Source organism: Cyprinodon tularosa, unplaced genomic scaffold, assembly GCF_016077235.1.
Source record: "Cyprinodon tularosa strain WSP-4 unplaced genomic scaffold, ASM1607723v1 ctg87, whole genome shotgun sequence".
NCBI classification, from domain to species: domain Eukaryota; kingdom Metazoa; phylum Chordata; class Actinopteri; order Cyprinodontiformes; family Cyprinodontidae; genus Cyprinodon; species Cyprinodon tularosa.
The window spans coordinates 2,024,009-2,228,124 of record NW_024039640.1 but is presented as its reverse complement, the minus strand read 5'-3'; the positions used below and the strand labels follow the sequence as shown (position 1 = coordinate 2,228,124).

The window sequence follows — 204,116 nt, the reverse complement described above, 5'->3', positions numbered from 1 at the left end:
TTAAGTCAATGACCCCAAAGGTTTCATAACCAAATCATTACATCTAGAGATAGATCAATCTTTTGTAGGCTACATAGATCACGGTGCACAAGATCGTATTTAGCGTTTGCATCTCAACATGACTCATCTCATATAACCATGGTATCCATGTTTTTTAAATGGCAGCAAGCTAAAAAAAATGCTAACGTAATCAGAGAATGTGGAGGGCACACCTGAACAGCCTCTACGGCAATGAGCAAGCAGTGAGTTGGCTCTTTGATCAGTGATAGGGAACATTATCGTCGAGGTTTATGAGCTTCTGCTGCCATTTGCTGTTCTAGATCCTGTTTCTTAGATAATCGAGTTTATCAGTTATCAGTTAAAGCTGGGACTTACCAAGATGGATATGTCATAACCTCATTGAAACTTTATACTCTTTAGAGGTTAAAGTATTAAAACCTAATTGCTTTAATTGTCAGGAAAGATGCCAGAGTTTTTTTTCCCAATATGGTGTTGGACATCCCTATAGATCCCTCCTCCTTATTGACTTCAACTGCTGTTTCTCAAAGCTTTTCAACGGGTGAAACTTAAGTGAAGCCATTCCTATAGAACAAAATGGAAAAAAAAAAAATTCAGATTTCTTAAAGCCCTAAACTTTCATTATTTTTACCTCCGTTTTTTTTTTTTTTTTTTTTTTTGTGGTGTTTTCTCTACACTTCCAGTCATCAAACAGATGACTGATTCCATTTCTTAAACAATTAAAATAACCAGATCAACCAAGCCCTAAGAGAAAAATAATTTGAATCATGAATTTACTTGAATTAATGTATTTGATTCCATTTCTTAATCAAGCCGATATTACTAGAGCTGTAGAATCAAATATTTGATTAAATAAAACCTTATAGACAACATAAAGAAGGTTAAAAGATCTCAAAAAGTAGAACATCATCTCTGATTCATTTCAGTCTTTTTAAAACATCACAGCTGTGTCTGAACGTTCGCCCTAGCCCCTATATAGGGCGATTCGCTATTTTATATGAGTGTCCGAATGTCTAGTTGATTGAAAAAATTAGTGGACTCAAAATTTTTCACAATGCACCTTAAAAAGTACTGTGTATACATGTTCACCAGACTAGCAGATATACCAGAATGCTTTGCAAGTGCTCTCCCCGCAAAGCATTGTGGGATTTTTTTGCAGGCGAGACAGAACAAAGATGGTGAAGGCACCATGTGGGGAGCCAGACTTACGGTCACTTAACTGAGTTCACCATTATATCCACTATAATGACCCCTGTCCTGCAGGTGATTCTTGTTACATCACAACTTGTGTTGCGCCCCGATACCAATACCCGATACCTGGCTGTGCAGTATCGGCCGATACCATACCGATACCATCTGTTTAAAATTGATGTGTGTGTATATATGAAGACCTGCATGTTACTTGGATGTAAAATAATTGCTATCATGGCTTTGTCAAGCTGCTGCCTACCTTTGTGAAGCAGAAAAAAGACTAATACAAAGTGAATCCAGTAGAACTTCTTTATTGACCACCTGGAATGGGTGACAATAGTTGAATAAACTTTTTGCTCTCAAAATGGCCCTATTTGTTGGTACTCGAAGATACTGATACCACCATTGCATTGCAGTATTGGGGCCCTACCCGATACTGGTATCGGTATCGGCGCAACACTAATCATAACAGAAATGAATGGATGATTAACAGGCTTCTGCAGCACTTGATTGTAGAGGAAGAGCCATAATTTGAATCAGGTGTGCTGGAGCAGAGACATATCTAAAACATGCATGGGAGGGGTCCCCGAGGACCAGGGTTGTTGGGAACCATTGGGTTAGAGATTAGGGCAGACGTTCAGACAAAGCCAATGGTTGTGTTCAATTTCGCCAAGTGAAGGACCCAGCCTACCTGGACTAGATGCTTTGGAGACGGAAGAGTTTGGCTGTATATTCAAAAAGGTCTAGCCTTATCCAGCTTCCATCGCCCCTCACCAAGGGAAACTTAGGTAACCTGAAAGTGGAACTTACATTATAATACTATATATTATAAATATATAAATTTATAATTATTATTATAATTTATTATTATAAATATATATATTATTATATATTTATCATACGAAACTGTACTTACAATATTTACCTCTGTTTGGCGACATTTTCCTTTATCTATATAAAAATGTATATATATATACACATTCATCTACATACATGCATGTAAATGTCCAAATGTATACCGACACAAACACATCAAGCCAGATTCTTTATGGTGAAAATTCTGCCATTAGCTTATGATCTTTAGTTCAAGTACTGCTTGAGTTTTGCAGCACATCCAAGAAACTGTAAGGTTTTGGTGTGGCCTAGCCAAAGTACAGACTTCAAAAATGATGTAATCACTGACTAAAGACTCCTAAGAGAGATATAACTAAACCTGTTTTCCCGAAGAATCATTTAACTTGTATTTTGAATAGAACTTCATTTGTTACAAAGGGCAATCTCACACTGGTGCTGTTTGTTTTGCGTAGGTGTTGGTCATCTAAGTTCCAAGGCCTGTTTGTGATTGTAAAGCATTGCTCAAGATGAAGAGGCCATTCACCCTGATACTTAAATAAAACACAGACGATAGGAGAGTTGCTTTATGCCAATGGATGTAGGAAAGCTGTGGAAGATTTCTGGAAACCACAGAATTACTTCTTAGAGCGTTAGTCACAAAACTAGGAATTAGATTTTTGCACAAAGGTATCAATGGTGTAATAAAAGTGCTTGTTATTATATAAAACACATTTAATATAATAATTGTGCATTTGGATTTAAAACTGAGCATCACAGTCAATCATTAATAAAGGGATTTGAACAATTATTATTTTTCTCCATACATCCATTCATCTTCTGCTCCCACTTAACTGTAGTGTTGATCACATGTTGGTCGCTCAGTGATCGGGGGTCTAATTAATCTACCTTTTTAATTGATTAAAATTTAACACAATTTTCACATAAAAAATAAATCAGATCTTTACTTCACTACAATTGATTCAATATGAGGGAAATATATGACTGAATTACCTTTTTTAACTCTCATTGTCAGACTTTAGAAAGATGGTCCTCGCATTCTAAGACACTTTTATTATCAGACAATCTTCTTTCATCCTAAAACTATTAGCCAGCCACTAAATACTATATATATATGTATATATATATTTCTTTTCTTTTTTTTTTTTTTTACCCAAACACACAAAATGTGTCAATTGGCTCATGTCAGACAGACAGAACATCCTGGGTCTAATACTTTTTTGGAGGTAACTTAGGTAACTTTATGTTCTTTACAGAAATCAGTCTGAGTCTGATGATAATAGGGTGAGGAAACACCAGCACATCACTCCCATCCTTCACACTTTACACTGGCTGCCCATTCACGCCCGTATAGAGTACAAGATTCTTCTGCACACCCATCACTGTGTGCACGGTGCGGCCCCCATGTATCTCACTGAACTGCTCACACCACACACCTCTTCCCGGACCCGGTCAGGCCAACAGCACCGTCTGGCCCCACCCAGGACACGGCTAAAAACAATGGGCGACAGGGCCTTCGAAGCCGCAGCTCCCCGTCTGTGGAATGCCCTCCCAGACCACCTTAGGGCCCCACAGACGGTGGATTGTTTTAAGAAAGGACTAAAAACTTTCCTTTTTAGAAATTCCTACAATTGTTGATTTTAGATTTTTTTTAATAGGCTACGTATGCCTTTTAATGTATTGATTTAAATGACTGTCTTTTTACTCTGTTTTTAATGTTATGGTCTTTTAAACTTGTTTTGTAGCACTTTGAGATTTGAAATCAAATGTAAAGTGCATGATAAATAAAATTCATTATTATTATTATTAATAATTATTTCTTTAAGTTTTTCTTTAATGTAAAAAGAACCCCATTTCACAGACCAGAACAGTGAAATTATGTTTTCATCTGCCCTCTTCTGGACAAACCTGGTTATCCCAACACATTTTACTTATAGCTTACTTCAAGCTGCAAAACTGCTATCATTCAAAAAAACATAAATGTGCTCTAAAATTGATTTTTTTTTCTTAATAGAAAAATTTATTATAGTTTAAGGTTTGTTGTAGTATTTTCCCCTTTGCATTTTTTCCTTCTGAGTCATTTAAAGTTTATTTAAGTGGAGATGAAAGGAAGTAGTGATTAGAACCTAAAATAGGAAAATATGGAGCTTGTCCTTATCAAAATAAAAAAAAAATATATATAAGTATTAACATGTTAAAAAGGTGTGATGTGATAAAACGGCTTAAATCATTAAAAGTTTCTCATGTTAATTTACATTCTAGCCCTTTAGGATAGTCTCCTTTAATGTTTTAACACTGTCCATGTTGACTGTTTTAAAGCCTAAAAAGCTTTTGGAATGACAGTTATAATAAATAGGAAAATAAATACAATATAAAATTACTAAATAAAAAAGAAAAATAATAAATAAATAAATACAACAAAGACATCGTCGCCTGGGGAGACTGAGGCTGCTTTAAGTGCTGCATGAAAATATAGCTTCGTTCAAGTTACATTAAAAAACGGACGTTTTATAACCGTGGCATGTTTCTATGATCGATTTAGAACAAGAAAATGTGTGTTTTTGAATAATATGATTTGATCTAATGATATTTTAAATTAACATAATTGTCACCATGATATTTGGAGTTTTTCTGTCCGCTTGAAACTAGAATTTCCGAATGTACTCGAAGGCCCCATGTGGCTTAGCCAGTCAGAGCCTCGGGAAACGAGGAAAGCGTCCATGGAGATGATGTTTATGCTGTGACTGTTTCACAATTATTACGCTCCGATTATAACACGGCTTTTATTGAACGGTTTAATTATCCGCGCTCTTTTAAAAGACCCAATGAAGAGGCGGCTAATGTAGGAAAGGTAAACAAAATGCTAAGAATTAGCCTTTCTTAACTGCTAAGCCTGTTGAGCTAGCGCTGAGCTAACACCATAGCTCCCCACTTTTATCCTTCCTACGCAGCAGACCCCATGAATATAACAGCTACGCAGGTATATAATGCCTTGTGACATATTTTGAAGTTGTTGTTTAATTGGTAAAGCTACCCGTTTGGGCACAGGTGGGCTAACTTCTTCCTTTGTAGAACTGAAGTTATCTACTTCCATAATCCCCTTAATATCATGGTCTAGTCTGCCGTTAAAATGTTTTTGCACAGCGTTATGCTAGGTTAGCCTTTAATCTGCTGTCTTGGATCCAGTTCTTCTTCTTTTCTCTCTGCAGCAGCCATGACAGATTCTGCTCTTATTGGAGACCAACTGATCCTTGAAGAGCACTATGATGAGAACTACATCCCCTCTGAACAAGGTACACATTATCAACAGAAACATCCACTTAAATGATAATCTGTAGTGATGGAGCCTCTGAGGCATTTAGCCGTTTGGCCAAATTGCTTCAATGATCCCCACAGTTCATGAAGCTCCATGTGAACATGTCACCACCTACTGGTGGAGTGCAGAACTACTTGTTCACCAATCAACAAGTAGATTTTTATTTAAAAAAAAACAACTTTTCTTTAGTGATGATAGAAATATAATTACAATTTAACTTTAATGATCTCACATTTTAGAAATTTACCTCTGTATTTAACCCATTCCCTTTCGAGCAGTGGGCTGCCATTGTGCGGCACCCGAGGAGCAGTGTGGGGTTAAGGGTCTTGCTCAAGGACCAAGAGTGAAGGCTGCAGGGATCTAACCGGGACCTTGCAACCTTCTCAGAGCAAGTACAGGGGTCCATCCCCTGCACTCTGGTTCCCTGAGCAACAAGATAATCTTTCATAAGAATGATTGTTTTGACCTTGTGATAAATTGAGCGCAAGCCACTAGTCTAACACTTCCCCAAATAATGATGCTTCTTTATTTAAAAAATCAGAGCTAACTTTCTGTCATTCTGGACAAATGCATGAAAAAAATCTGTACTCTGAGAAAATAAGGATTCAGTTATTTACTTTTCAATGTAATGATAAGAAAAGTTGCAGTCCTATAAAGACACCTGTTTAACAAACATTAAACATGGGTACTCCAGTCTGCCCTGCATCTCTGACAATTACACTTTTAGAAAAAGCTTTGCGCAACATGCAGTTTGGCCCCCATTTGCACCATGATGCTGATTAGTCCCTTGAAAGACAATAATAACCAGACTTCTGTTAAGGATGCCCATGATGTTTAGAGATGCAATGATTGATGATCGGAAAGCGACCACAGTCGGCCGCTAGCGTGCTGATTGGTATTGTACTGGAGTTCTTAAAATGGATCACAGCAGGCCAATCAGAGCAGGTCAATCAGAGCACACCAATCTAGGCAGGCTGATCAGGTGACATGTATCGCATCAAACCTCTGCAAGGATATGCATGAAGTCCTAATTCTCAGACTCAGGTTTCCATGATCCATTTTTAAAATTTTTCAGTTCAATTCAGTTTATTTATATTGCACCAATTCACAACATGTGTCACCTCAAGGCACATTACAGAGAAAATTCAACCAGATCATACAGTCAGATTTTTAAAATGTTATTAATTTTTTCCACAGAGAAAACAGAGAAAACAAAGTTTATAGCCTTCAAATTGTATCAACTGGTTCATTCACACTGAACGCGAAGGAACTTGTGAACATTTTGCCCGTTTCTCCTCTCCTATTTTTTATACTTTATAATACAACATTGATGTACATGAGACAACAGTATTGAAGAATTTCTGGATTTAATTCTGTGACCAGTGATTGGAAATATTGGGATTGGCAGGTACTGCTTTTTTGTGATTGGTAATCGGCCGCCAAATACCTGATGGGTGCATCTTTAGTGATGTTTGGGTAAAAGAAAACATTTGGAAACTTTAGTTTGATCAAGTTTAGTGGACAAAAAACAGGCTTACATTTGGAAACAACCAGACTTTCACTCAGTTCTTTTCTGAAGATGTTTTGTGATCTTTCCAGGAGTCTATGTAAACTGCACCATTATCAACTGACTTTTAATGTGCTTAGGAGGATGGACCTCCATGCTGCTTAAATATTACATCTACCTCATTCCTGTTACATGTATTTATTCCATAAGACCTTCATATTTATGCATTTTAATATATAATTTGTTCCTCAATATACCTCTGGGGTTGTAATGATCTTTAAAACAATCTCATGACCCTCCACTTGGAGTCTCACGCACCCCTAAGAGTCCTGACCCTCACTTTGGTGCTGCTTGTTCTACACAACCTCTTAGCTGCTTTTGAAGCAGTTCAATTAGGAAAGAAGTTTTGTTTAGTTTCCTTAGAAAGGGCCCATTTAATGGGATGAGTCAAAGCTGGTCTAAAACCAATCCGGACCCTAATCTGAATTTGATCAACTCCCATAGATAGATAGATAAATGATAAATACCTTTATTTCTAATAATAAGAAAAAAATACAAATTGAACACATACAAACATTATATCTAATTAATCACATATATAATTGTGTCATACATATAATTGAATGCTTTAAGGGGTATGAAGAGGGGACATTTATTTTATCAACTTTTCATTTTTAACTATGTACTGATTACAAATTCAATGTCAGCCACACACAGACACACAAAAAAACTTTATTATCATAATAGCAGAATCTGTCTTGCCTAAATTTCATTAGTTTAACATGATTTATTTTGACAGAACTGAGCTTTTTAGTTCCTATAGTAATTCTGCAGTGTTTAGAGCTCAGAAGTTCCTCCTTCTTACTAAGTGAAGGTTTAGGACTTGGATTTTTATTTAGTTTTATAAAAAAAATTCCCTGAAATACCTACTGTTTGCATGGTTTGAAGTCCTGCTGTTGACGTACTGCACTGTGTGGAAAGCTGTATTGCTCATTTTTTTTTCTCCTTGTGCTCAGATATCCTGGAGTATGCGAGAGAGATCGGCATTGATCCGGAAAATGAGCCGGAGCTTCTGTGGTTGGCCAGAGAGGGCGTTTCTGCCCCCTTACCTCCGGAGTGGAAGCCGTGGTGAGTTGAGAGGAAAGCGTTAACTACTCTATCAGGACGCGAGTACAATTTTCTTTTGTATTCAGGGTTAAATGAATGTTTAAAGAATCGATAATTGCACATTTTCCACTTTTTATTTCATTACCAACAAATACTAAAAAAGAAAAAAATATAATATATAGGAATGTGCAGGAAGGATTGAAAAGCATGTTAACACGGTAATGTAGGCTTGAGTTCATTATCTGACGCATGCAGATACACACCAGGAACCTGGAAACTTACTGAATTACAAAAAAACATTTAAAAAACAAACATGTTTCATTGATATATATACAAAAATGTATATGCATGTGGACCAATAACTTCAGCTTTGGTCTCATTTAACCAGAGCTCCTGTTTTCCAACAAATGGAAAGTCTTGTGACTTTATTTTAACAATGGCTTTCTTCTTGATAATCGACCACTTTGACCAATTTTGGGATTATTAATTAGGTTTACAATAGTTTTCCCATCAACTTATTTCAGCTTATTAGGCTGGAGAGATTTCCAATCTGAATACTGGAAGGTGTGGTAAATTAACCCTCCTCTTTTATTCTTTATTATTATTTATCACTTTACTTGGATTTTGGATTTAGTTTTTACACATGCATAGATATACGTACAGATATATATACAGAAGAGCTATATGTGTATATATTTTATCTCTTTTTATTCTTATTTTTTAATCTTTATTATATTGTATAGTTGGATGTGTGTATATATTATATAAAACTGTAACTGGAACCTGTAACAAAATTAATTTCCCTCTGGGATTATTAAAGTATTTCTGATTCTGATGTTCAGATGAGGGATTGAGCAAAGCCTTGTGAGATTTGTAGTTAATTCTTGGGAGATTGTTCTAAACGTCTCAGTTACCTTTTTTCCTTCTTCTTTTGTCCCCATAATGGGCTTTTTTTCACTAATGTTTCTCTGATCATCATTTGTGACCCTGCATTTAATATTATTTCAAGGCTATTGAAGTAAAGGGGGCTGAATTTAAATGCTCACAGGGCTTTCCATATTAAAAATACCCAATGCATCTAGGTTTCTAACCCTGGGATAGCTGCTACTTTGTGGTTCTTTCACATAAAATAATGAGGCTTTTGTTAGGAACATGTTTTTGCAAACTTTATACATTTTTCAAACTTGCATAAATACAATGTTTTCTGCTCAAATTAAAGATTACATTTGATTTGAAATAGATTAAAGACTAATAAAGCAAGAGCAAGTATGATCTGGTCTAAAATCATCTATATGACTGAAGATTAGAAGAATAGATTAGGAGCTGTCAGTATTTTTAGCTCAAAGTGTTTTCCTTTGTTTTCCTCTCTGCTCATATGTCACAGCCAGGACACGACAGGGGAAATCTACTACTTCAACTTCTCTACGGGCCAGTCCACCTGGGAGCATCCGTGCGATGAGCACTACAGACAGCTGGTGATCCAGGAGCGCAAGAACGCCCGGCTCAAGGGAGGCGCTGGGGTGGGAGGGGCTAAGAAGGACAGGAAGAAGAAGAAGGAAAAAAAGGAAAAGAAAGAGAAGAAAAAGAAGGAGCCACTGAGGACTCCAGCGGTTAGCGACTGTTGCCATCCTAATCTCTTTATATTTTTTGACAGTTTGAAGGTTTTCGTTTAGATATTTTCAGAGTCTTTTAAGGGAAAAGTCCGGTCAGCAAGGAATGATCAATGGATCATTTTTATACCTAAAATTAATATGTTTAATAACATTTTTGCCCAAATATAGTAACCCCTCCCTCCTGCCATCATCCAGCAGTGACGTCACGATGCGGTAAGCCTAGCGCCATTCTCCCCGCTTTACAAGCAAAATCCATGGGAACTACTAGACACATCTGCAATCAACAACAATTATTGAAGATTTCCAGAGGACTTCACCATTGAAATTCACCAGAGCTATAGTGAAACTGACAATGCCCACGTGACTGGCAGCTGGATGTTGGAATACATCGGGTAAAAGGGGGAAAAAAAAGGAGTTATTTCACCTTTCCGATCCCTGATCCTCCACGGACGGGTTCATTGTTGGATTGCCAACTTGAAGAGGGAGGATTCGCCATCGAACTTCTGGCCAGAGAAAAAACACGTAATATGTAGCCAACATTTGGAAGAAGAATGTTTTCAAGATGACTTGGATAATAGTGCGTTGTGACAAACACCAGATTCAGCATTGAGACTTGATCAACAGCCGATACCGCACCGTGACGTCACAAACCAGTAGGTGGCAGTAGTGTTCTTTGACAAACATGGATGCCTTCAGTAAAGCACATTCAAAGGAAAATTACTATTAATGAAAAACACTTATCATTTATTGAACAGTATGTAATAATTTCATATTTAAAGTACTTTCAAAAGTTTGTATTCTGAATGTGACCAGACTTTTCCTTTAAATGAGTAAATAAAATGTCTTTTATTCAGTGAAAACTGAAATTTTTAACAAGAAGCTTTTTAAATTGACACATTTTTAGCTTTAAGATACAACAATAAACATAAAAGGTTGCTATTTTTTTTCTGTGCAATAAAACCCGATTTAAAGCATGAGTCTGTATTAAAGCATGATCAATTAAAGCGGTGGAAACTCGCTGTCTCTCGGCTGACGCTCCATCCTTTTCTGCAGGTGTTGAGTTCTTCTCTGGGGCCCCTGCCATCCCCACTGTCCACTCTGGGCCCTCTGAGAGGTCCAGATCTCTTGGGGCAAGGGCCTCTATCTGGATCTGCCCCTTCGGTCCGGGGGTCCCTCAGCAGCTCAGGGGGGCTGGAGCCTCTGAAGACGTCTTTTCCAGTAATACCTCTCTTCCACAGCTTGATTTGGCATTTATTTAGTTTAGTGTTCTTCATTTTTTATATTGTTTTTTTTTCTTTTTCCCAGGGTCCTAGAAGCGGCGGGGCAACGAGTGTTTTAGTAACAAGGAAAGAGGAGAGGATTTCATTTACTCTGCCTGGTTTGGAGTCTGATGAGGAGGATCATGATGATGATCAGAAACAAATCTCTGAAAATGAGGTTGGCTTCAATTTCTGTTGCTTTTTGAAATGCTTTGTTTGTTTTTTTACCAAACCAGACCTGGTCTTGTTTCCAGCTGAGTCCCCGTGGATCAGACAGACTCCTGAAAAACCTCCTAGACTCAGATGCTCTTGGAGGAGGCCTGCATTATGAGGTGAGCACATATTTTAAAAGGCGTGTATAGCTTTAGGAAGGACCATCTTGTTTTGCTGGCTGAATCTTTGCATGCTTTTTTGTGCACATTTCGATCAGGACAGTGAAGCCAGCGCTGCGACTCCAGACGCGGAGAGGACGGAACCGGAGCTGCAGAATTTGGCTCCGTCTGGAGACCACAGCCTCGAACCTCCATCTCATCAGGTGAACCCATAGAAACAACTATCCGTTCTCCTCCAGTTCTCCATGGAGCATTTCAGTAGCCATTTAAGGTTTCATTTATAATAAATGTTGGTAATAGGGAACATGAATACTGAGCTGTGAAAGGTTTGTCTTTCATCATTTCTCTCATTTTTTATGGGCAGTTTCCTTTTTTTATAAATTATTGCTGCTTTGATTTCAACCATGTTTCCTTTATGTGTGTCTCCTTGATGTTGAAACCTTCCAACCTTTCCCCTGGAACCTGTACGTGTTGTTGCAGCTGTTGGGATCTGTCATACGGAGGCAGCTTTTACTGCACTCTCCTCTTTTTCCTCCTACTGTCACTGTTACTGCTTCACTGTCTGAGTTTTTATAGAAACGTGTTTGCAGATACTGAGCCTGTAATTAACATTAGTATTGCAGGCACACCTAGTTAATAGGGGTGTAAATAATAATCGTTTTGTATCGATGCATCGATCCAACAGCCGACGATCTGATGCATCGACACGTCCGCAAGAGAATCGATTCTTGTTTTTTTTTTTTCCTGCGGTCTATTTTTAACCATTTGCTCCTGGACGTAATTCTCCCTCCCGTGCTGCGGTGGCGCTAAACCTATTTTGCCCTCCTACCCCGCTTCCTGGTTCTACTCTTACAGCAGTTTGTTGCAGTAAACTTGACATAGACATTTTTTATTTATGCTCAATATTGAAGCGTGGTCTGAGCTACACGCTGTGGGTCTAGATACGGCCGAGGCGGCGAGGAAGTGGGGGCGAGTTTAGTCCGACAACGGAGGGACATGAGGGCCAAAAAGAGCGGAGATCCAGGTGGAAAAAGGGTCTCAGCGTTCTCGCGCACCTCGCTCTTCTAGTGGGTCAAACTTCACGAGTTGTTTTCCGCAATTTCGGTCATAAAAACAAACCAGGGCGGCCTCCTGTCTGCGGTCAGCTACAATTTGGGAGAGGTGCAGCGGAGCGTCTGCGGAGAGGGCGGGGACGTCTGGAGCCGAGGTTTTGCATTGCACTCATTGCACTGATATTGTGCAGTATTGCATTTTTTGATGCAAGGCCTTTCAGAATCCATAACGCAGGGGTATTATTATTTTTCAGTGAATGAGGCATTAATAGGAAAGTGGAGTGCAACTTTTCTACTTCTGTTATTTTCTGTAGTTTCTCAAAGAAAAAAAGCATAACGATATTACAGCTTTGATGTATTTCGAATTTAAAACATTGTCTAGCCTGTAAGGTGTTAAAAAAAATGAACCAATTAATCGAATCGAATCGTATCGTGGCATATTCTTAAGTATCGAAAAATACTGCTGCTCTTAACACAGAACAGAGCTGGTCACATGACATAGATGGAAATATTTGATTGGTTTAGAATACAGGTTTGCAGACCGTGCATGTGAGGAAAAAGTGAAAAAGTAATTATTATTTCATTGAACTGGCTACACACATTAACTCTGCATGGCTGAGCTGAATAAATACTAAACATTAAAACAGTGCTGTCATTTGGACAAACCTGGAGCCAAAATAATGGATTTAGACTCTTTGCCACTGAGTTATTTATTGATGCAACTAGAGAGAAAATAGGATGACTGTCCTTTCACCATAACTGGACAAATCAACAGGTTCAGATGGTTGGAAATCTGGAACAACAGTTAAGACAGATTTAGTTTGAGGTTCTCCTGTTTCTTCTGGTTGAAGTAATTTCAGTGTTTTGTAGTGATCCTTAGAGAGAAATCAATGGAAATCTGAATGCAGCTAAAGATTAGGGTGATGGATGGGGGGGCTTCCTACGGCAAAGACTTGGGATATATGGAAATAAGCAAAACGCTGATTAGTAGTTATAATCAGGATATGATTGTTGGAATAAAGAGAATCTTTGATCAATGAGAAGAATAAGATTTATGAAATAATTTTTTCATAAATTGTATTAAAAGAAAACTTAATTTTTTTCTTTTCTAACTTTAATATTCTTTTTGTTATCTTGAGAAGATTTAATGTTTTATATCATATTAGAAACAAACTTTTTGCTTAATTTAAAGTAATTTCAGGCTTAACTTTGTATTTATTTTGATTTTAATTGTTCTCAAAGTCTTGGCTTTAAAACAGAGTACAGCCCAGGGACGTGGCTAGACCTATTTTAGGGTGGCTGAAGTCATCCCTTCGTTGGTATTAGCCACCCCATAATTATTTTGCGATTTTTATTGTTATTTTTTTATTTATTGATTTTTTTTCCATATAACCCCAAACAATTGCAGTAAAGCACTGAAAACGAGCCACCAAGAAGGCAAGTTAATCTGAAGATAAGTTCCTGTTAGTTTATTTACAAACACAATTATTTATACAATTATTAATATCGTTAGGATATTCATTTCCTTCATTGGCTCCGCGTCCAGCGTCACGTCACGTGGTACACGGCCATCAACTGGACCATAGCAGCTGTGCAGTGCAGCAACAGCGCGCCCTTTGAATCTCCACACAGTCATCGAGCTTGATTAGGAAAGTTATGGTTGCGTGCAGATACATACGGTGAGTTTGCCATTTGATGTCAGCGGTTTACATTTTCTTCACTTTACCTGGAGTGAGGAAAGAGACAATATAGGCCTAATAGCTTGTCTGATTCAGTAGGAATTACGTTACCATGGTGAACAAAGTCAGTGGTGTGGGAAAACACGATGTTGTTGTAGCCTACTAGCATCATTATAATAGTTTTGTCACAGGAGCAGTGATGGGCAGTAGCGCCGCTACATGTAGCGAAGCTATTAGTTTAACTAAATTTTCAAGTAGCTTGACCGTAGCGTCGCTGCTTTATTTATCAAGTAACTTTCCTGTAGCGACGTTATTGTTTTGATCAAGTAGCGACGTAGCGTCCACAAACGCTACAAAATCCAGGGCAAAACTAAGAAATGAAACCTGGTTTTCTATTTCTAAACAACAATCAGCCACAAAACTACTGTAAATAGCAGTTTCAGCTGACGCTTTATAAGTGGCGTAGTAGCACAGGCACACTCCGTAGGGTTAAACAAGCGCACCTTTTCCGAGGCTGTCGTTCTATTGGCTGGAAAGGTTGCTAGGCAACGATCCAACTGCAGTCTGAGAGAGCAAAACAAATCCGCAAGCAGAGCGTAACTGAGACCCGTGCAGAGCGGAGATGGAGGCAAGCGAGAGGAAAAAATATCTGTGATAATATAGAAAATATCTGTTTAAATCTGAGAGAAGAAACAAAGATTTTTGAGAGAAGAGAAAATATTTGAGAGAGAGCGCATGTTTTGAGTGTGAGCATTATAAGTTTTGAGTGCAAGAAGATGAAATTCTTTTCTCTAATTGAAGTTATGTGCTCTTGCATTATGGCAGGATAATTCTCCCATATCTATGTGCCACCAGTCTGATAGGGCGACACTGTGTGATATGGTAGTGCTTCCTTGGGTTGACTATAGTTCTAAGTTGTACGTTTCATATACTGTTGATTTTGTGTTTTCATTAATACATTGTACTTAAAAATACTTCCTTTATTTGCATTAAAACTTTGTCAGACTGATGTGAAAAAGTCTCAAGGATATCCTTCTTTGCAATGATGCTATTGCCTATTGCCTACTGTCCATTTATGCAACTTGTATTTTGTGGTTAAACTTTAGATTAAGCAGAAATCTATCAAAGATAATGCTGCATTTATTGTTAAGTTCCTCACATATATGTGTTTCTCTCTGTGCCAGGTGTAGAGAAAGACATGCCAAAGTCCAGGTCACACACACACACCAAGCACACACACAGAAACAGGGTTATTGCAAAGCAGACAGGGGTTCCTGACAGGTTGTGGGTGCAGGGGAGATGGGGAAAGATGAATGGCCAGGTTAAGGGTTTATGAAGATGTTGGGAGTCTGTTGGTTAGACAACTGTCTTCTGTAGAAGGTTTCCATTATGATGAGTGGCGAACCACTTGCCTTCTTCCATTTATGCAGTAATGCATGGCACCTACCATTTACTCTTTGTAATTTAGCACATTTTAACTGGTGTAGTTTAGTTGGTGAAGTAGCATTAGTGAGGGAAGTGTTTCCCAGGTATGTTGCTCTTAAAATAATGAATTTATAGACAGCGCCTTAGAAAGTGCACTGAAAAAATTTCAAAGGCAAAAAATATCTTACCTAGGGGCTAGGCCACCCATGTCTCTCAAACCTAGTGACGGCCCTGGTACAGCCCATTTTCTGTTTAAGCTTTATTCAGTTATATTTTTTTTCTCTGCCAGTTTGTTCCCCTTCTATTTTCTTATTTTGCAAAGCCCAAATTAAAAGCAGTTAGTTAACTTCTAAATTTAGGGATGTCCCCAACTGAACACAGATCTAGTATCAATGAAAAGGCGAGCATCAGAATATATTTTGCCTCTCAGACCCTCAACCTCTGTTTAAAGTTTCGCTCATTGGTTGATAATAAACGGGTCAGTTGTTCTCATATCTATTGTCATTGACTATGGTTCTCTGATTAGTATCACATAGCCAATTCTTTTCTAATTCTTCAAGTGCATATTATTCATATAATAGCAGGTCAAAATCAGTATTGATCAGAAACAAAAAAGTTACCTGGATACGCCTACTTCTAATTATACAATATTTAGTTTATGTTGATAATTATTACAATATATTTATTAATAGTGATGCTCACTTGATCCCCATGTTATTGTCCTTTGTTTTCTTCCTACAATGATCGTACAAAACTTGCTTCAAAGCGTTTTGTTTCCTTTCTCTTATGTATCTTTTAAGTCCCTCTTAGCGCCTGAGAAGGGAACCCTAGCCTAGACATAAAAGGAATCGGAACGTTGTTTTCCATGCTGTGGTGACCTCAGAGAACTAAATTACTCTGACTTGACTGATCTGATACCATGTTTGAAATCTAATTGATTTATTCTTATTTTAATTTATTCCTAATAACCTACAACAGGCTGTTTTAATAGGATTTTTTAACTGATTCGTTGTAGTAAAATTAATCAAACGTAAGCCAATAAAACATTAACTTGAAGCTGTAGGGAGTTTATCAGGTGTGCCTTTGATTTCTAGGAAACGTGATGGCAGTAGTTCTACAGGTTCTAAACCACAGTTTTACAGAATGTTATTCCGACTCCGGTAGGGAGGGATGTTTTAGTTCAGCTTTTTCAGAAGAAAAAAAGACATCAGTCTGTTCCTAAGTAGGTTGTTTTCCCTGCATCAGTTCTCTAGCCGTCATATTCCAACAATTTATTTTCTCGTTTCTATGGTATCATCCACAAATTAAAAGATCAGGTTCTCCAAATTTGTGGAGGAAGACATGCAAGTCAATCTGAAATAAGAAAATTAAAAACAATCCACTGGACTTTGTTTCCAAGTTTTGAAGTAGTTTCGCCTCCCATCCAAGAAGCTTTTTCAATTAAAAATGTCAGGAATAGCATGGAGTTTGAGGTTTTATACAGTAGCCCAACAAAGCCTTGTTTTTGTTTTGAAAACATGCAAATTGTAACGGATAAAGGGGTCCACCCCTTTGGAATGTCCTTTGTCCATGAGGTGGAAAAAGGACGTTCTTTTGAGGATCAGAATGTTCACATTTTGGAAAAAGAAGATGGGTGGTTTGAGAGGGGCGTGAAGGAAGCCATCTATGTTTAAAAAAAACAAAAAAAAATCAACCTTAAACAGAGGGGGTGGATGTAGGTTTCTGCTTTCAAAAACCTACAATTCAGCAATTGAGTTAATCCCTTCCCGCTATCATCGCAACCCCACCCCCTGAAAAGGAGAGTGGAGGACCTGATCTATTCAGCCAGGCCAGCAATCCCCTTCAACGACTTACCTTTCAGACATTTAGACGGGTATGGGGCATTGCGGGCTAACAAAAGAAGCCAAATGACCACCTTTCCAAAGGGGTGGAGCCCTTCATCGGTTTCAATTTGCATGAAAACTCAACGCTATTCCTAACATTTTGAATTGGAAAAGCTTCTTGGATGGGAATTGAAACGTCTTAAAACTTGGAAACAAAGACCAGTGGATTGTTTTTAATTTTCTTTTTTTGGAATGACTATGACCTGGATGTTGCCCAAAGTAAGTCAGTAATATGAATGCTAAGGACCGAGCACACAGCCTTGAGGAATCCCAATGTTAAGGTCTAAAAATGCTAACATTTATCTTTTTTGATGCCATTTTTCTTTGTTATCCTCTGACATGTAATTATTAGAAACGAGGTGCACTACATGTATTCATGTTGTTCTATCTAGGGCTGGGCAATTAATTGCATTGGCAATATAATTGCAATTTAACAACACGCAATTTTCAAATCGCAGAGGCAATCAATTTTTGTCACATTGCAGTTAATTAGAGTAAGACATTGCATTTCTCACTCAGCCCTTTAGGTGGCAGTAATATGCTTAAAAGGTTACGCAACAGTGGACTTCGGACAAGCAAGCTTTCAAGGTGGTGAAAAAAACTTGAAACCCTGAAAGGAAACATCTAAATGCTCACGATAAGGCAAGGCAAAGGCAAGGCAAATTTATTTGTATAGCACAATTCAGTACAAAGACAATGCAAAGGGCTTTACATGATAAAAATACAGGAAGATAAAACAGAATCAAAGCAAGTGGGAAAAGAAAATACAAAAATAAATAAATTAAAAAATGCAGAAACAAAAGAAAATCTAAATACAATAACAATAATGGTTAAAAATAATTAAAATTTAGATTTTTGGCAAAGTTGTTCAGCCCTAGTTACATCAGCCTCTAAAAGACTTTCCTTGTGTTTAAAAAACCATCAGTTTTGCATGCAGCTGTCTAATTATAATCACACCTTTACTGTTTTTCTGTGGGTTACAATGTTTTGTCTGTTTCCCCTATCTGTCCTTTGTGTCTTTGCACGCATTCCCTCATGTTTTTGGATGGATGGAACGCTCTTCTTCTGTCCCTCCAATAAGGACTCTTTAAAGGGCCGCCACGTCCATCTCTCTACCAAGGCGGGCAGCAGGAGCCAAGCCAGTGAGGCAGGAGCTGGTGCTACCACCCCTGAGCCTGAAAGCATAGCGGAGCGGTCAGAGAAGGAGGCTGGGAGGGAGTTAAGTGAGGTGGAGAAAAGGGAAGATGAAAATAAGAAGAAAGCAGAGAGAGAAAAGGTGGAGAATGAGAGGCAGGATGAGACAAAAACAGTGAAGCATGATGATTTAGGGAAAGAAGTGGAGAAGGAAGAAGTGGAGGAGTGCATAAAACTGAGTATAAGCGATGAGGTAGAGGAGGAGTTCTGTGTCGGTGAAGCTGAAGAAGTTTCAGGGAGGACGAGTCCCAGCAGCGGGCAGAAAAGGAGCGAACAAAATGAAAAGAACATTAATAAGGAGATGGAAAGACGTGTTGAGAGCCAGAAATATGAAAGCAAGGATGTAGTGGATGAGAGGGAAGGAGAGAAAGACGTAGACAAGCCAGAAATCGAGGAGGACATTTCAGAAGAAGGTCTGAACTCTAACCAGGATGGTTTTGAAAATGAGCAGATGGAGAAACCGGAGATGGAGAGAAACCTGAATGATGAATCCCAGGGTGAGAGTGGGAAGGAAGAGGAAGGAAAGAACCATGAAAGGATGCAGAAAGCTTACGAGGAGGGTGAGAGTGGCGAGGCCCTGGAAGGATGTTCAATAAGCCACCGAAAATTTACCGAGACTCCAGAGGAGGTGTCAGAAAGGTTTGTTCAGAGCGAAGGAGAAGGGATGTGGAAGGAAGGGGTGAAGATAGAAGTTGAGTCAGGAGGCCGAGCTCCAGCAGGAGCATCGGAGAGTGAAGAGGAAGCCGTTGAAGTGTTTAAAGCAGGGCCGTCTGACGCCCAGCCAGCCGGGCTAGGAGAGAAAACAGAGGTAGGGTTTGGTTTCACCTCTGTGTCCTCTAGTCTCTGCAAGCAGGTGCATGAAGCTCCCCACCTCCAACTCCAGTGTTTTATGGGCTGAGTTGAGTTGCTGTGAGTTTTCTGTCTGGGTGTCATCATGCATGGAAGTAGATTAACCTTGTCAAAGGATAATCTGCTTGTGTCCTTGAGAACTGGATTGGAAAGTTTAGGTCCCTGCTTCCATTGGTAGAACAGACTGGCTTTCTGCTGTTTGTTTAACGTTTCATCTGAGCTGTTAAAGTCAGAAAAGGGTCTTTCATGTCACCGCTGCTACCACCATGCTTTGCTTTTAAAAGGCTAAAGTCCTGCTCTGCATAGTCTTAATTGAGTATTTGTTGTCTGCGTTTCTATATACATGCATGCTTAGAACACCCAACGTTCCACTGAGTTTGTTTGTGTTTTTTCAGGAGCTCAATAAAAATGTTGCGGGAATTTCTTCCTCCATGGATCAAAAGGTAATCTGACCTACTCTGATCTACTCCTGTATAAACACGGCTGGGTCATCTTTAAGGTATCGGTTACTTTGTCATTTTCTTTTGCAGAAAGTTCTAGACATCAACGATGCATCAGACACAATCAGTCCGCTGGAGAAAGATGAGAGAGACGAACTGGGACAAGATAAAGATGGGAAGAGAAACGCAGAGACCTCAAACAGGTTTGGTGGTTGATTATTAAAGCTGGTTTAAAGCGAGGATTATTATTTTTTTTTGCTTTGTTTTTTTTTTTTTTTTATCTGATTCTTCCAGGATTTATGTGCTACAGTCTGCTGATAGCCGGCATCAATAAATAAAACCTAAACAGGTTTCCCGCGGGTCCTTAAAAACTCTTAAAAGGCATTGAATTCTTCGAAATAAAACTAAGGCCTTAATTGGTATTAAAATGTCTTAAATCAGCCTTTTGTAGGTCTTAATTTTTAAAACATAATAAATAGAATTATTATTATTACGATTTATTTTTGTAATCTAAATAAAATGTTTAAATTGACAAGTTTTTTTTTTATAAAAAAAAAATAACTGCTCGCTATTATTGGTTCCGTATGGAAGAGGATTAGGGCCACTGGAAAAAAAAAAAAAGTTAACTGATTTTTACATTTTATTTCAGTTTAGTATGGGGAAAAAAATCAGAATTCTGACTTTTTTCTCAGAATTCTGACAGCTAACAAACATGTTAGCATCAAGCCATAGCCATGTCTGTTTTAGAGACTAGCTCTCTTGTTTTAATGACCTTCTGCTCCTCCATTAATGATGGAACCCCTCTGGCATGTAAAAAGTTGCCTAATTCCGTCATTTTCCACCAATGTGTCACTGGCCACCTCAAACAACTCACATCTTTGTCAGTAAATCTGAGTGCTCCCACATCTCTTCCTTCATGGTGCCCATCTACATTAAGATCCAACATTCTGAGATTAAAGTCAGAATTCTGACTTTTGTTCCCATGTTCAACTGAAATAAAATTTAAAAATCAGTAAAAAAAAAATTTTTTCAGTGGCCCTAATCCTCTTCCGTAGTTCCGTCCCGATAGCGGAACCAATAAAAGCGTTGTTGCGGCCGGCACACTTGGGAGATGCGCCATTAAGTTTTTGTCTGGAAAATATGAGCAAGTGTACATGTGATGAAAATTGGCTCCAGCCAAGAGTTTTCTCCATGGCTAAAACCAGGGAACATACATGAGGCTCAGTGGATTTTGTGCAAGAAGCGATTCAAGCTCAGAACGATGGGAATTAAGGCAGTGGAGTCGCACATGCGAAGCACGAAACACAAAGCGTCAAAATTGAGTTACTGAGAACCAGCCGGTATTTCTCAGTTTAGTTCCACCCTTGTCTCTGCAACGCCTCCACTTATCACCAAATCAAACATACTAAGAAAACCATACAAAGAAAAATAGCTGCAAAAAAGACTAAGCACTGGTTATGTTGTGGCTTTAAAACTGATTTGTTTTGTTCCCTGCTAAAACAAAGTTTGTGAATTCAGTTAAATAATTGTTAAAATATATCTGTCATTTGTGTGTTTTTAGCTTTCTTCCTGTATGGGAAGCTTTTCAAAATCTGAAACATTAGTGCAGTGGTTTATGTTAAAATAAACCTTTGGGTTAAGTTGTCGCAGGCAGGTTTTTTCTTGTGTTTCTTGTGAATTTGGTCTTAGATTTTTATTTCAAGTGGCATTAAAAAGTCCTAAAAAGTCTTGAATTTAACTCGCCTTATGCTGTAGGAACCCTGCTAAACAGCAGCGGTTCAGCAGGTTTTGAGGCATTAATTAAAAAAAAGGAGCTGGACATTCCCAGTCGGACAGAAGTTGTTTCCTCTTTGGAGAATACCAATTTTCCAGAAGGATTGCACTGCAAAAACTGATCTAATAAATAAGTGAAAATATAGATTATATTGGATTATAATAAGGTTAATCCATGTGAATAGTTTGACGATCAGCAAGGGATACTTTCATACTGTGATCATGTTTCTGTCAATTAGCTCTTTAGGTTTTGATTAACCGAATTATGTTTGGCAGTAAATCACACAGCTCTACTTTTCATTGAATAACTGCGCCACCTTATGGTCAAACATCAACTGCAGTCAGCTGATCATTAACACCTATTTTAAAATGACAGTACTATGATTTTTATTTGAACCCGTGTCAGTATTGGTTGGTTTGCTGCATTTCAGCAGCTTGTTGGTTTGGAAATCAATAAAAAAATTTTAAAGCCTTTGATCACCTTAATACTAACTGGGCAGAAACTATTTAAACCTGGACGTTTGCCTCATTATTTTCTCCCGGGTGCTGCTTCACTGAAATATTCACCTTTAACTGCTCATGGTCACAAAGAGTTTGTTCCTTTACGAACCCTTTTTTTATTTCAGGATTCAAAGAAAAAAAAATAGTTTTCTTTTAGTGTAATGTCAACAAAATTTGAGTTTTTTTTACATATTTGGCGGATTTTCTAAGCCATTTAACTCTGTCCTCTCCTACAGTCTCTTTAGCCTGCCGCCATCCGAGGACAAAGAGGAGCCGACTGCTCATAAAGCTGATCGACTTGTCCTCCACCTGTCCAGCCCGTCGTTATCCAGCTCCTCGGACCCGGAGCAAAGATCCCCCAAACGGCCCCAAGCACAAAGCATCGGCGTGTCTCTGGAGCTGCAGAGACCTGAAACCTCCAGAGGTCGGCCTCATCCAACGTTAGAGGCCCGGGTTGGAAGCACAGAACCCACCTCAAACAAACAAGGAAGCGCACCGGAAGAGAACGAAGGCTGGAAAACTCGGATGGCGAAAGAAAAGGAGAAAGAGAAGATGATTGCAGAGAGAGAGGAGAGGAGTAAGAGACAGAGGGAGGAGCAGGCGGGAGAGGAAAACGAGCGACTGAAAAGAGAGGTTGAAGAAGCGCTGGAGGAAGAGAGGGAGCGTTTGTTGAAAGAAAAGGAGAAGATGCGTCTCCTTCAAGAGGAACTGAGGAGGGAAGAGGAGGAGGAGGAAAGGAAGCTGAGAGAGGAAAGTGAAAGAAAACTGAGGTAGGTGTGGGCTGAGTTTATTTTAGACTGGATCACCGCAAAATGTATGAGAGCTCTTAGGAATCAGATATGTCTCCACTCCAGGGAGCTACGGGAGAATCTGGTGGCCAAGAGAGGAGAGGAGGAGACCCGGCTGAAGGAGGAGGCTGAGAAAGCTCTGGAGGAGCTGAAAGGGTCTGTCAGGGAGGAAATAGAGCAGCAGCAGCAGAAACTCAGGTCAGACGGAACATAAAAATGTTAATCAGTCCAAAAAATCTAATACTGCATAAATCCTACCTGCTTAAAAAAGCCTACAAATAAAAAAAATGTCCTGTTAAGAGTTTTTAAGTGTCTTCCCTTCCCCATTGAGACTGATGTCTGTTTCATACAGGGATGAGAGCGAGGCGATATTAAAGGAGCTTCGCATCACGCTGGAGGAGGAGCGAGCAGCTGCACGGGGCAGACTGGAGGCGCAGAAGAAGCAGGACATCCATCGTCTGCAGGCGGAGTCCGAGGAGGAGCTGGAGGCCACCAAGAAGAGGCTGGAGAGGGAGAGGGAGGAGAAACTGAACACTCTTAAACAGGAGGTGACCGTGCGCCATGATAAATCCACAGATCTTAGCCGAGGCTAAATGTTAAATGTCCAACTATCAGTGGCGGCTGGTGGAGTTTTCTCCAGGGGGGCAATAAGTTCAAAATAGACGTACACCAAAAACCGATCCAACGTATACTAAGTTATCACACCAGTATATTTAGATGAATCCCAGGAACAAAAAACATTATAAAAACACTTTATTAAAACAAAACATATTTTCATGTACAGATTTACTTTTTGTACATACATTTTGCCCTTCTGACGCTTTGTGAAGATACATAAGTGTTTTGCACGGTCGAATATTGTGTCACAAACCTAAAAAAAATTATGTACCAGTTTAATAATGGATAAGCCATTAGTCAGCTTCATATTTTTTTAATATATAAGAACTATTTATTTTCTGAGAATCAATTTATTTAAGAGGAACTCTGCAAATTAACAAACATCTAGAAAAAGTACACTATATTATTTTTCAAATGGTAAATGGCATGTACTTATATAGCGCATTTATTCAAGTCAGGAGATTTGACCAAAGCGCTTTATACTACATTCAGTCATTCACCCATTCACTCACACACTGATGGTGGCTAGCTACATTGTAGCCACAGCTGCCCTGGGGCTCACTGACAGAAGCGGGGCTGCCGTACACTGGCGCCACCGGGCCCTCTGACCACCATCAGTAGACAATGCAGGTGAAGTGTCTTGCCCAAGGACACAACGACACTGAAAGTCAGAGTCGGGGCTTGAACCGTCAACCCTTCCATTTCTGGGCAAATTCCTACATCCAACGCCACTGTCGGATTTCATGTGAATCCCAGATTGTTCATTCTTCTTTGCCTTTTCTAAAAATCAGTCCTGCCTGTCTTTATCCATGCTGGCTCAGATACTGGCATTTGAAACAGGAGGCAGTCAGTCAAGATAGCAGAATAAAGCCTTAGCCTCGCTGCATGCAGTTAGACAAGCCTTTCGGTCATACAAACAAAACAAGCCGGCAAACGGATGTAGATTTGACCAATCAGAGGCGTCCTGTCTGTGGTCACCTACAATTTGGGAGAGGTGCAGCAGAGTGTGTGCGGAGGGGGCAGAGACGTCTTTGCGTTCACTGCGACACCTACACAGACGACCTCGTTTTGAAGTATAAATCAGTCTTAAAACTTTTAACGAGAGTCAATGGGCAAAGATTTTTGCGCCCTAGGGTGGAAATATGTCACCAATCCGTGAAAAACAAACCACCTTTACTCATCCCACTGGAAAAAATGGAAATCTAGATAAGTCATTTTTTTTCTTAAAATAAGTGGATTTGTCCTTGGATTCAGGTGGTAAAAGAGACAGTTTGCCAATGGAATAAGACAATTTACACTTAAAATTAGAAAACACAATTGCATTGTCTTATTTCAAGTGCATGTTATCTAGCTATCTTATTTTAAGAGTAAAAATACTCATTCTATTGGCAAACTACCTCCTTTACCTACTTAAATTAAGAGTAAATACACTGAATTTAAGAAATGTTTCCTTATTGAAACAATGTTTAAATGTTTATCTTTTTTTATTTTTATAGTACGTCTCAAAAATATATATATATATATATCAATACATTTCGAAATATATTCAATTTTAATTTAAATTTATATCATAAAAAAGAAATCAGGGTCATTGGGTTGGCCGGCCCCCACTGCCAACGATAGGGTTGGGAATTGAAAAGATTTTCACGATTCCGATTCCCTTTTCGATTCTATGAAAGGATTCGATTCTTTATCGATTCCAATTTGGGGGAAAAAGGAGAACAAACAGTTTGATTATCAGAATCAACTTTGTTTACTTAACTATTGCACAATCTTACAAACTCAACAAGATCAAGATGTCCACAGGAAATGTGAAACTGGAGTAACATCTGTGTTTAAATGAAAAATAAATATACAAGAACAAACTTAATAACCAACAATGTCTAATAACAAATGATGGGATAATAACCTATTTTAAATAACAAAAAATACTAATTATAAAACAGTAGTAGGGAAAATTAACAGTTCTTTTGCAGAAAGATGAGCATATCTGCTTTTTCTGGAAGGATACGGGATCTTTCAGGGCTTATGGTGTCTCCAGCCGTGGAGAACACCCTCTCAGATGGGGTGGAGGAAGCCTGCACACAGAGGTAGTTTTCAGCCAGTCAGATAGCAAGGGCAGCGTATCTTGCTTGTTCCACCACCACAGTGTGGCGCTATCCCTGCAGGGGATGGAGGGCAAGCTTTTATAGAGCTGGATTTCCTGATCTACCCTCTGGGCTAAGGAAAGACGGGGCTTTGATTCACAAAGTGACCGCAGCTCGTTGTCTTCCTCCTCGAATAGTTCTTCCAACTTGCGTAATTTGCGTAACTTGCGTAACGTACGTAACTTACGTAAAAAACGTGACGTAAGTCGTGCTCCCCAGAGCCGGCGCTCTAGGCTCTGGTGCTGCGGGAATCGAAAAAAGAATCGTTCAGTGAGCTGCCAAACGATGCCATGGAATCGGAAAATACGGAACCGGTTCTTAACAGGAACCGGTTTTCGATTCCCATCCCTAGCCAACGATCCCTTTAAACTTCATCCAAAAGTTTAAATTCGATCTGTTTTGATGGATCTTCTGCCAAAATATGGGAAAAAAAACAAACATCTGTGTTTACAAGCTTTTATCTGCATAAAGGTCAGCATGACAGAGAGGAGGAGGGAGCTGATAGTGAGTCCACGACCTGAACACCAGCTGGCAGAATACCACAGAGAGGTACAGGATCACACACAAACACACGCCCTGATCACGTACGCTGCAAACTGAACCCGTCTGCTGCCGGCCCAGCTCACCGATGTGCTGCAGGAGGTCCGGGACCAGGTGCAGCGGGAACACGACAGGAAGCTGGAGCAGCTGAAGGACGACCACCGGAGGGAGATGAACAACATCAGAGAGAAATATCTGGAAGAGGTGGAAATCCAGCATGTTACAGTTTAACCGCATCCTGGAGGGAAATCCAGTCCTCCCTGCTTTAAGGTTTTTATTTTGGTGCTGTCTACATGTCCGTGTTTCCAGGAGGCAGCTCAGAGGGAGCGGTTGCTGTCGACGCTACAGGAGGACAGAGAGCGCCTCCAGGCGTCACATGACCTCCAGCTGGAGAAACTCCGCCTGCAGCTGGACGGACAGATACAAAAGGCTCAGCTCGCTCATTCCCGCAAGGTGGGCAGGAAATGCAAGAAAAGACAGGTTCCGTCTACCTGCAGCATGTTTAAAGGCTTCTGCTACTAACAGATGATCTTCTTTCCCGCAGGAGTCGGAGCTGCAGGATCTGGCAGACAGGTTGGAGCTGAGAGAGAAAGAGCTGAGGAGCCAGGATGCGTTGCTGCAAACTAAGGTTTATCTTCCAACACAATCAAGGGCTTTGCAGAAGAATCTGGGCTGACCTGGAATATCTGTGTTTTCTGGGATTGGAAGTGATAAACCAGCAAATAGGAGGAAAATCTAATATAACGCATTGCTTTCAAAAACAAAGACTACAAATTTAAAGTTAATATTAAGGCCTGAGCTTTGACTAGGCCACTCCAAACCGTTGTAGTGTTGTAGCTTTGTTTCTTAACTCTGAGAAATTACCGTATAGATTTCCTCCCAAATCTGACCCTGATGAGCAGCGCAGCAAAATAAATTGGCTAGATAAATAGTATTTATAGTCCATTATTAAATACTGCAATTTGAAAATATATTTTATCATGTCTCTAAATTACAATTAAAAACTAAAAATTCATAAATCTGATTATAGATAAACATTTCTTTTAATATTTTTTTTATCACCTTTCAAATCTCTTTCAGTTTCTTTTTCAATTTACATTACCCTCTCCATTTATAATTCCCATTTCCTCTGATCGCTGAGCTTTCTCTTTATGATCTTTTCCTTTCAGCTTGAGACCTTTAGTGGGAAAAAAAAAGTATTCAACTATTTGCTCCACTTAAATAAACAGAGATGGATGGATTTCACTGAGTCAGGACTTTATTTTGAAATCTTTGCAAAGAGAGAACAATTCATCAGACGGCCCTTATTGCTTGGTAATCAGCCCTGTTCTGTCTGGGCAGCGTTCGTTCCCCATTACTTAGAATAATGGAGAGTTGTTAGATTCAAAACTAATTACAGACAATTTGGTTAAACACTAACATGTTGTGAATAAACCTTGAGAGAGAATCTGGCCTGTTACGGGAAGGTTTGTCTTGTCTAAAAACACCCTCACACAGGGGAATTGTGTGGCCTTGCAGGTGAAACAGACTGGGTGAAAACCTTTATAATGAGTAAATAGAATAAATTAATATATGAAATAAGAGAAACTAAATGTTTCAACCACAAACCCAATCAGAGAGCTGGATTTATCCAAGGAGCAACTCTGATTGGTTCAACTTGTTTTTCATGGACTAGAAATAGGACTGGAAAATACTTTTTCAGACTGCAGTATTGAATAATATGGATTAATAAATCCAATTAACTATTCCTTTTTATTTAATCAATTTAAAATGTGCAATTAGAAAAGGTTTTAAATCAGATTTCTAACTGCATGATTTAAATACTGAGTCTAAAATGGTTGAATTTATTTTCTCAGTGACTCTGCTGATCCTCCATAGCTGCCATCATATTTCACATCTGTTTGTCGCTGTAGCAACCGTTCTCTAACCTGACTCCGCCAGATGGATTTGCTCCGCATATCCATCTGGAAACCTTCCGTAGAAGTAATTTTGGGAAGGGGCAAAAATACTGGTTAGCTGATTGTTGGTGATAGACGGGCCAAATAAACCAATCAGATCAACGAAGCATATGACGTACTAACGGAGCGATGACGAAGAGGAGCCAATTGACAGATCAAACTCTTGCCGAAACCAGTCGGGAGAAGAGCAAAAACATCTTTTCCTCTGAGAAAAGCCTCCAGAGCAGTGTTTTGCTCTTCTTTCAGTGAAGAAATACTCTATAATTCCGATAAAACTTGCTCGATAGCCACGCTAACGCTAGTTTCATCAGCTGAAGCCGCCATGTTCTTTAGACTGAACTGTCGCGCTTCTCGTTGCGTCACACCTCAAACCGCCTCAAAGCCAACGCTGATTGGACGTTCGTTTGGTGAACGGCTCCAAATTTTCTTTAATGGAGAGTCTCCAGACTGATTAGCGAGTGAAATCTTGAAAGCTCGCGAGATCAGGATGGTCTCACCAGGCTACCCGTTCTTCCCATTCGAATTAGAATCTACCAGCTGAGACATGAATCTCCGCATATGTGCCCATATCCTGTGTATCTTTAAAAGACAAGAAAGCTGTCCTATTTAGATGACCTCCTTACACACAGTGACATCCACAATGTGAAGGAAGGCCTTCTATTCTCTCTAATCTGGCTAACAGTAACAATGCACATGATGTATAAAAGAATAAACCTAACAATAGTCTAATACTGATTGAAAGATACCTTTCAACAGAGCTTTCTCCCTAAACCGGCTGCTGTTTCCCTTGGTGTTTGGTGAACCTCTGAGGCCTTCAGAGATTAGCTGGATTTTTATAACTAATTATTATTCCATGTGCCGACCTTCCTCTCCCTGTCAGGCTGCAGATCTCCATAGGAGGAGGAAGAAGCTCGGAGAAGAGGAGGAAGGATTAGACAGGCAGATAAAGGTGTGAGCCTTTCTCTAACCCAAGGGTGGGATATTCCATTTCCTGAGAGCCGAGTGCTTTTGGTTCAACACACCTGAATCCAGTAATTAGATGATTGCGATGACTCTGGAAGAACGGACCGCATATTTAGGTGTGTTGGACCAAGGAAGGATCTAAAAGCTGCAGGATACCGGCCCCCAGGAAGTGGAATTGCTCACCCCTGCAAAAGATTCCCTTTACTTAGTCCTTTCCACCAACAAACGTTTTTTTTAACGTACTTTTTTCCCAGACTTTGCCTGTTATCGTCCGGGAGAGAGATCAGTTGAAGGAGGAGCTGCAGAGGCTGAGGGAGGAGGTGACACAAGCCCGGGAAGTCTCCCACAGAGCCAGGGAGGAGAGGGATGAGGCCAAGAGTCAGAGACAGAGGATGAAAGAAGAGAGAGACAGAGCCAGGGAGGACAAGGGCCGGCTGGAGAGCAAGGTGGAGCTGCTGCAGGATAGATGCGATACCCTCACCTACAAAATCAGGTACGGTTACAACAACTGCTGCTTCCATCTTGTTTGAAAAGATGAAAGGAAGATCTTAGAGGTACACGTTTTGAGATCACATCTATGTTTGGATTTCTCAGTGAGCTGGAGAAAACTAAAGATGACAGAAAGAGAGCAGAGAAAGCAACGGCATCCCCTGACGACAGGATCGATTCCTCGCTACACGTGGAAGAGCTGGACGACTCGCCCCTCTCCCCCGTACCTGACAGCCACAGCAGCATCGACGAGTAAGAAGATTAGAGACAAACTTGGAGATTGTTTCAGTTCCACAGCGGCTAAATGTGATTGTCTCCAGGTTCCGGGAGTACGTCTCCTCCCACGGCACCTCCATCCAGAGGACCAAGCAGTTCCTGGAAAGGGAGAGCCGCCGGGTGATGGAGAGGCAGGCAGCTCTGCAGGCAGCCCAGAGCACCAGCCAGGACCCGGGCCTCAGAGGAGCAACCGAGGAGGGCAGGAGAACCCTGCAGCAGGTGGAACTCTTTCAACAGTTTGATTTTTTTTTTTTTAAGATGCGTTCCCCCTAATACTGATGGCTGTTTTTGATTCTGTCAGGAGGCCAGAGATGTGGCGGAGCTGCAGCGGACGGTTCAGAGAGGAACCTCCCTGCTGCGCAGGAAAGAGGAGCAGCTTCAGCAGCTGGAGAGCTCCATGGCCCAGGAGGTCAGGAGACGCCTTCCACTCAATCCTGTCTTTTAAAGTTAAATATGAAAGATTTTAGCAATTTTCAAACAGCGGAAACACGTTTTGTTCTTTCAGGTCATGGCTGAGGATTCATCCCGCCTTAATGGAGACAGGAAGGTGACGTTCGATGTAACCGAATCGGACATCAGCAGCACCGTGGAGCCGTCGGCCGGAACAGGTGACGAACCCGCCACATGAAAAGAGGCCAAGAGCCGCTAGCAGAGTGATCACATGCTTTATAGGTCACATGTCCAAAGAAGGAGGCATTTTCTTTAGCTCAGCAGGAGGGGGACAGAATTTCACCTCTTTAATTAATAGCTTTAATAATAACATCAGAAATTCAGCAATTGAGTTTATCGCTATCATCGCAACCCCCACCCCCATAGAGGGGACCAAAACACCTCGCCTTTAAGCCAGGCCAACAATTCCCTCTTAACGACCCCCTTTCGGAAACATAACCAGGCATCGGGTATTAGAGACTAACAAAGAACCCAAATGACCCCCATCCCTAAGGGGCGGAGCCGTTCATCTGATTCAATTTGGATGTTTTTTAAGCCAAAACAAGGGTTTGTTATATCAGGGTTCCCGCGGGTCATTAAAAAGTCTTAAAAGGCATTGAATTCTTCAAAATAAAACTAAGGCCTTAATTGGTATTAAAATGTCTTAAATCAGTCTTTCGTGGGTCTTAATTTTTAATTCGTCATAAATAGGATTATTTTTATTACAAATTTTTTTTTTATCTAAATAAAACGTTAAAATTGACGATTTTTTATTTTTATTTTCATTAAAAAAAAATAAAAATAATGGCTCGCCATTATTGGTTCCGTCCCGATAGCGGAACCAATAAAAGCGTTGTTGCGGCCGGGACATTTGGGAGATGTGCCATTTATTGTTTGTGGCTAAAACCAGTACCAGGGGACATATATGAGGCACGGTGTATTTTGTGCAAGAAGTCATTCAAGCTCAGAACGATGGGAATTAAGGCAGTGGAGTCGCACATGCGAAGCACGAAACACAAAGCGTCAAAATCGAGTTACCGAGAAACAGCCGGTATTTCTCAGTTATTTCCAACCTTGTCTCTGCAAAACAAAGTTTGTGAATTCAGTTAAATAATTGTTCAAATATATCTTTCATTTGTGTGTTTCTAGCTTTCTTCCGGTATGGGAAGTTTTTCAAAATTTGAAACATTAGTGCAGTGGTTTATGTTCAAATAAACCTTTTGGGTTAAAGGAATAGTAAACCCTAAACATGATTAGCCTTCATTTTCTACTCACCCCCATGCTGAACAACACTCTGGAGTACTTCTTTGATATCTCAAATGCATCTGGAGATCTGGGAGGCTTCTTGCTGTCTGCTGACATTCAAATAATGGAGGTCTATTGTGCCCGAGACAGAAGGTCCATAAAAGTCCACAAAAACGTGTCAATATTCCTCCATACTGCTCGTCCAATGTATTCCAAGCGTCCTGAGTGGGTATTATCCAGAATTTACTCGAAACGAAGTCATTTAGAATGTTTTTAGAGCATAAACAGTAGTGTATAGGATTTCCTGAAAGCGCGCACCTGCGCGTTCAGGACGCTACGGAAGCCGGCAGACCAAACCAGATGAAAGTGCGCATTCAGCGTCTGCTCTGCCGATAATGCAAGCGTAGATGAAGAAATGTGCTGTTTACCTGTGCAAAGAAAGAAACAACGAAAGAAAAATGTCTGAGGACTTCAGTGTTGAGGAAGAGCATGAGTTCTTTGCCGAGCTGAATGCGCACTTTCATCTGGTTTGGTCTGCCGCGGTTTGCGTAGACTCGTAAACGCGCTTTTAGGAAATCCTATACACTACTGTTTATGCTCTAAAAACATTCTAAATGACTTCGTTTCGAGTAAATTCTGGATGCTACCCACTCAGGACACTTGGAATACATTGGACGAGCAGTATGGAGGAATATTGACACGTTTTTTGTGGACTTTTATGGACCTTTCTGTCTCGGTCACCATAGACCTCCATTATTTGAATGTCAGCAGACAGCAAGAAGCCTCCCAGATCTCCAGATGCATTTGAGATATTAGAAAAGTACTCCAGAGTGTTGTTCAGCATGGGGGTGAGTAGAAAATGAAGGCTAATCATGTTTTGGGTGTACTATTCCTTTAAGTTGTCGCAAGCGGGTTTTTCTTGTGTTTCTTGTGAATTTGGTCTTAAATTTTTATTTCAAGTGGCATTAAAACGTCTTAAAAAGTCTTGAATTTAACTTGCCTTATGCTGTAGGAACCCTGGTTTTTGGTCCACTCTATAAAGCCTCAAACTCAACGCTAATTCTGACATTTTGACTTGGAAAAGCTGCCTGGATGGGAGGCGAAACAGCCAGTGGATTGTTTTTTAAACTTTTTTGGAAAGACAAACATACAAATAAAGATGGAGCCTTCTGGTGCTGAATCAGCAGATGGATGGACATTTCAGAAATCCGGAAACTTTAGCATCGTCTCCGCTCCCAGCGGAATCTGGGCTCTAAATCCGTTCGCTTTATTTCAGTGTGGGGTTTTATAACAGGTCTGTAATGTTGGAGCAGAAACGGCTCAGTCGACTGTTTCTTCCCTCATCAGGTCATCCCACCGTCCCGGCCAAAGTCCAGCAGCTGGCGGAGTCGCTGCAGCACATCTCCGGCCAGCTCAACGGCGTTCTGAGCGCCCTGGGCACTTTGGCCCAGAGGGACAGCAGCTCTCTGTACTCCACGCCTCAGAGGTTTGGGTCAGAGGCGTGGGGCCCGCCTGAGAGGCTCTGGAGCTGGGGGCCTCAGAGCGGCTCTGCGGCCGCCCCTCTGTTCAGCACCCCCATCAGCAGTGGGCTGACCTCAGCAGACCCACTGAACAGCAGATGGAGCCAGATATTCCCTGGTAGGTGATGAGTTACTGAAATCAGAACTTTTGGGCCCAATTAGTCTCTACTGGTTCTGAGCGATTCCTTTTGTTCTCCAGGAGCAGCTGCTGACCCAATCTCCTCCAGAACCACCTCATCTTATCCATCATACCCTCCCATCAGGTACTGACAACCTTTAGATCCTACAGCTGATCCCCGCAGCCCGGTTCTACTTAAACTGTGTGTCTCTGTGTGTGTTAGCGAGCATCGGCGCGGCCATCAGGCGACGCAGAACGCCGTGGAGCTGGACGGCCACAGGCTGCAGGGGCTGATTGACAGCAACAAGAAGTGGCTGAACACTCGCAGGAAAGACCCCAGCATGTATCCTTCCTACACACCTGAATGAAGTGCTGGAGAATCAGTTTGTCCTGCAGAAATTAAAGCAACGCTGTGCAGCTTTTAGCCACTAGGGGGTGCTAGATCTGCAGGTTCCAGGTGCAGCTTTCCTGTGGGCCACATGTTGTTTGAACCATTTATCTCTATTTATTCACCGGATACCTGATAGCCCGTTGGTTGTATGGGGTGGAGTTAAGCCCCCGGCCGCCATATTGGTACTCCCTAGTCTATAATTAATTTTATATGACTTATTCTAAAAATCCATCACAACAAAATGAATGTGTTAATGGGACACAAAAATACAGATGTGCCAAAAGTGCTAAACTGATGATGTACATGTAATGTACATGTATTTTTACATTGTTGTGGTAATTACATATTACATATCGAGATTTCACATCAAGACTAAATTGCAAGTGCATGTCTGTTAAGGCCTGCAATATATATATAAATATGATAAATGCAACAAACACTACAAAAAACGACAGCGTCATCCACTTAATAAAGAATTAATACATTGATATTTCACAGTGAATTACTTTCTATTTTCTAACGTTAGACACAATGACAATAGCTAATTCAGTCAATGTCGTTGAGTCGGTCCGAGAAAGCCAGACTAATGTTACGCTACATAATATACTATAGGGAACATCAACGTGTGTATGGATTTTCTTAGCTAGTACATCCACTGACTGTGAAATTAGCTGTGAAACATCTTCCCACATCCGCAAACTGCTTGTTTTTGCAGTGAAATGCTAAACACAAAGGAATTTTTAAGGTGCGTCTCCGTTGGAGTGGGGAGTACCAATATGGCGACCGGTGGCCTCACTTTTTTCGGTCCAATCCAGTGAATAAATAGAGGTCAGTGGTTTGAACCACCATATAGAAAAGTCCTGAAGTTTGAGGATTTGAGGAAAGATTCATGGCTTTAGAGGAAACCTTACATCAGAGCTAAAACCGGTCGTTATTTTTTATCTCAAATTAAGCTAACACTTGGGTCAAAAATTACAATGTGTTGCTTTAATTTAATTATCGAAACCTTTTTTAAATATTTTCGCACCTTCAAAAAAGCTATAAATGAATGAATCCTTTTTAGAAAAGGTATTTTTAAGTTAATGACAGATTACCATAAATAATATTGCTGCATGATGCCTGGCAGTAATAAGGAAGCAAAATAGAATCAAATTAAAAAACTAAACTGAAATATCTCCCCCATCACATTTTTAAAACAATACTCACAGTAAAAACAGTACATAAAGTAAGAGTCAATTTGAAATTAACTTTGATTCAGATAAGTTAAGTGATAAAAAATTAATAAATAAAAAAAACACAACAGCTGAAATGTTCCTATTCCTTTTAGGCTGCTCTAAAATGTAAAATACTCCAAAATATTGTTAAAATATTTACAATAAACAGCAAAATATGACTTTTTTTTTTTTTTTTTTTTAGCAGATGCATCATGTTGACAGTTTTTAAACCCAGTTTAGTGAGTCAGTCAGTTAGAAACAACTCCTGTATCGGTCACATGACTCTCCTGAAACGACACGCGCACTGATACAGCGTTTTGCACCCATCACTACTTGGAGCATTTCCACTAACTTCATAATCAGAATGAGATTCCTGTCAATGGTCACTTGTCTTCTGAACAGAACTGTTTATACACTAATTTCTTCACCGACTTCTCTGCTCTGCTGTCTGATAAGTGAGCGCTCTGCATTAACCATCACTGTCATGGCCTTTAACTCCGCCCTCCAGACCTCTGTTCACTCGCTACCAACCTGCTTCCTCCAAGAGCAGACTGATCCAGCTGGGCCTGGACGATAACAACCAGATCAGAGTCTATCACTACTGAGCTTCTCTGTTAGGGTCAGGTGGATGTCTAGGAAATGATCAACAAAGATGTCTGAATTTGTAAATCAAAGTTAGAAAACTACAGATAAACAGACCAAAGATGAAGCTCCTACACTCCGTGCCAGTTATTGGGACTAATGCAGCTGGAGGATGTTCACTTTCATCCTTCAAAACAAGAAAACAGAACCATTGATTGAACATTATCCTTACTGAAATGTTGTAATCGGTGCATTAAAGGTATAATTTTCAAATAATTTATTTTCTTCCACTCATTTAAAGGCAGTTGCCACCTTTAAATGGGAAGGAATTGTTGATTAATACTGTATAGTAGCTGTAACTTTATAACCTGTATTCTCACAGATGAAACATCTGATGTTGAATGAGTGAAAAACAAGGAACAAACCAAATCTTATTCATGTTATTGACTTTCATTTACAAATTCAGACATGATAGGTTTTTATTGATTATCTTAGTGTGTAGAAATGACCCACGGCTGTCTTGGAGCACTGATGTTTACATGGGCAGCCTCAACGTCTTCAGGGATTTACCGCCGCCTTTGCTACGTTTACATTAAGGCAACTCTGCACGTTATCTTTGTCTTTACACCGTTTTTATACGAGCACTTATTTAAATGTTTTTAAGGGTTGAACTTTGTGTGCAAATGTTTTTCAAATTATATTTTTTATTAAATGTATAATTTTATACATAAATGTTTGTGTATTTCTTTTTGGCAAATAGATCCGCCTGCCTGAACTTCACATTTTGTCCTGTTACAACTAAAACCTTTAAATATTTTAGGGTTTTAAAAGACTAAATATAAAAATAAAACATGATGAGGCAGGAATAAAAGTCACAGTACAGGTGCTGGTCATAAAATTAGAATATCATGAAAAAGTAGATTGATTTCAGTAATTCCATTTAAAAAGTGAAACTTGTATATTATATTCATACATTACATACAAACTCATATATTTCAGATGTTTATTTTGTTTAATTTTGATGATTACAAATGACAACAAATGAAAATCTCAAACTCATCATATCAGAAAATTAGAATATTACTGAAGACCAATAAAAACAAAGGATTTATAGAAATGTTGGCCAACTGAAAAGTATGAACATGAAAAGTATGAGCATGTACAGCACTCAGTATTTAGTTGGGCCTCCTTTGGCCTGTATTACTGCAGCAATGCGGCGTGGCATGGAGTCGATCAGTCTGTGGCACTGCTCAGGTGTTATGATAGCCCAGGTTGCTCTAATAGTGGCTTTTAGCTCTTCTGAATTGTTGGGTCTGGTGTATTGCATCTTCTTCTTCACAATACCCCATAGATTTTCTATGGGGTTAAGGTCAGGAGAGTTTGCTGGCCAATTAAGAACAGGGATACCATGGTCCTTCAACCAGGTACTGGTAGCTTTGGCACTGTGTGCAGGTGCCAAGTCCTGTTGGAAAATGAAATCTGCATCTCCAAAAAGTTGGTCAGCTGCAGGAAGCATGAAGTGCTCTAAAACTTCCTGGTATGTGGCTGCGTTGACCCTGGACCTCAGAAAACACAATGGACCAACACCAGCAGATGACATGGCACCCCAAACCATCACTGACTGTGGAAACTTTACACTGGACTTCAAGCAGCGTGGATGAAGTGCCTCTCTTCTTTTCCTCCAGACTCTGGGACCTTGATTTCCAAAGGAAATGCAAAATTTACTTTCATCAGAGAACATGACTTTGGACCACTCACCAGCAGTCCAGTCCTGTTTCTCTTTAGCCCAGGCAAGACGCTTCTGACGCTGTCTGTGGTTCAAGAGTGGCTTGACACAAGGAATGCGACAGCAGAAACCCATGTCTTTCATACGTCTGTGTGTGGTGGTTCTTGAAGCACTCACTCCAGCTGCAGTCCACTCTTTGTGAATCTCCCCCACATTTTTGAAGGGGTTTTGTTTCACAATCCTCTCCAGGGTGCGGTTATCTCTCTTGCTTGTACACTTTTTTCGACCACATCTTTTCCTTCCCTTCGCCTCTCTATTAATGTGCTTGGACACTGAGCTCTGTGAACAGCCAGCCTCTTTAGCGATGACCTTTTGTGTCTTGCCCTCCTTGTGCAAGGTGTCGATGGTCGTCTTTTGGACAACTGTCAAGTCAGCAGTCTTCCCCATGATTGTGTAGCCTATAGAACTAGACTGAAAGACCATTTAAAGGCTTTTGCAGGTGGTTTGAGTTAATTAGCTGATTAGAGTGTGGCACCAGGGGCCATCAATTTTGAACCTTTTCACAATATTCTAATTTTCTGATATGATGAATTTGAGATTTTCATTTGTTGTCATTTGTAATCATCAAAATTAAACAAAATAAACATCTGAAATATATGAGTTTGTATGTAATGTATGAATATAATATACAAGTTTCACTTTTTAAATGGAATTACTGAAATCAATCTACTTTTTCATGATATTCTAATTTTATGACCAGCACCTGTATAGTGAAAAATGCAGTGGTAAACCACAGTAGTGGTGGCATCATCATGCGGTGCAAGAAAGGATTAGTTTAGGTTTAACCTTCCAGCTGGACATGAAATAATATACAGGTGCTGGTCATAAAATTAGAATATCATGAAAAAGTAGATTGATTTCAGTAATTCCATTTAAAAAGTGAAACTTGTATATTATATTCATACATTACATACAAACTCATATATTTCAGATGTTTATTTTGTTTAATTTTGATGATTACAAATGACAACAAATGAAAATCTCATATTCATCATATCAGAAAATTAGAATATTGTGAAAAGGTTCAAAATTGATGGCCCCTGGTGCCACACTAATCAGCTAATTAACTCAAACCACCTGCAAAAGCCTTTAAATGGTCTTTCAGTCTAGTTCTATAGGCTACACAATCATGGGGAAGACTGCTGACTTGACAGTTGTCCAAAAGACGACCATCGACACCTTGCACAAGGAGGGCAAGACACAAAAGGTCATCGCTAAAGAGGCTGGCTGTTCACAGAGCTCAGTGTCCAAGCACATTAATAGAGAGGCGAAAGGAAGGAAAAGATGTGGTCGAAAAAAGTGTACAAGCAAGAGAGATAACCGCACCCTGGAGAGGATTGTGAAACAAAACCCATTCAAAAATGTGGGGGAGATTCACAAAGAGTGGACTGCAGCTGGAGTGAGTGCTTCAAGAACCACCACACACAGACGTATGAAAGACATGGGTTTCTGCTGTCGCATTCCTTGTGTCAAGCCACTCTTGAACCACAGACAGCGTCAGAAGCGTCTTGCCTGGGCTAAAGAGAAACAGGACTGGACTGCTGGTGAGTGGTCCAAAGTCATGTTCTCTGATGAAAGTAAATTTTGCATTTCCTTTGGAAATCAAGGTCCCAGAGTCTGGAGGAAAAGAAGAGAGGCACTTCATCCACGTTGCTTGAAGTCCAGTGTAAAGTTTCCACAGTCAGTGATGGTTTGGGGTGCCATGTCATCTGCTGGTGTTGGTCCATTGTGTTTTCTGAGGTCCAGGGTCAACGCAGCCACATACCAGGAAGTTTTAGAGCACTTCATGCTTCCTGCAGCTGACCAACTTTTTGGAGATGCAGATTTCATTTTCCAACAGGACTTGGCACCTGCACACAGTGCCAAAGCTACCAGTACCTGGTTGAAGGACCATGGTATCCCTGTTCTTAATTGGCCAGCAAACTCTCCTGACCTTAACCCCATAGAAAATCTATGGGGTATTGTGAAGAAGAAGATGCAATACACCAGACCCAACAATTCAGAAGAGCTAAAAGCCACTATTAGAGCAACCTGGGCTATCATAACACCTGAGCAGTGCCACAGACTGATCGACTCCATGCCACGCCGCATTGCTGCAGTAATACAGGCCAAAGGAGGCCCAACTAAATACTGAGTGCTGTACATGCTCATACTTTTCATGTTCATACTTTTCAGTTGGCCAACATTTCTATAAATCCTTTGTTTTTATTGGTCTTCAGTAATATTCTAATTTTCTGATATGATGAATTTGAGATTTTCATTTGTTGTCATTTGTAATCATCAAAATTAAACAAAATAAACATCTGAAATATATGAGTTTGTATGTAATGTATGAATATAATATACAAGTTTCACTTTTTAAATGGAATTACTGAAATCAATCTACTTTTTCATGATATTCTAATTTTATGACCAGCACCTGTAGATATATGGAAGAAAAACAGTCTCATTGGAATCTGCCTTTTTTTTTAAACACCAAATTTTAAACACTGAATTTTTTCAGAGACCCCCACATTCGTGTCTTCAGTTGACACGGAGTACATGTCAGACTTGGGGATATTGCTTTAGCAATAGTTTCAAGGTGTTGCTTTATTGTATATCTTGTACCGTGTCTTTTGGTTGTTCTGTTCTTTTTTTCCATCTCGTTACAGGTGATAAAGCAGATTGAAAATGTTTTGTCATTATCTCCTTTCCATCTCTTCTTTCTTTCATCTTTTTTCCTTTTCTTCTTCTGTTTTTCTGCTCTATTTACATTGCAGTGTCCATATAAACTGTAAAACTCGCTGCATAATTATAATAAAGCAATTTATATGCATGAAACAAGTGGAGCAATATGGCAATTGCCGTACTGCTCCACTTGTGAAAGTAAAATCTGTTGGGCTCTTTTTGGCATCAAGACACTTATTCTTATTGCCACATCGCCAGACAGGACAGTGTTAAAAAAAATAATAATAAAATAAACACTGAATTTTTTTAGACATTGAATTCCTTACACTCAATTTTATGGAAGCCCGTTTCCACCACTCTGTAAAAAAATTATCTAATTTTAATGAGATAGTAACTCAATATAATGAGATAGTATCATTATATTGAGTTACTATCTCATCATATTGAGATATTATTTTATTTTTTACAGAGGGGCGGAAACGGGCTTCCATACAATTTTTATCTGGTAAAAATTCACCAGAAAAAAAATCAGTGGCAAAAGTGTTGACCTTTTAATGAATTCAAGCCAAAGCAATCTACTAGCCAATCAAATTAGCTCATTTCGTCACGTGACAACGGCTGCGCTCAGCGTTGTTCCCGGCTGAATAAGGAATTTTTTATTTGGTTAAACAGAGAATTACAAAACGTCAGTTAGCTACTAACAGACAGCCATAAGAGTTTTTCCTCTTATCAGACAGGGTGAAACAACTGAGCCGATCACAGCTAGTGCGGCACCCCTGTCTGTTTGCCGCCGCCATGTTGCCTCTGGCCGAAATGAAGAAAAAAATGTTTGCCGCCTGGGTGTTGTACTAGCTGTGAATGGCTCAGTAGATCATAGCCGTTGTGTCACGTGACCAAATGAGCTAATTTCATTGGCTAGAAGCTGCTTGATTCTATCGAGTGTAGATTGCTCTGGCTTGAGTTCACCAAAAGGTCAACACTTTTGCAGCCGAATTTTTTTGCAGCTCAATTTTTACCAGATAATAATTGAGTGCAAGGAATTCAATAAAAAAAAAAAAAAAAAAAATATCAGTGTTTAAAATTCGGTGCTCAAAAAAAGGCAGATTCCAATGAGACCTTTTCTTCCATATAGATGTAATTAAATTATTTAGATAAAAACACAATGAGGCGTTAGAACGGCCTAGTCCAGGGAAAGATTCAAAGATAAGTGGAGAAACTGAAATGTTTGTTTCATGATCAGATCTGACAGCTTGCCTGCCGCAGACTCTGTAGAACATTTTGGAAAGATTTTAAATCACTCTCCTACTTGCAGTAGCAGCCTTTCAAAATGACCCTTCCCAGTCAAACCGGCGAATGGAAGCCCACTTAACTGTAGGGGACCAGCCAAGGACCCATCAAGGAAAGTGGGGAACTTTTGAATGTCTACTACTGTATCTTTGAGGTCAAGGTGAGTCTATTTCAAGAGGAAGAATTTTTAAGAAGAAAGGAGCCATATTTCTGAAAAACAACCGTTTATTTAGTACCCACTCCTTAAAGTCGGACGGTAGGATCTAGTTTTCATACAGAACAGTGCAAAAAAACAAACCAGCTCCTCAGTCGCACACGAGGGCAGTCAGATATTAAATACAATCATCAGGGATGGATAGTTAGAGGAGCTGACCAATCAGAGAGCAGTATGACTGACATGATTAGAACACAGAAGGCCACTGGCAGATTGGATGGGTTACAAACGTTTGTAAACGCATTCGCCGGCATCACAGCATCCAAAACGCATCTTTTCCTGCAGGCTCATCCATATTCAGAACCGTAGAAAAAGAATGGAGACAAGAGTTCAGTGTTTGCATTGTTGTCTTCATCATCAGCAGCAGCAGGACTTAAACATGGAGAGCAACAGTAACATCCACGATGGCGGAAGGAGGATGAAACACTTCAGCATCGATCGACGATTCAGCTCTGAAATGGCACATGTGTGTCCTCCCAGGTGGGGGCGAGGGGGTGGCTCTGAGAGGCAGAGGCCTGCTAGCTGAACAGGCTACTGGCTGTGCTTCTACAGAGGAAACAGGTGATAAGGCAGAGAGGATGAGCCGAGCTCCTCAAAGAAAACCCAACGGGTTTAGAAGACGTAGATCTTGTCTCTCTGAATAGTGTCGAGGTCGTCGTCCATGGTCAGCAGGACCTATGAGGGCAGAGAGGAGAGAGTCCGACATGTGGCCAGTTCTGCATCAGCTTCACACGGATAGATCGCTCTGATGACACCTACCAGGAAGGACCCGAACATGGCGATGGAGGACAGGAAGTGCCAGATGTCGTGGTCGTCAAAGAAAGACAACAGGATGCAGTCTCGGTTATGCTCTCGAGACTCAGCTGGAGTTTTCTGGAAAAAAGAAGGTGCTTAGAAATTCATAACGTTTCCATCTGAAGGAATCAGAATATCACCAGAAATTTAATTAAAAAAGGAACACTTTGATAAATGACTAAAAAACCATAAGAAAGATTTCAAGCTTTTACTTTGGTTAATTAAAAAAGATTAATGGAAGATCTTCTAGATAACAGGAAAAGCAACGGATCAGAACCAATTCAAGCAACATAGCTCCCGTCTCTTCTACTTTACTGTCAGACTCTGTGACCCTGATTTAAATGTAGATTTAAACCTTATTTTCATCTGAAAAAAGGACTTCAATCTCCTGAGCTACAGTCCGGATCTGGTTCTTCTTAGTCCAGGTGAGACACGGGAGCGGCTTAAACAGCTGCAGCTAAAATAAACCGTTTCAGAACCCCAATCAGCCTTCTAGTCTTTACAGGGAATATTGTTCCATTATTGTTAAAAGCAAAGAACATGTTTTGATGTAGGAGGACGCCCTGAAATCGAAGGATTGACGGTTCAAGCCCACACTCCGACTTTCATTGTCGTTGTGTCCTTGGGCAAGAAACTTCACCTGCATTGTCTACTGATGGTGGTCAGAGGGCCCGGTGGCGCCAGTGTACGGCAGCCTCGCTTCTGTCAGTAAGCCCCAGGACAGCTGTGGCTACAATGTAGCTAGCCACCATCAGTGTGTGCGTGAATGGGTGAATGAATGTAGTGTAAAGCGCTTTGGTCAAGCCTCCTAACTTGAATATATAAGTACATGCCATTTACCTTTTACCAAATGAAAATTGGAAGAAAAAAAAAAAAACAGAAATGAAACTTTGAAAAATGTCTTAGTTAAAAAAAAAAAATTATTTTGAGAGTATCTTTGTGGTTTCCTCAGATTTTATTTTTTTCAAATTGAGTTTTAATAACTATTTTCTCTTCTTTCCTCTGGAGTGTTTGTTGTGGGCCTAAAGTGAAGAGAATGTGATCTGTAAAGCAATTGAAAACTGCAAAAACTCCAAAAATAAAAATCTGAAATAAGAAAATGTTCATATAAAAACCAGTAAAAAAAAAGTGGAAATAATTAAGAAAAGCACAGATTAAAAAATACCCTTTTTTTTATTTCCATTAACAAAACCTGTTCTTTACTTCCAACAATAATGGAACAAAATTCCCTCCCTTCTTCTATACTAGCATAACCTCTTTACCAGTAGGTACGATTCCATCAGCCATGAACTTTCACAAATTGTAAAAAAAAAAAAAAAAAAAAAATCTACTACCGTAATTTTCAGACTATAAGCCGGTGTAGGTACCAGATTGACTCGGGCTGCCAGATTGACTCGGGGTCCTGCGCCTTTTGATGATGTCATAATATGGCAACTCGTTACAAATGCAGACCGCGGACCGCAGACCGCAAGGCCCATGGCGAATTCGGTGACGTCATCGGAAGGCGCAGGGACCATGGAGAATTTCTTCGTAAAATTGTCCGTTTACAAACCGCAATCCCGCTTTTGAATAAAACCTACACTCCGCTATAATTACTTTGGTAAGCTGTCCAGACCAATCAAAATGTTTTGCGCAATTGTGCAAACGTTAAAACAATTATGTATTGTGACGTCATCAAAAGGCGCAGGCCCCCCGAGTCAATCTGGCAGCCCGAGTCAATCTGGTACCTACACCGTGACTTTTCCCCCCGTTTTCCGACCTTGCGGCTTATATAACAATGCGGCTTATCTATGGACTTTCACAGCTAACGGCCACTAGGGTAATACCTAAATCTATGGATTTTACCATCCACCATGTTGACGTCACATTTGCTTCGACACACAAGTACGGTAGCCGCGCGCGCAGGAATGCCGAGGTCCTCCGGAAGCAGACTTCTACCGCGAGGTGGTACGAGACATAACGACAGCGAGAAAGACGGACATTAAACATAAAAAACCTGCGCATTATAGTCCGGTGCTGCTTGTATATGTACAAATCATGCAATTTAGCTTCTGCGGCTTATATTCAGGTGTGGCTAATAGTCCGAAAATTACGGTAAATGGTAACATTACAATTTTGAAATTGAATTATTTGATCGAAACTCTGCGATGGAGACATTAGTGAGCGATGTTGATAACAGTGAGCACAGTCACTACCCGATCCGTACAATCAGCTCAATTACACACGTGCAACCAGATATATATCCAGGTCACCCTTTAATTTTACTCTCTAAAATTTTACTCTATAAAAAGAGCTAAATTACCTTTTCCCCTCAGAAAATTAGTAAATGTGCTAAATATAATGTGCTGAATTAAGAAGGTATTCCCTTAAAAAACAAATGTATAAAAATCCTTTCTGTTTTATAATTCGTCTGTGCCCGATCCTCACCGGAAATTGGATCCTACTTCTGGGAGCTAACGTTTTTCGGCTTTGTATTTAAACATTAATCTAGCCTTTTTGAGTTTTATTGTTTGTTTTCCTATTAACATGGTATACAATAACCTGACTCCGCCAGATAGATTTGCTCCGCATATCCATCTGGAAACCTTCCGTTGAAGTAATTTTGGGAAGGGGCGAAAATACTGGTTAGCTGATTGGCCTATGTTGGTGATAGACGGGCCAAATAAACCAATCAGATCAACGAAGCATATGACGTAACAGAGCGACGACGAAGAGGAGCCAATTGATAGATCAAACTCTTGCCGAAACCAGTCGGGAGAAGAGCAAAAACATCTTTTCCTATGAGAAAAGCCTCCAGAGCAGTGTTTTGCTCTTCTTTCAGTGAAGAAATACTCTGTAATTCCGATAAAACTTGCTTGATAGCCACGCTAACGCTAGTTTCGTCGACTGAAGCCGCCATGTTCTTTAGACTGAACTGTCGCGCTTCTCGTTGCGTCACACCTCAACCCGCCTCAAAGCCAACGCTGATTGGACGTTCGTTTGGTGAACGGCTCCAAATTTTCTTCAACAGAGTCTCCAGACTGATTAGCGAGTGAAATCTTGAAAGCTCACGAGATCAGGATGGTCTCACGAGGCTACAAGTACGGTAGCCGCGCGCGTGGGAATGCAAAAATGTAAAATTAGTAAGTGTGCTTAAATATAATGTGTTGAATTAATAATGTATTTCCTTAAAAAACGAATGTAAAAAAATAAATCCGGAAATTGGGAGCTAACATTTTTCGGCTTTGTATTTAAACATAAATCTAGCCTTTTTGGGTTTTATTGTTTGTTTTCCTTTCATGTTAACATGGTATACAGTGCATAATCTAAAGAACGAAACAACTAAAATAAAGATAAACGGTTTAATCATATTTTGCTCTGAGCAGTTTAATGGTGAAAATGTAAAAAGCATAAAATTTGTCTCCCAAATTTTGTAGATGTGTAATAGCATTCTTTAGTGATTTAAGGATATAAATAAGTACTTTTGGTACCATAATTACATTATTTATTGCAACCTGGATGGATATCTGCTTGCACATGCGCAAAGGAGATGATGGTACAGATCAGGTAGTGTTAGGCATTACAGCGTGGCTGAAACATCCATCCATTATCTTACACGCATGTCCCAATTTGGGTCGCGAGGGGTGCTGGTGCCTATCTCCAGCAGTCAATGGGCGAGAGGCGGGGTACACCCTGGACAGGTTGCCAGTCCATCGCAGGGCAACACAGAGACACACAGGACAAACAGTTATCGCATGAACACACGTATGTGCAATTTAAAATAGATTATTTTCTAATGGAAGTACAGCAATTGCTAAAATTATTATTTTTGAAATTAGCAGAATGTGGAGTCTTGCTCACATTTGTAATGAAACCCAACTACTGACCAACTGTCAGTTTCCCCATGATTGTTTCTAGAACAAAGTTTAACATTTGGTACAAAAGAAGGTAATAGATAAATGCCTGAGATCTTTCTCTTGTGTGATAAATGTTTAGGCGTTTTAAATCCGAATCGTAGGAATGAATTCCCCATTCAGTGTTGTTCTAATCCATGTGTGAGCATGCGCTCTGAGCTGCTGACCTGCCAGGTGCTGAGTCCCTGGAAGAAGAAGTAGAGCGCAAACCCCCAGACCACCGCCGTGAAGAGAATACACACCAACGGCAGACATTTGATTCTCTCGCCGCTCCGCAGCTGAAACAAAGACAACAGTGACCAAATGTGTTCAAACATGGCGTACCATGGTGCCGATATCCAAAACACTCACCTTCATGATGATGTAGAAGGCAAAGTAAAGCAGCAGGTTGCAGATGGCGATGGCCAGCAGGTAGGAGGCGAAGTCGTTGGGTCTCTCTATGAGCCCGTAGGCGGCGCTGCAGACAGGAAACGGCCGTTAGAGGTGAAGCTCCAGACTGCAGCTCTGAACAAACCTCAGACAGTGTGTTTACTCACAGAGACCAGTTGACTATATTACCCATTACAAGCAGCACCATACGGTCCTGGAAGAGAAAGCTTGCATTTAAAACTCACATCTAAAACTTTATTCTTCTAGTTAGAAGATCAATAGATGCAGTTTTTTTTTAGGGCTGATACCAATTATTTAGACATCAGTCTGACTGATCCCAGATATGTGCTGCCAACTTTTTGGTAGCCAGTTTTTGTAGCGGTATTTTTATTTTTTTTATTTACATGAGAAAAGCAACATAATAAAAAGCTCAATAGAAACAAAGATGCATGTGCATGAATGAACCGACCCCTCGGTTTCCCTGGAAGCGGAAGCAGTGCGGCTCTGCAGGGCTGATTGTAGCAAAGTCAGAGTGGTTTCACTCAAAACTTCTATAAAATACGCAGCTGTTCTATTTCTCCACTTCAAATCCACGTTGATTTGGAGCAAAGCGAATCGTTCAGGCAGGAAGTCAGTTGATGAAAAGCAAAGAAGATCCAGTCGACACTGTCTACTTTTAACGGTAGGATTAAAACTTTCCTTTTTGATAAAGCTTATAGTTAGAGAAGCTTAGATTATCCTGAGCTATCTCTACAGTTATGCTGCTATAGGCTTAGACTGCTGGACAGAGATGGCAAAAGTACTCACTTTCCGTACTTGAGTAAAAGTACAGATACTTGTGTTAAAAAATACTCTGGTAAAAGTGGAAGTACTGATTAAACTTCTTTACTCAAGTAAAAGTAACAAAGTACAGGCTTGTAAATTTACTTAAAGTATAAAGTAAAAAGCACTTTTTTCATGCCGTTGCCTACATTTTAAATGGATGTCTGCCAATAGGACTAGATCTCCGTTGTGTTCATTTTCAATCATCCCGTCGTCCATGCTACTATGCTAACGCCACCGCCACCAAGCTGCAATGATTTGCCACGAATGAATACCGCCGAATCTGTCGATTCATCTTGTAGTGGTGCGTCAAATGCAACGTAGATTCCCATCCAATTAGATTGAATTTGGTATTGATGACGTGAAAAATAATAACGGTAACTCCATTGAAATGATTCAAAACTAAAGTAACGAGCCAATTTTTTTAAATTTTTTTTTTTTTTTTTTTTTTTTTTTTTTTTTTTTTTTTTTTTTTTTTTTTTTAAATGTAAGGAGTAGAAAGTACAGATATTTGTGTAAAAATGTAAGGAGTCGAAGTAAAAAGTCGCCATAAAAATAAGTAGTAAAGTAAAGTAAAAATATCAGAAAAATCTACTTGAGTACAGTAACGAAGTATTTGTATTTCGTTACTTCCCATCTGTGCTGCTGGAGGACATAGGGACCCCTAGTTCATCATTCTGCTTCATTTTATCTCTATTCTCCCACTCTGAAGAATTTGTTAGTTCAGTCTCTAACATTATGTTCTCTCTGCTTTTTCTCATAGTAACTTCCTCTGGTCTGTTCCTGTTTGGCTGTGACTCCATCCTGGAAAGACAGGGCTGCCTGGGTTTCCAGTTGTCTTTTGTATCTATGCTTTCTGTACGTCTGCTTCTGTCTCCTTGAACCCCAGTCGGCCTCAGTTGATGGCCGCTCACACTGAGCCTGGTTCTGCTGGAGGTTTCTTCCTGTTAAAAGGGAGTTTTTCCTCTCCACTGTCGCTACAAGCATGCTTAGTGTGAGGGATTGCCTTCGAGTCAATAAGTCGATGCAATCAACTGGTTTTCCTTACATAGAAAACTTTGAATCAATTTGACTGAAACCCTAGATGGAAAAAAAAAAAAACATCCCGTGATTAAATGAAGAGCTGCTGGTAGAATCGGTAAAATGAACATTATGCTGCTTCATCTAGAGTGCTGTGATGTGATCCTGAAATGATCCAACCGCACAGACTACCGTTGAAAGAAGCCGCTGCCCAGCTGCTGCATGTCCAGTGGAACCGAGAGGTAATGAATGCATGCATGCACTTGCTGATGTCAATGACATAAAATAAGAAAAATAAAAAGCGTGTACCAGCCTATAAAATCAGCCTGCCGAAGTGTCTCTCTCTAATTATATCTCTATTTAGGAAAACCATAAAATGGTAAAAGTGTTTCATTACAAGGTTGTAAAATGGTCTTTACTCACGATGTACATGGGTCCACTGCACTGTCTGATGCAGTCAGTGTAGAGCACATAAACGATGCGGCGCAGGACACCAGAGTCTAATAAACACAAACAGGTAAGAGAACCAATCAATAAAAAGGCAACATATTTGAGGTAAAAATCCCCAACGATATTTATAGTTTGTTAAAAAAGAAATAGAGGAACTGAAACAGTGAATAAAATTAGCTTTGACAACCTGCTCCCCCTGATCAGTCCCAACTAATCAAACCTCCAGATGAACTGATTTGGTCTCTTTACCCCAAATTAACACATATTTGATCAAATACTGGGCTTTAAATATTAACTTAAATAATCTGAACCCTTTTACAGTTCAGAGAACGTATCTCCATGTTTATAATGGCATTTTTTTGTGAGATCTGCACATGCTCCTTGCTGCTCCTCTAAGCTTCACACAGCAGCAGAGAAGTAAAGTCATACATCAAGCAGTAAATGTATCATAAGGCATTTAAGGAGCCCAAAGGTATCTCTGGTGAAGGATCAGAGAACCAAAGGCGTGAGAATCGGTCACCTTCTATTAGCTGTACAAGTCTTAGTCTGGCTTTAATGAAAGAATCCAAATTAGAAAGACATAAACCTGTAGTTTGCCAAAAGCATGACACAGCGAGTAGCACCGTCAAAGCAGATCATTCTGAATATAAAATCCTCACTGTGAAGCCTGGTGGTGGCAGCATAATGCTGTGGGGGCTGTTCTTATGCTACATTAAGACCTCAAGCAGAGGCAGCAGAAACACGCTAACTGCTTCATTTTTTATGCTTGTACAGGTTTAGTTCTGACGCGCAGCTGAAGCATCTGCTGCTCCAGATGCGTGGTTGAAAAGTGGCTCTGATGCGTGTTGGGTCGAGCTTTCTGCCTGTTACATTGGCAGCTCTATTTGCTGTAAAAACTAGTTTTAATAAGTTAGAAAGCCCACCTGAAAACTTCTGTGATGTCAATTCATCAAGATCACGATCCTGCCTACATATTATTTCGCTGTTGGAGGCGCTCAGACCCGTGTACACCGGCGGTGCGCTGTCATTAGGAATCCCGTTCAACGACAGCCTCCGGCCCAGTCGCCTCTTCGCTTTAGCATTTTCCGTTACTACTTGCGGCGGCAGGAAGTGGATGACAGCGTTTTTTTTCCGTACGTAATCCAAACTGCAGGCACCAGGATAATAAAGGCGAACATATTTTACTGGCAGGTTTCGACATTTTATGTTTATTTAGGGATAAATAAACTGTTTCAGAGGAGAGATGATAGCGCTCTGCATCAGCAGCGATGTGTCTGTCTCCCTGCCAGCTCCCAGATCAGCTTCTCTGATTGGTTGATGTAGCGCGTTGAGCAGCTAAAGTTCAATTTTTCCAGCAACACCAGCTGCTGCTTCTGGAGCACATAGCTCATGATGCACTGCAGAACCTTTCGCTGCGCCGAGATGCGTGTCAACCATTGACTTTGCATGTAAACTAGCTGCTTCTGCTGCTTGCGGTGTGAACGTAGCATTAAGCAAAGAGAGGTGCAATTCAGGAACTCAACCTGTTAGACTGTTGAAGACTTCAATGAAACTGAGGTTCAGCTTCTTGCAAGAGAAAAAACATAAAATAAACAAATTCTGTGATCTCAATCTATTATAAAAGGAACCAAATCATAAATGAAAACAGAACATTTTAATATCCTTAGAGAACATCTTCAACGCCTGTAGCATTTAATCAGAGGTGTGAGACCAGGGATTAACTTTCAGAAAGACGTAAACTACTTAAACTGCTTATGGTTGACCATCTGATATAAACTGTGGTGTTTAGTGTTGTGACCGTACCGAGCCGCCATCGGCCCATGTAGTAGAGCTGTGTGCTGAGGAACAGGGTGGCCAGGATGTGGATGACAGAGAAAACGATCCAGAACACCATGTTTCCTTTCCCAAAAACCTGCAAAACCAAAACAGAGAAGCAGCATCCTGAAGCACGATTACCAACAGCTCCAACACGGCTGCTGCGAGGTGCGCCTGCGTGTGTGAGCGTACCACCCCCAGGACGGAGAAAAAGATGACCGCCGCCAAGCAGGCGTAGGCGGTGTAGGCACTGGCGTTGATGTCGGGGTGTCTCTTCTGATACAGCTTCAACATGCACAGCCCTGCGATCATGTACATGAAGGAGGTGTCTGGGAGGGGAGGAAACCACAACGCAGAGTTCATAGAAAATACTAGAAATGGGTCTACTTCCTGGTTACAAAAAACATTGGACGCAATTCCTACCAAACTGGAAGTTGGTGTAGTTTGGACAGACATGGTAGCACGCACTGAGCAAGCCCTCCATCATCAGCGCGGTTCCCATGGCGTAGTAAACCCCGAAATGCTTCGGAATGCCGCACTCCTGCAGAGGAAAGATTACAGGATGCTGCATCATGTAGCTTAGAGCATCAGCAAGCGTGGCTCCTTCTGTGGAACATGGTCTCACCAGCGCGTTGAGGTTGTTGCGATCCAGCGCCCGTTTGTGTGCGACGTCTCTCTTTAGGACGATGAAGAGGAACAGGAGCCCCAGCAACACGTAGCCAAGGTTACTGAGGATATTGTTGAACGCACTGCGCAGACAACAGCCAGGTCAGTTATGGTTAGCGCACTGAAAGCTACACCGAAGGAAACGCACCTCAGAGCACCCAGGGGGTGGGCGCACAGGAAGTTATAGTAGCAGATGTCTTGATTTCCTGTCACGTTGACGACCTGAGGACCAGAGAAGCGTGGTGAATGTTTGGAAGGATGTCGGACAGTGCGCCGCTTTAGCGGCCGCTTGTTCCTCGTCAACGTACCGTCTGATAGGTGATGACCAGCTGGATGACAGGGAGCGCGTAGAACACAGCTATGGTGGCGATGTTCCTGAGGAGAGAACCGCAGTTAGAACAAGATAATTATAATTAATCTCTACATTTGATTATACTATGACTATTTTAGCAGAAGTCACATAAACCAGGCCATAAAACATGCCACAAATGTCAGTTTATACATTTTCCTTCTTAAATCTACACCAAATTCATCATTCATAAGAGGACCTCGTTTTTTTTGTTCATAAAGACTAAAATATTCCAGGTTATTCAATGAGCTGCAACAAGAAATATATGAGGGATCTTAACCCCTAGAACCCTACGGACCCACCGGTGGGTCCAGCTGCTACGTGACCTCGTAATCTTACCAAACCCTCAATATTGATGTAAAAAACATATTTGGCAAAGTTTGGTGACATTTATGGATAAATGAGCCAAAATGGCCCCTCCGCCTAAGAAATTTCTCACTAATACCATTCTAAAATAAATATGATTCATCTGATTGAGTCCAAATTTGGTATATTTTTACACAACATTTAGATTTGAAAGTCTGTACTACTTTTTTGTGCTATAAATAAGATTTTGGTAGTGTTTTGCAATGTTTATTTCAAAGAAAATTTTGGCGAGGTTCAAAAAATGCAAAATATTTTGTATTTTGTCCCTAATATTTCAGGCAGGGTAAAAGCTACAATGGTGCTGACACCAGAAAACCATTCTATGACATCTTACCTTTACAGACGTACCAAAAGTTTCTTCTTAAATCTAATAGCTTTGAGGCTATAAGTTATTTACTTTTGTGTGTTTTTGTCAGGCAGAAATTTATTTATACCCCCTTAGGGTGCAAGAGGTTAAAATGTCCAAAGGTACATAGATGTATCTAAATGCCAAGGGTTTAACTCCTCTCTAGCCACTGAGCAGCGGACTCACCAGAAGTAGATTTGGTACTTCTTGCTGAGAACCCTCTTGTCTTTGCGAGCCAGGTCAGCCACACACAGGTACTTCTGTAAAATGAATCAACAGCAGAGCTAAGAATAATGACATCTGCAATATAATCGCAATTTTTTAAAAATCAAAGGTGATCCGTTTTGGTCAAAAAGGTGATGGCTACAAGTTTAACTCCTCCCAGTCAGCAGGTGGTGCACTCGCTCTTTTTTTGGCCCCCACCTCCTTCAAATCAGACAAAATTAGTTTCAAACATTTGTTCTACGTTAGTGCTGGTTTGTGCAGCAAAAATTTTCGTTTGTGCCGCTATCGTTTTAAAGATATAAAGAAATATTTCTAGAGGTCATCGAAAGGTCAACCCCCCCCCACCTTCTTCAAATCAGACGAAATGGGTGCCAATTAACTTAGCTCCGTTTGTGTAAACATTTTCATTAATATCTTCAAATCCAAAGCAGCAAAAATAAAAAATTTTGCTGCACAAACCAGTACAAACGGAGCTGAGTTAATTGACACCCATTTCGTCTGATCTGAAGAAGGTGGGGGGGCTGGTTGACCTTTGATGACCTCTAGAAATATTTCTTTATATCTTTAAAACGAAAAAGGCACAAACAAAAATTTTTGCTGCACAAACCAGCACAAACTTTTGACACAAATTTTCTCTGATTTGAAGAAGGTGGGGGGGCCAACTTCACTCAGCTAATAGCCGGGTCCGCCCAGGCTAATGGTTAGCATTAGCAAACATTTAACACATCTGTCCAGAAGGAAAGCACCAACCTCCACGTTTTTTTTTCTGAGCCTCTTTGCTCAAAATGTATTTTCCTTATTGGTAAAGTTAATGCTTTTATTCTTCAGGACTCTAGATTTCTCTGGGTGTCTTATCATTGATAAATTTATAGTTTTCACATGAAGCTATGACCTTTAACCTCTTACTGTAACATCCACCTCATTTTGGGAAATCCTCGCCTATTTTGAATACCCGAATGGAAAAGCAAATAACTGAGGAACCAAATTACATGTGTAATACATTGTTTGAAAGCTAACACCATCTTTATATATATATATATATATATATATATATATATATATATATATATATATATAAATACGGAAATTGCGTGAGTAAAACACAGCTTATTTTTTTATTCTCAAAAATAATAGGTAATTTTTGAACAGTAGTAATAAAGCAGAATTTATAAAGGAATGAGTAAGTCTAATATAATGCTTTTTAATGCTATTAGAAATATATTGCGATATAATATATCTGCGAAAATTGTTTTTATAAACTTAAAAAAAAAACCCTTTTAAATACCACAATAATCACATTTAATCTAATTTTAATTAATTAAAAAAAATTATAATTGAATTACTTTTAATGATGACCCACGGAAACCCTGTTAAGACATGCTTGCTTGTTGTTGTTGCTTTGTCGTGTTTACATTTTGACATGCTGCTATATCTGTGTTAATTGTGCTTTGGTGCTCACTGTGTCCATAAAATTAACTCGGTGGTTGAATTGTGGAGAATCTAAGCTTTCCAACTATGTCTAACATGTCTATATTGATAAACATTATACCAGTGTAATTTTCATGCATTCTGAGTTATTAGATGTAAACGCTTTAAAACTCGTTGGCGACCTGGTGGGTTTTGAGAGGTTAATAAGAACAAAACAAAACGACTTTCTCAGAAGCAAATAGAATTGCTGCTAACGCGTAGATCCATGCATGCCAGTAAAGTAATGGCTACAGTAACACGATAAAATTTTGACATGCAGGCTTTAAAGGTCATGAAAACACAGTCCTTTGATTAGTGCCTAGGAAAATCAAATTAAAATCTTAATCATGCTTTTTAGTTCATTTTTACCGCTCTAATTTTCCTCATTTAGATTTAATTCATAGCCTCTGTCAACATCCATTCAATTCTACATCTGGGCTGTAAATATGCTTCCATCCAAATCGTTCTATCTTCCCATCACCTCTGGCCAGCTGAGAACGGCATCCCCCACAGCATTATGCTGCCACCACCTGGCACTATTACTTCCTGTTGATCCTTCAGATTAAGCATCATCAGTGTGGAGGTTTAAATGGATCAGAGAAAAGCCGCGATTTTGAGGCGTACCTTTGTGCGGACGATGTTTTTGTCGGAGTCGATGTCGTCCAGCGTGTCGTAGTCATCCTCCTCCACAGAGCTTAACGACTCCTGCCTGCTCCGTGCAATGCTGTCCAGTGATCGCTCTGATGGGGGAAGGAGAGACTGTTACGCAGATTGGAAAGACGCCATTTTTATGCGAAAGGAAAATGGAAGCACTAATGCCCAAAAGCCTCATAAAATTTTAAAAATGATTTGCAGTGCTACTCTCAATCATTTAATAGTTCATCAGGGTTGCATCACGTCATTAAAATCTGGGCCCATCTCTGAAATTTTAACCATATTTGTGTGTGATTAGCACAGTGCTGATTGGTTGGGACTAAATCTGGGGTCTGATTAGGGAGGGGGACTGTGTGGCAGGGTGTCACCGATGCGGACGGCTACGCCGTGATGGTGACCGAGGAACGGTCGGCGTTTGAAAGGCTCCTTTCCTGATGAGCAAAGACAGAATGGTTGCAGAGAAGCGGACCACTGGCCACAAGGCGGCCTTACAGGGTGACTGATGAGCTAAAGGCGGAGCGCCGGGCTCCGTTTGAGCTCCTACCCAGGTATCCGTAGTTGTTGTCGGTTGATGTGGCGCTGTCAGTGATGGCCTCGGAGCTCAGCGTGCTGCCGTTGTCCGCTGGTAGAAGAAGAAAAAACGTCATTTAAATAACCACTGAGAGATTCAAGGAAGCACATCAGCACTCGACTCACCAAAGGAGCCATACTCGTACGGAAAGGCTGGAATCTTTCCTGTAAATGAAGATAAACATTTAAAAAGCCAGAATAAATCCTACTTTAAAGGCAAACACTAGTACAGCCAATACCGGTTAGTTTTTCCACATCCCTCACCAGTGGAGGCAGCAGGGAGGTTTAGGAGTGCTACAGATACTAATGGAAAAATCCAAGCACCTCAAGGAAAATGTTCATTAATATTTTTGATCAAAGGTAATGTTCTTTGGTTATTGTGTTATTTTCTTCACAAATTGTATGAAGAAAATATTTTGGGAAGGAAATTGTATTTTCTTCACAAACCACATCAGAAAATCGTCAAAAGAAAATTAATTTCTATAAAATGTCAAAATATCATGTGGTGAGACTGTCCAGCTCTAAACTACTGTTCTGTAAAAGTAATCAAAATCCTTTTTCAAAGTATTCATATGTATTTTCTGCCATTTTTGGCATCATCGCAAATTTGATAAATTTGTCCTGTAATAAGAAAGTATTTTTATATCCATCATAATATTCACTGTGGGCTTTCTCAACTGATTTAACAAGAAAATATCAGATAGGGCGAATAATCATGTGTTGCAACCATTGCAGTTTCCATAATAAATATGTCCTTACTTGTCATAATTGTTATCTTATATTTAAATTTTTTCATTGATGTTTTGCTTAATTTCTACACAAGTAAAAATCCTTTTAGGCACGTAATTGATAGGGGTGTGGGAAATAATCGTTTTGGCGATATATCGTGATATTCGGCTGCCCAATATAATATCGACCTTTCACTTCTTAGTATCGATTTAAAAAAAAAATGGTTACATAAAACATTGATAGGAAAATGGACTACCTCTGCACCACCACTCTGGCAGAAAGCGCTGTGGAGCCCTTTAACTGTGCATGCTGCACCAAATCTGTATTTGAGGCAGTCACAGTGGAAGAAAACCCCAAACAACATGGATAATAATACCTAATCAATATTTTCTGATGAAAATATACAACACTTGCTGTTTTATCTCATCATGTGATTTTGATAGCTGGGGAAAATATGGCAATATATAGTGATACTGCAATATCGTGATAATATCGTATCGTGACCCAAGTATCGCGACATGTATCGAATCGCAACACTCATGCCAATACTCACCTCTAGTAATTGAACAAATTATTTAGAAGTTATTCTACATTATTATTAATTTACTTGTTAGTAACCTGACATCTACTTCACCAGATGTCGCTAAGGAATTCACAAATCAAGAAAACACAAAATAAAATGAATTGATGGTAACAGTTTAAATAGTACATTATACTCTATACATTATTCTTAATTTGTTTAATTTTGATGTTGACCTAGTGGGTTTAGAGCAGTGTGCTAGTGCTCTGAGAATGTTGCAAATATCAGGTTCGACCCCCACAGCCTCCACGCTTACAGGGTTTATAGAGGAATGAGTAACTCTAATTTAATGCTTTTATTGCTCTTTTAATGCTCTTAGAAATTATTCTAATGCAACCAACAAGTACCTATGACTCTCATATATATATACACATATATACATATATATATACATATATATATATACACACACATATATATATATATACACATATATATATATACACATATACATATATACACATATACATATATACACATATACATATATACACATATACATATATATATATACATATACATATATATATATATATATATATATATACATATATATATATATATAATCCAGAATTCCTCATTTTCCAGACACTCTTGTTGAAATTTGCCTTTTACTATTCTCTACCTTTTTCTCGGCCTTGAGCTTTTTTTCCGAACATATTCCTTTACGAACAACTGGAAGCAGTTCTTATAATCGTTGTTGTTGTTGTTTTAGTCAAGGCATTTTAAAGCACATTTAATGCCAATTAAGGACTTAATTTAATTTAAAGAATAATAATTAAATTACTTTTAACGATTGTAATGTTTTTTTGTGCATTATAAAAACATCAGAGCAAATGATGCGTCATAGCTCCCTCAGTTCAATGCTCGAACCCATTTAGACCCTCAGAGAAGCTGCCACTGTCGCTCACTACCAACACACCAGTCCCACTGCTGCACTCTATATACAAAACAGGGATATCTAAAAAAAAAAAGAAAAAAAAAAAGAGAGATTGTTGCATAAAATCAGATTATTAAATATTTAAGCTTTTATTTCTGTTAATTTTAATGATTATGAGTCAAAGGTTAAGAAAGATCCTTTAAAAAAGGATGCTTTAAAGCTACAGTGTGTAATTTTCAGCGACATCTAACGTCCAGACTGCAGACCGCAGCAACATGAACATCTCCCCCCCAACAGTACGGCGAGCGTTACGGGACAAAATGTCTTCCACGACGTCCGCATCACCTACCTTCTCAAGTTATGAGGTTTGTTTACATAGATAATTTTAATACTGCCATCTATTGTTCAGTACCGTCTCAGTTCATCTCTCTCAACTTGCCGTAGTTACTTTGGAGCGTAATGGGCGATCTCGCAATCGCTAGTTTGTTGGCTCTGCGCTGCCGTAGCGCAAAGATGTCTGCCTCCATGGCTGCGAGACCCGCTCCTATGTAATTATAAATAACGAATTCTAAGGCAACGCAAATATTAAGGTTAAGAGGCTGAGCTCATAGATGATGATAAATAACATAGTTATGTATAATATATTACATTTCTGACTGTATATCCCTGTAATTATTACACGCTGCAGCTTTAAAACACTTTCAGAGTCCTCACATCTGTATTTTGATTTCTAAGGTGTCGGTTCTTGGTTGGTTGGTAGATGGCAGGAATTCTTACACAATATCCCTTTAAGTTGTTTACAGCCTCCTACAGGTTTTTCCTTCAGGTCTGCTAAAAACTTGTTAGTCCCGTCTGAGCTGCGTACCATGAAGCTTTTAACCTCTCCCCATGTCTGAAGTATGTGCTACACTGTATCAGCCAAATAACATTCATTCGAGAGTCAGAGTTGGAGCAGTAATGTGACAAAAGTAGGGGGGGAAAAAATGAATGAGGGTGAACAGCACAAATGAATATTAAAACAGGGCACTCCACATTTGACAGATGGCATTAAAATGGTAAAGGCAGCAGGAAAACTCAATGAATCTGCAGCAGCATCTTGATAATAAGCATCACATTTAGTTTAGCCATCGGTCAAACTGGTGAAGGTTTGAGCTGCATCTGTTAGGAGGGCTTTTTTTCTACAGAGCTCAGCCAATCAGGCTCTTCCTTTTAACAGAGGATGATTTAACCCCCAGGCAGCTCTGTCCAGTTAAAGTACATTGTCTAAAGCATGCAGACAAGCCAGACAAGTGTGAGAAAAAGCAACGAGTGCAGGAGAAGAGGGAAGGGGTCGCTATACCATCGCCGTTCTTCCAAAGAAGGGAGGCTGGAGCGCATAGGGAGAGAAATCCAAGACACATAATGAGAAAACGCAAACATGTACAAGTCGGTCAACGTGCTATTTAAAGTAATTTATCTTTTATTTAAAAGATTAGGTTCTTTAAAGAAAAAAAAAAGCTTGGTTACCCGTCTCAGCAGGCGACATGTCTGGTTTGTTCTCAAACTTCTCTTTCATTTTCATTCTGCAGAAGAAAAACAATTTAAAAATGATGTTTAAGGTGGATTTATTCATTGCTTGAAGGTTTAAACTCATAGAAATGAAAGTTCATGTTTGAATACAGAGACCATGTCAGATTTGATGAAATCTGACATATTTGATTTTAAATGCACACTGCAAAAAATGTAAAACAAGACATTTTTTCTTAAAATACCGGTAAGTGCATTTCTTCTTGAACTGAGAAGGTTAGTGAGACACTTTGCCTACGGAATTAAACAATCTTCATTTAAAATAAGAAAAAAAAGAACTGCAGTCTCTCATTTCAAGTGCATAATATCTGATTTTCTTAATTTAAGGGTAAAATGCTAATTCCATTGGCAGATCATCTTATTTTCCTACTCAAATTAAGGTTAAATACACTTATTTAAATAATTTTTTCCTAATTTTCAGGAAGTTTTTGCAGTGCAGCTACCTCTCCTGTCTGTCGCATCTTGGAACTAGAAGGTTTGATCTAATGAGACAATTCTTCTAAATAAAACGCATATATTGGAATAAAAACAAAACAACCTTAAAGGGTGTTAAACATACTTTCATTTAGCCGCATGGTAGCTAAAAAAATGCAAACAAGTTTTCAGCTTTTTAATAAAGGTTTGACCAATATGACATTAATGTTTATGTGTTTCCCTGATATGCTTAATATATTTGAATGCTAAAATATGACTAAAGAATAATTTAAAACCCTCGTGTATGCTAGCTACTAGCTCCAGGCTCAGACTGGTAATCTGTGATACCGGGAAGGCCGGTCTAATTTCAGCGTGTGAGGGCCGGCCCCTGCTTAAATCAAACTGGCCCCAACTCTTACTCTCCAGCTCTAGCTCTGTGACAGTAAATAACTCAAGGAGCTCCAGAAGTAATACAATGTTAACTACCTAAATGATGCCTGCAGTATATATAACCCTTCCTTTTCATGCACATCCTTGTGACGGTTGGCATATGGTGTAACTTTCTATTTCTTCAAACTGTTAAATCCTTGCAACAAACTAAATTATAATAAAACAAAAAAAAAATTAAACCAAACCACGATGTTTCTCTTATATTTTATGTTATATAACTTATGTAAGAATATTCTGCAAAAATATGTTGCAGTGCATGATGGGGTTTTGCCTCTAAAGGCTAATCATTCTAATGTGAATGAGCGATGCAAACATAATCCATTGCTTGCTAGCAGTGCTGTCTGGGTGTGTTAAACCGTGTGGATGAAAATGGAATCTGGAATAAATTGCAACTTGCAAAAAATCCCGCGATCAAGACAGCATCAAGGTAGGTCGTTTGGTTTTTAATACTGCCCACCGCGACATGTTGACTTGGGCTCACAGGTTTTGCTTAAGTAGGTTCCACTCATTTGCGCTAAAAGGTGGGGTTCATAGTTCTATGTTGACAGACCTTTAAAAATATATTCCTCTAAAAAATGGTATACTCATAACTGTGTGTCCGTGCTCATCGTGTTTTGCTTTTTTCTTTCTTTCGTGTTTTGCTTTTTTCAATGCAAGATGAAAGAGTTGCGTGATACTTGCAACCTAGTGTAAAGGCTTTGGAAGGCATTCAATTGACTGACGGCTGTGTGTCAAGGCAGGGGTTGACGATAAGGATTTTTACCACTTGCCCAAAGGGCAAGTGACTTTCACATTTCAATTGCCCATAAACAATTTTTAATTGCCCAGTATAATGTTTGATAAATATAGTTCCTATTGATTGATTTTTGTATATATATCAATGAAACATGTTGCTTTTTTTAAATGTTTTTTTGTAATTCAGTAAGTTTCCAGGTTCCTGGTGTGTATATGCATGCGTCAGATAATGAACTCAAGCCTACATTACCGTGTTAACATGCCTTTCAATCCTTCCTGCACATTCTTTTCAAACTAAACTTTGCTTTAAACTGTTGTGTGCTTGGAAAAATATAAATTGTAATGTTAAAAATCTAAAAAAAAACTTGACAGGTTAAAAACTTACACTACTACTACTCACCAATTTAACATGTTTAGCTCTATAACATTTAAATGCACCTCTCCAATGTCTAAGAGAAAACATTTTTTAACGTATGACCACTGTACAGAAGACTGTCATATGATAGAAATATTTACACTGTGCGCATACAATCATTATTATTATTATTTTTCTAATCCCTGACTGATCATTTTTAATCTAGCTTGTATTATAGTATAGATTAAATTCATCATCCAGCTGCTGCTCTGCAGATTTCTCTCCCCAAGAGCTGAATCACGCCATCTAGCGGAAAATCACGCGGCTTTTCACAAATCACGCGAGAATGTGTACAAAACAACAAAAATGGGGCCGGAAACGCTTGTGGGTCATTTTCAGCGAATGTCGGTGATTTTAAAGTAATTTTGAGTGATAAATATTTTTTTTTTTGTGATCATTGCACTCGCCCGGCGGGCAAATGCAATGAAATTTGTACTCTCCCGACAATAAAAACTACTTGCCCCGGGCGATGGTTAACATCGAGCCCTGCAAGGTGTGCAATTCACCACCTTACCACTACTACTCTTAATAGTAGTAGTATCAGTAGGACTGCTGGTTTAGTTGATTTCAGTCTGCTGAATGATGGAAACATGGTGTTAACATTACTCCATTTCATTGCCTACATGCCACCTAGACTCGCAGTAAATGCTTACATACTTTCATGTATTCATTCTTGAAGAACTGCCTGTCTGCCTCTATATTGTATAGTTTTATGTTGGTGTTTTTACAACACTTGGGCGAGATCGGTTAATCCACAATGTGTATTCATATTGTGTTTCACATTTGAGACGCACACATTTGACTGTTATTTAAAATCTCAATTCAACCCATTTCACACTATAGCATAAACTTACGTTTCCAAAGATAAAACTAATTATAAGCTGAGATACCTTTGCATAACTTTGCTGATAATGATGTCAACCATTTTTATTTGCCTTTATTTTAGTTCCACTAGGTTAGTCAAGAAATGGCAAACTAAAAAATGTTTGGTCTGAAGTTTAACAATTTTTGTTAATAAAACCTTATATTTTCAATAGAAGTTATTGTGGATTTATTCCATATTTATGCTAAATTAACAATGATTTAAGCTCTACTCGCTTTCATTTGATTTCATGACACACAGCCAGATGGGCGTATTCACAGAAAAATAGATTACACTTTGAAAATGATCTGATTAGGTAAAGTCAGAAGATTAATCAATTGCACAACACCTGAAACCAAAGATTACTGGATACATAAACACTAGTGATGAACATCCAAAAGAGCGCATTAGATAAAAACAAATAACCTTTCTTTTAAAAATGTGTAGGAACATGTTTAACATGAGATTATAGCAAAATGGGAAGAAAACCAAGATAGAACAGCTGTTTGACTTTCTGCTAGACTGTCTCTCACCGGGACAAGGACACCAATTAAGCCTTGAAATGTTTTCAGTAACGTCACTTAGTACCGCTACTATAAAATGACCTCTTCGGACTGAGGTAAATGAAACCCTTCTGTTGCAATTTTTAACCTTAATAAAAGCGAGCGCTTTTATAGCGTTTCTAACCAATAACTCAGAATGCATGAAAATTACAACGGTAATATTTATACCAACGACGCACAGAGTAGAGCGATATTACGCCTCATGAAGTCCTGCTGTTATTGGTTAACAGCAGGACTCTACTGTTTACTGTTTGCATTTGCATGGCTGGGGTGCATAAAGCAGAGCTGTGTTACCGGCCTGCGTAAGAGTGAAACACACTGCAGAGGCTGGATCAATGCACGCAGCTCCAAGCTGAATACTAACAACGGTCTAATATTTTTAAAGTTTAGATACTGATTTAGTTTTATTACACTGCCTTAGGCTGGAAAAATAACAAAAAACAACAAATAAAAAATTGGCTCAGAAAAGGCACTGGGGCTTATTTTAACTTGAGCAGCATTTCACTATTTTTCACTGTTATTTTAGGTTTATAAACTCTACATTTTGTTATATACACTGATTCTGAAAAAAGTGGAAAAATAGTTGCTTCATAAATGCTCCATGGCCATCAAAATGCTTCATTGTTATTCTATGGGTCAAATACTTGAGTAGAAGGGTTTGGCACAATTTGGCACATTTAGAGAGGTTTGGAGATGCTGGTGACACCAAAAGTTCAAAGTCCAACAGCTCTGGAACTGTTGTAGCTAGAGGCCTGAAATTTTCTGCATTTGTGCTTGACATGATGTAGAACAAATGTAATACAATAAGACATGCCTATTCTTAAGCATGTCTTTATTATTGGTGTTCAAAAAAGACCTACTTTTTTCAACAATTAAAAAAAACAGCAACTTTGAGTCATGTTTGAACTGGTACAGCCTAGGCTGCGTCTTACCCAATTTTTTTTATATTTTCAGAAACTAGAAGGCGTTGGCTTACAAATGATGTATCATACATGTAATTTGGGCTTAGAGTTCCTCAGTTATTTGCTTTTCCATTTGGGTATGGGTGGGTGAAAGGAGGTTTAAATCGAAGCTGAAATATAAAGGTAATTCTCTGTGTTTGATCTCTAAATAGTCATCAAGCAAGTTTCATCTAACTGGTGTTTTGGGAGCTGGAAATACTGAGAAGTATTACCGCTTGTTTTCCACGCAGGTGACCAGCAGCGTCAACACATAGAACGAGAGGAAGATCCCGCTACAAAACAACACCCCCATCCAGTACTTCTCAGCTGGGGAGAAAAAAAAACATACAAAAAACTCAATATTTTTTCAAACAGTAAGAAGATATGGATCAGGTGTCCAGTTTATACACAGCTTACAATCAATTGCAGGTGAGACGACCACGTCGAGGTCCTTGGTGCGGTTTCCAGCGTCAATCAGCTCATCTGGGCGCAGAGGGTAGAAGCGCAGCGGGCCGCCACAAGCCTCGTCCTCAGTTTTTACCACCACCACCACGTAGAAACTGTTGCTAGGGAAATCCTTCTTCTGGAGTTACAGAAAGAGGCGCTATGAGGTATGGGGCATTTAACCTCATTCTGCCAGGTTAAAAAGAAGGTACCTGCACAGTGATGGCGCCCTTCTTGGTCATAGTCTGGTACATCCCAATAAAGGCCACGTTGTTGTCAAGGTCATAGACGGGGCACTGTAAGCAGAGAAGAAGAAACAATGATTTGTTCATTTCAGACTAAGACACACCATGCAAAAAACAAAGTGAAACTTAAAATCTAAATAAAAGAAAATAATTTAAAGAGAAATAAAAATATTTTCCCTTTTTAATTTCAGCATTAAACTAAAGTTAACTTCATAAAGTGCCAATATGATCACCTCTAGTGGCCTATATGTGTCTAAGTAGCTAAAAAAACAACAACACAGCTTTAACTCTACCTGGATGTCCTGAACAGACATGACGGAGCAGGGGAAGTTCACGTCTGAGTTGACTTTGACGATGACGGTATCCACCCCCTCCGGAAAGACATATTTAAAAAACTGAGGGGAAAACAGGGAATAATGAGAGGGCGGCCTAGTAAAAGAACTCTGTTATCACTTAATCTTTAGCGCCATTTACACTACCCTTAAAAAACCGATCCATGCCGAGACCGGTCCGAGCTCGGATCAGTTAACCAGGCCGAGCTCGGTTCTGACGTCCGTTTACACATCACGCCATCTCGGTTCCTCGACTATTACTGCCAGTATTGAAGGAGGAAATCAAGCAGTTGGTGGCGGTAATGCACCAAAAGTTGTTTGCCAACCGCCATAAAACACAAGAAGACGAAGAAGGAGGGAATCAAGCAAATCAAAATGGCGGCGCCCCGTCACATTCAGAGAGTTATGCTTGATTATTATTGCTGTATTTTTAAAATCCCATTATTTAAAATGTTGTGTGGAGAAAATTTCGATTGTTGTTTATAGTTGAAGAAGTTGTTCTTCTTCTTTTGTTTCTGGAGGGGCATTACCGGCAACTACTGGAATGGAGTGTGAATCGCGATGTGCAGCCAGACGGAGATGACGCGTTCTGCTCATGCGCTCTTGTTATCAGAGAACCGAGCCAGGGAAAAACCGAGCCGAGTCCACCTCTGGAACTGGTCTGCAGTTAGCTCGGTTCGGTTGTGTCTAGCTCGGTTCGGTTCAGTTTGCTTTCCATTTACACACGATAAGTTATCTCAGTTACTGAGCTCGGACCGGTCTCGGCACGGTTTTCAAGGGTAGTGTAAATGTAGTATATGAGCCATAGCTTGAGTCACATTGATCAGAATTTAAAATGTTGGACAAATAAACTATCCCCACTTCAAAGAACTCATTCAGCCGAGTCAGCTGGAAAGCCTCCATTATTGGCTTCAATCTGAAAATCAACCTTCCACATCCAGGGGTTTTTATAACAAATATAGGAGACTTTCAAAGTAACATCATACTAAGATGCTTAAAAAAAATAAATAAAAAATTATTTTTACAAGGTAGCAGATTTTTTTTTAAGATTAAATAATTCTGTCTCGAAAGGTTTCAGCACCTCCATAAACCCTGATCAAAATGGCCGATTTGAATGTAACGGTAATAGCGAAATGACAACTTCCTTGGGTAAAAATGTTGCTAGCTGCTATTAGCTTGGTTTGCTAATGCTCTGCTTAGTCAGAATATAAATCAGAAATTTAGATATAGATTTTCTATATTAGAACTGGAAAATTGTGAAGGTAATTCTTAAATCTTTCCCTGAGTTCTGACTTTAAAAGTAAAATAATTACAATAACAGAATCCTCGGTTTCTGGTTGAAAATCTTTTTTTCCCCCCCACAGTTGGAAAAATCACAGCACCTGTTCCTTTAACCCATCCCATTGGGGTCTGTAGGCTGTAGATGCAGACTTTCTGGCTACGTTCACACTGCAATGTATGTGATCTCTTGTGTAAACAGCATTCATACAACCCAGGTGTCCCACCTGCACAGCAGAGAACGTAATGACGTCACAAGCCAGCGTGCTTCGTGTTTACGGAAGTAAACATGGATGTAGTGCTGGAGCGCATCTAGCGATCTTTCTAAACCCTTAACCTCAATCTTTTCAAGATGGTAAAAAAAAAAACTGCTCTCTGCATCATCGTCCGCCATGATGTTTGTTTTTCTTGCTGCACAGAAGAATAGAGAATAGTGACCTATGTCGGTTACTAAAGGCGTTAAGGTCGGATGAATGGGACCTGGCCATTCAGACACATGTCAAATTTGAAAACATCAGATTCGTATCGGATCCAGGACCACATTGCTAAGTGGCCTGGGTTGGATTGGAAAAAAATCGGATCTGTGTTGTTCAGACAGCCATGAAAAGATCAGATCCAGGTCGCATAAAAAAAAAAAAATCTGATTTGGGTCACTTCAGGTTGCGGTGTGAACGTAGCCAGAGTCCTGATCTGATCTGAAGCTGTTTCCTATTCATGTATGACATTCCTTCCAAATGGCACGTGAACATTTCAGCCCCCGCCGTTCCTCAGACCTGAGTATAGGTTAATAAATTAGTCAACAACTCATATTGCAGCTTTTGTTAAAGTTTAGAGGAAGAGCTAAAGGTTGCAGTTAGGTTCAGAGGTTTACGCTGACTGCAAATAAGACCCAACAGACCAGAACAAAACTGAGGGACAAACATCTGCAACCTCACATCTTTCTCACTATTAAGATGTATTACCTTTATATTAAAATCTCTGTTCCCGACATTGTTTAATTTATTAATCTTTATTTCATTTTTTCTTTGTGTGTCAACCAACGCTATAAATAACACCTTGCTTAAGAGTACAAGAACGCTGCGATTACTCCTCTGAGCCAAACTAAGTACTCCCAGGGGGGTTAAAGTCAACCCGCCTCCGTTTGTTCCCCCGACTCTCCAAGCGTGCCCACCGTCATCTGATCAGCTAAAGGTCAGCTTTGGGGGTCGAGAGATTGATGTAGTGGTGATGTTTAATTTATGTAACCATAGACTAAGAGAAAAAGTGTGAGATCATCTAAACTTTGAACATTTGAATCTGTCCAATATGACAGTTTTGAAAGGAAGATAAGGAGAGAATAATGAAGCAGATGTTTAAACCCCACCGCCTGTGGTTCTGCTCTGCTGGTTCCATTTCTATAACTAGAGAGTCAGAGTCTGTCCCTCAGGAATTTTCACAAGCAACTTGACTGTTTTTATGGCTTAAACACTTTGAAAAGATGCTTTTTGATAAAGTTTAATTGCTAAATGTATTATTGATCGTCACTGAGGCTGTTTTTTTAAAGATCATTTTACTGCTAATCCTGATAAAATGCATCAATTTTTTTTATTTATTTATTTTATTTTATTTTATTTTTTTTAGGTATTGGCTTTCAGCTGCTTTGAGAACTAACTATTCTAATATTAAATCATTATAAGGCACGATTCCCCCTAGGGCACCCCCTAGGGGAGATTCAGTGTATTGCAGGGGTGGCATGATTAAAACGTAATTGAAAAAATATGATTTTTAGAAGCAAATAAATAAAAGCATTGTTTAATTTGGTTAGACAGTAAAATAAAAATATAAATAGGACTATAATTGAACTTTGAAAGCAGTATTTCTTTTATTTAAAAGAGATTGTAGTTTATTTTATAGCAAGATATATTTAGCAGTTTAATTGTGTAACAGATTTGGGGCTTAAATAGCAAAAATCAAGAACTGCTTTAATAAATATATATTCTGATAAACTCCAATAATATCACTTATTTTCAAAACTCGTCTAAAAACCTTTTTTATCGTTTGGCTTTTAAAACAGCATGAAGCTTTCTGTTTTTGCATTTGTGGTTTGTTTTATTGGTTTTTATATGGTTTTAATTTATTTATTTTCTTTCTTTAAATTCTATGTTATAACTTTACCTGATATGTAGAGCACGTTGGGGCACCTGTGGTTGTTTTAAGGGGCTTTATAAATAAAGTTGAGTTAAACAATGAAAGCGGTCTGATAGTTTAGGATTAGTAGTTTATAAATGCATAGAGGATGGAGTACTTATTGTGAAACGTCATGATGCTTCACCTTTTTCGAACAAAGTAGCCATAAGGGGACAAACTTGTCACCCTTGCGAGATTTATCAGTATCTGTAAATGTGTTGTTGTTGCAGAAGTTTAAGAAAAGCAAAGAAAAACATAGATCATTGTGCCTTCTGTCACAATGAGGACTATCTGTACTCTTGTTCAGTTAAAAACAAGAGAAACAAACCAAAAAGAAAGAAAAAGAAGTAATAACCTTTAGACCTTTAAACCTTTAAACGAGAGTCCACAGCGGTTTTATCAGGTGGAGACACTACCACACTGGAAAAACGATCTAGAAATAAGTGAACATTTCTTAAATTAACTGTATTTACCGTATTTTCACGACCATAAGGCGCACCGTACTAAAAGGCGCAGTCTCAGTTATGTGTCCCATTTCTGTATTTAACACACACATAAGGCGCACCGGACTATAGGGCGCATTTTTTATATACAGGTACATGTCCTCTACTACCTTTAAATAGCTCTACTGCGTATTTTAAAAATACAGCGGGCCCAAAACTGAGTATGACTGTGCTTTATTCATGTATTTATTACAAAGTATTAATCAAACCTGCGAGCTGGCCATGAGACAGACACATCGCAGATGACACAGCGCTGTGATTACTCCTAAATTAACTTAAAATCCTGAAACCTGCCGACGGAATATGTTCGCTTTTATTGCCTGTATCCTGGTGCCTGCACTGTAAATTATTTAGATGAAAAACACCTGCCAGCCGCCGCGGTGAGGCTGCTGTTGAAGGGATTTCTACTGTCGGTGCACCGCTGGTATGTGGGAGTCTGAGCGCCTCCGACAGAAATAGATAATCTGGATGAACTGACTGCAATTAAGTTTTCAGGTGGCCTTTCTCACTTAAAAACATATTAAAACTACTTTATTCCCCCTGATCACAGCAAATATAGCTGCAAGATTTAGATTATTTAGATGAAAAACACCTGCCAGCCGCCGCGGTGAGGCTGCTGTTGGAGGGATTTCTACTGTCGGTGCACCGCTGGTATGTGGGAGTCTGAGCGCCTCCGACAGAAATAGATAATCTGGATGAACTGACTGCAATTAAGTTTTCAGGTGGCCTTTCTCACTTAAAAACATATTAAAACTACTTTATTCCCCCTGATCACAGCAAATATAGCTGCAAGATTTAGATTATTTAGATGAAAAAACACCTGCCAGCCGCCGCGGTGAAGAGGAGGAGACCCGCCCAGAGGCTGCTGTTGAATTAAGTTTTCAGGTAGAAAAATAGAGCGGGAGCAAAACTGAGTATGTTTCTGCTTTATTCATGTATTTATTACAAAGTATTAATCAAACCCATCAAAGTCATCATCCTCTGTTTCTGAATTAAACAGCTGCGCTAAATCAGACATGCCAGTTTCCCATTCTTCGCTGTCAGTCACTTTCCGTGCAGCGCGGCTCCTCAGAAATAATGCCTGCTTTTGCGAAAGCTTGAACAACAGAGCCAGCAGACACGTTAGTCCAAGCATCAACAATCCATCCGCAAACGGTGGCGTAACTCGCCCGGCGCTCCCTTCCACTTATCCTGAAACTGTGGTCTCCGTCTGTCATCCATCGCTCCCACGCCGCTCGCAGCCTTACTTTGAACGGCTGCTTCACACCGATGTCGAGCGGTTGAAGTTCCTTTGTCAGACCCCCCGTGATAACGGCGAGCACAGCGTTCATTTGATTCACCTTTTTTTCACATCGGCTGTGAGATGGGCACGCAGCGATGGTGATGCGTGGAAAAAAGCACCTGGTCTCCTCACATACACCTGCCTTTCATCATCTTCTCATCCATCCAGCCTTTTTCATTTGCGTTAATATCATGTCATCAGAGCGCTGTGTCTGTCTCGCTGTCAGCTCCCAGATCAGCTTCTCTGATTGGTTGATGCGGCGCGTCCAGCAGCAAAACTTCAATTTTTCCATCTCGAGCAGCAGCAGCGCGTTGGCGGTGCGTCAGATGCTTAAACGCTCCCGACGTGCTGCACCTGCAGCTCAAAACGCGCTGCGGGACCTTTTGCTGCGCCTATACGCGCGTCAACCATTGACTTTGCATGTAAACTCGCTGCTTTTGCTGCACCTGCTGGGTCCGGTTCACACCGATGTCGAGCGGTTGAACAGCGAGCACAGCCTTAATTTGTTTCCCCATGTTTTTCACATCAGCTGTGAGATAGGCACGCATGGAGTTACATATTAACAGCGATGGTGATGAGTGGAAAAAAAAACACCTGGTCTCCTTACATTCAGCCACTCTTTCATCATCTCCTCAATGAGGTGGTCTCAAAAGTCGCAGTTACAACACACATAAGGCGCACCGCACCATAGGACGCACCGCACATTTTGAGGGGAAAAAAAGACGTTTAAGTGCGTCTTATAGTCGTGAAAATACGGCACCTTTAATTTGAGTAGGTAAATGAGATAGTTTGCCAAAGGAATGAGCATTTTTATTCTTACAATAAGATAATTAGATAATATGACTTATAATAAGACAATGTAATTGTGTTTCCTTATTTTAAGTGTAAATTGTCTTGTTCCATTGGCAAGATGTCTCTTTAACCACCTAAGTCCAAGAAAAAATGCACTAATTTTAAGAAAAAATGACTTCTAGATTTCGATTTTTTTCCAGTGCAGGGAGTGGAGCTTAAAAACATGGAGGTTACAGGCTTTCTGCAGGACAGGAAAGGTAATTTGATTTAACAGTGAGGCTTAATTAGGTGTTCTGTTAGAAACAGGACAGTGTAGTCCAGCAACTAGTCTTTCCCCTGGCAGAGATGGCTTATTTGTTTGTTTCCTACACTGGATGAGCTCAATTACAGCAGTTATCAGCTGCTATCATTTTGCATAGGAGTCAGACAGCTGACGAGCGTTTTAGGTGTTTTAGGAGAAATGTTTCATGTTTTATCATCCATTTCAGCTGATTTGACAATGCTGAAAGAGGCTACTGTGTTTCCTCAGTGCAGGAAAAGTAGAATGTCACTCCTCAGCTTCCGTAGTGGGTGTAACACTCTGGTGCACCACTAGATGGGGGTAAACCATACACACTGTTCCTTTAAAAAAGGTTGGTAGGGTATAAAGGGCTGGTTTTACTCCCCACAGCAGTGTGTCGCAGTGAGCTTGTTGCAGATATTTTTGTTTTATGCTCAATATTGAAGCGTGGTCTGCGCTATACGCTGTGGGTCTAGATACGGCCGAGGCGGTGAGGAAGCGGGGACAAGTCTCTCTGACAACGAAGGGACATGAGAGGGAAAAAGAGCGGAGATCCAGGCAGAAAAAGGGCCCCAGCGTTCTTGTGCACCTCGCTCTTCTAGCTAGTCCAACTTCACAAGTGGTTTTCCGCAATTGCAGTCATAAAAACAAAACAAGCCAGTCTCCTGTCTGCGGTCACATACAATTTGGGAGAGGTGCAGCAGAGTGTCTGCAGAGGGGACGTCTTTTTGTTCACTGCGACACCTATGCAGACAACCTAGTTTCGAAATATAAATCAGCCTTTAGGGGGTGCAAAAACATTTTAATAAAACCAAAGGAAGCCCAGCGAGAAAAGTCTGAGAACAATTAAGGTCATAAATCTAACTTTTCATATGTTTTTTTTCTTGTTTGCAGAAAGTTGGAAAAATTCAGAAAAGAAGATAGAAAGAAAATATTCTTTGACATTTTTTTTGCATTACGTAAAATGGGAAAATCATTTCACTGCAACTTCCCTGTCTGGAATATACAGCTACCTCTTTTTTTTTTTTTTTTTATAGTCCTACAGATATTTCTAAGACTACAGTAAATATCACTTTGTAGAGTGACACCCTAACCTTAAACAAAAAGCGTAGAATCCAGCTGGGTTACCTGAGGTTGAGAAGGTGATGCTGTGAAGCTGAATTTCTTGTCTGTCCTGTAATTGAGTTAAATATAGTATGTCAGACATTCCAGAAACTTTCTGCTGACATTGACAGTCAAATAAAGGAAGATCTATAAAGGCAAATGCTACTGTTAATTGTTTATTATCATATTACTCACTGCAGGGTGAAACTCTCCACACGGCTCACTCTGAGCTGGTAGTTTGTCCCCTGGCTGGAGAGGGTGGACACGTCGACGAAAAAATACTGAGTCTCTGACGCAGCCAGTGTTGGAGGCTGACATAAAGTTCGGCCCACGTGTTTGTAGGGATACTTCCTCTGATATCTGGAGGGCAAGACACAGAGAGACATGTGCTGATAAGCTCAGAGAAAGAAAAAAATAAACATCTCTACCTGCTGCTCTAATCAGCAGGACTATGAGTTAGGAGAGGGTGATGCTTTCTAACTATGCATCTGTTTTACAGTAGAATGAAGAAAAAACTGTTGATCAAAGCAAATTCCATATGCGACATACAGAAGGCCTCGTACAAAGTGATGACAGAGAAAAGAATTGATTAAAAAGCAGCTCATTTACTGGAAGAGCAGTTCCTAGCCTCTGCTCCGGTGGACCTCAGAGGAGGAACCGAAAGTTCAAGGTTCATCCAAGAGCTGCTGATACATGCCGGGTCCATGTGGACACAACAGCAGAACTTACAGCAAGGTCATTCTGATGTTGCACAAGCAGAAGACACGGGACAAAAAGATCACATAAGGAAACTACACAGGGGAAGCAGAATAATTACTGAACCTAGAAAACACATCAAGTTCCCCTTGCTGAAGAGAAATGACAGCAGTGCCACAGCTGCAGTTTATTTCACAAGTTCTTTGCGAGGGGCCAAATTGTTGTAAGTTTGCGAAGTTATAGGAACACAGAAATATAACAAATATATTTCTTAAGTTTACCTCAACATGAAGCAATTCTGTTAAGAAAAATCTAACATTTTTGTTCCATGTAAAAAATGCAGAATATCTAAAACTTTTCTATCTTCACACCGAAACATGATGGCAGCAACAATTCAAATCAATTCAGAAATACTTGATTATTATTATTCCCCCATATCACGTTCATCATCATCCCAGCTGGAGAGAATGAGCTGCCAGTGTGGGTCGTTAGGCAAGAGCATTCACACTAACGCCTGCTTTGGGGAGTGGCGGCCAAGTGGTTAGGACGTAGGCATAAAATCCTGAGGTTCTGAGTTCGAGCCCCACTCCCACAGACTGACAGTCTGGGTCCCTGAGCAAGACCCTTAACCCCACACTGCTCCCTGGGCGCCCCACGATGGCAGCCCACTGCTCCGCAAGGGGATGGGTTAAATGCAGAGCTTTCATTTCGTTGCTCTGTTCTTGCGACAGTGTAATCACAATAAAACGCTGGGGAATATTGTTTTTTTTTGCAAGGCTGCTTTTCTCCAGCAAAAACATCAGATATGATCAGGGTTGGTAGAATGACCTTCCAGCAGGACATGAAAACTAAATAAAGCCAGATTTACCATTAATCAATTTAGATCAAAGTCATAGGTATGGGTGACCCCATCAGGAGACCTCAATCCTAGTGAAACCACTTAATACTTCTGCAAAACAAGGCTCTAAAGGAGAATTCTGCAACTTTTAAAATCCAAAGAGCCTTTTTGCTAAGTCTGGAATTAAAATAAGTTGTTGAAAGCGACACTAATTACATCACTACACAGTAAAAAAAAAACAAAATATTTCTATCTAATATATGTGCTGTAGAACATCTGTTGCCATTTAAACAACCTATAATTATCTACCTTTTTAGGTTTTTAAAAAAAGGTAAAACATAGTATGTTTCATTTAAAGGGAGAATTTTTTAAAGGATTTTTTTATGTGTTAAAAACTTTTTACAAGCTTATAAGAGAAAAAAAAAAACTATATTTAAAACCACTATTAAGAGCCATTCTAAAGGGTCAAAAGTGCCACTTGTGAATCCAGAGCCGCAGGTTGCAGACACCTGCTCTACAGGTAAACATTAGTAGCAGGTAAATTGCTTCATCACATGACCTGAGGCCATAACTGTTAACTTTATAGAGAGGACCAACCCGGAACTCTCCATCTGTACCGGATCAGATCAGCTGATAACTCCAGAGTTTCTTTATTAGATTTTGTCCAGGTGAAAAAGGAAAATCTAATGATCTCCCAGGCACTGGCGTAACTTTCTGAAGTACAGGTGTGGACATGTCCTCAACAACTTTGGCATGGAGGGGACATTCCCCACCAATAATTTCTGCTTTCTTTCCCCTTTCCATTAATTTACTTTAGCCAACAGTAGCTGGGGTTGGGTGCAGCTAACTGTGTTCAGAGCGTTTTCTGTCTGTGTTTTTTCCTCTGTCTCCCACTGCTCTCGAGTCCAACTATTATCAGATCTGTCGCTTTGGGACATAATATCATTTGGGGTCGCTATTCACTGCTACATAGTAGCTATGTGGAAGAGAAGAGACACAGCAGCACTCAGTGAATTTTAACTGGCAGCTACTTCGACATGTTTCAGTAAACGTTAGGAGACGAGATGGTTAAAAAAAATTAGAGCTGCCACTGAAAAATCAGTTAATTACACATACGGTGCTTTTTCAGTTAAAAATGGCAACAGAGTGTACATTTATATAAGTTTATAAAGCTGGGCTTCTCAGAGGACCATTACTCAGAGTTACAGATTAAAATGAACACAGATCTGTTGTTTTCTTATTGAACAGAGAATCAGACTGCAGAGCTTCTAGATATCTGGAAAACTTTTTTTAAGGCCTAGTAAACCAGCTACAGAAGACGATTAGGGCCACTGAAAAAATTAAAAAAGTTAACTGATTTTTAAAAATGTTTCTGTATAATATAAGAAAAAAGTCAGGATTCTGAAAGCTAGTAAACATGTTAGCATCAAGCTGTAGCCATGTCTGTTTTAGAGACTAAAGTAACTCTTGTTTTAATCACCTTCTGCTCTTCCATTAAAGAAATAGCATCACAAGGGACGCCTCGGGCACGTAAAAAGTTGCCTAATTCCATCATTTTCCACCAATGTGTTACTGGACCTCCCAAACAACTCACATCTTTGTCAGTGAAGCTGAGCGCTCCCACATCTATTCCTTCATGGTGCCCATCTAGATTAAGATCCAACATTCTGAGATTAAAACCAGAATTGTGAGATTAAAGCCAGAATTGTGAGATTAAAGCCAGAATTGTGAGATTAAAGCCAGAATTGTGAGTTTAAAGCCAGAATTCTGAGTTTAAAGACAGAATTCTGAGATTAAAGACAGAATTGTTAAACTGAAATTTTATTTAAAAATCAGTTAACTTACTTTTTTCTTTTTTTTTTCAGTGGCCCTAATCCTCTTCTGTAACTATTCAAAATCCTTTTTGCCTTCGAGTTTAAATTACACATTTAATCTCACATTTAGTCTGGTTTATCAGGCTAATATTTGAGCTCATTTTGGGAAAATATAAACCCTACTGAAAGGGTTGGGATTGAGTAGCTGTAGGTCCATCAGCCTCCACCCTTAGAGCTTCCCCACCAACTTTTATCACACAGTTACACCCTCAGGTAACAATGGAGGGGAGGGGGGGACTCACAGGCCTCTCAGGATGAGGGGGAGCTGGAAAGACATCACGGCTTGTTTCTGCCGAACAACAAACAGAATCGGACTCTCCAGATGCTGCTGCATCACATCCACGGTCACACGAACCCCCTCTGTCTGAAAAATAAAATAAAATCACAGAAAGTAAACATTAATCATCACTTGAGAGAAGATATTATGCTACAAATAGGCAAAAATCACCTTATTCCTGGAGATGGTGTGGTTGAAGGAATAGATAGTCTGGTTTACACTTGTAACCGTGTCATTATAAGTCATGTCAAACTCTGCCTCCTTTTGGACCACGGATTTAACTTCTCCCACCGCCCCAGCGCCGCAGACCAGCTGGATCACCCCGAACCAGAACACAGCCACCAGCCCTGGTCGCATCCAGCCAGGAGAACAGCTGCCTTTAAGCCGACATTTCCAGTAGCTCCTTAACACCATTTTTCGCCCGACGGCCGTCTTTGTGACCCGAGGACTAAGCTTATTAGATCCCGTATTAGCTAACAAAGAAAGAACTCCATTAAGAAGCGGTTAAAATTAGATGTTTAGCTAAACTGGGCCACCTCCGCGGAGACAAAGAGCAGCAACAGCAGCTATTCGACAAAAATAAACACTCTGCTCGGTGTCCTAACTCTCTACGGACGACTTCTGAGTTCGTACGGCATCAAAACAGCGTCCGGGGAGCGACTATGAAGACAGAAACACGAAATTTGAGAGGGTGACGGTACAATGACCCCCCCCCCTTCCCCTGTCAAGGGAGGCGCGTGCTAACTGCTTTACAAGTTAAGACGGCAAAGGTAGATTAATCCGCGGGTCAGAGCGGCGCATTAAACCCTTCTAGTTCTGCACACGTCCGCATCTACGCTGAAAGACGCGACTACCAGGTGAAAATCATTCCCATCTCCTCTATGTTTACACTCCGCACAATATGTGGCTCCAGCGCCCCCCCGCACACAAAAACAAAACAAACGCCACGCGACGTGATTACGTCACACGTCAACGTGGTGGAAAATGATTGATAAATACAAGCAAATGTATTTAACTAGAATGTAAAATGATAAAGTGAACCTAGGTTTACAAAAAAATAAAATAAAATTATAAAAATTGAATAAAAGTAATGGAAGAGGATTAGAGCCACTGAAAAAATAAAAAAAGGTAACTGATTTTAAAATATTTCAGTTTAACATGGGGAAAAAAATCATAATTCTGACTTTTCTTAGAATTCTGACTTTAATCTCAGGAATTCAATTAAATTCAGCGCCAATTACAACACCTGGTATCTCAAGGCATTTTGTAGAGAAAATTCAACCAGATCATGCGGTCAAATTGATTTAAAGTTTTCTATCTAAGGAAAACCAGTTGATTGCATCAATTTATTGACTCAAAAGCAAACCCTCACACCAAGCACACTTGTAGCGACAGTGGAGAGGAAAATCTCCCTATTAACAGGAAGAAACCTCCAGCAGAACCAGGCTCAGTGTGAGCGGCCATCTGCCGAGGCTGACTGGGGTTCAAGGAGACGGTAGCAGAGATACAAAAAGCAGCTGTAAAAGGCGGCTCTGTCCAGGAAACACACAGCCAAGCAGACGAGCTCCGAGCCAGCTCCCATGTCAGAGGATGAAGAGAACACATCCAGCCAGTCACAGTCAGAGAAACAGGACTACACTGGAAAAACAGGCCGATCTCCAACAACTATAACCAAAGGTGTTGATGGCAGCAGCACAGCTGATATTTCTCTCAAGGATGGTGTCACAGCCAAACAGGAACAGACGAGGCAGAAATCTGACTTTAATCTCAGAATTCTGACTTTGTCCTCAGAATTCTAATTTTTTTTCTTAGAATTATTACTTTAATCTCATAATTCTGACTTTTTTCTTAGAATTATTACTTTAATCCTAAAAAATCTGACTGTAATCTCAGAATTCCGGCTTTTTTCTCATAATTCTGACTTTAATCTAGAAGTTCTGACTTTAATCTCAGAATTCTGACTTTTTTCTCAGAATTCTGACGTTTTTCTTAGAATTCTGACTTTAATCTCAGAATTCCATCTTTTTTCTCATAATTCTGACTTTAATCTTGGAGTTCTGATTTTACTCTCGGAATTCTGAGTTTTTATCAGAAATCTGACTTTTTCTTAGAATTCTGACTTTAATTTCAGAATTCTGACTTTTTTCTCAAAATTCTGACTTTTTTCTCAGAGTTCTAACTTTAATCTCAGAATTCTGACGTTTTTTCTCAGAATTCTGACTTTTTTCTTAGAATTCTGACTTTAATTTCAGAATTCTGACTTTTTTTTCCGACTTTAATCTCAGAAATCTGACTTTAATCTCAGAATTCCGTCTTTTTTCTCATAATTCTGAATTTAATCTCGGAGTTCTGATTTTAATCTCAGAATTCTGACTTTTTCTCAGAATTCTGACTTTTTTCTTAGAATTCTGACTTTAATTTCGGAATTCTGACTTTTTTTTTCGACTTTAATCTCAGAAATCTGACTTTTTTCTCAAACTTCTGACTGCATTCTGACAGCATTCTGACAACAAACATGTTAGCATCAAGCCCTAGCCATGTCTAGAGACTAAAATATCTCTCTGGTTTTAATCCCCTTCTGCTTTTACATTAATGAAATAGCATCACTAGGGACCCCTCAGGCATGTAAAAAGTCTCCTAATTCGATCCTCCCAAAAGCCAAGTGCTCCCACATCTCTTTCTTCGGGGTGCCCTTTAAGATCAAGATCCAAAATTCTGAGATTCAAGTGAGAATTCTGAGAAAAAAAGTCAGAATTCTGACTTTTTTCCCACAATAAACTGAAATAATATTTAAGAATCAGTTAACTTTTTTTCTGGGGTCCTAATCCTCTTCCGCAAAAAGTAAAGTAAACTTTAATTGAATTAAATGAAATTACAAAAGTGCTACAGATCAAATTTACAGAAAGGTAATGACACATGACTAAACATAGGGAAACAAAAAGTCAATTTAATATTTAAAAAAAAGAACAGTGAAATAAGGTCAGAAAAAGACAACAAAGCCAAATTAGAAAGCATGATATTATAATTTGAAGATGTCATTCACATATTTTAGTTTATTAATTTAAATTTTTTTTTTAAGTTTTTTTATAACATGCACATTATTCCTCTTTCTATTACAGACATGGCTTAAATAAATTTTATTCAAGGATATCTAAGCAAAAAAATATTTCCATTTAATTACAATACGGATTTAGAAAATGTGTCCATCCTAAATGCTTTATGGTTCTTTTTCTCTGTGTGTTTGACCCCTTTTGCTTGCCGTTGGATGTGTTTTGATTACTGATTAATTTTAATCATTTTTACATTACATTTGTGATTGTCATAAGCAATTTTTAAATAAACTTGACTTTTAAACTTGAATTTTTCTCTTCCTAAGAGTAAACAGAAAATTTTTCCTGACTTCTTGCTACTTTTCTTCAACATTTTTGATCATTTTAAATATTTGACATCAGCTAATAGTTTCTTTCAATATCGTCTGTGCCAAGGTCAGAGGTATGGTATGCACTATGTAAGACAGAACAATCTGTTTGGTGGCAAATGGCTGCTCTGAGATCCAATTTGTTGCATGAACTCATATCTACCAGTAGATGGCGAGGTCTACAATCTGGTAATGATTTATTTGAAACGTTTGTTGCTCCCTTTTCAGTTGCCTTTTAAATATATAATATTAATAGTAATAATATTTTTTTTCTATCTATCTATCTATCTATCTATCTATCTATCTATCTATCTATCTATCTATCTATCTATCTATCTATCTATCTATCTATCTATCTATCTATCTATCTATCTATCTATCTATCTATCTATCTATCTATCTATCTATCTATCTATCTATCTATCTATCTATCTATCTATCTATCTATCTATCTATCTATCTAAACAAGACTGAATCTTATGAGAATGTTTATAACATTCCATCCGCAAAGAATGTCGAGGCCATTTCCTTGCACACTAGTCATGTTTAAAAGTCAGGCTCTTGAAGCTGGGATAGTGTACGATACTTTAGATATAAATGACACTGTTTACTATTAATATTCAATCTGACACAAGTGTATATATATATATATATATATATATATATATATATATATATATATATATATATATATATATATATATATATATATATATATATAGTATGTAGTCTTGTTAGTGAACATGGCGTACACCGCATGAAGCCCTCTGATCACACATAGCGCAGCACTTTTGAAAGGAATCACTGAATCATGGGAACCAAAGTGATAATGCGCACTTCTCTGTCTCCACGGCAACCAAAATACGTTCTCCTGGATGAAGTCATTTGTTACGCCGATCGTTGCCATGGCTACAACCTAGAGAGGGCGCTGCGGAGGTGCCCTTCACGTAAAATGACGCAGGGCGGGGGCGTGTCCGCGATGCGCGCTGCGCAGGGCTGCTTGTTGTTCCCGCAGAGAGGCGAGAAGATGGCGGCCGTGTCTAGCGGAGGTGCTGCTGGGTCCGCTGCGGCCGCAATTACGCACCCTGCCCGCCCGACCCACGCAGGAATGGGCTCCCAGAACCGGGCCCCGCCGTCCTCTGGGATCAACCCCAGCGGGCGTACAGGCACGGCCGGCGGGTGCATCACTAATCCCGGACACACTTCGGCCACCAGGCCCCCTCCAGCCCGAGTGGGCCACTACGAAATCGAGCGGACCATCGGCAAGGGAAATTTCGCGGTCGTTAAGCTAGCCACACACATCATCACTAAAGCAAAGGTAAGACGAGTCTTTTATCTGCGCTGTGGCTAAACTAACAGAAGTTGTCAGGGATTCATTTAATACATTTTAAACCCGAACTCGGAATGACGCTGGGGCCTCCGTTCACCGGAGACTGTACAGGCAGCGGTCCGCAGCTCCGAAGACTGGGTCCGGTTCGACCGGGGCATCACCTTCAGCTCATGGATATGTAGCCCCCCTATGTGTATATCCTCCTCAGCTTATTGCCATTTATAAACTATAGAGTTAGAGTTTAATAGGGCCATGTTTAAAGAGTGGCAGACTGACAAAGGTAGATAGAGAAGAAATATTTAGATGTTACTAGCTTTAGCTTACTGGCTAAATTAGCGATTCGATTAATAACGAAACGTTAAAAAAGTAGATTGTAAATAAGTATGACAAAAAGATTGATAGATCCGCCATTTCTCCAGTTTTCTAAACATTGATACTAAATGTTTAGGCTTAGTCATAAACTAGAGCAGAGGTTTAAACTGTGGCTAGCTGAGGCAGATGTGGTAGATTGGAGCTCGAGCTTCTCTTCATTCGCGATGATCGCTTGTTTTCATCCGGTGTTTCACGGCTGGAAAGTTTGAACGCCGCCTTTCATTTTTTTTTTCCTCGATACTTAACCGGTTTGTCAGAGCTGCCCTCCATTTCTGCACATCAGCTTTTCTGCTAATAACCAGATGACATTTGTAATGCCCCCCCTCCTTCCTTACCAACAAAACAATCTTTGTTTTAACCCTTTATAGGGCAAGCTACCCTTTTTGATCACTTGCCTACCCCTTAAAAATGGAGTCCTCCCCCAATCCTTCAGTGAGGTCTAGAAACACAAGATTTATATCCAGCCATTCAGTAAAGATGCTGCTACATGGCTGTAGATGAGCCCCTGAATGATGAATTATCTACTGTAAATAAAGTTGGAAAAAAAGTTAAAAAGTCAAGAAAAAAGGTAAAAAGCTAATTGAAAAGTTAAAAAGTTAATAAGCCTTGTTAACTATTGTATTTAGGTTTATAAACTGAAAAAAATGTAAGTCCCAGTATCAGCATAAATGCCTCTAAGGTTAAGTTGTACCAAAAAAAAGTGTTTCTTTCACTCTGAGTGTTTTTTTGTGAGTTTCTTATGGAAATTTAGATTTTTTTTTTATGTACTTCATTATAAAGGGTTAACCTTTTATAGTGCACTCAATGAAATACTTTAAAAGAAATCAAAATTTCAAGCTTAAAGTGTTATTGGAATCCAGGACAAGACCTTATTACCTTTCAAAAATATGGGTATCTGGATGGCAAAAATTAATGCAAATGTAATAACAAGAAACACCAACTTGCCTAAATATATGAAGAAAATATATAAACCTAAATATAAACCTAAATATAATTACTAACTAGGCTTATTAACTTTTTCATTTTACTTTTTAACTTTCCAATTAGCTTTTTACCCTTTTTCCTAACTTTTTAACTTTTTCTTCAACCAGGGAAGAGGTTTTTAAATCCTCTTTAAAATCACATTTCTTCTCCCTGGCTTTTAATCATGGATATTTGGCAAATTTTATTGTATTTTAAATTTTATTTTATTTTAAAATGTATTTTAATTGAAACATTTATCCTATTCTATTTTTATGTGTTTATGTATTTTAGCCTTCAGTTTTTATCTTATGTTCCTTAACTGTGATTCCTGTACAGCACTTTGGTCAACCCCGGTTGTTTTAAATGTGCTTTATAAATAAAGGTTGAGTTGAGTTAATTGACAGTATTTTATCATTCAAGGACTCATCTAATTGGTCAAATGCCGTAATAAGATGTACATCTATGTAGCAGGATCTTTGCTGAATGCCTGGCTATAGATCTTGTCCTTCTAGACCTCACTGAGGGACGGGGATTTCATTTGTAAAGGGTATGCATGTGATCAAAAATGGTACCTTGCCCTTTAAGGAGTTAAACTCTGCATATGCATGGATGTTTCTGTGAATGCGGGGGCGCTTCTCAGCACGCTTGTTGTACTGGATGATCGCCACATTGACAGAATCTTACTATTGTAAACAAATGAAAGAAAATAAAAACCAAACAGTCATTCCTCTGGAGGATCGCGTTAATCTTGTCCTTCGGCTCAGCCCTGTGCTCTTTTATAGGGGACTGTTTTTGTTTTGTGGTCTGAGGAATGTATTGATTTTAAACAACCGCTGAGGTTTCACAAGAGGAACGGGACGTCCACACACACTCAAGCTCACAAGCATTTGTTTGCTCAATTGGTAGTGTTGTGACTAAGTCGTTGTTTTGTGTTGGAAACGCATTTAGAAACGATCTAAGCAAAGAGAAGCAGCAGTAATATATTTTTTTTACAATACTAACTTTTGTTTGCAGCATCTTAAAGTTCCCTTTGTATAAGTTTTCAAATAGTGAGGCTTTAGTTACTTGCTATTTATTGACTTCTGTAAATCTGTAAGCAGTGTAGAAAGTTAAAAACTCTAAATTATGATATCTTCTTTGAAAATACGAATTTTTTATCCATTAAAATGCAAAACTCCAATTGTAGTCTTCTTAGAAATTGTTTGCACTTTTTCTATCACTTTATTTAGCTTTGTTTTGTTTTTTCCCCACAGTTTAAAAAAGCAGCTACATGAATAGTTTTAGTGACTTAATTTACTTCAGATCTACTTGCAGGATTGGATTGCTAACTTCATCGACGCAGCAGATTATAAATATAAATCCACCGCTCACGACATAGTCTGAAATAGGAGTTCAAGGGAATTAGATGAGAATGGTTTTGTACTTCCTTTATTTGTTTGATTTTTCTTGTGTTGATTTAAAAAGAAAAAAGAAAAATCTGAATTGGTCAAAATCAGCAAGTCAGACTATTATAATAATTGAGCTTTACTGATCTCACATTGGAGAAATTTACCTCTGCCCTCCCCTTGGGCATTAGTGGGCTGCCATTGTGCGGTGTCTGGGGAGCAATCAGAGGTAAAGGGTCTTGCACAGAGCCAGAGTTTCTCTCTGTGGGAGTGTGGCTCGAGCTCAGAACCTCAGGATTCCAAGTTCTATGCCCTAACCACTAGTGGTCAAATTCATACTGCAACAGTATTTTCACAGGTCTGCCTAAAAAGTGGATCAGACAGCTGCAGCTGATCCAGAAAGCTGCTACCCGTGTCCTCACTAGGACTAAGAAAGTAGAGCACATCACCCCAGTTCTAAAGTCCTTACAGTGGCTCCCTGTATCTCAGAGAATAGACTTTAAAATACTTCTGTTAGTCTATAAATCTCTAAATGGCTTAGCACCTAAATACATCACAGACTTGCTATCAGTGTATCAACCCTCCAGACCACTCAGGTCTTCTGGCTCCAGCCTGCTCTGCATACCTAGAACCAGAACTAAACATGGAGAAGCAGCATTTAGTTCCTATGCTCCACTTATCTGGAACAAACTTCCAGAAAACTGTAAAAGTGCGGAAAGCCTGAGTTCCTTTAAATCAAGACTAAAAACACATTTGTTTAGGATTGCCTTCGACTGTTCTAGTTAAACAGTTCAATTATTTTTTTATTTTTTCCCACTTGCTTTGATTCTGTTTTATCTTCCTGTATTTTAATCATGTAAGGCACTTTGCATTGTCTTTGTACTGAATTGTGCTATACAAATAAATTTGCCTTGCCTTGCCTAGGCCACCACTCCCTATAGCTGGCAATGTGTATCTACTGGCAAAAGCATAATCAGTAGTTAACATTTTTTTTTTTAAACAACCGTGAAGTAATAGCCCCAAAACTAAAAAGAAAATCATCATGTTTTAATCACTTACATTACAAAAGAATCTGCAGCTTAGCATTGATAGTAAGAGACATTTTAATAAAGCATAAGGGAAGCATAAAAGAAAAGAGGCGGTACCAAGAGTACAACCATGTGGAGCTCCTGATTTAACTATTGCTGATGAAAATTTACACGTTAATTTTTGCCGCAGAAATAATTCTGAAAATGTTAAGCATGCAGCAATCCACATTTTTTCCCCCACTTCAGATCAGACTGTGATACTCTAATCTGCAGCTCCTGATGCTTTCCTTGCCAGCGCTCTGTTTCCTTTGTTTTCATCATTACTTTTCATTTCTGTCATCAGCTGCTCTCTACAACCAATTATTTATATGAATGTAGACATGTACGTCCCAATAGATTCATATAAGGCCTTAAAAACAGTAAGTCATGTCATCTTGAAAACAAATATGTAACTCTAAGGGTTCAGATTGATTGTATTTATTAAATCAAAGCCATTCTCATAAAGGGGTAAACTTTTCTGCTAATCAAGAGATTCTATTTACCGAACGTTTATTTGTTATAGAGATAGGGTGAACAGACTTTCCACTATAGATCGGGCCTTCAATATCGGGACCAATACTGATATTTATATCAGTTCGGTCAGTCTCTGTTCCATGTATTCCGGATGGTAATCCTCCTGTCTGCTTTCTAATGGGTAAATAATCAGTATTACGCAGGAAGCCAATTATAACAGCTGCATTATCTGTTGGTTCTTTCATTTCTTTAATCCATACTGAGCCTTTCAATAAGGTTGCATTAATAAAGGTGTGTTGCTGCTGCTGAGTGTGTAGGTATACTTCTATTCCCCTTGTTGACATACACACCGGCGGGCTGACGTGGGTCATTTGGATGTTTTCCACGACACACCCGACAGACTTCAGTTTAGTTTGGTGAGGCCAGAATAAACTGGGATCACTGAGCCATTAAGTGGCTTTAAAAAAAAAAGAGTTTCTGGACGGACTTGGATTTGATACGGGATAATTTAAAGAGTAGTAGGTGCGCCCGGAGGCTCCTCAAACTGTGTTAAGAGTAACAGAATGACAGCGGTGACGTGCTCTGCTCCTTCCTGCCTTGATGTGCGCCGTCTGTGCGGGGCTTTGACAGGCGCAGGACAAAATGATACTGACAGAATGAAAGAGGGGCCTTGTTTGTTGATGGGTGCTACAGACGGACCCAGTCAGCTCATGATTTACATGAACACGGACGGGAGGGGGTGGTTCTGAGTCCCCAGTTTCTCATGAATATCAGAAGAATGAGGTTGTGCTCCTACATGCCTGTGGATATGGTGAATACGGATATGATGATCAGTCAGGAGATGAGACGGAGCCTTATTTTACAGCCCTGGGGGTTTCTAAATGCTGACTTGTCAAAAATAACCCGGCAGCTCCTCTCTGCTGTTGGATAGCGGTGGATAATATCCTGCAGTGCAGACGCACAGAGGAGGACCCTGTGCTTATGCCCTCCATCAAACCTTCCTTTGGTAGAATCTGCAACAGTCGTCCTCCTCATTTTAACAATGGCCTAATACGTAGATTCACAGATGGGCACAGTTGCTCTGTCTTCTTGCTTTTCTAAAACACCACAGGGTCTGAAAACCGCACTGCTGCGTCTGGAGGTTGTATTCGGGAAAGTTGATCTCATCCAGATTCAGATAATTTTCTGAAGTCAAGTCAAAACAAGACTTTTGATACAGTTTGGACGGATAAAGACATGCAAACGTTATGTCATTTAAAGAGAAATATTTAAAGCTCGGGTGATCCTAAAGATATCTACTGACCTAAGATTCCTGCTGTTTTCTTTTTCAATCTTTATCAAGACAGTAAAAGGATTAGCCAAGGCAATATTATAACCAGTCAGTAAATATAAACAATTTAAATAATCGTTATTTTGAAGTAAAACAAAGACACTTTTATATGAATTTCTTTTAATTAGGGGTGCATTGATCTATTGGTCAGCCGATCGATCGGCGTCAATTTTCTTAATTTCAGTTAATCGGTCGATGTGTAGATGTGGAACGGATCTATTCCACCAATTTGATCTACCTCTGAAAAACACCCTCTGTCCGTTTCTCAGTGTGTGTGCTTGTGCGTTCTCATCTGCTTGTGTACTCGTGAAACGTCATCAACCTCAGCCTGTTCCAATTCACTAGAACAGCAGACCGAGAACGGACAAAGTCCCCGGATGTTGTTCGCGCCCCTCCCTATTAACCCAGCGTGCATCAGAGCAGACTTGTCCGTTCTTGATATCGACAGCTGTCCCATCATGCACTGCGGCAGCAGCAGCTTTCAATGGAGCGTTCACAGAGCTCAGAGTATTAAGTTCAAAGTTCTCTTTTCTGTTGCTGTTGTTTAATAAAAGTATGTTTTAAGATCATTTGAGGCGAGAATATTATACTTTAAAGCGTCACTATATGGTCCTTTTACAGATTAAATGCGTAATTTAAAAAAAATTATGAAGTTGAGAGGACTACGGCAACCAGCGGACCTCCGAGGCTAACTGCAGCCTGGGCTAACGTTAGCCCATCTGCAGCAGCCCTCTCTCAGCATAGCCGTGTGTGAAGTACGGCTGGCACTGATGTCAAGTTTTTTTAAATGAAAAAGTAAGAATTTATTATTATCTAGAGACTATTAATAACAGGAGGATAAATGCAGCTCTAGAAGAGCAGAGCGTGTGGTGATGTCATCAGTACGCTTCTGTTCCAATTCACCAATATTCACGTTCTCACCAAGTCCATGCTTTCCTGTGTTCTTCTCAATAATATACTTGGCGAGAACACGAGTCCGTACTCACGTTCTTTTGAATTGAGAAACGGCCTCTGTCAATGCTTTAAACTTTTGTTTATATTTGAAAGCAGTTATTTAGGACGTTTTTTTTTCATAGGCAATGATTCATGTTTTTTTTTTTCAGTAAGATAAGATTAAAATATCCTGTGTCTTCTGATCTTATAACTACGGAAGAGGATTAGGGCCACTGAAAAAAAAATTAACAGATTTTTAAATTTTATTTCGGTTTAACATGGAAAAAAAGTCAGAATTCTGACTTTTGTCTCAGAATTCTGACTTTACCAGCGTGTAGTTAAAGGAATAGTACACCCAAAACATGATTAGTCTTCATTTTCTACTCACCCCCATGGTGAACAACACTCTGGAGTACCTTTTTGATATCTCAAATTCATCTGGAGATCTGGGAGGCTTCTTGCTGTCTGCTGACATTCAAATAATGGAGGTCTATGGCGCCCGAGGCAGAAAGGTCCATAAAAGTCCACAAAAAACGTGTCAATATTCCTCCATACTGCTCGTCCAATGTATTCCAAGTGTCCTGAGTGGGTAGCGTCCATAATTTACTCGAAACGAAGTCATTTAGAATGTTTTTAGAGCATAAACAGTAGTGTATAGGATTTCCTAAAAGCGCGTTCACGAGTCTACGGAAACCGCGGCAGACCAAACCAGACGAAAGTGCGCATTCAGCTCGGCAAAGAACACTGAAGTCCTCAGACATTTTTCTTTCATTGTTTCTTTCTTTGCACAGGTAAACAGCACATTTCTTCTACGCTTGCATTATCGGCAGAGCAGACGCTGAATGCGCACTTTCGTCTGGTTTGGTCTGCCGCAGTTTCCGTAGACTCGTGAACACGCTTTTAGGAAATCCTATACACTACTGTTTATGCTCTAAAAACATTCTAAATGACTTCGTTTCGAGTAAATTCTGGATGCTACCCACTCAGGACACTTGGAATACATTGGACGAGCAGTATGGAGGAATATTGACACGTTTTTTGTGGACTTTTATGGACCTTTCTGCCTCGGGCGCCATAGACCTCCATTATTTGAATGTCAGCAGACAGCAAGAAGCCTCCCAGATCTCCAGATGCATTTGAGATATCAAAAAAGTACTCCAGAGTGTTGTTCAGCATGGGGGTGAGTAGAAAATGAAGGCTAATCATGTTTTGGGTGTACTATTCCTTTAAGCTGCATATCATTTTTATTCGGAAATCAGAATTTCCGACATCCCAGATAGGAATCTTGACTAACACTTGAATCCCTTTAAAACCCTGCGAAAATAATCCAGATTTACTGGAACATTAAAGATGGTACAGATTTTTGTAACATGGGGAGATAAACCTGTTTTATAGAGGGAGATAATGTTCATTAATGCAGCTGGTACAGAAAAAATGGTAATAGTTTCCTACTTTAAAAGTGTTTTATTGTTTAATGTAATGCCCCATTGAAGATCGAGGTTGTTTATTAAAATAGTATTTGCATTTTCTCTCTAATACCGCCTTCTGGTTGTTTTTATTCAAAGTCGATTACATCAGAGCCTGTAAAACCTTTAATCTCCATTCATTCCCGCTCTGACCTTGGAAGAAATAATGTCGTTAGCCTCTGGTTGACCTCTAGGTAAAGGGTCAGCGCTGACACTCCCTGATGGCAGTGAGGCAGCAGCTTCTGTTGAATCCAAAACACCTTAGATGTGTCTCTGCAACAATCAACATGTTTTGATCTGCTCGGTAATGGACGTGGCAGACTTCAAATGTGCATTAGATAGAGTTTAAAGGCTTGCATTAAAAAAACGTCTTGTGTTTTTGTCCCAGTTAAGGTGAGCCATGCCCCAAACTCACCGCAGAGCTTCTTATGTTGTCAAGGCTTCTCCGTTGGTTGCCGTGGTTTCAGTCGTGAAAGTGGGCGTGACCGACTTCAGCCAACATTTCTGAATGGAAGTTACTTACCATTTGCAGAGCTAATTTTTATTGCCCGTTCGGGTTATTCCAGACTGAAATTTGGCGTGTCCTTACCTACAAGTTGGCAGAAACCCAGACCTTTCCCCCTGTTGTTCTCTTTCACTCTTCTGGTATTTTCCCTTTTCCTCCCAAGTGTGTTGGGCAAGAAAGGGAAAGGCAAGAGGAAAAGGACAGACAGGATGGTAAGCGGTGGGTAGCATGCAGAGCACAGTGAGTAATAACATCACTCCCTTCCCTCCGACACGCTCACAATCAGCGGCTCCTCTCGCTTTCTCTTACACATGGCCAAATGTGATTTCATTTGTGTGAGTAATGTGACAAATGTCGGCTCTGTTTGCTGTATCGTCTTTCCCTTTAGTCCTTGCCTGCCGCATCATCAGTGAAATCTGTGGTCCCTTGGCTTCAGAAGGGGAAGAAAGCGTCTCAGCTTCTGTCATGATGAGTTGGCTTTGTCAAAATGGTAGTACTCATGTCAGCTGTTCTGTGCATTTGTGTTTTCTGCTGCTTGGGTTTAAAAAGAAAGACATTAGCACTTCCTTTGCCTTCAGGGATAAAAACTACAGGCATTAATCCTTAATTCGCAATGATTGCAGGTGTAGAAATCATGGGGCTTATATTAACAAAACTAAGCAACGGATTGTTAATGGTATTAAGCTGTTGAAATAATCAGGGTAATTTTTGTTTTTGTGGTCGAAGTACACAAAGTTTTTTTTTCCTGCTCTTTGAAACAATGATGGAAAATAATTCAGTATCAATAGTTATCATAATGTTGTGTTATTCCATTGCGGTTCTTTTTAACGGTATTTCAATTTACCTGACATTCTATGATTATAGCTAGTGATGCACGATATTAAAAATTTCAACCGATATCGATAACCGATAATTTTCTGCTTTTCATGGTCGATACCGATAAGTTCATATTGAATATAGTTTTTGCATAATCAGCTGCTTTATAGCAGCTGATTATGATAGTTAGATAATATCATACTGACCGGAATTAAGAAACATACCATCATCTAAGTTTTAACCATACAGTCCAGTCGTAAAGGACAGTACAAGTTTCACCCACTTTAAAGCCTAATTAAAACCATATATTAGGATCACGTATTAATCTAAAATAAAAACTGGCAAAAGTGAACAATATTCTTTGCAAAAAAGCAGGGTTATGAAAGCTAATACTTCGTATTGTGCATGATTCTGCAACATTTACAATCCAAAGAGACATTTCTACATTCGTTCAAGCTTAATAAATATTTATTAGAAACGTAACAAAAACTAACTTTGTGATAAGAGGTGGTTTAAGCATCCCACATGAGTATTTATTTGCTCTCCGCTGTTTAATGTTGGCACACTGAGAGCTAGCCCCTCAGTGTTGTTCTAAGATCCTGATTGGTCTGACTCAGCTCTCTGTTCTGGATCTGTTGAGGATTCGTCAGCCTAACAGGGTAACCCCAAGTGTGCGGCTGATTGGATGTCAAACAAAGGAAACAGACAGCAGGGTGTAACCGAAGAAATGCATCAGACATCATTCAGCACTAAGGCACATGTGAATAGGAGTTGATATCAATTAAACGATACTAGTGTTAAAAAATACTCCTTATCAATCTGGTATGTTATCAATAACTTTTTTAATAAATCAAAAAGGTAGAAAAATGAGCACCTAGTGGTTTGTTTGTTGTTGTTTCAACATTTAAAAAAAAGAAGCACACAAACTACATGATAAGTCCAACATAATGTTTTGTTTTTTAGGGCCAAGATCTTTGTGTTGATTATAATAATAATAATAATAATAAATCCAATTTTGTACCGCACTTTTCATTAAGAAAAATCTCAAAGTGCTACACAGTGCAAATAAAATCAAAGATAAAAATCAACCATAAAAATCATGTGGTCAATAAAATCAAAGATAAAAATAAACAACATAAAAATCATGTGGTCAATAAAATCAAAGATAAAAATAAACAACATAAAAATCATGTGGAGGTAGAATAGGCTTGCTTAAATAAAAAAGTCTTCAAGCCTCTTTTAAAATCATTCAATGGTTGTGGAGCTCTCAGATGATCTGGGAGAGAGTTCCAGAGACGGGGGGCAGCGACAGCGAAGGCCCGATCTCCCATGGACCTTAATCTAGAGCGAGGAAGGTGAAGGAAGTTGCAGTCTTGTGATCGAAGAGATCTGGTGGATGAATGTGGAGTGAGAAGGTCCTTCAGATAATCCGGTGAGGATCCGTTTAAACACTGATGGGTGATGAGCGCGATTTTGTATTGAACCCTGCAGGTGATGGGAAGCCAGTGAAGGTCATGCAGAATAGGTGTAATATGGGCAAATTTGCGGGCCCTCAAGAGAATCCTGGCTGCGCTGTTTTGAATGTATTGGAGCTTCTGAAGATGTTTTTTATGGATTCCAACAAACAGAGAGTTGCAGTAGTCTAACTACTGATTATAGTTAGACTATAGTTAGATTATACTCAGATTATAGTTAATTGTTCATGTTTTTTTTCTTCCCAGTGCATTTTAAAAATAATGCAACTATCATACTAAAGTCCAGAGGAGGAACTTCTGTATTTCTTGTATTTCATTTCTGGCAAGTGATAGCAGTTATTATGGCATCCACAGACACACCTCCACTGTGGTTTAAGGATCCTTACAAATCTGAGGTATTTGGTTCGAGTCCATCTTAGTACGACTCATACCGCTGCAGATGTTCACAACACTAACGTCAGCGTCCTCAGTTCAGGCACAGATTCTTCAGCCAGCTCTCATAACACAGTCAGTATAAGTAGGTCCATGTCTGGAAAACTAAACAACTCTTCTGTGAAATGGACATGGCTGTTTTTTTTTCTTAGTAACCGCCTAAAGCCCTAAATAGACCAAACACAATTTTGCATCCAATCCGGCATAATATCCTGTCCTAAGAGGTTTTGGTGTGTAGCGCTTTTTGATGGAGAAATGGAATAAAAACACCCAACAATATTTTGAAAGAGGGCTTGCCTAACTCCAGTCAAGATAGACTCCCAGTCCATTTTTTGTTGGACTATGCAGCAGTTCAGCAGCAATTTCATGGTTCTGACGATCACAAAAAATCAGTATCTGCCGATCACAATCCATAAATTCTTCAACTGCTCTCTCAGGCACATTTATTTTGTATTTTTTAGGTATATAAGTTACAGGACCTTGGAAAGTACCACTTTTTTAGTGAAGAAGAATTTTTTTACTCAAAATGATCTAGTAATGTTGTCAAATGGTGATGCAGGAATGACCTTAAGAGGCTTGTGCATGGCTTTTAAAAAAAGGCAGTTTTAATATAGCCCTAGAAGGACTGTTTCCCCATCCTCCCTCCAGCATAGATGCCAACCAGCTGTTGCCTTTTCTCTTTGCTCCGCTTCACTGTTAGCCCGCAGGCTCCTCTGATTCCCTCGCCATTCTTACATCTCCAGCAGTTGGCCTCAGCTAGCTTCCTGGCTGACTCTCCGAATTACTGATGTCCCACTAGCAGCTGGTTACGGAGCTCTCTCAGCCGCTGCTCTAAAGGGCTGGTTATACTCCCTGCAGCAGTGTGTCGCAGTGAGCTTGTTGCAGATATTTTTGATGTATGCCCAATATTGAAGCATGGTCTGCGCTATGTTATACCACTCGCCAACGCAAGAAGGACAATCAGGAAGTAGCTGTGGGTCTAGATACGGCCGAGGCAGTGAGGAAGTTAGGGCAAGTTTGTGGGACAACGGAGGGACATGAGGGCGAAAAAGAGTGGGGATCCAGGTGGAAAAAGCGTCCCAGCGTTCTCGCGCACCTCTCTCTTCCAGCTGGTCCAACGCCACGAGTCATTTTCCACAATGGCGGTCATACAAACGGAACAACCGGTACGGTACCAAACAGGAGATTCGCATTTGCATTCACTGCGACACACGAAGATGACCTGGTTTCTGAGTATAAATCAGCCTTAACACTGATTTCCTGAGAGACAGATTGCTGTCTCATTGCCTTTTTTGATCACTTTGACTCAAACAAACATGGACCAAGGGTAGGAAAAGGATGCAAGTCCACTCAGGAAAAAAACTAAACAAAAACACAATGACCAGCACCTAAAATCGATGGTCTTCATAATGACCGTCCAGTCGCTGATCATGGCAAATAGGAGGATTTCTGGGCACTGCCAATTGACCAGTGCAAGTCTAGTCTGACAGGAAGAGAGGTGCAGCTTCAAATGAAAACACATTCGCTTTGTGGGAAATGTAAAGTAAAATATTTTGTGCATAGGGATCGGGGCAGACGGGGACATAGATGCTCGTTTTTTAAATCAAAACCTTTTTTTTAACTGTACTTGCCAATGGTGGAAACTCAGATGTATAAACAACAGATAACAAAGCAAGACGGCGATCTACTATGAGCTTATCTCTCAGCTACTGAAGCTTTTTCATTCTCTACTCGCTTTGTTTATACTGATGAAATTTCCGGCACAGATCGTGTGATCAGTGGCCTGTTGGGCAACTACACAGAACCTCTATGCAGTAAATGTGATCGTAAAAAATCAGAACTTAAGAAGTTTGATGCAACCTCTGTGACCTGGGGTTTAAGGAGGAAAAGTTGCCTCAACGGAATAAATGTTTAATTGCACTACAGGTGCTGGTCATAAAATTAGAATATCATGAAAAAGTAGATTGATTTGTATATTATATTCATACATTACATACAAACTCATATATTTCAGATGTTTATTTTGTTTAATTTTGATGATTACAAATGACAACAAATGAAAATCTCAAATTCATCATATCAGAAAATTAGAATATTACTGAAGACCAATAAAAACAAAGGATTTATAGAAATGTTGGCCAACTGAAAAGTATGAACATGAAAAGTATGAGCATGTACAGCACTCAGTATTTAGTTGGGCCTCCTTTGGCCTGTATTACTGCAGCAATGCGGCGTGGCATGGAGTCGATCAGTCTGTGGCACTGCTCAGGTGTTATGATAGCCCAGGTTGCTCTAATAGTGGCTTTTAGCTCTTCTGAATTGTTGGGTCTGGTGTATTGCATCTTCTTCTTCACAATACCCCATAGATTTTCTATGGGGTTAAGGTCAGGAGAGTTTGCTGGCCAATTAAGAACAGGGATACCATGGTCCTTCAACCAGGTACTGGTAGCTTTGGCACTGTGTGCAGGTGCCAAGTCCTGTTGGAAAATGAAATCTGCATCTCCAAAAAGTTGGTCAGCTGCAGGAAGCATGAAGTGCTCTAAAACTTCCTGGTATGTGGCTGCGTTGACCCTGGACCTCAGAAAACACAATGGACCAGCACCAGCAGATGACATGGCACCCCAAACCATCACTGACTGTGGAAACTTTACACTGGACTTCAAGCAACGTGGATGAAGTGCCTCTCTTCTTTTCCTCCAGACTCTGGGACCTTGATTTCCAAAGGAAATGCAAAATTTACTTTCATCAGAGAACATGACTTTGGACCACTCACCAGCAGTCCAGTCCTGTTTCTCTTTAGACGCTTCTGACGCTGTCTGTGGTTCAAGAGTGGCTTGACACAAGGAATGCGACAGCAGAAACCCATGTCTTTCATACGTCTGTGTGTGGTGGTTCTTGAAGCACTCACTCCAGCTGCAGTCCACTCTTTGTGAATCTCCCCCACATTTTTGAATGGGTTTTGTTTCACAATCCTCTCCAGGGTGCGGTTATCTCTCTTGCTTGTACACTTTTTTCGACCACATCTTTTCCTTCCCTTCGCCTCTCTATTAATGTGCTTGGACACTGAGCTCTGTGAACAGCCAGCCTCTTTAGCGATGACCTTTTGTGTCTTGCCCTCCTTGTGCAAGGTGTCGATGGTCGTCTTTTGGACAACTGTCAAGTCAGCAGTCTTCCCCATGATTGTGTAGCCTATAGAACTAGACTGAAAGACCATTTAAAGGCTTTTGCAGGTGGTTTGAGTTAATTAGCTGATTAGAGTGTGGCACCAGGGGCCATCAATTTTGAACCTTTTCACAATATTCTAATTTTCTGATATGATGAATTTGAGATTTTCATTTGTTGTCATTTGTAATCATCAAAATTAAACAAAATAAACATCTGAAATATATGAGTTTGTATGTAATGTATGAATATAATATACAAGTTTCACTTTTTAAATGGAATTACTGAAATCAATCTACTTTTTCATGATATTCTAATTTTATGACCAGCACCTGTAAATGTTATGTAGCAAACGTGTAGCTCCTAAAGGCAATGATTAATGTGTTGCTCTATAGCTGTAGTTCCATTGTCAGTTTTATTATGAAATGTATTGAAATTAAATAAAAATCTAGGTTTGATATAGTTTTACCACATTCAGTGGAAGCGCTCTGATTAAATTCATTTAAATTTAGTTTATTTTTATAGCACCAATTCACAACACGTCATCTCAAGGCGCTTTACAGTTCACCAGATCATCCAGTTAAATTGATCCAAAGTTTTCTATCTAAGGAAAACCAGTTTGTTGCATAGACTCATTGACTCGAATGTGATCCATCAAACTAAGCATGCTTGTAGCAACAGTGGAGAGGAAAAACTCCCTTTAACAACTGGGGTTGGGCCTTAAATGGTCCATAAATGTTTGTGTATGGTTCAGCTCACACTTTTAAAATAGTTTTTTTTAAAGTTGCTTAGTATCGATAGAGGATTATAACTTTCAAGCAACCTGATGGTTGAATAACCTAAATAATGAATTAAAAACAATACATATTTATGTTGCTCTGGTCATGTTTGTTTATGCTAAATTTTAGGAGCAAAAGGCATTTTTGAAATGAAAATCTTGTTTATTTTGTCTGTATATAGTTAATAATTGAAATTAGATTCATGGTGATTGATTAATCAAAGACCACCTCTAGCTTTTACTTAAATAATCCAAACATCACTATATAAATATCTTTATATTTAAAATGCTAAAACATCACATATTAAATACAATATTTAAAGTCATATTTAATCAAAAACAATAGATGAAGTGAACAAATGACAGAGGTTGTGTATGAATCAATTATTGGAAGGGTTATATTTAAACGCAACAGTTTTAGAAAAAAAAAACACACAAAATATAACCATTACACTAAAGATTGTTTATAATTTTAACTGTCTGTCATTCCATGCTACAAAGTTATTAATAAAAGTATATTTTATTCATGCTGATATCGTATTGGATCAAAATCTGTGTCAGTCGGTACTCGAAGCTGTAATAGTAGTTTAGTATTGGAAATTATTGGGACATGACTTTTTTTTCCCTAAAGGGTAATTAAATGTTTTCATGATTAAAAGGGGGTTTATTCAGCTGGTTCTTGTAGATTTTAATAGCAAGACGAATCTTGTGTAGAGGTCTGTCATACAGCAAATGTGGAGAAGCCTCTGATTGAAGACACATTGTTCAGGATGTACATTGTTGTTCATAATGTTCACTTAAAAACCGAGATCATTCTTTATTATACGCATTAAGTAACTGAGATAACTTATCGTGTGTAAATGGAAAGCAAACTGAACTGAACCGAGCTAGACACAACCGAACCGAGCTAACTGCAGACCAGTTCCAGAGGTGGGCTCGGCTCGGTTCTTCCCTGGCTCGGTTCTCTGATAACAAGAGCGCATGAGCAGAACGCGTCATCTCCGTCTGGCTGCACAGCGCGATTCACACTCCATTCCAGTAGTTGGTGGTAATGCCCCTCCAGAAACAGAAGAAGAAGAACAACTTCTTCTTCAACTATAAACAACAATGGAAATCTTCTCCACGCAACATTTTTAAATAAATGCGTTTTAAATAATAACACCGAAGTACAGCAATAATAATCAAGCATAACTTTCTGAATGTGACGGGCGCCGCCATTTTGATTTGCTTGATTCCCTCCTTCGTCGTCTTTTTCTTCTTGTGTTTTATGGCGGTTGGCAAACAACTTTTGGTGCATTACCGCCACCAACTGCTTGATTTCCTCCTTCAATAATGGCAGTAATACCACAGATCGTCACTAGGAGGCGAGGAGTCGAGAAACCGAGATAGCATGATGTGTAAACGGTGTAAAGGGTAGTGTAAATGGGGCTTATGATTAAAACACTTGAGGTTTTCCCTTCAGTTTGCTTCCTAAAAACAATCACATGGTCCCTTAGACTCCTGTTATGTTCAGTTGCCTATCTAATCCATCTTTCACTTTTTTTAATACTCCTTTTAGGTTTCGGGAATAGAATAAACCTGTTTCCTATAAACATGTTCCCCACTGATGGCTTTTAACTATTTAGGTTTTCGTAATTCAAAATCCCGACAATATTGTTGGAGATAAAGACGGATCCCACAGGTCAGGGGCGTTTTGCTTCAGCCATATTGCGGCCAATGGCTTAGTTGCTGACGAGGCAACTAGATCGATTGATCATGCCTGTTGAAAGTTAGTTGGCCTGTCCTCTACTTTCAGTTTGAAACGGTCATCTGAGTCATTTCCACCATTGGAAAGACACAAGCAGAACACTTATAAAGACCCTGCGTTGACTCATAGCGCTCACACCCCACCGCTTCTTCACGTTATTGTCTTTCTTTTGTTTACTGTACTCACCTGACATGACCTTGCCACCTGCTAAATCTTTTGTTATATTGAGAAACACTTTGTACGCATAAAGGCCTTTTTTTACGCCTCAAAGTGCTGCTTTCTGGTAGGAAAGACTCCAGCTGTGGGACGTTAGAAACGGAGCGTTACTTTTAAGCCTGAGTATGAGTCAAACCCAGTCACTTGCTGATGGAGGCTAAGGCTCAGCATTAAACCTTCTCAGGGTGTTATAATCTGTGTCTCATGCAGATGAAGGTTAACCTCATCCTTTGTGTCACCTGACCACAGTTGTGTGAATACAGATGAGTGTGCAGAATGCACTTTCCCAGCTCTCCACTGTAGATGTTTCTGCATAACCCCTGCACGCTTGGAGTAACAAGTTGAGTCATGGACGGCTGTTTTTAATGTCAAAAAGACTGCTTAAAGGCTTTGTTGCTCAAAAAGGACCTTGGGGAAGTATTTATAGCCCCTAAGTGTTTGCAGCCTTTTTTCTTATGTGACAGCAGTAAAGTGTTGTATTGGGATTCATTGTGATAGTTATTTAGTGGAAGAAAATTGATGCATTATTTGTTTTTAAACTTCTTAAAAATATATTATCTTAAAAATTGCTTACATTTGTATTCGGCTCCCCCAGAATCAATACTTTAGAGCCAACCTTCAGTGCAGTTACAGAGGAAAGTGCTGTGCAGCATATTGAACAGGTACAGACTGAAACTTCTGCCTCCTCTTTGTGTAACAGCTCAAGCAGGCACTTTGAATCTGAAGAGTCTTTAAAAATCAGTTTTTAAGTCTTGCTATCTGGGGCAGACAGTAATTCAATATATATGGCCTTAGAATTTTATTCATTGATGGTGATGTGACATTTCATGATTACAGCATCTATCACTCACTTTAGTTTTGTGTTTGTTTCTATAGCAAATATTTCTTACATATTACCGTATTTTCGCGACTATAAGGCACATATAAACATCTTTTTTTTGCCCTATGTGTGTTGTTACTGCAGATGTTGTTGAGACCGCCATGAGAACGTTAAAGGGGGAAGTGTGGGTGTGGATTGGCTGCCACGCAAATGGACAGAAACTGTGGTGATTTTTAAGAGAAAGACTTTGCCTAAAGAGACTTTTCCAGCTGGAGTCATTATTAAGGCAAATGAAAAGGGCTGGATGGATGAGGAGATGATGAAAGCGTGGCTGAGGGAGGTGTATGTAAGGAGACCAGGTGTTTTTTTTCCACGCATCGCCATCGCTGTTAATCTGTGACTCCATGCGTGCCCATCTCACAGCCGATGTGAAAAAAATGGTGAAACAAATGAACGCTGTGCTCGCTGTTATTCCGGGAGGGCTGACAAAGGAACTTCAACCGCTCGACATCGGTGTGAACCGGCCGTTCAAAGTAAGGCTGCGAGCGGCGTGGGAGCGATGGATGACAGAAGGAGACCACAGTTTCACGAAAAGTGGAAGGCAGCGCCGGGCAAGTTACGCCACCGTTTGCGGATGAATTGTAGATGCTTTGGTAACGTGTCTGCTGGCACTGTTGTTCGAGCTTTCGCTAAAGCCGGCATCATTTCCAAGGAGCCGTACGGCACGGAAAGTGACTCTGACAGCGAAGAAGGGGAAATGTCTGATTTAGTGCAGCTGTTTAATTCAGAAACAGAGGATGATGACTTTGATGGGTTTGATTAATACTTTGTAATAAATACATGAATAAAGCACAAACATACTCAGTTTTGTTCCCGCTCTATTTTTAAATATGCAGTAGAGGTATTTAAACGTAGTAGAGGACGTATACCGGTATATAAAACTCGCGCCCTATAATGGCACACATAACTGAGACTGCGCCTTTTAGTACGGTGCGCCTTCTGGTCGTGAAAATACGGTATATATTTGAAGAGATTTATAAACTTTGCAAATTTTAGTCATTAGGCATCTTGACTGTCTTTCTAAGCTGTTTTTTTCATATTAATATCAAAGTTGTATTATATTGTCTGAATTAAAGCAGTATATTATGATATATATTTTGGCCATATTGTCCAGTCTTACATGCTAAAATCCAGTCCTGAAGGGCCAGTACCCTGCAGCTTTTAGATGCCTCTCTGGGTCAACACACCTGACCCAAATGGCTTAATTACCTCCTCCGTTGTTGCCAAGTTCACTAGAGTTCACTGGATTCTAACATCCCCGCACAAGATGCTGCTGCGACGGGGATATACTTGACTCCGCACACATTTGGAGGGAAGTCTTCAAATCAAACTGTCTTTTATGCGACACTCATTAGCCTTTCTTCCACCTCTGATGACGCCACGGCAGAAGGGAAGCATAAGAATCTGTCAGGGGATGTTTAGTTAACTGGTTCCCTTCACTATGAAACTTCAAACATTCATAGACGGCGCCAGGGTAGCCTGTATTTGGCTCAATCCATCCTCCAATCATCCCCCGACCTGCTTCATTTGTCTCTAATAAAACTTAAGCTGCTACTAACGATTTTCTTTGCAATTCAATTAATCTGTACTTTATTTTTTTCCTTTTTTTGATTAATCAATTAATAACTAGATTGAAAATGGTGCTATCCTGAGGTATTTTTGCAGATTCTGAAGGAGGCATCCCCAAAGTTGGTCCTTGAGAGCCGCTTTTCTGCAGGTTTTAGAGGTTTCTCTGCTTTAGCGCAGCTGGTTATTATGATTGCAGTTGAACAAAAGCCTGTTAATCAGCTTTCAATTAAAATCAGCTGTGCTAAAGCAGGGAAACATTGAAAACCTGCAGGACAGCGGCCCTCGAAGACCGGCTTTGGGGATGCCTGTTCTAAAACAATTGAAGTGCTTATGCCAGGCATCCCCAACCTCGGTCCTCGAGGCCCACTGTCCTGCAGGTTTTAGAGGTTTCTCTGCTCCACGACAGCTGATTTTAATTGAAAGCTGATTATCAGGCTTTGGTCTACTGCAACCATCATAATCTACTATGCTAAAGCAGAGAAACCTCTAAAACCTGCAGGGCAGCGGGCCTCGAGGACCGAGGTTAGGGATGCCTGGCTTATGCTACCTGGGGAGTTCTGGTTAAAGCTTTTTATACAAGTGTTTGACCAGAGCCTGAAAGCAAATGAATGAAATGTTTTGGTTTTTTCTTCTCTCAAAACCCGAATTTGCTTACACAATTGAAACTAAACTTTGATCAACCTACCAAATATTTACCATGTTTAGACAAACCAAGCTTTAAAGGAATTATTGTTTTGCTAATGATAAAGCTCTGTAGGATTTAATTTATTTAGTGGGGATAATGCACACTAATTACCATTACTTAAATGCAACAGAATGAGCAAAAAGGCATTTTTTCATCTTTCCTCTTTGGACAATTTGTTTTTCTTAAATCAAAAAAAGTTGTCTTGAGGGAATCTTGATACCATTCCCATGATGGAAAAAAAAAAAAAAACGAGCTACCTCCTTGCTTCTTTGCAAAGGTTACTCCACAGTTTATCTCCATAAACACAAATACGACATTCAATCACATTAAGTATGATCCTTATGATCCTCTCAAACTATTTACGCAACCTTTTTCCTGGAAAATGATCTTGTATCATCATGTATTGTAGACATAATTTTCAAAATATAATTGTGTAACAAGTTGTCAAATTATGTCTATTTTATGCTTAGGAATAAAGATGGATTGGAAGTGGCTAAAGCTTTTTTTTTTTTTTTTTTTTTTTTACAAAATAGGAAGTAGTATTCATCCATCCATTTTCCGTCATGCTTATCCCTGCTGGGGTTGCGAGGGGTGCTGGTGCTTATCTTCAAACTGTCAGTGGGTAAGAGGTGGGGTATATCTTGGACAGAACGCAAGTCTCTTTCAGGGCAACACAGAGACAAACGGGACAAACAACCATTCCCACACACACTCACAACTAATGAGAATTTAGAGAAAAGCCAGTTAACCTAACAGTCTTCTTTATGAACTGTTGGACGAAGCCGGAGTACCCGGAGAGAACCCAGAACATGCAAACTCCACACATAAAGACCCCGAGCTGGAAATTAAACACTGAAACTTCTTGCTGCAAGACAGCAGTGCTAACCACTGCGACACTGTGCAGCCCAATTTGTATTCATTTTACAAGCATTTCCTCCTAGCCTCTACATAATAAATCAAATGAGGAACAACCACAGAATAAAAAGCTTTACCTTTCAACTCATAAATAGAGTCCTGCATGGATGAAGTCCCTGACTGCCATGCAGTTGCCGCAGAAAAGGCATGCTGGGTAAAAACTTTGCCAAGCCTGTCAAGCTAGTCAACATCTGAATAAGGTAACGGCCATTAGGACAAAAACAAAAAAACTAATCACACAAATATGTGCAGTTTAATGTTTGTCTATGACAGAAAATCCCCTCTAAAGATTGTGCTCCGTAAAATGAGGAAAACTTTTTATATCTATGAATTATTTCTATGTTTACAAGAAAGTAATGCTTAGAATATGTACAATCATGTTTGTTCAGTTATTGTAGACACTTTTATTTCTACCTTTATTTGCTTGGAGTAAACTGGATTTACATGGACTAAATGAATATATCGCACATTAAGAATAAGTAAAGTTCTTCATTAAGCTATAATGGGTCTTCTGTCCATAATATTTCACTTCTACATCCCTAAACTGTTATTGCGCTAATGAATCAGAGGAAGTTCTCACACGCTTGTGAAATGAGGGTAAGGTCACACATTTTCCCACACTTTCTCCAGGGTGAAGTCGAGGGTGTTGGATTGTCCAACCGAAATGTGTCAGAAAGAGTCAAGTAGCAAATGGCGGGCGCGAACGGCGAGTGGTGCGTTTCGGGAAGCCGAGCGGCGGGATAGAACGTTGAGCCACAGAAACTGTTTACTGAAAGGACGAAGCCGAATATCACAGAGGCTCTGACAGGGACAGAGGTTCACACCAACTATAAATCCAACTTCCTGCTGTTGATTCAGCAGATATCATCTGTCAAGAGACAAACTGCTAATATTTACAGACGTCCTCAGGTGTCGGAGAGAGCAGCTTTGCTATGTAAACAGGTCCTCGAAAAGGGAAAGGCATGGCACGGGTCAGAGGCTGTGGATCCGGTCTTCTGCTGTACATTGGAAAGAAACGGGTCTTGTTTTTCAAGGCAAATACAGAGCTGGTGTTTTGGTCTCTGTGAGGGCTCATCCTGAGATGAATGCATTGCAGGGTGTTGACGCAGCAGTGTCAATCTCTTTGTTTACTATGTTCCTGCAGGACGACACATAGATGCTGCTTCTAAGCTGCTCACAGGCTCCTGCTAATCCCACTGGCCTCTATGCGGCCGGTGAACGTCTGTCGTACACCTGAAACTACCTAAAGTCTTTTTTATTACTCAATAAAATTAAGTTTATAGAAACACGACCTGATGCAGCTTCTTTTTTTAGTTCCACCTCACAATATTTCAATATTATCACAATATTTCATTTTGTTGTTTCTTTTTTTTTTTTTTTTACCTCCCAAAATGAGGAACCGCTCAATAAGGACATGATAAATCGTGACATTTTATGGCGTTATTTATTATCCGGTCCGGGCATTTTTTGTTATTACAAGTCCATTCATCACCAACTGTCAGCACAAATGAGCAGGACTACCTTGAGATTAGAAGCTTCTCCTCCATGAGGGCAGAAATCAAACTGAAGCGTTAGAATATTGATGTCATTTTGAACCTGTGAACAGAGTGGAGCACGCATGCTGCTGGCTGATCATGGATGTTATGATGGATGATTTACTTTTAGCTGTTTTGCATATCAATTGAGTCAGGAATAGCTTTAAAAAAACAGATTCCATCCATCCTCCTACTCCTTTATATAGTTTAAATGATCAGAGTGTGAAACATTATTACCTCATTTACACTACCCTTGAAAAACAGTGCCGAGACCGGTCCGAGCTCAGTAACTGAGATAACTTATCGTGTGTAAATGGAAAGCAAACTGAACCGAACCGAGCTAGACACAACCGGACTGAGCTAATTGCAGACCAGTTCCAGAGGTGGGCTCGGCTCGGTTTTTCCCTGGCTCGGTTCTCTGATAACAAGATCACATGAGCAGAACGCGTCATCTCCGTCTGGCTGCACATCCCGATTCACACTCCATTTCAGTAGTTGGCGGTAATGCCCCTCCAGAAGTTGCTTGCCAACCAACACAAAACAGAAGAACTATAAACAACAATCGAAATCTTCTCCACGCAACATTCTAAATATTGGCATTTTAAATTATAACACCGAAGTACAGCAACAATAATCAAGCATAACTCTCTGAATGTGACGGGCGCCGCCATTTTGATTTGCTTGATTCCCTCCTTCTTCGTCTTCTTCTTCTTGTGTTTTATGGCGGTTGGCAAACAACTTTTGGTGCATTATCGCCACCAACTGCTTGATTTCCTCCTTCAATAGTGGCAGTAATACCGCAGATCGTCACTAGGAGGTGAGGAGTCGAGGAACCGAGATAGCGTGATGTGTAAACGGCCGTCAGAACCGAGCTTGGCCTGGTTAACTGATCCGAGCTCGGACCAGTCTCTGTATGGATCGGTTTTTCAAGGGTAGTGTAAATGGGGTATATTTTAGGGGGATTAACCCTTTAAAGCCTGATCCAAGAATAAAACAAAACAAAAATTACTATGCGATAAGTCAACACTATTTTTTGTGTAGTCTTCTGCCCTCTGTTATCAGGTATATCTGATTGTGTACAATAGGATTTTGAGCTAAGTTTTTACCATTAAATTATGCAAAAGGTGTCAGATGCAAAACATTTCAGAAACCGTATGTATCAAATAGGATACATTTGGCATTATAGGGTTAATGCTCATCAAGGTGGGCTCAGTGTACTGGGATGTATTTGTTATAGAAGCTTGGTTATGATAATGAATGCTGGCATTAATTAGATTATTAATGCTGGCAGCACAACACTTAGACTGAGAAGAGTGGGGTCTTGAAACACAACTTCTGGGATACATTACAGGGTTTTATAATCCAAACTTTAAAAAAAAATCTAATATTACGGTTCATTTCTACACACCCTGGAATAAAAGACAAATAAGGAAAATGTTATTTTCTATTTACTTGTGTAAATGCCTCGTCCTTCCTTCGGTTCTCCTGCTGCCCTCCTTTTCTTAAAGCTACAGTGTGTAATAATTACAGGGATATACAGTAAGAAATGTAATATATTATACATAACTATGTTATTTATCATCATCTACGAGCTCAGCCTCTTAACCTTAATATTTGCGTTGCCTTAGAATTCGTTATTTATAATTACATAGGAGCGGGTCTCGCAGCCATGGAGGCAGACATCTTTGCGCTACGGCAGCGCAGAGCCAACAAACTAGCGATTGCGAGATCGCCCATTACGCTCCAAAGTAACTACGGCAAGTTGAGAGAGATGAACTGAACAATAGATGGCAGTATTATGCCTGAGAATACTATCTGTAAAATTATCTATGTAAACAAACCTCATCACTTGAGAAGGTAGGGGATGCGGACATCGTGGAAGACATTTTGTCCCGTAACGCTCGCCGTACTGTTGGGGGGAGAAGCGGTGGGAGGGAGATGTTCATGTTGCTGCGGTCTGCAGTCTGGACGTTAGATGTCGCTAAAAATTACACACTGTAGCTTTAAGGCCGTCAGTTTTTTTCCCCGTGTCACACTCGCTGTGTATAGAGAGGGTCCAACTAGGCAGGCTGAGCAGATGTGTGCAGATTTTTTTTCCCACTTCTTTCTCTGGGGCACACAAATTGAAACTACCTTATTTTCACGACCATAAGGCACACCGTACTAAAAGGCGCACTCTCAGTTATGTGTCCCATTTCTGTATTTAACACACACATAAGGCGCACCGGACTATAGGGCGCGTTTTTTATATACAGGTACATGTCCTCTACTACCTTTAAATACCTCTACTGCGTATTTAAAAATACAGCGGGGGCAAAACTGAGTATGACTGTGCTTTATTCATGTATTTATTACAAAGTATTAATCAAACCTGGGTGCTGGCCGTGAGACAGACACATCGCAGATGACACAGCGCTGTGATTACTCCTAAATTAACTGAAAATCCTGAAACCTGCCGACGGAATTTGTTCGCTTTTATTACCGGTATCCTGGTGCCTGCAGTTAAAATTATTTAGATGAAAAACACCTGCCAGCAGCCGCGGTGAACCTGGAGGCTGCCCAGCCTAGAGGCTGCTGATGAAGGGATTTCTACTGTCTGTGCACCGCTGGTATGTGGGGTCTGAGCGCCTCCGACAGAAATAGATAATCTGGATGAACTGACTGCAATTATGAAGTTTTCAGGTGGACTTTCTCACTTAAAAACATATTAAAACTACTTTATTCCCACTGATCACAGCAAATATAGCTGCAAGATTTAGATTATTTAGATGAAAAAACACCTGCCAGCCACCGCGGTGAAGAGGAGGAGACCCGCCCAGAGGCTGCTGTTGAATTAAGTTTTCAGGTAGAAAAATAGAGCGGGAGCAAAACTGAGTATGTTTGTGCTTTATTCATGTATTTATTACAAAGTATTAATCAAACCCATCAAAGTCATCATCCTCTGTTTCTGAATTAAACAGCTGCGCAAAATCAGACATGCCAATTTCCCATTCTTCGCTGTCAGAGTCACTTTCCGTGCAGCGCGGCTCCTCAGAAATAATGCCGGCTTTTGTGAAAGCTTGAACAACAGAGCCAGCAGACACTTTAGTCCAAGCATCAACAATCCATCCGCAAACGGTGGCGTTAATTGCCCGGCGCTGCCTTCCACTTATCCTGAAACTGGGGTCTCCGTCTGTCACCCATCGCTCCCACGCCGCTCGCAGCCTTACTTTGAACGGTCGCTTCACACCGTTGTCGAGCGGTTGAAGTTCCTTTGTCAGACCTCCCGGGATAACGGTGAGCACAGCGTCCATTTGATTCACCATGTTTTTCTCATCAGCTGTGAGATGGGCACGCATGGAGTCACAGATTAACTGCGATGGTGATGCGTGGAAAAAAACACCTGTTCTCCTCACATACACCTGCCTCAGGAACGCTTTCATCATCTCCTCATCCATCCAGCCCTTTTCATTGGCGTTAATATCATGTCATCAGAGCGCTGTGCCTGTCTCGCTGTCAGCTCCCAGATCAGCTTCTCTGATTGGTTGATGCGGCGCGTCCAGCAGCAAAACTTCAATTTTTCCATCTCGAGCAGCAGCAGCGCGTTGGCAGATGCTTAAACGCTCCTGCTGCTCCAAACGCGCTGCGGGACCTTTTGCTGCGCCTATACGCGCGTCAACCATTGACTTTGCATGTCAACTCGCTGCTTCTGCTGCACCTGCTGGGTCCGGTTCACACCGATGTTGAGCGGTTGAACAGTGAGCACAGCGTTAATTTGTTTCCCCATGTTTTTCACATCAGCTGTGAGATGGGCACGCATGGAGTTACATATTAACAGCGATGGTGATGAGTGGAAAAAAAACACCTGGTCTCCTTACATTCAGCCACTCTTTCATCATCTCCTCAATGAGGTGGTCTCAAAAGTCGCAGTTACAACACACATAAGGCGCACCGCACCATAGGGCGCACCGCACATTTTGAGGGGAAAAAAAGACGTTTAAGTGCGCCTTATAGTCGTGAAAATACGGTATTTCCCACATTTGACTGGAACGGATTATTAAAAGTTATTGAAAATAAATAGCAAAAGAAAAAAAAAACAACCAGCGCAGCTATAAAGCAAAGACCCACTTTATGAGTTTGTACAGCAACTCTTAAACCAGATAGAAAATTTTATGGGCCTATATTAAAAATGTAATGGGAACTATGTTTAAAGCGAAGGAAAATACAGCAATAAACACTGTGAGGTGGTTTATATGCTGGCTGAGGCAATCAGAGGTGATTCTCAGACAGGTCTGTGAAGTTTGTCGATGACTTCCCTGCACCGTCTTCCCCTCGTTGTGTTGTTTTTTTGCGAGACTCAAAAGAGAATCACTACTTTAACCCTTTTCTTTCCTCCTGAACTCCTATCATGGGTAAAGTATTTTTTTTTTATGTTTCATTGATTGTTTTTCCTCCCCGTGTCTCTCCTGCCTGCTATATATGAGCCGTTTGAAACCTGTTTTCCCGTGTGATTGGCTGATTTTATTTTGTGTTTCCCCTCAAAGCGGATGTGTTTTACTTTGTAAATGCATCTCTCTTCCTGTCAGAGCCATGAAATTGCTGCTGAATTGCTGCTTAGTCTGACTAAATTAGACCACAGAGCTATGCTAGCCCCATGCAGAAAATTGTGTCTGGTGTGATTGACTATTGACTTTCAATGAGTGCGAAATAAAGCGACCAACACGATTTTCCGTCGGATCGGGGACAGAATTGGATTTGGTGTGTTGAGGGCTTTATGCCCTACCTGCATTTTATTTATTTTTTTCATGTAGCCTTCCTCTCTCTCTTGTTTCTGTCCTTTCCTGTTTCCTCTTTTGTATCCTCCCTTCTTTGCTTCTTACAACCATCTGTTCCCTCATGGCTAATATCCTCCCTTTCTTATTTCCATGTCCTTTCCCTTCTTTTCTTGCTTCTGTTATTCTTTCCTTGCAGAGCTTTCTTCTCTCCTTCCCTGTTTCTTTATTCCCCCTTTCCTCTTTTCCTTCTTTCCTTCCTCCTTTGCATCCTTCAGTCTTTTATCTTTGTCCTTCCTCCCTTCCCGTCTCTGCGCCCTCTGTCCTTTCTTTATTTCCTTCAGTTTTTGCCTTCTCCCCTCACTCATTCGTAATAGCCTGAACATTGTAGAAATATCCTCCCTAAATCAATAATTCACTTTTAAATAAGTTAATTTTATACTTAAAACAGGCATTCAGGTCTAAAGACTTAATAAACTATTTCAAAGCTCTAGGAAGAAGAAGATATTTTTCGTATGTAAATGTATTTTCCTTGTGCTGTGGATCAATAACTCCCTCTGTAGATAGATAACCACACAGGACCATTCCTGCAAACACCAGCAGCTTGGTGCCCATTGTTTACTAACAGGTGGTTTGCTTGAAGGTAAATTGAAAAATTGATACATTTGTTTGACATATCATCCAACTCGAAGTTTTATTTGTCAATTACCAAAACCAACTTGACTGCTGCGTCTGTTCCTTCAAGCTCTAAGCGGATGGGACATGAGAACGGCTTTGTTCAGAATGTTCATCAACATCTCCAATTAACAACTGGACCTCTCACAGCCTACAAAGCTATAGTAGCTATTGTTGCCCCCTGTCCCTTAGCAAATCATTCAGCAAAGATACTGCTACATGGCTGCACATCTTATTTTGGCATTTGACCAATTTAATTAGTCCTTAAATGATATATTGCTGTAAACTACTTTGAAAAGAAAGTTAAGTCAAGAAAAAAAAAGTAAAAAGCTAGTTGAAAAGTTAATAAGTTTAGGGGTGGAACGGTTCACAAAATCCACGGTTCGATTCACGGTTTCGTGGTCACGGTTTTCGGTTCGGTTCGGTATATGTTGATTGTTAGCCTGACATGTTGGTCGCGTTGCTGTTAGCATAAACAAAACGTGTTGCACAATGCTTGCACTCTGTTGCACTTTTATCCACAACTTTCTTTCCGCCGTCATCGTAGGTCACTCTAAATGCAAAGTGGTCCCATACAGCAGACCTATAAAGTGCTGCTGGCGCGTCTTCCAACTCCTGTTCTTTCCCACTCGTCATAATCACACAATTCTCCACAACAACTGATTTTTTTCTGCTACACCCGGCTACGCTGCTTCTTCTTGTTTACTACTGGTGGTTGGCTTTGGTCGCAGTACCACCATCTTCTGCTCTGGAGTGTAATCGCTTCGCCTATGAGAAAATGGAGCAGCGCATAAACCGAATGCAACACACGCGAACCGAACCGAGACAGCCGAACCGAACGGTTCGGACGCTTTTCATAAACCGTTCCATCCCTAGCCTAGTTAGGTTTATAAACTAATAAATGTAAGTACCAGTATCGGCATTAATGCCTTGAAGGTTATGTTGTACCAAATAAAATGTGTTTCTCTCAATTTTAGAGTGTTTTTCATGAATTTCTTATTGAAGCACTTTTGTTATTTTTCTTAATATATTCGGGCAAGCTCGAGTTTCTTATTATTACATTGAAATACTTTTTTGGCATTAAAAATATCCATTTTTTTTTTTTACTAATGTAATAAGGTCTTGTCCTGGATTCCAATAACACTATTGGCTTGTAAGTATTTCACCGAGTGCCCTATAAAGGGATAACATTAGCCAAGCATCTGCCTAATTTGGGTTTTCCCAAGCGTTGGAGGTTTAATCTTTCTGTTCTTTTGGTAACAGAGATTTGATTGCAAATAACCACTTCTAGACTCGGGTCCCAAACCTTCTTTAGAAATACCCGTATTCTTAATTTAGATTTTTAGGATTCATACATCACACCCCTGTCGCATAATTCTGTCATCATGTTACATTAGCTGGCTTTCTGGTACACACTTTAAGGCTAGTTTGTAAATATACAGGTGCTGGTCATAAAATTAGAATATCATGAAAAAGTAGATTGATTTCAGTAATTCCATTTAAAAAGTGAAACTTGTATATTATATTCATACATTACATACAAACTCATATATTTCAGATGTTTATTTTGTTTAATTTTGATGATTACAAATGACAACAAATGAAAATCTCAAATTCATCATATCAGAAAATTAGAATATTGTGAAAAGGTTCAAAATTGATGGCCCCTGGTGCCACACTCTAATCAGCTAATTAACTCAAACCACCTGCAAAAGCCTTTAAATGGTCTTTCAGTCTAGTTCTATAGGCTACACAATCATGGGGAAGACTGCTGACTTGACAGTTGTCCAAAAGACGACCATCGACACCTTGCACAAGGAGGGCAAGACACAAAAGGTCATCGCTAAAGAGGCTGGCTGTTCACAGAGCTCAGTGTCCAAGCACATTAATAGAGAGGCGAAGGGAAGGAAAAGATGTGGTCGAAAAAAGTGTACAAGCAAGAGAGATAAGCGCACCCTGGAGAGGAATGTGAAACAAAACCCCTTCAAAAATGTGGGGGAGATTCACAAAGAGTGGACTGCAGCTGGAGTGAGTGCTTCAAGAACCACCACACACAGACGTATGAAAGACATGGGTTTCTGCTGTCGCATTCCTTGTGTCAAGCCACTCTTGAACCACAGACAGCGTCAGAAGCGTCTTGCCTGGGCTAAAGAGAAACAGGACTGGACTGCTGGTGAGTGGTCCAAAGTCATGTTCTCTGATGAAAGTAAATTTTGCATTTCCTTTGGAAATCAAGGTCCCAGAGTCTGGAGGAAAAGAAGAGAGGCACTTCATCCACGTTGCTTGAAGTCCAGTGTAAAGTTTCCACAGTCAGTGATGGTTTGGGGTGCCATGTCATCTGCTGGTGTTGGTCCATTGTGTTTTCTGATGTCCAGGGTCAACGCAGCCACATACCAGGAAGTTTTAGAGCACTTCATGCTTCCTGCAGCTGACCAACTTTTTGGAGATGCAGATTTCATTTTCCAACAGGACTTGGCACCTGCACACAGTGCCAAAGCTACCAGTACCTGGTTGAAGGACCATGGTATCCCTGTTCTTAATTGGCCAGCAAACTCTCCTGACCTTAACCCCATAGAAAATCTATGGGGTATTGTGAAGAAGAAGATGCAATACACCAGACCCAACAATTCAGAAGAGCTAAAAGCCACTATTAGAGCAACCTGGGCTATCATAACACCTGAGCAGTGCCACAGACTGATCGACTCCATGCCACGCCGCATTGCTGCAGTAATACAGGCCAAAGGAGGCCCAACTAAATACTGAGTGCTGTACATGCTCATACTTTTCATGTTCATACTTTTCAGTTGGCCGACATTTCTATAAATCCTTTGTTTTTATTGGTCTTCAGTAATATTCTAATTTTCTGATATGATGAATTTGAGATTTTCATTTGTTGTCATTTGTAATCATCAAAATTAAACAAAATAAACATCTGAAATATATGAGTTTGTATGTAATGTATGAATATAATATACAAGTTTCACTTTTTAAATGGAATTACTGAAATCAATCTACTTTTTCATGATATTCTAATTTTATGACCAGCACCTGTACAGTCGGGCGGAGGTCAGGGATTTGGTCAAGCCTCCAGGAAGTCTTCAAAAAACGAATTTTATTGTGTGTTTTGGGATTTTGCGTCCTGTTTGATCCTTCAAATGTGTCCTTGTTTTCACCATCTGATTCAAATAGTTACAGACGGATAAAGGACCTTGGTTAGGATCTTCAGGAACCACTGAGGATCGAGCCGGTCGTAAAATGGAAACTGCTGGAAATTCACTGTTACTGTTCGAAATGAAAAGATTCTGACATCAGAATGGGCTGAAAAGTAATCAACACCCAACATTGGCGTCTGGCCACATAAATAATTTACATTCCAACTTTAGGACGGTTTAACTAGACGGTAGATGAGCTTTTGGCCACAATGGCATGAAGTATCTGGTGAACTGTTGTGCACCTGTACGGTCCTCCGCATCTAAATGTCTGCTAAAGTAATAACAAACTGCTCAGAACAGAGCTGGCAGGTTGGTTTTACATTGTTCCATAAGAGCAAACACTATCAGTATGCATCGTCAACTTTCCTGGTTAAAGGTAGATTACAGACCGGCTTGCAATACTACAATTTTTTTTTTTTTTTTTTAGAAACACTGTCTATTCTTTTCAACCTATTTTCTTACATAAGCAGATTTTCAGATGTGATCAGGTTCATTCTTATGTAACACGGTCAGCTAATGGTGGTCAGATGATGTTACCATGGCCAAAATCAAATGCCTTAAAGAGAACAGTTATTTATCAAGCCATCAAATATTCAATTTCATTTGAATTAGCTTAAGCAGCGTTTATATTTTCTTTATAAAGAAATTTACTTGCAAATTATGAGGGCAAGGCTTTTAAAGTTTAAATCTTCTGGCAAAGATAAAGTAAAGAAGATCCTGCAATTTATGGAAGTAAAGCAGAATAAAATCCAGCAAGATCAGTAATATGTCAATTAATTATTCCCATGTAAATATCTGTCTTTGGAGGATGTGTTTTTTACCACCCCTAGTTCTCTAATTTTTATTCCAAATACAATTTATAATTTGAATCACAGGGCTATTTTTATCTCTATGGTTACGTATTTTCTCAAGTAGCAACTTTAACTGCTATACTTTCCTGTCTTAAAAGGCAGAACTCTTCTAGTCTAAAAACCTCATTTGTTGAAATGGGGGGGGGGCTGCTGTTTGAACCCCTTAGGGCAGTGGTTCTCAAACTTTTTCTGTCATTCCCCACTTTGGACAAGGGGGAATTTTCAAGCCCCACCTGTCCCCATCGCCCCAACCCAATGCTAATGAAATATGCAACAATCTTAAAATGTTCCAATTTTATTCAACAAGTAGTATCTAAATACAAACTATCTACATCAAAAGACAGCAAGCTCAAAAATAAAGAAAATAAAAATGCAGCTGTGTCAAAATTTGTATCAAGCTCAAAGATAGAAAAAATTAAAGTTCCACTCTGCAATCTGTTAATAAAAGAAAAGAAGTGAAATCCATTGGGCAAGACAGGTCTATTTATCCCTGCATTAGTAGCTGCAATGAGCCTGTTTTGCATTGCACAGTTTCTCAAAACGGGGTTGCAGGCTTGATACTGCCACTCTCAAGTCATGCTCAATGTTCAGCTGAGATCTCTATTTTGTTTTCAGTGAAGCAACAGTTGAAAAGCCCATCTCACAGAGATATGATGTGGCAAAGGGAAGAAGAATGCACACAGCTCTCTGCCCGATGATTGGATACTCCCTCTCCACTCTAAACCAGAATTCACTATGAGTCTGAGCATTAAACCTGAGCTTCAGGGTGGAGTCAGACGTCATTTCAATAAAGTTGTCCTATTTATTTAAGATAAAATATTTCAAATTCAGTTATTTATGATCAACCTGCGCCGTCAATCCCGGCGCATGTGCGCTTTATTTGCAGTCTGGAAGCTGAGGGTAAACATGCTGTGTCTCTGACTGCAGCGCTGAGAGGGACTCCTGTGATAGCGGGGGAGAACGGGGTGGGGATGGGGGAGAATTGGGGGAGACTTTGTTACTTTATGAAACAAAGTAGCCTATATTTTGTGGATGTACAGCTACATTTCTCATGTAAGTTTGCGTAGTTTTAACACAAACATTTATTTTTCATATTGCACCAGTACAGTTAATGAGCAACCTGTACTTGTGTGCTTGTTTGTTCTGTCTAAAATGTTTATTTTGGAATAAAGAGGTTAATATAAAAAATAGTTTTTGTCCGATTCATCGATTAATTGAAAAAATAATCGGCCGATTCATCGATTTTCAAAATAATCGTTAGTTGCAGCCCTAATGTTTACAATGTTTAACAGTTAAGTGATTTTAGTTTTGTCTTGTGGACCCCAGGAATACTACCGCGTCCCATTTTTGATTACAGCTAATGGGGATCTTTTTTAACAATAAACTCTTGTGCCTTGTGTTGATGACGTGTTGTGAATTGGCTCTATATAAATAAACTAAATTTAATTAAAGTATATTTGTGGAAATATACTTTATATATACCAAGGTGATGTTTTTTTTAAAACTGAGAACACCAAACCATTTGTCATATATGGTAGTGGTAGTATCAAGCTGGTGTAGGCCTGTTTTTGTAGTGGAATTGGAAATGGCTGGAATAGTGCAGATCGAGAACGAAAAGTTTTCTTCTAAAAATCATTGATAGTTATAGATGTCTTTGTTTCTTTTAAAGGTGAAAGCTACACGTTTAACTCCTGCGGGCCAATAAGTGGCGCAGATAAACTCACCTACTCTCTCGTTCTATACTGTTTACCAGATGCTCACCACATGAACCCTTTGTGGCCACGTTGCCATCTTAACCAGAGGTAAACAGTTATGTTTTGGTGCAGTTATTTTTATATACCGTGTTTTTTTCATTCTTTTATTTTACACCTCTATAGACATTCTGTTGATGTATTTAAATAAAATACATGGAAAAGTTGTAGCTTTGCCATAACAAACCCAGATTTATTGACATTAATGCCCATTAAAACACAGACATCTGAACAAAACAGTAATTCTTACTCACTGATTGATAATTTTCTTCACTTTCCAGTGTAAACATTATTTGTTTTACCTTTCATTACATCAGTCTCCTAAATTTTTAGACATTACAGGAGCTCTTTCCTTTTCCAGTCTGATAAAAATATTTTTTTGCTTTATAATCATGTGAAGATGTATGGCTTATTGCAGTCAAGTTTAGATTTAGCACATTTTAAAACCCCCTTTTTAGCGTATTTTTCCATTTCAAGAGTAGGAAAGGGCTGAGGAGAATTAATGATACGGCTAATGCTAAATAAGATACTTGAAGACTAAGACGTGGTGGTGTTCTGTCCTTCCTAGGAGATATTTAGGATAATTGTAATTTATTTATAGATCTAGACTAAATCCAGACGATGGAGGAAACATCTATGAGCCTTTAAAGTGCTACCTTTCAGATCAAAACCCAAACCTTCGCGAGCTAACTCATTTGTTTGGACGCAGCTTTGTCTATAGAAGACACTCGCTCTGCTGGGGCAGATGTTTTCCACCATTTGTGTAATACCCTTGAAGGGAAACGCACACAATGAGCCGGGATAATGTCACTGTTACTGTTCTGGGTTCTCTCAGGAGTCTCCCTCTCCCCCCCACCACTCTTTCACTCTTCCTCGCTTCCCCTTCCTGTCTCCAGGAGGAAGTTGGCCTTGACGGTCCTCACACGGCCTCATCTTCTTCATTTCTTTTCTCCGGAAAAGCAGGGCGCCTCTGTGCGCCGTCAGAGCATTCGAAGGGTTTAGGATGCGTGTGTGAAGGCTGCATGCTTTTCATGTTTTACCGACGGTGGCCGCCTATTTTTGGCAGAAGCCGTGTTTTGGGGCATCCCTATTAGCCCTGCTTGATTAAGTCATTAAAGTTGTCCACCCATCCCCAAGTGGCAGCGTAAAGCTCCTGTCACACAGCATCACCGTCCACCCTGCTGGACCTATTGTCCACTGCTTAGCGGTTACACAACAGTTGTGTCGGCAGGCAAAGGTCGCGGCTGCGGCTGGTTAGCGGACGAAGGCTGAGATGCTAGCAAGCCAGCTAATTGGCGGCTCGTTCTCGTTCAGCCAGCCAGTGGCAGGCAATGGTGCTTATTACTCGTTTTTTTTTTTTACTGAAGGACAACATGTGCCTCTCCACGTTTGAGAACAATGACTCACTCTCCGCTGTTTGTTTTCTTGGCATGTTTTTGTTTTGTGGTCGTTTCATCTGGGCTGTAATCTGCAGCCGGCAGAAATTTGTTCAGCGTGATATTTTAGTTTTTAGAGAAAATATGAATATCACAGAAATTTGAATGCTGTTAACCAACCACAAGGTTAGTGGTTGGTTAACAGCATTTAGTAAGAGGAAAGATTATATAAAAAGAAGTACTGGGAATTGAGAGACAGTCGGTGGATTTCTCTTGTAGCTGTTTCTAAGCGCACATTAAGGAGACGCTTGGTTGCACGGCTGAGGTAGTTCAGACTATGAGTGCATTGCGACTTCCATCAGACTCAGTCTGACCGGTTTGTGACCCTAAAGCGACCTGCAAGCAGAGAAAGAGAATGTAGACATTACACAGATCTAGCAATGGATGTCAGCCGCTCTGTGTTGTTATTGAGTTGTTGAGCAACAGGAGCTGAAATTCATCATAAGACGAAGAAAAAGAGCACAACTATTTAAAACAGGCTGTGAGTGCTACTTTTCTAAAGAAGCCTGTGGATAATTGGAAGGCCAGTCACAAAAAAAACATTAATAAAAATTTATTAAAATGAAATGATAATCAATAATCAATCATTTAAGTAGCAATACAAATAGAACAGGAAAGGAAAAACAGAAAAAAAAGATGAAAGAAAGAGGAGATAAAAGGCTTCATCTCTTGTAAAGAGCTGTAAAAAGAACAGCACAACAATAAAGTAACACCTAGATACTATCGCTGAAGAGATAAAGTGAGCTTAGTCTAAACAGATGGCAACAGTGATGCAGAAGAGAAAGTTTGCTTTCATCCATATTTGGATGTTAAAAGATGAACCCGAAGAGGGAAGAAAGGTTTTGGAGTTGCTGCCCAACTTCCCTGTCCCCAGTACCATCGTCACATTGGACATTTCAAACCTGTGGTTCTTGCATGAACTGGAATTTTGTTTTACCAAGACGACTGCAGCTTTATCTTCCTGGCAAATATAGAAACTTATGCAAAATAACACCCAAATCAATAATTTATGATAAAGTTAACTTGATCATTTCAATGGTTTCTGTCCTTTTAGTTTTTATTCAAAGTTTTGATGATAAATTGCAGTTGATAAATATTTGCATTATTTTCTCGTATCAGTCAATACATGTGTGTGTTTATTTGATCAGTGCATTCAGCAGCCATGCATCGAGGTCACACGAAATGCCTGTAAACCCACTTCCTCCTTTGCCATCCAGTGTTAATGTTTTGGTTGATCTGTTAATAATCTATATATTTTTTTGTTTAAATAAAGAATTGTTTAACATTCTTTATCATTATGTTATCTTGATCAGGTAAAATCGGCTTCAAAAATTGCCCCAAATAAATTTTTAATGCAAACTGGGGATCGTTTAAGGCCAAGTTATGCTTCTGACGCATGGCCTCTGCAACCATCAAATCTGTCTCTGTGCGCGACCACGGCCCCGCGCAGAGATTATGCGTCATACGGTCGCAAACCAGCGCAGACCACAAGCCGAAGTGCACAGACAAAAAGCAGGTGTGATTGGTCTTTGGTATGCCTTTCTGGCCGTCTGTGTGGTCGTCCTTCTCGATTCGGTGCCAGGGTGCGCTAATTTCACTGTTATGCGGATGACACCCAGCTTTATTTATCCAGTAAACCCACTTCCTCACTCCCCCCTTGTCCCTTACTAACTGCCTACTTGAAATTAAAGACTGGTTCACCTCAAACTTCCTTAAACTAAACAGTGATAAAACAGAACTCCTCCTCGTTGCCACTAAATCCACCCTATCAAAAATCAAAAGTTTCTCACTACCCATTGACAACTCCTTAGTCTCCCCCTCCCCTCAGGTCAAGAGTCTGGGTGTCATCCTCGACTCCTCCCTCTCCTTTCAGTCTCACATAAATACAATTACCAGATCTGCATACTTCCACCTTCGCAACATTAACCATCTCCGTTCCTCCCTCACCACTCATACTGCCTCTGTCCTTATCCACAGCCTCATCCCCTCCCGTATTGATTATTGCAATTCTCTTCTTTTTGGCCTCCCTCATAAATCTCTCCATAAACTTCAACTTCTTCAGAACTCCGCTGCTTGTGTCATCACCAGAACCCCCTCCTTCCATCATATTTCCCCTGTTCTTCACCAACTCCATTGGCTCCCAGTTCAATTCAGAATTCAATTTAAAATCCTTCTCTATACTTTAAAAGCCATCCATAACCTTGCTCCTCCATATCTGTCAGACCTCCTTCACATTGCCACCTCCTCCCGCTCCCTTAGATCCTCCTCCTCCATCCACCTCACTGTACCCCCAGCTCGACTTGTCACCATGGGGAGCAGAGTCTTCAGCCGCTCTGCACCCCAGCTCTGGAACTCACTTCCTCCCGATCTCCGCAGTATTGACTCTCTCCCCTTATTCAAAGCCAGACTCAAAACCCATCTGTTCCAGCTCGCTTATCTGTGAATATACTGCTCTTTTCCCTATCCATGATTGTTTTTTGTTTTTTATGTTCCTGTATCTGTATTTTGTATTTTCTTCTCTTTTTATTTATTTTTTGTATTATTTGTAAAGTGACCTTGAGTGCAAAGGCGCTGTTAAATAAAATGTATTATTATTATTATTTAAAAAAAACTGAGGAACAACTACGACGAAAGGTTAATTGATTAGGTTCGGAAATACAAGCACTTGTACGATGCCTCAGACAAATTATAGAAAGATGCCAAGTTCTCTGCCAAAACAAAGTTCTCGTGACCATCTGCCAAAGTTCTCGCGAGTTCCCGAATAGGCTCCCCCTTGCGCTTTTGCGGGAAACAGCTGCTGTCCCTAGAAATTCCAGACTGCGAGCAGACCCAAGCGACGTTTGATTTGTGCAAAGGCAGAAGTCTAATCTGCCCTTTAGACTAGGGGTGGAACGGTTCACAAAATCCACGGTTCGGTTCGGTTCACGGTTTCATGGTCACGGTTTTCGGTTCGGTTCGGTATATGTTGATTGTTACACCGAAATCCCATAAAGATGTATGAAATTAATGAAAAAATCCCCAAAAAATTATAAATTGTAATTATTTTTAATGATCTGCGGAAACCCTGGATCATTTCCGCATGTTTTGCTGCTTTGAATCTAATCATCTCGCGCATGCCCTCTACGATCTCCAAGGTACTCAGAGGGGAGTGGACGGGAGCCACAGCGGAGGCTGTAGGCTTTGCTATGTGCAGGCGGTCTGGAGCGCAGCGCAGCGGAGCGCTGACGGAGTATGTGGGATTTTGGGGTTAGCATGACATGTTAGTCATTTTGCTGTTAGCATGAACAAAACGTGTTGCACAATGTTTGCACACTGTTTTTATCCACAACTTTCTTTCCGCCGTCATCGTAGGTCACTCTAAATGCAAAGCGCTCCCATACAGCAGACCTATAAAGTGCTGCTGGCGCGTCTTCCAACTCCTGTTCTTTCCCACTCGCCATACCCACACAATTCTCCAAAACAACTGATATTTTTCTGCTACACCCGGCTACGCTGCTTCGCTTCTTCTTCTTGTTTACTACTGGTGGTTGGCTTTGATCGCAGTACCGCCACCTTCTGCTATGGAGTGTAAACGCTTCGCCTATGAGAAAAAGGAGCAGCGCATGAACCGAACGCAACAGACGCAAACCGAACCGAGACAGTCGAACCGAACGGTTCGGACGGTTTTCATAAACCCTTCCATCCCTACTTTAGACTGTTAAAATAATCACCCTTAAAAAAAATATGTATTGGTTGAAATTTAGCTTTCATCATACTTGTTTTTGTGATTTTCTTCTCATCATTTCTGTTCTTCTTTTCCTGTCTGTCTCTCCAGGTGGCGATAAAAATAGTGGATAAGACCCAGCTGGACGATGAGAACCTGAAGAAGATCTTCAGAGAGGTGCAGATAATGAAGTTGCTGAAGCACCCCCACATCATCCGCCTCTACCAGGTACGCCCCTCACCCACTCTCTGCTCCCCTCTCACACCTGAGGCCCGTCCAGCCTAAAGCGTCACTCCTGCTGTGTGAAGTTAAGGGATCTTCTTAATGTTATACTGGACATCATCACTAGTTTATTTTTTCCCCTTTAAAATCTCCTACTTTCCTGTAAAAGTTGATACGTTGGTTGAAGGGCTCAGATCGAACACCACGGTGCACGGCAGGTCTTTTTCTATTTTCAATCTCTTGTTTATTTGCCAAACTGCTTACTCACCGGGTTGTGTAACGGGCGATCCGCCCATCGCTGGATGTTTGTCCGTCTGAGGGCATCTAAGTCCTTTTTTTTATTTGTTTTGTGTCTTTAGGTGATGGAGACGGAGAAGATGATCTATCTGGTCACAGAGTACGCCAGTGGGGGAGAGATATTCGGTAAGGGACTTCCCCTTCTTTGTTGCTTTGGATCGTTTTCCATATGTTCTACGTTCAAATCAATCATTCATTTCAAGACACGACAAGAAAAATCTTGTGGAAAACTTTCTTCACTGGAAAAACCATCTAGAAATAAGTACAAAAATTCTTAAATTAAGTGTATTTACCCTTAATTTGAATATTTGAATGAGGTGATCTGCCAATGGAATAAGTGTTTTTACTCTTAAAATAAGATATTTAGATAAAATGCACCTGAAATAAGACAATGCAATTATTATAAAGGTAAATTGTCTTGTTCCATTGGCATAATGTCTCTTTTACCTCCTCAATTCAAGAACAAATGCACTTATTTTGAGAAAAAATGACTGATCTAGATTTGGATTTTTTCCAGTGTTCTTCTATATTTTAATATGACATTTTAAAAAGACGTCATATTTCCCTTCAATGCCTTGTTTTTATAGTGACTTTTGCGCGGTGATTCATTTGTTTGGTTTAAATCAAAAATAAATCATTTGTTGTTTTTTTTCATCCAGATTTTAGAGCCTAAATAAAAATTCAGCTTTAAATTAACAATAAAATAATCTATCACAATGTTAATTGATTAAGCCATATGAAGCCAAATCAGATGTGATGAGTGGAGAAAAAAACAAGATCAGAGGTTAATTTGCCTTTTTATCTGCATTATCTTCATCTTTATCGCTAAAGGAACAACTTTTGTGGTATACAGCCTCTTTCTTTATAGTGTTGCATTAGTTCAATGAAGGCAGTAGAAGTTTGTTCAAAGATCCTTTCATTTAATTAAAAGTAGAAATGGGGTCGAAACAACTAATCGGATTAATCAATTATTGAAATAATCGTCAACTAATTTAGTAGTTGATTAAACGTTAACTGGAGTATAGAGATCAGGGTTCCCGCGGGTCCTTAAAAAGTCTTAAAAGGCATTGGATTCTTCAAAATAAAACTAAGGCCTTAATTGGTATTAAAATGTCTTAAATCAGTCTTTTGTAGGTCTTAATTTTTAAAACATCATAAATAGGATTATTTATTTTTGTAATCTAAATAAAACGTTAAAATTGACAATTTTTATTTTATTTAAAAAAATAATGGCTCGCCATTATTGGTTCTGTCCCGATAGTGGAACCAATAAAGCGTTGTTGCGGGTGGGAGATTTGGGAGATGCACCATTTACTTTTTGTCTGGAAAATATGAGCAAGTGTAAATGTAACCAAAATTGTCTCCAGCCAAGAGTTTTCTCCATGGCTAAAACCAGGGAACATACATGAGGCTCAGTGGATTTAGTGCAAGAAGCGATTCAAGCTCAGAACGATGGGAATTAAGGCAGTGGAGTCGCACATGCGAAGCACGAAACACAAAGCATCAAAATCGAGTTACGGAGAAACACCCCTTATTTCTCAGTTTGGTTCCACCCTGGTCTCTGCAACGCCTCCACTTATCACCAAATCAAACATACTAAGAAAACGATACAAAGAAAAATAGCTGCAAAAAAGACTTAGCACTGGTTATGTTGGGGCTGTAAAACTGATTTGTTTTGTTCCCTGCTAAAACAAAGTTTGTGAATTCAGTTAAATAGTTGTTAAAATATATCTGTCATTTGTGTGTTTTTAGCTTTCTTCCTGTATGGGAAGCTTTTCAAAATGTGAAACATTAGTGCAGTGGTTTATGTTAAAATAAACCTTTGGGTAAAGTTGTCGCAAGCGGGTTTTTCTTGTGTTTCTTGTAAATTTGGTCTTAAATTTTATTTCAAGTGGCATTAAAAAGTCTTAAAAAGTCTTGAATTTAACTTGCCCTATGCTGTAGGAACCCTGGAGATCATAAAAATTGCCGTTAGCTTACAGAGCAACCCACTCTGAGCAGCAATTATACCAAAATTGTAAAATATATATGTATAGACATATTGCATTTAAGATTAAAAAAACTTTGTCATTTGTCAGTATGCTCTATCCAGAACTCCTCAAGTGGAAAAGTTTTTGTTTTAGCTGGTTTAATTTCTTAAAAGTCTTCTTTAAGGAACTTTTTGCTATCCAATTATTAATCGATGAATCGAAAAAAAATAACCAACAGATTATGGGATTTGCAAAATAATCGTTAATTGTGGCCCTAGGTAGAAAAAAAGGCACTTTGACCAGGACCAATGCAGCCTTTTCTTGGGCTGAAGATGTTCTGCTGGGATATAGATAGTTAATTGCACTTGGAATAAAATTGCATCTTATAAAAAATTTACTAATTGCGGAGGCGCTTGTTGCAGGTTAGGGCTGAACCGCTCAGCTAATAATTAATACTGTAATATTGTGATTTTGATTGTCCTTCGCACTAACTACAAGTAGGAAAACGTTAAACTCAAGGGGTCTGGTTGTTTTCATCACCGTTTAAAGCTTAGCTCATCATCCCAGGACCTCTTTTACTGTTACTGTGGGAAAGTGTTTACTTCTGATCTCTTGTATGATTCTGCATACAAGCTCAACTATTTCTTCCCATTTTTGTGGTGGAAAGCCCACTTTGAGTGTCTTAATTTTAGTGTTAAATTTAATGTAACCATCGTTTATTGCCTCTGAAGTGTAAAACTTTGGTTTCGTTAGATTGTGATTATGATTAAGTGCAGATCTGGATTGAAAGTGAGCACTTTTCCACTAAACAATAGTGTCCCATGTTGATGGAAAGTGAGCCAGACCTCAGTATGCTTGCATACAGAGGGAAGTGGTTGCCTAGTGGTTAGTGCATAGAGCTTAGAATCCTGAGGTTGTGAGTTTGAAACAGGCTCTCACACTCTGCCACTCTGGGTCCCTGAGCAAGACCCTTAACCCCACACTGCTCCTGATGGGGATGGGTTAAATGCAGAAAGTTTATTTATTTGCTCTCTTCTTGTACAGTGTAATGACAATAAAATGCTGGGGGGAAAAAGAAAATAGTCCAAATAAACTACAATTTTGGTAAATAAAAATACCCAAAACACTGTTTTTTAAATTTTTTATGTTATTTATACAGTTCTGATTCTTTTGTAATCTTCCTGCTCAATTTGGTTTCATTACTCTTTGAATGACCAAGATACAGAGGTGGAAAGAGTACTAAAACATTGTAATTGAGTAAAAGTATCTTTACTTTGCCTAAATTCTACTCAGAGTAAAAGTAAAATTACCCATCTCAAAATGTACTCAAGTAAAAGTACAAAATTACTTGATTTAAAATGTAATTTGAGAAAAAAAGTTACTTAGTTACTTTTAGTTATTTAATGCAAAAAATGGATGAGTCATGAATCGAATTGAGCACAAGGTGTTTTAATCGATTTCAAGGCGTATTTCAGTGGACATCCACACTTGCAAAAGATCAGCTGGGCTAAGGAACATACTTCCTCTCAGCACAAGGACAGTCACAACCTGTACCATAAAGTGCAAACAATTTTCAATCCTACTGTCCTACAGACAACACCATGATAACTAACTTACCGCCACATTTTCGTAAATTGGATGTTGATGTTTTAAAAGCCGAAAGCTCCGTTTTGCTGGGCAGGCACATGTTGCACTGCATTATCACATTGTTCCCTTTTGTGCATTTGAAAAGAAATAATCCTTCCAAATATGGCCAAGGGTTTTTCTGGCTTTCGTCTCCAAAATATGTTTCCTCTTCAGGTCTTTCCTCATCCATACTCCCTAAGTTGTGATGAGCAACTGCCATCTTTCGAAGCGCAGCACTGGATTATGAGACAATACAAAGGGTAAATGCAAGGCAGGGCCACATTTCATTTTTTCACCATCAGTATTTTTTTTTTTAAACTCAGTAATGTGAGGGGGTTTTAAAGGAATAGTACACCCAAAACATGATTAGCCTTCATTTTCTACTCACCCCCATGCTGAACAACACTCTGGAGTACTTTTTTTGATATCTCAAATGCATCTGGAGATCTGGGAGGCTTCTTGCTGTCTGCTGACATTCAAATAATGGAGGTCTATGGTGCCCGAGGCAGAAAGGTCCATAAAAGTCCACAAAAAAACGTGTCAATATTCCTCCATACTGCTCGTCCAATGTATTCCAAGTGTCCTGAGTGGGTAGCATCCATAATTTACTCGAAACAAAGTCATTTAGAATGTTTTTAGAGCATAAACAGTGGTGTATAGGATTTCCTGAAAGCGCGCGCCGGCGCGTTCATGACGCTACGGACACGGCGGCAGACCAAGCCAGATGAAAGTGCACAATCAGCTCGGCAAAGAACTCATGCTCTTCCTCAACACTGAAGTCCTCAGACATTTTTCTTTCGTTGTTTCTTTCTTTGCACAGGTAAACAGCACATTTCTTCTTCTACGTTTGCATTATCGTCAGAGCAGACGCTGAATGCGCACTTTCATCTGGTTTGGTCTGCCGGCTTCCGTAGCGTCATGAACGCGCCGGCGCGCGCTTTTAGGAAATCCTATACACTACTGTTTATGCTCTAAAAACATTCTAAATGACTTTGTTTCGAGTAAATTCTGGATGCTACCCACTCACGACACTTTGAATACATTGGACGAGCAGTATGGAGGAATATTGACACGTTTTTTGTGGACTTTTATGGACCTTTCTGACTCGGGCACCATAGACCTCCATTATTTGAATGTCAGCAGACAGCAAGAAGCCTCCCAGATCTCCAGATGCATTTGAGATATCAAAAAAGTACTCCAGAGTGTTGTTCAGCATGGGGGTGAGTAGAAAATGAAGGCTAATCATGTTTTGGGTGTACTATTCCTTTAAATGTAGCAAAGTAAAACTACTTAGGTTAAAATTTACTCAAGTAAAAATTACTCCTAAAAAGTACTCAATTACAGTAACTTGAGTAAATGTAATTCATTACTTTCCACCCCTGCCCAGATGTAGCTGACCTTCAGTAAAGTAGCTTCAGTGTGACTAACCATCAGCCCGCCACCGCCGCGTTTGATCAGACTAAACCTGAAAGACAGCAACTTGTGGATAAGTGAGAAAGTACCTTAAATTCTCACTGTGAGTGTCTGAAAAACCTTAGATGGATGCAGGCATCCAGCTGCTTGCTCTTTTACATTTTTGTAATGCGGCCCTTATGATTGCAGAGCAGTGTGAACAGCTTACAGACACCAACAGTCGTTAGATGATCAGGTTGTTCAGTGCTTGGGTACGTGTGATCTGGATTCTTTTGAAGAGGATTTAGATTTATTTACCTGTCTGACCCGTTTAGCCTGAGATGCTTCTTCATTATGACCTGATGCATTAATATTTGTGCTGAAACACTCTGTTCTGGTATTTGTGTTTTCTTTCCCATGACTGCAGCTGAAGCGTCGTTCTCATAGTGTTAAATTTCCAAACCCTGGCTTGTTTTCCAACAGACCACCTGGTGGCCCACGGGCGCATGGCGGAAAAGGACGCCAGGAAGAAGTTCAAGCAGATTGTGGCGGCGGTCCATTTCTGCCACTGTCGCAACATCGTCCACAGAGACCTGAAGGCCGAGAATCTGTTACTGGACCACAACCTGAACATTAAAATAGCAGGTTGGTGTGTTCCTGGAGAGGGATTTCTTGGCAAGCAAACGTTGGCCTGTTCTTTTGGATTGTGTTCCTGTTTGTTTTTTTTAAGCTGCCTGGTGGTATGATTTTATTTCTTTTCCTGTGCGAACAGATTTTGGCTTCAGCAACATGTTTTCCCGAGGCCAGCTGTTGAAGACATGGTGTGGCAGCCCTCCTTATGCAGCTCCAGAGCTGTTTGAGGGGAAAGAGTATGATGGACCCAAAGTAGATATATGGGTAAGGGCGTCGACTAAACTGAAGGAAAATCCAGAGGCCATTTCCTTGCACTCATACCTCGTCTTTGTCCGCGCAGAGCTTAGGCGTGGTGTTATACGTGCTGGTGTGTGGCGCCTTACCCTTTGATGGCAGCACTCTACAAAACCTACGAGCTCGAGTCCTCAGTGGAAAGTTCCGCATCCCTTTCTTCATGTCCACAGGTGGGGGTTTATTTCTACCAGGGGATTCAAAAGACACACTATGGTTGTTTGAACTTTATGTTGTAAACACAAACTTGAATGAATTTCATTGTGATGAGAGGGATGGGTAAAAGGATTTTTAGATTTTAAAAACTAAAACCTAATTTTCTCTGATGCTCTTATATTAGATTCAGTCTGCCAGTTCAACTTCATATTTCACCAACTTCATTATAAATACAGCTGACCTGTGAAGGTCAGAGGAGAGAAAGCAGCATAATGAAGACCAGGACATAGAGGGCCGGGCAGGGAAAAGTTTAAGGAGACATTAAACGTAAACAAAAGGAGTTAGATTTCCAGTCCTTCTATCCTGCAGCTTTAAATGCATCCCTTCTCAAACATGCCTGAATCCAGAAAAAGCAGCGTTCCCGCGGGTCCTTAAAAAGTCTTAAAAGGCATTGAATTCTTCAAAAAAAAAAAAAGGCCTTAATTGGTATTAAAATGTCTTAAATCAGTCTTTCGTAATTCTTAATTTTTAAAACATCATAAATAGGATTATTTTATTATGATTTATTTTTTTAATCTAAATAAAACATTAAAATTGACTTTTTTTTATTTATTAAGAAAAAATAACAGCTCGCCATTATTGGTTCCGTCCCGATAGCGGAGCCAATAAAAGCGTTGTTGCGGCCGGGACATTTGGGAGATGCACCCTTTACTTTTTGTCTGGAAAATATGAGCAAGTCTAAATGTAACGAATATTGTCTCCAGCCAAGAGTTTTCTCCATGGCTAAAACCAGGGAACATACATGAGGCTCAGTGGATTTTGTGCAAGAAGCGATTCAAGCTTGGAACGATGGGAATTAAGGCAGAGGAGTCGCACATGCGAAGCACAAAACATAAAGCGTCAAAATCAAGTTACCGAGAAACATCCGGTATTTCTCAGTTTTGTTCCACCCTTGTCTCTGCAACGCCTCCACTTATCACCAAATCAAACATACTAAGAAAACGATACAAAGAAAAGTAGCTGCAAAAAAGACTTAGCACTGCTTATGTTGTCGCTTTAAAAGTGATTTGTTTTGTTTCCTGCTAAAACAAAATTTGTGAATTCAGTTAAATAATTGTTAAAATATATCTGTCATTTGTGTGTTTTTAGCTTTCTTCCTGTATGGGAAGCTTTTCAAAATTTGAAACATTAATGCAGTGGTTTATGTTATAATAAACCTTTTGGGTAAAGTTGTCGCAAGCAGGTTTTTCTTGTATTTCTTGTGAATATGGTCTTAAATTTTATTTCTAGTGGCATTAAAAAGTCTTGAATTTAACTTGCCTTATGCTGTAGGAACCCTGAAAAGGCTCGGTACCGGGCCTTTGGAGAGCTGAACCAAAAGGCTGCTCGGTAGTAACTCTCAGGAACTGGACTTCTTTACATCCAATCCTTTGTCTTCTGAGTGCTTCTGTCAAAGACCTAATATCCATCCCAACATGTGAATCAGCTGAAATGTTTGTCTTTCCATCTAGTGGTGCCTCAAAGGTGGAAACGTTAGGAAGAATAGATTAATATGAAACAATATAGTTTATTTTTTATATTAATTTAATACTCATACTAATTTAATACTCATTCTATTAGCAAACTGTCTGATTTACCTACTCAAATTAAGGGTAAATACACTTTATTTAAGAAATATTTACTAATTTCTAGAGTGTTTTTCCAGTGTAATAACCAAACACTCCACCTCTACACTGAAAAAACGATCTAGAAATAAGTAAAAATTTCTTAAATTAAGTGTATTTACCCTTAATTTCAGTAGGTTACTTAGATAGTTTGCCAATGGAATGAGCATTTTTACTCTTAAAATAAGATAATTACCGTAAATTCCGGACTATAGAGCACACCTGATTACAAGCCGCACGCTCTGATTTCAGAAAGAAAATCAATTTTGTACTTTTATAAGCCGCACCGAATTTTAAGCCGCAGGTTTCCCACGTTGTATGAGATATTTACAAATAAAGATATTACACGTGAGCATTTTTTTAACGTTTGATTTAATTATTATGATAAAACAAACAAATACGGTACATATTATGAATGCTTTTTTTTAATTCAAACTACCTGTAACACATTTAAATATACGTATGTGTCGGTATCACGCAAATAACGCTGCATATACCGGTACTTTTAATTGAACAACGCACAGAACATTGTAGCCAACCAGGAAAAGTAATTCATCACTTTCTTCTTCCTCCTGCGCACTAAAACCCTCAAAGTCCTCTTCCTCGGTGTCTGAATGGAACAGCTTCAGGATGCCGTCACTGACTTCAGTCTCATCCTTGTTGCTCTCACTTGAGCACTCGCGGTCCTCTTCATCCAGCAGAAGCCCAGCCTTCCGAAAGCCGCCGCTGATGCTGGATGTTTTCACTCGGCTCCACGCATTGAGAACCCACAGGCAAATATCAGTGAAAGATGCCCTTCGCATACGGCATACTCATCAATTTTATGGTCCGTTTTTCGCGCCATGAAAAAAAAACATGTATTAGCCGCACTGTATTATAGGCCGCAGTGTTCAAACAGCGGGAAAAAAGTAGCGGCTTATAGTTCGGAATTTACGATAGATAATATGCACTTGAAATAAGAAAATGCAATTCTGTTTTCTTATTTTAAGTGTAAATTGTCTTGTTCCATTATCAAGATGTCTCTTTTACCTCCTCAATCCAAGAACAAATGCATTTATTTACTTAACTAGATTTTGATTTTTTCCAGTGTATGTGATTGAAATGGTTTGTTACTCTAAGCTCAGCTGACGGTGACAGTTTTCTCACATTCAGTAAATATGCAAGCATTAAGGACGACAGTGATAACCATGATGCTTAGAAAAATAATCAAATGAGGATTTTGTAAAAGAGAAAATTAGAATAAAGGATGTAAATGTATTACTATTTAACCCGTTTTTTCTCCAATAGAGGTGGGTTGACACGTTTTTGTTAACCTGCAGCTTCTTCTGTCTCTCTTGTTCTTTTAAAATAAATGTAAAAAAAAAATAGAAATATTTTGACGCAAATTCAAACTCTTATTTCTTGCATGATGATCTTAGTAAAAATATGTTAATGATGATTAAAATGGACTATTGTCTGGACACAAGTTTGAACAGTTGGAAACAGGAAGTGGTCCACATGCTTGGAAATTACAGATGATATTAAAATATCTAGTTTGATGCTGTCGTTTGTTTTTGCTTGATTTTAATTTTTTTATTCATTTCAGGCAATATGTTTTGACAGAAAACAAAAAGATCACCACACACATAACTGATCATCTTATCACAAAGAAAACGAGAAACAACAGCAATGGCCCTAGTCATGTAACAAGACAAAATAAATTCAACTTGCCTGAAAGGCAGTGGGAAGAGGCCAACTTATTAAATCCCATGATTAATGATTAATGCATTTACTAGTAAGGAAGCGCTGTGCTAAGCTATGGGTGAGTCAGAGGGGGCAATGGGCTGTGACTACACGTTTGAGAGAAAAAAAGTTGTTTACCACCAGTTCTTGTTTTTATCTTGTTCAAAAACAGTTTTTACCGTCAGAGATGTAAAGTTGTACAAACTAAGGCATACTTAAGGTTCTTAGTTGTTATTTTTTATCCTTTAAAAATACTAATAAAATTAAAAAAACTTTCAATTTATGTTATGTAGCCTCGTAAGACCATCCTGATCTCGCGAGCTTTCAAGGTTTCACTCGCAGATCAGTCTGGCTACTTTCCGTTAAAGAAAATTTGGAGCCGTTCACCAAACGAACAGCGTTGGCTTTGAGGCGGGTTGAGGTCTGACGCAACGAGAAGCGCGGCAGTTCAGTCTAAAGAACATGGAGGCTTCAGCCGATGAAACTAGCGTTAGCGTGGCTATCGAGCAAGTTTTATCGGAATTACAGAGTATTTCTTCACTGAAAGAAGAGCAAAACACTGCTCTGGAGGCTTTTCTCAGAGGAAAAGATGTTTTTGCTCTTCTCCCGACTGGTTTCGGCAAGAGTAGCCTGGCTTGTGGTTGTGTTTTCGTCGTCGCTCTGTTAGTACGTCATATGCTTCGTTGATCTGATTGGTTTATTTGGCCCGTCTATCACCAACAAAGGCCAATCAGCTGACCAGTATTTTCGCCCCTTCCCAAAATTACTTCAACGGAAGGTTTCCAGATGGATATGCGGAGCAAATCCATCTGGCGGAGTCAGTTTAGAAGCTATGTACAAGACAGTAGAACTCTGCAAAAAGTGATCCAACAATACGTAAAATGTCCTTAATTTAACTGCATTTGCCTCTAATTTCAGCAGGTAAATAAAACCATCCGTCAGTTAAATTATTACTTTTTTTTATCCCTAAAAAGTTGTTAAAATAAGATACTGAAGTAGTTTTTTTTTATTTAAACATAAATCTTATTGTTGTACTGTTTAAACTGAACTTTTTGTCTTGATAACCTTCTCAAAACAAGAAAGGACATGATTTACTTAGATGTCAATTTTTTTGCTGTGTAGTTTTTATGGTATTGATTGTGAGGAAAGTTTATTTGCACAAAGACAATTTAAAGTGCTTGACATGTTTTAAACAAATAGGAGAGTAAACGCAGAATAAAGGCAAATAAAATGAAAAACAATATATAAAAGCAGGTGGTATAGCAAATAAAACAGACCACAAATTTAAACTAATTATACATCCGTTAACAGTTTAACTTTAACAGTCAAAGGCAGCTCTAAGCAAGTTTGACTTAAAATAACAAGCTTTTAGCACTTAAACGTCTTCTCGGGTTTTTTGTTTTTGTCATTTGGTGCAATGAAAGAAGTTTCTGCCACTTGTTTCTTCAGGGAGACTGAACTCTGGTTCTCTGACCCTGGAGTTGGTGTATTTTGTGGTTCTTTGTATCACACTGACTCTTTCTGTGTGTGTCGTTGCAGACTGTGAGTACTTAATTAGACACATGTTAGTCCTGGAGCCCAGTAGACGGTTGAGTATGGAGCAGATCTGTAAAAACAAGTGGATGAGGCAAGGAGACCCAGACCCTGACTTTGACAGGGTGAGACCCTCCACTGATTAGAAAAGAATTCACTCCATTTTTGTTTCCCCTACGAGGAAGTCATCATCTGGATACCGCTTTTGTTTCCTTTTAGTTGATAGCGGAGTGCGTGCAGGTGAAGACGGAGAGAGAGATCGAGCTCATCAACGAGCAGGTGCTGATGGCCATGTCTGAGATGGGCTTGGACAGAGAACGCACAATCCAGGTTTGACGCCGCTGCACCTCATATCCATTCGCCTCACTTCTCACCTCCAGCTTCTGTTCGTTTTTACGGGCGTAAAGAAAATTGTTTCATTCCATCTTTCTTCTCCAGTCCTTGCAAACGGACGCATACGATCACTACAGTGCCATCTACAGTCTGCTCGCAGAACGCCTCAAGAAACACAAGACGCTGCGTGTGGCGCCGCCCCCGCCGCGCTCCATCAGCTATCCTCTAAACGCCATTCAGGTGAACTATTTCCTCTCCTTTTTCAGGTTGTTTTTAGACGCTGGCTGCGTTTCTTTCCTTTTATACACTGCAAAAACGATCTGAAATTAAGTAAAAATGTCTTAAATCAAGTGTAGTGTACCCTTAATTTGAGCAGGTAAATAAGATAGTTTGCCAATGGATTTAGTATTTTTACACTTAAAATAAGTCAATTAGATGATATGCACTTGAAATGAGACAATGCAATTGATTTTTCTTATTTCAAATGTAAATTGTCTTGCTCCATTGGCAAAGTGTCTCATTTACCTCCTCAATTCAGGATAAAATGCACTTATTTTAAGAAAAAAATGACTTATTTAGATTTACATTTTTGCAGTGTAGCTTAAAAGTCTTTATGCTGTTAATGCTCCTTATTCCTGAAAAGAAATTTCACAAACATTTTTGCCGTGCAGCGCACAATAGTTCAAGATTCCATATCAGATTTGTCTTAATTTTTTGGTAAATCTGAACAAAAAAAATAACTTAGCTTGTTATTAAAAGACATGAAGTCAATGCAAGATTGCTAAGTCTGTGTGGAAATGCAAAGTAGTAAAAACAAAGCTATATATAAGAGAGTTTTAACACCAACATAGTGAAACTTACATTCCCTGAAGCATTTAATGAGTAAATTTTCCCGATCAGCAAACCTTCAGGCAGAGGCAACAGGCAAAACTTGTTTCTGCATCTAGTCAGTAAATTTATTTTAAGGCAGCGACGGGTAAAAGCGACGTACAATCCCACACTTCTGACAGATGAAGGAGGAATTTAAAAACATCGGACACAATCGGGCTGGGTGTGAGTATAGTTGTGTCCGACGCCGTTTTCAGTTGTAAAGGCGTGTTCGTGAATATAATACAAACAGAAAAGGGTTAAAATTCAAAACATGTTTTAATCACAAATAGAATCAGGCTCTGTATGAAAATCTGACTCCCCTTCCTGCAAAAACCGCCTTAGATGCAGTTTACCACATGTATGTAAAATATTTAGCATCGTATTATTTTACGCATCAGTAAACAACCTAATTACACTGGGAAAAAAATCGAAATCTAGTTAATTTTTTTTCCCTTAAAATAAGTGCATTGAGACGGTAAAATACACATTTTGCCAATGGAACAAGACAATTTACACTTAAAATTAGAAAACACAAATGCATTGTCTTATTTCAAGTGCATATTATCTAATTATCTTATTTTAAATGTAAAAATACTCATTCCATTGGCAAATTATCTCATTTACCTACTCAAATAAAGGATAAATACACCTAATTTAAGAAATCTTTACTTATTTCTAGATCGTTTTTCCAGTGTACACCAGAAACTTTTTTTTAAAAACTATCAATATCTAAAGAAGTCCTTTCTTCTTAAAATAAGTGCCTTTGTTCCTGAACTGAGGGGGAAAGTGAGCCACTTTGTCAATAGAACAAGAAAGTTTAACTTTAAAATAAGAAAGAATAATTATTGCATTGTTATATTTCAAGTGCATATTATCTAATTATCTCATTTTAAGATTAAAGATACTCATTCCATTGACAGATCATCTTATTTACCTACTCAAATTAAGGTTAAATGTACAGGTGCTGGTCATAAAATTAGAATATCATGAAAAAGTAGATTGATTTCAGTAATTCCATTTAAAAAGTGAAACTTGTATATTATATTCATACATTACATACAAACTCATATATTTCAGATGTTTATTTTGTTTAATTTTGATGATTACAAATGACAACAAATGAAAATCTCAAATTCATCATATCAGAAAATTAGAATATTGTGAAAAGGTTCAAAATTGATGGCCCCTGGTGCCACACTCTAATCAGCTAATTAACTCAAACCACCTGCAAAAGCCTTTAAATGGTCTTTCAGTCTAGTTCTATAGGCTACACAATCATGGGGAAGACTGCTGACTTGACAGTTGTCCAAAAGACGACCATCGACACCTTGCACAAGGAGGGCAAGACACAAAAGGTCATCGCTAAAGAGGCTGGCTGTTCACAGAGCTCAGTGTCCAAGCACATTAATAGAGAGGCGAAGGGAAGGAAAAGATGTGGTCGAAAAAAGTGTACAAGCAAGAGAGATAACCGCACCCTGGAGAGGATTGTGAAACAAAACCCATTCAAAAATGTGGGGGAGATTCACAAAGAGTGGACTGCAGCTGGAGTGAGTGCTTCAAGAACCACCACACACAGACGTATGAAAGACATGGGTTTCTGCTGTCGCATTCCTTGTGTCAAGCCACTCTTGAACCACAGACAGCGTCAGAAGCGTCTTGCCTGGGCTAAAGAGAAACAGGACTGGACTGCTGGTGAGTGGTCCAAAGTCATGTTCGCTGATGAAAGTAAATTTTGCATTTCCTTTGGAAATCAAGGTCCCAGAGTCTGGAGGAAAAGAAGAGAGGCACTTCATCCACGTTGCTTGAAGTCCAGTGTAAAGTTTCCACAGTCAGTGATGGTTTGGGGTGCCATGTCATCTGCTGGTGTTGGTCCATTGTGTTTTCTGAGGTCCAGGGTCAACGCAGCCACATACCAGGAAGTTTTAGAGCACTTCATGCTTCCTGCAGCTGACCAACTTTTTGGAGATGCAGATTTCATTTTCCAACAGGACTTGGCACCTGCACACAGTGCCAAAGCTACCAGTACCTGGTTGAAGGACCATGGTATCCCTGTTCTTAATTGGCCAGCAAACTCTCCTGACCTTAACCCCATAGAAAATCTATGGGGTATTGTGAAGAAGAAGATGCAATACACCAGACCCAACAATTCAGAAGAGCTAAAAGCCACTATTAGAGCAACCTGGGCTATCATAACACCTGAGCAGTGCCACAGACTGATCGACTCCATGCCACGCCGCATTGCTGCAGTAATACAGGCCAAAGGAGGCCCAACTAAATACTGAGTGCTGTACATGCTCATACTTTTCATGTTCATACTTTTCAGTTGGCCAACATTTCTATAAATCCTTTGTTTTTATTGGTCTTCAGTAATATTCTAATTTTCTGATATGATGAATTTGAGATTTTCATTTGTTGTCATTTGTAATCATCAAAATTAAACAAAATAAACATCTGAAATATATGAGTTTGTATGTAATGTATGAATATAATATACAAGTTTCACTTTTTAAATGGAATTACTGAAATCAATCTACTTTTTCATGATATTCTAATTTTATGACCAGCACCTGTATTTAATATAAGAAATGTTGTTAATTGTAGATTGTTTTTGCAGTGTATGAGCAAAAATCAATGAATTGTCGGTTACCTTGGTACACTGCAAAATAAATCATTTAGAAATTAGTAAAAAATTCTTTAAAAAAATGTATTTACTCTTAATTTGATTAGGGAAATAAGATGGTCTGCCAATGGTATGAGTATTTGTACGCTTAAAATAAGATCATTAGATATTATGCACACGAAATAAGAGACTGCAGCAGTTTTTTATTATTTTAAATGTAAATTGTCTTATTCCTTTGATGAAGTTTGTCTCTCAATGTAAAAAGAAATGCACTTATTTGAAGAAAAATTGATCTGCTTGGATTTCATTTTTTGCAGTGCACAGACGTTGAATCATGAACTCCCGTTGGTTACTGTCATGTCCAGGTGCTCCCAGAATTCCCGTCCATCTATTGCATTTTCTAAGCCTGGTTTCTGATTTTGGGGAATAAAACTGCCTGTGTTCCACCCTTTAACTAGTTAGTAGGAGTTAGTATAGTCAATGCATTAGCTTCATGTTCCCTGGATGACTCATGTCTCTGTCTATCATTAGTCTAAATGCTGAAAACTTTCCTGGAAGCAACTCCGTACTCTAATCTGATTGGTTCAGCCACATTGAGGCAACATATTAAGGTTTTTGTCCGAGCTGTTGGATCAGATTCTTGCATCAAGTGATCAACTATCTGGGTGATGTTTCTTTCTACAGTGGAGAAAAAAATCAAATATCAATTGTTGTTTTTTTTGTTCGTTAATGACGCTTATAATTTAGGAAAATCTGGATGTTTTTTTTTTTATTTTATTTTTTCGATCCACTGCCTGAGCTTCCAAAGCTCAGACTGAGATTAATTCATCACTTTTTGTTCTTGGATGTCTCCTCATAACTGATGGGGAAAAAAACACTCTTTGAGATCACTAGCTGTTTTATTTTCATTGTTTGTCGTGAAACATGATTATTTTCCAGCTGGGATTTTGTTTCCCTTTAAATTAAGCTTACCTCCCAGAGGGGATGACGGACATCAAAGCTAGTTTTTCAGAGCAATTTATATAATTTATTGTTTTTGTTATGAAACTTGAATAAAAAAAATTAAGAAGAGATCAACTAATCCGATTTGGCAGGAAAGAAACATCAGAGATCAGACTTTTAAGCCCTGTGGCCCATCTCCGTGCTTTCTGCAAACAATTTAACCCAATCGTTTAGGTTCTGTTACCATGGTGATTATAGGCTCAAGAAGCTACAAGTTTTAATTGCATCGCCTCTTGTTGTTTTTCAGTAACAGTAGTTGAACGTAGTTGCAGAGTCTCTTGAGTCTTTATGTTTAAAAAAAAGGACAAAATGTTGCATTTGTGCCATTTTGGTAAAAATTGAAATCAGACTAAAAAAAGAACAGATTTGTTTTTATCAAAACTGGAAGTTTGAGTTAGAAAAATGTCACTATTGTTCACAAGAATCTGTAAAAACTAAATGAAAATTTGTTTGGTTTTTAGTTTAAGCTGGTTTTGTCTTTTTTTTTTTGATAAGTCTATATTGCAGGCAGTAGTTTTTACATGACTTTCCTGAGTTAACCTTACTGTAGTCTCCTACTGAGTGAAGACTAGGTTTTAACCCACATCTGTCAATCCCATTCCTCTAAGAAGATTGCAATGAAAGCTGCACAATCCTCAGCATAACCTCCGTGTGTGTGTGTGTGTGTGTGTGTGTGTGTGTGTGTGTGTGTGTGTGTGTGTGTGTGTGTGTGTGTGTGTGTGTGTGTGTGTGTGTGTGTGTGTGTGTGTGTGTGTGTCCATGCCCAGCAGACAGACCAGCAAGGTAATCCTGTTAGCATGACGGTGCCCCATGTCCAGCTCATCAACCCAGAGAACCAAATTGTAGAGGTGAGTCAGCGCTGAACCCTTCATGGGTGGTTGTTGTTGTTCCAGCCTGTAACGTTATGCTTGTGAGCTCAGCTAAAAGAAGTCTGAGATGAAAGCTGCTTGTACCTTTTCAAAGTTGCACTCGAAGAACGACTATAGAGTCATTTCTTCTGTTTACTACGCATGTTGACTCAAACCTTCCCTGCAGACTGTTGTCAGTCCCAATCGCACATGCATGCTCAGACATAACACTGAAGCTCTGAGTCACAGGCACGGCGTCAGCTCCCTGCACCGCAGCGGAGATTCGAGTGGAAAACTCAAAGATGTTCAATAGGATGAAACTTGGATTGATTTAAGATTTTATTTCGACCTCTGACGTAGATTTCTAATCTTTAAATCTGTTTTTGTTCAGCCTGATGGTAACATGGCGCTGGACAGCGATGAGGGAGAAGAGCCGTCTCCAGAGGCCATGGCTCGCTACCTTTCTATGAGGCGACACACTGTGGGGGTACCAGACCAAAGGTGACTTTTATTAAAACTGCTTTTCCCTCTGATCTCAATATCGAAACATTTCTCTTTCGTTTTTGTCTGAAAGTCTTTTCTTACTCACAAAAGTTTTATTCCCATTGAACTTCAACCTTATATTGGGATTTTGTTTTAAAAAGCAGTGTGAAAAATAAGGATTTTACCTCACTGCTATTTTGCAAGCTCTTCAACTTAGAAATCATGGAGGGGTCTGAAATTGTCATTGCAGGTGCATGTCCACTGTGAAAGACATAATCTAAAAAAAATATCCAGAAATCACAATGTATAATTTTTTTTAACTCTTTCTTTGTATGATACAGCTGCAAAGTATCATACAAATAAAGAGTCTTTTTCAGGCCGTGGCTTTCTGCCAGAGGTTAATTGTTAGTCCAGAGCTAAATCTTAAGGATCTGAAGGAGATAAGGTCTATGGATGTGCAAAACTGGGATTGAAGTTATTATTTAAAGCAAAAGTAAAGCCCTGCTGACTAACTTCTGATGTTCGGGTGCTTCCATCACAGGACAGAGATGCAGGAGGAACTCCAGAGGCTTCCACCAGGTTTCCCTCGTGGTGTGATCCCCCAACCCCCCTTCCCTCAACTTACCCCCACCATGGCCCAAATGCACACACTCATGCCCACACAGAGCCTGCAGCCTACGCAGCAGCTGGAGTACAAGGTACAGTGACTGACTTTATTCTGGATGCTTGTTTTTTTTTCTTTTTTAATCTGTGGAAACCCTCCTGAATATTTCCCCTCCGTACGACGCTGCAGGAGCAATCGCTGCTGCAGCCGCCTACTCTGCAGCTCCTAAACGGCATGGGCCCCCTGGGCCGAAGAGCTTCCGATGGCGGGGCCAACATCCAGTTACACGCTCAGCTCCTGAAGAGGCCCCGAGGGCCCTCGCCGCTCGTCGCCAGTCCGGTGAGGCTCCATATCTCTGCATGCACGTTTTTTTCAGCCCGTGTGCCGAACTTGTTTGACGAGTGAACTCTTTGCCTCTCTCAGCATCCTAATACCTCTGTAGCTCCGGTGGATGAGGAGGGGTCAGATGGAGAGCCAGACCAAGAGGCGGTGCAGAGGTAACCCATGGTGACGGGGTTTTTGGCTAAGGGTATTGGTTATAGAGATGCCATCTGAACAGGGAAACGCTGAAATCTAGAGATACCAGGTCAAAGTTGAGATGAAGATTAGAGCTAGTGAAAAAATTCGTAGTCAGACTCATAGAATGCGCTCCAGAATCTATCGAGGGTATTTCTAGGGTTTATTCTAAAACCATTTGTAGGTCGAAGGTTTCAGCTGCTCCTCTTCAGACTGCATGTTCTCGTCTCCTCGCCGGTGTCCTGGGTTGCTGGGAGTAAGTGCCTTCAGGCTGCTCTGCTTTTTTTCCCCCCTTGGGAGGTGGCCACTGTGCTGTGGTGCTTATCCCATCTTTTCCTCTTTCTCCATCGCACAAAGTGCCTTCTGCCATCATCCCGAAGCGATTCTGCCATCCGTTCTCTCAAACTCTCTGACCCAGAGCTGCTTTATCTTTCTCATCTGCGTAAGTGCCAAAATGGTTCTGTGGACTTTTTTTTTTATTTTCACCCTTTCTCACACAGCTTTGCTAACTCTGAAGCTTGCCAAAGCGGCGACCGCAAAAGAACGTAGCAACCGACCCGATCCTTTAATTGGCAGCTGGGTGGTTGTTTGAATCCCATAAAGCCTTAACATCCATCTGTGGTGTCATTTGATTTGATGTTTTCTGATTAGCTAAGATGATATGAATGATGGCACCTTTTGGCAGAGGTGGGAAGGGCTGGGCCTCCCCCGCCCCCATCCCTGTTAGCCAATGAGGACAGAGAGCTGACCAGCGCTGCTTCCTGTCTCCCACCCTCACCCCGTCCTCCTTCCCCCTTCCTGCGGCCCAGGTACCTGGCGAACCGCTCCAAGCGGCACACGGCGCACGTGCTCCCAAGCATTTCGCATGGCGACCCCTCGACAGAGTCGCAGCGACCCCAGGGCCCCCCGCCAGAGGGGCGGCTGGGTGCCTGACACATATGCCCGGTGAGGGGACACGCTAACTCTGACCTGTATATACACCAACACACTCCCACGCACAGAGTCCCACTTAAACACTCACACATAAAAAAAGTGCCTGGCTCTGGTTATCACTTCCTCACATTGGTGTTAAGGCACCAGGTGAGGGATGTTCTTCCATAGAGATGCACCGATCACCTAATCTTGATTCCTCCTGGTTATTTTCAAGGTTCAAATTAAAAACTGAGATTTTTTTGTTTTTAGAAAAAAATTCTACATTTCTCTTCAGTAACTAAAACCCACTCAAAATTAGAAAGGTAACGAGGAACTAATGGGTTGTTATATAGTTAAGGTGGCAGTGGAGCCTCCAGTCCCATTATATAATTATATGTAGTCCTACTGCATAAATGTACCGAAAATAAGTTTGTTTCTTGAAATAAGTGTAAATAACACTTTTATTAATACTCTGCTCAAAAAATAATGGGAACATGTGAACAACACAATATAATTAAATCAAAATTTTGTGAAATCAAACTCTACTCTAGTCAACTCTGTCTCCTTGGGAAGCAACATTGACAATCAACTTCAAATGGTGTTGTGCAAATTGAATGACAACAGGTGGAAATGATTGGCAATTAGATTTCTATGTGTCTATATATATACTCTTTACCCTGTATATAGCTAGCTCTTAGTTATAGAAAACATATTTATTGTTCAGGAATAAGGTTTTAGCTCTGTTAGACTGGTAGCCAGGTAATTGACATTTCGTCGTCAAGATTCACCTTGTGTTTTTTTGTGCAATGACAATAAAGGAAGTCTAAGTCTAAGACACACTCAATAAAGAATTGGTTTAGCAGGTGGGGACCTCAGACCGCTTCTCAATACTTATGCTTTCTGGTTGATGCTTTGGTCACTTTAGAATGATAGTGGTGCCTTTACACTCGTGGTTGCATTGGACAGACTCTACAACCTACACAAGTGGCTCAGGTAGTGCAGTTCATCCAGGATTGCACATCAATGCGAGCTGTGGCAAGAAGGTTCGCTGTGTGTTAACGTAGTGTCCAGAGGCTAAAGGTGCTGCCAGGGGACATGTCTGTACACCAGGAAATGTGGAGGAGGCTCTAGGAGGGCAACAACCCAACAACAGGACCGCTAGCTCTGCCTTTGTGAAAGGAGGAACAGGAGGAGCACTGCCCGAGCCCTGCAAAATGATCTCCGGCAAGTCACAGATGTGCATGTGTCTGCACAAACTATTAGAAACCTACTCCAAGAGGATGGTATGAGGGCTCAAAGTCCACAGATGGGATGTTTGGCATTTGAAAGAGAACACCAGGATTGGCAAATTCGCCACTGGTGCCCTATGCTCTTCATCAATGAAAACAGGTTCACAATACAGGTGCTGGTCATAAAATTAGAATATCATGAAAAAGTTGATTGATTTCAGTAATTCCATTTAAAAAGTGAAACTTGTATATTATATTCATACATTACATACAAACTCATATATTTCAGATGTTTATTTTGTTTAATTTTGATGATTACAAATGACAACAAATGAAAATCTCAAATTCATCATATCAGAAAATTAGAATATTGTGAAAAGGTTCAAAATTGACGGCCCCTGGTGCCACACTCTAATCAGCTAATTAACTCAAACCACCTGCAAAAGCCTTTAAATGGTCTTTCAGTCTAGTTCTATAGGCTACACAATCATGGGGAAGACTGCTGACTTGACATTTGTCCAAAAGACGACCATCGACACCTTGCACAAGGAGGGCAAGACACAAAAGGTCATCGCTAAAGAGGCTGGCTGTTCACAGAGCTCAGTGTCCAAGCACATTAATAGAGAGGCGAAGGGAAGGAAAAGATGTGGTCGAAAAAAGTGTACAAGCAAGAGAGATAAGCGCACCCTGGAGAGGATTGTGAAACAAAACCCATTCAAAAATGTGGGGGAGATTCACAAAGAGTGGACTGCAGCTGGAGTGAGTGCTTCAAGAACCACCACACACAGACGTATGAAAGACATGGGTTTCTGCTGTCGCATTCCTTGTGTCAAGCCACTCTTGAACCACAGACAGCGTCAGAAGCGTCTTGCCTGGGCTAAAGAGAAACAGGACTGGACTGCTGGTGAGTGGTCCAAAGTCATGTTCTCTGATGAAAGTAAATTTTGCATTTCCTTTGGAAATCAAGGTCCCAGAGTCTGGAGGAAAAGAAGAGAGGCACTTCATCCACGTTGCTTGAAGTCCAGTGTAAAGTTTCCACAGTCAGTGATGGTTTGGGGTGCCATGTCATCTGCTGGTGTTGGTCCATTGTGTTTTCTGAGGTCCAGGGTCAACGCAGCCACATACCAGGAAGTTTTAGAGCACTTCATGCTTCCTGCAGCTGACCAACTTTTTGGAGATGCAGATTTCATTTTCCAACAGGACTTGGCACCTGCACACAGTGCCAAAGCTACCAGTACCTGGTTGAAGGACCATGGTATCCCTGTTCTTAATTGGCCAGCAAACTCTCCTGACCTTAACCCCATAGAAAATCTATGGGGTATTGTGAAGAAGAAGATGCAATACACCAGACCCAACAATTCAGAAGAGCTAAAAGCCACTATTAGAGCAACCTGGGCTATCATAACACCTGAGCAGTGCCACAGACTGATCGACTCCATGCCACGCCGCATTGCTGCAGTAATACAGGCCAAAGGAGGCCCAACTAAATACTGAGTGCTGTACATGCTCATACTTTTCATGTTCATACTTTTCAGTTGGCCAACATTTCTATAAATCCTTTGTTTTTATTGGTCTTCAGTAATATTCTAATTTTCTGATATGATGAATTTGAGATTTTCATTTGTTGTCATTTGTAATCATCAAAATTAAACAAAATAAACATCTGAAATATATGAGTTTGTATGTAATGTATGAATATAATATACAAGTTTCACTTTTTAAATGGAATTACTGAAATCAATCTACTTTTTCATGATATTCTAATTTTATGATCAGCACCTGTAAGTAGTGACAAAGTCTGGAGAGCGATCTGCTGCCTACAGCATCCGTCAGCAGGACCAGTTTGGCAGTGGGTCAGTAATAGTGAGGGGTGGCATTTCTTTGGAGGGCCACACAGCCCTCCATGTGCTCAGCAGAGGTAGATTGACTGCCTCTAGGTGCCGAGACAGGATCCTCAGACCCCTTGCAAGACCATATGCTGGTGTGGTTGGCCCTGGGTTCCTCCTAATGTAGGTCAATGCTAGACCTCATGTGACTCGAGTGTGTCAGTAGTTCCTGCGAGATTAAGACATTGAGTCCATGGACTGGCCCACCATTTCCCCAAATATGAAGCCAATTGAGCACATCTGGGACATCATGTCTCAATCCATCCTCCCTCAGAAAACCATCTGCCACCTCATCAGGAGCATGGCCAGGGGTTATAGGAAGATCATAAAGGCACATGGAGGCCACACACAATACTGAGCCTCATTTTGACCTGTTTTAAGGACATTACATCAAAGTTGGATCAGCCGGTAGTGTATTTTTCCCTTTAATTCTGTGTTTGACCCCAAATCCAGGCCTCTGTTGGTTAATTATTTGTATTTCCATTGATATTGTTGTTTCATTTTTTTGGTAAGAACATTACATTTTGTACAGAACAAAATATTCAATGAGAATATTTCATTCAATTATATCTAGGGTGTATTATTTGAGTGTTCCCTTTTCATTTTCTTGAGCAGTGTATATTAAGGATGTTTTTTTTCTTGTTTTAGGCACAAACATATTTTTCCATAGGCAGATTGTTTTACCTACCTGTTCAAATCAAGAACGAATTGACTAATTTCAAGAAAATGTACTTTTAGTCCATGTTCTGCAGTGGAGGTTCTCCTTAAAAGAGGAACGTGGCAGAAACAGTGGAAACCCTAATTGAGGCGAATATCTTTGGGAGCTTTTCTTTTATCAAGGCACATTTCTTATGGGTTCTTTTGTTTTGACATCATTTTCCTCCAATTAAGGAAGTTTTTTTTCTTAGTTACTAATGGATGATTTATATTTCTGTCTCGAAATCTTTATATTTGACTACATCAGAAAGACCTAATCCAAACATGAGGTTTTGTTGAATTGCTCTAGTTAAACATTCCCTGAACAAGTGAAAGTCTAAGGACATGCAAACATACGGTAGTATATAACAACAACAAAAAAGTGGTTGGTGGTTAATATTGCAAAACCCTCACCGGTCATTATTTGCATGAGGAAAGAAACAACTTATACCAAAGCTTTTACTGGATTTATTAGTTTTTTTGTTTATCTCATCAGTTCTGGGAATGTTTAGTATTATTTTTTGTTTCCATATTTTTGCTTTACCGTGAAACTGGAGGTGAAGGCTCGAAGGTCTGACGTGTTTGTTTCTGTGTTTCTGACTGAATGGGTCCGTGTGTGTCGCTCTCCCTGTGTCACGTGCCGTGTTTTGTTACCCTTCACGTGGATGTGTGTGTGTGTGTGTGTGTGCATATGCCTGTGCACCTGTGTGCACCTCCCTCCCCCACCTGGCTTTTTCAGATCCACCTATAAGGACTGTAACACCCTACACCTCCCCATGGAGCGCTTCTCTCCTGTCAGACGCTTCTCCGACGGCGCCGCTTCCATCCAGGCCTTCAAGGCACATCTGGAGAACAGCAGCCTCATTAAGCAGCTCAAGCAGGTGCATCTCTCAGTTTAATGAGGGGAGGGGGGGGCTGTTTAATTTTTTTATTTTTTTTTTCTTCTGTTTTTGTCGCATTTAAAGCATGTATATTCTTTACTTTGGTCATTATGAAAAAGTTATTGCTGAACACACAGTAGGGGTGTGCAAAATAATCGTCATGACGATGCATCGCGATTCTAATTTTTGTGATCTGCTGCATCAATTCTTGATGCCAAGTATCGATTCTTAATTACCAAAAAGGAATAAATAAAATACATGATTTGTTGGCACACTTCAGCCAGAAACAAGTGGAATACAACTTTCAGTCCAGTAGATGTCGCTGCGGATACTGCGACGATTCATTCAAAAACAAAACATGGAGGAGACTGAGAAAATTTGCCCAGCTCCATCACATTCCAAGTCAGATGTTTGGATGCATTTTGGCTTTAAAATTAAAGAAGGTAAAAATGAAATTGATATGATGCACGTCATTTGCAAAAGGGGAAATGTCAAACATTTGAATGTTTCCATTTCATTGGTTTAAATGACCACTGAGGCCATGTAAACAGCACTGTTATTTTAAGTTTTATAAATCCTAAGCACTTTTTGTCAGTGTGTCCACTCCTGTAATAGTAATATTTGTGTCCAGTATTTGTTTTCATGGCAATACCTTCAAAAGTTGTTTCAATAAATACAGCTATATATGAATTCAGTTGCGTTCAGCTATGTATCAATTGAAGACACTATACAGATCATACACAGCCAGTCAGCCACTGTTAATAGCTGTATTTTTTTCTTACAGTGTTCAGTGAAAATATCGCAATGCATCGTAATATTACAAGTATCGCGATGCATCGTGATAGAATCACATCGTGGCATGTGAATTGTGATTCGAATCGAATCGTGACTTCTTTGGCAATACCCACCCTTAACACACAGTGGTTAATAATGATTAGTAACATGAAAAAGATTACTTAAAATAAAATCAGATAATCGCAAAAACCCTTAAAGGCATCAGATTGAATCTCGGATTCTTGTTAAAAGATAATTTGCTGTGAATCCAGCAGAGGTTTCAATGCATTTTATTCCAAAAAGTCAATAATATAAATATAAAAGATTTTGAGCATTTGTTCTTGGGTTCTTAGCTGAAGTATTTTATTAAAAAATATTTTGATCTAACACGGACTAAACATAATATCCTCATATTTGTAAAGGAAAAGTCTGGTCAGCAGGGAATAATCAATGGATCATTATCTATAACTAAGACAATAACTTTCGTCGCGATTGCTGCGTCTGGGAGCGGCCATTTTTGCCCAAATATAGTAACCCCTCCCTCCTGCCATCATCCAGCAGTGATGTCACGGTACGGTAAGCCTAGCGCCATTCTCCCCGCTTTACAAGCAAAATCAATGGGAACTACTAGACACATCTGCAATCAACGACAATTATTGAAGATTTCCAGAGGACTTCACCATTGAAAATCACCAGAGCTATAGTGAAACTGACAATGCCCACGTGCATGGCAGCTGCATGTTGGAATACATCGGGTAAAAGTGAAAAAATAAGGAGTTATTCACCTTTCCTGTTCCTGATCCTCCACGGACGGGTTCATCGTTGGATTGCCAACTTGAAGAGGAAGGATTCGCCATCGAACTTCTGGCCAGATTAAAAACACGTAATATGTAGCCAACATTTGGAAGAAGAATGTTTTCAAGTTGACTTGGATAATAGCGCGTTGTGACAAACACCAGATACAGCACTGGGACTTGATCAACAGCCGATACCGCACCGTGACGTCACAAACCAGTAGGCGGCAGTAGTGTTCTTTGACAAACATGGATGCCTCCAGTAAAGCACATTCAAATGAAAATTACTCTTAATTAAAAAAAAACGTATCATTTATTGAACTGTATGTAATAATTTTATATTTAAAGTACTTTCAGAAGTTTGAATTCTCAATATGACCGGACTTCAGCTTTAGGCCGAGTGCTGGTATAAAATATTAACATCTATATGATTTTCTTTTCATGAAGTCATTATAAAACCCTCTGAATCAAAATTTTGTGTCAAATTTCTCTCTGATACATTTTCTTTAACTTTAACCCTTTAAAGCCCGATCCAAGAATAAAACAAAACAGAAAATTACTTTTTTTTCCGTCTGAAGTCCTTATTTGGCCTTTTAACAAAATATGAAAAAATTAAAGACAGAAATACATTTTTGATATTAATAATTTATCACTATGCGATAAGTCAAGATTATTTTTTGTGTAGTCTTCTGCCCTCTGTTATCAGGTATATCTGATTGTGTACAATAGGATTTTGAGCAAAGTTTTTACCATTAAATTATGCAAAAGGTGTCAGATGCAAAACATTTTAGAAACCGTATGTATCAAATATGATACATTTGGCATTATAGGGTTAACAAACAGCTGTTTATAAACATGGTAACCTTCTGACATGCATACATGCATTTGTTTCAATAATATAGTTTTTTTTTAAGAAAATATTGATACTTTAAAAAAGTCTTGATATATTTCCACTTTGATTTGGGGGTATCTTAGTAAAGGGGAATGAATACACACAAAATAATGTTTTTCCTTCTAGCCTGTGTTGCCTTGCCACATTAAATCTAAAATAAATACGCAGAAGGTTGTAGCGGAATGATTAGAAAAAGTGAAAACGTGGATTACATAACGGTCGAGGATAACAGTCAACTTTGGTGACACCCTTGTTTGTAGATGTTGGAGATCGGCCTGTCTTCAGGTGTGGTCCTGTTTCTCTGGCCGTGGCTGGGTGGATGTGCTCTCTTCATCCTCTGGCATGGGAGCTGCCTTGGAGCTCGTCTGCCTGGCTGTGTGTTTCCTGGACGGGGCCGCCTTTTACAGCTGCTTGTATCTCTGCTTCTGTCTCCTTGAACCCCAGTCGGCCTTGGCAGATGGCCGCTCACACTGAGCCTGGTTCTGCTGGAGGTTTCTTCCTGTTAAAAGGGAGTTTTTCCTCTCCACTGTCGCTACAAGCATGCTTAGTGTGAGGGATTGTATTTGAGTCAATGAGTCGATGCAATCAACTGGTTTTCCTTAGATAGAAAACTTTGTATCAATTTGACTGTATGATCTGGTTGAACTGTAAAGTGCCTTGAGATGACATGTGTTGTGAATTTGGCGCTATATAAATAAACTGAATTGAATTGAATTGGTGGCATAGTGAGGACATTTCTGAAAGAACAAAATAGCGTCGTCTCTGATCAGAAGCAGTGATTGGGTCCATGTTGATCCCTATCAGACCAGTTTGTTGTAGCTTGCCTTCAAATTTGGATTCATCACGGAAAAATGTTTGTTTGCATGAAAGTGTGTTTCACGACATGCAGTCATTCAAACTGAGGAGGGGAACAGTATGGTGTAATTACAGGATTTGATGAAAGAACCTTCGTCATCCTCAGAGGGCGTTTATCCAGCCCGATCGCTCCCGTCTCATAGTTTTATCCTTTTCTCTGCAAACTATTGTGGCCTCATTGTGAATGTGATACTCATCAATTTTTGGAAAGATAAGATCAGACGAGGAGACTCTGACCTGGGAAAACCCACCGGCTGCTTTTTCAGACATTGCATGATAATCTGCAGTAGGATTACCTCTCGGAGGCACAGGCAGGGAAAGGGATAATCGTTGCGTTGGCAGCAGGTGCTCCGTCTTAGACCCGCCCCGATGTGCTGGGATTATCATTACTCGTGTGTCCCAGGGGTTAAAAGGGTTAGAGGACGGAGTTATGTTGCCTCCTCCTCCTCCTGAAGGAAACATGTGAAGATTGTAGGCTAAGGCAGGTTACAGAAAATTGGCTTTTAGTGCCGTTCGTGGTTTCAGAGCAATAACAGCTCTTTATGGTCAAGATCCAGATAATAGCTTATTTTGAGTCACGTTTGACTTTAACACCTATAGTTTAACATGGTGGATTAGACAGCAGTGTTTCACCTGTAAAACCCACAATTACACACCGATGAATCATTTCTGTTACAGGCATTCAAACTGGTCTGATGATGCTCCACTCAGGTGTAACTTTCTCCAATCAGGTGCAAGTAAAGTCTCTGCTGGCACTGATATAGAATATTTGTCATGTCTGCCTTTGAAAACAGGAGTGTGAGCAGCTCCAGAAGAAGTATGCTGCCCAGCAGGATGAGCGCTTCCTCGAGCACACCCAGCAGCAGCACATCCTTTACCAGCAAGAGCAACAAATCCTTCACCAGCAAATCCAGGTACCTGGAAATCATTTTAAAAGTCGTTGAATTCCCAAAACACACCAGGATGAAGCAAGAAAGCCAATAGCTTCATTTGGGAGGGAGGGGATACTTTAAGATATTAATGCCTACATCTAATCAAATAAAACCCACATCAGAGTGATGAGGACAGGCTTCTGCTCCACAAAGTAGGTTTTATCCAACCAGAGTCACTGAATGAACTGTTTTAGAGGCATTTTTTCAGCTTTTATTTGAGTTGAACTGATAAAATTAGAGGTATAACTTGTGGATGCAGGGTTAGTTGATTTATGGTGTATTTAATAAAGTTTTTAGATGATAAACCATCAGAAATTAAATTTAAACAGATGTTGGGATATGAAACGGCACCTCAGGCTTTGGATACAAAGCCCTGTTTAATCAATCGTCTCCAAATGAAAAAGGACATGACACAGACTGCCCAAGCAAAGCATTCATCACAGAAACAGCCAATATGGCTGGAAATGGCTCTGCAGGAGCTGCAGAGAGCCTCAGCTCGGGTGGAAGAAACTGATGGCTTTTGCACTATAAAAAGGGTGCCAGGAGAATAATGGTGCAAGAAATCTGATTAAAATCTCATTTGTTGTGGCCAAAAAAAAGGACTGATCTTCTTTCTAATATGTTTTTTTTTTTTACAAGATCCATAAAAAAAAAAAAAAAAAAGTGATTCCAAAAAAGTAAAAAAAAACAATCCACTGGAATTTTTTTTCAAGTTTAAAGATGTTTCACTTTGTATCCAATTTGCATGTTTTCTAAACAAAAAACAAGGCCTTGTTGGGCAACTGTATGAAGCTCGAACTCAAGGCTATTTCTGACATTTTGAATTGAAAAAGCTTCCCGGATGGGAAGCGAAACGTCTTCAAATTTGGAAACAAAGTCCAGTGGATTGCTTTTTAACTTTTTTAGAACACTTTGTAGACAGCATCTCCATGAATAAACATGGTGGTGGACGCGCCATGCTGTGGGGAAAGCAGTAGCAGAGAGATTGGTCATCCTAGACCCTAACCCCAAAGCCAGAGCTGCAATGAAAAGCATAACTAAAGAAATGTTGATCTGATCTGATTGGAGTGAGCTTGAGCTGAAGGAGGTGGGGGCAAAGATGAAACAATTTCATTTTGCATACACTCTGCATACAAAATGACAATAAAAGTTGTCTAAGTCTAAGAAACCAAGTGTAATTCCTGTTTTTTATAGGCATTTCTTTGCGAAGCAGCTCTTATGCAAGTTGGATTTTTTACACTTAATTGCAATAAAACTATATTTTGTTAAAAGTGCAAACAGATCCTGTTATGCAGGTTTCTATAGATAACACTGATTGGCTCGTTGAGGCAAATTTCTAGCCTCTTTTCTTTACCGAAATCCTATCTAATTTGGTCGACTTCAACTGTCCGATTACTGACACATCAGATCCATGACAGACATTTTTGTTTCAGTCACTCTACATTGGATGCATTTATTTTTACTTTATTTTGCATATCTTTGTCCACAGGCTCTGTCCTTAGGCCACGGAGAGAGCCAGCCCAGTCATTTAACCCACCAGCTCCAGAGGTGAACAAACACGCATTACTCATCAGCTATTGAACAGCGAACAATGAACCCCATGCTGTGGCGCAGCAATATCGACTGAAGTGTTACATCACTGTGCTATCTCTCCGTCCCGTTCCTCTCTCAGGTTGCGTATCCAGCCCTCCAGTCCTCCGCCAACACATCCCAGCAACCACCTCTTCAGACAGCCCAATCAGAGTCCTCCGCCTGGCTCTGCAGGCCTAATGCAAGGGCATGGTTAGTAATAGCGTTTTTTTTTTTTTAGTTTGGACACGAAAACATTTGGTGTAGGTGAGGTGACTCAGCAGAAATGCTAGGATCACTGCAGATTACCTACAATAACCAAAGGAAAGGCTGATTTCACGTTCCACAGCTCTGCTTTAACCGCCCTGTTATGTATTATCCTCACATTTATTATGCATGGGTTATTAGATCTCAGCTCATTACTGTCTGTTTGTTTTTAAAACATTCATTAGAAGTAGGATTATGATGAGCATGGGGATGCATCAGGATTTAGAAGGAGTTTCATATTATTGCTTTCTGGATTTATTATCTTTATATAAACACCACTATGAGGTAAATATTCACACTTTGTTTTTAATAATGCATTAGAAGGCAAAGCTTTAGCTGACTGGACAGAAATGAGCAAGAAAAAACAAGATCTTAACACAATAACCTTTGATTAAAGTCATCTAATATTAGTCCAGCGAGCTGGATGAGTTGAAGAAGCGCTGTTTCTGCCTGAATTTGTCCAGGTAACACCTTATCCATTAAAAATAAGCACATGGCATCAATTTTTACCACTTTTACGTTGCAGTTATATTTGATCTAGAAGATAAAAATTTAAAAGCGGAGAACAAAAACACAAGTCAGCCAAGGAAGGTGGAAATTGAGGTGATAGTTTGGACCCTGTAGATTAAACCAGAAATTATAGAGTGGAAATGTATGAACTGATGGTGAACTCTTAAGATTTCCATCACAGCGTCATCAATGTTTACATAATGTAGGGTAATTATCATTCTGATAATTTCAATAAAATATTAGCTGACTTAGATCCACCCAATGATGGGTTTCTGCTCATGCGACACCTCTAAGCTAGCTGTTGCTAGCTAAACAAGCAGGTAGACTGACACTCAAACAAAGACCAGTAGCTTTTTGGTATCAGCCAATAAGGATGCAGGTCCAACCTGACACTGATTGGCCGACATGGTCATTCAGTTGTAAAGCATTAATACTGAATAAAAAGGCCCTGGAGGAAAAAACATTGTGGAAAAAAGCTAATTTTTAAAAAGTTAGATTTTGAACTCAAAACAGCCTGGATTACATAGAAATATCTCAACTCTAATTTGTATTATTATAATAGAATAATTTCATTAAAATCATCCTTTTTATAGTTATAAGCTGATAATTTTACTTGACTTTAGTTGCTACATTGCATTCAAATGAAATATTCATGTATTATTATTTCAAGTTGATATTTATTTTAGTTATTTATTTTCCAGTTTCAATCTAGTGAACTTAATATTATGACAAATGATTTATTTTCAAATTACTAGAATCTAGATAGAGCAATTCAATCCATGTTCTGAGGATGCACAGTCTCTGCACAAATTCTTGAAGAGTTTATTTAATCAAAACACCAACAGAGAACAACTACACTGCAAAAATGATCTCAAAATGAGTAAAAATGTCTTAAATTAAGGGTATTTACCCTTAATTTGAGCAGATAAATAAGATGATTTGCCAGTGGAATGAGTAATTTTACTCTTAAAATAAGGTATCCAGATATTGTGCACTTGAAATAAGACAATGCAATTGTTTTTTCTTATTTTAAGTGTGAATTGTCTTGTTCCATTGACAAAGTGTTTCACTTAAATCCTCAATTCAAGAAAAAATGCATGTATTTTAAGAAAAAAAGACTTTCACTTTTCATTCAAAGATTTCATTTTTTTTGCAGTGTAAAGTTACAGCAACATATTTTTGTGCCTAGGAAGCTTTATGTTCTTCTCTTCCTTGACTGTCTGTTTTTTTTAAGGTTTTATGTTTGCTTGCCCTTAGATATGATGATATTTTACCTTATTTATGACGTCAGTAAAGCTTCTGCTCTCGCTGACTCCTTCCTCTCACAGCGGGTCAGTCATCAGTGCAGTACCAACATGGTGCTCCAGCCATGTACCAGGGACAAAGCGGCAGCCCGCCCCCCACAGGCCTGCCTCGAGTCCCTCACCCAGCCAATCAGCAGGCAGCACCTGGCCGCCCCGCCGTCCCAATGGCACCGGGCGTCCCCCAACAACAGCAGGTAGCCAAACCTTCACTTTTTTTCTCACTACAGGTGGTTAAATAACCGAAGATCGGGTCCAAACGTGTGGGAAGCCTAACCCTCTGTGCTCCTTGAACAGGTGACCATTCAGGTGCAGGATGTGGAGCTGGGAGGAGGGGCACAGAGACCAGGCAGCTTCCTGTCCACGCCGGGCCCACACAGAGTCCTGGGGAAGCAGCTCAGCGCAGACAACGCAGAGACGCACAGGTGACCCCCTCTGAACAGCCAGTCAGCGCTCCCCCTGGTGGCTACCAGCATAATCCAATGGACTGTTACAGTCTCCTCTACTGCAGCCTTACAGCTTATTTTTATTTTATTTTTGGCAGATATGATTGTGCAAACATGTACTTATTGGTTGTTCTTTTCATTATTATAATTGCATTTTTTTATTGTTTTGTTTATTTACATTGTGGACAATTATTGCTCTACTAATATTTGAATTTAGAGGTTTTATAATGTGTGTATGTGAGAATGAACATCATGTTTGTTACCATTTTAAAAAAAACAACAACAAAAAACTGCATGTGATTCTTCATCATCATTGATTGCTGAGAGGTCATGAAGTAACCCTCTACATCAGTGTGTCTGGGTGAGTGTTCAGATGCCAGTGTGTCCTAACAGGTGGATTAGATCAGTCCCTTTGTGACCCTTTGAATTACTACCAGGGTTGTCCTGTCCTGTCCGGGCTTGGTGCGCTAGTTTGTGTGTGTTGGAGTCTTTGTTAGATTGTTTTTCCACTAGGCATGGGCCAGGTGCACATCTCAGAGTATAACAGTTACTGTTTTTACCTGTTAAATGTTGTACTTCTATGGTATTAAAGGAATGTCAGAGAATGTTCCAGTGGGATTTTCTCCAGCTGTGTGGAGCAAAAAGGAACAAAGCTGCACACTTCCAGTCAACTGGCTGAAAGGAGCCTAAATTACATATTTTAATCGTTAACTCAAGTAAAGAGACTGTAAAACAAGCCTTAATCTGACAGACCAGCCTATTTAGAGTTGTAATTACATCAAAATTGTAAAAAAAAAAATATATATAAACATTTTGCATTTAAGATAAAAAAAAAACTGTTTTGTCTGTCAATATGCTCTATCCAAAACTCCGGTGGAAAGGATTTGACTACACCTGGTTTAACTTCGTAAGAAATCTTCTTTAAGGATATCCTATTGTCAATCAGAAAAATAATCTATAGATTAATTGATTTTCCAAATAATCTGTAGTTGCAGCCCTAGTCGGCTTGTAATTCTTCTGGTCTTGCTCTATGGAGAGAAGAATAGCTAAAATTTAATTAAATTCGATTCAGTTTATTTATATAGCGCCAAATTTACAACAGATGTCATTGCAAGGCACTTTCCAGTTCAACCAGATCATCCAGTCAAATTGATTCAAAGTTTTCTATCTAAGGAAAACCAGCTGATTGCATCGACTCATTGACTCATATAATACAAATACAGTCCCTCACACTAAGCATGCTTGTAGCGACAGTGGAGAGGAAATACTCCCTTTTAACAGGAAGAAACCTCCAGCAGAACCAAAAAGGCAGGACAGATTTATTTACACCAGGTAATTAAAGGTAAAAAGTAATGGAACAATAAGAATAGCATTTAAGATATCCAGTAAATAAAACAGAAAAACTGCAGCATTACATGAAAGTTATTTAAAACAACTTAATAGATTTTTGTTACTTTCTTTCTGAGATGGTAGGAGGCTGTTGTACACTGGAAAAACTATATATAAATAGGTAAAAATTCTTGAATTAGTAAATGAGATATTTTACCAATGGAATGTGTATTTTTACTCTTAAAAAAAGATAATTCGATAATATGCACTTGAAATAAGACAATGTAATTGAGTTTTCTCATTTTAAGTGTAAATTGTCTTGTTCCATTGGCAAAACTTTTCTTTTATCTAATCAATCCAAGAACAAAGGCAGTCATTTTAAGAAAAAATGACTCATCTAGATTTCGATTTTTACTAGTGTAGTTAGACTTTTTGTATTTGTTAAAAATTAGGTGAGTGATTTTGGATTTAGATTTTTTTTTTGTTTCATGCTTTTTTGTTTTTTTAGTTGAGTCCTAATTACTAACCTGCATTTAAGCAACAAAAATTAGTAATGTTCAGATGAAAGTTTTTAATATCTGATCAAAACCAATACTGCAGCTTTGATTGTTGCATAATACCAATATTGACCTAATATCAGCAAGAATCTTACACACTTTTATTACTTATTTTTTATTGTAAAATGTTAAATAGTTTATTTACCCAAACAAAGAACCATAGTGGAAAACTAATCTGTAAGACTCATTGATTATTAAAGAGTGGGTTACATCAATTTAATCAGAAGTGTTTCTATCAGCTTCCTTATGTAAGATATTTGGTGTTTTTTTTGGGATGATCTTTTTCCAATATGAAAGGCAACTCGTCCTGCTTAACTGGTAGCAAATGTGACCCATCCATCGATGGATTTATCGGACTGAAGAGGAGCAGCATAATTCTTTTTAAAGGATTATGCTGTTTTGATGTCTAAAACATAGGATCTCAGCCTTGAAATAAAAGGGGTTCTAAAGTGGTGCCTTGAGGAACCCCACCTACACAACAAAAAATGCCTTCTAAAAAATAAGCAAAAAATATAGTGTTTTAAGTGAATAATTGCTTATTTTGAGCAAAATAATCTGCCAGTGCAGCAAGCAAATGAGACTTGGTAAGATTTCTTAAAACAAGAACATAATATCTAAGTAGTAAGCATCCAAAAAACTTAAATCAAGTATAAAAATCTATTTTTCTTTAACTTGTAAAGATTTTTTCTCTTATTTTAAGCAATGTATTCTCATTTATTAGTCATTATTGCTTAGAATTTAATAACCTCTAACCAATTATTGCTCAAAACAAGCACAAAACATCAGGCTTGAGATGGGGTCAGTTCTTAAAACAGGTTAATATGGATTGTCTTATTGTCTTGAAACAAGTAAAAATGTACTCACAGTCTAAATGTTAACGCGACTCAGTCCGCAATGTGTGCTATTTTAAGAAAAAAGCTGCTCAGAATTAGTTTTAGTATCTAGTTACGATGAAAAAAATGAATTTTCTTAAATCAAGTCAAATAATCTTAACAATATTCAGTCTTACTAAGAAAATACATTGATAAACAAGTGTAATAAGTGTAATAAAAAATGCTGAAATTCAAGTTTATTACACTTGTATAGATTTTCCTTTTTTGCATTGTACTCTGATTTATTATTACCAGATGAGACAAACTACGACAGCTCTGCTGTATACCTGCCTATTCATCAGGCCAGATAAAACTAAAGTATTATTTATAGCTTTACAGTAAAGATTTATTGCTGTTAGTTTTCTTTCCAGTTTAGTATGAATCATTAGAGCAAATAAAGTTCTTTGATCTTTTTGTATAAATACTGTAAAGTATTCTAAATCAAAGCCTTAATCCGGTGAGAAGGCGATCCTGGCCCATGTCTTGTGTCCGCTGTGTATAGAAGATGGGATGACGGCGTTGTTGCTCGCTAACCGTTCTTCCTTCCTTCCCGTTTAGCCGCAGCCTTGGCCGTTTCACCTCCGCCTACGACCAGGCCCATTTCAATCCCCACCTCTTCTCCGGCGACGCTGCCTCTCGGGGGCCCTCTGGGGTCGTGGGCTCTTACAACCCCTACCTGCAGCCCGCCTCGCTGAAAGTCCCCGGCCTGGAAGGCTACCAGAGCGGGGCCGTCGGGACCAGCAGCTATGGGACCCCCTCCACACTACAGCAGGCCCTGCTCTCCCCAACTCCTCTGGACTACTGTCCCCCACAACAGCACGTCACCCCGACCCTGCAGGGCCTCCTGTCCCCTCGGCACTCTCTAACAGGCCACGCCGACCCCAGGCTGCCCCCCCAGGACTTGGCCGCCCTGCTGAAGAGACAGAACCTCCGGCAGTGCCCGGCGCAGCAAACCCCACCCAGCGGTGCTGGTCAGGAGTTTGGAGAAATGCTGCTTCTCTGCCAGCTTAGCCAGGGAGACACCCTGGAGCCCCCCGTACCCCAGCCCACCTCCGGGGGTCAACACTACCACCATCTCCTCCAAATACAACCCCCAGAGGTTCAGCAGCAGCAGCATGTGACTCAAGCGCCGTGTCCCAGCCTACCACACTCGGAGAGTATGGAGGAGGATGAGGCCCCTGCTGGATACCACCACCCGCATGAGGGCCTGCTGGCTAAGGCAGGAGAAGTACATGAGCTCCTGGGGCCTCCCCGTGGTGGGACCCCGCCTTACAGCTCCCCCACACACAGGCACGGTGCTTACATGAGGAGTCCTCCTGCTTCTAGAGGTCCGACTCTTAAATCGAACCCAAATAAGAAGTTGATCATTCCTCCTGTTGTGTGTCACCCTGCCTTCATATGTCACATCTTGTTTTAGAATCTGAGCGTGTAGAGTGCCGGCCCCAAGGACAGGCCATGGAAGTGCCTGATCACAACGGGCTTAACTATCAGCGAGCCCCCCAGATTGAAGTGTATCGATCTAGAGGGCAGCTCCAGCGCCACCACACCATTCAGACCTGTGATGACGCCTACGTGAGTGAATCTCTGCCCTTTCTTTCACTTTATGTCCAAATTCCTTTAGCTGCTTTGCTCACAGACTATCCATCCATGCATCCATCACGCTTATCCCAAGCGGGGTTGCTTATCTCCTAGTGCCTATCTCCAGCTGTCTACGGGCGAGAGGCAGGGTCCACCCTGGACAGGGCGTCAGTTCATTGCAGTGCGACACAGAGACAAACAGGACCAACAACCATTCACACACACACCATAAAACAACCACCATGAAACAGGCGAATCCAAACAAAGCCAAGAATTGACGTCAATTTGGGGATGTTGCCTAATTTGGTTCCGGTCTGCACTTTTGTCACTCCCCGAAATTTACATATAGGCAAGCCAACTGGTTCACCGGCCCAAGTAGTCGACCAAAATCTCGGACGATTTTGAAATTCCCCCCAGGTCATTTTTTTAGGTATGAAAAGTAGGAAATGTCCGGTAAAAAGAGGACGTCTGGTCACCCTATCATATCAACAATTTCGATGTTTCAGTGAGTGAGTGCTTGTTGCTATGATGCGTCTTTTCTCAGCAGCTTCGCTCGTTGTAAACCAATCAATCAATGCACAGCCCATCTAAATATTCATGAGCATAGCATAAAAGGAAGATAAACCTGTTGTTTCATTCTAGGCATTTTAACCAGGCTTGCATCAGGGCTCATAGAACAGCAAATATGCCATTTTCAGCCCAAACAATGTTACACACCCTATTCAGCACCAAATACCCTAGAGAATTATTCTATGACCCCTTTAACAGTCATTATTTTTGGACTGTGGGAGGCTTGAAGTCGGAGTACCCAGAGAGAACCCACACATGCGCCGGTAGAACATGTAATCTCCATGCAGAAAGACCCCAGGCCGGGATTTGAACCCGGAACCTTCTTGCTGCAGGGCAACATTTTAAAAGCATTTCCTCACAGCCTACAGCTTACAGACTAATGAGATGTCAAAAGTAGGACTGGATTTTAATGGACTTGAAATCTTACAATATTTTGTTGTAGTTTTGCAATACCATAAATGTAAGGATTTAATATATATATATTTTTATTGGTTTTTTACCCTTCCTATGTTCTGATTTGAACAAATATGGGTCCCCATTCCTAGCCTCGTGAGACCATCCTGATCTCGCGAGCTTTCAAGGTTTCACTGGCAGATCAGTCTGGAGACTCTCAGTTGAAGAAAATTTGGAGCCGTTCACCAAACGAGCGTCCAATCAGCGTTGGCTTTGAGGCGGGTTGAGGTGTGACGCAACGAGAAGCGCGACAGTTCAGTCTAAAGAACATGGCGGCTTCAGCCAAATAAACTAGCGTTAGCGTGGCTATCGAGCAGACATGGGCAAAGTGGAGTCAACAAGTCATCTCCATGTCATGTATTTAATCTACCCAGCCAATTAACCAGGTGAGTCCAATCTTCACCGTGAATTAACCTGTGCCGATTGGACTCACCTGGTTAATTGGCTGGGTAGATTAAATACATGACATGGAGATGACTTGTTGACTCCACATTGCCCATGTCTGCTATCGAGCTAGTTTTATCGGAATTACAGAGTATTTCTTCACTGAAAGAAGAGCAAAACACTGCTCTGGAGGCTTTTCTCAGAGGAAAAGATGTTTTTGCTCTTCTCCCTGTGGTTGTGTTTTCGTCGTCGCCCTGTTAGTACGTCATATGCTTCGTTGATCTGATTGGTTTATTTGGCCCGTCAATCACCAACATAGGCCAATCAGCTAACCAGTATTTTCGCCCCTTCCCAAAATTACTTCAACGGAAGGTTTCCAGATGGATATGCGGAGCAAATCTATCTGGCGGAGTCAGGTTACCCCATTCCAGCTTGGTACCTAAAATAATCATATTTACACCCAAAATGTCACTAAGAACAAATTAAACAACGCTTTAATCTGTCATGTATTGTTATAAGGGGACTTTATAAGGACAAAAATAGCAGTTCAATATAATTTTATGCTGCTGCTTTAAAATAATTTATTTGGTCCCTTTTTACAGATGTTTACCACTGGTTTGTTGCTCCTGGTTGCACGTTGTTTTTAAACTTGCTTTGGGATGTTCAGCTGCCAACGTCTGATGTGGGGTTTTTTTTTAGTGAATTAAATAAAGTGTTTCATATTTTCTCCTTTTAATTGGGAGAATTAGCTGTGATTTATGATGGGCGAGTGATGTCATGCAACGAAGAACTGGTAGGAACGCACCCCCCCCTCTGTGTGATTCGTTGAAGGTGCTTTGGGGCAACTTCAGACTTATTGCAGCTCATCAGCTTTGAGGCTCTGGAGGGAAAAATTAAATATGCAAATTAACAGAAAAGAAACTCACCCTTGGCAGCTCTAATATGTACGATTAGTGGAAATGTTGAAATCTAAATTAATTGTTTGTAATCCAGTGGAAGCAATACAAAATATCCACTTGGATGGTAAAGGATCTGTTTGGTTTTTTTTCAAACTGTTGTTTCTTCCTTCTGCTCAGGATCAGGCGGATCCCATGTCCGGCATGAGCCTCTTGGCAGGAAAGGCGCTCAGCTCAGCTCGCATGTCGGACATCCTCAGCCAGACGTCTCTGACTGGAAGCCAGCAGCTGCACCAGCGGGAGGAGTCAGGTCAGCACTGGAGATTCAATCCCCTCCAGCCTTGTCTAGATCTCTCCTGGTTTTTCTTGCCAACTCAGTAGAGCGTCTGTGTTTTTCCCTCAGTTTGTGATGTAGAAGGGGAGCTCCATGCTTCAGCCTGTTACCCGTCGTCTTGCACCAGTGACATGCTCCTCAGCTACAAACCCCCTGATCTGCAGTACAGCATGGAGCAGGCTGGGGTTTAGCGCAGGTATGAGCATCATAAAGAAGAAAAAGACACATTCTTGGTGTGTTTTATCAAACTACCAAAAAGTTTATCAGCCTTTTAGTACGTTTTAGGCACCAAAAGCTTCTGGTCTGACATCAGAATCAGAATCAAGTTTATTGCCAAGTAGGTTTGCACTTACAAGGAATTTGACTTGGTGTTGTTGGTGCAGACAAAAAACAAAACAAAATAGCAAAATAAGATAGAATATATATAAAATATATATACACAGAAGCTATATACAAACAGTAGACTGTGCGTTAATGTAACGCAGAAATCCTGAATGGGGGAGAGAAACATTGTTCAGTGTCACGGGCGGGTCTTGGCCTTGTTGATAAGGCCGATAGCAGATGGGAAAAAACTGTTTTTGTGACGGGAGGTTCTGGTCCTGATGGACCGCAGCCTCCTGCCAGAGGGTAGTGGCTGAAATAGTCTGTGACTGGGGTGCGAGGGATCAGCCACAATCTTCCCTGCACGCCTCAGAGTCCTGGAGGCGTGCAGCTCCTGGAGAGATGGGAGGTTGCAGCCAATCACCTTCTCTGCAGACCGGATGACACGCTGCAGTCTGCTCTTGTCCTTGGCGGTGGCACCAGCGTACCAGATGGTGATGGAGGAAGTGAGGATGGACTCAATGATGGAGGAGTAGAACTGCACCATCATTGTCCTGGGCAGGTTGAATTTCTTCAGCTGCCGCAGGAAGTACATCCTCTGCTGGGCTTTCTTGGTGAGGGAGTCGATGTTCAGCTCCCACTTTAGGTCCTGAGAGATGATAGTTCCCAGGAAGCAGAAAGACTCCACAGTGTCAATGGTGGAGTCACAGAGGGTGATGGGGGTAGCTGGGGCTGCGCTCTTTCTAAAGTCTACAACCAACTCCACTGTTTTTAGAGCGTTGAGCTCCAGGTTGTTCTCCCTGTACCAGGTCACCAGATGGTCAGCCTCCCACCTGTAGGCGGACTCGTCACCATCGGAGATCAGTCCGATGAGAGTGGTGTCGTCTGCGAACTTCAGGAGCTTGACAGACTGATGACTGGAGGTGCAGCTGTTGGTGTACAGGGAGAAGAGCAGAGGAGAAAGAACACAGCCCTGGGGGGAACCAGTGCTGATGAGCTGTGAGTCAGAGAACTGTGTTCCCAGCTTTACGTGCTGCTTCCTGTCCGATAGGAAGTCTGTGATCCACCTGCAGGTGGAGTCAGGCACATTCAGCTGGGAGAGCTTCTCCTGGAGCAGAGCTGGGATGATTGTGTTGAAGGCCGAGCTAAAGTCCACAAACAGGATCCTGGCGTAGGTTCCTGCGGAGTCCAGGTGCTGGAGAATGTGGTGAAGGGCCAGGTTGACAGCGTCATCTACAGACCGGTTGGCTCTGTAGGCAAACTGGAAGGGGTCCAGGAGGGGGTCCGTGATTTCTTTCAGGTGTGACAGCACAAGACGCTCGAAGGACTTCATGACCACAGAGGTCAGGGCGACGGGTCTAAAGTCATTAAGTCCTGTGGTCCTTGGCTTCTTGGGGACAGGGATGATGGTGGAGGATTTAAAGCAGGCTGGCACGTGACATGTCGCCAGTGAGGTGTTAAAAATGTCTGTGAACACTGGAGACAGCTGGTCAGCACAGAGCTTCAAAGTGGTCGGAGTGACAGAATCTGGTCCAGCAGCTTTCCGGGGGTTCTGTTTTTTGAAGATTTTGTTTACATCTCTCTCTTTTATGGAAAGAGTTGTCACTGAGGAGGAGGAGGGGGAGGTGATCTGTTGGGTGGTGTTGTGGGGGGTGGATGCATGACTGTCCCTTTGTCTGTCGAAACGACAGTAGAAGTTGTTCAGGTCGTTGGCTAACTGTCGGTCGTTAGCCAACGACAATTCATTGGTCGTTAGCCAATGAATCTTAAAACAGCAGATACTAAAACCTATATTTCTTAGTTTGCTTGTCTTTTGTCTCTGGGTCCTCTCTCTTATTTTTTTATTTCCCTTGATTCTAATATTGCAAAAGTTTTCATACTCCTTAAATGTTTTCACATTAAAAGCCCCACACACCTCCTTTTCACATTTATAACAAACATTATATAAGTGGGTTTTTTTGTGCAGCGCTGAAGCACCTGGCACTGTTTTCTTTGCCTTGCCAAAGCTGGCTATTCTGCGGCGGACGGGTTGGTAACCTGCGGCTCTCTGGTGCGCAAGTGGTCGGCACACAACTACAACTCTTTTACCAGTTTAAGGATAAAATCTCTGCGTGAGACGGCGACGTTCAAACAGCGCTTGAACAAAACCAACGTGTTTATAGCTGCTATGTCCAGGAGATGGTAAAAAACAGCCACGGGCCGCCTTCGCATTGCAGCTGTTACAGAATACTTTCTAATCATCTGATCCAACACATCCACACCGACCTGTGTGTTGATTATAGTAGACCAGGGGTCTGGTTTAACTTTTGGCCGGCTGAGTGCACTGTGCTATCCAAACCTTTGGGAAAAGTTTCCCTAATATCTGATGTGTCGCTGATACACTGCAGAAAATCTAAATAAGTCATTTTTTTCTTAAAATAAGGGAATTTTTTCTTGAATTGAGAAGATAAGTGAGACACTTTGCCAGTGAAACGAGGCAATTTACTTTTAAAGTAAGAGAAAACAATTGCAATGTCTTATTTTAAGTGCATTTTATCTGATTATCTTATTCGAAGAATAAAAATACTCATTCCATTAGCAAATTATCTTATTTACCAGCTAAATTTAAGAGTAAATTCACTTAATTTAAGGCATTTTTACTTGTTTCTAGATCATTTTGCAGTGTACATCTGCATTGATCATCCTCGGACTCGCTGTCAGAATCTGAGCCGCTTACTACCAACCCGTCTTCATTATTAGTCTCTCTCTCTGCCGTATCGCCATCATAAATATTTGGAAGCATTTCTAAATTCTGTTGAATAGATTTCTTCTGAAAGCGATTTTTCCATAGCCAAAGAGTTCTAGGAAGAAAGTCGGTTGCTAGGCAACGGTACCAAACGTCAGTCAACCAACCACAAAAAAAATTTACGATGCAACTAATAGAGCGGTCAAAATGATGGCTGTGGGAGTTAGTTTTTATTTTTCTTATTTTTTTTTTAACTATGTGAAAATGAAGGAAATATAAAAACTGGAAAAGTCAGTTAACATGAGCAACATATTAATGTAAATAAAGTTTTTTTCACTTTAAAATCTCAGAACCGTCAAACCGTCGGACTCTGGAGTTCTAGTGTTAAAAACATAAAACATTCAGATGATATTGAAACCTTCCTGCTTGGATTATTTAAGACTTTTTTTTTTGTTATTCCATAAATATGGTCTGAAATTAAAGTTCAGCTTCAAAACGAGATCATTTAATTCAACCTTACTGGAGGTACAACTGCTACAGTTCCTCAAGGATTAAATCAGAGCAAATAAGACAGGTTGGAGCCAAAAATAAAGTTTTTAAACATCATTTATTTTCCTTACTATTTTGGATTAAACATTTTGTTCCTAAATCTGGTTGTACACATCAAATACCTCCTACATCACTATTTTATAATTCCCCTAGGCTTATGTATTTTTCAGAAGATTATCGTTTTTTTTGCTTTGTGCTGGCACGGTTGCTAGGCAACCACAGTTATGCTGAGGATAGGGGTGGGGATGACTGCTGAAGGCTAGACAGTTTATCCCTTGAGGCCTTCATTGTTTAACACACCTTTAAAAGCTGCCCACTGCTCCTCATCATAATCCGATATACAATTAAACGGAAAATCTTTAACGGATATAAATGTTTTTTCCGGACTAAACTATTATTTTTTTAAGATTACAACAAGTTTTTAATAGAAGATCAGATCTGTCTGCTTTATTCTTAGTGTAAAGATTCCAGCTGCAAAAGATGGTGCCAGATGTGTTGTTTGTTCTCCAGTTTTAGGACTTTGAATGCAACCGTTGATTTGTGTCTTTTGTCCCTCTGCCCTTCCGTAGGAAGCGGTGAATCCTGTGTGCGTCGTCCATATCAGCCACCCATAGTTGTTGACTTGAGTTGAGCAGCTTCACGCCAAACCACCGCCTCCGCCCAAGCCAGGGGCGCTCAGTGTCCATCTATCTGTTTCCATCTGTCCCTACGGAGGGAGGCCGAGAGAGGGGAGGGGGTTTTCCGGTGGGCTCGGGGTTCAAAGGTCAAAGTGCCAGCATTTTCTACGCAGACATCCAGCATGGTTCTGTTGCAGGTTGTCTTCTCTTCTCACCTCTCATCTTGGGTAGCTTGAGGTCTGACTCCCACCCCCACAGTTTCAGCCCCCCCTCCCCCCGTCGACTTGGCCCACTTCACGCCAACTCCTCCCTCCCCGGCTATGTACGGCATACGTTCATGACGGCCGGCGCTTTCACACAGCGACACCATCAAACACACACACTGCTGCCACCGCAAACCCAAAGTATTCCCAACAGGACGGAGTGTGTGTGTTTGTCCCATGTGGACGGGGGCGAGGAACGTCATCCTGGAGCAGCGAAGGACCCCCACCCCCCCACCCCAAAGAACCCTCTTTTCCGCTGATTTTTGCTCAGGCTCTGACTGGGCAACCAAAACGGCTCCATCTAGTGGAGCTCTTCAATGTCGCACAGGACAAACCAGCTCTTCTTCTTTATTTTGTGGCATTCTGTTTCATTTTAGTTCCAGACTCATTTTACAGTCAATGTAGACATTTTTGGTCGACATGGTTACTCTTATGGTTTTTTTCTGTAAAAGATGTTTATTATATGAAATATTATTAAAGGAGAATAGTTATGTGTGGCGAGGAGGACAGCGATGTCCTCTGGCTTAATTCTGCACTTTGGGTTCATGTTGTGCGTCTCGGTTTTTCCTCTCCTCTTCCTCATGCTTCAGCCCTACCTCCCCCCCAACCCCCCCACTCTGTGTCCTCCACCCTCCCACCACGTCAGTGACAGTGTATTGCATTGTGGGTAGTTTTACCAGACATTTCCTCTTTTCCTTGTACAGTGATGCCATGTATAGAACGCTATTACAGTTTCTGTATCAAATCATTTTTCTTTTCTTTTTTTCATATTGTTGTTGGGGAAGCTTTTTATTTTTATTTTTTATTGGTATTGTTTACCGTTTGTATTTTTGGAGTCGTTTCAATGTTTTCCTTTCTGTTTTATTATTATTTTTTTTTGCTTTAAGAATCTTTTTTTAAGCCAAAAGAGGACAGAGAAGAGAGCTCCACTCTTTCTGTCGTAAAAAAAAACGATTGTTATTATTTTAATATTATTATTATTATATTGACACGCTTGAATAGGAGAAGAGCAATTATGTTTTATTGCTTTTAAAGGTATCATTTCAATTGATGTTGTTGTGACTGTCATTCTCGTCGATGTCGGACCTGTTTTCTGTTACCGGGGTCGTCGTGGCAGGCTATACAGGGTCAGGCTTCGGGCTTTGTCTGGGTTGGTTTGGGTGCTACAGAGACTATTTAAAAAAAAAAAAAAAAGAAAACAGACAAATAAACAAGGGAATAACTTGTATAATAGCTGACATATCATCCTAAACATCCCAAGCCTGGAGACAGATAACCCCCCCCCCCTCCCTCCCTGCTGTGATCCTCCAATCATCCTCAACTACATCGACTTCCAACAAGATGGCGCCTTATGAACTCGGCCCCTCTACCTGAGCTAACTTTGCTACGAGCACGGAGGAAAACTACAGTTATTTCATTTTCTGTTTATTTTTTAATGTTTTTTTTGTTTTTTTACTGTTTGACCCCCAACCAGGAGCAGAGGATTTGGAGGAGCTGCGTCTCATGAACCGCTAAAAGGTCCCTGCTGTTGAAGGACGCCGGCTAACGGAAAAAGGGAATCGTTTCAGGAGTCCGACAGCAATCAAACCCGAGCTTGCATTCAGAAATGACTCTGAAAGGGCAGCAGAATGCAAGCTGCTGCAGCACCTTGGGGACCGCCATGGAAGGATCAATGAAACCTCCACCTTTCCTCCCAAAGCACCGAACAGTTAAAATGGCCGCTTTAAAGAAAAGTTCAGCGTGTCGATAACTGACTGCACGGTTGCCATCCTGTAATAAACGCCAATCAGCTTGCTTTTAACCAGAGAGGGCCACTCTGATTGGCTCGCCCTCTAAAACAAGGAGCTCTGGCAGAACAGCACGGTCCCAAAATGATAAATCCAACCAGGAATTGATGTCATGTTGTGACTGGCCTGAGTAACGTGAGGAGGTTGGAGCAGATGTGTGGCAGAAGGGACCACTTATGGGAAATGAAAAGACTGCACAGAGTTTATAAAGCAGGCTGCCTCACATCCACACATTCAGCTGGATCAGAATAACCATCACTGCCCCCCAACCCCCCCTTTATTTCTTTTTTCTTTTCCCCCTAAGCCATTCAAACCCCCCCCCCCCCATCCCCACAGGTCGACTCTCTGCTCCGCTCCTTCCTCATTTACTTTTTTTTTTTTCTCCTAACGGTTAATTTTATGAATTCCTTTTTTTTCTGTTGTTTTTCTGTTCATTTCTGTTGGGTACAAAAATACTAAAGTGCAACAACAATGGTTCAAAAGAATATCAACCAAACTGAGATGAATAAATAAATATATATAAATAAATAATTTAAAAGGATTGGTGTGTTTGTGTGTTTGTTGGTTTTCTACAGACATATTTTTATTTGCCAAGATTATTGACAGCATCCAAACTGAGAGATATCTGTATATGTTAAATTAGGTTTTTTTTCCCTCTGGGTATGGAACTGCTTTTATAATGTGGAGCTTTGCAAAAAAATAATCCCACCTCTTCTCATCGTTTTGATAGGCCAGCTTAAAGTGGTACAAAAATAACGAGGTAAACCTCAAAAGCTAAACTCTTCAGAGATCTTTTTGATGCAAACCAAAGTATTTGCTTCCCTGAGGCCGTTCAGGAGTGATCATGCTTATCACATAAGGACTTCTCTTTTTAACCTTTTAATTAATAGCTTTTACTGAATCAGGTTATATGATCGTTAGTTTCAGATTGTGGCTTGGTTCTGATTGGATCCAGGGGCTTCAGTTGTATCTCAGCCTAAATGTTTCTGGTCGTTCTGCTGCCACCTGTCAACCGCTTCCCTATTAAAGAACTTTCACACAGCCTGATGCAGCCACTACCTTGTTTCCCAGTAGAAAAGCTGTGTTCAGACTGTTTATTTTCCAATTAACATTTTACATGTAGACCTTCAAGTTCAGTTGGGAGGTCATCTGACCAGAACGTCATCTTCCATATCTGACAGCGGATGGTTCTAGAAACATTCATGCTGTGGATCTCAGAAGCATCTTCGTAGACCTGCCATGGACCCAGCTTTATTCATCTTCCCATCAGCTTTACCACTGCTAAAGGAAAGCATCTCCACTTTCTTATTCTGCCACTACCATTGTTTACCACAGTTTTTCCATGTAGATCGATTCAGACATTCATATTTTCTTATCTGACCAGAGCATTGTCTTTTGCATGTTTTTGTCCCCATCATGGCTGGTGGCAGACCTTAAATCAAACCTCTCACGGCTTTATTTTTGCCACTCTTCCCTAAAACCCAGATATGCAAAATTCACCGCTCTTTTAAGCAGATCCTTCAACATGAGCGATGGATTTCTGCAGCTACTCCAGAGTAAGCAAGGGCCTTTAAGCTTCTTTTGTGATCAATTCCGCCCTTAAGTAGTCTGACATTTAGATGATCCGCCATGTTTCTGTAGGTTGGCTGTCAACTTTTTCCACTTTCAGATGATGGAGCAGTTCTTGAGATGTTTAAAGCTTGCAATATTGTTTTATTCCCAACCCTCCAAAACCTTCTCCTTGAACCAGTGTTGTAGTACTCGAGATCGATCTTGGTCTCGAGACCATTTTTTGATGGTCTCGTCTTGGATTTGACTGCATTTGGTCTCGGTCTTGTCTCGGTCTCGAGCGCTGAGGACTCGGCATTTTATTTCAAGACCACAACTGTGGAAATAACACTAATCATCAGAATATTATCAGTTTCTTTAAGATCCTTCTTTTTATTGGATGCTTGGATTCAAATCCAAGCAATAACCTGCCTCATTGGTAAATGCAGTGAAGGAGATCAATCTATTTTTTCAACAAATTATCTCTCATAACATATTTCACAACTTGGTGACAGATATAGATTTATTTAAGAAAAGTTATATAATATAGCTTTAATCTGCATATGAGAGAGAAACGAGAAATTATTGGTTTTTTTTTTCAGTTTTACACATTTTACAGAATTTTGCACATTGTTTTGAAATAGCACATATAAAAACAACATAAATGTATGTACTGTTCATGAACGGCTGAGAAAATACAATTTTGATCGACTTTGATTAATTGTTTGAAATTCTGTGATTACTACACAGAAGTACTAAATAAAGATGTTAATGTTTAGTCCAGTTCTGTGTGTTAAATATCTAGGTGTTTTTATGCGAATGTGGGTCTTTTAGATCAATTTTTGTGATTTTGATCATGTTTCACATTTTACTGTCACATACTGGCGCTGGTCTTGGTCTTGACTCGGTCTCGACTTCTCTCGGTGTTAGTCTTGACTTGGTCTCGTACCCTAAAAGTCTTGGTCTGTGTCTTGGTCTCGATAAACTCTGGTCTTGGTCTTGTCTTGGTCTCGGGTTAGGTGGTCTTGACCACAACACTGCCTTGAACTGTTCGCTATGTTCCTCAGTCTCCATGAGGTCATTTGTTCCTCACAGTTCTCTTACACACCTTTAAGGCCTTTAGGAGCCACTGGATTCCTCTTATAATAGACTCTGGTGAAGTCTAGTTACCAACTTACTGACTTTCGGAGGCATTTGAACATGTTAACCTTAAAAAAAGCTCACAGTTATGCCACATCTAAAAGATTAATCAAAGTAGAAAACAGCAAATGTTCCTGGTTGCAACATGAGAGGTGTGAAAATTCAGTGCAGGAATAATTTTGCACCGTTCCTCAGTGAGCTTGCTGCAGCGTTGCTCTGCATGCTGCTGCTCTGGTCTGCACAGCTGCACTGCAGAGGCTTTTCAGTCTGAAATAGCTGAGCTCAGACCAGATGAATCATGGTGTTTCCACTGGATGCAGCTGCTTTATGTTGGCATGACAGACGTCAAGCAGATTTATCTGAAACCTGAGCTGATACCAAATGTTTTTGCCAGTTCCAGGCAGATCTTGCTCATGATCTCTGAATTCTCTCATGCACCTACTTATTCTCCTCCACACTAGCTGTTGTCCCTCTCTCACCTCTTCCTACACAGCCTCCCTCTCTGTACATCATCTCCTCTTTCTCCCTCTCTTCTGCTTCCTATTTCCCATCCCCTTTCTCTCCTCTCAGAGTGGCGACAACATGACTGCCTGCGTCAGCCAGCCCCCTTCCAACCAGTGAGCGCTTGCTGCTGGAGGTTGCTGTATCCTGCAGAGAGCCAAATGTGTGTGTGTGTGTGTAATAGTATGAGCGTACGCAGATGGGAAAACAAGTGAGTCAGGAAGGGCTGCCTCTCATCACCATCTTTCCCTCCTCTCCTCCTTCTCTGGCATGGAGCTCCAGCGGAGTGAATCCAGACCAGATCTGCACAAAGGGCTGAGGTAGTTATGTGTGTTGATGCACAAGGTTGTTTTATTTCTTTTTTGCATGCAGCCTGATGAAGTGCATTGGTCTGTTTGTGTGTGTTTGTGCGTAGAGCTGATCTGATGTGTGTAATCCTCCTGTCAGCTCAAAGCTCTAAGCATCCATAGGCAGAGCTGTCAGCTCCTGTCTTTCACTCGTATTAGTTGGTTTCTCTAGTTCATCACAACATTGATGTTGCAGATTATGTGTGTTTCTTTAACGCCTCTCTTCCTGCTCTATGGGTACCTTTGCAGATCACATGACCCACACAGCAAGCCAGCTCTGGGAGCTGCTAACTCTGCCTCCTTTTTATTGTTAGATGTGTGCCATATTGATCCAAGCCAGCCTGAGAATGTTTGGATTTGCAGTGATGGAGGATTACTCTGCAGATCAAAGCTTTAAAGACTGAATTATTAAACAGTGGGCCATGTCACTTTGAGACAAACTCTGTTGTTTGTGCTGTTCCCCTTTAATTCAACTCATTGTCATGAGGTTTGAATCTGATCAGAATCTATTTGTTTGCAAATAGCTTTTACAGATACATTTTTACTGACTTGCTTCATATGCATACCCTTTGCATTTTACCATATTTTTGTCCTTTTACAACCAAAAACATCTTTACATCGTTCTGAAACTTCGCAAAAAGAATCTGTTGTTTTTTGTTGTTGTTGTTTTATTTTATTTTACCCTGACACCTCTAAATAAGCTACAGATGAGACAGAGGACCAACCATTGCACTGGAAAAAAATCCAAATCTAGATCAGTCATTTTTTCTCAAAATAAGTGCATTTGTTCTTGAATTGAGGAGGTAAAAGAGACATTATGCCAATGGAACAAGATAATTTACCTTTATAATAATTGCATTGTCTCATTTCAATTGCATTTTGTCTAAATATCTTATTTTAAGAGTAAAAACACTCATTCCATTGGCAGATTGGCAGGCTCATTCAAATATTCAAATTAAGGGTAAATACACTTAAAGCTACAGTGTGTAATAATTACAGGGATATACAGTCAGAAATGTAATATATTATACATAACTATGTTATTTATCATCATCTATGAGCTCAGCCTCTTAACCTTAATATTTGCGTTGCCTTAGAATTCGTTATTTATAATTACATAGGAGCGGGTCTCACAGCCATGGAGGCTGACATCTTTGCGCTACGGCAGCGCAGAGCCAACAAACTAGCGATTGCGAGATCGCCCATTACGCTCCAAAGTAACTACGGCAAGTTGAGAGAGATGAACTGAGACGGTACTGAACACACAGACTAATGAAATACTATCTGTAAAATTATCTATGTAAACAAACCTCATCACTTGAGAAGGTAGGTGATGCGGACGTCGTGGAAGACATTTTGTCCCGTAACGCTCGCCGTACTGTTGGGGGGGAGAAGCGGTGGGGGGGAGATGTTCATGTTGCTGCGGTCTGCAGTCTGACCGCTAGATGTCGCTGAAAATTACACACTGTAGCTTTAATTTAAGAATTTTTGTACTTATTTCTAGATCGTTTTTCCAGTGTGGACATGCACCTTGACACATATCTTTACCGTTAAACATGGGAGGAAGAATCAAACTCTGAATGCATGTATTTCTTCCAGGTACAGAAGAATAGATCATAAACATAGGGAATATCAAAGCAGCTACATACATGGCATTCCTGGAAGAAAAGGGTTTACTTTTCAGTTGGACAAAGACGCCAAACTTTCATCTGTAGCCCTCATTCCCATTGTATCAAAGCATAATAATGTTTTAGAATGGTACAGTTAAAATCTAGACAAAATACAATCTATATAGCAAGTTTCTATGCCACCTGATTGAGTTTGAGCTTTTTGCAAATAAATGATGCAGAAAACTTCCAGAGACAAAAACACACACACACAAAAAATCTGCCATTTCAACAAATGGCAGATCTAAAAAGAAAATGCAGAAATGTCTGCATTAAGAAAAATAATATCAAATGTGTTAAGACTTTGTAAGGACTTAAGCTTTTTTCTACCTCATCTTTAAGTTGATTACAACTTTAATCAGGAGCAGAGAAGAAATGAAAGTAATTGTTTATCTAAATCAGTCAACACAACATGACACTGTGATGCTGAAAAGTTTTATATATATAATGTATTCCCATTTATTTCCACCCAGCTTTGCACCAAATCGTTCCCCACAGATAAACATGTCTCCCTATGCTCTGATAAAAATGATCGTACTAACGTAGATCCTTGTTCTAAGCAGGTAGATGTTTTTGAGTCTGTGCCGCTCCGGCCAGGATGGAGAGTGTGTGTCTGAGGACATGGACGTCAGGCTCTGCTGTTGTGTTCTTCAACACACTGGCCCTGTCCTGGGCAGGTAAGACACGCTCCAACGCAAACAATGAATGGATTGCTGCCTATTTATCCAGTAAGAATACTGGGAGTCAGGAAAAACAGAACATGATCGTGACTGCAAATAGGAAAAATGAATAGCCTAAAGTCCCTTTGTGTCATTAACCTTCTTATGACCCAAAACTTCTCCTGTCAGACAGAAAAGCCAAATTTTGGAGTTCTAGTGGCTGCCTCTTTAAGCCCATTAAATAATAATAATTGAAGTTTATTGATCTCATATTGGATAAATTAACTCTCTGCATTTATCTGTGGGATTAGGGCTTGAACTCACAACCTCCAAGCTTTATGCCCGAACCACTAGGCCACCACTCCCCTTCCCCTTTAATTTGTAAGACCCTTGATGCTCCCCAAGCTGCAAGCTGGTCTCTGCTCCCCAAGTTTAATGTAGAGGATTAATTTCTTTGTCATTTTTGTTTGCAAAGGTAAGTAAAAGTGGATATTCTTGAAACTTGGTATCCAGAAGAGATGACTGTCGGCTAAAAGACGGTCTGTTACTCAAAACCAGCCCAGATCATCACCCCTCCTACATCATACCTGACTAATGGTATTGGGTGTTTTTATGCTGATGTAATTTTTGCAGAAAACTAGCTTTCAGGTTGAATTTAGTGTGACATTAATCTAAACTGTAGATCTAATGGAATAGTGTGTGTGTGTGTTGGCAAAAGTAGACACCCATACCCTTTTCTGTAATGCATTTATTTAAAATTTTTAAGCTTCTCTAAGAGAAAGCTTCTCTCAGAAACCTCTTGTTAAATGGTTGTAGCGAAGACTGATCAGGTACTACAGGAGACCTAACTGGCAGACCTCGCTGAGGACTCAACTCAAAAGTTGGATCAAACCTTCTCTGACGCTCACAACAGCAATTTCCAACATTGCTGGTGGTTCTGGTTGATGAGCAAGTCAGTCTTGTATTTCAAAGTTAAATCTTTTTGAACCTATCCGATTAAACAAAAGGTGCGGCTCTAGAGCAAGTTTTATGAAGGATTAGGTTCTAATGTTTAAAATTGTTCATAGTTCATCCTAAAGCTCTTCTTATCCTCCAGATGAAATGATGCTTATTTTGGTACCTTTAATAGAAGCCCAACTTGCCCTATTTTGACCCTTTAAGGTTGTCAGGGCTCTAAAGATGTAAAGAATTAAATAAAGCTATATTAAAGGAATAGTACACCCAAAACATGATTAGCCTTCATTTTCTACTCACCTCCATGCTGAACAACACTCTGGAGTACTTTTTTGATATCTCAAATGCATCTGGAGATCTGGGAGGCTTCTTGCTGTCTGCTGACATTCAAATAATGGAGGTCCATGGCGCCCGAGACAGAAAGGTCCATAAAAGTCCACAAAAACGTGTCAATATTCCTCCATACTGCTCGTCCAATGTAATCCAAGTGTCCTGAGTGGGTAGCATCCAGAATTTACTCGAAACGAAGTAATTTAGAATGTTTTTAGAGCATAAACAGTAGTGTATAGGATTTCCTAATAGCGCCCCCATGCGCGCTCACGATTCTACGGAAGCCGGCAGACCAAACCGGAAGGAAGTGCGCATTCAGCGTCTGGTCTGCCGATAATGCAAGCGTAGAAGAAGAAATGTGCTGTTTACCTGTGCAAAGAAAGAAACAACGAAAGAAAAATGTCTGAGGACTTCAGTGTTGAGGAAGAGCATGAGTTCTTTGCCGAGCTGAATGCGCTGGTTTGGTCTGCCGGCTTCCGTAGAATCGTGAGCGCGCATGGGGGCGCTATTAGGAAATCCTATACACTACTGTTTAGGCTCTAAAACGTTCTAAATGACTTCGTTTCGAGTAAATTCTGGATGCTACCCACTCAGGACACTTGGATTACATTGGACGAGCAGTATGGAGGAATATTGACAAGTTTTTGTGGACTTTTGTGGACCTTTCTGTCTCGGGCGCCATAGACCTCCATTATTTGAATGTCAGCAGACAGCAAGAAGTCTCCCAGATCTCCAGATGCATTTGAGATATCAAAAAAGTACTCCAGAGTGTTGTTCAGCATGGAGGTGAGTAGAAAATGAAGGCTAATCATGTTTTGGGTGTACTATTCCTTTAAGATGAAATATTAACTTTGACTATGATTACGTCTGCTGTAATATGTTATTAATGCTATTCTTGGTGCTGTACTGTAGGTGCTATCGAACCTGCTCCTAAAATCGATGGGCGGCAGCAGGCAGCCGTCACACTTCAGGAGAACATGACACACAGATTCAACTGCCAATCAGATGGCTGGGATCCTCGGGCCCCGCCCCTATTGACCTGGTACCTGAATGGGAAGCAGCAGACGGAGCCTTCACCGAATCGCCGCCGTCTGGTGATGACATCACAGAAGGACTCTGAGGTCTTGAGACCAGGGACCAATAGCAACAGTAGCTTCTCTCTACGGGCCAAGAAGTGGGACAGGGAGCTGGTGTGTGTGGCATCCAACCCCAGGACAGGGGAAAGCTACAATGCAACAGTCATGCTCAATGTCCAGTGTGAGTGTGGGTTAAATGTTTTATAGAGTTTGCATCCAGGATAATGTCATTATCAGACATCTATCATCTCCTCTGTCTCACAGTCCAGCCAGAGATCCTCAGGGTAAACGCCCACTACAGTGAAACCTCAGACCCCGGCCTCTCTCTGGTCCTGTTCGCCTTGGTACGCTCCAACCCTCCTGCCACCATCACTTTCGTGGACCAGTCAGGCCAGCTGGTGGCCAATACATCCGACTTCCTCATCCTGGACTCTCGAAGCTACCCTTGGCTGACCAACCACACCCTGAGGGTCACACTGAGTAGTCTATCAGGGAACCTAACAGTGAATGCCAGCAACAGCGTGGGAATGGCTCAGAGCAACCTCACACTGGCAGGTTAGTGATTATAAACGGAAATGGAGGTCGGATGTTTGAACGCTCTGCATCTGAAATGTTTCATCTGAGCCAGAAGGACTTGCTTTAGATGGATTTGATGCTTGGCTGGAGCCAAGTTTCTTTTTAAGATAGACTGAAAGTTAAGGAGACATCCACCACTGTTTTCATAAGACAGTTGATTCTATAAACACCACATCCCACTCCTTTCTATAAACCTCTTCAACTTTACAAAAATAGGAACCAAGTTATAATCTGTCGTCCCTCAATGTGTTGATGTAACACATTCCCTGAAATACTCACAAAACAAACAATGAGGTGGATTCTTCAAGCAGGCTGGCATAACAGCAGACACTAACAGGTAATGTTAGTTTGATGATTACAAAATTTCTAATTAATTGTAAATTAGTTATCAACCCAGAAAGATGACAGAGCCCAATAACCAACCTGAAACCTGGGGTCTCTTTGGAAGCTCATAAAATATCAACCTGTTTAAATAACATCAAAACAGATATTTTGTTCCTTAATAACCCAATGGTCCCATGCAACTACCCTGGTAAATTCAGGACGAAGTCTGGCTATTATGTTGTATAACACAGCAAATGGTAAAGGGAAATTTTATTTACCATTTTAGGTTCTTCAGATATTTGATCAGGAGTAGGTTGAGCTATTAGCAAAAAAGAATACATATATCAGCTAAATGCTCTTGAATATCTTCTTAAAGCGGCTGAAACAAACTATAGAAACCATCTTTTTTCCAATGATACCTCCTCAGATATCAGAGTGCAGAAGTCCTTTTAGTCCATTACAGCCTTTCTGGAGTCTGTGTTTTTAGAGGATGTTATTAAAACCGCCGCAGAAACTCTTTACAAAAGCTTTTTCAGTACAACTGTACAAACCCACAGTTTCACACTGAATGTGTGCTACTTTAGCCAACAATACACAAGCTGTTTGCAGCATGCTTCTACAGTCAGATGAAACCATCTGAATATGTTGATAAATCTAATCTGAGGAGTGGCTTTGACAATTATCTTCTCTAAAAACATTCAAATTTAATATCAAAGATTCTCTTTAAACTGCGATGAACTGCCAACCTGTCTAAGGCGTAACCCCCCTTATACCTATAGAGACCCTGGAGAACTAGTAGAGGATGGATGGACGGACGGATGGATGGATGGAAGGATGGACAGGTGGATGGATGGATGGACGAATTATAGATGGATGGACAGATGGGTGGATGATAGGCTGCTGTGTGGATGGATGGATGGATGGATGGATTGAAGAATGGATAGATGGTTGAATGATGAATGGATGAAAAATGGATGGATGGATGAACGATGGATGGATGGATGAAGGAATGAAAGATGGATGGACGGATGAATGATGGGTTGATCGATGATGGATGATGGAGGGATGGTTGGAGAGATGGATGGATGGATGGACGGATGGATGGAAGGATGGGTGGACAGGTGGATGGATGGATGGATGAATGATAGATGGATGGACAGATGGATGGATGATAGGCTGGTGGGTGGATGGATGGATGGATGAATGAATGATAGATGGATGGACAGATGGGTGGATGATAGGCTGGTGGGTGGACGGATGGATGGATCGATGGATGATGGATGGAAGGATGGATGGATGGACAGATGGATGGATGAATGAATGATGGATGGATGGACATATGGATGATGAATGGATGGTTGGACAGATGGATGGATGGATGAATGAAGGATGAATGGATGATGGATTGATTAATGGATGGATGGATGATTGATGATGAAGGATGGACAGATGGATGATGAATGGAGGGTTGGACAGATGGATGGATGGATGAATGAAGGATGAATGGATGATGGATTGATTAATGGATGGATGGATGATTGATGATGGAAGGATGGACAGATGGATGATGAATGGAGGGTTGGACGGATGGATGATAGGCTGGTGGGTGGACGGATGGATGGATCGATTGATGGATGATGGATTGATTAATGGATGGATGGATGATTGATGATGGAAGGATGGACATATGGATGATGAATGGATGGTTGGACAGATGGATGGATGGATGAATGAAGGATGAATGGATGATGGATTGATGAATGGATGGATGGATGATTGATGATGGAAAGATGGACAGATGGTTGATGAATGGAGGGTTGGACGGATGGATGGATGATAGGTCAATGGGTGGACAGACGGACGGACAGATGGATGGATGGATGGCTGGTTGAATGATGGATGGATGATGATGGACAGATGAATGGATGGATGAGATTTTCTTTCTAAATCCTCTGGCACTGATTGAGAATCCAGAAAAGTGAATTTGTCTCATAATATTGATATTCATTCTGCTGTGGAGTTAGACCAGAAGTTTAATTGCATAAAAAATGTCAAACTTTATCAAAGTGATTTAAGTAAGTAGAAGGTATTTTAATAAAGTTAATTCATTTTGACTATTAAAGGCAAATACCATGCTCATTACAAAATAATACCTTACTGTTTTTTCTTCACTCCATTGCAATTGACTAAATGCCCATCTTTACTATATCCAGAACTTCAGTCAGCTCCTTTGTTTCCTCTTTCATAACTTTCATAACTTTCATAGAGACCAATAATCCCCATAATAAGAAACTCAGGCTTTATTTGCACATTTCATCAGACTTATTGTAAAAAGATTGTATAAAAGATAAAAAAAAAAAGAATCCTTATGTTTTAAACAGAGATACCTGTGGTTGGTGTGTCAAATTTACGTTTTTGGGTTGCTGTTTTTAGTCATTATGCTGACCTAAGCTAACCAAAAGTGTCTCTTATACAGAAAAATAAATAAATGTTATTCGAAATGTGACATCATCTCTTTTAATGTCTCTCCTCTTCCTTCCAGAGTTCCTGCAGTCTCGTGTGGAGGTTCCCATGCTGGGGATAGTTACTGGAGGAGCCATGGCCTTCATGGCCCTCCTCATCCTCAGCCTGATAGTTCTCTGCCTTATGCAAAAAAACAAGAGCAAGATCATTGGTGAGAACAATCTATGAGCATAAAGTATTGAGCTTGAAAACATTGGTGCTGTTGTTCACGGTTCACTGTCCTGTTATTTTTTTTTTATCATAGATGAACCAGTGGAGATTCTGATGACCAAAAAAAGGTAAACTTTGGACTAAAGCTGCCTTTTAAAGGCTAAAATCATCTTTTTAGAATCACTTTTCAGCTTCCTGGGCCAATTAATTGATCGTTTGATTAAATGATTATATAAACAATTTATTAATCTAGCAAGATGAGAAACTTGTAATATTTTCTTCTAATAGAAAAACAGATAATCAACTGTAATACCAAATCATTGACTTTAATTGTTCCACTCATTACTACTGAGACAGACGTACCAAATCCAGCACCGAGGCGACTGCTTCTGGAAATGTTTGAAAGTGGGTCACACTCAAGAGCTGATGATGCTGACATGATAACGAGGCCAATTGAGCAACAGCTTTAATTCTAAAACGAATTCTTACTAAACATTGAACTGTTCTTGGTATTATAGCAAAATGGAAGCAGTTTAGAGCCTCATCAGCACAGCCTTAATGTGGAAGGTCACAAAAATGTCTCAGAGGAGGATCAGCAGATGCTGAGTCAATGGCTACAACCCGCCAGTCTAACTCTGGCCTTCAGATTATCTCAGGAACTCTGCAATGAATGGGTTTTCATGGTGGGACGGAAACATCCAATCCTGACATAATCAGGTTCAGTGTGTCCATCATGGTGGCAGTAAGCCTGGCTACACTGCAGTGAAAAATCCTCACCTCTCTTTCCTCTGGATGGGTCTGTGTTTGGCAGCTGTCAGGAGGCAAAATATTGAATGAGCTTCAAAAGATGGTAAAGGAAGTGATGTAACTGATGTCATGTGTATGTAAAGGCAGGTGAGCCAGTTCTTCCTATATAGAGGAAACTGCTGGCATCCTCACCAAAATAAAAAAATTGGAGAACATCATCCCTCTCGTTACACTGGCTTCCAGTCCCTCCTTCTTTTATTAGTGAAATTTTCCGCCCATCTTTCTTTTAATTTTTTTATCCATCATTTTATCTTTTTTATTGAATAATCTAATTTTAATCGATCACTTTTATTCGCATTAATTAATGGTGTTGCCTCTGTGTTATACTTTTGTTTTTATTTTTTCTCATGTAAAGCACTTTGAAGCATTTCTTGTTGATTAATTGATCCTTCAAATAATTACCAGTAATTTGCCAATTCATTCATTATTAATCAGGGTATAGACTCTCAAATATTCAGTTTCAATTCAGTACAGTTTATTAATATAGCGCAAATTCACAACACATGTCATCTCAAGGCACTTTACAGTTCACCAGATCATCCAGTCAAATTGATTCAAAGTTTTCTATCGGAAAACCAGTTGATTGCATCGACTCATTGACTGATATTTCTCTCCAGGATGTAGTCACAGCCAAACAAGAACAGACGAGGCAAAGCTACTATGAGAAAAAGGAGAGAGAACATAACGTTAGAGATTGAACTAACAGATTCTGCAGAGTGGGAGAATAGAGATAGAATGACGCAGAATGATGAAATGAAGGTCCCTATGTCCTCCAGAAGTCTAAGCCTATAGCAGCATAACTATAGATAGCTCTATATTCCATTAACTATAAGAGCTACCCACACAGAACAGTAATTAGACCAAAATTGCTGCATAAACATCTTGCATTCAAGATAAAAAAAACTCTTTTGTTCATCAATAAACTCTTTTCAGAACTCCTCTTTGTTTTAGCTTCACCTGGTTTATATTCTATATAAGATCTTCTTAAAAGCACTTTCATTCCATCCAATATTAATTGTTTTATTGAAAATATAATCAACAGATTATTCGATTAGAAATATAATCCTAAATTTCACCCCTAATATAAAATAAACTTGCCACTTTGAATCTTGCTGCTATTTCCTCTTCAGAGTTTTGTTTATGAAGTTCGGTTCTTCTTTAGTTTTAGTCTGTTGACTCCAGTAGATGTTGTTTTTGTTTTGTCTTTAGCTAAGATTAAAAATGTTTATAGTTTTATCGTGTGAGAGAACATCCATATTTGTGAGATTTTAAATGGTTTCTTTTAGAGTCTTAACATATTTTAACTTTTATTAATAAAAATGCTTTCAGATTCAGCTGCATTCAGGGCTATTCTATACAATATGATACATACTATTAATACCAAACTACTTATAATAGAATCTCCCAGTTTCCTCATCATTCTAGTATTACCCAATGCTATATGGCCTTTCATCACTAACCATGCTATCGTTTTATTGTCTCATCTTTACGCCACATCATGTCTTCTCCTATTAGCTAAATGGACGGCAAACACTGATGAAAGCATTTTTCTCTGCTCTAAAGAAAAGTTTGTCCATCCTGCAGATCAATAAAACCTGTGATCCAAGTTTTTAACCTCTCCGTATCGTCCACACAGTGAATCAGCAAACCTGAAGACGGACAGAGCAGATAAGACCAACATCCCCAGAGAGAACATGTCTCTGCCTGCCAACATGCAGCTCAATGACCTCAGCTCTCTGAGGAAAGGTAAGATCCTCCTTCCTCCAGAGGGGAAATACTCAGACATATTTCGCAAATACTCGTGTGGATAGAAGCTGGATGTTTTTCATATCATCTGTAGTCTTGAATTAAGAATAAAAGTATGTAAAAGTATAAATATCCCTGAGAAATTACTAACAAGTGAAAAAAAACAACAATCCACTGGACTTTGTTTCCAAGTTTGAAGATGTTTCGCTTCCCATCCAGGAAACTTGTTCAATTCAAAACGTCTTCAAACTCAGAAAGAAAGTCCAGAGGATTTTTTTTTTTTTTTTTACTTTTTTTGGAATGACTATGACCTCGATGACTGAGAATCTTCACCACTATATCCTTGAGAAACTGTTTAGATTATGTCCCATAAAGACCATGATGTCTTTGTTTGCTTCTCATTTTATGGGATAGACCAGAGGTCATCCGGACCCAACCTGAATTAAATCATTATGGCATGTTTTCAGACGACAATGTCTAACTTTACTTGCACTGCTTCTCCTGTTAACATGGTAAAGCCCTCCGGAGCGCCCTCTACCAGGCTGCATGTGATCCCAATTATCCAATGAGCTGCTGTCAGTCTGGGTTGCTGCTGCTGCTACTTTTAGAAACAGCAGGCAAACCTTTAGCAAGCCGGGCGATGGGAAAGAAGGAGAAGACAATGAGAAAAAGAGAGCAGAGAAAGTGTGGACTGCTGGAAGAACTGCGGTGAACTGGTGAAAGAAAAGTGAAATGGTGCTCAAAGATGACCCTGCACATTTAGAGGATGTTTGGCTCAACCTGCTGCTGTGAAGCAGGATTCTCCACCATGAATATAATCAAGAATAAATATGGATCCAGACTCAAAATGAGCTCCTTGATATGTGCTTGAGAATGTCCTTGTCTCCATTCAAACCCACACTCCAAAAAAATGGAAATCTAAATAAGTTATTTTTGCTCAATTTAAGTGCATTTTTTCTTGAATTGAGTAGGTAACCGAGACACTTTGCCAATGGAACAAGACAATTTACATTTAAAATATGAAAAAAACAATTGCTTTGTCTTATTTCAAGTGTATATTATCTAATTATCTCCCATTGGCAGATTATCTTATTTACCTGCTCAAATTAAGGGTAAATAGACTTAATTTAAGACATTTTTACTTATTTCTAGATGTTTTTTGCAGTGCAGGTTTAAAGCCTTGCAGGGCAGCCTAAAGTCCACCATAAAAAAAAAAAAACGGTTACTTCAGGTGTTTTATAAAATATGTGAATCAGGAAATGATCTATATACCAAACTAAAAGATTGATTTGTTCTCTACTTAAAAAAAAAAACACTTTAGATTTTAAAATGGGAAAATTTTCATTTTTTTTTATTTTTTTTATTTTTCATTTAAAAAGCCAATGTATAACATGGATAAATGCATAAAAAACTCATTTTATTTTGGTGTTAAATTCTGTTTAAAGTATCAGATTATAATTAAAAATGTCTCCGGACCTTTACTGGTTGATGATTTTATTTATTGGCACCCTGCTGATTTTTTATTTGTTACCCCTGGGATAGACCAAAAGAAGGTGGCAATTTATTAGAGGAAGTAAAAATGTCTTAAATTAGGTGTATTTACCTTTAATTTGAGTAGGCAAATGAGATGATTTGCCAATGGAGTGAGTATTTGTACTCTTTAAATAAGATATTTGGATAAAATGCACTTGAAATAAGACAATGCAATTGTTCTTTCTTATTTTGAATGTAAATTGTCTTGTCCCATTGGCAAAATGTCTCTTTTACCTTCTCAATTCAAGAACAAATGCACTTATTTTAAGAAAAAAATGACTTATATAGATTTTGATTTTTTGAAACCTGTTTTAATACAAGAAGTTTTATGTTAATTTGTATTAAATCCTCTTATTATCTCCACCAAGAAAGTTATGTTTTTCTTCCTGTTTGCTTGTTAGCAGGATTACTCAAAAAGTTATGAATGGATTTTAATTACATTTTAAACAAAGGTGCATCTCATGCCAAGAAACAATTCTTTAAAATGAGCTTATAATCCAGATCATGTGAGTTTTAGCTATAGGAATACGTCCGAATATGCTGTTTGGAGGAGATTTGCACTCTCTGAAAGCTTTTCTCACGATACCTGTAATAATCCAGTGCAACCAGTTACCTTCAGAAGCCACATAACAGTTATTCTAGGTGTGTGGCGTTTACATCAGCATATTCAGCTGTTCTGTGAAGGCCTCACAGGTTGGTAGGAAACATCAGTTACCCATCAGCCCTTGTGGTATTTGTCTGGGTGTGTGGTGGTGAGGCAGAGCAAGGTTGTGGGTATTTAACTGAAGCAGTGGTGTGGTTGTTTTTTTCTTTTCTTCCAGCGACAAAAGGGGAAGAAAAATTTATAGAATTTATATTTTATATATCAGTTATCAGTCATGATGTCAATATCCCCGAATGATTTCTGTCGGGGAGATCCAGAGCTCCGTTTGTGGAACCTGTTGACCAATTGTGAACCAAACATTTTTTGAAAGAGTAGATCTATTGCTGAGAGAAAGCTAAGATCATCCCTGTTTGCAGTTTTTCTTAAGAAATATATAAAATACATGGTAAGTATATCAAACAAAAGTCTAAACATGCAAATTAGCAGAATGTCTTTAAAATGCCTGCTTTACTGTAAAACATGGGGGTGCCAGTATCATGCTTTTGACCCACCGATTAGAGTTTAGTATAAATTTGAAGCAGGTAAATACACGTCCATCTGGGTTAAACACCATTTCTCAGAATGGCCTAACTAAAGTACAGACCCATAAATAGAAAAAAATAACATTGATGAATGTTTTCTATCCAGTCTATCTGAGTTTAATTTAATTTGCAAAAATCAATAAAATAATGTAGAATTTAGAACATGGTGGAAACTGTAAATTCAGGTTTACTACACACTTTTCAGATTTTTACCAGAAAAACAATCATTTGTTGATGAGGTAGTACTTTGTGTTCAGATCAGGAGGTGCTGTGTGTGACTGATAATAACTGGGAGAAAGAAAAACAAAACCCTCCAAGCCTGAAAATGCAGTAAACACAGAGAAAATATAAACATCCTATGAAAACAAGACAGTGGGAAACATTTTTTCACTGCAGTTATAAGGGATCACTCGCATCCTAGTGGCCAAACAAACCCACTGTGTAGCATTTACTCAAAAAGGGAAGAAATTATTTAAGCTTCAAGTTGGAATAAATCAAAAATTAGGAAAGCATGATACCAAAAAATAAAGGTTAAAAATGTTTCATGAATGTAAACTTGATATTGATGCATTGCTAAATCAAACATTTTTTTTGCAGAATCTCTACATTTTTAAACATCCATAAATATAAGATAATCAGAATAAATGTATTAATTTACAGATGATGAAGGCTGGACATGAAGGAGTGAGTGAAAAAGAACCAAACCATTTCCAGTTTATAGTTGTTAATCAGATTAAACTATTCAGCAAACTACTCAGGAAATCATGTTTTTTCAATTTTCTTTTAAATCCTACAACTGATTTTCAGGTTTGTGTTTCACTTTGCTTCCTCTTTCCTGCATTTCAGCTCGAGAAGTTGCTCAGCAGAACAGCGTGGGAGAGGAGAAGAAAGAGGAAGAGGAGGAGGAAGATCTGTCTTTAGCCTACGCAGCAAGAGGTCAAAGAAAAACACTAAATCTGGGCTGCTTATTCAATTATTTATCCCTATAGTTTAGGTCTATTTATGTGTTTTATTGTGGTCCTCCCAGGTTTTGCCAGGTATCCAATGGTTGGCTACATCTATAAGGTGAACAGCACCAGCAGTGAGGAAATCTGGCTCTGACAGATCATCCAGCAACTCTCCCTACTGTTTGTGCATGTATACCTGCATCTTACCATGCAGCTGTCTGAGAGGAACCCCCACTCTGCAAGGCAACCACTGACCAGTTACCTTCAAGCTGGAACAAAGTTCAGAGGACATCCTTGTTTTTAAAAACCGTCCCTCTACGAATGCACAAAACATACCCATGAATGTTTGTCGTACAGTAAAGCAGGTACTCAGGTGTTTGTGCTGCTGATTTCTCGTCTCATCAAAGCAAATTTTCTCATATTGCTCATCATGTTGTCTCTTTGGTTGCATTAATGGAATGTGTTTTAGGGTTCTTTACTAAAACCTGAATGTTTATTTGGTCAAATGTAACCTGAATGCGTTACTACAGAGTATAGAACCGTTTATTAACATGCCACATGTCCTGTCCTGTATATTTATATGCATACATGTATAAAAGAGTCTAATAAAGGTATTATTGAGATGGTATCTGAGTGAATTCTGAGCATACTGTGATTTTACTCTGTAAACACCAGGGGGCGCTCCAAAGTGGTTTAAGGAATGGTTTCACTAGGTTGTGCACCATGAGGGTGATGTGCATCTTTTTAACTGTATTGGCAGAAATTGATGGTTGGGAGTTGGTTAAAAAAAAATGGTGCATCTGGTGAGAAAGAAATTAAACGACCTGCTTTGTTTTCTAACAGCTGCAGGAGAGAATGGATATGGATATATATATGTGTGTGTGTGTGTGCATGCCAGGTGTTGGCTCTGGGTCACAGGTTGCTGTGGCTTTTCTGCAAACAGGAAGCAGAGTTATTTTGTGGGAGCATGCATCTGCTCTCATTTTGTTTCTGCTGCAGTTCAACAGGGAATGCAGTCTTTCACACATATGATGGGAAAACATTCCCAATATATTTCTGTCTTTCATCAGCTAGAGATACTCATTTTTAGGTCAAAATTCTCCAAACACTTGTGCTGCACCAAGCAACTTTGTATATTTTTCATTCCATGACTTCATTGGGTCTGTTGAAAAATGAGAGCGATATGTGGAGGAGAAACAACCATTTCTAAGAGTTTATTATATATTTTTCCTATGAATATTAAATCCTGGCTTAAGTAGGAAGTGTGATTAAACTATGTCTTAAATATGAATTTGTGTGAATTGGACTAAATGTATAGTTTTATTCAAATAGGCTTTTAAACAATCCTAATGAAAAAAGCTGAAAATATAGTTTTTAATGTGCTGATTTTGATGCTAAAATGTATGTTGACATGATGGCGGGTTCCAGATAAAATCGACAATGTGATGAGACCAACAAACCAATCACAGTAACTTCCTTCTACCTCACAAAGAGACAGACGGAGACGCACCGACAGCAGGCAGAAACTAAGTCGTTGAGCAGCCGAGACCAAACACTTCTTTGGTTTAAGGTTAGTATTTTTTATTCAATACAGTGTCATATTTACACAATATTTCATATTTACCTCATGTAATCTGTTTGCTTTTGATAAAACTCTAAAACCGTGTTTATTAATGACTTCTAGTGTTTTATCTTTAACTTCCAATAAAAAAAAAAAAATCAGATTACATATTTGAATTGAGACTCAGATATAGTATTAATTTGATGGCAGAAGCTAAAAAGTTGCTTTTCATCTCATGTTAGTTGTTATGTTGGGTAGAATAAAATGGTTGACCAGAATGAGAAAATGGCAGCCTTCCGGTTGTGTGTGATAAGCTTTCTGATGCCTCTGCATCTCCTTCCATCTTTAGAAAAGCAGCAGAGAGGTAGATCACCATGAAATATCAGCTCTTGCTTCTTTGGACTCTGGCAGGTACGTTTTCTATCTTGTTGATTTTACTCCAAATGACCCAAAATTACATCTAACGTTGTTTATTCAGGTTAGTTGTTTTCAGAACAATTTTAGTCAGTTCTCCTTCCACTGTTTTCTCTACATTAATCTAAAATCAGAATGTTTGTGAATAATTATTCTTAACACTTTCTTTTGCATACATACGCAATATCAATTATCCTCACATTAGTCTTGTTGAAAAGTAAAACTGGTTTTAGCCACATATGTTATGTGTGTGCAGCAGGGTTGTATTACATTCAAATGATAGACATGCCGTTTTGATCCTTTTTCTTTTTCCGTTTTGGACCCTGTTACAACCATTTCCAATTTTATCATTCGCTTGTGTTTTCTTTTCCTGTGCAGTTTTAATTGTCTTAAATTGTTGGAGAAAAGAAAAAAAATTTAACATTTCAAATATAAATAAAATCATCTTCTGAGGACTTTTAAAAAAGACTATTTCCAGAGATTTTAGTCCCAGTCGCCCTTAAAACACCCTTAACAGTTCAAAGTAAATGAGAAGCTCCCTAGTTGTAACTCCATCCATCCATCCATCCATCCATCCATCCATCCATCCATCCATCCATCCATCCATCCATCCATCCATCCATCCATCCATCCATCCATCCATCCATCCATCCATCCATCCATCCATCCATCCATCCATCCATCCATCCATCGTCACGCTTATCCCTGCTGTCAGTGGGCGTGAGGCGGGGTACAGCCTGGACAGGCCGCCAGTCCACCTGCTTTAATACATAGCTTAAAGTTTTAATCACAGTTTATGATTAAAACTTTGCTTTCTTAATGCAGACACAACAGCTTTTGCAAGTTTCCCTAAATCGAACCATGAGTGAGAGCTCACAATGTCGAATACAAGCTAATACTAAGATAATTTTAGATAATCTTGGCTCAGTCGCCTCAAAGATGTTCCCAAAATATCGAGCACAGAGTGACCAAAGCTACAAAGTTATGACATAAAGATAAGGGGAAATGACCAGCTCCCATAGGACAGGTTGATGATTTTCTGATTTGGACACAAGTCTTTATGTATTTACATTCTTAAAACTTTTGAGATATCAGTGGAATGCACTTTTAAGAATCATAACAGAATCATAACAATGGTGAGATTTAAACGACAACGTTTAACACTTAAACCAGAGACGTCCAAACATTTTACAATGTGGGTCAAAGACCTAATTAAAACTGGTTGGGGACAACAAATTTGTATGTATATATATATATATATATATATATATATATATATATATATATATATATATATTTTTTTTTTTTTTTTGTGTGTAAAAACATATAAAGATTTTGTTTGTTTAATGCTATATTTTTTTTTCTTTTAAAAAGGAAAACTGTTTCCAGTTTTCTTATTATAATATTTGCCTACATCCAGCCGGTAAAAACATAAAAAAACAAACAAAACAAAAAAACCCATTTTAGTTTAGTTAAAAGTTTGTGTTTTATATTTTGAAAAATCACTTTTAATCTCATCAGAAGAGATATTCAGAATTAGCTGGTGGTATCTAAGAATGATGCTCTAGTTGCACTTGGTTTTGCTTTTAAGTAAGTTACTGGATATTTAAGGGCATTAACTAAAAGCAAAAGGGATAAAGACAAACAATTTTTCTTAACATGCCATCTTCCATTTATGGAAGATTTCAACTTGTCAGTAAAACTTTGATTTAATAATAAAAAAAAACTAAAAGAAAAAAAATCACCATATATGTCAATTACCCAGGGTTACAAGTCCTTTGCTTAAAGCTGTAAATAGGGTGGGTCAGATCTGTGCAAAAATCATTCAGCTGTTGTAAATTTAAATTTTTGACATAGATAGTTAGAGCTCCATTAAGAAAAATATTCAAAATCACCTGATGGACAGAGTGTGCATAGCGGCTCTATAGCTCTCAGGATGCTCCTCTATGTTGTGGGCAAATCCGGCAATAAACTGCAGGATCTTTGTTTGCTTTACCTTAAATATTTGAAATGTCACCCAATTGAGTTTTTCAATGGTATACAAACTCAAGAAGTGATGCTGCTTTTCTTTCCCGTTCATGTTTTTATAATCATTGTATGAGAATGTAAATGGTCATTTTCATTCTGTTTCATTGTGTTTTTTCCCCCCTAAATCTTCCTGCAGCATTTTGGAGTGGTGTGAATATGCAAGGTAATAACACTATTTTGTCTAATAGCACCAAACTGCCATTTTTATTTCATGTCTATCTTGTAAAACCAATTCTACAAATCATTAACCTGAGCTGGTGTTTGATTTAATGTTTTTTTTTTTATTACAGCAACCGGAGAAATAGACGTACAAAATTTTGCAGAATATATTGAATTATCTTGTAAAGAGAAAAACATCTCTGGAAATGGTTATGAATCCACCAAGAGGTTGAAACTGTATTACCGCGATGATAACAGTGGGGAATACAAGTGTGAGAATGTAGGAGACAAAGAAGGAGAAAAAATATTTGTTAAACTACGGAGTAAGTTCTACAGAAATGTTTTTTCCTGATAAACTGTCATTGCATCAAAGTATTTCTTTCTTTTTTTTTAAATCAAATTTGTAATTTAATTATATATGTATACAACCTTCATTTGATGCTAACAAGAAACCAAGTGTTGACATCAATTATTTAAGAAATGATTTGTTTGTTTTTAGCGTGCGACAACTGTGTAGAGCTTGATACCCCCTCCATCGTGGGCCTGGCGGTCGGAGACGTGGTGGCTACCATCGTGGTTGGAGTGGCCGTCTATCTGATCGCTACTCAAGCTCGGACTAGTCAAGTTAAACCTGCCAAGAAAAGTAAAACCCTGCCTGTCTTTATCTCCCATGCATAAAATACACACTTTTAACATATGAAATCTATGTGATACAGTTTTTTCTCAGAAGGCCCTTTCCGTTAAATATAGGCGTTAACTTAATTCATATGGCTATGGTTATAAAGTAAAATGATATATCTTGCTAATGGAAACGAATTAAATTGCCACAGCCAAAACACATGATGGTCTGATTAGGGCTTTAATGATTCCTCGATTAATTCGAAGAACTCGATCATTAAAATTAATCGGGCAAATTTTCTTCCAGCCGTCATCCAGGCGGGTGGCTTCTGCTAATGATAGCCTACCCCGTTGATAATGCGGTTATGCACAATAAAGGGGGGTCGGGGTGATAGAAACAGGTAAAAGGGAGCGCAGAGAAAGACATAACGCTCTAAAAGTATATGGTCACTTTAAATTTAATGGCTGGAATGGTCCTAGCTTTGGACGCTGCAGCTCAACTCTCAGCCCCGATAATCTCCCTCCATGCTGGGTCCCCACCTTTACTTTCTCTAGAGGTTTGTTTTGATTGGTCAGCAGGGAGAATCCATTCATTATGTAACAACAGAGAGGGGGGCAGGTGAATGCAGCTTATTTTTATTATACATCATAATACTAATAAATTGGCAGTTTAGCTTTTGGAGGAAAATCTATTTTTATATGTTTTTGTAACCAAAGACAGGAGCGTGTAACTTGACCTTAAAGATTTCTAGAAGAGTTCAGATTTATTTAAATAGAGTCCCATTTTCTTAAAGTAAAAAGATAAATACATTTTAAAAAAGCAATCCAGAACACTGGTGCAAGTGGAACTTTACACATTTTTTTTAACAGCACTGCTTTATTTAACTCTCGGCCAAATTGATGAACTTAAATGAACTTAAGGTGAGAATAATTTAGTTGTCTTTATATTGGAGACTAAAGCTGTAGAAAACAAATATATATAGATTACTCTATTGATTTTTTTCATGATTAATCAAATAATCGCACAAAAAAGTAACATTCAGCAGATTGTGCATTTATTGCTTAAGCTTCTTTTAACAATAATAAAAATACATGCAAAAATACTAATGATTCAGTTCTTATTTGAACAGCTCGGTAATAAAAATGGTCATAAACAAAACAAGTGTATCACGTTTCCCTTTTCCCTTGAGTTCAGTTTTCTTTTCCTTTTTATTTTTTTTTTATTTTAAAAAGCATCTTTCTATTTAAATGAAATAGAAATCCATAATCAGAGGTACACAATTCTTGCTTTTGGTTCCAAAAACAATCACAGAATATTGAATATTCATAAAAAGATAAACAATTTATTTATTAGTAATGTAATATACTTTGCAATTGTTTATCTAATACTTTATAGATGGTAAAGGGAACCTAAATATTAACTCTAGATGCTGATGGTTGTAGGCATCCTGTAGCGGACTGTCTTACAACTGTTCTGATAAAGGCTTCTGCCTGACAACAGTTTCACTGGTGAAGATTCTCAGTTATCCAGATCATAGTCATTCCAAAAAAGTAAAAAACAACAACAATCCACTGGATTTTGTTTCCAAGTTTGAAGACGTTTCACTTCCCATCCAGCTTTTTCAATAAAAAATGTCAGAATTTGTGTGCTGTCTAGAGTACTGTATAAAGCCTTGGAACACAATGCTATTTTCTGACATCTTCAAACGTTTTATTTTTTTATTTTATTTTATTTTTTTTACTTTTTTTGGAACACTTTCACAGCAAAACAGAAAGATGAAAAGTATAATCAAGGTTGTCTATAATGTCCAGGGCTGGAAATACAGGGTATATTATAAGGGTTATTATAGTTTTTATTTTTAAACCTTACCTCTGACAAATAGCATTCTTACACTTGATTAATTTCTAAAAAATATATTTATTTTTGAAACCACTCAATGTTTGCATATGTACCTAATCATGGTCGGCCGCCACAAGGGAAAATACCTGGGCCAGGTTCTGGCCCCAGTCCAAATACCGTAAAGATAACTGAGGTTTAAGTGTTATTGATGTCATCCTCCCAGTCTCCTAAAACAGAAACATAGACAACTTAGAGTATCTTTGGATCATTTTGTCTTCATTTTAATGTCGCCCGCAGAGTCTGATAGGGAGAAACTGGTTCGTAATGAAGTGCAGAATGACGACAACTACCAGGTGAGCCAGTTCAGGGTTTTTATGATTCCATTAATTATTCATTCATTATGATGAATCAATGATCTCTAAATTCACTTTGGACTTTACTGTTTCAGAAACTGATACACCGAGGAAGATCTGAATATGATGAAATCAATAAGAAGTAGAAAGAAGTCAATGCTAAATCTCCCACCCTCCACCACCGTGAAACTGCAAACTATTTTCTTCTGGAGGAAGATCCCGGTCCTGCTCCCTCAGTCTCTGTCAGTACAGAGACTTAAATATAAAAAACGTATTCTATCCACTGATATAATTTTCTCTGTATTGCATTGCTTTATAAAAGTAAGCCATTGCTTTAATAATGTGTCACTTCTTGGTTAAGTTACGACTGTTTAGATGAACTTAACTGTTAAAGAACATCTGTTTCTTTTTGTTGCTTTCATGTTTCACAATATTCTGTAAATAAAAACAAATCTGACGTAAAATAAATATCTGCATTAAAATGGCAAATATTTGTCACTTGTACAATTAAGTGTATTTTTATTATACTATTTTAGATAAACTGCATTTTCTTGTTTTTAGACCTCATATAACCTCAGATATTATATCTTATTTAATGATTTTCAGTGCCTTTTCAGTTTTTCAGTGCCTTGCGCTCTTCCCGTTACAACCACACATTTCCACATATTGTCAAAATGATTTGATATAACAGAGAAGCTTAAAAATGATCTATTAATGTGGAATTAAATGTTTTTAAAATGTTTCTTTTACAAATTCAGTTAAACTCAGTTTATCTGAAATAACATCAAGTTTGAGGTTTAACTAAAAAATAATGAAAAATGAGAATTAATGTAGAATGTAGCCGAATGATGAAAATCAAATAAAAACATGAAATATTCATCTGTACTTTAAATATCTAAAAATATAACCTTTTGGCAATTCTTCTTTGCGAGCTGAGGCCCGGTCATATAAGCAAACTGCACTTTTGCCTTCACTTAGTCTGCTGCTACAATGTTTCTGCTGTAAAAGAGCATCTCCACAGCATGATGCTTCCACCACCATGTTTCATAGCAGGGATGATACTCTTAACTCTTTATAGGCCAAGTTACCATTTTTGATCACTTGCATACCTCTTACAAATGGAGTCCCCTCCGTCTCTCAATGAGGTCTAGAAGCACTAGATCTATATCCAGCCGTTCAGCAAAGATGCTGCTACATGGCTGTACATCTTCCTTCGCATTTGACCAAGTAGATGAGCCCTTGAATGATATATTATCTACAGTAAATGAAGTTCGCGAAAAAAAGTTAACAAGTCAATAAAAAAGGTAAAGAGCTAATAGAAAAGTTAATAAGCCTAGTTAACAATTATATTTAGGTTTATAAACTAAAAAATGTAAGTGCCAGTATCAGCATTAATGCCTCTAAGGTAATGTTGTACCAAATAAAAATTGTTTTGTTTCACTCTAACTTGAATTCCTTACATTGACATTGATTTCAAAGTATTTCACTCAGTGCCCTATAAAAGGTTAATGTAATGTGCTTTTCTGTTACATATGTTTTGTTTTTATTTGGTCACAGGAAATTTCTTTCCACATTTTATGAAGGTTTCTCTAACAGTACATAACAGCTCTCTGCAGCTCCTTCAGTAGATATAGTATTTTTCAGTTAAGATCCACCTCATCAGCTGTTTCTACTTGTTAATCTCAGCAGGAGGCGGACTGACAAGGAGGAGTGTCAAAGCAAAACCAATACATAAACAAATAAACAATAGCTCTACCATTCACACAACCTTAGATCTTTAACATTAATAATTTTGCAAAAAATGAATTAATCTAATTCTTAATAGGCTGCAACACAGTATTTTCAGGTGTGTGATGATGGATTAAAAGGGTTCCTAATATTTTCAAAGCTTTGATTAATCTTAGTACTTCTCCATCTGACCCATTAGTGTTTTTCTTACCAATCACTATTAAACTAGTGGAATAATTTTAACTTTCTTTTATCTCTGAAATAGTTTCCACAAACTTAAAAAAAAAATCACCCCATGTAGCTTTATTTGGTCTACCTAAAAATTCTAAGAGATATAAAAACAACCAAATAATTTATTGCTTTTTACCTCCACTGTCGCCGTCTTCTTCTTTTGCAGTGAAAATCAAATAAACTTACATACATTACAAATGCTCTATAAGCAGTACAGTACCTCTAGTTATTCGTTTTACTAAGTGACTTCCATAAATTCTTAAATTCTTTAAAATCACTTTCTTGGGTTTAAGAAATGCTACCTTTACCCGCATTTTCTTTTTTTTGGTGTTTTTTCCCCTTTATAATAAAAACTAAGGTAATGACAGTCTATTGTGTGCTTGTCTGCTCCATGTATGCTAATAAAAAAAGTATACAAATAAAATTTTATTCTATAAATCTTAAAGCTCAGAATTCGAAAGTTGGAGTAATGTATTCTCTGAGATAGTGACTCTCCAGTTAACTACTGGACACTCCTATTGTCTTTGTTTGTATAAGGCCATTAGGCTTACTATTAAAACAATAATTACAAAAAGACAGTTCTGTGCTGGACTTCTGTGCCTATACACATCTTTGAATCACCTTGTCTACTACTGCAAATGTGATATAGATAAAAAGAACTGTTCAAAACAAAGTAAAAATGTTTTACCGCTGCTGATGTGAGTAGCAGGTGTGCTGAATGTGAAATCTGTGGATCTTGTTTACCTGACTTTCCAACTTGTAATTGCAGTGTTTTCAAAATGTTGTGGGGCACTGCCCATCTTTTTGATTGATGGATTGATTCAATTTACTGATCTCACAGTGGAGAAATTTACTCATTACATCAGCTCAATTAGTCAGAAGAATGTGCCAAATGAAAGAAAAAGGTGCATGGGATATATTATATACTATATACAGTGCATCCAATTAAGACAGCTTTTTTTGTGTGTCTTTTTTCATAGTAGGGTCTAGAAATAAGCAAAAATGTCTTAATTCAAGTGTATTAACCCTTCATTTTAGTAGGTAAATGGGATGATTTGCCAATGGAATGAGTATTTTTACTCTTAAAATAAGATTATTAGATAATATTCACTTGAAATAAGACAATGAGGTTGCTTTTTCTTATTTTAAATGTAAATTGTCTTGTTCCATTGGCAAAGCATCTCACTTACCTCCTTAATTCAAGAACAAATGCACTTAGTTTAAGAAAAAATGACTGATTTAGATTTCCATTTTTTGCAGTGTGCACAGGGTGTTTATATGGGTTTTCATATAGATGGATATTTATATTTATATATATAGTTATTGCCCTGGGTGTCAGATATAGAGAAACAGGTTATTGCATGGGGTATAAAATAGTAATAGTAAATTGTTTCTGATTACATTTCATGTTAAAACAATGAGATCTTTATCAAACATAACCTCAGTTACATTGCGAAAAAATAAGCTTCTCGATAACTATATCTCTGAGTTATCTGCCTCCTCCCCCCCTCCCTTTTTTGCATTAATTTTCTCTAACAAACCTGAGGCAAATAGCAGAATTCATACTCAGATTAAATCACACAGAATTGGAGTCTGTTTACGACTTGGGTTTAGTTTGACGAAAATCAACTGAATTGAAATTAATTAAAAAGATACCAGAAAAATATCTCCATAAATATATTTGTACAGCGCTTTTCTAGTTAATTTGACCACATGTGAAGCGGTGATGGAAACTGCTGTTATGAAACTATGACGGTTCCCTCTGTTAAATACAGTTCAGGGTATTTTTTTCTTGTTTTACATTTTTAAGACTGTGAAACAACTTTGTAAAAAGTTAATTGAGCTTTTCTAGTTTGCTTAAAATATTGACTTTAAAAAAAAATGATATATAAAACACATATAAGCTTCCTATCAGAAGGTCTTTCTTCATACATGAGGTTTGCACATTAGAGAACTATGCAGGGTATAGAAGAGTATAAAATTAACAGTAAAGGTTACTAAACAGTAAGCGCTGCAGCAGGGACAGGAAACAGTTTTTTTGGTCTGAAGTCACAGGGAGGCAGGAGTCCATCTAAGTGGTTTGGGTCAGCACCATTTTATTTGAAAGACTCACAGAAAAACTAATCCTACATTATGAATTTGGAAGCCGGGGGTAATCTCTAGTTTAAATATTTAGTTGACATAACGTTCATATGTTTGTGCTTTCAAAGGAAACCAGATTTTACTGCAAAAAAAACAAATAAATAAAAAATTCAGAAAGTGTGGTAACAAATTTACTTTTTTGTCTTTTAAATTTAAGCATTTAAGAAGATTAAACAATAGCTTTAAAGCTTCCACACACACCTCGCACCCAAACCAATTTCTACCTTCAAGCATGCACGCACACACACATTTTTTATGATACCTTACGTGTACTTTGAATATGTCTACCACAGCGCACGGCTGTTTTCTCTCTCTAGCATGTGAGCAGATGTAGGTCTGTGTGGGGGAGCGGTTTGTCTTGACACAGTCAGAGAAGAAACCATGGTTTACATTTCTTCTCCTTCACACAAACTTACAGCAGATGTAAATGAAGATAACTGAGCCGTAAGAGGGGGAGTGTTTCCACAAAACACTACGACTCTGAGCTGCTTTACAATAAAAGTAGTCATCAATAATGATCCGCATGTAGAAGATCTGCTGCATCTCATTTCAGCCTTTCTTTTCCATTTAGTTTAACTGATTTCTGTCACTGCTGGGAAGAACAAAAAGAAACAAACAAAACATTATATGACGCAACTTTTCCATTTAATGTCTAAAATGTGAAATGAACAGAAACTCGGCAAGAAAAAGACTGAGAGACATTCTGGATGTTTCCATCACGTCAGTCTGACATGAGACATGAAGAGGGACGAAAAAACACCAAAGGCGATGGTGTTCTTTAGGCTTAGTGCTCCGGATATGCCCTGCGGGTTTAAAACCGCCTCATGAATCATACAATCGTGTGTCTATTGAGCCATTGCAGCATCATTTCCAATTGTATGGAGACTCTAAAATGAGAAGAGGGTTTTCCTTATTAATAAAGCTTAAAGTTGGCTATGCTGAGATATCTCTATAGTTACGCTGCTATAGGCTTAGACTGCAGGAGCACATAGGGACCCTTTTTCATCATTCTGCTTTATTCTCCCATTCTGCAGTTAGTTAAACCCATAACTTTATGCTCTCTTTGCTTTTTCTGATCACAGTAGCTTCATCTGGTCTGTTACTGTTTGACTGTAACATAATCCTGGATAAATATCAGCTGTGCTGCTGCCATCAACACCTTTGTTTATAGATGTTGGAGCTTGGCCTGTTTTCCAGTGTAGTCCTGTTTCTCTACTGTGACTAACTGGATGTGCTCTCTTCATCCTCTTACATGGGAGCTGGCTCGGCGCTCATCTGCCTGGCTATGTGTTTCCTGGACGGGGTCACCTGTTGAGCTTGTTGAAAGCTGCTTTTTCTAACTCTGCTTTTTTCTGTATGTCTGCTTCTGTCTCCTTGAATCCCAGTCGGCCGCAGCAGATGGCTGCTCACACTGAAACTGGTTATACTGGAGGTTTCTTCCTGTTAAAAATGTTTTTTTTTCTCTCCACTGTCACTACAAGCATGTTTGTTGTGTTGGATTGCTGTCGAGTCAATGAGTCGATGAAATCAGCCGGTTATCCTTAGCTAGAAAACGATGAGCATATGTGACCGTGCCATATGGTTAAATTGTTCCTGTGAGGAGCATAGAGATGATGTGTCGTGAATTGCCACAATATAAATAAACTGAATTGAAGTGAATCAAATTTATTTCAACAAAAGACACTTAACACCCGTACAAATCCAAAAACATCTGAATAAAATCAGAAATCTAAAAAGGAAATGAAATATAAGCAAAATGTAAGCATCGACATTAGTACACATTTATATTAATAAACAAAAAGAAAACAAAGCATATATATATTTCAGTTTGATCATACAGAAGTTATCAAAGCCAATAATGAGTTTGAATATTCAAAGCAATATATCTACAGTAGACTGCATGAAAAGGCTCTTAACGGGAAACAATACCGGCACAAAAAAAGTGGTAATGGTAAAAGAAATCCAACTTTTACATTCTGAGGTTTGTATAATTAAATGATTTGTTCTTTATCAGGAAACAAAATGATCTCAGTTCACCTCTAGCTGCATAAAGGCTCACAGCAGACTATGGTCATATCGTCACCATCAAACCAAAGCACCTCAGTGAACAGGTGGTGCACAGACTGTTAAGAGATAATAGAGCTGACAACATTTGTTGGTTCAGTTTTAATGTTTCAAGGTTGTTTGGCTTCAGTTTGTAGATGGAATCCCTACATTTTAGTATGATGGCCTTTAAGGAAACGGGACATTTGCAGTAATTCAAAAGTTAAACTCTCTCGACTGGTCTTACCAATGCCTGCATCACACCTGTACGAGGAGTTAAAAAATTGGAAATGTATCATCTAATATTTGGAGAGGTCTTTATCCGGTTCTGCTTCCTGTACCTCCGGTCACCACAGTAGAGTAGGTGTCCGTGACTCGAGTGGTTGGGTTGAGCCTCTGTAAAAACAGAAAGATGATGGGATCATGGAGCTCATTGGCATGGATAACATGTAACACCAGACTTTTAGAGCCAAACTCTCATAACTTAGGTTAAGATTCTGCAAATAGTGCTTTTAAATGTTAATCACTTCTGAAACATGCAACATGCAGCCAAAAAGTCTCTGCTAGCTATCTACAACAAATTTAGGCCCCGTCCACACAAACTCAAACCCTGGCCTAAACGCACAAATTTTTCACCAAACCAGCCTCTCATCCATACGAAGCCGGCGTTTCGGGGGTCTGTAAACGATCTTTTTTTTTTATTAAGCCTTCAGAGTGGGAAGATTTTGAAACGCTGTTTTCGCGTTTCCATTTTCCATTTCCATCTTTCGCTCTAACCGCATTTTTTTCTTACACGCATGCGTCATAGCGTCGCCTCTAAACACGCATTCGCGACACAGTATAACAACAACAATGGCGCCGTGCTGTGTTGAATGGTTGCTGCTCATGCTACTCACCCTGCTGTCGGGCTTACAACAGAATCTTCTTCTTCTGGAATATCTCCAGGAAGAACAGAGCAATATCGACGACATAGTTCAGCACCTGAATTTGACTGAACCACGAACCGGTTTTCCAGTTTGGTTGTTGTATAAATATTACTGCGCATGCCCAACATTTCGTTGTCTGTTTTCGCCTATTTTTGCTTTGGCACCACAGCGCCACTTACAGGCCTGGCATACATTTTGCAGCGTTTTCATGCATTCGTGTGGATGATCACATTTATTTTACGTCTCCGTCTTTACGACAAACGTTCTGGAAAATATTAGCGTTTCGTGTTCGTTTTGACTTCGTGTGGACGGGGCCTTAATCAGATGAACATCTGATGCTTTCAAAAAAGGAAAAAATAAACAATCCACTGGACTTTGTTTCCAAGTTTGAAGACGTTTCGCTTCCCATCCAGGAAGCTTTTTCAATTCAAAGTGTCAAAAATAGTGTTTAGTTTGTGGCTGTAGCCCAAACAAGCTTTACTTCTGCTTAGAAAACATGCAAGTTGAAACTTCTGACATCTGACACGTTTTTTTTTTCTGGTGGATGAGACAACTAAGCTCAATTATTAGGTTAGATTAGTTTATTTTGACTTGGAAAACAAGGCATTGATCCTCACAAAGGATGCTGTGAGTGAGTTTGGATCCTAATATTTGGGGCTAACCAAAGACCACATATCTCTTTTAAGTTTTGTCCGTTTAACTGTTTGCTGGTTTTTAATTAACACAAAACCTTATAGATAACTAATAAGAGAACAAAAATTCCCCAAATCCCCTGAATGACAGAATGTGGTGAGGTGCAGACATTATTAATCACCCAGCCGCACTTGCTATAAGAATTTAAGTAGGATCGATTGTTAAACTTGCTTCTTTGTCAAAAGTAAAGGGCTCTCAAATGAAAGATTTTTTTTTTCAAAGAAACCTAAATACTAAACTAAACCTAAATTTCGTTAAACGGCACAATGTTGCAGCATCTAATGTCAAAGTGACCGATGTAAAAATCATATTCTGAATGGTGTTTAAACAAATTCTTATAGGATATATCTTTCTTTCAAACTCTGGCATATATTAGCTTAACTTGTCTGTAAGAAACATCTGAAATCTTGACATAACTCGAGCAAACAATGAACAGCCACTCATGCTTTATTTTGAAAAGTCAAAAAACATCATTAGAATGAGTGTTTTTACTATGATTTTACGATCAGTGAAGTGAATTCAAACTCCTGACAATTAATCAGGTCCAGCGTTTAAGAAATTCAATGGGACAGGATTTTGTTATTAGAGTGTAATAACAATTTGACTTGTTCATGATTTCTTCTCAGGCACAAAAATTAAATTAGTGACACATTATTTTGTTATAGAGTAGTTTTTTATAATACTCACCTCATAGGCTGAGTCTTCGGGATATGCAGCCCGATTCTTCGCTGGTTTTGAACGCTCTTTAGGGACATGAAGAGATTTATGTTATAATTTTTCTCTCTACTCCAGACAGATGGTAATTTAATCAAAGGACTTGCATTATGCAACTAAGCCTTACGTTGGGCCACGGGGGGTGGCTCAGCTGAGCTTTTCTTCTTGCAGCACCTGTAGATTATCACCATCACAACAATGCTCCCGATTGCATCTGCAAAGATGATCGCTATGAAGTACTCTCCCTTCAGTTCAATGCAGTTTTTACAGGCTGAGGGAGAAAGGACAGAAATGGAAACAAGAGTTAGACCAATAATTGACTCAGTAGGTTCAGAATATATGATTATGATTTTACTTACTCCTTCCTCTGACATAGAAGTGATAGTTTTCTCCATTGTGGTGACATTTGTATTGTCCTTGTTCGTATTCAAAGTCGTATGAATTGCTTGTTTCTGAACGAGGAATCATTTTATCTCCCTTATACCAGTCTCCAATTCCAGGACAGGTTAATATGACTTTTTCATTCTGGAAATCCACTCCTCCTATAAAGACTTATAAAGTTACTTCTTTGCAAGATTTTCAGTTTTTGACAACATTAGAAACACATTTCCCTTCCTGTCAGAGCTGACATCAGCTCCAATGTAAATGTTTATACAGGTCATATTTTTTTCTTCAAAGCTAATAATGATAATTAAATGTAACTACACCCATACATATTCCAACAGACACCTTATTATTGAGGAAAAACAGCATCATCATAATATGTCTATAAACAGCAAAAAAGAGCAGTTGTTAGCAGACAAGGAACATTTAGACAGGAAATGGTGACGATGCTAACAATCGCCATATCTAGAAACTAAATATCTTTTTTCTTCTAAAGTTAAAGCAGACTTAAAATTCTGCAATGTGAAGCAACATAATGTAAAATAATTACATATTTACCTTTTTGAGTCTTCACGGTGGCTGCAAACATGAGGAGGACGAAGATCACGGCCTGAAATGCCATCCTTTATGACCTTATTGTCTATTTGTTGATATTTCGATGTTTGGGTCAAATCTGTAAAAAAGCTCTAAAAAGATGTTATTTATACTAAACAGCTTTTTTCAGTCAGAAATTCAGATAAATCCAAATTGGAGCAGGTGGTTCTCTCCTCGACTGTGTCTCTAGTGAACACTCACGCACACACACGCTCGGTCCCACAGGAAGTCTTTCTTTCTTTTTTTTTAAGATGAATTCACAGTCAAACCATCAAATGAAGTCTACATGTAGTACTGTGTGCAGAGAGAGACCTTAGTTTGCTTCCTGATTGAATCCGGATCAAGAACTGTAGGGCAATAAAAAACTAAAACAGAACCTGAATTAAATGACAGAGAAATTGGTTTCAGTTTAGATCAGGAGAGGCAAATACAGTTTTTACACATTACTCTAAAATACTTGGGCATCAGCACCTTTGTTTTACATAAACATATAGATATAAAAAATCCTTTTACATCACGTTTTTTTTCTGTACCTGTTCGAGTTATATGTTTTGTTTCAGTCTCTACTTTGTTTAATTTCTTTGCTCCATTTGGTTATTTTGTTCTTTTCACACTATTATGCTATAAGCTCCACTCTATTGTATTCTTGTTTTATTTCTTTTGAAACTCAGCTTGGCAATTTTTTTTTCTTTAAGATTAAAAAAACACATAGTTTTGTTTTTTTTATGTATTCCACCACCCTGTCTTTAGATTGCAGTTTCTAAGGCTGCATCTCATTCACTGATACATCACACAACTCTGCTTAAAAAACGTCCAACTAATTGAGAAAGTTTGCAGCTTACTTCAAACCCCTCACCCAAAATGCAATGAACAGATGCAACATTGGAAAGAACAGTGATCTTTCTTTTCTGTCATTTTGTTTTATGTTATTTATGACACATATAAATTGTCCAGTAACACCTTAGATGGGATTTGTGCATGTTAGTGCAAAAAATCGTAACTCTGTGTGCCTCTTTGCCATTATACATGTTTTGTTATAAGTAACAGTTCATAAAGATTTTTTTTTTTTTTTTTTTTTTGTTACATAGAAAGTACCTGTGTGTGATTTAGTGCAGGTCTGCCACCTGGTGGTTAGTTCAACAAAAATTGCTATCATTAAATTAACAATGAATAACCCATCATTGCTGGGAGGGTAAAGCACACTGGAAAAACAATCTAGAAATAGGTCAATATTTCTTAAATTAAATGTATTTACCCTTAATTGAGCAGGTAAATAAGATAATCTGCCAATGGAATGAGTAATTTTACTCTTAAAATAAGATAATTAGATAATATGCACTTGAAATAAGACAAATCAATTGTGTTTTCTTATTTTAAGTGTAAATTGTCTTGTTCCTTTGGCAAAATGCCTCTTTTACCTCCTAATTTCAAGAAAAATGCACTTATTTTAAGAAAAATTACTTATCTAGATTTGGATTTTTTCCAGTGCAGAGCCAGCGGTATATAAAAAAAGGGAAAATTGATCAATTCTAAGGTTATAGTAGATATGTGAAGATTTATTACTTTTACATTGATTACACAAGCCAAGAATCTACACAAAAACATGATAGAAAGAAGATTGTTTCTATGAAAAAAAAATCCCAGATGCAGATTTAATGTTTGGCCCGTAAAATGACAGGTTTTTCCATGTGGAAACAAGCACTAATACTTTAGAACCATAGAATCAGATAAACGCTTACAGACAATCCAAGGCAGTGACATTTTGCACGGATTTGCATTTTAACACCAAAATATAAAGATAAAGAAAATGTTGCTCATAAATGTTCACACTATACTTTGGATTGCTTAATTACTCTGCTGATGAAACAAAATACATTATGTGTTTTTTGCAGTTTCTGCTGATCTAATCTATACGGTTTACAGTCTTTCAATGCAGAACATTACTGTCAATTAGTTTCTTTTTTTATTGGTTCAATATAAAAAGGTAAAAATAAAATAAAACATGTTGGCAATTGCTCTAAATATACATGCATTTTTTCAATTTGTATGCAAACTTTACAAATTATTTACCAATCTGTTTATGAAGCACTGTATTGCAATATTGAGATAAAAAAGAAAAATAATTCTAAAATGAATTTTACAATGAATAATTATAGTGGCATAAAATCTTAAAGAATAAAGTTTGATTTTTCTGTATGCCTTTGGGAGGCATTATTGCTTATTTTATTGATCAATTGTAAATGTTTGCTTCTTCTGACCTCCCCCATGATGGGCGTCTATCCTGTCTTGTGCACCACAGCAGAGTACGTTTCCGTTGCTTGAGTGCTTGGATTCAGCGACTGCAAAGACACAAACCAAACAAGGTTTTAGTTGATATGGTTGGGTTGCAGTTCACAAACAAAACAGTAAAAACTAATATGAATAAAATCTATATTGGTTTCCAGCTAATATACTTACTAACTAACTTGATAGGCTAAACTGTACTGCTCCCTTTGAAAAGCACAAAATTAAGCAAATTAAACAATAAAAAAAATAAAAAGAGACTCCCTTTTTGTCAGCTAACAAACAAATAAACCTGGATAAAAAAATTAAATTAATTATCTCATTCAAAGAAATGTCAACAGTAGATAAAAACAAATATAATTTCCCCTGCCCATCCATTATAAAAAATAATACACTGAATAAAACAGAAATATTTTAATAGTAATACCTTGCTAAATAGATTTAGACAATTTAATCTCTTGTAAATATTTTATTTTTCTGAAAGACAATGGATCCTCAGTAAATTTTCTGCAACTTCGCTACGATTTTCAAAGAAACACATTTCTCAGTTAGTTATTAAAAATGCAAAACCAAAAGAAAAAAAAAATCACTTTTTTTATGCATTTCAAAAAAGTAATTTGTTGTGTTGCTACAAAAATATTATTTGCTTTATTTAAAATAATCTATTGTAAAAAACTTTGGTATCAGCTGAAATAAATGCATTAATTCCCCTTAAATCTTTCAGCTTTTGTTGCTACCGGTAATTTAGCGTAATTGTTCCTTGTTCTGAGTAACCTGATTGCTGTCTGCAGAAAGGAAGGTTTTACTGCTCATGCGTGCCTCGAAACACTGCCTGAAATGAGATAAACTAAGTCGTTTATCCCTCACTGTAGCTATAACTTCAAGTCACATGCTGTGATAGAGTTAATAATTCTCCCATCAAACACTTAACAAAATGTATTTGATGCTCTGACATGACTTTAGTAGCCCTGCTGCTGCGTTGTTGTTTAATCACACCGTATCGGCGCCTTTTTGATGCTAGAGGCGCAGTGTGGGGGGGCCTTCTCCTCACTTTGATGAAAAGCTTGTGCTTCGTTTGTTTTTTAGTTTAGATCGAAGGATTTGATTAGACCATAACAGACGACTAAAAGTGTGCTTATTATAGCTCAAATGAAGAGAAAATCAGTTTGAAATAAAAGAAGAAGGAAAATAAAACACAAAAACAAAGTGTTTTCCTAACAGAGTTCGTGACACCACCCACCTCATAGGCAGAAGATTGCTCCTGTCGAGGCCGACTTCTACGTACTACAACAAATAATTAAACAGAAAACAATCAATGAAAATAAAGTACTTTGGGTCAATAAGCAGAAATGTGGTTTTAAGTCCATTTCTACCTCTGGGAGGTGCATCATAGATCACATCTGGTTGTTTCTTCTTGAAGCAAACGTAGACCATCCTCATGACAACTGCTGTCACGATCACATCCACGAGGATCACCAGCAAGAAGAGATATCCGTCCACCTCATAGCAGTTTTTACAGGCTGAAGGAGAAGGAAGATCTGTCAAACTGGGTCTTTAAAGGCTGAAAGGAACTAAAATGAAATCTGTTTTTACGAACCTTTCCCTCTTACGTAGAACGAATATATTTTTTCAGTTTCACCTTCGTCGTGTATACAGACGTATTGGGCTACGCCTTTGAACTCAACTTCAAGAGTGTTTGAATCCTTTCTAATGATTTCTTTTCCATCTGACCATTTTCCTTCTCCTGGACAGGTCATAGTGACAATGCCTCTCCAGACTGTGACTCCCCCTTTACATATATATAAAAAAAACATTTAGTAAATATCTTATGGTGATATTAATTTCTTCAATCAAATTGCGATGGATCAAATGAACTAAAGGGTTTGAATTCAGCAGCTGAAGGACATTAAGATAAAAATGAACTTTTTATTTAGAGATATGAGGTTATGTATTGGTCTTACCTCCAGATAAAATATTTTAGCTTAACATGCAAACCAAGGTATGACAGAACTGGCGGCTGCTCACCTTTTTGAGCCTCCACAGCGGCTACTAACATGAGAAGGACGATGAACGTGGCCTGAACACCCATTCTGTGTCTCTTCACTGCTTGCTTCTTGAATCCGTCGTAAATCTGTGAAAGTCTCCTTTAGAAAGTCTAAATCAGACTCAGCAGGCTTGTTAATGTTAGAATGAGCCCCTCTCTCTCTCTTGTGCACACTAATGAACTCACTGAACACACACACATTTAGCCTTACAGGAAGTGTGGACTGTTTTCAAGATGATCTCTCTGTTAAACCTCCTTCTGAAGTCAAACCGAAGGGTA

At 39.3% G+C, this 204,116-nt stretch overlaps 6 protein-coding genes across 13 annotated transcripts; 4 read left to right on the top strand and 2 right to left on the bottom strand.

The window, feature by feature from the left end:
* The first annotated feature begins 4,737 nt into the window (after positions 1–4,737).
* On the top strand, positions 4,738–35,995 carry LOC119775408 (centrosomal protein of 164 kDa-like). Of its 3 annotated transcripts, none has more exons than XM_038273380.1 (28): positions 4,738–4,912; positions 5,274–5,354; positions 7,901–8,012; positions 9,376–9,601; positions 10,658–10,822; positions 10,910–11,041; positions 11,118–11,195; positions 11,294–11,398; positions 18,316–19,236; positions 19,673–19,720; positions 19,808–19,920; positions 22,228–22,761; positions 22,846–22,977; positions 23,132–23,327; positions 26,016–26,093; positions 26,166–26,288; positions 26,394–26,537; positions 26,629–26,712; positions 28,923–28,991; positions 29,260–29,498; positions 29,600–29,746; positions 29,815–29,989; positions 30,072–30,179; positions 30,276–30,378; positions 32,792–33,082; positions 33,164–33,227; positions 33,306–33,425; positions 35,196–35,995. In XM_038273380.1, the coding sequence occupies exons 2-28, from the start codon at positions 5,276–5,278 to the stop codon at positions 35,290–35,292; spliced, it is 4,683 nt and encodes a 1,560-aa protein (XP_038129308.1). In that variant the 5' UTR covers positions 4,738–4,912; positions 5,274–5,275; the 3' UTR covers positions 35,293–35,995. The 3 variants fall into 3 exon arrangements, with proteins under 3 accessions (XP_038129308.1, XP_038129307.1, XP_038129309.1); XM_038273379.1 differs by having other exon boundaries at positions 5,271–5,354; XM_038273381.1 differs by lacking the exon at positions 18,316–19,236 and having other exon boundaries at positions 4,739–4,912; positions 5,271–5,354.
* A 5,221-nt stretch (positions 35,996–41,216) lies between these two features.
* Positions 41,217–76,220, bottom strand: sidt2 (SID1 transmembrane family, member 2). 4 transcript variants are annotated; one of them, XM_038273371.1, is made up of 27 exons: positions 75,448–76,219; positions 75,242–75,363; positions 71,787–71,951; positions 71,616–71,661; positions 64,148–64,249; positions 63,822–63,905; positions 63,583–63,748; positions 63,399–63,492; positions 58,726–58,781; positions 58,559–58,585; positions 55,157–55,195; positions 55,005–55,082; positions 54,829–54,891; positions 54,431–54,546; positions 52,301–52,374; positions 51,362–51,428; positions 51,202–51,275; positions 51,013–51,136; positions 50,811–50,928; positions 50,580–50,716; positions 50,376–50,484; positions 48,546–48,622; positions 46,448–46,494; positions 46,263–46,368; positions 46,079–46,189; positions 41,983–42,096; positions 41,217–41,898 (listed from the first exon to the last, which is right to left on the bottom strand). In XM_038273371.1, the coding sequence occupies exons 1-27, from the start codon at positions 75,688–75,690 to the stop codon at positions 41,836–41,838; spliced, it is 2,622 nt and encodes an 873-aa protein (XP_038129299.1). In that variant the 5' UTR covers positions 75,691–76,219; the 3' UTR covers positions 41,217–41,835. The 4 variants fall into 4 exon arrangements, with proteins under 4 accessions (XP_038129299.1, XP_038129300.1, XP_038129301.1 ...); XM_038273372.1 differs by lacking the exon at positions 58,559–58,585 and having other exon boundaries at positions 75,448–76,220; XM_038273373.1 differs by lacking the exon at positions 54,829–54,891 and having other exon boundaries at positions 75,448–75,690.
* Positions 76,221–79,721: 3,501 nt separating this feature from the next.
* sik3 (SIK family kinase 3) lies at positions 79,722–164,508 on the top strand. The gene is given in 27 exon segments (XM_038273369.1): positions 79,722–80,012; positions 119,220–119,336; positions 119,690–119,753; positions 125,099–125,260; positions 125,388–125,512; positions 125,589–125,712; positions 130,621–130,739; positions 130,834–130,944; positions 131,053–131,187; positions 136,207–136,287; positions 136,679–136,788; positions 137,312–137,468; positions 137,564–137,713; positions 137,798–137,871; positions 138,700–138,793; positions 138,795–138,835; positions 143,353–143,494; positions 147,604–147,723; positions 149,231–149,289; positions 149,414–149,523; positions 151,416–151,585; positions 151,686–151,813; positions 155,151–155,920; positions 156,010–156,164; positions 158,654–158,783; positions 158,877–159,003; positions 162,972–164,508. Coding segments are annotated over 26 exon segments (3,861 nt in total). The 3' UTR covers positions 158,999–159,003; positions 162,972–164,508.
* Positions 164,509–168,112: 3,604 nt separating this feature from the next.
* Positions 168,113–183,720, top strand: LOC119775386 (transmembrane protein 25). 2 transcript variants are annotated; one of them, XM_038273355.1, is made up of 9 exons: positions 168,113–168,578; positions 170,836–170,949; positions 173,128–173,472; positions 173,556–173,846; positions 176,734–176,865; positions 176,959–176,992; positions 179,308–179,417; positions 182,982–183,071; positions 183,163–183,720. In XM_038273355.1, exons 2-9 carry the CDS (start codon positions 170,871–170,873, stop codon positions 183,234–183,236), a joined length of 1,155 nt encoding a protein of 384 aa, XP_038129283.1. In that variant the 5' UTR covers positions 168,113–168,578; positions 170,836–170,870; the 3' UTR covers positions 183,237–183,720. The 2 variants fall into 2 exon arrangements, with proteins under 2 accessions (XP_038129283.1, XP_038129281.1); XM_038273353.1 differs by having other exon boundaries at positions 168,233–168,578; positions 170,833–170,949.
* Positions 183,721–184,532: 812 nt separating this feature from the next.
* Positions 184,533–190,523, top strand: LOC119775414 (T-cell surface glycoprotein CD3 delta chain-like). 2 transcript variants are annotated; one of them, XM_038273387.1, is made up of 7 exons: positions 184,533–184,652; positions 184,993–185,054; positions 187,222–187,248; positions 187,376–187,567; positions 187,744–187,887; positions 190,000–190,055; positions 190,151–190,523. In XM_038273387.1, exons 2-7 carry the CDS (start codon positions 185,018–185,020, stop codon positions 190,199–190,201), a joined length of 507 nt encoding a protein of 168 aa, XP_038129315.1. In that variant the 5' UTR covers positions 184,533–184,652; positions 184,993–185,017; the 3' UTR covers positions 190,202–190,523. The 2 variants fall into 2 exon arrangements, with proteins under 2 accessions (XP_038129315.1, XP_038129316.1); XM_038273388.1 differs by lacking the exon at positions 187,376–187,567.
* Positions 190,524–195,808: 5,285 nt separating this feature from the next.
* Positions 195,809–199,746, bottom strand: LOC119775415 (T-cell surface glycoprotein CD3 epsilon chain-like). The gene is made up of 5 exons (XM_038273389.1): positions 199,475–199,746; positions 198,892–199,074; positions 198,660–198,803; positions 198,506–198,561; positions 195,809–196,595 (listed from the first exon to the last, which is right to left on the bottom strand). The coding sequence occupies exons 1-5, from the start codon at positions 199,536–199,538 to the stop codon at positions 196,518–196,520; spliced, it is 525 nt and encodes a 174-aa protein (XP_038129317.1). The 5' UTR covers positions 199,539–199,746; the 3' UTR covers positions 195,809–196,517.
* Between the last annotated feature and the right edge of the window lie 4,370 nt (positions 199,747–204,116).

What these genes read in the sequence shown, in the direction of transcription:
- LOC119775408 (XM_038273380.1), top strand. Translation starts at nt 5,276, where the DNA reads ATGACAGATTCTGCTCTTATTGGAGACCAACTGATCCTTGAAGAGCAC. An exon ending in CAGCAGCAGCAGAAACTCAG is followed by an intron (nt 22,978 to 23,131) that starts GTCAGACGGAAC and finishes TGTTTCATACAG; the next exon opens with GGATGAGAGCGAGGCGATAT. An exon ending in AGCCACAGCAGCATCGACGA is followed by an intron (nt 29,747 to 29,814) that starts GTAAGAAGATTA and finishes GATTGTCTCCAG; the next exon opens with GTTCCGGGAGTACGTCTCCT.
- sidt2 (XM_038273371.1), bottom strand. Translation starts at nt 75,690, where the DNA reads ATGGTGTTAAGGAGCTACTGGAAATGTCGGCTTAAAGGCAGCTGTTCT. An exon ending in CCCCTCATCCTGAGAGGCCT is followed by an intron (nt 71,952 to 75,241) that starts GTGAGTCCCCCC and finishes CTTGCCCTCCAG; the next exon opens with ATATCAGAGGAAGTATCCCT. An exon ending in CCTTCTACATCATCATGAAG is followed by an intron (nt 46,190 to 46,262) that starts GTGAGTGTTTTG and finishes TCTTTGTTTCAG; the next exon opens with CTGCGGAGCGGCGAGAGAAT.
- LOC119775386 (XM_038273355.1), top strand. Translation starts at nt 170,871, where the DNA reads ATGGAGAGTGTGTGTCTGAGGACATGGACGTCAGGCTCTGCTGTTGTG. An exon ending in AGTCATGCTCAATGTCCAGT is followed by an intron (nt 173,473 to 173,555) that starts GTGAGTGTGGGT and finishes TCTGTCTCACAG; the next exon opens with TCCAGCCAGAGATCCTCAGG. An exon ending in ATTCTGATGACCAAAAAAAG is followed by an intron (nt 176,993 to 179,307) that starts GTAAACTTTGGA and finishes TCGTCCACACAG; the next exon opens with TGAATCAGCAAACCTGAAGA.
- LOC119775414 (XM_038273387.1), top strand. Translation starts at nt 185,018, where the DNA reads ATGAAATATCAGCTCTTGCTTCTTTGGACTCTGGCAG. An exon ending in GCTTCTTTGGACTCTGGCAG is followed by an intron (nt 185,055 to 187,221) that starts GTACGTTTTCTA and finishes ATCTTCCTGCAG; the next exon opens with CATTTTGGAGTGGTGTGAAT. An exon ending in AATATTTGTTAAACTACGGA is followed by an intron (nt 187,568 to 187,743) that starts GTAAGTTCTACA and finishes GTTTGTTTTTAG; the next exon opens with CGTGCGACAACTGTGTAGAG.
- LOC119775415 (XM_038273389.1), bottom strand. Translation starts at nt 199,538, where the DNA reads ATGGCATTTCAGGCCGTGATCTTCGTCCTCCTCATGTTTGCAGCCACC. An exon ending in GCCACCCCCCGTGGCCCAAC is followed by an intron (nt 198,562 to 198,659) that starts GTAAGGCTTAGT and finishes ATGTCCCTAAAG; the next exon opens with AGCGTTCAAAACCAGCGAAG. An exon ending in CCGAAGACTCAGCCTATGAG is followed by an intron (nt 196,596 to 198,505) that starts GTGAGTATTATA and finishes CTGTTTTTACAG; the next exon opens with AGGCTCAACCCAACCACTCG.